The 253,960-nt window shown below is 41.2% G+C and overlaps 3 protein-coding genes across 4 annotated transcripts; 1 reads left to right on the plus strand and 2 right to left on the minus strand.

Annotated features, from left to right (window-relative positions):
• Positions 1–9,459: 9,459 nt before the first annotated feature.
• EVC2 (EvC ciliary complex subunit 2) lies at positions 9,460–85,968 on the minus strand. Its single transcript, XM_075709590.1, has 22 exons — positions 85,786–85,968; positions 82,884–82,938; positions 74,703–74,863; positions 74,111–74,176; positions 69,269–69,455; positions 67,087–67,196; positions 65,901–65,963; positions 60,179–60,313; positions 58,532–58,683; positions 48,624–48,957; positions 45,431–45,670; positions 43,132–43,307; positions 38,077–38,236; positions 36,329–36,793; positions 33,095–33,295; positions 31,680–31,802; positions 21,791–22,018; positions 20,206–20,420; positions 18,679–18,766; positions 11,208–11,401; positions 10,217–10,318; positions 9,460–9,733 (listed from the first exon to the last, which is right to left on the minus strand). The coding sequence occupies exons 1-22, from the start codon at positions 85,966–85,968 to the stop codon at positions 9,460–9,462; spliced, it is 3,912 nt and encodes a 1,303-aa protein (XP_075565705.1).
• A 219-nt stretch (positions 85,969–86,187) lies between these two features.
• Positions 86,188–143,476, plus strand: EVC (EvC ciliary complex subunit 1). The gene is made up of 21 exons (XM_075709589.1): positions 86,188–86,358; positions 89,816–89,926; positions 92,237–92,320; positions 92,828–93,060; positions 94,042–94,126; positions 96,319–96,414; positions 98,753–98,890; positions 100,885–101,043; positions 102,594–102,810; positions 106,598–106,746; positions 109,554–109,652; positions 120,389–120,601; positions 128,532–128,641; positions 129,961–130,171; positions 132,892–133,098; positions 133,903–134,047; positions 138,535–138,643; positions 140,595–140,721; positions 140,988–141,081; positions 142,268–142,379; positions 143,395–143,476. Exons 1-21 carry the CDS (start codon positions 86,188–86,190, stop codon positions 143,474–143,476), a joined length of 2,952 nt encoding a protein of 983 aa, XP_075565704.1.
• Positions 143,477–151,463: 7,987 nt separating this feature from the next.
• On the minus strand, positions 151,464–203,386 carry CRMP1 (collapsin response mediator protein 1). Of its 2 annotated transcripts, XM_075708693.1 has the most exons (15): positions 203,037–203,386; positions 199,153–199,177; positions 186,445–186,533; positions 180,961–181,145; positions 179,162–179,326; positions 173,646–173,707; positions 171,899–171,979; positions 168,578–168,646; positions 166,440–166,560; positions 165,175–165,331; positions 159,516–159,657; positions 157,573–157,743; positions 156,152–156,331; positions 153,293–153,458; positions 151,464–151,555 (listed from the first exon to the last, which is right to left on the minus strand). In XM_075708693.1, exons 1-15 carry the CDS (start codon positions 203,384–203,386, stop codon positions 151,464–151,466), a joined length of 2,055 nt encoding a protein of 684 aa, XP_075564808.1. The 2 variants fall into 2 exon arrangements, with proteins under 2 accessions (XP_075564808.1, XP_075564809.1); XM_075708694.1 differs by lacking the exon at positions 199,153–199,177 and having other exon boundaries at positions 203,015–203,386.
• Positions 203,387–253,960: the final 50,574 nt, after the last annotated feature.

Genomic DNA, 253,960 nt, shown 5'->3' on the forward strand with positions numbered 1-253,960 from the left:
TGAAGATATGGACCCAAAGCTGTAAGCAGCTTCTTGGTGCTGATGTAATTGGGACTATGTGCAGAAGTAAGAATGAGATTGTAAAGTAAGCCTGTATGTATATATTTGATATATTAATAAATAACATATATTAATATATTTAATAGTAAACCTCATTAAAAAAGAAAAAGTGAACCCCCAAGGATTATCTTCCTCAACCGGGAACACAAGGTGTTTCTAGGACACTGCAGCCATCACTAGCTGTTGCACAGAACCACTCTCTTCACACCTGAAGAACCCCACAATTTCAGCTCTGCTGCCACTACCTGGGTGGACTGGAACTCTTTGAGATCAGCACCGTACTGTTGGTGCTGACAGGTTTTAACTGCAGAAACAGCTCTTCATCACCATCACTGTCCGAGATGGTCCTCCATGGAACCCAGGACCTCATTTGTTCTGGCATCTCCGCAACCAAGAACATGTTCTACCAAAAGGACTATATCCCTTCAAAAAGACAATCATGCTAACAGCATTCTGGCTTGTTATACAAATAAGGTCAAAAGTTAGTAAACAGAATGGTGACTCTAATATTTATATCAGCTGAACTGGTTAGATGTGGTGTTTCCTCTTCTCTACTGTAAAAGAGTTGCATTATTCTAGAACTTGTTCAAGGGCTTGTATCTCTATAAAGCCACCTAACTTTTACCAATAGATTCTGTAGTAATCCTGGTTGGTTTGTTTCGGTTTTTTTAAACATGGCACACTAAGTATTTTATACGGTACCTGAAAGCAAAAACCATGTCTCCCCTCCCTCCCTGCAGAACACCATGACTTGGTTTATGCTGTAGTAGTCTTGCAACAAAATCAACTATCACATACTCTTTAGGATGAAGGTATGACAGCCTCTGTCTAGAACCTGCCTCTCTGCAGGTATGAGCTGAAGATGTGAGTTCAGGTCTTGGATTACTTCTGGTTTCTCTTCTACTTTATTATGGATACTAACAACTACGGATTCTTTTATTGAGATGTCGTGGTTTAGCCCCAGCCAGCAACTAAGCACCATGCAGCTGCTCACTCACTCCCCCTGCCCCAGTGGGATTGGGGAGAGAATCGGAGGAGTAAGAGTGAGAAACACTCCTGGGTTGAGATAAGAACAGTTTAATAATTGAAATACAGTAAAATAGTAATGATAATAGTAGCAATATAATAATAATAATAATATACAAAGCAAGTGATGCACAACGCAATTGCTCACCACCTGCCGACTGATACCCAGACAGTTCCCAAGCAGCGATCGCTCCCCCCGGCCAACTCCCCCCAGTTTCTATACTGAGCATGATGCCATATGGTATGGAATAGCCCTTTGGCCAGTTTGGGTCAGCTGTCCTGGCTGTGCCCCCTCCCAGTTTCTTGTGCACCTGTCAGAGCATGGGAAGCTGAAAAGTCCTTGACTAGCATAAGCAGTACTTAGCAACAACTAAAACATTGGTGTGTTATCAACATTCTTCTCATCCTAAATCCAAAACACAGCACTATGCCAGCTACTAGGAAGAAAATTAACTCTATCCCAGCCGAAAACAGGACAGAAACTTGGAAGATGTTCTATTTCTTTTTTACTAATGACCTGGAAGATGAAATAAAGAGTATTCTTATTAAATTTTGTAGCAATACCAAACTGGGAAAGGCAACAAGCACATAGAAGGACAAGACCAAAATTTAAAGGATTTTAGTCAGCCAAATGAACGGCCTGAAGAGAACAGATCATAATGACATTAAGGATACGTGGAGAGTATGGTCCTGAGAACGGCACAGATGATGAATCAGAGATGTGGTTAGCAATATTACCCTGCTGTAAAAAACTATGAGCAAGGGGGGAAATATTGTACATGATTTATATGAAGTTGATGAAATCCATCAGTATAGGAAAGACTCTTCCGAACACCTTAAATCTCCTGTAGTTCTCTATAGCTGGTGGGACTGTGCGTTAGCTGGGCAGGAGGGCAAGGGGGGCTTGGGTGGTACTTTTCTTGAAAGGTGTGTGCAGTATTCCAGCAAGACAGACTTGGCCACTGGCAGCTCACCGGCTAACCACAAGGCTACTCAGTGTTCATCAAACCATCGTCTAACCATACAACTAAAGGGAAAATAAAAAGAATAATAATAATAAAAAAGTAGGCATTCACATGGGTTTGAACCAGTCAGGGAGCATCACAATCTCTAATATACTCATTCTCCTGGAGAAAAAGGGAGGTTTGGGAAGGAAACCTGGGGCAAAACAAGGACTTGAGACCAATCTCGCAGCTTTCAGGATAGAAATATGGCTTTTTCTCTGTTCCCTGGTGAAAAGCAGACATCAGAGAGACAAATCTTTTCATAAGGAAACAAGTAAATTTTTCTGTGAGTAAAACATGTCTTACACTTTTGGAAAAAAATACTGTGAAAAGAACTATTTTTACTAAAACTGTCATTGAATTACTCTGTTCCTTCTCATTTGAGAAACTGAGAGCATGGGAACATTTAATCGTTATATAGAAGTTGTAAAAAAGAAGATATTGTATATTAAAGATTTTTAGAATTTTTGCTAATTAGCAGAATAGATAATTGCTTAAAAATATTACAAGAAAGAATATGGGGCATTCCTATTATTTTAGAGAGTATGAAGACCTAAACCAGTAAACTTCTGAAGACAGCTTCTAATTCCTGATATCTCCTCGATATTCTCCAAGGCATAAGGCACTTTGGGACATAGTTTAGTCTAGTCTACCCTTGATTGGTTTAGTGTGGACTTGGTAGTGTAGGTTAATGGTTGGACTAGATGATCTTAAAGGTCTTTTCCAACCTAAACAATTCTATGATTCTATGATGGGAAAGCAGAGATCCCTTTGAAAGATAACTGTCAATAATGCAACCCTGAATTACCCAGTTTCTACAGTATACAAAGAGCAATGACAAACATACTTCTGTGTATGCAATACACATAAAGGCCAATTTGCAGATACAGCCAAGATGGTAATTTTAGAGCAATGAATTACCAGCGATCAACAGCAGATGAATAAATATCTGCTGGCAGACATGACCAGATTTAATTACTAGTGATGGCAAAGCCATAAGCAGAACAAAAAAATACTGGAAAAATGTGACAAACAATTATACATTTATTCCAATCAATACAGACATTGCACATCTATCCACTCAAAGTATTTTCTAATGGCCTTTCAATTTATACTCCTGAAAGTAATTTTTTACTCCTTCTGAAACACTCTGCATAGGGATATTTTTGTTCAGTTGAGTAACTACAAAACTATTCACATATTGTAACCAGGTGTCATTCTCAACTACACAAAATCAAGGACTAAAGTCCAACACCAACGCTCAGACTTACCAAGTTCTGCCCTCAGATTCTGAGTGCTATTTTGGCTTGGAATGATGCCTGCTACTTCCAGGTTTTAATTTATTTTCTTATTCAGCTATCTTCCTTCAAACAAAAGTGGTTGAAAATACACAGCCTCTTTTCTACAGGTAGCTTCTCTGGCATAATTGAAGAAGATGCTCCAAAGAAGTTGACTTTTTAAAAATATAATTCACTTCCCTGCATATATAACCAAATGTCTGTCTCCTGCTCTCCAGAGGAATGTCTGAACCTTGGGGAAAACAAATTGCTTGCAGTCAACATGGTTCTCAAGCTTCTTGATACAGCTGAGGTAGGAAAAGTAACTAGGCAGTTTTATATACCAACAAACACAGACTGCTCAAATACAGAGATGAAATTACCAGTTCTCGTTAAATGGACCATTTATATCGCAGCTTGTCTGCAACACCAAGGCAAATGCTGAGCATGCTGTACAGTCTCTCACAAGTGTTGAGCCTGACTTTCCCTGCCTTGCTCCCTGTGAATGACAAGAAAACAAATGGAAAGAGAGCACTGAAGACCTGAGCTGGTGACCTTTGCCAAACGTTTTGCAGCAGAGGACTTGAGCAGAGAAGCAAAAGGTGGCAGAGGCTGGATCCTACCTGGAGCACTTGGCTGGGAGGATAATGTTCATCACTTGCATGATATTGCTTGGCTGGTACAAGTGTTTGTATGAACTCCCATACAGCTCTCAACAGCCTGTGACAACATAGCTTTTATAATTTGGTAAGGAAAATAAGTTTTATGCTGGTACACCTATGTATGCACCAGTTATATCGGCGCTGCAGCAAAACATTTTGGCATAGGGCAGAGGGGGAACTGGATCAACTGAGTGAGCGGACTTGGCATTTGGTGTTTGAAAATCCTTCTGTCAGTCTCTCGGGAAACAAGAGCTGATGATGAAAGACACTGTAATTATTGGCACTGGATTGTATTAAGATAACAGCATAAAAACTTAACATTCCCCAGAAGAAATAAAGGTGTTAAAATGGCAGCTGGGTAAATAGAAGATAATGAAAGCAAGCAGCATGATTTCCCCAGGTTCAAATAAATCAGACGAGTATTTTGCAGAATTGACCTTATTAAAGAGACATTGTCACTTTAAAAATTAACGCAAAACCAAAACTATTATAGCAGTAAGTGAAGATAAAGTTACCTGTTAAACATAACAATTAATTTCACAAAAATGTCATCCCTTTTACTTGCATTTTTACATTTTTCTGTAGTGAAGTGCCAGGTCCATATATGTATTTTCACTTTTCTTTACAATTGATTGACTTTTTGACACAATGTTGACAGTTCTCTACCAGAACATCCAGTCATTCATTCTTGGTATCAATTATTCTTCATTAGGCTTAGTACATATATTCTACTGTATAATAAATGAATACATAGTACTGAGAACAGGGAAATGAAATGGAAACTTATTGTAGGAAATCTCAACTCACTCATTTCATGGAAACACTTTCAGCTCAATCACTGCAGAACAACATTTTGTGTATGTCTTCCCTAAGATGTTTTTCACCATGTGGGATCTTTTTTATTGAAAAAAACTTTAAAATGAAATCTTTTAAATAAAATCTTGATCTTAGAGTTGAACTAAACAACTGAGTGAGCAACATGTCTTGCATACTACTCCAGTATCTGTTATCACTGATATGCCAAACCAGAAATATGGCAAGGAGAATAAACAATCTTTTCACATCTTATTTTTTCTGAAGGGAACTATGCAGTCTTCACACTACTATTTTTGTTTCAACCTCTATTAAGAGATATAGCAAAGAACTTCATCACTCAACTAGACTTCAGTAAATGCATTCATGAGGAAACCACAGCATACAACATGAACAGGATCATAATATGACACAGTAGAAAATCTGGTGAATAACTACTTACCCGACTGCAAATAGTTGCACAGGTCCAGAAGCATATAGATTCTGATTATGTTTAAAACTAAGGACACTGAGGACCTTGACAATTTTAAACATTCAGTAAGTGCCCATTTAATCTTAAAAGGACTGAAGTATCTTAAAAGCATTTTGAGTGATACATGGTGCTAGCATTTTGTCCCCTACCAATGCATACCTATGCTTTGACAAACACTACATGGTCCTTCATGAGGGATCACATCATGAGCAGAAAGTTGGGCTAATGATAACGCTGAGGAGTCTGTGCACAACTAATAAGCCTCCTGAAAATCCTGAACTGGGAGCCAGGTTGTGCCCAGGCAGTACCTTGGGCACGAGGGATGCACTGTGCAGGGAGTGCAGACTGCAAGCTAACATTACTTAAGTGCATGTTGAAGAAAAGATAACAAAAAGCTACAGTTTATTAGTCCAGCGTGGAGAATAATTTCTTAAATAAATTATACCATTACCAGTAAGGCAGTTTTTACTGTGTGGATCAGAGCATCACTGCCCAAGGACAGCTACTTTTTGCCTGGTTTTTGCACATTTTGTCTCCTTAGTCAATGGCTTCAGGTTGAAGGGAGGTAAGGGCTGCAATGGAGATGGGAGCACATCGTCAACAGTCAGGGACAAGATGAGAAGTAATGAACTTCCAGGGGAACACAATTAATTGTGGGATTAACTAGAGGGCCCTTCATTTCCAATACTTTCAATCTCAGTAAATGGCATTATATAGCCAGGTAGAAACCAACAGGAAGAGTTGCTGAACAAGTGAGGCATTTCTTTGAAGTCCCAATTCTACAATGACCATGATATTAGCACCCTTACCAGATACTTTTATCCTTTTAATTTGGCTACATCTGTTTAAAATAGGAGGTTCAGCCACACTGTAAGGTGTCCCTTTCTGATGTTAATTTAGTGACAATGAAGAACAATTTGGCTCATGTGGATAATGTTCAAAATCCTGAAGAATATGGCTTTATATTACTTATTTTATTGATGACTATGAAGCCAAATGGGCTTAATTTGAATGGCTTGTCCAGCACACATTCCCTGGAAGACTTCACTATGAAACTGGGACCAGTGCTGTTTAAAATCTTTGTTGGCAACATGGACAGTGGGATTGAGCGCACCCTCAGCAAGTTTGCCAATGAGACCAAGCTGTGTGGTGCGGTCAACATGCTGGAGGAAAGGGATGCCATCCAGAGGGACCTGGACAAGCTTGATATGCGGGCCTGTGCGCACCTCACAAAGTTCAACAAGGTCCAGTGCAAGGTCCTGCAGATGGGTTGGAGCAATCCCGAGCATAAATACAGGCTGGGTGGAGAATGGATTGAGAACTGCCCTAAGGAGAAGGACTTGGGGGTACTGGTTGATAAGAAGCTCAACATGAGCCGGCAATGTGCACTTGCAGCCCAGAAAGCCAACTGTATCCTGGGCTGCATCAAAAGAAGCATGGCCAGCAGGTCGAGGGAGGGGATTCTGCCCCTCTGCTCTGCTCTCCTGAGACCCCACCTGGAGTACTGCGTCCAGCTCTGGGGCACCCAACATAAGAAGGACATGGACCTGCTTGAGTGGGTCCAGAGGAGGGCCACGAAGATGATCTGAGGGCTGGAGCACCTCTCCTATAAAGACAGGCTGAGAGAGTTGGGATCGTTCAGGCTGGAGAAGAGAAGGCTGCGAGGAGACTCATAGTGGCCCTCTAGTACTTAAAGGTGGCCTACAGGAAAGATGGGGGGGACTCCTTCTCAGGGACTGCAGTGATAGGATGAGGGGTAGCGGTTTTAAACTGAAAGAGGGTAGATTTAGATTAGATATTAGGAAGAAATTCTTTACTGTGAGGGTGGTGAGACACTGGAACACGTTGCCCAGAGAAACTGTGGATGCCCCATCCCTGGAAGTGTTCAAAGCCAGGTTGGATGAGGCTTTGAGCAACCTGATCTAGTGGAAGATGTCCCTGCCCACGGCAGGGGGATTGGAACTAGATGATCTTTAAGGTCCCTTCCAACCCAAGCTATAGCACCTATATTTCATAGAATCATTCTAATACCTATGGTACACACAGAGAACTGCACACAGAACAGCTGGCCCTCCTATGTCCACTGAACGACTCAAAACTGTACGTAAGTCAACTCTATTGAAGTGGGCTATCACTTAGGTAGTACTTCTTTCAGAAGGCAGAGAGATGTTAAGATCTAGTCTTTTCTTTGAATATGTATTGCACAATATGAAACTGATTCATAGCAGGGCATGACTCTGCTAGAATAGTTACAATCACTGAGCTGCTTCAAATTTGTGATGAGGTGTATGAGAGTTACAAATCAGCTTTCTGTTATTAGACATACAGATTATCTGTTAAGGCTAATAAATTGATATTGCAATCAATATTCAGATGTTGCATCGTATTATTGTAACCAATTAAAGCTATTGGCTCCAATGTCTTATCTGTGATCAGTACTGTCATTTCCATTTAATATTATAACAGCCTAGAGTCTGGGCTTGTGAAGAAATCTTGGAAGAGACTCATATTCAAGAGAGGGTACTTCAGCTTTCAAAGTGCTCCTTGCAGCCCCGAGAACAGCTCAGATTCTCCCATCGGTTTTTCCTGCATAGGGCCAAATCCCTTTCTGAAACACCTGAACCTCCTCCTATACTGCTCTGACCCACCTCCAAGGCAGGAGGACAGACCCTACCTTTACCTACCAAAGCCTTGGGGAGGATATACCAGACGCATTAAAAAGTAGAGACTCTGAACTCCCACAACCCTGATAGACTCCTCTTTCTGTGAGAGCAAAGACTTTATGAAAAGACTGAAGAATGCAATCAAAAAATAATTAGGATTATCAGGCTAATTACTGCATACATTTTCTAATGCTAATAGCGATATGAAACACTAATTGTTGTTTACTGGGGGATGAATATTTAAACTTGTCAAGAGAAGTGGGGGGAAAAAAAACCCATTTTTTTTCTACTTGGAATAGATGTCAACTGCAGACACATGTACATTGTAACATTTTAATTTTAAAAATTAAATTGGCACCCTATTAATACAAAGACACAGAAACTCCATACATGAAAAACTGCAAAATATATGACCACAGTACCCTCAGAGGAAAGCATTCAAATACAATTCAAAAAACCTCAAAACAGGCTTGAATATCACAAAATACTAAGAAATGTGTTTCTTTTAATTAACCTGTTCCTGTTTTTAGGGTTCATATTTATAGGCTTCTTTGTGTCAACTAGAAAGGTTTAAAAATTAACTCTTTTTGAAACGTAAAATGATACTCTCGTCAATTTAGAGAAATCCAGGAATAAGAACTTCAAAAATACTCGCCTAAAATTGTGGCAGTTGGCAGCACTGCAATAAAAAAGGCTTTTAAAGGTATTACATGCCCATTTACATTTTTCCCTTTTCTGCTGAGTAAGTGTGATGATACTGGTTCACCAAGAAAAAGACGGCAACAGGCTGCAAATCCTGAACAGAGTTTTGAACTGTAGCCACATTCATAGTTCAGCTGAAGTAAGTTTAGAAACAATAGCAAAAAGCTGAAGTTACTCCAGGATGTGAGGCTAAGTACATATGTATATGCTGAAGATCTGGACTACCAGCTATCACTGTAGAACACAGACTGCAGAAGTAACTTTCAAAGGCTATTAAGAACACAACATTAAACAGTAAATTAGCTAGAATAACAGAAAATCAGAGAACAGAGGACTTGTGGGTCATCCACTTCATCTCTTCATGTCGTCTGCTATACCGCGGCTTATCACAAGAATATATAAATACAAGAATAGTAAATCAGTACTTACTTTATATAATAAATAACCTTTCTATATAAATTATGAAAACACAGCAACAGTAAAATCAGTGCAAAAATGATCAAAATGTACTGAAGGAACACTGAGTTCTGCCTGCCAGAATGTGCATCATAAAACACCCATATTTCATCTACCGCATCATACGCTGACAAGAATTAAAAAATGCACAATACACATTGCTAACTGCGCCATTCTGAAATTACAGCTATTTACAATGTCAGACAAATGAGATTAAAACAACGCACATGTTATTTAAACTGCACACTTCATTCTTCCTCATTATTTTACCGAATTTTAAATAACTTCCTCTTCCCTAACTGATACTTTGAATGGAAGTTGTCCTCATGAGTCCATATTTGCACAAGCAGCCTTTTTGGAATTAAGAAAGTTCTTTTTCTTTTTCCTTGGACAATTATGCAAAGAAAATATTGGATCACTTGGCTCACGGAACAAAAATACCTTCTCCCCTGTGTCTAATAGCTCTATGGCTTCGGCAGTTGCAGTGTTCAAAGGAACAGGTGGATCAGACTGTTCCACAGGAGGACATGTAGGCGAACATCTAAGATGAATGAATGATGTTTTTTCCAAGAGGGCAAGTTGCTTCTTCTTTATCAAGCTGCATTAATGAAAAAAATTGAATTGCAAAATGAAAACTCAGGCAAAAAAAGCCTAACGTCCTATATCATATCCTGACACAGAAGTGGTGACTTTGGAAGCTAAAGAAAATCATACATCAGACAGAATTGTAATTTCCATTCCAATCCACGGTAGTTTATGTATCATTTTATGGGACAGAAAATTGCATAACGAAAGGTAACCTTATAACAAATGACCTTAGGGAAGATAGGCAATATATATGAAAAATGTGTGAATTTTGTGGCTATCTTTCGTGCAAAAAATCTTTTTAGGCATTTACTATTATTGCTTATTATGTGTAAGTATGTTGTAGGAAACACAAGCACCAAACAGCAGAACAGTGTCAGAAAATGCGTATTTTATGAATTTATGTTCTGATTTCTAACAGATATACGAGGAACCTTGGGAGATTAAATGAAGTATAAAAAAAACCCATACATGTTTCTCCCTGTTTTCTCCTTACCTGTCTTTTCTCTTGTTTAGAGAAGGGATCTTTTCCAAACTTCTGTTTATCAGATCTTGCCTTATTTTGTTCTCCAGTGCTTGCCACAACTCTTGGTTCTTCCTGAAGGAGCAGGAAAGAAAAAAATTCCCAGCAGCAAATCCCCAAATACACCCACTTCCCTCCGCTTTCTGATTTTAGCTACCAAACCTATGACAGTAATACCATGAATACAGTCAGTAAGAGCATTCAAGGATTTTTGCTGCCCTGCCACAAATCATTTAAATCAGCTAAGATCACACCTCAGGGCATGGTCCCAAGGACCCTTATCTGTTCCTTGACAACTCACATCTCACAACTAGAGGGCCCAGTGCCACAACAACTGCTTTTCTCTCCTTCCCATGTCATAGCAGGGCAGTGGGAGAGAGGGTCCAGGAGCACCTCTCGGCGTTAGCTGCGCAGCTATTTAGCAGGTGTTAATGGGGACAAACTGGATGGATGAAGGCTCCACGAGACTACCTGCCCCTGTGAGTAAAGGGAAAAACAGTGGCTGCTTGGGACTTTAGTAATGAACTACAAAGGGACAGGCATCTGCAAGGTTGAAACTTCCGTTATTACAATGAGGACCTCCTTTATATCTTTAGGAGCTATAGACACTTGAAATCTGGTGTGCTATGAATATTATAAATACAAAAAGCTGGAAGGAAAATATTTTAATAAACTCCCATTAAAGTCAACAGAAAGAAAATGATCAGATTTATAAATCTATAAAGTAACTTTAATTCATAAAGTTATAAAATGTATTAACTCAATCAATTTATAACAGTTAAAATATTTCACAAAATAAGCTAGCAGTTTCAAAGTATTTTTACCCCACAAAAATATTTCAGAAGGAAACTTATGCACCTGTGATTTTTTTCTACTGCTGTCAATCTGCTTGTCCAGCAAATACGCATACATGTAAAGCAATAATCTTCTCTTGCAGTGTTCTACCAAAAAATATCACACTTACTTTTTCTTAAGGCTGCCAGACTCATCTGCATTACTGTCACTTTCAGCAACACCATGTGAATATTTACTGATGGAATTGAGGACAGAAAGAACCTCACTTTGTGAGCTGGAGGGCAGTAACAAGTTCAGGATCCTGTGCAACATTCCCATTGGTACCTTCGTCAGTTTAGCTAAATAACCTGCCAGTCGAAGCTCCTAGAGGATTAATGAGTAGAAGACAGATAAATTTAGCATTGAAAATAAAAAAGTGTTAGCAAATTTAATTACTATCATTATTCATTATGCAAACAAAAAATATTATTGAAAATCATGTTAGTGGTGACAGTTTTGGTGTCAAGTGGTCATATAGTCCCATGTTCGCTGTTTCTACCCACACTGGCCCATATATATTATGGTTGTCCATTTCATTCTGGATATAGGCAATGTAAATGTGAAACAAACAGTTGATCTTAGTGTATGTGCTTAAGGGCATGTACTTGATGCCATTCAGTCTGAAAAATCACAATGCAACCATATTCTAGCATGTAAGGTTTTGTTAATTTATGGATTGTACTATTATAAAGAAATCCTTTCAAGATAGCAATGAAGCAGTAAGGCATTCCATGGTCTGTAAAATTAGGGGAAAAAAAAATAGCCTCTGAAACCTAACGACAACATTTACATGTTGCCATGGTTGAGCACTTCATGGTTCAGCCTCTCTTAACACCAGATTCTGTCATAAGCTCAGGGAACAGCTTGTAACATTTGTTAAGAGGTGAAGGAAACATCTGTTTTTGTTTTGGTGGTTCCCCCCCCAAAGTCTTCTCTTTTTTGACCCAAAGGTCAGTGGTAAAGCATACTCACATAGTGTTCAAATAGACTAAGTTCAAATTTAGTTGTTCCCTAGACAATCAACGAGCCTCATTTCCTGTACCCCTCCAAACACCAAAATCCCATTCTTATTTTCTGTTCCGCTGTCAAAATTACTGTGTCCCCGGGGCTGTTTCTGCAGATTTCTCGTGTATCAGATACAAAAAGTCTACAACATATGGAGAAATACATGGAAAGAAAAGAGTAGAGCAAATTAAATGCCTCAAAGGATGCCAGAAAAATGCTGTTGTAGTCTATTCAAACCATACATGTATCTTCTCGGGTAGCTGAATTTAGGTAAAATGTGCCAAACATTCGAGATGACTCACGCCCTCTGAGTCACCTCCGCTCTGTAGACCCTCCTATAAGCATTGATGGGGGAGATGACTACAAAGCCCACGTCACATAAAAAACCCCACAAGATCCCACCATGCAGGAAGACGGCCAGTTTCTTTGTCCACAGTGGATTCAAAATGTCACAGCAAATGTTTCAACTCTGCCTCTTTTTTGAATGACAAATTTTCAGAGGATCGAATGCACCTAGGAGATCTCTGTATTAAGTGAGTCGTCGTCTTTGAAAGAAGCCATTTCACCAAAAGGATGCTCTGTAAAGGACAATTCTTTCTGCTAAATCCATGTAAAAACAAAGCAATCGCCCACAAAGCAGCCCTAGCCCAAATTTAGACGGCCACACAAAATAAAGAAAACAATCAACCTCCTTTTCCCATAACAGTTCTCCAAGCAGAGAACTCCTCTCCAAAAGGCAGGAATCTAGCCACTTCCCAAAGTTTCCTGGGCTCTTCAGCATTGTTATAGGTTTTCCATGGAAACCACTGAGATAGTACAATGAACAAGACAAAGCCCTAAGATTGATGAGAGATTAGTAAGTTGATGCAGTATCTAAAATGTCCAGTATTTTCACCCTAAACAGGCACCAAAGTTAGGTAAGAGAGATGTCTGTTCAGGCTACTTAGGGCAAGAAATGATTTGAGTCTTCTCTGGAGAGGAATGTAAACAAGAGCTTAAATCTTAATACAGACACCTAAGTTTAATTTCTACAGTTGTATACAGACTGTGTTGTACTTCTGGGCTTTAAAAACTGTTCTTCTAGAAACTTACAAAACCCAACATTAAGTGAGAATAAAAATGATACACCTCTGTGACCGATTCTGCCCTTTTTGGCTAAATAGTCTCAGGACCTTTAACTCAGTAATTTATACATGGATTATCGAAACATCATGACTTCAGTACTGCTTTCCTCTGCAATAGTTTCCTCTTTAAAATGTTCTTTTCTCCACTCTGACCCTTACCTTTCTGCATAAAGTATGATTTGGACTGAGAGGCAACCCTTAATGCTTTTCTAACACAGCAGAATTCACAATTAAGTAATCCTGCAAGGTGCCACAATGCTGTCAACAGTACCAAAAGTGGCACAGGCACCGACCGACCAGGCGTATCTAGCATATGTACGGCAAAGGGAGTGCTGATGTGTGAACATGCACCAGCAGTGAGCAGCACTTTCAGATGCTCACAGCTCCCCAGACCAGCTTGCAGAAGCAGGAAGGAGAAGTGAATGTGCATGCAAACACAGGAATGGTCACACTAGTCAGACCAAAAGCCCTCCAGCATGCGATGAGTTTGATTCTTCAGGTATACTATTTGGAAAGGTACCACAGAGATTAGGAATTCACTTTTTCCATAACATCTAACGGATACAAATGCTACTTGCGCCACCAATAACCTCATTTGTATTCTCTGAATTTGGTCAAAATAAAAACAGGAATGAATTGTGGTTTACAAATAGCATAATTATTTTTAGGTCTTTGGACTGAGCAAAGTGTATTTAAACAACTAATGCAAGAATCAATGAACTTGATCCATGCTGTGTTTCGAGCGTACTGTGCTGTTTCCACATGACAGTCTGCCTGTATCATCTGTTGTCTCTAAAATGCAACCAGTGTACCTGGGTGTCCTGTTTTCAGCTGGAAAATTTTCTTCCTAGTAGCAGGCATAGTGCTGTGTTTTGGATTTAGAATGAGAAGAATGCTGATAGCACACTGATGTTTTAGTTGTTGCTAAGTACTGCTTATGCTAGTCAAGGACTTGTCAGCTTCCCATGCTCTGCCAGGTGCACAAGAAACTGGGAGGGGGCACAGCCAGGACAGCTGACCCAAATTGGCCAAAGGGCTATTCCATACCATATGGCATCATGCTCAGTATAGAAACTGGTGGGGGGGTGGCCAGGGAGTAGTGATCGCTGCTCGGGAACTGTCTGGGTATCGGTTGGTGGGTGGTGAGCAATTGCATTGTGCATCACTTGCTTTGTATATTATTACTATCATTATTATATTGTTGTTATTCTCATTACCATTTTACTGTATTTCAATTATTAAACTGTTCTTATCTCAACCCAGGAGTGTTTCTCACTCTTACTCCTCCGATTCTCTCCCCCATCCCATCGGGGCAGGGGGAGTGAGTGAGCGGCTGCGTGGTACTTAGTTGCTGGCTGGGGCTAAACCACGACACTGGGGCTATAGCTATGGACTTATTTAAAAGTAACTTCTCAGCCAGAGGCTGAACTCACTATCATTCAAGCAAATCTCTTATTGACCTAGATCTGCCTCAGTAAGAATGTAAGCTGAAACACAAAATGTAGGAAGTAAAACTTAACTGTTTTTCCAGAGAGGGCTGCATCCACAGTTCTGAAAACTAGTCTAAAGGGGAAAATCCTCTTTAAAGAAAAGAATGAGTGTAAAATACAGAGGTATAATAGCTATAGTTTCCTCATACTTGGCAATGTAATGTGTTCTATAAATCGTAAGAAAACAGGGGGGAAAAATGATTTAAAAATCAATTCCCGTATCAGTTCACAGGATAAGCACATCCAAAAGTAGGAACATGTTATACTGTGAGCCTTAATAAATTAATAAGCTATTCTTCAACTAAGCACATACTACTTTACAGTTGAATTAAGAGTAGTCAGGTTTGGAATTATAGTTGGAGTTAGTATGCTATTACACTTGCTGAGAACAGAAATTTTGTTTTGTGTATCTGCAGGTTAAATATGTATAGGTTTTTGGGAATTTCAATAAAGTATGTCCCAGAATATCTCTGGGCTACATTTTATATGAATAAACACAACCCCCCAATGGTATATCTAATGCATATTTACACAAATTAATTATTTCTTCAGGGAATCTTATGAACAAAACATAAAGCACAGTCCTCTCAGCATATACTGAACAGTGCATCCAGTTTTTCAAGTGGAGTGAGGTGACAGTGATGCTCTTAAATCTCTGTCTTCAAGATGTCAAAATCTGTAATTATCAAGGGTCATTGTTCACCTGCTAGGGTGCTAAGAGGACTGGGTACTGTGAAAATTATGACATATTCTGTTTGCATGCATCTGTAACCTGCAAAACAATGATTTTAACCTCTCAGCTTGCACAATACATACCATGCTGTTCAGAAGTATGAATGTATCTGTGCCAAAGAAACTTAACAACCATCACAGGAAGACAATTAAATTGTCAGCAACTTAAGCAACATGGTTTACCTATGCTGAAGAAAAGCAATATCCAGCTTCCCACCCCAGCCAAATGGTATGATCTTGGGGAATACAGAAGAAGGAGTGTCAGTATTTAATTATAAAACTTTCTAGGACCAAAACGAGCCACAATAACATGCAAAACCAACATATTCCTGGTTAGTCCTGGGCAGTCCAATGATAAATATGATTAACACTTCCAAAAGAAAGAGAGCACTGTCTCTGAACTGAAATGCTAAGAAGGGAGCCACGTTTTCTTGGGATAGGGTTCCCCTCAAAACGAATGATTCACAGCCAGCAGCAGTAGCACTCAGCCACTGGGTTTGTCTCTCTTCCCTCCCACCAAGTCCTACACAGCTGCTTCAGCATCCATCTTAACATGCCACGCATCTTGAATTCCTGCCTTCATGAGGGAGGTAGATGCTGAGGCTCTATTACCAGAGACAACCAAACTCAAGAACAACAGAAAAACATTTCACAACATCCTTTGCAAGATAAGAACTCTTCTGCTGAGCAGCTGGCTTGTTACATGCATCTTCTTCCTACCGTTCTATGCCCAGGAGTATGGCAAGCTAAGAACCACAGTACGAAATTAATGCAGTCTTCATGCTCTATTTAAGAGTTCCCACTTAGCAGTGACTGTTTTTGCCAGCCTATGAAATTGCTAGATAAACACTGTAGAAGGTCTCTTCAATTAGTCCAAGATTGCAATGCAACAACAGATTTAAAAGTATTGAAATTAAACTATGATAACGATCTCAGTAGTGCTAATCTGGAGGAGTTGGTCTGTGCTGTTTAAAGCCTTTGTAACGGCCAGCATTTCTGGATGCAGCATATTTTGTCAGATAAATATATAATGAACTAAGAAAAAAAAACCTCAACAGTATAAAAAGAATTCACAAGACTATGGCCCACCAAGACCAGCGACTTAAACCACAGTAGTACAGGGAAAGATCAGCAAAGCCCAAAGGGCCTTTCAAAGCATTTTCAATTTTTCTATCTGTTCTGATGTTCATTTTCCACTAATGTTGAATGGAGTTTATTTTTTCTAAGACTTATCTTGTATTTATCATATTCACCATGTATCTGAAGCACTGTATGTTTCAGCAAAAGCCTGTTAACTCCTTACCTGTTTTATAAAAAAAAGGAATGTTGAACAGGACAAAAGATCATCTTTTCTCCTAGAAAAGTGTTCTGAAATTTTGAGCTATTAGACAAACTGCAACTACAAATGGGCAAATACAGCCTCAAATTTGATATCACTTTGGAAAAGCATTATAGCTGTCACTGCCCACATCACTGTTCCACGACTGAAGAAATAACTGAAAATAGTGGGTGACTGCCTCGTCAGCATTATGCAAGTTATTTTAAAGGAGCATAAATGAATACATATAAAGTTTAAAGTTATAAAAGAAATAATCAGATTTAAACTCACCATCATGTGAATATTTACATCATAAGCACCCTACAAAGGCCTGCAGCAGAAATTTTTATCAGGGTCACCAGGATGCTATTTCTGTGAAGTCCCAATAAAACATTAAGAGCTCTATGTGCAGGAGGCCAAGGGGGCAGAAAACAGTGAGAAGGAACTGAAGGCTGGAACAGAATTCAGCAGCTCCTGACAGCCACATACACTTACAATATCCCAAACTGTCAAGGCCAACAGGGTAGCAAGCCAGTTTGAAAAAAAACCAAAACAAACAAACCCCACAAACAAAAAAACCCCAGGGAATGCATAGCTTGGATTTAAAACTGGAAGGCTGGTAATGCTTGTCATGACCTCCTAAGCAAACACCTTCAAATATTACACTCTGCAAGACCCACCAGAATGGGTTTTTGGTGTTTATATTATTATGCCCAGAGGATAGGATGCTCTTGGAAAGCATTAAGATGAAGTCTGAATTCCCACTCTGCCTCATTTAATTCACTGGCACAAAGTGAGATCTTCCATTCCAGGACAGCACCTTAGCCATCAGGCTGTCAGATATTCAGAGGCAAGTCTCTTCCAGCGAGGCTCACTGTAGGACTCCGCTCTGAATGGAGCCCGAGTGTCCATGCAAGAGGCAGAGACTGAAATGATTATCATGCTCCTGTGAGCTTTAGGAGATCTTGATGCAAATTCCTTACCCAAATCAGAGTAAGGATCTGAAAACATGTGCTACGTTCCAGGTGAATCTCCTAATACGGATATAATATACAGGAGTCTCACTCCAATTCTTCATGAGAGCAGTCATGCTCAAATAGACATCTAACTCAAGAGAGGATAAAGAGTTCAGAAAACTGAGCAAAAACAAGACAAGAGACAGGAAAAGCTGACAGACCCTTAGTCTAAGTCTAAGTCTAAGTCTAAGCCTTAGTCTAAGTCTAATCTAAATTCCTTGGCTTGCTGGCCTCTGAAGATCCCAATTTATGATACAAGTGACTGCGACCACACTTGTCCCCGAGAGGCAAGTCTTGGATGTGAAAAGCTGCAACAGCGAGACTCTTTTCTGACGCTAGCTACGTATCTCAACCAAGGCCTGCAGATAAAACTTGGGGAAAACAGCAATTCACTTTTAATGCCTTTTGTGGCACTGACAGGCAGCCAATGGATAGCAAATGACCTGAAGAGGTGATGCTCTTTTTGAAAACAATATGAGTAGTGACACTAGAAAATTTAACTAGCAGTCCTTCTATCATTTAGTTTTGTAACATGACCAATGTGAATCCTTTCTAAAACTGATTAAAGCCTAAACAAAACCCTTGTCTCATTACATGAAAATCAGACTGTAAATCTGTCTGTAAACCAGAAACTCAAACAATTTAGTTCTCTCCACAGAATGAAATGCAACAGGACAACCCCTGGAAAGGATTTGTAAGTGAACAAAAAGAAGTATAACTCAGTAAAATTCAAAAGGCTGGAAGTAGGCCAGAATTCATTGAAGTGAATAATACGGGCTGCAAACACCAGAACTGGTAGTGACTATTAGCAGACCTGGGTCCAAATACATCTGTAATGGTTCCCAAAAAAGCAAAAACTGATTTCCGGATACAGCTGTAATTTAAACTTGGAAGCTTTGTTCAATTTCATGCTTACCTGACTATAAAGAGCCAAAAATGCATCCATTTCTATATTTTCCAGGAGATCTTCAAGCACCGCGCAATTCCATTGCTCATCTCTCAAGCTGAAGTGAAAGACAGAATAAATATTGAAAGTTTCCCAGGCGCAATGACTGTATTACAGGAAACAGTATCTGAAAATCATCCATTCAGGAAGCGTATCTTTCTGTCAGCCAAGTTGGATGAGCACCATAACTTCTAAAATAAGCCAACTTCTCGTCCTTTCTCCCCTGAACCATGAAGCAAACGTCACAGAAGAATCTAAGGCTATGCTGTTGCACACAATTCAAATCCGGAATCGCTCCAAAGCAACATGATTCAACCTGTCCCCATCCTCTTCTTTAAATTTCATCACCACATTTTATGGCAAATTGTGGAACTTTTTGTTGCTGGAATATAATCCTAAATGGTTAACTTCCTCCCTACAGGTGATGTTTTTGTTTCTGGACCAAATCATGAAGCCATCCTTATGTCATTTGGGAAAAGTACAGAACTTGTTTCTTCCATTGTTTTCAAGTAAATAGTAAAGACTAGTTGCAGTTTCTTTGAAGGCTTCACTGATATAGCTCTACAGTAGTATCCACAAGCCAGTAACCTATCTGCTCTTCTAGTGACTCTTTACTTCTGCAACAGGAGAGTCGTTAATCTACATCGAGTAGAGCTCCAGCCCTTTCAGAATTAGAACAGACTTACTAGTGCAATAACTCCACTCAAAGCCTATCAAAACCCTCTTTGTAATGGAAAGCGCCCTCTCAGGATCTGACATGAACCTTGAAATGTGGTAGGCTTTTAATACTGTGCAATACACATGGAAATGTAATTTCTAACTCCTGTAACCCTAATGAATGTAATACAATACTTTGCAATTTTACAAATTATCACCCGTTTTTGCTAGGCAACCTTCACGACAAGACAAATATTTCTATATACCTCCCAAGAGGTTTTGGGTTTTTTTTCTGTCACTGATACCTTTACTTAAAAACTAGCCAGGGAAAAGTGAAATTGAGCCTGTGTCTGAAGGAGAGTTTATATATCCCATCAAAAATGATTGCGTGACAGGGAATTCAGTCTGCAGTGTGACAACGGAGATTGAAATTCAAGTTAAATTGTCTCAGCTACTTCCTCTGACCCCAGCAGATCAGGTTTCATTGAAGTCCCTACCTATCTTCTTGGGAGACAAAGGAACAGGATTAAAATTCTCTTCCTTCTTGCTGCTAAGGAGTATTGCTATTTTTCCACTGTCCCTGTCAAGAAATGGTGATTGCATTGCAACACATCATAATCTGTATGTAACTAAGTTATTATTATTTCATGTTTCTTATTTCAATATTCCCAAGACGACTCAGTTATGCTCTGGGCCACATCACAAAAATGCACTGTTCAAACACAGATGTATCATCTCTCCCCAACACAGCAGAACATTCAAGCCTGCTGTTTCTCTGTGGTATCTTATGGTCTATAAGGACTGCAGTAACTTAGTAAAACCTGAGACCAAAGCACTTACCTTTGCTGGTGCAGATGTATAAATTGCCTACATTTATTCATGGCCTGTCTTAGCAGAACTGTCACCTGTCTGTCTGCATTCGTTTCCACAGCTTCACTTGAAAGTCCCAATCCATCCAGAGTCCACCTCTGCCTACTCATTAGATGTTGCTGCTGCTGAGCTGACTCCTTATGCAACATCTCATACTCCAGCTTCCTGTCAAGTTCTTCTATCTCCTAGAGGTTGAAAACACATAATGATAAAAAGTCATAATTTAACTTGGAAGAACAAATTTCATTTGGAGTGAAGAAAAAAGATGGTATCAGAATTTCTGATACCAGTTTATTAATTTCTCATTCTACCCAGCCACTTGCAGTCATTACACTTTCCAATTCATTCCATGGCTTCAGTAAACATGACTGGCACGCTATGAGTACCAGAACAATGCCGAAAGATACGAGTCAATTTTCATTGCATTAAAGGTCAATGCTCTCTGAAGCCTTCCACTGTAGAGGACATCTAGGAAGTACACTACCAGCATGGCTGAGATCCAAACAAAAGAATGGCACCATTAGAATTCATTTATAAGCTGCATAAAACCACTGAAATGGCCTGAGAAACTCACACTGACTAGTTTTAGCTAAAAGCAACCTCTTTGCAGAACACCCTTACACTTACTGCATAAAAGACCATAATTCCAGATTAAATTATTTTTAATATTCCATCTCCATGCAACTTTCACTATTTCCTACATATTTAATACAAATTTAAACAAAACTGGAAGCATATAAGCATTCTAACTGCCATTCTAAGAGAAACTCTGTAGAGATGATAGCATTAAAATTTAACCAGGAGTTTCCACAGCAATAGCTGTCTAATAATGCCCCCTAGGAAAGACGTTTTGCTCTTAAAAACCCATTTTGTTGTTCTACTCCAGTGCTCTCCCAAGCCTCACTTGGATGGCTGCAAATAGCAGATGTAAAAAAACAAAGAAAAAAAAAATCCTTATCAATAGAGAGCACTAAAGTATTAAAAAAAGATTAGAAAACTGGCACATACCAAGTATGTAATAAATACGATGAAGGGAAGAGGCCTTTCCAAAGTTTCTACTATTTAAACTGTATGAGCATGCTTGGAGGGAGATAGACAAGTAGGAGGCTGTATATATAATCCTTAAAAAGTCAATGATTAACACTTATCATGTGATTATGGATTTTACTGTATGGATAGCACTACAACATGAACAATTTGGTAACACAGTCATGACAATTTATACACTATCAACCCACAATCACTTCCCAATTGTCTTTCTTGTGATCAACAAAACTTTAATATTAACTAGCCACCAAAGTACTGCTCTTTCTGACTGTAGATCTCTGGATGCTACTATAATAAAAATAAGTAACAATAATACACAATCTTCCCTAGCTCTAATACTTTCCTTCTCTTTATTTCTCAGTGCATTGAAGTGCACATAATCACAGAAATTAAAGGCTGGGCCACCAGGAGCTGCAAACCAGCACAGCTAAATAAAAGTTAAATAAGCTACTGTGCTAGTTGCTGCCTCCTAACAGGAATTTTTCCTTTTCACAACTTCATTACTTACAGGATTACGTGCTTCTAAAATCTGAATACATTCCGATTTTGACAGGGTTTTTGACGTGCTCAGTTGTTCAAAGAGCAAAGCTTGTACATTTATGATAGCAGTATACAGCTCCAACATTTTGGATTTTTTAACAGTCTTCTGAAAGGCTAAAGAAGCAATATACTCTCCAAGTTTATTTTCCAGACTGCGCAGCTGACTCTCTTTCTCAAGCAGCAACTCATGCTTAACCTAAAAAATACCAAAACACAAAAGATAACAAGATTAACAGAAAACCTTACATGCATGCTTATGATTTTATTACTCTGTAATTAACAAGCAGGATTAAAGCAGCAAAGGAATCAATGCTGTTATCTTATAATGTAATACATTGTTTTAAAAAGTGCTTTTAACAATAAATTCCAAGTGTTTACCGTGTTTAAGTGATCGAAAAAATACTACAGTAAGGTCAGATATTTCAAAGAGATCAGGCTTTGTTTTAGGGCAGTCATAACTTTAATACTGAATACTAACCTAAAATAGAGGGTCTATATAATTTTTAATATAATAAAAGTAAAGATTAAAAATATAAAGAAACCTGTGCTTACCTATGTGATTGGTTAAATGGGAAGATAAAATGCATTCTTCTGTTCAGCAAAAATAGAAGATTTGTAGAAAGACTGTATTTAGTTTCAAATTGTCAAGTGTCAGTTAATATTGACCAGTGAAATTCAACCTACTATTCTTTAAGCAAATAGCCAAAAATCCTCTTATATAAAACAAAGTTGAACTGTAAATCAAGAGTCTACTAGTAATGGATTTCAAACAAGATTAATACTGGATTGAATGGACATCAAACAGGATTAAATCAAAATGATTTAATTCAACAATGTTGCTGCCACACATCTGATGGGACATCCACAGAAATTATTCAAGGGTGAAAGGCAAGCATGGCACATGCAAGCACACAATCAAATGCAACGCAATTGATGAGCTCTCCATGCTATACCACTGACATTCACAGCCAGGGATATTGCCACTGTGAGCATTTTTCTGCAGGACAATGTGGATAGTAGCCGGCTGCAATTACCCTCTTTAGATACTTCCATCTGAGCTTGTCACTCTAAGCTCCCTTTATAGTCAAAGAAAAGGAAAAGGTACTTCTCGGTATGTTTCATATCCTAAAAAATGTTTTTCCACCAGTGTATAAGTGTGGATGTCTAGGTTAGGTATTGATGGCTACACTGCATATCTAACATTTGGGTGGCTGAATCCTCAAAGACAGTAAATAATTATCAGGTTGGTTTTATTCTCTCTCCCTGTATTCCCCCCAATCCAATTTCTTGGCCCATGTAAGAGAGAGAAGACACAGAGAGAAAGCACATGCAGTCATGAGAGCTCCAACTCCACTACTTAGTATTGGTATCAACTGCTGCCCTGTTACACACTGGATTTAAAATAAAGCTAAGCGCAGAAACAGCCCATCTGTACACTGCTGGGTATCAGAGTACAAGGTTTTTCCTCACTCCATCTCTAAATTCTCTTTTGGTCCTGACAAATCTAATCTGATAGGTTTCACAGCATACAAAAAAAAAAAGTTTTCAGAAATCAGCACTTTCAGAAGTTTCCAGTAGTATGTATTTTAACAGAAATGCTCAAGTGACTACTGCCTGTGACACAATGGAAGAACCACAGCCATCAAAGGAGGCATCTCAAAAGGTTTTAAATAAGTTTTGGTTAAGTTTGCTATCACCATGGCACCTGAGAGCAGGTACTCACATTTGCATTCTATGGAAAAGTATTTATCCAATCAAGTTGGGCCTCTCTCTTAAAGAACAGGCAGACATGAATGTCCCTATTTAATTAAGGTACCTACATGGTTAGTATCTTAGCATGGTAGGCATCCTGTGGCATACCTTTACACATGCAGTCTTAACCTCTCTACAGTTTTACCAGTCTATAAAATCAGAATAATAAAAACCAATAGTATTTGCCCTGCAAGCGTGAACTACAACACTGTAAAGGTCAACTGCACTCTTTAGACACTGTATGACTTCCCATTGGCACAAGACCTGATTTTGCCCCTCAGGATATCTTTGCACAAATAGAGATGGTATGTACTCCAGACATTAAAACCTTATTAACTTTCTATTTATGCTAATCAGAATTACACATTATTGACTCCATTCATGATTAACTTTAAAGGAGCATTTAAGGAGACTTCCACCAAGTTTTTAGAGCCCCAAGATGATAACTATGTAACATGACGGCCATGAATTTTCTCTGGAAATTTTATTGGTAAGGGACCTGCTAAGAGTGATTGCGTATTGTACAGATTCTATTATCCAGTAGATAGAGCTAAATTTAAAATGTGATTTGGAACCACATATGCTTGCGATATTCTCATTCATGCTCATGTGATATTCTCCAAAGTCTCCATTACATCACCTGGACTGTCCTTGAATGCAAGAGATAGTAGGAAATATTTCCTGAAGGTAACCTAACGTGAATTAAGCTAATTACAACATGAGTAAGAAATCATCCTACAGACACTAAGCAGAGGCAAGATTCATTTCCTTGGTATCTTTAACAAATCTCCATCTTAAAAGACAGACATTGTCTCTCAACATTACTGTTAATCTAACTAATCAATCTTGACTAATGTAGGTGTGTGACACTAAATAGTAAGTAAGCACATGGGTTACAAATAAACATATGGGATATTTGAGCTAGGAGGAGATCATACTGGAAATATGGTAACCAAAATGCCAAAAACTAAGCTGTTATTTTTGAACATGGGAGGCAAAGATCTCCAGTGAAAAGCAAAAGAGATGGCCAAAATTGCGAGTTTATGGAAAAAGAGCTGAGCTGCCCTCCAGTACTTGTTCAAAAAAAGTAGATGACATTTACCTTAGGACAGATCCAGAAATATCCATTGTTTGTTTCTATGTTTCAGTTTTCAGTAAAAAAAAATTCAATAATAATAATAATAGTTTTTTATATCTATCTTCTATGTTCTTTGCAGGCAGGCAAGAAAGCTATTAAAGTGAATTTGAGGCCTTCTGTTTTCTGCAGAATGCTTTTTACTGAAAAACAAGTAACTTTAGCATCTCCCATTTAAGCTCACAGCGGTTCACAGGCATTCGAAGGTCTACACTGTACTCCAGCAGCACCGTTCAGAAATCAAAGATAAAAACTTCCACAGAACATCCTACAAGTCACAACTTTGATATAGACTGCACAAAACAGCCAATCCCACCCTAACTCAGTTTTTTGGGGGAGGTTGGTTTGTTTGTTTTGTTTTATTTATCTTGTCAAAGCAAATTTATCTTCAAAATCCAAAGTGTTATTTCAAGATATTCTTATGACCCCGTATTGGGTCTGGCTGAGATGGAGTTAGTCTTCCCCAAAGCAGCCCTCATAGTGCTGTGCTTTGTATTGGTGTGTTATCAACACCTTTCTAGCTACCAGTGTTTTGGCTACTGCTGAGCAGTGCTCGCACAGCATCAAAGCTGTCTCTCCAACATTTCCCCCCCTCAGCAGTAGTCTTGGGAAGGAACATAGCCAGGACAGCTGACCCAAACTGACCAAAGGGATATTCCATACCATATGATGTTGGCTCAGCAATAAAAGCTACGAGAAAAGGAGGAGGAAGGGGGGGCATTCGTTATTTACATTTGTCTTCCAGAGGTACCGAAGCCCTGCTTCCCAGGAGGTGGCTGGACATCACCTGCTGATAGGAAGTAGAGAATAAAATCTTTGTTTTCTTTTTTGCTTCTGTGTGCAGCCTTTACTTTTGCATTAAACTTCCTTTATCTTGACCCACGAGTTGGGTTTTTTTTTCCCATCTCATTTTCTCCCCACCTGTCCTGCTGAGGCAGGGAGTGATAGAGCAGCTTGGTGGCACCTGGCATCCAGCCAAGGTCAACCCACCACAGAGCCAGTGACATAAGACTAAGGCCTAGAAGCAAGACTATTCCACACCTCAGTGTCAAGGCAAACATTTAAAACAAAAATAAAGAAAAAAAGTCTTTCTTCAAAAGCCTGTGCACAAGACTAATTTCTCAAATAAGACTCAAGTTTTTGTTCTGAAAGGCACACTTATACTACTGATCACTGTGACACAAGACAATGTTCTCAAAAGCAATTAACAATTTTCAGAGCTGTATTGTCCGACTGTCCAATTTTTTAAGGTTTCAGTTGTGAAGTTTCCATTGACTTGCGCTCACTCCTCTTTTCAGAGGTAAAAGTTGTTGTATTCTTAGGTGATTCTTAAAGAGAGGATGGAATGGAAGCGAGTCCCTAACAGTAAACCCAACATGTTAACAAATACCAGAAGAAATAGCTTCTGAAGGAATGCAAGGAATTTATATCCAATTCGGCCAGCCACTTAATACTTCGCTAACAACAGCTACTATCTAGCAAGGTGTTCAGGAAGACGCATCACTACAGCAGGTATCACTTTAAGGGGCAATTCATATTAGAAATTAACCAGGTTGGACAACAAATGCCACAAGTCACCTTTCAAAACTTGGGCAAAGTTGAGTTTTGCATTTACTTAAATGCAGGAAAATGAAGATGGATGAGAACCACCAATGCTTTTGTCGCAAGACTAAATAATTTATATTATTATTTTCATTACAATATTCCTTACAATTCATTACAATACAGCTATTCAAGGAATGAAAAAAAAAAATTCAAGCAGACCTACCTGACTAGAAGTAAACAGATCCATTTTCAAAAGAACTAATGTTTTAGAGTCTATGTGATGCTCCCTATTCAATGTATTAGGGCAGCTTCTTAACTAACAGAATTATAACACTACTAGCTTGAATGAATTATGACAACATACACACACTGAGGAGATGGTCCATTGGACAGGCTGGATGGATGGGCTGAGGCCAACTGTATGAGATTCAACAAGACCAAGTGCCAGGTCCTGCACTTCGGTCACAACAACCCCATGCAACGCTACAGGCTTGGGGAACAGTGGCTGGGAAGCTGCATGGCCGAAAAGGACCTGGGGGTGCTGGTCGACAGCCAGCTGAACATGAGCCAGGTGGCCAAGGAGGCCAACAGCATCTTGGCTTGTATCAGGAATAGTGTGGCCAGCATCAGCAGGGAGGTGATTGTCCCACTGTACTCAGCACTGGTGAGGCTGCACCTGGAATACTGTGTTCAGTTTTGGGCTACAAGAAAGACCTTGAGGTGCTGGAGCGTGTCCAGAGAAGGGCAACGAAGCTGGTGAAGGGTCTGGGGCACAGGCCTTATGAGGAGCGGCTGAGGGAACTGGGGTTGTTTAGCCTGGAGAAGAGGAGGCTGAGGGGAGACCTTATCGCTCTCTACAACTACCCGAAAGGAGGTTGTAGTGAGGTGGGTATTGGGCTCTTCTCCCAAGTAGCTAGCGACAGGACAAGAGGAAATGGGCTCAAGCTGTGCCAGGGGAGGTTTAGATTGGATATTAGGAAAAATTTCTTCACAGAAAGGGTAGCCAAGCATTGGAACAGGCTGCCCAGAGAGGTGGTGGAGTCCCCATCCCTGGAAGTGTTCAAAAAACGGGCAGACGTGGCACTTTGGGACATGGTTTAGTGGGCATGGTGGTGTTGGGTTGATGATTGGACTCATGATCTTAGAGATCCTTTCCAACCTTAATGATTCCTAGTTGTTACTTTCATTATAAATGATCCAGCCACCAAGCCAGGAAACATGAAATTCATTATTACTCTACCCTTAATTGGTTTAGTTTGGACTTGGTAATGTTAGGTTAATGGTTAGACTGGAAGATCTTAAAGGTCTTTTCCAATCTAAATGATTCTATGATCTTTTCTTCCAGCTTCTATTCACACATCTAAGATACTGGCTGCCAGAATACACACATTCTTACAATATCTCAAAAAAGGGGAAAATACATGCTTGAGGTATGTGGGTTTTTTTTATAAGACACAAAATTAGTAATATCTGAAGGCTGCCTTTGTGGTTTAGGAACAGAATGTGCTATAAACTTTTAAAAATGCAGATAAAAAAATTACACAGAAATGTTTTGACAGGTGTGTGCACACAATTTAAAGTTTGCTTCTTCCTTCACAGGAGGCTCAGTTTCAGACACAACGATTTTAAATGAATTATACATATATGAAATCTGGGGATGAATGAATAATGAATATATGAATGAGTAAATGCCTGATCACCTTTAGTGTAAGCTTGAACCCATTAAAATGAATAATGAATAAGGATGGAAATGCAGTTTGACAACTCAAGTTCACTTATAAGGAGACACAAGAACGTATATTTTAATTGCAGCTGAATTCAAAGGCAAAAGAGATGACACTGATCATCAACACACTTATAACTTTGTCAACCACTTCAAAAAACAGGATGTTTATATTTTTTCAGTATATTCCATGAATCATAAGATTTATGGTCCAAACTGCAAACCCAGATACTATTTGCATATTACAAAGTGCGAAGCCATACATTAAGCATGCCCAAATACATGGGAATGATGTTCAGCTTTATCATTCAGCATCTATTCAACATTATACAGTAAATTAATGGCTCTTAACCAAACAAAATGTTGCATTGCCCAACTGGTACTACTATCCACCCCTAGCCACCTAAGTTTCTTTCTGTCTCTTGTCAGCTCTGAAATCACAGCACTGCAAACAGAAATACATCCGTGAAAACCAAAGCTTGAAAGTAGACCTGACTTCAGTGTGACATAGAAGGTGATTTCAGTAGAAGCTGGATCAAATATTGATTACAAACTAAATTATAAACTAGTTATAAACTAATATCCCCTGGCCATTCTTGAAGCCTTTTATCATACCAAACAGAAGACTGCTTGACATTGTACTATTTGACATAATATTATCAGAGTGTCAAACTGCTTTGGTTATGATGAATCAGCTCCCGTAGATCTGGAGATTTGCTGCTGATTGAACCTGAAACATCCAAACTACACAAAAAAATGCCAATGCCGTAAATGCACTATGCTTAGTCCATTGCTTGAAAGCGCTGACTTCTGAATTCCACATGTAAGTTCAGACTAATTACTAGTGTTGTCTCAGTCCTAAATACTACAAATAAAGGGAATAATCTGAAAACATACTTGATTACCTGCAACCCCAAAGACACTTCTCATGCAAGTCTTACTATTGGGTCATTTAAGCCCAGCTGGGAAAATAGCCTAAAGAATGCCAGTATTTTTACCAGTGTGTTTCTTCTGAGATAGGCAACTGCTATTTCAGAAAGGAACAGATACTTCCTCATGCACAAGACAGCTCAAAACAGCTACGAAACACAAAAGAAGTAGATACAGCCTGCTTTTGAAGATTTTCACGGCAAGGTCAATGATACTTTCAGGTGCTCCAAGACTAGGCTTCTAGCTTCTTGCTGTGGCCTCCCAGCTCACTACCTCTTGTCTGAGTTGTTCTTCTGTCATACCTGTTTCACAGTATTACAAAATGCATCCTGCTGCTGCTTTCATAAGCATTAGCTGGAAAACATTTTACAGCCATCCTGTAGCAAGACAGAACCCACGATACCGTGTGAAGTTTGCAGGAGAACAGCAGCAGTGAAGGCAGAAATACAGCAGAGGTGTATTGCTCTGTCATCCTTTTTCTCTGCCTTGAATTGGTTGTGCAACTTCAGATGGTTAATTTTGAGTTAGATGATAAAAGTGTTCACATTAATGCAAAATTTAGAAGCGTAAGATTCAACCAATTGCAACAGCCAAAAGAAAGAAATTCGACTTCTGCGATCAGCATAAGGCTTATTGCTATATTTATGTGTCCTAACGATAATGTGAGAACTAATGATTTTCCTTAACAATAGTTTAGCTTCCTTACTGAGAAACATCCAAAGCATTTGGCTTTTTCTAACTAACATGCAGCCACGCAATTAGAACAACAGGTATCCCAGATGGGATATATAAAACTGAAACAATGAGGCTTAGAGAAGCTAACTTTCCAATTTTAAAACAAGATTCTAGCAAAAAAGTAAGGCAATAGTCATACCAAACAAGTATTCAGTACTTTTTGTAACATAAGAGCTTAGCCCATACTTGGTTGTAAAAAAAAAAAAAAAAAAAATCTAAATTTTGGAGGTCACGGCATTAAGTATTGCAGCCAAAAAATCTAAATTTTTGAGGTCAGGGCATTCGGTATGGCAGCCAAAAACTTAAATGCCTCCATTAAAGGTTTGGGTCATTCTGGGACCAGAATTATTAAATTATTAAAGAGTGCCAGAACACACTTCCATACTTGTTGCATTCTTGCCCAAGCACCTGCTCTCACTTTCAAAGACTCTGTGCTGGACATGTGCTTTTATCATCTGCAACCAATACTAACAATATGTTGCTCTCACATAAAAGTGAAATTATTTCTGAATAAACATGCTGACACAGTATTTTTCTTTCCTCAGAATACAAGTATAAAAAACATAGGAAAGAGGTGTAAAACCAGAATTTTGTCCAAATTGGTACTAACATTGATATTGCAATAATTTGTGAAACTGTTTTTATCTATCAATTTTAACTACCAATGGCACCTGCTTGCTCTGCATAGTTCTTACAGCTGAGCACCACCTATGTCTAACACAGTTATCACTGCAAAGTTCCTCTGATACACAAAAGTAGTATTACCCATATTTTACAAGTGGGAAAGAGAAGGAGAGAAAGGTTAAGGAACACGAACAAGACCTCATGGAACATCTGCTGGCAGAGAAAGAAAAAGCCGCCAAAATCTCATATTGGCATTGACTCCACTCATTCCTTAAGGATTAACTTTAGACTGGGGCTGTGAGCCTTTAAGGGATACCAACCAGAATCAACGCTCCCTTTCAATAAGCTCTGTACAAATAAACTCAGCCCCTACCCAAGAAATGTTTGGATCTAAGAACACATTTCTGGGTTTTCAGTAGTGTTAGGAGAGTTCCAAGAACTTAATATTGCTCAACTGAAGTATGCAGTGAAACACCTTTCAGCAGCATGTGCTCGTAGCCCAGAAAGCCAACCGTATCCTGGGCTGCATCAAAAGCAGCGTGGCCAGCAGGTCGAGGGAGGGGATTCTGCCCCTCTGCTCTGCTCTGGTGAGACCCCACCTGCAGTACTGCGTCCAGCTCTGGGGCCCTCAGCACAAGAAGGACATGGGCCACCAAAATGATCCGAGGGCTGGAGCACCTCTCCTATGAGGCCAGGCTGAGAGAGTTGGGGTTGTTCAGCCTGGAGAAGAGAAGGCTGCGAGGAGACCTTATTGTGGCCTTTCAGTACTTAAAGGGGGCCTACAGGAAAGATGGGGACAATCTTTTTAGCAAGGTCTGTTGTGACAGGACAAGGAATAATGGATTTAAACTCAAGAAGAATAGATTTAGACTAGACATTAGAAAGAAGTTTTTTACAATGAGGGTGGTCAAGCACTGGAACAGGTTGCCCAGAGAGGTGGTGGAGGCCCCATCCCTGGCAACATTCAAGGTCAGGTTGGACGGGGCTCTGAGCAACCTGATCTGGTTAAAGCTGTCCCTGCTCACTGCAGGGGATTGGGCTAGATGACCTCTAAAGGTCCCTTCCAACCCAAAACATTCTATGATTCTATGTTTTGAAAGCTTCACTAAGAAAACCACAGGATCTAGGGGAGTCTTGCAATCATGTATACGCCAAGCCCCAGAACCACCGGAAGAAAAAAGGGTGAGACATGAAATCAGATCTGTAACTAAGGTGCAAAAATTAAAACAAAGCCAAAACTACTAAGCTTGAAATACAACATCTTGACAAATGCAGGCAAGAGTAGAGATGCATCATGCTACCACACCTCACGGCTTTTTTATCTGGTTCTTATTCACACTGATAGAAAACTGTCATTCTTTAATTACTAAAGATCTAGGTTTCGAGCTCAGTACAGAAAAAGTTTGCACTTACCTTATTCAAATTTTCATCTTTCACCAAGTCTTCATAAATGAAAATTTTGTCCTGTAAAGATTTCTTCAGAATATCTATCTTATTTCTATTCCTGGATCCTGTTTTTTTCATTTTAGAATGCTGCTGTAAGAAGATGAGCACCAAATGCTTTATTTGTAAGAGGTATACGAGGATGCTAACGTTAAAGATTATTACTTGCTATTATTGGCATATCCGCAAATTCATGAAACACTTGGCAAGGATGACTTTCACTGAGAAAAATATTTCTGAAATGAAGGTGATGGCTATTGATTCAGAAGATTCCTTTCAGACATTCAGACGAAGTTGGAAATTTTGGTTTTAATTTCTTTCAAGCAGAATTATATAGTCATCCTTTCCATGAAAACTGGTTTTAAACAAGCTTTAGCAGTGACAATAAGAGAAGATTTTAACTGATTTTTTGTATCCTCAGTATGGTTAAAAATGAACAAAGAATATTAATTTAAGAACGACATTGTTTTCAAGACACAGTATATGAATCACAAATGAACCATGATAGTATTAAGGGGCACCGTTCCATGTAATCAAATTATTCTTGACCTTTATATTTCTTTACAAGAATATCAACTAAGTACAATGTACTCTTGGGGAAATGATAACATCTGTTCAACTGCAAGGCTTTGCAAAGTCATTTCCCTTCTTTAGTACTTTGGAAATTATTAAGGTTTTGAACTAGGCTAATTCCTAGTACAATTAACCCAAGTTAGTTTACACATTTAGAAAACATAACTGAACAAAAACAAAGCAAGGGAACGTCCTCCTTTTCATGATGGTATTAGACACAATTCATAGAGGAAACACTTTTTTCCCTCCTATTTAAGAATTGAAAATAATTTATGATTCCACAGGTTTTACATTTTACTGAATGAATGAATACCCCTCACCCATTTCCTACACGGACAAGTCAGTGTAGGACATTCCCCTAAAAAACCTCCTTAAATCTATCCTTGATTTAGTGCCAAATTTAGTACTGTGTAGGGGCTGCCAGAGAAACCTCAGTTTGAGCTGTAAAGGACCCAACTTGTGCTTGACATTCAGATCCAGGCTCAGCACTCCTCCAACTTGCGGCATTTCAGGTGACTCTCCTCAGAGACGCAGCCCCTTTTGGCCACCCACCTGCTTATTTATACCTATGCCGCCATCTTGGGAAAGCTAGAGGACATGCAAGGAGCAGAAACACTTGGGTGTATGTGAATTAAATATTTATCCAGCTGTTATCCCAAACAATTATCTTTAAGGTCCACTGATCCACGGATCAGTGCAGCGCTGTCACACCTATGGAGAAGCTATGGACCCACACCTGCAGCAGAAGCCAACCTCCAGATACACCCATGAACCCCTTGCACATCCCCACACTGATCCCACGTCATTCCCACCTGTTTATTGGTCGCTGCTAAGTTCTGATCGGCTTTTAGCAGTTCTGTGTTCCTCCTCTCCATCTCGAAAGCCTGAATCAAGGTTCTTGCTCTTATCTTGGGCCAAGCCAAGCTGCTGTCCACCTGAGAGAAGCAGTAGTGCAGCTCTTGCCTCATTCTAAACAATTCCTCTTCTGATAGTGAGAGGGGTAAACTTAGAAGCTGTCTGTTAAAAAAACAAAAGCCACTTGCTGTTCAGCAATATAGGCAATTTTACATAAAATGTCATGTAAAGTATTTGTGTGCCTGTCTCTTACAATGATCATCCTTTTTCTGTCTTATTCATACACCAGTTAACGATTCCACACATAGGACTGAGCTGCTCAACATGTTCAAAATGTCCTTGAGGATACTTTAAATTCTGCATACAGAATTTCCTGGAATGTAAAACTTCATTTTCAAGGGGAAACAGTTTTTGAATATTTAAAAAGTAAATAAATAATTTTTAGCACATTTTCGATGCACAGAATCCTTCCACCTCTTCAGACAATACAAACTGAACTTAGGGCTGAAACTGAGATAAAAGCTTCCCGTAAAGCCTCCCTGTGCTGTTTCCCAGCACTTAGCAGTCACAGCCGCTGAAAGGGGAAAAAGACAAAAAAAAAAAAAGTATCTCTTTATAATAAACTCATATATGTCATCCCTCCCACCACCAAGTCACAAGGGTTCCACCTGTTCTTTGTAAAAAAGCTTTTAGCAGTCTGAACAACACAGAATATATTTTAGCAGCAATCTGAATCACTCAAAGTTCCCATTTTGTAGCAGAAAGGTTCTCACCACAGAAGTCTGATCCTCAGGTCAAGCTTAAACTGACTTAAAAGTAAAGCATGATAAAGTCTAAATTAACCCTCCAGTTGTGACTAATCTTAGACTACCTTCACCATCTTATCTTGAGACTGAAATATTTCCTTAAGAGTATTTCATAAAAAACAGCATAATTTTTTGTTTGGAAATTTTCTCTATTTCCCAAAAAATGTTTGTAGTTAAAGCATGAACAGTGTATTTTTAAAAAAGTAGTTTTCTTTTAAAAATATATTATACTGTATGTTCCATTAGGACTGATGCTTTTATTCAGTTTATCACAGGCCTAATCCACTTCATCATTTCACTAAAATATTTCTGAGTTTAGAAATCCTTATTGCTGTTTACTGATGCAGCAAAGTACAGCTAAATCCTAAATTAAAACATTTTTAATGCATAAAAGTTTTTCTCTTTGAAAAATTACTTACTTCAAGGCAATATATTACTCCAAGCAAGCATTTACAGTATACTTAACCATTTCTCATGTTGTCTTATACTTTCAGAAGAAAATCCATACTATATATCCATATATATATACAGACAGAGATATAAAAGAAAATACAGCAAATCATAGTTTTGTCATGTCCATGTTTAAAAAGGACTTTAAGCATTAACGATCTTCATAAATATTTTGGACTAACTCAGTCTCTTTGATAAGCAACAAAAATGAAAAGCTATCATTCAAAATAATTCTTTGTGAAAACTAGATAGCAAATGAGAACATAAACATGAGAGCTGGCATCTGTCACGGAAATATCAAAATTGACAGACAGTGGACTGAACATAAAGGCAGTGAAAGATTTTAAGGGGCTTTTAATAGAACAGTTGTGCAAATGCTGCATTTTTTGTATGTATTTTCCAGTATTTTATTGGAAAAAACAAACAGCTTACTGTTGCTGTAAATAAAGATAGCATTTAGCAAATATAACAGGCGACACCGCAGGCTGGAACACAATTATCATGGAATCGGAAGTTAGAAATACGAAAGACCTGCTGGGTCATACAATCTACTTCCCTGCTTGTGCAGGTCTGCTCACAGCAATATAAATAAGAGATAATAAGACAAGCTAGAAAATACATTGAAATGGCTTATAGAAAAGTATTTTAAATGCTTTATAAAATACAAAAGCCTTGAAATTAGAATGAAAACAAGATAAATAGTTCTGGGTTTTTTTTTTTTTAAACAAAGCAAACATGCAATGGGCAAGGTTTCTCTTAATCTTTCTTTTACATGGTTTGACACTGCAGCAGACAAACTTACAAAGATGCTGTCTGGACAAAACCGTCCATGCAGATCTGTTTTTCTTTAAAGAAGAGGTATGAAGGAGAAACCTTAACTAATGCCTTTTTTTTTTTTTTTTTTCCCTTCTGTTCAATTTCTCATGCCCAGTACGTTTGCTCCAGGGGCAGACAGCCTAATATAGGTTTGCCTGTTCCAATTGCTTCCCCTAAAGCTGCAGTTTTGACAGAAGACTATTTTTTCATGTTCCCATGTCTCTAACAATGTCTGTTATTAAATAGACATTGTATAGGAAATGTAGTAGTGTAAATATTCAGGCAGTACAACAACTAGTCATAAATGTACTTGGAAGCTAAGAAGAAATGCTAACAAATAGTGCAAATCTCTCAGGGACCTTGTTACCCAGTCTGAGAGGCACCACGCACATCGACTCTCGGCTGCAGCCGTGGTCTGTCCCTGAGCAAGGTCTCCCAGCGGTGGGTGGTAAGGCCACCACTCGCTTTCCACCTCCCCAGGGTCACATCATAGCAGGCAGCGATGGCCAAGATGCGTGCCTGGGGCCAGCAAACCTCTCTGCAAAATCGCCCATGCCACAACACCTCCTCCGGCTGAGGGCTCGATGCCAGGGGCACTTTGTCAGCAGGCTAGATCAGCCAAGCCTGATGCGTGGAGCCCATGAGCTAGAGAGGTACGCTACTGTGTTGTGTAGTTATGAAATATAGGGAAATACTGTGGCAGAGCTTAAAATGAGCACCCAATGAGTAAGCCTTGACTTGTGGCTGGAAGGAATGTATCAAAATTGAACGTAGGGCTAATTAGGCCTGACATACTAAATGACATATCCAAAGTGCTAGACCTCTGAGAACAGACTGAGAAGAATAATGAAAGATGCGCAAGTGAAACCTGACACGGAGTGAACAGAAGTATAAAAACACCCCACCTTTTTGGTTTCAAAATGGCCATTTCCCGGGATTTCCACTGCAGCACCAGGAGTGCCAGCTCACCCGCTGGCGCTGCAGGGACTAAGCACTTGTGAAAAATCCATTCCCGAGTGCACAACAGAGAACTGATCATTAGGAATTATACCCAGGCAGGTGTGAAAACTCTTAGTTCATCTCTATTTGGAAGAATAACTAAGAAAAGGGTAGAGATACTTGCATGAATACTGATTGTTCCCAGCTCCTTAATTTTTTTTGTTCCAAAAGACTCATTTCCAGTTCTTGGCTCAGCTTCTGCCTGGTGAGCTGAAGCAGTTCTTCAGCGGCTGTGCTCCTGTCATGCTCTTCCCTTTCAAGCTGTTCATGTTTAACAGCCATCTCTTTTTTATGCTCCTCCACAGCTTCCAGCAGGAACGTCTTTGGCACACTGAGCTTTACCAGTTCTTGCACAAATACTCCATACTGAACACGTTTAAGCTCTTCAACAGTTTTCTCTGTTAGACTAAATAGAAGTTCTTTCAGCTCTTCGCTGGCCTCATTGTCAAGCTTTTCAGTAAGTTCTTCAAATTCAATGGTGTGATCACTCAGAAGATTCCTCCAGTGGCTCAGGTAGTGAGTGACCTCCTTAGTAGTTTTGAAGGGGTCTCCAAGTGACAGCTGCTCCTTCCGATGCTCTTTCTGCTGATTCATTTGCCAAAAGAAGGAACAAGGTTAAGAGAAGGAACATGTCAAATTCTAGCTCTTTAAATATGTATTTCGTAGCAACGCCAGATTTCATACTTTCGTCTTTCAGTGTTCTCAAAACTGCTTTTCAGTGTCCAGAGACTTACCTAGCCCTCAACATGATGGCTTTGTGTGCATCTAGCAGGCCTGAGATAATTCAGATTACTGTTAGATAGAAGGGCTAACACAAGCCTGCAGTAATTTGGTTTGTTGCTAGATACAAGGGCTAAAACCTAAACAAATGCATGATCTTGTGGTTTGACATAATCCCAACTGGCCGAACTGTAAAGATCTGGCAGCATTCCAGAAGTGAATCTGGATCAAATACCAAGGAAGAAGAAAAAGAAGAAAAAAAAAAAAGAGAGAGGAAAAAAAAGGTTCGTTTGTTTTTTTAATTTTATTTTCCCCATCTTACAGCATGCAGCAATTTCATTGGAAAGCTAAACCAAAGCTACTTATACTGAGAATAAATACAACAAATGAAGTCTCCATCATTATACCTGGTGTCTCTTCTTGCACTGGTATTTGTTGAAGAGCAGAAAACACTGAAATACATATTCCCGCAAAAAGTAAAATTAATCTTGCCTAACTTTGGTCATCTAAAGACATATCACCTAATCTAAGAGAGTTTTTTCTACATCCTTTAGACAGAGAAAGACCTTTGGATAACAGCTCCCTTCTACTTATCTCATATAACCTGCAAGTCATCTTCCATTATGAAATGATTTGGAGCTCTTTGAGTTAGCCTTGATTTTTAGATGGCTGAGGTTAGGTGACATGAGTCCTACCACAAGCAGTCACAGGTACAGCATCTTCTAGATTTGAAGCTGAATTTTAACTATGCTGTAGAAGTCATTCAAGTTACACATAGCCAGGAAACCCATAGAAAACGACTGTCACAGATCTGTGCCATCTCCCTCGCCGACTCCAGAACCTCAGCTGGCTTTTGCCTTGCCTGCTCATTACAGAGGCTTGTCATAACACCCTTGGACAGGTTAAAGTAGAGGGGCTTCACAAGTTTCTCCAGTTATATTGCAGGCTTTTCTAAAAGAACAGCTATTAATTACTGCATAATTAATACAGCATATGGCAGTACACAGCTAAAAACAACAGACACTTGTTTTCATCCATGCTCCGGGCAGTGTTGACCCCTGTCCTAAGAACTACACTTTATTTTTCAATTCATTCAATTTTTAATTCATGATAAGCCCTGTGAAAATAAATATACTGAAAATAATTACCTTTTGTAGCATTTCCCGCCTTCGCTTGGTAATGAGTTTCTGGTGAAGCTTTTGCTTTTCTTGTTTTAAATCATGATCGAATTTCTGTTTAATGGAATTAATTTCAGCCTCAGCTCGGTCCAGCAGCACTCCCAAATGACTTTCAGGTAGATGACCTGCCCTGTAATAACAGTGTTTGAAGCCTGTTATCCCAAATTCTTAAGAGCAAAAGGCTATTTGAGGCAATTAAGACCATAATAACGCTCAACAAAGTAGACACACAGAATGATCTTTGTTTCTTAGCAGTGATACCTGGGGGGATCAAACAAGCAAGTGAATAACAGAAAGATAATCACAGAGATGAGTGTAGAATTGGGGCAGTTTGTGAAGGCAGAGTGAAGGTGTTTGAAGAAGGAACAGGAAGAAGGAATGGAAGGCAAATGCAAAACCAACCACATATCATTTAGTAATGTAAGTGAAATTCAAATGAGACATTTTAAACCTTATATATTATTCATAGTATTTACATTTTTCATTTAATGCCCCTGGAATGCAATTCTAGATGTCTATTATAACTCCTTCTCCTCAGTAGAAACAATTTTCTGTTTAAAGGATGTAATCTAATCAAGTAAAAAACATTAAAAATTATTTTAAAGATACAAAGCAATCATATCCATGAAAAGATTTCTATCCAGATTTCCTATTATCTTTACACCATCAGAAAAATCATAAAGATTTCAGACTAATAGTGAAACGCAATGATCTAACAGAGTAAATTCTCAGTCTTAAGTACACAGTGCTTTCAAATGGGACTTTAAGACTATGGTCTACCTCCAGATGCTACAGTAAATTCAAAGAGTAAGCAAGATCCCAACCATACCTGCAACTGTTAGAAAAACCTCCTTCTCCACAAACTCAAATTGAATTTCAAAAATTACCTGCTATTATATTTACACCAGAAATTCCCCAAATCTTTCTCAGACAACAGAAGAATAAAAGAAAATCTTAATTCACACCAGGCTGTTGGACATTTGTGAGCTGTAGTTTCTAATATGAAACATAGTGGACTTCCAAAATGCAGGGTTGAAAAGGTCAATGTGGAACTTTGCACAGAAAGCACCAATTCCTGACCTGAACCTGGATGTTGTCCAAACACTTTCTCGCTGCAATAAAGACAGATGTGCTGGAACCATCCAGCAAATGAAAGATACAGGAAAACCCATGCAACACAGATGATATATACCTACCTATTCTTAGGATGGAGGGAAGGAAAAAAAAAAAAGAAAGAAAGAAAAGAAAAAACAAAAAAAAGAGTTTACATTATTTCAGTTTCAGGTTGATGATTTATTTAGACATCCAATATATCCACAGCTCAAACTGAAGGTGATGCAGTATTGTAAAACCTATCTATTTATTTATTTGCAATCTACTTATTTAGAAATCCCAGATAACAAAAATAATGGGCAAAACACCTACCACCACAGAAGTATAGTGGAGTTTATGTGGTAACTTAGATTTATCAGTATTACAGTAATTCCTAGGAGGCTCAATCCTGGCAAGAGAACTTAATTTCTAGTTTTGTATAAATACAGTATAAAAACAATTACAGTATTAGAATTCCCAAAGGACTCTGAACTGAAACACAAAATAAAAGGAGAGGGGAAAGATAATGAGACAGCACAGACTGTATGATAAACTGCTTGATCTCAGCATACCAGACATCTAATCACTGAAGAAATGTGCAGGCACATGTTTAATGTCTTTGAACAAGGAGAATTTTAATGAAGGAGAATACTGCAGAAACAGTAACAAGGGTGTTTACAGGGAGATCCTCCTAAATGCAGCAAGTGCCACAGAAGGAACAGAGGTGAAGCATGTGGCCAACAGCAGCAGTATCATAGGTCAATCAGAGGCAGACCTTCACTTCTCTGTACCGAATGAAAGCCAACAAAATTAGGAGAAAGTGCAAAGTCAGGGCAGTATGAAATACTAACCACTATCTAAGTAATGCTGGACCTCAGCAAAGGAAGATGTGAAAGCTAGAGAAGGCACGAGAGCATCACTAAAACATAAGGGAGATAGAAATGAAGCAGAAAAGTTGTACCAGCCTGGATGTACACAGAGGCTGAACCACAACACTATACAGAGACTATACAGAGAGAACGTGCAAGATGGTGCCCGTGTTACTCTGCTTCAGCTACTTCAGGATTTCACCTGCTGAACTGGCTTCTTGCCGGTGCCCAGATCAAAATTTAGGTAAATAATTCAGAGCAATAAATGCTCTACATAGCAAAGTGCTACAAGCAGAAAAAGTTTTAAGAGATTATTAGAAAACTTTATACTAATGTATTACTGCTGGAGGCATTCACTTTCCAACAGCAACTCACTGAAAGGTCCAGCAGGACACTGTGCAGAAGATTACTTTGCTTATAACAAGGTCCATATAAATCGAGATTATTCAGAAGAGTAAGTAAGAGACCAATATGAAATGTTTTGCTTTGAGCTTTTATGTCAAAGATAATTAATTGCCTGCTTTAAAAACACAGTTCACAAGAAATGCTTGAGGTCTTATAAAAATCAAAATTTTGGGAGAAATTTATAAAGGAGCTTGAGTTGTTCATACCTATTGAGTCAGCAGAACTGGATTCAGTTTTTAAGAGACCAAAGAAGGAAGGAAACTTCTTGTGAATGAGCAGATACTGGCAAAAGAACGATGCAACATGTTACAGCTGCTGTAGTTCAAAAATGTCAAGAACCTCATGCCTCTGGGGACAGCTGGAACAACCCAGGATAAATGCTGCCTCAAGTATCACCATCCTGCCCACTTACTCTTTAAGGGAAAGCACAAAAAGCCTAGCTTGACATCCCTGAAATCTATCATTACGGATTATATTTTAAAACTTGCTTTCCTGCCTTCTGGCACTGCAGTCCATGGACTTGATTTCCAAAGGCACTGAGTACCCACAGCCAGTCCTGACAAACGGGAGATTTTATTTAAATACTATCTTTAGAAAGCCCAGCTTGAACACTGGCTGCTCTATTTCATTTAAAACATTCACAACCCTCCCTAGAATTGGTTCAGTTTTATTTTGCATTTTATAACCTTTATTTCTGGCCACCAGAATCTTTTTCATGTTAATTTGAAATTGTCTTGCTATCTGATAAATTTTAAACATGCTATTAAGCTCCACCTTTAAAAGACCTCTCCTTTCATCATTCATCTGCTGGTTTAGGTATTCCTGAATCTGTTTATCTGTGGTATATCTAACCTACATCTTTTCCCAGTTTCTCTTCTCCACACAAACAGTTCTGCATTTTAAAATTCCATCTGTAAGTTAAGGCATGCTATTAAAGCTGGACACAATACATTAAGACAGACCTGTCTCTATATTTAGACAAGCAGATTCAATGCTAAAGTGAAAAATAAGAGGGTATTATGGATACAAATTTAAAGTACCAGCCATTCAGAGCAGAATTCTCTTGCTGCTCAAATTTTAATGCTCCAATATGTAAATATTCCCCAAATCACTTTATAATTGGAAACTGAAATACAAGCCCACCTAGCATAGATTATAACTTCTTCAGGGTTTATACTAGGATATTTCAGTTGGCCTGTAGAAAAAAAGATGATTAGCAAATAATGTGAAATGACTACATTCTGGAGTTTTATCATCTCAACAGCTAGAGAATTAATAACAACCTAACAGTTTGGCCAACATTTGCCTGAAAGGAATTCCTGCTGCAGCAGGTGTGGGAAGTCAGAAGAAAATAACTAGTTCTAGTGCCAGAAAGTCAGGTGGGATTGCTTCTCTACAAGTGCTGTCTCCAACTATGGACACATTTACTTTGTCTGCAGAGTACTATGACCATTGCATACTCTGAGAAACTGAATAGGGGAGTGCTAGAAAAATTAATTTTTCATCTTGGTAATGATGCTTGTTGGTTTTAGAAGTTTTTGGGTAGGGTTTTTTTTTGGGGGGGGAACATTTTTTGGGATGAGATCCATGAGGTCTTAGATTACTGTTGTGGTTTAACCCCAGCCAGCAACTAAGCACCACACAGCTGCTTGCTCACTCCCCCTACCCGGTGGGATGGGGGAGAGAATCAGAAGAGTAAGAGTGAGGAAACACTCCTGGATTCAGATAAGAACAGTTTAATAATTTAAACAAAATTAAGTAAAATAGTAGTAGTAATAATAACAATATAATAATAACATACAAAGCAAGTGATGTACAACGCAATTGCTCACCACCCGCTGACCGATACCCAGACAGTTCCCGAGCAGCTATCGCTGCTCCCTGGCCAACTCCCCCCAGTTTCTATACTGAGTATGACACCATATGGTATAGAATAGCCCTTTGGGCAGTTTGGGTCAGCTGTCCTGGCTGTGCCCCCTCCCAGTTTCTTGTGCACCTGGCAGAGCGTCAAATGCTGAAAAGTCCTTGACTAGCATAAGCAGTACTTAGCAACAACTAAAACATCAGTGTGTTATCAACATTCTTCTCATCCTAAATCCAAAACACAGCACTATGCCCGCTACTAGGAAGAAAATTAACTCTATCCCAGCAAAACCAGGACAATTACTAATACTACATGTTTTCTCTCTGGTTTTTAGTTGATCTGTTTTGTGACTGTTAGGTGCAATAACACACATTAAACAATGAGTGGAATGTATTTTTTCAGTTTGAGAAGTTCCAGTTGTTCATTGCAATGATTTCAGCCACAGATGCAGTGGTCATAAAGGTGAGAGTTTCTCACAAAGGCTTTTCATATAACCATAACATCTGCGAAAACATCTCAGAACATTTCTCATTCCAAAGAGAAATATTTTTCATGATTCCAAAGAGAGGCATGAACTGATGGAAGGAACTCTCTGTGAAAGATATATCTGAATTGTATTTCCTATGCCAAGACATTTATTTTTGTCTTTGAGCCACACAGCTGCAGATGTTAGCGAAATAAGCAAAGCACCTTTCCTGCTAGGTAACACAGACAAGAAGACTTTTGAAGACTATTCTGTTGTCTTTGCGATAACATAGTCAAATGGCTGCCAAGAAAACGCATTGCGATATTTACCTTTCCATCTTATTAATGAGACTTGATATTTGGGTTGCTGCTACATTTATAACAGCAGAGGCTTGAGAATCCCTTAACTGTATCTTACTTATAAGATACTCTCTGTAAGCAAATCTTCTATTCAGATGATATTTCTTGCTAGCTTGCAAAAAATCCATTAGCTCTTCAATGTCCTCCTACAGGAAAGGATGTGAACAAATACATTTAATTAGAGGTAATGTTAATTTCAGCAAACACCTGTGGGTATCAGGCTAGATTTGGTCATTAACAGGGCAAAGTTAAAAAGCTCTTACAAGTGAAAAACAGTAAGCTTGTATCAACTTAACTCTAATGATCATGTCAAATTATTAGTTATTTCAACAACACAAAATACATAATGTGCTGAGCTTTTGGCCTGAATACCTCAATATTGTGTGTACTCTCCTGAATAGTTAGGGCACTTCCCGCGAGTCCTGAGTTAACAGGTCATTTGATCAGGTACCCACAATTAAATACACATGCAACACTACCAGTATTAATAGAACTGTTCCTGCTTAAAGCTATCCACAGGCTGAAAGGTCTTCCTGAACTGGGACCTGAAGACAGCATGTGTTCAGTAACAGCAGTAAGTGGCATCAGGTCCTCCCCCCCTCCCTTTCTTTTTTCTTTACAATGTATTGTATGGTTAAATAAAGGCTAACATTTTCAAAGGTGTCTAAAATGACTTCAACCCCAAGTCACCCACGTGTCCAGTACAGCATGGGGAAAGCCAAGCCTGCTGCACGCAGGCCGGCTTAGAAGTTCTTGCTTCCAACAGTGGGGAACAGGAAGGTTTTAGGAACCTATAAAAGGGTCTGGTAGAGACCAGAGGGAAGCGCACAATGGTCTATAGCAGACATTCTGCTAGCACCAGATAGCCAAGGCAGGGTCTGATACTTGGGTGACCCACATCTGAGCAGCCAAAACATTGCCAAAACTTCTTTCACTTGCTCTATCTTCTGCTGGCTGCTCAACTGTCTTTCGCACAAGCGCCTGCTGCATCTACATCTGACAGTGGCCCATGTGTGGCTTTTCTGTACTGACATCTGTTTTGACACCTACTTTCCAGATATTGCTTTTTAACCTCCAGGCCCTCAACTTCTAGGACCGCAACAATCATACTCTTCTTCAAGAAGCAGCCAGAAGAACAATTCCCAGAATTTCTGGAATCTAGAACACTAACTTTCAACACAAATGAAGTAAAAAGAAAAACAAAAAAACAAAAAAAAACCCAAAAAACAAACCTTTGAGGAAGCAACTCAAGCTATTCTATTGCAAGAGGCTCAAAATGTAACTGAAAACAAAACTAAAGTCCTGAACATACTTTTCTTCAGCATCCCTGACAGCGTAAGCTAGAGATACTCAACCCCTCAAAGTACAAAACCATAGTACTTCAGACATACCACAATTCCAATAAACTATATAGTTGGACTGGGGGCTCAGTACATCTTCTGAAGCATAGAAAAGCACTTGATGCCTAGGGGAGTTTCGAAATACCTATACAGACAGGCCTCCAAAAGTACTTATCAGTTGTTAGCATCTGATCTGTTGTAGAAAATGCTATTCATAAAATAGATTTAGGGAACCTAACTATTCTCTTGCCTAAGTCCCTTTATTTGCTCTGAAATTACTTTTGAAAATGGTACTCTGGCATTTCTGTACCATGGTGAGGGCCCCATTAACACCAGTGAGGGCAGACCTGGAACCAGAAATTTGCTGCACGAATAGAAATCTGCTCTCAGATCATCCTGTGGGGGAGGTCTTAGGGGCAGAGCTGCACCAACAGAGCTTTCAGGAGCTAAGCAGAGCCCCAAGATGTGCAAATATATCAAAATATTCACTGCAAAACTGAGGATTTATATTACACAATTTCCCACTGCATGGTGTAGACATGTTTTCGAACTTTCTTCTTCTGCATGATACAGGTGAGCCTCTAGTCTTATTTTCCCTTATTAAAGCAGTAAAGTCAAGCTTTAAGCATTTGGGTGCTTCAGAAATATTACCCATGAAAACAAAAGTCAGCACTAAACACATAATGTTGTGGCAAATACATCTAACTCACTGTTGGAGAAAAAGGCTGTGCATATGCATCAATGTACAGTTGTGTAGATGTCCAGATGTTCATAATGATGGCATTATACATTTTAAAATTCTTCCTAAGAAAATTAGTTATAAAAGTGATAACATTTATCCTGAAACATATTTCCTGAAACATTTCTCAAAAGTTACTGTGGGTTTGTATTCTGTAATTAGGTCAGGAATGCAGTTATCATTCTATTACCTGTATTTTAGAGTAATCTTCCACTAACGTTTTAGCTGCTTCCAACTTCATTTCTCCCTTGAAAGCAGCATTTGTTATCTGTGTAAAAAAGATATTATGGAGTTCCTTTCTCTGGGTTACAGCCAGCTGTCTATAAGCCTTTGCAAAATATTCCTCCTGCTTTACCAGAAGGAACCTCTTCAGGCAGTCCTGTTCCAGCCTGTGAAGTCTATCCAGAAGACTTCTGTATTCTACAGCACACTGCAGAGAAGAGAGAAATAAATAAATCTGAAGTTATTTTCAGTATTCAACATATTTTAAAGTATCAGTGCTACTAACTCATACATATTTTATGCATACTCTGATTACTGTCATTTCAGGTTTGAATGAAGGCTAATACTAAATCAGTGTACACCTTCCATGGTTTTCACCTGTTTGGAATGACAGGGGATGTACAGCTGTCAGTCTCTAATCCAGATAACACTTCCAAGGCATAATGAAGTCTTTTTTGAATTAGAAGCATGATTTAAGATAAATTATACAAAACAGCATGAAATTCAACACAAAGACTATGAATGAAATGGATTTCTTCGGTTTCATCAATCCTGAAATCCTATTAAAATTGAATAGGCTTATATAAGTCAGACCAATGAAATAACAATAAGCATACATTTTAAAAACAATATAAATTAGAAAAAAAAATTCTACCACAAATCTCTAAAAGATCTTATTATTGGTGACCTACTTTATCTATTGGTTTCTACAAATTAATCCAAGCACATCATTTCAGAGTTACAACAATGGAGTAGAATTAAATGGCAATTAATTTAAAAGCTTCTTTGCAAGAAATACTTTCTCATAGTTCTCCACTAAGACTTAGATATTCATGGTGTTAATCTCAGATGGCATAAACTCATTACAGAATCAAAACATACATGTCCCACAGAACAAAGAATGCTTCTTATGCCAGCAGAGCTAGCTAACAGTAGCTATGTTGGTCTTGTTCTAAATTTCACGCTATTTATCTGGGGAGAACTGTCCTCTGCATCTCACCCCTCATTCCCAAAAGACACACTGCAGACAGCAAATAATTAATCAAAAAGGCAGGGAATATACATTCTGTGTTTTGGCTGAGAAAGGGAGGAGGTTATTGCTCCAGTTGTTTTTCACTGATGTCTCTTGGACATCAGTACACCTGCTGGCAGGAGCACAAGTGTGGGCCATCTTTAGCACTCCTGGCACATCCTTTGGGACCAGGTTCCACAGAAAGTATAAAAACAGGTCCCTTCACAGACAGGAAAGTGAACAGCAAGACATTAGTATATGATAATGGATCAGGACAAGTATTGGACTGGCATTAATTCTTTGCTTGATTCCTACCATTCAGGATTTCCAATATAAACCAGGCTAAACCAATACCAATGTATTTTGTGCAAAGCCGCTTTGCTGAGAGCGTAGTTAGTGTGAGTTCACATACTGAGTTTCAGTCAGACCCTTCTCTCTGCAAAGGTAGGATTTATCTCAGAGAGGTCTATCTAAGTGTTAGACATCTAGTCTAGGCTCCTTCTATAACCAACAGAAGAAAAAAAAAGACTTCAGCAGAGTACAATTCACCTCATGCTTGAAAATATGTCCACAAGTATCCCTTCCTTGCCATCTCTTATGACTTTATAGCACCTCTAGTTCAGGATGTCATATCCTACAGATATTTGAAAGCTCCCTAGAGTCACAATTTAAAATTCACTTGGAAACATCAAAGAAATTCAACTGGCTTGCTAGCCTTGTGCCACCAACATTCTCCACACAACAACCTGATAAACCAAAGTTCTTCCTGAGATCCTCAACATACTGTAGCACCTTTGATGGTTCACACTCAGCAAAAAACTTTTGTCAAAACTGCAATCATGAACTGTCATAAAAGTCCTTAACAATTACAGGTATATGATATTTAAAAAAAAAAAAAACAAACAACAAACATTTTTATTTGCAAGAAAACAAGCAAACAAAACAGAAGGCAAAAAACTTAAGCACTGTCTACATACAGAGCATACACAAGTACGGAATATACTAGTCTAAGGGATTATACTCCTAAATTTATTTTGTCTCTGTAATTGCAATGAAACAGACAGCTGGAAACTCAGCAGCATCACATTCAATACCCACGTATCCACTTTGCTCCCAAGAAGGAAAGCCCCACTCGTAAGTAACGAACTACACTATTTATTCCCACCAAGTCATCCTTTTAATGTGAGTTGTAACATTAGACAAGCATGAAACATTAACTTGGGTATTTTAGCATTTTAAGCTTACAGAGGTGAAATACTCAAAACTTAACAAAATCCTCTCCAGACACATGATGTAAAAAAAAAAAAAAAAAGAAAAAAGAAAAAAACAGGGTGGGGAGAAAAAATCAGTTTTACTGTAAACATTCTATATACTTGAAAAAAGACATGGAAGACTGAAGCATAATTTTGTACATGGGATGTTGGACTGGTGACCCAGGCTTTTATTTCCACCTAGTGACTACCTATGAAATCCTGGGTAATGATACTTACCCATTCAGACAGAGATCTTTGAAAGAAAGTGACACACATAAGCACTAAGCTTTCACTTAAAGGGAGATGCTAAACTTGTAAAGAATCATACTTTGCCTTAAATTATTTATTTCACTACTATCCAGAGGCTATTTCCAAGAGAAGTCCACTCCCTGTTCTGCCTAAAATATAGATTGTTCTGCTTGCCTTCACTCAGTTTGGAGGAAATCGGGCTTTGGTTGCACTTATATTCTCATTTTCTTCAAAATAAGAATATAAATATTAGAGGATTTTACCTAGATTGTAAGGTTTGATGCAGATAGTTCTGCTCTGAATGTGCAAAATACTTTACACAGTGTCTGACTGGAGTTTTTAGGAACTGCTGCAGTAAAATACAGTAAATAAAAATACACCACTTTGCAAGGGTTTAAGTGACTATAAAAAAAATCAGGGTAATGACAACCTTTTGTTTTCAGGTGTCACAGATAGAGATAAATTCATTTTCTGGTGAAGTAAAACACAGTTTCTTAATAACAGCTACCCTAATTATGACATCTGAATTTTTGAACACATTTAAATTGTACGGCTTTTCTCTTCTAAGAGGACAACAGCCATGCTAGTCTAAAAGAGAAACCATCTATATAAAACCACATATCATACAAAATATCTTGATTTTATACCAGATTTACCTTTTCATTCATTTTCTTCATTAATTCCTCAGCCTCTTCATTTGCAGCTCTTGCTTTTTGGCATTGAGCCTCCATTTTCTTCCTAGTTTCCAGATTACATTCAGCTGTTAAAGCCACCATCATCCTTTCATACTCCTCTTGAACTTCTTTCTCCATTGCAAGAAGCTGCTTTTTGAAAATTGAGCTCATCCTCTTCTCCACATGAGGAAAGAGGTTGTGACTTAAGACCATGTTCTTCATCATCATAGCAATCACTTCTTTACATATCTGCATTCGATACGCCTCCAGATCAGCATCTGCCCGTGTCAGGCTGGCAACCTCCAAGCTGTAGAAAGGTAGTCAGGACTGTTTGAAATTGCAGATTATAGGAAATTTCTATCAGAAAACAAGGATATCTAGATTCATTCAATACTGGGTAACTGAATGGCAGTCAGAGAAGTGCAGGAATATCACAGCATATGAGTTTACTAATCATGATAGTAATCGTTCATTAAAAAACAGGGTGAGCCAACTTCTATAGCAACTTTAATGAAATATGTCCATTCTTGCATTTCCATTTTAGACAGAAAAAGGAAAAGCTTTTTTCAAAAAATTCCCCTCAGTTTAAAAGCAAACAAACACCCCTCACCAACTCCCCTCCCACCCCACCTCTGTTGGGAAGCAGATGAAGTGAGTATCTGAATAGACTATAAATTTCACTGACTTTGTAAAATAGTTCTAAACTCACTGACCCATCTACATTAATACGTCACTGCTTTGTGTTCTGTGCTGGTGTTTTCCCTTCTCTGCAGGGAAGAGGGGAGAGTGTTTTGATTATGTGCCGATACAAATAAATTGGTATCTCTCTCTCATGAACATCATTAACAGAATTTTAGAAGAGATTAAACCCAGACGGAAATACAAGGGTTTTTTTACAAATTGCAATAAATGTCACGTAGCATATGAATACATTCTCATTTATCTTTAGAGTTAATTAAATTGGAATGATAAGTATTCTCATTTCATATACTATGTAACTACTGTGAATTCTATAGCTCTGCCTATTCTGCGCTCAATCCAGAACTGAAGAATTAGGTGGCTTTTGCCCCTGCATGTCATGCAGCAGGCATGAACACATAGCACTGTATGCTTCTGTATGTGGATTAAGTATACAAGAATTTCTTTGTGACCTACAAAATACACTTTTAAGAGCTTAAATCCATTCTTTTTTTTCAGTTAGGCTAAATTATTGGTTTGATTTTTTCCATAGTCAAATTTTAGAATAAATTTAAAATACATAGCAAAGATCTTGACAAGATTTGCAAGACAGTAGAATGATACTACATTCAGAATGGTATATATCAAAGCATACAAATCTATAAACACTTCACCGTTTTGTCAAACAAGCTTTCCTTTCCTTATGTAAGCAAAAAAAAGTTTAACTAAAAGTAAATCAATGATATATTATTATCACTGCCCCTCTGTTAAACACAAGAGATGTATTTCCCCATTTAGAAATCAATGGGATGGAATTAAGTTGTTTTCTTACAATGACTCAAATACTTGATTTAGGAGATACTAGCTTAAGCTACGATAATCTATCTATCTGAGAGGCAGAGAGATTTTTCTGTTGCAGTCTCTCAAAACCCCAGAGAAGCACTGATGATGGCCATACCTGTCTTGGTGATCTGCTGCAGGGCTGGCTGGCTGCACCTGCAAAACCTTCTCCATTTCCCCCCTCTTCCTCCCATACAGGAGCAGGAATCACTGCTGTATGGGGCCAGATCCCTGTGCCTGAAACACTGTCTGCCTGAAACATTCTTCACAGTAATGTGAAGATCCCATAAGAGCTAATATTTTCTATAATGTCCCCAAGACAACACAACAATCCAGCTTCTCTGTGCTGCGTAAAGATGGACGTTGCAGGACAGCACCTGCACATACACAGCCTTCTTGGGTGGTGTTCACCTACATTCATGGTTGAGTCCCCTGGGACGCTGACCTGCTCCCTTCTGCTTGGGGAGAGTCCTTATGGCTCCAGGACAGTGGGACAGACACAGAGGACAGGTGATGGCAGGATCAAGGGAACAGGATGCTGAAGCAACACAGCAAGCACTTCAACTGGGCAGCGCAGACACTTATTTTCTATCTTAGTCTTTCTGTTTACAGAAGTCCTAGGAGTTTTGCTGACATAGCCAGCTAGTACTAAGCTGTTTCCTTACGACAACTAACTTCAAAAAAGTGTTTCAGTTTTGTGCAAAAACGCTTAAATAGAAAGAAGGATCCAAAAAATGGGAGCTTGATGCTGTAACACTTCCCTAATGACTGTCAGGCAGTGGTAGGAGGCTTCCCTTCATAGATCCACCAATTCATTATTAGCCTGTAAAATCCAAGCCACAGGATTTATTTTTCTGTTTTAATTCCTGCTTCAAGTCCAGTAGCTCTGACTTAACTGAAGCATATCTGTCTTTTTTGAGAAACATCTCATCTTGGTTTTTATGCATCCCCTAATAGAGAACTAAACAACACATTAATTAATTGTTCCACTTGATAATTCCTTTAAGACCTAAAAATGGTCACCTTATTCTGAGCTTGAATTTGATTAGTTTCAACTTCCAACTCTCTTTGTTTGCTGGAATAACAAGTTTCTTAGCCATTATTTTTCTGTTCTTCATGTGTGCACTGATAGATGGTGGTCACAGCACCTACTAACCCTTTCTTACTGAGGTGTGAAAGACTGAATTCCTCATCTCTCTCCCTGGCAACACTTCACAACTCCACCATGCTGATACAGAACTCGTAACAAAACACTTATTTCTTACAACAAATGCAGGACTTTTTTCAGCATGCTTTGAAAAAAAGATTCAGCCCCTCACCCACCTCCTTACTTGTTACTTTTCCAGTCTTCTTCAGCAGTGATCCCAAGCATGAAAGCCAAAACCAACTATCATCGCAATATTTCCTATCGTTATCTTTCCCTCAGTCTTCCCACAGCATTTCTGCCTATTTACTGCAAGTTGTTACAGACCAGACCTGATTTCATTTTGAGCAAGATTCCCATGCTCCTACTTGCCCACAAAGAGAACTGCAGTACCCAGTTAACTCCACTCCTCAAGCTCATGATGCCAAATGCAGGAGGACCAATAGGTGTAGTTCACCTGACGCTCATGTGTCAGCAAGTGAGTGATGAAGCTGTTAAGATCTCAGGTGTATTTAATCTGCAGCTTTCACCCTCCATTTTCCTAAGAGCACATCTGTGAAGAAGGCAATGAAGCAGCAGAAGTATGTGAACTGTTCCACCAATCCAAAGGTAACAGCACGGAGAAAAAGTAGTTACAAGCCACAGCTCTCCCAGGTCACATCCTGGAAGACAGCAGCGAGACCATTACCTTTTTTCAGTGGCAGCTGAGAAAGGTTGCATCTGTAAAAATTTGAAGCCTACTGTCCATGTGATGTACTCCGCTTCTGGTCTGCCTCCTCCACATAGCAGCCAGCAGGAGTGAGACAAGCTCATCACATGCACCAGAAATCTTGCTTCAAGCTTTTATTCCAAATGAGAGGTTGAGGGAAGCCTTAACAAGCTGCATCAATATAGTCTTGGAGTCTTAGACACCAACAGTCAGCACAAAACAGGAATGCTGTACGTATAATAAACCAAATGTTTTCAGACACAAGTCCATCAGAATAACAATACTTAAAATCATCATGCGCAATGTTTTGTAACATCTCAGAAAAAGAATCCCGACACTCTGTGCCTCCTCAAATCAAGGCAGATTTAGTAAGTTGCTTTAAATGTTCTGCACTCTGCTTGTTACAGCAATTCATGTTTAAAAGGTCTTGCATCTCTTCCTAAGCATATTCGACATAATAAAACCAAGAAAGCCAATGAAGTATAGTAGCAGATGGCAAGCTATGGAAGAAAAAGATCAAAGCTTCTGTTGGACAAAGCATGCAGAGAAAGGATGAGGGCAGTACAGAAGGTAGGTGGTGCCAAAGTGTGAGGGGAGGAAAAGTGAACAGACACATAGAAAATGAAGCTGAAAACAGCAAATGTAGAGATTTTTCACTCACTTGAAGAGGAAGAGGATTTAAAGATCTGTCAGAGAAGATCTGGGAGGGAAGAATCCCAGACACCAAACACAGAGAAGCAGAGAGAGTGCCTGAGCATCTGATGTCTTCCACAGACCTAATAAAAGAATACAGGAAAGCAGCTAGTGTCAGGAAAGAAACAACTATGTTTAATTTAAAAAAAACCACACCACACCACAAAAAAGGAAACCTCTCATTAACTACAAAACAATTGTGTTTTTAAGTCTTATTATTCAAATTAGAGGCCCGCAGAGGGAATTTCTGAACAGAAGAATGTAATAGCGGCTGAATGAACTAATAGCCTTCTGACACATTTCTGAAATTAATTCAGAGTTCACAAAGGTAAGAAACTACTGCGACACAACTTTCTGAAGTCCAAAGGGGAGCGAAACATCAAGCAAACTCCCCCTCAGTGACCTTTTCTCACCAAAACAGAAAAACACGTCATTTTCAGAAGAGTCATCTCTCATGCTACTAACTGGCTACCATTTGCAGATATGTATTACAACAGCATCCAGAGGAGACTGGAGCCCTGTGGTAGCGGTTTTTGCAAAAGCATTCCTTTGTGATACACAGTGTTGCCAAAAAGCATGTAATTTAGGGCCATTTGTGGATGGTTGATGTCTCCAGTGTCCCAGATGCCCCGCTGCAGCCGTGACCTGGAGCACGGCAGCACAGCAGCTGCACCAACTCCTGCTGGAGAGGGGGAACACAGCCGGGAATGGACGGATGGACACACAACTGCCCCCAGCCTGGTGGCACCCACTGCTACTGCCTGAGCCAGAACAGCAGGTCTCCTGCACCCATGGGCACAATGCCAACGGCTCAGCTGCACTGAGAAAGGTAAAAGGACAACAAAAAAGAAGTGTTATGGTCCATGTTGCCTTGTCACACTTCAGAGAAGTGAAGATGGAGAGAGGGTCAGACAGGGAGAATCATACAGCTGAGACATGAAACAATATGTGCCACTGCTGGCTTTAGTGACAGTAAGTGAAGAAAGCCAATTCAAGTATAATGGGCATCAAACATCTTCAATTGCAGATGTGGTTTGTTTCCTAAAGCATCCATTTGTTGAGGGACAGTAATACAACATCAGTAAGTTGGGCTGCGTTTTGTTTTCTTTCTTGTTTTGGTTTTGTTTGGTTTTTGTCTTTTTGTTTTTGATTTTAATTGCTGCGTCAATGTGGACCCTGTGTGCAGCGCTGTAGCTTCCTCCCTTCAGTCTCTCCCTCCTTTTTTCCCTCCTCTGCTTCCCACACTCTCCTCCTGGGTCCAGTCACAATAGAGACTGCAAACACTTCAGGGCAGGGATTTATGCAGGCTGCAGCATGACGAGGTGCAAATCTTTGCAGGAGACTAAAACTGTGCTGAAGTAGAAGCAGAGGTAATGGCGTGAGCTCTGAACAGCCACCAACAACTACTGACTACTCAAATTCTTCAGCCCTCCTATACCGGAGTGGGGTGCATTGCCTTTCCCTGTTCTCTGCCCGCTGCTGGTCTGGGCACAGACTGCCCGTGTTAGAGGAGGTCTGAAGATGCTCTGTGCTACACCAGTAGCTGTACTGGCCTGCAGACAGCTCAGAACTGGGGGAGTTCACCCATCAGTCCTGCAACACCATTATACAGCTGAGCGTAAACTCAGCACATCTGAAATGTAAGCTTACAGAGAATACAGGACATCTCATCAGTAAATAAAATTGCTGAGAAAGGTATGTGATAGTTATCTAAGGATGCTTTCACACGCATGAGTCACAGGTTAAGTTCAGCTTTCCAGAAAAAGCCAAGATGCTGCCAAAACCAGAAACAGGATTGTCATGATATATAGCCAAAAATTAAAAAAAAAAACCACAAAAGTGGCTCCTCAGAAAAAAAACAGATTAATGAAAACCTGCCAAAAGTCTAAGCACTAGATTTGGCAGCAGTTTCACTATCAAATTCCTTTAACTCTCCACAGCAGAGAGAGTAAAGGTATTTCAATTCTTTAATTAATCTGATTAAAAAACATTTGAAAAATCCTGCATTTAAGAGACTGAGAACCTCTGCTTTCATTGCAGAAAGTATGAAAACCGATAAATCGGAGATCTCCAGCAAGCCAATTTAATAAATACAGCTACCTACAATACAGCTGTTGCAACAGACCTCAGACAATGGTATTTCACTAAAAAACTACTATGCAAAAAGAGTGTAAAAAAGACTCCAGTGCTGCTTCCACTGAAGTCATCACTCATTTTACCACTGATTTTAAAAGCACCAATTTCAGCCTGGATACTAACAGAAACATAAAGAAATATTATGGCTATATACATTAATGCCTGAGGAGCTTCCAACTTTGCTGTCATCTGCTCAGATTCTTCTTATCTACTCAGATGGGATGAATATTCAGATGACAGAAACAGTAGAAGATACCAATCTTCTTTCAAAATCATATGGAATAAAGCATCACTAACAGCACTACTCTCAAAAGCAGACCGCTTGTGGATGAGATAAATTGTTCTGCGTGGACAGGAGAAATGACCCATATAATTCTGAACATGATTTCTTCATAGTTAGCCAACATCAAAGGAAAGTGCCATTTTTTAGATGAAAAAAAGATATGTATTAATTAATTTCAAATTACTTGTTTTCTTCAGTTCACCTGTTTTATGGACTCCTATCACCTATTAATTGTTTGAGTTTCTCTGATGGAAAAAAATGTATAGTTTACACACTTGTCCAGTTTATAATAGCATTCATAACACAGAACTACAAATGCAGGGTTTCGGGTTTATTCCATGTGTATTCCCTGTATCTCATTGTTATACCCATGTGATTATTATTTATTGTTGTATTCCTGCATTGTACACATTGCACAAACACAGACCAATGAATATTCCCTCCCTTCAAAAATCCTAAAATTTCAATTATACTTTTTAGAAGTTACGAAATACAGAAATATAGCACCTCAATTTTTTTTTGTACTAACAATGTAACTATTTCTCATCATTTTCTATGTAGGAATATTCAGGTCTAGCTGCTATGACAATGTGATCTTTTATTCTTACTTTCCATTTGAATTCAGGGTTAAAAAAAGCCCACATTTGCTCCCTAGCAAATTAAATTGAGATGTACAGCAAGAAATTTACATTTAGAAAGAAAAAGTGAACTTCTAATATGGTAGTAAATTGGTGTTGACTTTTCTGTCAAGGCTCTCTGGAGACAGTTTGATCCTGTTCTCTAGTACATTGGCCTCAATGCCCTCTACCACCAGAAAAAAAAATCGGCTGCAATGCGTACACATTACTTAGTGATTTCCCAAAATAATTGGCAGTATATATTGTGTATCAGCAAGCAGGTTCAAGTTCAGCTAGAGTTTTGCCAAACTCAAGGAAGCATAGCTGTACAAAATGAAGATGAAAAAGGAAAGTTGCAGTAGTGGAAAGCCATTTAAAGGAATTAAGTTGCCTTTAACGTATCTGTACCTTCTGAGACTATAAGCATGGTCAGACTTTACCACATTGGACACAAACCCAAACTGCTCAGCTATCTTCATATTCTGTTCTAGACATACAGAAAAAGAGACTCGCAACATTTTGGAACATGGTCTTCTAGCACACATAAAATATTCAAATCATATAGCTTCTTCTCATTAGCATTCATTGCCAATGGGCCAATATTCAGGAATATACACAGAAAGGAACCTACTGAGAATAAAAGCCAAGCTATTTTGCTGCATAATGTACATCAAGGATATGACTTATTAAGACAAAACTCACAAAATGAGTAACTAAGAAGCTTCCTTATGAAATATTAAAAGTATGTTTTGTTTTCTAGCCAATCCTCCTGACATTGCAAACTGTCTACACTCCAAAGATGTCCCCGTCCGTAAGTATTGAACACATGCTCCTAATGTATTTGCTAAACAATTTGGCACTGTCACTTCGTAAAAGACATTAACTATTAACACAGCTTTACATCGTAAAGAGGACAAAAAATGCTGTGGCTCTTACTTTTCTGAGCAATTTTCTCATTTGTGTCTGGACAAAAGAACAAAGCACCAGAATGATTCCAACCATGTTTACTATCAGAGTGCAATTTTAAAAGAATGTATCAATTATGTGGGCAAGCTTTTATGCATGCCATGTAGAGAAAATGACACATAGCTGCACCAATACACACGGAAGGAATTTTCAAACTAGCATACAAGCAAGATGCTGTTGGTTGGTTAAAAATATCTGAAGTATCAAAAGCTCTCTAACAAAAGCCCCTATACTTTTGCCTCCCCAAATAATAAAATCCAGGATTACAATGCTAAAATTCATATTGGTATAGATATAACATGAAAAAATTGCGCTCAAAATATAAGCCCAGTTCTTATCCTCAGTATACTACCACCCCTGTAAGACAATACAAACCTCATTCCTCAGTTCCTTACAGAAAACCCAACTATTCTATTGAGTGACACTAAATGTAACAAACCAAAATGCAATATTGTTGAAAAACTGATTGTGACCGCAATTAGTAAAATTACAACATTTCATTCAAGCACCGAATCCATTCAAATTGTCTGAAATTATCCATTAATAAATTACAAATGCACAATCTTTCTTTTTCCCATTGTGTTTTTCAAATTACTATCTGTAAAGCAGGTAATTCAGTAAAAAGAAGGATTACTCCATTCTGGTTTTAGCCTAGACTGCTGTCATAGAAGCTCCTAAGGCAATGGTAAGGTATTTCATGTTTGTCTTTGGAATCAGCTAAGCAGCTGGATAATGTATAACAGTTTATGAAGTACAAGACTAAAATGAAACCTTTAAGGAACATAAATCAGAAATTAAGGGACTGCTTTGTAGAATGAATAAGGAATCAACTTTAAGAGATGAGGAAGCATCCTAAGCTAAATATCATATAAAAGTATTAACAATGAGAGATAAAACAAGTGGTGTATTACAGCTACTGAAGAAAGCAGAAACAATATTGCATGTATCTAATACAGGCATTACAGTAATGCTGTAGCCTTTTTTACCAACCAGCCTGCAAGACTGGGATTCATCTCACTCGCCTCCAGACCCCTACAGCTGAGTTAATCAGCCCAGGCCCCAGGCTTTAGGGTCAGTGGGCGTAGCAGCCATATGACTCATTTTTGGAAGTCTACTTAAGGATGAGAATAATCATACCCTAGAAGTTCCCTTTTTCACCCCTGAGTAAAAAGGGGAACTCGGGGCGACTTGGTGTAGGAGTTCACATTGCAGAGATCCTCACTCGGTCAGATAAACTGCACCACCAGTAAGAGAGGAGAGGAACAGGTATGTAGTAATTGAATACACATATTCAATGAGAGCCAATAAAAAGGGAACAAACAGAAAAAAATATGGTAAGTGCATCTGTGTGTCATCTCCTAACAGTAAATGAATCGGAAGGTCCAGTTTAAAACTACAAGAAATGAGAAGAATTGGGATAATCTAAATAGGGATTAGGAAGCACCCACTGCTAACAGGTAGAGGCTGATTTGAGCCCTTCACAGTAACATCTATGACCCTTTCAATCACCTTTCACAGCAGGAACCACTGTAACTCTGGATGCCTTTGTGGTCCATCTACTATCCTCATCCTGGAAGATGGAAAAGATAACTCAGAAGGTGAAGAAGGTTAGTGAAAGTTTGCTAATGGGCATCTATTTTATTCACTGCAATGCTCTACCTCCTTAGACGTAGACAAAATAGCAACTGTGAGGAAAGAAGTGGAAGCGAGAGAGACATTGGTGCTAACTGCGTAAGAATATTAAAAAACTTTAGCCCCTGGATACATACTGATGATAAATGTAATAAATGTAATGTAATAGCAGGGAATTCTTACTCTTCTAAAGCCTGAAGCATGTTCCCAGACTCTTCAAAGGACAAAATATCGATGATTTGATCGTTCATAATTATATCTTCACTGAAGAGATCACCTGAATTAAACTGAGAATGCTCCAGTTTGTGATTTTGACTGAGCTCATGCTGTATCTCCTAAAAAAAAAAAAAGTAAGCTTCAGATTATAAAAATAATTTACACTGAGTGTCTGATCTCATTTTATTGCAGGTAACTCTGGGTGAAAAGGTTCCTACTTATCATCAAACTGTACAGCTGGAAAGGTTATAAAGAGATTGTGCAATTCAGATACGTATTTAAAATCAAATATACTACTTCTGGTTTAGGCTCAACTTTTTTTGTATACCTGATCCAGAATACAAATGAAAAAATTAATGGAGAAAACAGAAGACTCTACATGGACTTCAGCAGTCTTGTGAAAGCCTTCTAGGAGGTTACCGTCCACTATAGACTTTCTAGGCAAATTTTTAAAAAATTACCATAGTATACAAATTATATATGGCAAGATTACAGTACTACAAGGTGAACAAAATGAAAAACTAATCCTATGAATGATGGAGGTGACTCAGTTCACAGATCACTGAGACTCCCTTGAAACTGAGAGCTAATAAAATTACTATACAAAAAACCAGTATAAATATCTGATGCTAGGACCAAACTGGCCCTTTTTTACAGCTTCAATATCACAGCCTTTTCTGTAAAAAGAAACAAAGCATGTCCTTTTCATTTAAAGGGATTATTTTTTCAGGCCTAAAAGATATAAGAATTGTTGATGGAGTAATTTTCAACTGCAGAAAATAAGGCTGGAAGTGATTTGTGAGCAACTCTGGTTTGTCCAGAGGGATGGGAGATCCACCACCTCCCAGCAAAGGAGGGCTTCAAACCTCTGAGTACACCTCTCTTAAAGGACAGCTCCAACCACCATAATATTCCGATTGAGGTCTCTAGCTCCCTCCCATTGAAGTTGTTCCATTTTACATAAATACCTAAATAATAGAAGCAAGGGCTGGAACTTGGGCCAACCTGATGAGACTGCATTTTCTCTCTCTGGCCCAGTATGTACTGAAACACTTTCTCCAAACTGCACAGCTTGGATAAAGAACAATGAAAATGCTCCATCCCCAAACCCAACTGTTTTGCTTAAACACTGAAGAGATTAAGGGACATCCGAGGAACTAAGACCTAAATTAAAATCCCTATTCCTGATAATCAGAAATACAATTTGGACCCAAGTCTGCTGTGCTCAAGGTGAGTGGTCCACTCCTTGGGCAACTGCTTCTAACCCACAGACATCCTGCCTCTCTCTCATTGTGGGGGACAGAGAGGAGGCAGGGAGGAACATGAAAAGAAACAAATAGACAAAGGGTAGTCTCCCTCCAGTCTGAAGCTACCATCCATGTACTGACAGCAGTTCTTTTGATCAGATTATCGTTCTTACACTCCCCTCTAAATCTGACTGTGCTAAAGAGTAGAGGTTGTAGAGATTGCACTACCTGTGAATCCAATCCATCACTTGGTGGCTTTTTATTTATCTTCAAAAACTCCTTAGACAATCTGTATTAGTTAGCAAGTTGTATCACCAGATATGATCAATGGAAAAATTTAAATACTGTTACAGACAGTATAACTCACCTGTTTTTTACTACGGAAACTCCATTTTAATATTTGGGTTCGGTGAACAATGAAAAAAACAGCACATGTCATTACAAGGGAAACAAAAAAAGCAATAAAGAACCCTGAAGCATGGATGGCATGGCTGTACGAAATCTGAAATTAAAAGACCATATTATTAAAACTACATTTTAAATACATATAAAGATCAGACTCAAAGATTATTACTGTAAGCAACATAATACATTATTTTTAAATGGCTTCACACAACTTCAGGGTTTCTCAGCGTTGTTATAATTGCTATATTTTTATTAAAATTTTCAAACAAGTGTCTATTTTCCATAGGTTTTCAAGTCAGCATTGTTCATTATGTTTACCTAGTTCAAATTCCTGTGTAACTCCAAGCAACAGAACTCCGACAGATTGAATTTTAGGTGCTGTGACTTTTGGGTGGCCTGTACTTAACAGTCTGTTTTCCAGTGTTGCCAATCTCTCCTGAGTCTTGTTGAAATTAATGGCATTTGATGTTGCTCAGAGCCTCCAAAAAAATCGGTCTGACATTGCCTACCTTTAATTAATGGCCTTTTTTCTGTTCAATAAAACTCAGTAATCACCATAGGGAAAAAGCACCAATACGAGTTCAGAATAAGTATGTAACTGACAGTGACAAAACCACCCAATTTGTGTGCACCTGTACAGCTTCTGCATGAGCCAGAGTCAGAAAAGAATAGCAGGAGCACTGGAACCATGAGCCAGCTAACAACTTTGCAGGCCTTTCGCTTTAGCTCTTAATTTAATCTTTAAATTGAATTGCATTAAAAATTATTTTTTACTTCATGCTCCACGTAGCAAAAGTTAATTCAGTGTTTTAGTTCTTTGAGATCTCTGGATGAAAAACATAGCACAGCTGTTAGTATAATGTTTCACCACAAACTAATCACTCTGCTGGGGCTAGAAAGTGTAAATAATTAACATGCTGCTTGCAAGCTGGGCTTGGTCATCTCTTGGAGCAGAAATGTGACAGCATTCCATAGAGCCAACAGTAATTCTGCATAGGAAGTGATAATCAAACGTGGTCCACAATTTGAAAAGGATTTATTCCAATTTAACAGCAGAATTTTATCCTTTTACTGCCTAGTTTTTCTCTGGTTTTGGACACTGAAAATCTGTCATATCTCTAACTGAAAGGAACTGCTTCACGTCAGACTTTGCTGTTTCACAGGCTCAGCTCCTCAAAGCTGCTGGAAATGCTCAGCCATCACTGATTTCAATGTGATTTCAGTTGAATTAGGTGGTGGTGTCAGCATCAAGGAGATCATCAAGATGTTAATATAGGCTACTATTTGGCACTTGCACAGTTCCAAAAAGAAAATCCAAGGTTTACTTCATGGTATTGTACATACAGAATCAACAATCGCTCTGACTGACAGAGGTATGTTTGGTTTGTTTTTTTATTTCACAGAATAATAGAATCTTAGAATGGTTTGGGTTGGAAGGGACCTTAAAGATCATCTAGTTCCAAACCCCCTGCCGTGGGCAGGGACACCTTCCACTAGATCAGGTTGCTCAAAGCCTCATCCAACCTGGCTCTGAACACTTCCAGGGATGGGGCATCCACAGCTTCTCTGGGCAACGTGTTCCAGTGTCTCACCACCCTCACAGTAAAGAATTTCTTCCTAATATCTAATCTATATCTAACCTCTTTCAGTTTAAAACTGCTACCCCTCATCCTATCACTACAGTCACTGAGAAGGAGTCCCCCCCTATCTTTCCTGTAGGCCACCTTTAAGTACTAGAGGGCCACTATGAGTCTCCTCGCAGCCTTCTCTTCTCCAGCCTGAACAACCCCAACTCTCTCAGCCTGTCCTCATATAGCAGGTGCTCTGGCCCCCTGACCATCTTCATGGCCCTCCTCTGGACCCACTCAAGCAGGTCCATGTCTTTCTTATGTTGGGTGCCCCAGAGGTGGACGCAGTACTCCAGGTGGGGTCTTGCAAGAACGGAATAGAGGGGCAGAATCACCTCCCTCAACCTTGTTTTTTAATGTGCTTAGTCTAAAATAATGAAACCCTTGAAGCACTTTGAGGTTCACCAAAAGGTTTTGGGACTAAGTATTTATCCAAGCCAGCCATGTGCTGAATTCCTTCTAATACCTTTCAATATCTTTTGAGTTTTAAATGGAAACAAGGAAAAAAAGGAGCACCACATTAATTTCCCAGTTCCATGTGTAATTACCAACACATTGTCTGAATGTTTTTTCTTGGTGTAACTTCCTACTGCTTTGGGCAACTGCTTCCATTACACTCCCCTGTACCATGGCCGACCACTGAGGACACCCAGCATGTCTGCATCAGCGTCAGTACCAGCTCGCTCTTCTTCTGACTCTGCACTGCCCCCCACTTCCTTGCCATGAGCTCAGCTAAAGCTGCCTTACTCTGGATCAAAATATCTTCATCTTGATAGACAACTAAGTAAATATTAAATAACTCCTTTCCCTAACCCAGTGTTTACTCCCTTCACAGATCAAAGGGGTTTAGCCCATGCTCCTTGAACAGTCACAGAGCCAACAAACATCTGTGCGTGACTTGGAAAAAATGCAATTGCTCTTAAGTCAATCTGCTGTCCCCAGCTTCTCTGGTTGCACTAGGTGGCCAAGAGGGAATCACAGAAGGCTCCTCCTTGAGCTCTGCCACACCAAGGCTCTGCCTGAGGTCCCACCACTTTCAAGGAACAGGAGATGCTGTAGATAATACTTAGGAAAAAAAATACACTGCTTTGGAACCACTTCATCGTTTTGTCTGAATTCACTCGCATTTGTCTAATTTCCAAACACTGTGAATTTCAGGGATCTCTCTAGGCTTCTGGGGAAAGCAGGAATCTGGTAAGGCTATGGGTTCAGTGAAGCTGAAATGAAGCTGGTTAAGTTTTGATGGAGCAAAAGTGCCGGCAAAGTGCCGGCTAGGGAATGACCCTGTGCTTTCTAAGTAAAGTAAAAGGTGAGACCTATGGTGGGACAGTCAGTCTGCATCAGGGCGGGTAGTTCCTTCAGACGTTAAGCTCCGATGGAGAAAAATGGACAGGGAATTATCTGTGCTTTTATACTTAAAGAAAATGGGTTCTGGAGGGACATTCTATGTCATTAGGGGTCTGTAAACCCAAGCAGGAGGATGCAGCAGGCCCCTAATGGCATCTGAAAGCATCACAGCAGACGGTGCGGGGCAGGTGCCAGAGCCCCTGCACAAACCACCGCGTAGGACCAGTGCTGGCACTGCAGGCCGACCTTCAAACCACTGACACACCAGTGAGCCTCAAACCCCATATCCTAAGCTAACTTTTTAAGCCATCCCAATAGTGGGAAGAGGCACTACAGGCCCAGGTTTCTTTCAAGAACCGCTGCGCTCCCACTGATTTGAAGGATGCTGAGGGAAGCAAGCCCGGTAAAAATCAGATCAAAGAAATTATTATCATCCATCCTACGCAACGTGCTTAGATGGGAGAACTTCCTTTTGTCCTTTTCACTACAGCTTCCCATTCAGCATCAAAACCACCCAGCTGAGGGCAGAGGCACACAGTACTCACAGCCCCTGAAGCACTGTGGGAAGACAGCTGGCACGGACACTCAGATGAGCAACACTCATTTTTTCATAACCCACAAAATTACCTTGTCACAGGCAACCAAGCACTTTCTTCCAACGGCGCAGAAGAGAAAATCCACAGGGTTTGTAAAACTTTAAACAACAGCACAGTAGCCAAGTGTGCAAGCAAACCATGTGAAAGCTGACGGGACCAATTAGGCATGCTGCTGCCATGACTACGTAAATAATTCTTCTCTTTTCTGTCCCCAGACTCAATATTTAGTATCCGCTTAGTCACACATGTGACATTGGCTTTACCGCACCCATGAACAGGTTTAAATAATCATTTTTAATAAATAAAATCTGAGATTGAGAGCATTTATGACAGCTGAAGATATGGATGAAATACAATACATCGCTCCTTGTTCAGCTGATCATAATTTCCTTGCACAAACTGATTTTATTCTGAAACACCTTATGCTTAGCCACAGCCCAAAGGCAAATACTATGCATGTGAAACGTGATGTGTTCCATAATTCCCAAGTTTTATTTTTCAAAAATTAACGGTATTCTCCACACACCTTTACCACACATTTTAATTACAAAACCTTTTCATTCAGTAAGTTCAAATGCAGCTGAGCCAATTTTACCTAACTATGGAACAGTCCCCAAGAACTTGCTGAGGTCTAACTATCAAAAAAACACACTATAAAGGTTTTAAATATAGTAAGAGATTGCAGGAATTTTCACGGTGGGCTGAGACCAATGCAGCTTACAGTCTTAGCTTAGACATCACCAACTGCTGCAGATCAATTCACACTGAACTCTACAGAAAACCGTTCATGAAGCTATTTTCCTAACCCAGTCAGCTACTGCATGGCTTACACCTTTAAGAATAAAAGTTTCCAAAAAACACATTTATGGTAATTCCAAGCATAATTCTTAGCTACACAAATGTCCACTCATTTTAAATCTTACTAGATCCTTATCCAGGAACAATGAGTTCTCTAGCTCACGTATAGTTTTACTTTATAGCATGTTTAATTCTGGCTTTCATTTTAACAGAATGGGCAGTTGATCTTCAATTATGAGAAAGCCAAGACTGGACTTGTATCTGTTATACTAATAGAAGCTAAGCGGGCAAGAGATCCCCAGCAAAACAGAATACTGGAACAAGAAGCCCCTGTACCCAATCTCCAGACTGCTGATTTTAAAGGTGGAGTGGAACTGATGGGACAGGCCCATGGAAGCAATAAGCGGTCTAGTCCTCAGGACCTCTTCAGGCAAGCCCCATCCACATGAACTTTAGATTTCAAATGATACCACCATGGCAAAAATGTTCTAGGGTGAAACAAACAATTTTCTTCTGCTTGAACACAAATAATCACAGTGTTCTTACCAACCAAGCCACAGCTCCTTAAAAAAAGAGCCCTTGCAACACAGCAGCCTGTTAACGTAATGAGGGGTTGGGGGAGAAAAACAAGTTTGGTGAACAGATTACTCTAGCAATGAAACTGATGGACATGGTGGGGAGCTCTCTAATAAATTATTTAGAATAACAACACTGTTTGCTGCAATCAATGTCATTTTGAAGGTTTATCTGGCCTCTTAGAAACCATGTTAATTCAGAAGCTAAGAACAGAAAGTCATATTGGAAGGATGACCAGTTAAAAAACGAAAGGCAAACATAAACTATGCCTCTCACTGCAGTTTTATTTCTCAGACTCCCCACACAGCTGTCTTCCGATTTCTGTATCGGCATGATACAGAAACCTTTTCACAATAGGTGGAGGATAACTTCCACCATTTTGGAAAGGCAAAAAGCTTTTTCATAGTGGCTAGGCACAGGAGCAGGTGAGCATATTCCTCATCACAGTTCTCTGTGTCTGGACAATTCTTCAAATGAAAAAACATGGCTAGGAATATAATGGAAGTTTGTAGATTTTGCATACTAAATATTGCTGCTTTAAGACAACAAAGACCCCCTATTTTGAGTCCTGTTTTCTTCCTCTTAAAATCAGAGAGGCAGAACATGTGTATGATGAATAGCCAATAGCTGAGTGATGCGACACAAGTACATAAGTACATTCTTGGCTCCTAGGATTTAGTTTAGATTGTCCATAAGTTTAAGTAGGAGAGTGAACAAAATACCAAATCATAGAATTTACCTTCGTCTTTTCTTCTTCAGTTATCGTGAACGACGCTGTCAATGATACAAGATGTGTTTTGTTCTAAGAGATATAAAAATATTACATGTATTTAAAAAAATGAGCAGAATCCACTGGCAAACAGCCCAGAGTCTCTAGAAAAGCCTCTTAGAACATAAGCTATACTTCTCATTAAGCTTAAAGCTGAGATAAATCTGATAGGAAAATGCAGCATACTTAGCAGTAACACTAACAGACATGGAATCAGCTGCTCTGTGGGATGCACTCCCGTTCTAATCACAGAGGTGTATTCCGGTGCTCACAGAATTACATTTTGCTGTCCCTATAAAATCTGGGTTCACTGAAAATACACAGAACAGGAGCCACAGTCAGTGCATATGTATCTACTCTTACAATTCCGTTTTTTGAATTCTTCCTCTCTACCACTCCAGTACCACTCTCATGCATACTGAACATTTTTTCCTCTAAAACAAAGGAGATACCGCAGTTGAAATGAAAATACATCTGCAGGTTCTACTTACATGCAATTAAGAAAATCACAGAAAAAATATCAAGCCATATTTAAGAACTGGAAAAATTTGCTTTGGAAGACACCACTTGTCCTGCCTCCTACTCAAAGCCAGGCTAACTCCAGCATTACACCAGTTGTCTCAGAGCCTGGTGCAACTGGGTTCTCAAAAATCAGCAAGGATGGAGATTCCTCAATTTCTCTGAAAGATCTCTTTCAGAGCTTCACAACTCTCATACTTAAAAAGCATCTTCTTCCTTATGAGCAAGGAGGCTTTCCTTTGCTGCAACTTGTTTTTTAGTTAAAAGAAATTATTTTCTGATAAAAATATGGCAAAACTTTTGGTCTCTCACATCGACTACAGGAATACACACATAATTATGTGGAACACCATTATTTCCAGGACACATAGATGAACTGGAGAGAAATACAAAAAGTAGAAAGAAAAGCTACAGGACAACACACAAACATATTTCACCCATTCAAGGAGGTCTGGGACTTCCTAAGCTATGAAGAATAACTCATGTATTTATAAATTCATGGTACACAACCAGAGAGCCTAAGAACTTCATTTCATTACATGCAGGCCTCATTGCTTAGGTAGACAAGAAGCACCTTGAAGACTTTTTTTTTTTTACAAAAATTGTAAAGAGCGAAATAAAATTGTAAAGGAAATACCTGTGATGAAGTCCTGAAAGTTAGCTTTGCAGGCAGTGTCAAGACCCTGCCATCCCACATTTCTTTTGCATCAAGAAGTGCAGAGTAGTTGATTGCAAAGTGTTCTCCACCTGTTAAAACAGAGAAAAAAATCCCCAGTTGTGTAGATTAAGCAGGTGACGTACATCTGCCAGTGCAATAGTGGCCTCTAAGTAATTGTGCCTGCATTTTCTTAAACAGAACAGTAGCTACACTGACTTGAAAACAACCAAGTACAGTTGCACATCTTTTTTTACACAAGAAGACTGGGTGTGAATCTCTGAAGAGTTGAGCACCCAGCTGAGCTCAGCTGCTGTTACAGATGTTTGCAAAATTTGAAAAGCAAGTTCAATATGAATAAATATCTGAGGAGCTTTCTAGGTTCCCCTTTAGACTGTGCTTGCTCACCAGCAAAAGTGCTCTCCTAGGAACCAAGCTGCAGCTCACAACACTGACTTCAAAGGAATTCAGCAGAGGAGGCAGGCAGAGCCTACCAGCATAGTCCAGAGAGGAGGGATATGGATAGATCTGCTCTGTCCCAGGAAAATTTCTCAAAGATCCCTGGGGAAGGTTTGGGACAACACTGGAGCTTTTCCCTTCTGACACAGCAGATGCCCCACATCCAAAGTAGACAGTTCCTGGCCACAAGCCCAGCAACATCCTTTGTATCTGCTGCCTCTAAGAACTCAAGCAAATTTGGCCCAGGATCTGGAAACTGCATTAAATGATGACTCAAGCTACTGAAAAGCATCATGTTTTGACTGATACTAAAACTCAACATGAGATACTTAATTTTCTTTATAAAATGGACAGTCTACATTGTAACCATTAACTGGTTGGTCCTCCTCCCACTGAAACCAGAGAGAACTCTATCTGAGATTTTGATTCACAGTGCACTGAAACACTGAAAAATTCTTACGGCTAACATGCAGCATGACAGTCCACAGGCCAGTGTAGGCATAGTCTTCCTGTCCAGCCCTAGTGGCAGGATATGGGCTCAGTCCAGCACTGACATAGTAATGACCAAACCTTAAACTACGCAGAAAGCTGTTCTGCTGGATTTTCTTCCACTTCAGTATTCTTCATGCTGATTCACGCAACATATACGGGCTGGAAAAGCTAGCTTCAGTTCCAGATTCAGTAATTATAAATAAATGAAATTACTGCTCCAACTTGGTTTATTAGATCAGCTCTGCAAGCCATTTTTCTATTATTTCTCAGGGATCATTCTTTCTTAGGAATCTCTGTTGAGAGTCAGCAATTCCTTGACGTTTTCAAAAGAAAACAGCCCTGTCATCAGTACCACTACTCACACTGCTGTTATTAGAAATGGAGTCTGGCTATCCATTTGCAATCAGACAGTAGACCCAGGTCTACTTATTTCCCTTTCCTATTTGGAAATCTTTCACCAGTAAAACACTATCACAACCCTAGATACTTCAACCATAAACAGGTATCTCTGAACACTTCTGAAGCTCCAAGAGAAATATCATGACTCCCAAAAGCAAGCTGCTAATTTTCTATGTGCTTGTGCTTCGGAAAAAGGAGATGAAGAAATCAAGAAAGAAAATTTTACATTTTACGAATATGCAATGATCCAACTGCTACCAAGGAAACAGACTGACTCCAAGAGTGGAACAGGTTTATCTCTCTATTATTTGCTTTGATTTTATAATTTGCTCGGTTTGGGTAGAACGGATACTGAGAAGACCTGCCTGACTTCTTGTGAATCATCTTGCCGGCTTACATGGCCTTTTGCGATTCCAATGCACCTCAATACCTCAGCAAGCCAATCTGCCATGCTTGGCTAAAGAAGGAAGACTCGTCAGATACGATTAAAATGGCTTGTGCAGCAGCTTCTAAAAATATCCAAAATGAACAAACACTATCATGAAAGATTCTTTCATTTTGACGGCAGCGACTTTTACAGCGTACAGGGGCTCACTTCTGTGCCTGGGAGATCAGAAGCAGTTCAAAGGTGGGAGTCAAAATGTGAGTTAATAGAATTGTAAACTGCAGCACAAAACCTTTCCCAGAGTTTTTTACCTGTATTAACTGATAACTGGAGACTTTACACCACCAAAAATCAATAAATAGATACAGTGATTTGAACAGATCTCTTCCACATGTGTAATTGGGGGTACTTCCCAGCAGATTTTGTTACCTTGCAAGGATCTTTTCCTGTAAATCTGTATGCCATCTGTGGTCTTATTACCACTGTTTTTTTGAACATATAGACCAGTGATATTGTCCAGGAGGATAAGATCTGTAATGTTTGTTGAGAGCAGTGTGTTGGTGTTATTAATCAGAAGTGTAATGTATGCAGTTTGACGGTCACGTTCAACATCCACCTGAAAACAGAAATATTAGTATAAATAGTGCAAAATGGCTGTATGTGCATCTTAACAGCAAAATTCACAGTCCTGATTACAAATAAAAGTTCATTATATGAGTAAACTTATTTTCTGAAGGTATCCTGAGCGACCTGCAAATGGCACTACACTCAGTTTGATCTCAAACTCCCAAGATTTTTATCTTTGGTATGTCAAGCTGTTGGTTGGAGACAAAGGGACAGAAAACCAGAAGTTGGATACACAGCTCACGTAGAGCCAGAAGTGAAAACAAGAATCTGAATATCCCCATGATACCTCATACAACACAGAACTGGATCATAACTTTATAACCAGAGTCTGGAAAATTGTTAACTCTGAACTTCTGTACCACAAGGATGTTTCTTTTGCAAGCTGCCCTCACTACAAATTCATTCTCTCCATGCAATTTTCATCTCTATTTCCCTTTTTCCACAGCAACCACACTCTCCGAAGGGTGCCGGCTGCCTCGATTCGCCCTTCCCCTGGGAGGGCTGATGGAGCTACCACTGGACTTGGACTTCACGGCTCTGCTTCCAGTTAGCAGTGAAGTTTATAGGCTAATCACCAATCCTTAGCAATACACACTCATGTGATTTTATTTATTTATTTCATTAGGCCGTTAGCTCTTATTGAGTAATTGTACCCTCTAAATGAAATTACTTTGAGCACAGAGTTGCTTACTGACCTCTCACCTTCCAAATTGCCTTCCCCTATAACTCATATTAAACCAGAATTGCCTAAAACTTTATCAGGTCTATAATATGCTGGCCTATAATATAGCCATGATGGTATATCAGGCTTCTAGTAATGCCACCAAATCAACACTCATTTAACTGACTGAAGTATGATTCAGGCTGAGCCTTTCTCTTTTTTCTTCCTCCTTTTTAGGAAATGTCTACTCTGTATCTGGACACCAGCAAATATAAATAATAAAGCAGCCACCACAGAAATGAGTTCTAAATATATGAATTGTGATAGACTTCAGAAATCACACCAGAGTTCATGGCAGCCCCAGGGTTCAGTATAGGTAGTTATGATTTCATTGTGCACCATTGATCTCGGCATTTCATATTAATTCAGTATAGAAATAGATTACAGTTTTAGGATATCTTTTTATGAATCAAGGAGAAGAAACAGTTTATTGAAATTATTACTCCTTAGTTTGCATTTTTCTATTTAAGTGACAATAATTAAAGTACATTTGAATAAATCTGTTTATATATAAACTAACTTTCCTTGGTATACTGCGCTAAATTTTCCGAACTCATTACAGCACGTTCAACCTCAATTATATTAAACAAATCTCATGGAGGAAAAACCCTAACTATTTATTGTACTAGATTCTGCAAATAATTGCCAGCACGTATAAAAATAGGCTTAATCATATTTGTGAGAAAAGCATTACCAATTCATATGTTTGTATATCATAAATTATAACCCAACATTTATGAGACTTAAAATCACCAAATATTAAAAATGTGATATATTTTAGGCAGATTTTCTCTCTCCTGGTTTCTGAACCAGCGTGATACAGTCAACATGCCTTTCAGCCTTTCCAGTGCAGTCACAAAGGCTAGAAACTTGCTTTAAAAAGCACACACAAAATGAAAGAGGGAAAAAAGCCTCAAAGCCACATAAAGGAAATCCAAAGCCAAAAAGCAGAGACCCTGACCCAACCACCAAAACAAGAAAACACACCTTGAAAGATTCAAGGTTCAAACTGCGTGAATTGTTAATACTGTATTATGCTCCACAGTAAGTGTGGATGGGCTTGTGCAGACAAACATGTATGCACCAGCAAAAGAGGGAGCTGGGGAAATAGGGGGAAATAGAAAAACTTTTTCCTCCCTTCATTTTCCCATACCTTTCCCTTGCTCTTCTGTGAGGTGAAGGCAAAAATCGAGGATTTCAGGGTCTCTTCCTGTGCTTCTAATCAGACACAAATATATTCCTTTACATTTGGGCAGAGGGGATGTAAACAGTAATTTAGATAAATTCCTACAATAAAACAGGCAGATAAAGTAGCATGTGTATATTTACAGGTGGGTGGGGGAATATGGAAGCATTAGTCCTCTCCTTCCCCTAGGCAGGTGGTTTAATGCACACTCCCACACACTGTTCATTCTCTTTCTCCAACCAATTTTGCACTTTCTCTTCATTTTGTTTCATTTGATAAAATTCTTAATTCAGTGACTAAACAAAGCAACCCTTCAGACATATCCCAACCGTACAACCTTCCTCAGGTGGCCAAAAGACCACATTTGTTGCATTTCTGGTTAATACAAAATACATGTTTTGCATTCTTTATTTTTGACTGGTAGTCAGTTTTAAGCAAAATTGCAAAGGAGTTGAAAGAATTTGGATTTTTTTTTTTTCCTGACAGCACTGGAGAAAGCAGCAGATGAGAATCAAGCAGTAGGGAAGCTCTTGAGTTTGACCACTCCTAGAAAGAACCTCCTCCATACGTCACTGCCATTGGGATCAGCGGCCACTGGATATCTCCTCTAATTTGCCTGAAGATGTTTTTTCTTGCTTTTGGAACAGATGATTATGCTGCCAACCATCTACAGGAAACGAACCCAATGGCAGCTACTGATGATGCGTAAGTGCATACTGCATTTTCCCTCTGCTGCTGAAACACACCATGTGTATCATAACCCCTTGCAAGCAATGTCACTTCAGATACCTGGAGCAGTGGAGTGAAAGAACTACAGCAAGAGCAAGGACATGCTAGGAGAAAAGAGAAGTGGAAGGAACTGCCATGGAAGTGAAAGGAACGGAGGATCTTTGGGAATAAGTTAGAACAACTAGAAACAGTAAAGGAGGAAAAAAGTGAAGAATCACAGAATCATAGATGATCTGCAATGCAAGAATGCTTAGGAGATTGAGAAACAAGACAGGTAAATGTATTAGAAATCAAACAGTCAAAGTTAAGGATTTACTTCAGCTCTGCTAAAGATTATTGTCATTATGAAGTACTATTACAGAAAAGTCCATATCATACTATGGAATGAAGCTCTTAAATGAGCACACTTCTGGAAAGAAGAAAGGGACTGGGTGCTGGAAGTGTAGGTAAAATTTAAACACCCCAGTTTCAATAAGGGTATTTCTGTGATAAGGTGTTGGAAAAATCCTGACTCCAAGAAGTAAACGTACGTCATCTTCATGCTCTGAGGAGCCACTCACGGTAGGAGGAGAAAAATGTGCAAAATTCACTTTTTTCCATTTAAAATGGCTAAAGACCACCATATGGCCAGTCTGTCTCTTAGCAGGAAAGCATCTGTTCAGATGATTTAGGATTGAAGTAGATGACAAGGTAAGCAAAGGAAAATAAAATATGAACTGCATTTGAAGGTGGAAGGCAATCACATGCAATGGCATAGTTTTCAGTAATTTACAACTAATAGCACTGCAAAATTATTTTCTGATAATCCTAGCATTACAACAGATTAACTTCGATCTTGTACAGCAGGATTTCATAATTTTTAATGAGCCTGTGTGAAGCTGTGCTATGAATAGCAGAAAAAACAACACGTAACTGTCTCAACCTCTCTTTCTGAGAGGCTGTGATATAAAAACTGAGAATCTACAGCCAGAAAAGGAGAAGATTCTGTGTTACTGCTTCTTATGTCTGAAATGCTCACTATTCAGCCTCATTAATTATGATATGCTGCCATTTCAATAACATAATAGGTAATTAGTGCCATGAGATGTGATGCATATTCATTCTTCTCTATGCAAATGATCTGGTGCAGGTTATAATGTCACTTCTTTTGTACTGGTTACTGAATCCTCTACCCTCATATGCAGCATTTCAGTGGCTGAATTCAGATTTTTCTTAAAGTTGGATGCACTTTCTCTCTTCAAGGGACAGGTAAGACGAACTGTCTCTAATTATAAAAATTCAGACTTGCTTCATCCAGTGTAAAAAAAACAAAACAGGGAAAAAAAGAAAGGAAAAATAACAGTCTACATAAACCTATCAACCTATGCCACATAAAGTAAAAACAAAATGGAAGGTTTAAAATTTCCGTATAGTAGGGAGGTCTTTGCTCCTCATAAGCATTTTACACAAATCAAATGAAATCTTTTTTTCATTTCTACTGTGCTGTAGCTGAGTCCCACTGAATATGCACACTGACACATTGGCTCTTCTATGGCTGTGTGATAGGATGCCCAAAGATACAACGGGCATCATGGGGCTCAGTGCCCCATCCTTTGAAAGGAGCCCATACTTGACACAGGTAGGGCACCCATGGTTGAGCCAGGAGAGTATCTCAGAAGGCTTATCTCATCCTCTAAAGAAGTTCATCTCTATCTCTACCCAGCCTTGTGGCTGATTTCTAGAGTTCACTGGGCTTTGCCCATTTATAGTTTTACAAACTCACACTGAGGTATCTACTTTGACCACAATCCAAAATCCCCTGAAGTCTGAGAGAAGATTCCACTGACTTTCTTCAGTTTTGAATCAACATTGCAAAACTGTGCCTCTTACAGAGGGTGCGACCATCTTAACATCAAAATGGACATTCTCCCAAATACTCAGCATGGGCATAATTCTGTTCCCATTTTTTAAAGGACATTTGGGTACAAACTTCCTATCAAATTAACAAGACAAATATAAGAAAACTTACCACACCACATTTCTGAAGGGTTATTCCAAATCCAGAAGACACTGACATATTGGACACATCTTCAGGCTGTGGAGGAAGGGGAAAAGTCTACACAGTGTATGAAAATATCATAATTCACAAACTGCAGCAGAAGTTAAATTATGTAAATAATGAAATGAGAAAAAAATTTAGAGGTATTAATCACCTTCAAATTTAAGAGCTTTGTTATCCCAATAGTTAATCTTTTTTTCTAGTCCAAATTTGTATGAACTACTTATTCCCACAAGTAATTAGTAGCATCTTAATTGATATATTCATCTTTTGGCTACCACAATTCCCTGACAAAATACCCTATGCACGAAGTTCATCAGACTATACAGATCCATTTCATTACTAAATGTCTATCAGAATTTATGCAGCAATTGCATAGTTGTATCTGTCACAATAATTCTTTGGAAGTCTCACAACTAGTTGGTGTTGCTGAGGCCATCTCAAGTGAACATAATCACCCCAGACATACTAATTGGGTAGTAAATTCCCAGCAACTTTCACTTTCGATGTAATTGCTACAATCCTTACAAATATTAAAAGTGGCAAACCATCTTTTACTGACCTGCTGGTGGTTAACAGAAGACTCTCGTTTGAACAAAATCTTCTTTGTCCATGAGGGTATCAAAGCAAACAGCGAATGGCTCCACTGATCGTCCGAGGCTGCAGAAGTCAAGAGCCGGTGAGGGGCTTCACTTGCTTGAAGGACCAGAGGTAAGGGCATTGCTGAAAACCAAGGCAACACTCTGCATTAGAGCTAAGGCTGGCTCCTGTGTGGCAGCCGCTTGGTGCAGATTCCAGCCAGGGATAGGGCTTGTGTATCTGGTGCTCGGTGTGCACACAACGACTAGCACGCTCTCCTTCAAAGTACTTGAAATCAATATAGGTAACAGAGACATGAGGCCAGACAGGAAACAGAGATGGGATTTGCCCCACAAAACCCAGCAGGAGTTAGAACAAAACTGTTTCCTACCCAGGGAACTCACATATACCCCACAGAAGACTTCTTGCCATTTAAACATAAAGTGCCTAATGCATGAATTAAAAGGTTTCAGGCTTAAATCAACTGTTAATATTTTCAACACAAAGAAATTTTCAGCAAAGCATAAATAATTGAAGCACTCTACAGCACGAGTGGCCTCGGTGCTAATGGTATTCTGCTTCAAAGATAGTCTGCCAATTAACTATTAACCATGTCAATACATATCCAGAACAAAAATATTTCTCAGTTGAGTAAGGGTCTCAGTTACATTTCAGCTGAATGGGAGTGCCATCAAATCAAACGCTCTTCCATTTATTAATTAGCAATATAAATGCTAGCTTATACTCTTGTATTTTTATGAAAGATTAGTCCATGATACCACACTGTCCTGGTTTCAGCTGGGATAGTTAATTTTCTTCCTAGTAGCAGGCATAGTGCTGTGTTTTGGATTTAGGATGAGAAGAATGTTGATAACACACTGATGTTTTAGTTGTTGCTAAGTACTGCTTATGCTAGTCAAGGACTTGTCAGCTTCCCATGCTCTGCCAGGTGCACAAGAAACTGGGAGGGGGCACAGCCAGGACAGCTGACCCAAACTGACCAAAGGGCAATTCCATACCATATGGCATCATGCTCAGTATATAAACTGGGGGGGGTTGGCCGGGGAGCAGGGATTGCTGCTCGGGAACTGGCTGGGTATCGGTCAGCAGGTGGTGAGCAACTGCATTGTGCATCACTTGCTTTGTATATTAGTATTACTAGTATTATTATATTGTTATTATTATCATTACTATTTTACTTTATTTCAATTATTAAACTGTTCTTATCTGAATCCAGGAGTGTTTCTCACTCTTACTCCTCCGATTCTCCTCCCCATCCCACCGGGGCAGGGGGAGTGAGCGAGTGGCTGCGTGGTGCTTAGCTGCTGGCTGGAGCTAAACCACGACACACAAAAAATTACAAGAACGGTTTTGAAATCATATCACTTTCATCTACTAAAGTAAAAGCACCTGTGACACTAATATTATTAAATATTAGCTTGTATTAAAAATCAATTTAATATACTAGATTGTCAAAAGGTAAAGCTGCTGAACGAAGAGAAAAAATGTCATGGAAATTTCAAAATGATAGTTGGCTGTCTATGTTTAAAGAAGATACTTTTTTTAATTCTTTGCATAATAGTTATTACTTATTCTTAAATCCCATATTTTAATCATTAGCATATATATTCATACGAACAAAAACTCCCTTTGAAAAGCAAAGATTTTTGGAAAATGACATTTTTCTATGAAGTTTTCATTTTTAAAAAAACCTATTATATGTTAATGAAATATGAAAAGCTGAAGATACTAAAATCTCATTAACATGAGAAGCAGCATTTTTTTGAAAAGACACTGTTTTGTTGGAAGAACAATATAGAGAAATACTGTTAGGCATAAATAGAAAAGGCATGCACAGAGCATTCAGAATTGGATCCTTAAAAGGAGGTACTATAAAGGGCCTTGAAGCATTGATGCACACAAATCACTGAAAAGATTTCTGTTAAGATAATGAATGAGATGCAGTCCTGCTGCTTACAGAACCCAGTTGGACACGTGTACCTTTGGGGAGCTTCACTGTCTTCCCATGCTGGAATAGCATGGTTTTTTATTCTGGAGGGAGTGGTTTATATTGGACAAAACTGTAGATAACATGGGCCAGGAGAAGCTAGTTGTTTATATTTTACAATCAGTTTTAATTCACTTCTTTAAGTTTTATTTAAATACTTAAACCAGTGTTAAACAATGCAACAGACTCGGACTAATTTAGGGACTGTAAAAGTAACAAGGTAAACTTGGTGAGAACAGTAACATGTGTAATTACAATACCAAATGTCTGCATATCTTTGGGATTGGAATTTTTTCAGGGTAGTCATGCATGGCATATTTCTGTTTCAAGACTAAGCAACAGCCCAAATCACTCAGGACCACACCAGTGCTGAACTGTAAGTGCTGTACAGACCTGCTAGCTAACCAGTCTGAGCCCACTTGGCCATGGCACTCCCCAGCAGATCCAAGTATCGTACTATATCCCACCTCCAATGGCTCCAAACCTATGTTCTGACTACTGAAGCAAGCCTTTTCACAGTTTTGTAGAGATATACACAAACACTGAAAAAGATTCATTTTGTATTTGCTGTCTCTCAAATATTAATGCAATTGCCACCCCATTCCTATGGAGGTGGAGCACCAATTCTCCTTTTTGTTTTCTTGCCAGATTAGAGATGCATGTTCCTTTACAGTAAACAGAAACCCTGATTAAAGACACGGAGCTTCTTTGTAGGGCTTCGTAAGAGTCAGGAGTCAAAACGGCAAAATGTATGGGCTGGGCTGAGCAAGTACTGCCTTGAAAGTGCTTCTTATTTAGCAGATCATTTACTTCTGTATTTTGGATGAGGGAGGTCAGCCCACAGGAAGGGGGTAATTGCTTCATAAAATACCTTTTGTTCTTGTGCCCTGTGCAGCATGACATCTCCATCAGCACACCCAACTGCACTTTTCATGTGACAGCAAATCCTGATACTCCCCTCTGGAGAGTATCAAGTCCACAGTAACCAATTTAATTAACTGATCATGTTCTTTGACTCTGAATAAATCTCTGGATTACTAATTACACAGATGAGTCTGTTTTCAACTTGTGCTTTGTCATCACTTACAATCCCAAGATAATGTGCCAGCTCCCAGCAGAAGTCTCCAGGCATGTTATTTGGCTGCTCCATCATCAGTAATTGGAGGTTGGGGATTTTGCAGTTTCTTGACATTATGTTAAGCAGCCTCAATGTTGATGATGATTACAAGGATACTTCTGCAAATTCACTTGTATCTTCCCAGCACTCAGTGGAAGGTTTTGCCGAAATAGATTCAATTAGTGTGACACATGTCCATACAGCAACATGTGCCACTGCCTTCCTCCAGATTTGTTCTCATCCTTCCTATTAATTTTTAACAATATAGGCTGTTTTATAATACCCTGGTTTCCCTTGCCCGTAAAGCAGCACTTTTCTACCTCATTATTTTTTGTAGTATTGACTGTCAGTTAAACAACTTTTTCCTGATCCACATATATTTAACTGTCACTAGAACATTATGCAGCTCAGTCCGGCTGACCTACAAGAATGTAACTGCTTTTCCACATAACTTGCTGCATATTCTTAACATCAAGACAACAGAATTGTATTTATCAATTCACCTGCTGTCTCTTTTCAGATAAGGTCCTAGATGGATTGTAGATGGCTGATGATTGCTTGAAAAGCTGGACGCTGAATATCTGAGAAAGGATGGTACAGGCATAACACATTCTGTGGTTTTCATGTCTATTCTAGATTTCTGTTCTGAAATTGGTTTTTTTAACAAATAGATTCATCTGAAGTCAGAAAATACTAATACTTGACTCCTGAGGCCTTTCACTAACAAGCATCAAGCTTTCTTTTGGATACCCTGCTGCTCAGAAGTGTGAGCGCATCATTGTCAGTGCCCCTTCAGAGGTGCATCCCAATTCTCACACCAGCTCTGCAGGCTCCTTATTCCTTCCACCCTTGTTTCTTCTTACAGCTTCAATCTTTACCATTTTTCCTTCTGTTTTCAGAAAAGCCATTATCAGAGCTGCATAGTCTTCACTTCCATTAGTTTCTAAATGGAAACTATTCCCACTCCTTTTCGAAAGGGTAACTTTGCAAAGCAGGGGAACAGTTTCAGCTTTACACACAGCCCAAACAGCTCCCTCTCAGCTGGGCTTGCCAGGCTGCCACCAGGCACTCCCGGAGCACAACGCCTCAGGCCAAAACATTGCCCAGCGACTAAACCAGCAGAGCGTAAGGCTTAATCTGAGGCTTTCCTGCAAACCTCTCCAAAGATGCCAAGTGAAACGGTTCATCAAAGGCAGTAATTTCATTTTCTTTTGAGATGTGAGACAATATCACCATCTTTAAGATGAAATTTTCTTTGGTTTTGGTTTTCCTTAATTAAGCATTCCACACTTTTACAATGTATTATTAAGTTGTTAAATATTTTATCTTACTTTTAGTTAGCACACTACTAAAATGTTTTCCCATATTTCCCATTTCCCAATCCTCCATAAACCCAATATAAACAGATATGCCAGAACCCTGTCTTAAACTGCATATTCCTAGCTAATCACCAGTGCGGGTAAGTCGACTCTGTACTGAATTACAAAATGAAAACATGAAAATAAATATTAATATAGCTGAACCAGCTGGAAGATTGGTGTAACATTTTACCACTCCCGTTAACTATAGCATTCACTCAGTCCCACATATTCGCAGCGCCACAACAATATGAAATGACAAATGCACAGTTGCTCAGAACAGTCTCCTTTATTTAATGCTGTTCAATTTTCTTTGCTATTTTCCCCAGGTAGTCATTTCCCACTCCCCAGCTTTGTGCACTATTGCTTTGGGTGGTGATCTTTTGCTCTTTAGGACCTCCAGCAGCCACACTCAAGGGACATGCAATACACTTAGGCAGGAGAGCTCCCCACTCCCAGCTCTCACTGCATTTGCTTGCTGCTCAGGGCGCGCAAATACAGAGCATCCGACCTGGTACAAAATGCACCTACCACATGGAGACTGTGGAGACTGTGGGTCTGTGTTGATATGGGCTGGGGGTGGATGGATGGGTATCTAAGAAAAGAAACTGTCCTTTGCTTGTGGTCAGCATACTGACCTTTGCGAAGAAATTAGTTTTGTGTAACGACAGGGACCTTCAATGATAAAGCGCAAGCCTTTGCCACTGGAGTAAACGGGCTGAGTCCTGAACATGTCAGTGGCACAGATGGACTGCCATTAGAAGGGTAGGTATAACACTATAGTGCCTTACTTGTTCTTGATGGAAGTTAAGATGAAGGTTACTCTTGGTCATGGTAATTAAATAGGATGATACAAAATTAAAATAGTTTTACAATAGGTTTGCAGCTAAGACTCCAGTATGTCCTTAAGGCTTCCATACCTTTACAACACATCCTAATCTGCCAAATTACAGCAGGAAAGCAAAGACTCTCAAAAGTTTGTGAAATGTCAACTTCAGAATTAAAAATTACCTGACTCTGGGGGGAAAAAGGCAATTAACTAAGACAATCATTCTAATTCTTAGCTCTTGAGGGCTGAAATATGTTTCAAGTCCTACATCTACAGTCTTATTTGCTTTCCCCCAGAATTTTATCAGCAAAGCTTTGAATAATCTTGCTGTATTTCAGTGGGGAAGAAAAGAGTTAAATACAATTGCTTACTATATTTTTCTTCTTCTTGTTCTGAATTATTCCCTGTCCTGAAAACCATCCAGGATACAAGATCCAATTTGAAGTCCTTTCAATTACACACAACAATGAACAGGCAAAGGTAGTAATTTACTGTATTTCAGTTTTGAATGTTGCCATTAGCTTTTCCTGTTACAAAGTCAAAGAAACTATGGGCATCAACAAGACAAAACAAATCTACTTTCCAGGCCTGCTTTGAGTAAGTCAGAGCAGACTCAAACGTAACTCTCAAAAATCCATTGCGTTCCCCAATCAGAGAGTTATTCTGGGATTGCTTTTTCTCATCTTATCCAGGAACAACTTGAAAAAGCTTCCAACAGAAACCCTGAGATCAGTGTGCTGCCACAAACCGTTTCACTTCAGCACACTGCCATTTTCAATGACAAAGATTTTATGCAGAAGTTCCCATCTCACTGCTATCATTGAGAACTTCTTCAGTAAGAAATAAAGAGTCTGGTACCTTGATTAAACAAACCCCTCAAAACTTAGCTTTAAATATGTTAAAAATTCATGTTTATTAGAATGGGACAACTCAGTTATAAAATCAAGCATACAATTCAGTGCTTGTAGCAGCCCCTCACTTAACATGTATAGTTATCTACTAACAAAATGGCAGAGTTTCATAGAATCATAGAATCACAGAATAATTTAGGTTGGAAAAGACCCTTAAGATCATCGAGTCCAAGCGTAAACCTAACACTGCCAAGTCCACCACTAAACCATTTCCCTAAATGCTGCATCTACATGTCTTTTAAATACCTCCAGGGATGGTGACTCAACCACTTCCCTGGGCAGCCTGTTCCAATGCTTGACAACCCTTTTGGTGAAGAAATTTTTCCTAATATCCAATCTAAACCTCCTCTGGCACAGCTTGAGGCCATTTCCTCTTGTCCTATCACTTCTTACTTGGGAGAAGAGACCGATGCCCACCTCCTCACAGGTAGTTATAGAGAGCGATAAGGTCTCCCCTCAGCCTCCTCTTCTCCAGAATAAACAACCCCAGTTCCCTCAGCCGCTCCTCATAAGGCCTGTGCTCCAGACCCTTCACCAGCTTGGTTGCTCCTCTTTGGACGCGCTCCAGCACCTCAATGTCTCTCTCGTGTTGAGGGGCCCAAAACTGAACACAGTATTCGAGGTGTGGTCTCATCGGTGCCAAGTTCAAAGGAACAATCACTTCCCTAGAACTGCTGGCCACACTATTTTCAACCACTAACAAAGAGATACTGTGCATCAAAATCCTCAGATCACCCCACTTTTTCTTGAGTGCCAGAAGGTTCTTCTGAACTACAAAACCACATGCATTTCCTCTCTCAGTGGATGGTACATTAATAATTTGCAACCCATCAGAAAGCAAGATGCAAGCAGCAAAGATGACACTGAATAAATACAGGAAAAAAACAAGGAAGCTCAGCAAATCTGAATTATTTGCTTTCATATTTAAATTAATAAACTCATTTGTGAATTAGCCATGGCACAGGGCAAAGAAATTAGATGACTGCTTCAGAGCGTGTAATTTCTTGGCAAATGCATGTCATGAAATCATCTCTTGGGAAACCGTAGTCATGGGGGGAGTCTATTTCAGACACTGCATTACCCCTGTTAATGTGCTGTATGGGGATGTCATAAACTTTCAGGGTACTTATCTCCGCTACACTTGGGTGAGGCAGCACGCTATTTATTATACACATATAAAGAAAACGAAGACCAGAGACTCAGAGAAACTAAGTGATTTGTTCAAATGCACAAAAAGAGCCTGTGGCAGTCAGCCCTCAGATGCAGCTCCTCCAAGCTGTAAGGGACTTATTTGTATTGGAGTACCCTATTTCAATCAGATTAGGCAACTACCACTGGAGATGCTCAGTGTATCTGAGATCAGTGACAAGTACACTTGATAGCCGCTGTAAAGAGTATCAGCATGCCAGCAACACTTCCAGACCCCCTACCTCTACGAGTCTTTAACAAGTTGGTCCAGGACAAAGTATATTAGTTACTGTAATTGCAGAGGTCTTTGAAAATAGCTTCAAGAATAGGTATTGCAACAGTGTTAGTAAATGCATAGAGGTTAAGTTAGCTTCTGAAAAGGAACAAGGTCTTGATCAGCTTTAAGTAATATGGGTTTTCCACAACACTGGGAACACCGAGCATCAGAGGGTGCTCCCCCATGTCATTACGTTTAATGAAGAAAAAGGGCTCCTCCTGAAAATGATTCAGAGCAGGGCACGAACTAAGGTCTTCTCAGAGGGGTTCCATTCTAGATGAGCTGTTTAGGGAGCCCTGAGCACCCTCATCCCTAATTTCTGAGCAAACAGTCCCCTGTGGCCCAGGATCAAGAGTCCCACTGATGACAGCTGGCCACCACGGCACAGCTCCAGTCCCCTGCCCACCTTCACGCCTATGCCCCGGGAGTCCTGAGACTCCCACAGCACTGAAAAGAGAGAGAAAAGAGTTACATACCTGTCATTCCCAGACATCCCACCTCTTTTTGAAGCCACAGATTATCTTTAATAACCTAAAGTTAACACAGAAGACAGCAATTATAAAAAAGAACTGTTTTCATAAATGTCTAATATTGAACCCATACGGTGAATTTACGCTTCACAATTAGACAGAACCCTGTTCCACAAAGCCTCAAGTTTTCCAAAATTAACTACCAGAAGAGACACACATGGTTCTAGAGGTCTCCCACAGCTTGTTGAGCAGTATGAGGCTCTGCTGTCTCCCAGTATGGCTATGCACATTTGGGGCTCAAACTGTACTTATACTTCATATTATCAGGCTGAGCCTCTGTGCAATAGTGGAGCAGAAGGGTTTGCTATTAGTTTGTTCTTAGAAAATAATCTTTCTTTGCCATTTTCAAAGGCAGATTTGAGGACACATGAAAATTCAGTCACTCGGAGTCAGCAGGCATGTGTCCATATTGGATGACCAAGTCTACTGACATTACATTTATTTTTGTTTCTGAGCACTACTCGGAGCCTTTCAAATGGACCACAGGCTAAAAACTGCAGCTTATGAGGCAACCTGTGACAGCCCCCCACCTGTGCCCAGACTGCAGAGATTGCTACAGAAATCACAGCTCTAAAACATCAGTAAAAGAAACCAGTGTTTTTAAGGATTGTTAATGCCCAGCGTTTTGATCAGGATGTAGCACTCATAGAAGCAAGTTTTAATAAAAATGTTTCCTTGCAGGACATAATACAGAGTTAGGAATGTCGGCTGATGAACAGCGATCTTCTAAGTCCGCTGAGTGACGTGACCCCCACTTGCTGTTTCTGTTTGCTCCCAAGCACTACATGTGAGTAATGTTAAGTACTTGACTTACGTCAACACCACTCTTACAGCAAGTTAGGGGCAATTTTCTTCTTTGCCTGCTCGGGGAAGCCATCACTTTGATTACTGCTAGAGCTGTAACTTTAGCTAACCTTGTGTGAAAACAGTTCTCACTTCAGATAGGTCACTTTCCCTCAAAACAACAGAAAATGCAGGACATCTCACAAATTTGGATGCACCAGGAGCCCTGGGTTTTAAGCTGACACTGCTCTGGAAAACAAGTACATATGGGATGGGAGGCAGCCTTTGTGGAGGAGAAATAAAGGGCAGAGAAACGAACACAAGTAGGAACATGCAGCACACTGAGCAGCCCTGGGATGCAGTTCTGGGAGATCCCAGGCACTGAGCACTTCATTAGGGGCTATTTGCAAATACATCGTTGTACAGCTCTCCCTGCACTCCAGAATTCTTGTACACAACCTGAGTTATGCCAAAGTTCTCTAACGCCATTATTAATTTCTTCTCATTGGTTAAACAATCTATGTGACCCTGAATTTTGAGTAGCCAAGCATCTCAAGAACACAGAAAGACAAGAACAGGAAAATCCAGTGGTAAACTTAAACAAAAATTGTCTGGTGGATAGAGATATAGATATGTATGTATTTCCATATATACATATGGATATACAGCAATAGAAATCACGTTAAAGGGGAATTAACCTTTGGCAGATATTTCTAGAGCAGCCTAGAGCCCTATCTGCATTAAAGAAATGTGTACCAGTACACTAAATGGACGTAATGACACCAGTGTAAAACACTGATGAAAATATAAAACACCAATACTATGGTCTATTATGTTAATTGTTGAAATAAGTCTTGTTTATAAGTGGTACGAATCCCAAATATTACTCTTATGCATTGTATCAGCATATATACGAATGTGAATCTTAAATGTCAACAGTTCCTTTGTAAATGAGCCTGTAATAAAAGCAGACAGTGGTCTAAGTGTGCATAAAGGCATGCAGAAAATGTGGCTTGCTAGCTAACAACCTTTATTTCCTACTTCCTAGGAAATCAGTGTACAAATAGCTCCCGATTTCCACAGACTCCAGGCATTCATTCATCTGTGGTTTTACAACAGCTCATGCACAAAACTCTACAGTGTTCGTATGTCCATGAGCATCAACTACAAATGACATGACAGCACTCCTTGTTTTTCTTCTGCCTTATCTGACATTCAGTTCTCAGTAGTCTGCACTGGCAAATATAGTCTGGATATTCAGCGTAATTCTTCCACTCTGCTGCAGAGTGCATCCATAATACCAGAGGGCATCATGGGGGGCTCCGTACCAGCAAATAATGCCAGTTCTATGGGCCAGCACTCACATCATGCTTCAGAAGTAATTAATTTAATGCAGTAATATTGCCAGCAGACATTTTCCCAAGTTTTACATTAATCTATCTTTCTGGTGGAAAAATATAGTGGTTTGTGGGGTTTTTTTCTTTCATTTTCCCACAATACTATTTCCTGCTGTAATTGCAATCTTCGTGTAATTGCACCACAAACTATCGTTCGTGACTCCCTCCATGCCGCACCGCACAGTCTCAAATAGTCTCCACATGGGCAGAAGAAAACTACATTGCCACATTTTGAGGCAGCTTGATACATACCTAGGCAAGGCGAAAGAATGAAAAATAAAAGCCGTATCCTAAAGCGCTAGTGGCACTCCTAACAGCAGGCCGACACCAGCGGGCAAGGGTGCTGCGACTGCATGAAAGACCACCACCAAACGCCCCTGCTCTGGGAGAGCAGCGAAGCGGAGCCGCCGCCGGCCTGTGGCACGTCGCGGCGGCCCCACCACGCCGACCCCGGGCAGCTTTCCGGGCGCTGCCCCCCGCCCAGGCGCCTGGGAAGCGGCCGCGGCTCTGGCGGGCCGCCGCTCCTCCAGCGCGCCCCGCCGTCGCGGCTCGCTGCGCCCTCAGGCAGGGCCTCCCCGCCGCCCGCCATCAGCCGGCCCGGGCCGCGGACCCGCCCGGTGAGGGGCCGACCGCCAGCCGCGCAGCGCCCCGCGGGCGCACCGCCTTACCCCAGCCGCCGTCTGAGCGCAGGGCCCCCGGGGCGGGCCCGGCGCCCCGGCCCCCTCCGCGGGGCTCGGCGGGGGGCGGCCCCCGGCCCGGGCGCGCCCGGTGGCCGCTCCGAGGGGCTGGGCGGGCGCGGGGGGCCCGCCGGGGAGCAGCGCCAGCAGCAGGCCGGCCAGCAGCCGCCGCATGGCGGCGGGCGGCCCCTCCGCGGGCGCGTAGGGCGCCGCGGAGACTTCCCAGGCGCTGCCCCCGAGCCAGGCCGGGCCTCAGCCGCCGCATCCACCCGCCATCGGTCTCCTCCCACCGCGGCGAGGGCGAGGGCGGGGGGCGGAGGGGCCCCGAGCAGCGGGACCTCCCCTCGCACGTCCGCTCCGCTCCGCTCCGCTCCGCGGGCCGGGCCGGGCCCGATGGCGGCGGCCGGGGGCTGCCTGCGGGCGGTGGGGCTGCAGTTCTGGGCTCGCTCGCTGCAGGCGCTGCCCGCCCTGCTGGCCCCCGCCGTGCTGCTGGGGCTGCTGCTGGGCGCCGCCGCCGCCGCCCTGCTCTGCCGCTGCGCGCTCGGGCCGCGCCGGCGGAGAGAGGTACGGGGGGCCGGCGGGCGGGGGGCAGCAGCCGGCCTTCCCCACCGCCTTCCGCCGCGGGGCTTGGGGCGGGCGGCTTGGGGGGGTCCGGCGGGGTTTGTGAGGGCCCGGGAGGTGCCGCCGGCTGGGGCAGGGCCGGCTGGGGCCGAGCCGGGCGGTGGGGGGGAGCCCCGTTGTTCCTGGCGCACCTCTGCTGGAGAGGCTTTTACTGCTTTCTTCACGTAAAAATCTACTGCAGCAAACGGGCTGACCGAGAACGGAGGCCGGCTTACGTGTTCATGTGTTCTGAATATTGCCCTGCTGGCCTGTGTCTTCGACATAGGTGACCTGGAGTCGCCTCTCGCAGCCATCGCTTCTTGTACGAGGCTGTCTTGCTTTTGGGGGATAAAAATGGAAGATGTTCCCAGCTTGCAGAAACTCCATGAGATAACTGGAAAGTAAACACTGATTTCCACCCTAAACCAGTAAGAACAATCTGGTTTCCAAAACATTAACTTTTCCAACGTTCATTTTACAGACAGCCCAAGCAGTGTATTACTGCTAACCCACAGCAGTAACTTTGCGCTGAGGGTACACACATACGTACCTGAGAAAGAAAGGATGCAGAATACATCTGACAGCTTGCTTGATGCAAAACTACCAGGGTTTTCTAAAGCATGTGATTTCGTTAATAACATGCCTGCCTTGCTGATTTAAGGACTGTGGTGGATGGTTCGTATCTCTTTATTACACAAAGTGTTCGGACTCGAGGATCGCAGAGGTAGCACGTACCCGCAGAAGCGCTACAGGGCAGATATATTTTCTGAGAATTGTTATTGACTTCTGCTTCTTTCTCCCATCACATTTAGTCCCAAGTCGTGCTGGATTGACTGGATGTAGCAGTGGTTGGCGCGGGTGCAGCTGGGAAATTTGGAGCCCTGCAGAGCGTTCTGCCAGCCTGCAGTGGGGGGTCTGGTTTGGCTTGGTTTTTAACCACACCTTTTTTCAGCTATAACAGCTCTGTTGCGTGTGTGTATCTGCTAGTGATGATCGTCATTAAACGTGACATAAGAGAAAAATCCTCTTGCTCCCAACTGCTTTTAAGTAGGAGGTTTGAAACTCTGTTTGAAGCCATGCTTTAGCCTAGTAATGGAGGCACTTCAAATGCTGGATCAATGCATCCTGGGCGAGTGCAAGCCTCTCTGATTCAATTGCTCGGTTTCCCTGCCTTAATAGGTGGTATCTTTACTGTACTGCCACCACCAACACAAATGTAGCCATGTACAATTTTATCCTTCATGTCATTTGTGTCAATAGGGAATAGAAGCTGTCAGTTCTCTCTGGCCCAGATCTTCAGATGCATTTAGGTGCTTAAATGCCATTAAAATCAGTGCTGCTGCTGTAAAACAGTTGTTTATTGTGAAAGAAAAATAAACTGCCCACTGGCACATACAGAGCACATTGCAGGGTGGGCAGGTTGTATCCTATGGGTCTGATTGCCCAAACTGAGCAGGGCTACCTTAGGCTGTCTGTGCCTGTTCCTTCTTCGTACTGGCTGCCCACCGATGCTGTGGAGCAAGCCTGTTGCACGTACAGCAGGTACTGAACTGCACACTTTACAGCCTTCTGTACCCAAAGTAAAAGCAGGGATAGTTTACCTAAGTACACCGCGTTGCTTCGCAAGCAACTGAGTTATCCTTGCAGTGGGAGCAGGGCAAGAACCTGGAGTCCAAAGCAGCCATAGGCACCACAATAAGCTACCAGCGTTTGTCATTCAGCCCTGGTTAATTGCTATTCTATTGATCTTGGCCTGAATCTGTGGGACTTGGATGCATGCAGTTATGATCTGTGCATAGGACACACTGGGAAAGCTTTACCATGGTAACTTCAGACCGTGTAGTTTACTGTAATAGATTTCTGTTGATAATATTCTGTTAGAGTATGGCATTGCCTGGAGGCTCTTGTGACCCTTTGGGTTGGAGCTTGTCTCATTATGGTATTCTGGTAGATTAGCTTGATGAAGTGTTACAGTAATTACAGTTAGGTTTTTTTCAATGTCTTCGTGCTCTAAAAGGGGAGCTCAGTAGCATTTCAGTTGCAAAAATAACAAAGGACAAGAACAAATCGAGAGGAAGGCGATGTTAGCCAGAAAGAAATGAATCCTGGAAAAATTAAAACACTTTTAAAATTATAGTGATGGAGATTTAAAGGAATGAAAATTAATACTGGGTGAATATGAACAGTCAGAGAAATAAGATGAGAAAAGCAGATTCTTATTTTGGAGTGGCTATGGTGTGAGGTACAGTGGTAAATCCAATGTGGCTACTTCCACAAGTCCCAATCACTCAACCTAAATTTTGTGAACTTCTGGTTTGGGAGAAATAAGTGACAAGATTGCTGGGGGAGTCGTGTAGCTGCTCTTTTGTCACTAGCAGATTTTTAGGAACCAGCATCTGCAATTCACCACATCTTGGAGACTAACCTGAGAATACAATCTGTATTATTGAGCATTTAAGTACCAGAGAGGTGATAGAGGCAAGTCATGAGGAGTGAAATGTATTCAAAGGCTGAGCAGTTCTCTATATTCTGAGAAAATGGACTACTTTGTATACCAAGTGGCCAAATAATTCAAGGAGAATCTTTTCATAAGACAGTTACATACATAGTGGCTGCAGCCATACAATTAGGCTACATCAGAAAGCAGTTAGTGGAATGAAAACCTGAAAAATAATTTGAAAAGTAGTCGAGGTAGGGAGGCTGCCATCTTTTCCTTCATTAAAAAAATCCCTTGCAGTGCTGTGTTTGGATGCATTGACCAACATTAGTAGTATTTTTTGGTCTATCTAGTGCACAGGGAAGAGCATCTGCAGCCGGAGGTTTCGTTCCCGCACAGTCTGTGTCCGCACCAGTGGCTCTGTGTGTTTGTTAGGGAAGTAAAAGCAATGATACGGGGCTGCTTTGGGGGAAGGAAGGTGGTGAACGTTTTCTGATGGTTATTTCTTCCTGACAGGAACTTTCCCACACAGAAAACTTAATTTAGGAAGTTTTTCTCATAGCAGGGGAGCAAAAATACTGGGTATTCTTTTCATTGCAGGCAGTTATGGACAATTTTAGTTAACTTGCTTTAATTGAGAAGTCTGAACTCAGACTGTGAGCTCGACTCCATAGTCTGTAGTAAGATGTTTTGAGAGCAGATGGATTGATTTGACACGTTTACAACCTCTTACAACTTTTCAGATTAAAATTCTATTTCTGGACTGACAAGTTCATCATAAAGTTCATTAATTTTAATTATTCGTTCCTGAATATGTAAAATTCTCATTCATTTTCAGATTGTATTTTTCCAAATTTTTCAACTAATACTGAAATAATTTTCACAATGGAGACATGAATGTATCCAGGCTGCTGTCAAAGATACTTCCAGTGAATCTGCATGATCTCAGTGTTATATTCTATCTGTTTTCTCTCGGAATTTCAGAAGGATGATTCCCAGAGACTTCTGGAAGGCTTCAAATCTGATGACAAAGAGCACACACTCATGAAGAGTAAAGCAGAACCCTATACATCAAAAGAGGAAATGGTGCTGGAGGTAAAGCTCTGCTCTTGGTGGATGTCCATTTTGCTGGGTGTAGCAGTGAGCACATTCAGGGCCTTCTCCAAACTGTCTTAATTTTATGGAGTTTGGAATTGAGCCCTTAAAAAGTGTTCAGAAAACGTGTAAGAAGGAGAGTGGGAGTTGACGGCTGTTTATGAATGCAACCATTTCAGGCACTCATTCCCCTTATGAATTCCATTTCTCTTGGTGGACTCTTTTTGGATATTTTAATCAAGACCCTGAGTTCTTTTTGGACAGGGACTTCTTTTGTTTTGTCTCTACATTGTTCTTAATTTCAAAAGGCTGATGGGAAAAGTTAACACAATTGACATAAGAAAAAGTTCTTAAGTACTGAAATCAGCGCTGATAGCTGATAATGGATTCTTTTCTGGAGAAGGAGATTTATTAGAGAAATTTTGACAGTAACAAAGTTCCCTCATCAGGTGCAGTCTGGAACAAATACTTTTTTTCTAGAGGTTGTGAGTTTTTTTAACTGTAAGGTTTTTTAAATGTGCAGTTCAGCTAACTCATTCAGTCTGTTATACATAAATTAAATACATGCAAAAAGTGTCGGTTAAAGCCAGCCAGTCTGGTGCTTAGCTTGTAACAAGAACTGGTTTCAAGACAAAGAGAAGATGGACATTATTGTAAACACTTTAGGTTGGTTTAAATCCTGACAGGTAATTAATCTTCATTTCAGTATTGTGATCAGGAATGGTGACAAACCATGGTTGGTCATTTTGCTTGAGTTAAAAGTACAGCATAACAAGTGAACATGGATTAGATTCTCTTTCAGAGTGTAAATCCTGTGGGAGAACTTAGGTAATAATATAACTTTATACATATTACCAGCCCTTTTTGAAATGGGATCACCGTCTTTTAAAGGTCATCATTCACACCTATATCAATTTCCCAAACACATTAGCTCATTTATTACACATTAAGAAGTAACCTTGTTATTTGAAGGGACTTTCTTCCATCTGTTTGTCTGACTACTGAAGTTATATATTTTTTTTCTGCTCATTTGTTCCAATTCCCAGAGGCTTTTGCTGTCACTGGCATCAAATGGACAGTTTACGGAGAAGCGTAGATGGAAAATGCTTTTAGTTAGGTTAGAGCACTTCAGAAAAACAGCTATTTTCATTCTGAGACCATCCACATTGCAATAATACCATAATTACCATATTAATAATAACTGTGTATTACTCACGCCTGCTGAGAAGCAGGATGTGTTAGTTCTAGCACACTGCGATATGGCTTTGCGGCTTTGGACTGGAGCTACTCTGCCTCTCTTGGCTTCTGTCCCTGAATATGTACTACAGCAGTGGGACTGCTCAGTATGAGCAAGTGTTTTACATGCTGACCGCGTGCTTTTAACTTTATCAGTAAATCCAAAAATGACTTCTGGAAATAAATGAAATGGAGATGAAAAGGTGCAATGATAAAAGAGTCTAATGAATGACAGTTTGCTCTTCTCTTCCCGTCTCTATTTTTAGACTGTATTAGTGCTTTGATATTTCCTAGAAAAATCTATATAAAGACAATGGTGTTTTGACAAATCTGATTCTTTCATTTCATATGACAAAACCAAAAAAAGTTAGAATAGGAAATCTCCTAAAGCTTGGTTTTAAACATCCTATGTCTTGCTTATAGCCAGCCTTTTATTAAGCCATACATACCCTCAGAAAACAAAGCTGATTATCCCATTGTTCCAGTGCATAAAGCAGTGGCTAAGAAAGAGGAGGTGCAGAAAGTCAGATTACGTGATATAGCAGATTGTATGAAAAGAATGCATTATATATAAAAAGTTATTTGGAAGAACATTGGTATTTTCTCTAGATTATAGGTAACGGCTGTACTATAAAAGTTTTTCCTGGAAAAAATGATGACTAGTTTTGTTTAATGTATTGTTTCTTTATTTAAATTGAAAGTCAGAATTTGTAGCCATGATGATATCATTAAGATAATTTCAGTCTTTCATGTGAAATCTTTAGTTGCTACTAGAAGGGGGGAAGAAGCCCAAAATGAAAATAACTTGTGAATACCAGCTATTACCTATTTTCCCTTGCAGCAGTAAAAACATTTTGGAGCAGCGCTAATGACAGTTCTTTTTTCTGGGTTTCATACTCTGAATCAGAGTCTTATGAGAAGACTTCTTGTGCCAGAGCAGAAACAGTCAATAAATAGTTAGTTATCGATAGGAATTTCTAAGTTGTGTAACCGAAAGGGGCATGTGATGCTTACTGTGAACAACCGTCAGGTCTACTGCTGTTCCCAAATGGTTTTCTGTTCTTTTCCATACAGGAAAGTGAGTCTCCTCTGAACAGTAACGTCACAGCATTTGCATTAAAGGCAAAAGTGATCTATCCCATCAATCAGAAATTCAGGGTAAGGTCAATCATTCTGTGTCAGAGTAAATTGCAGAGTCAAGTAATGGAAGAAAACTTACTGCCAATCTGCTTAACAGGGATCTTTCTTTGCTTATAGTCCATTGACTCAGGGCTTATTCTGTAAGGCATCAGCTACTTTCAGCTCCCCCTGAAATCTGCAGTGCTTTACATGGTGTCCACTCAATTTTCACTGTAGTCAAGAGAACTTCTATTCCTGTTAATGTTAATGGAAGTTGGGTCTGTCCAAGGAAACATCAGAAAAACCCCACAAGGATCTGCCCTTCAAGTAAGAAAACATGCACGAAGCAGATAACCACAACAGAAGAATGCTTTTCTGGGTAACGCAGAAACCTGTCAGTATGATGAATCTTAATTTATGTGGAAACACTTTTGCTGTGTATACTGTTTAATTTTTTCACTTGAACGCAAACACTGCAAATTGATGAGATGTTTATCTCCTTATTGTGTTGTATTAATTGACCTTGTAAATTTTCTTTGACTGTAGCCTTTGGCAGATGGCTCATCCAATCCATCTTTGCATGAGAATCCAAAGCAGTCAGTTCTGCCTAATCAGGTCATGGAGACATCTACGTCAGGCAGCCTGGGGTCCCTGAGCCAGGGAGACAAAGAGGACTGCAGTTCCTCTACAACAATACATTCCACAACAAGCGATGACAGATTTCAGGCTCGAGCCTTCCTCAAGGTGATCAGCTTCCCTGAAGTGCTAACGTGTGAGAGGTAAGCAGTAGACCTGCCCTCGTGTTTGGTCATTTCCTAGTGTGCCCCAGTGGTTATCAGGACAATCACTAAAGGTCTGGTGTAAACCAAAGGCTGGGCTTGAATGCATACATTCACCACATCAAGACAGGGTTATCTGCTCACAACCCTAAAAAACTGGTTGGGGACATTAAAGTAATACATCGTGCTGTATATTGAAAGTCAGTTTGTTCTTTATGCAATTCTGGGAAGCAGAACTTTGGCAAAAGCAGTCTTATAAAAGGATAAGGAGATCCTTTTGTTTTAGCTTATACACTCGGTTCACACGTGCAGTGGCATGCTTGGCTGGCGATGGAGTCCTCTGCACTGTACAATGTCAAGTGACACAACAGGTGCCTTGAGAACAGCAAGTGGCAGTGGTCTGTTCTCTCTGTTTTAATGGGAACTACTCATATCCTATTGTGGGAGAACTGTTCCTTTCTCAGACACTCCAGTGATGAGCAGGTAGAGCTAAGCAAAGTGGCTTATCAGCTCTGGTTTTCTTTCAGCTGCGCAACAGTGAGATACCCCTAGATGAATACATATGTGTCTGTATTCTCATTAGCAAGAATAAAGAAAATTATATTTGTGTCACCATGGGGACTGGGGAAGGTACTAGCAATAAAGAATATTTTGAAAATGCCTACTCTTACTATAGCTGTTTTAATTTAAAGCTTTGTTTTCCTTTTGTTCTAGACACTTGTGCCTGTATTTACCTTGCCTTTTTCTAAAGGGAACTGCAACTCCAACTTTGTTAAAGCACTTACTTTGTTTTGCTTGCTTTTATGTAGAGATATTTTATCTGAAAGAGAAGGCAATTTAGAAATGAAGTGAGTTGACTGCTGTTCTAGGGCCAATGCTTTTAGGAGAATTTAGTGATTAAATGAAACTATTATATGGTGTTGCTCTTTTATGTGACCTTCATTTAGATTAATATTAACACTTTTAAAATCTTTGTTTTAGTTTTGATGTTAAGCTCTGCCTTTGCAGTCTCATTTTGAAAGATCTCATGCTTCTTGATACTGAACTCAGAAAAGAAAAACATGTGGTAGGTACTCTTGTCTCATTTATAGCTATTTCTTTTGAACATCTTAGTTGAATATCAGTTTAGGAAATAACATAAACTACTGACTAGCTGGGAAGTAGTGTAGCAGAGTTGCATCTCTACAGCATTCTCTTTATTTTTTCTCTCTGTTCTGCATATATTTGAGCATCACAAAGGAGTAAAATATAAAGAAATGTATTGGGCTTTGAAATACAGGAGGTCAGACTGGATAATATAAAAAAATTGGTTTTAAACTTTCCTTCAGAGAATAACATACAGCACTCGAGGGTCATAAAAATAGAAAAAATATATTTAATAGATGAGTTTATGTTTTAGGGACAATGCTTGTGCATTGCAACTCCAAGAACTCCAAGCTCTTTGAATAAAATTGAAAATTCAGTTCAGCTGAATCAGTACCATTGTCATATGGACAATAGTCCTGATTTTGCATGACAGAGGAACTAAGGTACCCATTTAAACCATAGGTAGCTAACTACATCAAGTCACAGCATCCAAAGCTGACAGGAATAAAAACCAAAACAAAAATGGATGTATACAGTTGTTTATGGTGACTAGTTACGATGAAGTACAGAATGATTACCGAGTTTTAGCTTAGCTAATATAAATCTGGGCATACAGTATATAGCTTTCTCCTCCCCTTCTTTCCCAACCTCTGTTTAAACAGATTGGTCATTTCTGATATAAATTGTTCAATGCAGTGAGAATATTTCTGTTCTGGGATTTTCTGAACAAATTTCTACACAATCCAGAAGAGGAAGCATGAAAGTAGACCTGGAAAGCAGCTTCTCTTCTGATGGGATTTATTCCCATCTAGAATAGGGATGTAGGAAAAGTAGATGAGGAAGGGAACTTGAGATCAGAAGGAAATTTAGCTTGACTAGAGAAGGTTGAACTTTATCTCATTTGTAAATGAAGATAAGTTAACAACATGGTGATGGACTCACAGAAACACTGAGGAAATGAGCATTTAAAGTACTTTGTGGCCCACAAGAAATGGCCATAAAAGGCAGATGACTTTGACCTTTAGCTGACACTTTGAATAGCTGTGTATTTTCACTAGCAGGGGAAAAGGGCAAAAAATTTCAGTTTAGAGAATAGTTTCTTCCTTTTCCACTCTGCTTTCTCTCATTTCAGTCAGTCTTTCTTAGCGTCAGTTCTAGGAAGAGGAACCGTATCCTCTTCCTTCGGTGTTTTCCTGGATTCTTTGCCCCCTGCCCCCTTTTTTACAGTATGTGGTACCTTGGTGTTGTGTGTTCAAAACTTGCCAAACTCCTATCCAAAACATTGGCAAGTGAGACCCAAAACATGGCTGCTTTACCATTTTCTCTTCTACTCAACTGTAATGATACCTACTTTCCAGATTTTGCTCAGCTGAAATGTTGGCTTCAATAACTGTTTGTATATGTAAATACGGGCTTGTTTATGTTTTTACATATTTAAAGTGGGCAACTTCTGCATCGTCTGTTTTCAAGTACGTGAGTAACAGGCAGGTGGCTCTTAAATTTCACGTATTTTTACCTTCACATTGGAAGATGCTACAGCAGTTAGTAATGACATGAATTGTCTTTACACTGACACTCTGATCGAGACGAGGAGAAGAGGTTAAGCAAAAATTATCTCAGTGTTGAAAAACATCTTTCTGAAGACACTAATACTACAATCTTTAAAAAAAAAAGAACCAACAACTGGAAAATATGTGTATTTTTTGTAAGAGAAGCTAGCTAGAGCTTGAGATGGTTACTTTAGTGTTGTACATAAAAATTATTGATACTTATTTGGTCAACTATGGTTGAAATCATAGTAATGAATATATTAGTATCTTTCAGCTTAGGGGTTCATTAAACTTCACAAAATGGGCTTTATGTTTTTAAGTTATCTGTGTATTGTCCAGTAAGGGACAGTTTCAGATGTGTCAGTCTGGTTACAAGGCTGTATGAGATTATGTCCTTGTCCTTGTTAGAACATAACACCATCTTCAGTATCTTACTGAAGCCAAAGCTAAAGAGTTTTTCATAATGGAAGTAGTACAGAGTTCTGATGATGTTTCTGTTATTTTGCTTATGATTCACTATAGTCTCACTGATTGATTTAAATCAACAGAAGTTATCGCAAAGATGTCCTTATGATATTGAACAGGCACTTACCCTGGGTTTTGCTTCCTTCCTTTTGAATAGATGTTTATTCAGGTTCTCAAAATATACCTCACAGACTTTTGTCGTAAAAAGATCACTGATGATTTGTTCAAGAAGATCCTTTTAATTCAAGAAAACGTAAGTAGTTTTGTTGGTTAATATTTCAGACCACAGAAAATAAGAGTTAATCTAACCAGCAAGCTGCCACAGCAGGCTATCTCACCTACTCTTTTAAACAGCAATGTCATCTGTAATCTATTTCAGAAGCAATGCAAAGAAACTCCCTTGTTAGTTGGTTCTCTCCATTACCTTGTTCACATTTTCCCTTCTTGTTGTATGAAGTGATCAGGACAGTGTTGTGTCTAATCTGTTAAGAATAAAAGTATTTTGTAGTTGAATCCATTCAAGCAAACAGAACGTTGTGTACCTTATTCACTCAGATTTAAAAATTTCTAATTATCAGGTCTTTGTCTGTTTCCATGTATCATTACTGATAATAAAATACCAGGAAATAAAGTACCAGAAGGAAACTCGAGGCTTTTTTAATCAAGTGAAAGTATACTTATTTTCCTCTTTATCCTTTTTCTTCCATATACTTGTATCAAAATCCATTTTCCACTTCTGAAGAAGATGACATATATTGACAGTCAACATGCATTTCAGGTGGAGTCACAATACTATTTTTAAGGTTATTAGAAGGAAAAAAAGCTTTACAAAACTGAACACAGTAGGAGAGCTACTGGTTCCACTTTCCATTTTCCAGATTAGAGTCATAGAAAAGTCTGGGTTGAGAGCCACCTCTGGAGATCATCTGGTCCAACCTTCTGTAGGAAGCAGGAAATAACATCAGGCTATCCAGTGCCCTGCCAAGCCAAGTGTTGCATATCTGCACTGAAGGAGACTCCCCCATTTCTCTGGGCAGCCTAATCCAATATTTAATTCTTCCTACAGTAATGATTTTTTTTTTCTTACATACAGATGGAATTTCACATTTAGGCATTAAAGTCTATTAGCTTGCCAGCTCTAGCTGTTGGGATTTATTTTCTTCATTCAATCTCACAATCTGTGAATGAATATCAGGAATCTCTGTAGTTGTACCTAGTAATTTATTTCAGAATGGGTTTTGCCTTAAAACCATTGATCTGCCTTAAATCCTCAGGTTTAGTATTAAGTGATTGTATTTACTAAATGAAAAGTGAGATTTGGTTTACAAATCCCTTTTTCTGACCGACTTCTGGTAATGACTTCAAATTATAAACACAGAGGTAACATAGATTAGGCATGTTTCCCAATATAGCCTAACCCTCAATGAGGCTTGATGGCATCGGTGTCTTCATGCACCTAACTGAGCTGCTTCAAGACAAAGACTAAATCTTGTTTATTAGATGCAGTAATTGCTGGAGTAGGCCAGTTGTTTAAGTGTCAATATGGGATTCCTATGTCCTGTATTCTGGAGAGAAAGGTCTTGGAAACATGACAGCCTTAGGGCTGGGATATCATATAAGGGATGAGGCTGATTATGGATACCACATAAAAGAGACACTGGTAATAAGCAAAAGCATTAGCACTGGAAACTACTGTATGTAATACTGCATTGGCAAGACTGAGGATTATATGATTTATCACAGACAGCATTTTCGTCTTTTAATTCTGCACCGTAAGAAAAATTCATGGGATTTTGATAAAATTGTTTGTGAAGCTTGTCAAAATCTGGTTACATTTCTTTAAGGCATAGGGTATCAAGTTAATGCATTGACACACAAAATTGTGTGATATTAAAAGTAAATGCTTGTTACATAAGACATGTTTCAGCAACTGAAGCATCATCCATTTCAATACCAAGCTACTAAGGGCAGAAGCCTAGTATTTGTCAGTATCATTAGCTTTCAAGAAAAAATTATCCTGGTTTCAAGGATAGAAAAACTTTAAAAACCCATATAATCGTATAGCCTGTAATTTGTCCCTTATGAGCATTACACGTGTGTTCATCCGTACATGCTAGCACTCTCCAGGGGAACACTATCTGATTATCATATCTGGATACTTCTCTGTGCTTTCAAACACAGCATAGATATATGCATATATACAGCATATATATATATAGCTGCTATTTAAGATGGGGCACATGCATTAGAATAAAAATATTTGTGGATAGATTCAAAGGATTATTAGTATGAAAGCCCATTGAGCAGTGTTTACTAAAAACTGAATTCAGTGGAGATGGACAGGTCTTGATCGTACTCACCTAGTAGTGGAACTGTATGTATTTATTTTGAGTGTAGTTAAGAGCTGCCATATATATACCTTGAGTTTTCTTTGCTTGCTGCAGGAGGTGCATTACCCAGAGGCAGAACTTTCTGAATACTCTTGTTCAGCTTCCTGTGCCATGAGCCACAACTGACATACAAATTCACTCCAAAATTCAGAAATTATGTCTGGTTTTCTGTTTAACAAATCACTTGCTTTTTTCTTCCAGGATTTTGAAGAATTACAGAAACAACTTGACTCTAGACTCCAGAATACTGAGATGTCAGGAGCACATAATTCAGAGTACCAGACCCTAGAAGACTTAGAAAGGAAAGAAAGAGAATATTCTGAGCACATAATAGATAATGTAACTTCCTAATTTTTCTCTCTTAAAATTTTATTTTAATGTTATTCTTTTGATGGGAATGCTTTTTTTATTTTTTTTTAAACTGTTGTGTTGACTAGTCCACAGTTAGTACTGTAGCTGTGTGTGAGTCCTGAAAACATTTTTACATTGCTCCAGCAAAGTATTTCCAGCTCCCTTTGGGAGCCAATGTGTTTTTTATACAAACACTGTTTTGTCATGCTGGGTTTAGAGCTGAGAAATGTCTATTGCTTGTCAGATAGTGAGATTTATTTCAAGCCTAGGTATAGTCTGACTTTTAGGAATATTATCGTAGCACCTTGTTTTCTTCAATCCTCCATAACTGAGTAAGAGAGTAATAAGAGACTATAAAACATTTTTAAGCTGAAATAATTATGAAGAAAATAATTACCTTTTAGCATACTTTGCACATTTACCTTAGCAAAACGTTTTGCCTTAGCAGATCTGCACATTATAATACATGTACACGTTTTTTTATGTAAAAAATACAGTTTGATAGCAGGCATTTGATTCTCAAAGTCACGTTTGGGGGGTTTTTTCTCTACAGTAGTGTCACTGCATCCAAATAGCTTGCAGGCTAGAAAACTGGAGGTTAAGAATATTCTGCATATTATTTTCCAGTAAACTGAGTAATCTGGAAGATATTCTTCTTCCCAGTCCTGTTTTTGAGGTTTGAGCAAATTGACTGCTGATGAAAATGAGAGACTGACTAGTCAGACTGATGGCTCTGTGAGCTGCCTGCGCTGATTGACCGTGGCATTTCAGCCCTGAACTAAACAGCCCATCATCTCAGCCTTGGGCCTTTTTCATAGAGGAGTTAACATTTTTTCATGTCTGATGGTGAAGTGCTTCACTAGGAATTTTCTCAGCTTGCTTGTGATTCTCTGTGCCTTTCACTTTATACTGGAAGTCCTGGTAATGATGGTACATCTGTGTCAAGTTTCTTTTGCAATTTAACTTGCTCTTTGAAAAATTGATTGTTTGGAGTTCTCCAGAGTAAGTCACATAAGAACTCCCTGGCAGCCTTGCTGAGCAACATGAGGCAGTTATTCACCAGCGGCAGCCATCCTTCAGTGGGTCTGTCACTCTTATGCCAGCAGATGCTTTTCATCCATATTGAAATTATTTCCCTGTATGCAGATTTGTGTAGATCAAGACCTTGAACTAATCCACTCTTCCCTCAGTAATATAAAGGGGTTGTTTTGCCATACTTACAGATGCCATAGTCACAGCTTTTTGCAAAACTCACAGATACTTAATACAAATCTTGGCGATGGATACATTTTCTTATCTTTATGTGTACTAGTAATCCCATTGAAGACCACATAATATTCACAGTTGTGCAGAGTCGTAAGTGTTTGTGGGACTGACACCTAAAAGTAGAGATTACCCATACAGTAATGTGTCAGAATGGGCACGTATGCTGTGCTGATACTGCATAAAGTACTTAATTCCAGCACAGTTAATGAAGTGTTTATGTAGCACGTGGCTATGAAAGGCTTTGATGGTGAAAACCAGTGACAATTTTCAGTTTTCCTTTTTTAGGAAAAATCTTGTTTGACTGGAATGCCTACTCATACAGCTAAATAAACTTCCCAGAAAAAATGGCTGCAGTTTGTTATCTTTTTTAGCTTTCCCATTAATACTAACAACATAATAGGCTTTTATAGATGTAATATGTGAAGAACTAACAACAAACTCTTAGCAAGTGATACAGAATGATTACATTTAAAAAGGTCAGGATTGACCTACTGGTTATGTGCCACCAACACGTGTATTGTATAGCAAATAGGCTCTTTAGCTTTGTATAGTAAATAGGCTCTTTAGCTTTTCAAAATGTTCACTATAACTAATATTGAAAGCTGTCTGTAGTCTCAGTGACTTGTATCTCAGTAGACTCATATGCCTCTTGCTGTAATGAAATACTAGATGATTAATGAGGGAACATGGATTGTTTTTTGATTCATATTCTGCAGATGGAAGCTTTCTGGAAGCAGACTGACAAAGCCCAGCAGGCGTTTTTGGACCAATCAAAATGCTCAAGTGCCAAAGCAACAAAGATAATGATGGATCTGACTGAGAAGATGATTGCAGTAGAAAGCTTATTAAGTGAATCTCAGGATTTGCAGGCAATGGTAAAGTACAAAAAGAAAGAAAAGTTGAGAGAGATTTAGTCAATCTGTACACAAAGAATGATGCAAGTGTACAGAGTCTGTCTGTCCTGCCTCAGGAATGACGTAGACTGCTTACTCCAGTTGTCTCTTTGAGGTTTGTTGTAAAGAACTCAATTTCCATTGCAGTTTATGAAGACTTACAGGAGGGTGAACTCTCTGCACTTGAGTTCTAATTCTCAAAATACTGTTTAGGCAGTCATTTTAGGAAAAAGTGATATTAATGCAGCTAGTTGAGCTAGGAGCAAGAGCACTAGATCTAATGATGAAGGAGAATTACTACCCTGGGCATTAGGACATTTCTTTTTCTTTCAAAGTATTTATTCCACTTTGACTGATAAATCCTAATTTAAATTTGAGGGTGATTCTGTGTGTCCAGTGACTAACTGGAAGAGAAAACCCTTAACATCTTTTAGTGATACGGTGTTAAGAGGGAAAAACGTGTTTATAAATGCATCAGCACTGTGCTTTATGTTGTGTTAAATCTAACAGATCCTTTATTTGCTTTGCGCAGTACATACTGAAAGAAGTACTTGGAATTTATAGACTAACAGTATCAGAATCATTTATTAGTAATTTGGAGAATAAATGGATAACTAGCTTTATTTGGCTTACTAATAAACAGACACAGTAATTATTAGTTTGTTAGTTTTGCACTGGAGCAGCTAAGTAAACTGAGCTGGCCAGATATGAAAATTGTCTTTGCAGCTGATCACACTTGACTCATACCAGGCTACTGCACAGTAAGTTCCTTCAGATGGACAGACTTCAAATGAGGTGTTTGGATACAGATACAGGAAATATTCCTACCTGAAATCACTACTGTGATACTTGCATCTCATTGCAAAGGTCATTGTCTGTGTGTCTCCGTTAACTACAGTAGTTGTCACATTCTTTCCAACGTTGCAGCATCGTCTAAAGCAGTTGCAGTTTCACACAGGAAATCTTGCGCTCTATTGTACTCCTGGGCTTCTTCTGTAATAGTGCAATGAAAGCTGCTAGGCCATAGACAATTATACTAATTTTTAGTATATTTACTGAACTCCAGGTGACCGCATACTTGAAGGAATCCCAGCAGTATCAAAATCAGATATGTGTCCTCATTTCAAAATGAAGGCCCATACTGGTGTGCTGTATAGTACCTTGAAAAGTGGCCCAGGACTTCCACGTTGCCCTTCTATCCATCTTTCCCCCTTGAGTATTTAGGTTTGTTCAGCAAGCTTATTGTTGTCTTTTTCTGCCTTAATGTCTTCTTGACAGCTACAAGTAATGAAAAACACCAATAGTTTTAGATTAGCTCTTGCAACTGAACATGTGATAAACCCACTGCTATCCTACACCAGTCAAGGTTTTCAGAAGTATTTAAGTACATGAAGATTGCTATTCACATGGTCTTGAGAAGCCTCCTTGGTTTTCTGTGTAGTTTGGGAATGAGTGGGAATTCAATGAAGGGACAAGCACAACCAAAGACCCATTCTTGGTTTCTAAACAGGACTTTTTAATGTTTGTTTTAGGACATTCAGGAAAGGTTATTCAACTGGGAGCTTATGGTGAAAATGATCGATTCGCTGAAGTCCTATATACCAGAAGAGTGCAAGTGTAGATTAAATATTGTATCAAATATTCTGGACCATTTAACTGTAAAGAATAACCTCTCAGTCCGACAAAAGGAAGAACTTCTAACAGATCTGCACAAGGCCTTCTGGGAACAGCTGGCACATTTCAGTAGTGGTGAGTACTTAGACCAGCGCTCATGACTTAACAAATACGAATGTGAGTTCTCATTATTGTATTAAGCAGTAAAAAAATTATGGCTTCAGCCTTATACCCCTCTGTTTTAAAAACGTATTGATGAATTGGCCAAGAACGCTATTACTGTGAAGGGTGGATGCTTAGAATAGAAACTTTGGCTTCAAGCCTTCTAGGTCTTGTTTCAGGCATTACTATGAACTTACTCTACAGTTCACATAATCTATACCTTACTTCATTAATTTGAAGATTGAAGAAGAGTCACTTTTGTTACAAGTACTTGTGAGATTTCTCCGTTTACTCTTCACGTACTTGACATTGTCAGTGATACTGGCTAATGTTAGGCACAGTAATAGCTGTGTATGTGCAGAGTACTGTCTTACAATCTCCTGCTAACATGTGGAGCCAGAAGATACACAAAACATAGTTATGCTATCACTCTTGTGAGAAGATAATTTTAAGGCTTATGATCTTCAGATAAACCTCTCTTTTATTGTGTCAGACTAAAATACTTTAAAAACAAAGTCTTTTCCTCTTACAGCCCTTCACATTGCCTATCTGTAAAGTACACCATTATAACAAGGTCTAAGCTGACTGACCCACTGATTTAAGGTTCTCCCTGTGTCACTTTGCATGTTACCTAATGCCCAACATGTTAAGAAACACACCCCCAACTTCTCTGATAAGTGTTGTTATCAAGGGCTTTGTGCTTCCCATCAGCACTCATGGAAAATTATAGTACATGTTCAGCCAAAACGAAAAGAGTGAGAAGTATTTTATTCTCACACATTTCCCAGAAACATTTCTGCTACTTGTGGGCATATTTAAAGAAAATTGTTCTAGCAAAACAGCATCAGGGTTAGAGTTCAGTGAACTGAATAGTCAGAGTGAATGTAGTCTTGTTGCAGCATATTCTTGCTGCAGTGCTGCTCATTCACATTCAGGCTTCATGTTGATAAATTGTGCCATATCTCACGGTCCGCAATTCAGAGAATCGCAGAATGGTGGAGGTTGGAAGGGAGCTCTGGAGGTCATATGGTCCAACCCCCCTGCTCCAACAGGGTCAGCTACAGCTGGTTGCCCAGGACCATATCCAGGTGGCTTTTGAATATCTCCAAGGATGGAGACTCCACAACTTACCTGGGCAACCTGTGCCAGTGCTTGGTCACTCTCACACTAAAAAAGTGTTTCCTGATGTACAGAGGGAACCTCCCATGTTTCAGTTTGTTGCCTCTGGTCCTGTCACTGGGCACCATAGAAAAGAGCCTGGCTCTGCCTTCTTTGCACCCTCCCTCCCGGTATTTATATACAGTGAAAAGATCCCCATGAGCCTTCTCTTATCTAGGCTAAACAGCCCCAGTTCTCTCAGCCTGTCCTCATAGGAGAGATGCTCCAGTCCATAATTCCAGTTCCATTTTCATGGCCTTTCATTGGACTCTCCCCAGTCTGTCCATGTCTCTCTTGTACTAGGGAGTCCAGAACCAGACATAGCACTCCAGGAGTGGCCTCACCAGTGCTGAGTAGAGGGGAAGGATCACCACCCTCTACCTGTGTGCAATGCTTTGTCTAATGCAGCCCAGGACACCATTACCCTTCTTTGCTGCAAGGGCACGTTGCTGCCTCACGTTCAACCTGGTGTCCACCAGAATCCCCAGATCCTTTCCTGCAAAGCTGCTTTCCAGCTGGGTGGCCCTCAGCATGTCCTAGTGCCTGGGGTTATTCCTCCCCAGGTGCAGGACTTTGCACTTCCCCTTGTTGAACTTCGTGAGATTCATGAACTTCATGAGATTCATGAACTTCATGTCAGCCCATTTCTCCAGCTTGTCAAGCGCCCTACGGGTGGCAGCATGGCCCTCTGGTGTATTGGCCACTCCTCCCATTTTTTGTGACCTCTGCAAACTTGCTGAGGGTGCACTTTGCCCCCATCATCCAGGTCATTAATGAAGATACCGAGCAGGACTGGACCCAGTATTGACCCCTGGAGTACACCACTCATTACTGGCTTCCAGGTGGACTTTGTGCAGGTTTTCAATCCATCTCGCTGTCTGCTCATCCAGCATCTACTTCATCTTCTCTATGAGGATCTGATGGGAGACTGTGTCCAAAACCTTGCTGAAGTCAAGGTAGACAATATCCACTGCTCTACCCTCATCTACCAAGCCAGTCATTTCATCATAGAAGGTGATCGGAATTCCCATGCTGCCGACTTGCTCCACTTGAAAAACATCAATCAACCACATGAACAGTTTGCTGATACTCATGAGTTTATGTATATCATGATGCAGATTATTTCATGGATGTTTGCTCCTAAAACTGCCATGCCTAGTTCATAGTCTTTGTATAGGTTCAGCCACTAACATTCCTTAAGCATAAACGTACATCTGTGGGTGTTTTATTCTGTTTTTTGTCAAGTTTCTCTTGTTCCAAAGCAAAAATACCTCTGTCAAGGCCTTGATTTTATGCAAAATAAGTGTTTATAGTTATATATATATATTATAGTTAGTACAGCCTGTGCAGAAGGGCATTATCAACTTCCTGGTTTTAGATAAAAATGAAATATGCTTAAAAAAAAAAAACAATCTGGAGTGCAGTATCTTCACATGAGAGTCTATGTGGACCTTGCTTACGAGCTCCTAAATACATGTTAACTGTACCTATAATTCACAAGCAGAACACAAAGCCAGCAAGACTGTGCTCCTAGGAAACAAACAGGGAAGTAGTAAAGAATCAGGTAGTGTTTAAAAATAACAGTTGCTACATTTGTTCAGATGACATTTTTATTACAGGCTTTCCTGTATTTTCAGTGCACTTTCAAGTGTTTTGTCAGTGCATAATCACCCTGTGGATAAGCTCAATAAATTAGCATGGAGGATAAGTAGCATGCTCAGTGCTACAGTACTGTGCTCTTTTATTTCTCCACAAATAATTTCTCATAGTTAAAGCAGCTTGGTGGCAGAACAGCAGCCACAGATGACTATTATTTTGCATTCCCCTTTAGCTGCCCATGTTAGGACTGAAGTACTGGTCTGGGGCAGGGCGAGTGGGGGAAATGAATAAAGTTGTTCCTAGGTGGACAGGCAATGAGACATGAAATAGGAGCAGAACAACAAAAGCACCAATTCCACTCTGCAGCACAGGGGCCAGATAGACTCATGAATTTATAAATCACTTGGAGCTGTAGGGGGGATAAAGGGGCGAAGAACTCCGTCCCAAATATTTCACAGTACTAGCGCAAAATCAGAGGGACCTTGGGAACTTTTGCTGCAGGTTCCTGGATGAGTCACTTTGGAAGCCTGGTAGGGCTGCATTCCAGTTCAAGCTAATCTGAACTTACACTGCTCTAGACCTTTTCTCCCCACCATATGTTACTGCCCCTGTCCTTGCAGCAGCATTTGCATATCTGCAATTAGGCAATGAGCCACTTCTGGACCTTCCCGAAGCAGGATGGGGAAGTTTGGGATGCTGCAGGTGGGAATCTGTTTCTTGAACTAACTCAGTGCCTTCGCATAAGCAGCAGCAGCAGCAAAAGGGAGGGTGCAGGATGGTAGTAATCCAAAAACCTGATAAATTTAAGTGCCATGTAACGACCCAAAAGTTTGTATCTAAAAATACCATCAGGGTAAGAATCAAATTTGAAATTCTGCATGGTAATTACTTGCCTATTTCATTCACTAACAGATTTCTGTGAGCTTATGTTGTGTGACGGCAGCAGATGCTGCTTTCTCCCTGTGGAGTTGTGGTACCTAATCATCGGTGGTTTATGTTCCAGAATGTATCCAGCAAAGTAAAGACCTGATCTTGAAACGACTGGAGTGCCGTGCAAAGAAGAGAGAAGAGTTCAAACACAGACAGAAAGCTGAACAAGGGAGTCTCCTCAGTAAAACTTTTCATATTAAAGATGTTCATAATTTTCTTAAGGTGAGCACGTAAATGCTTGTTTTCACTGTTCCATTAGTTTTTAAGGCCAAATATATTGCAGATTTCTCCCAATTCCATAAAATGGGGATTTTTGGGTCGTCGTGAGAATCATGTACAGTAGCACAGGTAGGATAGAGTCAGACTCCCTATTGCCTAGGCTTGCCTAGAGACTTTTCCTCCAGTGTTGTTCTTGTCACATTGGAACAAAATGCCAAAGGATGTTAATGCTAGATTGCATGTTTTGTAGAAACCATCTTTTACTTAGATACTATGTGTTTGGTTCAATATAGGAAATCTCGGGAGGAAAGTATCTGGCCAGCACTACAGAAGAAAACAGACTGCACTCATCTAATTGCTTTTCTATGAGTGAGGTTACTGTGGCTCAAAAGGCTATCAAATTTCACATAAGCAGAGGGTAAAGTCATTATGATCACTGGCAGGATACCTTAGAGAAGGTCTGCAATAGATAGTTTAATATGGTATACAATGGCCAGTGTATTGTTGGCCGTATTTTCTATAGAGCTTTATTATTGTTCAGAATGTATATACGAAATCGGAGTTCTTAGCTGTAAATGCTGCAAAACTCCTATAACTGCTGAGAACTACAGACCCAAGTTATTAAGAAATTAAAAAAAAATCAATCCTCAATTTTCATGAAAAGAAATAATTTAAGGTTAAAGTGGTTACATCCAGCAGCATTAAACTTTTGATGAAATCTAATAACTTCGATAAATTACTGTATGAGAAGACCCAGATTCCAGCTGCAGCAGACTGACAAAATGTATTGATCTCAACACTGCAATTTTGTACTGCAGGGCCAAGTTCTTTAATTATATTGTATGAATTGGATGATTAGGTTACTGTTCTTGTATGCAACACCTATCTGGCAACACCTCATTTCCAAACAAAAGGTTTCAGGCATTTTAAAACAATAGAGCACATTTTACTTCTCTGGCTTTTCATAACTTGAGACAAATAATTCTAGCACACATTTTTGTAGGCATTGAGCACTTGTGAATGTATTTTCCTTATACACATCATTCAAAACTCTTGGACACATCCCAAATTCATTAAACCAAGCTTAGAAATTTTGTATTAAGACCTGTCCCTTACAAAGTTAGAGCCACACAGCTTTGTGCAAGAGATGCTCTATTCTGTACACCTTAGAAAGCTAGCAAATACATTTAGTTAACCTGTAGACCAATGATCTGCTTATGACAGGCTGAGCAGGAATGGGCAACTTGCACTTCATGCTGCAGTACAGGACACAACTAAGTCTTAATGTTATTAAATGCCTGTGTGCAAATAATAAAGCAAGCCAGAAATGTAAGCCTTTATGCTGCCACAGTGGAGAGAGCCTTTTGTCTCAGAACAGATAGGGTCTTGAGTCCAGAGACTCTTTGAAGAATAAGAAAAAAATATATATATATATCTCTGCAGCTCCCATGATTTGACTTACATAGTCCAGTAATTTTTTTGTGTGAACAATCCCCTCAGCACTGAGGAGCTATTTTAAACCTGTTTCATGGTTTCACAGCTAGCCCAGCAGTGAAGGGCTTGGTCCTGGATATTCACCATGAGCCCAGAGTTGTACCCATCAAATGCACTTTTCTTCTCTGCCTTCCCCGCTCCACCTCATCAAAGGGCTTGCACCACCATGGTAGCAGCCTCATTAGTAACTGACCTTTCTGCTGAATTTTAAGTGGTTGCCAATTAAGAAGGTGGATTTTGCAGTGAACCTTCTTCACATCAGTTTCTTTGGAACACAAGTTGGATGGTAATGATTTCGTTGCTGCAGCTCTGATTTTTTTATATGACAGAATGACCTAGATATTAAAGGGTAGAGTCCCTGTATCGTTCTGTTTCCTTCATCTCTGTTTACACTGGAAAAGCAGCATTTTCATTTCATGTTTTTACTGGCAGAGAATACAGGAATGATCAAGTGAAACACACAAGCCAAAAAGTGCCAGTTACAGTAACCCAGTCTTGCTCAGCCCTACCCCCAGTACGATTTCATAAGTGTGAATTTTAAAGTCCACCTCTACAAGAATGACCTGTACATGAAGAGTTTATGAGCACTTTTGTGCTCTTTAGAAGAGCCCTATTGACATACCTAACGAAGAAAGCTATATTTACCACCAGAATGTAAGAAGGCACATGGCAGTTCAAATCAAAATATGGAACACTTATGTATAAGACCACTCATTAGTCTATAGAATGAGGTGTTCTTTGTCTGTGAAATTCAGTCTTCCATTGCAGCACATGAGCCTGCCAACACATAGCAGTCCTGGCTTGAAGAAAAAAAAATTGCATCCCTCTTAAATCTGTGACCAAGGACCAAATCAGGACCAAGTCATAGATCAGCCTTTTAGGCTGAGTGCCATCTCACAGTACCATGGGACATGGTGACCAGCCCCAGTGCAGAAGCCCTGTACAGTGTGATACAGCTGTAACTAAGGTGTCTGATGGCTGTTCTGCACCTCATAGTACTGGCTGTGATGAAGTGATATTCATACACAGGAAGGCAGGTTGCAAATCTGATCATTTCATATGTTTTCCAGTATTAGGTACATATTGTTTAACCCCAAATTGCTGAGGCTATGGAGTTTCATACTCAAGACTGGTTATTAAGGTGGGTAGGCAAGTTTCATTTCCCCTGAGTCATGGTTCCAGATAAACATTTACTATTGTGATGGTACATGGGAAGGGGATCAGGGAAGGGAAGGGAAGGGAAGGGAAGGAGAGGATCACAAGAAGGTATCAAAACCTTTTCAGCTATTTAAATATACTTACTGTGTTTCTTTTAGGCTTACCATGAGCTGTTAGAGAAGCATCGGCAAGCACAGTGGGAACTGGAGGAGGAGGATGACTGCGAGAGCACAGAGGCTGTTGCAGATCTCTACAAGGTGCCACCTCTAGTGATATCTGTCATTTACTAAAATAATACTGAAGATCCTCTAACCCCACTACACAGACTCAGGCCTTGGGGGGGGGGACTGCAGAATTGCAGGAGAGATCATGGCAGCTCCAGGAAGCTAGGCTGGCAAACCAGAAGATGGAGGCAAGACAGGCTTCCACATTAACTTGCTTTTTCCATTATCTTCCAAACACGCTATGCTTCCTAACCTCATATTAGTCAGAAAATGCCTACATGGTCTGCCAAAACGTGCTGCTTGGGTGGCTGACAAGGCTGCAATAACGTTGAGAGCGCACAATGTCTGGCATTACTACCAGGAGAGAGACTTCATTTATGTAGCGTAATTATCTCTTCTGCACCATGGTAGGATGATACTATTCTTAGTTAACTTCACTACATCTCCAAAAATAGTTCTCATCTCTTTTCCTCTCAGAGAAATTGTTTTGACACTAGTTAGTTCCCTGAAATAATTTCAGAACTTTGGTATAAGTAATATTTTTACACTTCTTTATGTTACTGATTTGCAGAAAATGTAGATGCTTCATGCTTCTGCATCATCTTTAATTATTTTCTGTCTGTGCCAAAAAAATAAGATAACATGATGTATCTGATGAAGCCCAAAACTGTAGCCAGCAGTGACCTTTAATTAGGCTGGAACTAATCACTTTCAGCTTAACAGGATCCTTGTCATGATTAATTATGAACAAATCAGGGTGTTATAGAAACTTGTAGTCCCTATCACACCAGGGTAAGATACCCACACAATCTTAATTAGCACTAGTCCACATGCACTTTTTCAAATCCAGTTGATGAAAAAAATAAAGCCACTGTACTTAGAACAAATAGTTTTGCCATGGTTTTATGTAATAGTGCAAGCAACAAGATATTTGAGAAGAACTACTGCTTTGGTGAAAAGAAAAGTTTGCTTGAAGGGCTATGCCAGTGAATCAGAGTAGATTAATTGTAGAAAGCTATTTAATTTAAGAAAAGTCAACATGTCTGCTGATATTACCGTGCACAGACCATTCTCCAGAGTTACTAATTTCTTCACCCCTTTCCTCAATTCATATGAAGTCTCTGGAGACCAAACAATTTTTTTTTACCCTGCACAGTTCCATCTCATTTGTGAAATTATGTTTCTTTCCTTTATAGTGTGCTCTGCTTTAGTGACACTAAGATCAGACTGAAAATCCTATTTCTTTCAACACCGTTAGCTAAGTTTTCCATTAAATAAAAATTGGTTTGGGTGAATTAAGTGTTTCTAGAATTGCCAAGTTGCCAGGAGAGCTGCACAAACTTGAACTCTGCCAATTCACCCAGCTCTAAGCCATTATATTCCATATTACAGCTGCTCTCTTATTCCTAGACACAAACAAACACTGCCAGACATGAAAAACTGTAAGTACTGTGATCCAACTGGCATCCATTGAATGAGGGTCCACAAATCTTAATTTCCGCTTCTTTTTTTTTTAATAATAAAACATTTTTATTGTGACATTTAACGTAATGAACAACTGCACTTTCTCCCCTTAACCCTAAATACAGATACTACAGACTGTTGAGGAGAGCAGACTGCTTCTGAGTATACTTTGTAAGCAGCATAAGCTAGAAAGAAGAGAAAATACAAATGAGCATAGCCTTGCTGTAGAGAAATGGAGTTGTTCTGACTTGTACAGCAGAGGGAAGTGCAGTAGTTGCACATGTTGTCCGTTACTTGGGGCATAAAAGCAAAAGTAGATTTGCCCTTAAGGGAAGGAATTGCATCTCACAACCACAATGCCTTTGCTTCTCTCTCTGTTTCACCACACTTTCAGAGCAGAAGTGCACCTTGGGCAAGCAGAAGCCTTTCCCTGGGCAGCAGGGCTTTGCCCCTTTGCTTAGTTTCTCCAGGTTTCTGCTAGGGAGAAGCTACTGTTACCAAAGGGGAAGGCAAGATACCCATGGGAAGGCAACAGGGATTTGAGATCCTCCACAGTGCAGTGGTGTGACTGCAGCTCAGGCAGACCTGAGCAAGCAAACATTAGGTTAACCAGCTGGGTACCAGCAACCCTCACATGACAATAGTCAGCACTGTGCTACAAGACCTATGTCCCAGTCGGGTTTGAACCAGCTAGTCTGTAGAACCAGCTAGTTTGGGCACATCTGCAAACACTGCAAAGCTCCGTGTTGTCATTCCAGAAGGTCTGTACTCCCTGAAGCTTAACTGATAGTCATTTGCCTTGCACTCATTTAGAAAGTTTGGACTCTGACTCTGCTGTTTCTGTCCTACCATGAGCAAGGAAAAGGTTAAATTAAATATTTGGTTAAACATTCTGTTGTTCACTTAGTCTCTATATTTCCATAACTGCAAGCATGTGTTACTAAGTAGTAGGCAAGTAGAAGGCAAGAAAAGAAGTTCACCAGCAGAGAGTTGTGTTCTGTTGCTTTTTTGTCATTCCAGTAGAAACAGAAGCCTAGCAATATTACTGAAAAAACTGAGTGAAACTCTCTGAAGTCACCCTGGCATGCTCCACAGGTATTTAGATGAATATTCCTCAGCCTGTGGTCCACAAGACATCCAAAGATAGCCCGCAAGACAATTTTAAAAAGATGCATTCATGCATTTGTAAACACAGTCAGAGTGGAAAGAGCTAGAAGTAATTAAATATTTAAGAGTTCAGCCCAGTTCTTATTTTGTTGCAAATGAAAATTAGCCTTGCAAAACTGCACAAAGTAGTTATGCTTCCCACACACAGAAGTTAAATAGCTGTTGGATTTAAGGGAAATAAACCAGAGATGTCTTACTAGGAGCTAATTACCTAAATCCAGGAGGGGGCAAAGTGTTACCTAAATCACAATTTCTCCATAACCAAGACTTAGCATTAGCATCCTATATGCCCTCTCTACCAAGTAGCTCATACTCTCTGCTAGCCCAGGATTAAAGAAATATCATGTATTTTTTCTGGGCTGAACAATCTAATATTTTCCAATACTCACAGGATTTAGGGTTACAGACAAGTTCCTGCTTGTGTACCCATTGCCATCTTGACTTTGGTTGGAAACCCCCAGAACTGGAATGAATCACACCACACTTTTCAAATTAAGGGTAGCTCAACCCAAACCATGGTGAGGTTTTTCTTCCACATCCAAGCCCTCCATTTTCTTAAGTTGCTTTCATAGTCCTTGGGGCATCATCAGTATTGCAATTTATCAGATAAACACCAATATCCTAGAAAAGAACAGCCATGTTGGTTCAGACAAATGACCAATTGGAGTAGTATCCGGTAAGTTCATGTAATGTAACAGCACCAGTGCTAGAGAGATGCATAATACCCAGTTAGATAGAGTTAGGTCTGTTCTCAGGCATACCTTCAGCTAAAAGCAGTTACTAGCAGCTTTCAGAGCAACTATCTTAGAGCATACAGGTGCCTCCATCATGTGTCAACTTTCTAAACCATCCACCCCCATTTAAATACTGTATCAAAACTTGCACTGTAGGTGACAAAGCAGAATAAATCCTAAAGAAAGGCAGCCAGCATAAAGTTCCCAAGGGTTGCACTCTGACAAATTCACTCAACCAAGCACAGAAGCCCAAGTGCCCAGCCATCGCCCTGAGCTTATGGTCTTTAGCTGCTTTATTTGAAGGCCATTGCACCTTTTTTTCAAGGGAAAAGGACCTGGCAAGGTCTTGTATGTGATGAAGGCTTATATGTGATAAAAAGTTTAGGCCCTCCATTCCTCCTTCAGTTGTGCACTAGAATAACTTGACTTATTTCAACAATTGCCTTGGTTTGCCCTAGTATAAGCAAGCAGGGAAGCAAGCCTAACAGACTTAGTTTCATGAATAAGTAGAAAGATAACCTCAGTGCAAGAGGTGATATTAAAATACAGAGAAAAGGTCACCATGTGACCGAATTGGGAAAAATGGTGTCACTCACCTTAAGTGCCACTCACTTGTGGGAGAAGATCCTTACCTTGTTCTCACAATGTTCTTCTAAGCCCTTCTCAAATTTCTATGCCTTTTTTATTTTTTCATTTTTTTCCCCTTTTAAACAGTTCGTGAGTTCACCAAGATAGATTTATATAACCCTCAAGGTAGATTTATATAACCCTCTAGCACTACTGTAGGCTGTAGCTCTACAGTACATCAAGGAATTATCCAAATTGGTGAATAAATATGTAGAAATGCAATGATCTGGAAGCTGGCTGTGTTTGCATAGAATAATTGAGTAGGTTTGTTTTGTGTACACATGAATAAATCAATTAAAATGATTTAACCAAGGTCAATGGAATCTGTTGATGCCTGAAGTGAATGAATGAGCTATATTTGGAGGATAGCATAGGACTTTTCAGCCATACTAGTGCATTAAAATAGTGCGCTGTAGGTGAATAGTCTGTGTCTAGGCACAGGCTCCATAACTAATTTTTGAAATGCAAGTTGAGGAATGGGGGCAAGTGATTTTGATTATCACAGTATATCATAACTGAAGGAGGAATTGTGTCAGAGGTAATTGAATGGCTCAGCCTAATATTTCCGTAAACACAGTCTGCAAAGTTATCCCATACACAAGGGATATTGTGCTGCAGTAACAGTTTTGTTTTGGCTTGGATAGCTTTTCAGCTGCAAGGTTTTAACCGTAATTTTCTTTTACATGGCAGCAAAAGCACCACCACCACCACCCCCCAATATATCCTGCTCTGTTTCTCGTGATCTTTTGAAAAGATTAATGGCTAGCTCCTTGCAAGTCTGTCTCAAGTTCAGCATATCAGATGTTCACCAACCTTTAATCTTTTCTTTCTCCTTTTTTTTTTGGTGAACTACCTACTTATTTCAGTAGGGAAAGGAGAAGTGAGAAGAGGTTGGTGGTTAACAGTTCATTATTAGAGAAAACAAACATGCAGATTGCACAAAGGAAATCAATTAACACTAGGAATTATATAGTCTGTGGTAAGACAGTTATTTTTCCTCAGCCTCAACATCAAAACGATAAAAAACCACAATTTACTGTCATTTATAATTCCCTTTTGCTGATAGCAGTTCACCAGAATGTTATTTGACTTGACAGAACATAGAAATGCACAGGAATTTAGACAAAAAGCTATTAAGTAATGAGTATTATCAACAGGCAAGGCAATAAACATTTTATGAATGGGTAAACATGAATGTGGGGTTGAAGCAAAGTATTTGATTTTTTCCTTTGTTAATAAAAAGGGAAAAAATATTTTTGTCAAAATAAAAAGTACAGATTCTCAGACACTCTTTCATTACTTTCTTTATGTAATTTCATTAGCATGAGGTGGTTAGGATTGCTTTTCACAGAGTGGACTGTATTTTTGGGTACTAAGAGCTAGCTTCTTTTCAAGCTGAATCACCCACAGCTTATCTCAGATGGAAGTCCAGTGGATTATCAAGAGACGTTTCAGGACGCCGGACTTGTCCGGGCTTGTTGGTGCCAAATGTAGAGGTCATGCTAACATGACAGAGTTCCACTTCAAATGCTCACTTTCGAAAATTTTGCCCTGTGACTTACCCCAAAAAGGCTGAAAGACAGCATGATCTAATAGATTAAATTTGTGAACTCTTACCATGTGAGCTCAGTCTAGTTCTGGGTTTGGGCACTGATTAACTTTGATCTGGTCATTTCAGTCAAAGCTGATACAAGATGCCTGATATGGATAGCCTTCATTCTGATGTTTGCTTCATGCCTTATTGCATAAGAAAATGTATTTTACCTCTATATGGTTTCACAATTTTTTAATAGTTAGATCTAGTAAAGGACATAACCTCATCTACAAGGCACATTTCTAAAAAGGGAGTACAGAAAGAGAAGATTGAAACTGCCTCCTGAATAAATCAAGGACCAGTGAAGGGGCAAGACTGGAATTTCAGTGAACCTCATTTTAAATGCATGGAAATCAAACTTTTTTTTTTTATTAGCTTGTGCTAAGGATGGCTTCAATGTCATTGCATTTTATTGGTGTCAGGATGCTTAAAAGCAGGGTACTGCTTTAATTTTCCAGTTAGCATTCCAGAATTCTTCATGTAGAAGAAGTGCACACAATCAGCTTTTCCCCATTTAGCATGAGTTTATAATGTGAAGTATCTTCTAGTGGCCAGTGGTGTCCAAGAACGTTTGGATTATTTATGGGATGTATGATCTGAGTATTGAATCGCTGTCCTTAATAAGAAACAATATGGGTTAGGAGATGAATCTCTTACCTCCTAAACAAATGTCCTAGCCATTGAGCTTCTGGAGATACATGCAAGAATGTTTACAGCTTTAGCCAGAAATTTTAATTATTTTAATGAAATGCTGTTGTATCACAAGTTAAAAAATAGCTATCACAAGTTAACAAATAGCTGTGCAGTTGCCTCTTGGAGATAATATATACTAGTCAGTGGCTGGCCTGTGAAATACAGTACAACCAGCCTTTCTCAATACATTTTCCTGCTTCACAATTTCATTATTCACTTCATTCTCATCTACATGTAGGAACCTGTTAATCATTTGGGTTTGAGGGAGAGCATTAATATTATTCTTTGGTTTTATAGTGAAATCTGATAAGCTCTGTATTTCCCCTGGTTTTTGACAAAATTACATATTTATTGCTGTGTTTGAAATTCAGATACACTCAGCATTTTAATCTGAGCCCATTTTATTTTGCATATACCCTGTGGTATTTCTTTATGCTTGATGAATTTCTCTGGAGATTTTTTGAAAAGCTTTGAGATTGACTGCCAGGTACTACAAACAGGTTCATTCAACACTGCAATCAGCTATTCTATTAAAGGAATCAATTTGAATAAATTTCATTAAGTAAAAGTTCTAAAAACAAGAGATGGCATATCAGGAAGCTTGTAAGAACTATTTTGTAGGGGTTCTAGTCCAAAAATAAGATCCTGGAAGCAGCAGGATTTCTTAACGGTTTTCTTTTTTTCCTGTGAAAAATAAGCTTTATAATAGGTAGTGCGCTGTCCCTGTTCACAGACAGACTTTATTGCTGTTTCAGATCAAGTACATTCCTTAGAGTACAAATAGTTTTGAACTATTCTGTTAGCTTGAGTTGCTTTGGTAGAATTCAATCACATCTACAATCTTTCCTAAATGTAGACTTACCATTTCCCCTACCAAATTTTAAAAGGCCATTCCACTGCGTTTTTTTCAAGTGCTGCATTAAACAGCATGGTCATCATACTGTACCTGTGGTATGTCTTTTGGGTAGAGCATGCTGTCGTGCTAGGGTCTGGGTTGCAACAACTGCCTGGGGTCTAACATCCGTATGATTGTGTGTTCAGATTAAAGAAGCCAGCGGCCACAGGTTCCCTGAATGCTGAAAAGGAGTTAGTATTTCAATAGTCATCACTGATGGTGGTTTATTTTGTGATCCTGGACCACAGATGAGACCAGTAAGTGCAGGATTTGTGCCCTGCACAGAGGAGAATTTCTAACAGAACTTAAATGGAAAGTTTTCAGTCCTGTTGAAAATCACTGTCCCAGGGACTTAGAGCACCTGACCAGGCTTCCTGTTGCTTTGCGTGCCAGTTTGCAACATCTGTGAGATATAAAGAACATACTGCTTAGTCCTGTTTCCCCTCCATGTATTCACCCAGCATTTTCACTTTTAAAAGGACTGTTGATGTGAAAACCTGCTCCTGGAATTCTAATCCCACTTTCTTGTCCTTTCATACACCAGTTTCAGCAGAGGGCCATGAATTATTTTGCAAACAAATAGTTAAGTATCTTTGATCTAAAGGTAACTTGGCCCATCACACCAATGAGGTGATGCAGGTAAGTAATTTTGTGGGAACAGGACCTAGCCACATTTTTCCTGAGTAACTAGGTACCCACTCTGGTAGTACCAAAGGTGAGTATACAATATAATTTGAAGCCGCAGGGAGTACAAGCAGAACTCTATTCACTTGGTCTTTAAACAAGATGGCATGAAGGCAAGTAACAAAATACATTCTTTATGTTCTGTGCAAAAGATTTCCTAGTAAATAATAATACAGAGCTGTCAGCATGCCAGGGAAATGCTATCAGTTCTGCAGCAAAATGTGTTGCAAAGTAATTTAGCTGCCATAGGTGGAACTCTGTTTGTTAAAGAACAAAGTTCCTTAACACCCTGCCTGAGATCTTCTGAGATTGTAATAAATGCCACAGACTCCTCTAGACTGCTTCTGAATTATTTCAGACCCAAGAGAAATTCTTATATCCCTGAACACCCAGTAAAGGCAGGAGAATTAACTCATCCTGAAAGGCTAGTAAAGCTCAGAGAAGAGATGGTTTACAGAGATAGAGTGATCGTTCTTAAATGTTGTATGGGATACAGAGATTAGAAACATAGGATGTTTCAGTTTATGTTAAATCCCAGAATTTGGAGACTTGAATTTTAAAATAAGTAGCAGTTCTCTCTTCTGAGAACTCAGACAAAGCATTTTGCATTAGTGTTGGCAAGCTAAGCCAGGCCCACAACTACACTGATGACTGAGATGGTATAAATCCTGCCTCTTGGAACAGGAAGCGGTAACTCCAATAATTAAGGAATAGGGGAGATCCATCCTTCAGCATAGGATGCACCTGTGTAGCAAATGTTACCCTAATGATACTGTCATCTTCAGATTGTGAGCAATTGCTAAAAATAGGAGAAGTGTTACTAGAAATGACGTATCCGATTGTTGGGTCTTGGACTACTAATTCTCATACTTACACCTGGTACCCAGTTTCAGAAACGTGTAGCCCAATTTACAAGAATTCAGGACACTTTGAGATTAAACAAAGCCAGTGGGCACTGGATTCTGAAAAACCTGCATACTTGAAACAGGTAAGAGTGGAAAAAATCAAGACAGCTCATCTCGAAGGTGTAGTGAACACTTTTGATAGTGTTGTGTTTCAATTTTATCCATAAGAAGAGGTTACTGCTGGGAGCTCTTAAGGTAAGCTATTTATTGTTTGTGAAACAGCTCATTAATAACGGTGATTAGCATCCTAGAGGGATCCCAGGAGGAAAATAATAATTTAGTATTCAGAGAAATACAAAATAAAGATTTTTGAGAAATCTATCCATTCAGTGGGTGTTGATAAACCTAAACATGGAACAGATAAAGGTCCTGTGGAAACAGTACATGAACCCAAAAATTATCACTATGGGGGCACAGAACTAGATTTCACATGCAAACTAAGTTCTGATCATTCTTTATTTCTGAGTTCGTGACCTTGCAATTTAACATCCTCTTTTGTTTTTTTGGTTTTTTTTCTCTCCTACTTTCTTTTTTATGATACCACATCTAGCAGTTGGAATGGGTTCTTAGACAATAGTACATTATACCAGTGTGTCTCCCAGGAAAAGAAAAGTCCACTAGAACTTTTCACGTCTATGAGCTGCAGACAAATGGTTTTGACATTTAGATAAAAATCTCTGTGTTTCTATTGAGAGGTTCTAGATTTTGATCACTTAAGAGATTGTAATTAAACCTATATTTAAAAGAAGGCAACAGCTAGAAGATGACTTATTTTTGCAACAGGAATGCTGAAAAGAGTTTTAAAATTACTGGCTGTATTTTAAGGAAAAGACAGAAATATAAGTGTTTTCGAGAGGGCTAACACTGATTTACAATGAAAGCAAAACCAAGTAGGCAATAAAGCTTTTTGGACTGGTAAGGTCACATGAAACTCACACCAAACCAGCTCTTCATACTGCTGGAGTACTGCAGCGCCCATGGGACCTTTCCAGTATGTCTGTTTTCTCTCTTCTGCTGGGGAAAGCTACCTGCCCTCATGCCTTCTCCTCGGGGATTATCTCAAACTGTAGCAAGTTTGCAAACACAGCTCGTATCATCACTGTGTATTTGACAGTGAAATTACGTGTTTTGAACAGACTTTTTAGCTTGGATGCCATCTGACTAAATCACCCAAACTCTTCTTGCGAGTGAAACAGCCTTAGCAGTTGAAAACCACTCATATGGGACTAGTTTTAATAAAACCACCAGAAGGTGTTTGTTTTCCTAGGCTTGAACCTGTCCTGCATCAGAAGGAATTAGAACACGGTGCTAATAACGCCAAGTTCACAGGTTCAATCCCTGCTTACTGCAGGGGAGGTTGGGCTCGATGATCTCTCAAGGTCCCTTCCAACCCAAAGCATTCTATGATTCTATGATGATTCTATGAATTTGAATAATTCTGTCTTTCCAGAAGGCACTGAAGAGTGCCGTATTTTGGAGCATCAACTATTAACATGACTAGTGTCAATTTTGTCTTAACTAAATGCCATACTGTCTCTTTTAACTCTCCCTTCTTTCTTGCCATCATTCATTTCATATTAGCACCTTTGAAAATGTGCCTATGAGGTGTTGTGCTACACCAGATTGTTGCCACAGCAACTTTCAAAATAAATGTTTCTATAACACATCACCATAGCCAGTAAAACAAGATATTCTTTGTACTGTAGTTGCATGTAGGCAACAGTTAGGTTTCAAGGTCTCATGTGCTCGTGCCGCTATTGCATTTTAAATACGCTTGTGTGCCTTGAACCAAAACATTTAAGTTGTTCCCTCTACAAAACCTGGCCTTTTTAACTCAAGTGTTAGTGGCATTGGGTTTTAGCTCTAGGGTCGGTCACTGGCCCAGTGTCTTCACTGGGACATGGTTCCCTCACTGGCATCATGGAGACATGCAATGAAAGAGCTCCAGAGGGCCGGGGTGTCCACTTTCTCACCCTTCTCTCTGTCCCTCTTTGTCCCACTCTTAGGAGCTGTACTCTAAAGCTTCCCATGCTTTAGCGGAGTTGGTGACGGAGCTATTTCTTCAGACCCTGCCTGTTGTGACCAGCCTCTCTGTAAGAGAATGTGAGCTTCTGAAAGAGGAGTGGCAGGAGAATTTGGTTCCTCAGCTGGAGAAATGGGAGACCCACCACCAGAGACGCTGGAAGCTTTTCCAGGAACAGCTATTGCAAGAAAAAAAAGTAAGAAAGACCCATATTATGTTCTGGGACCCCAGGGTCTGAAAATAGGGATATGGAAAAAAAAAAAACCTCAAGATACTTATCTGTGCGGAGTATTTTGTTTATAAATATACAGCCCAGGTCCAGACACAGGATGAGACTCAGGACAGGGAGTTTGACCTGCAGTATGGAGTGAATGTATATGCTGTGCATGCAGGCTTGCATTGAGTCAGAGAGTAATTGCTGAACATCTGTCCACAGTGTTTGACGGCTTTGTCAGCACATAAATTTTTGGGGGGAAGGCTGCTGTCCGATGTTCTCAACTCTTAAGCATCTACAAAAACAGTTCAAAAAAAGGTCCATCTGGTCTGTGTGGAGAGGGTACATATAAGTACAGTTTACAGGAAAGGACGCCTTACAATGAAAAATATTTCTTAATCATTTTTATGTATTAATACTATAATAATTGGAAACATATGATACACACTTTATATAAACTTATTCTTTACTCTGAGAAGGTGAAGAAACACACATCCAGCTTTTCTGCTCTGTTTGTGCCCAGGATAGGGGGCATTGACACCAGAGGAGTAAAGCAACAACAGTAAATGCTGAGGCAGATATCTTTGGCGTTAGGCTGGAACTCAGATATACCTTCAATTTATTCATGCAACGCTATCTCTCTGTTAACACTTCTTTTTTAGACTAACACAGCTTAGTCAAAGACAGACCTTCTGTATACAAAGGTGTGCCCCTTCCCAAATGTCAAGTGTGTGCTGTAACATACAGAGTAATTGGAGCTTCTTAAATAAAAGGTTGGCAGAGTTCTTTAACACTGACAAAATCATACTTCTCCCTAGCCTCATTCTCCAAAGTGCCTGGACAATCCAATACATGGTTAATAAGGTACTGATTTGAGACCCTAATTATTACAGACTGCTATAAGGTGTTTAACTTTTCCACGCACTCAGATTTAGAGTTGTTCCATAAAACCCTGTGATTCAGGAAACTGTGGGCTTCCTACTAAATCTTGTAGAGTGGTTTGCTGACCAGTGGTTTTAGAACATCCTTGGGAATACAAAAGTAAAATTATTCATTGGAAATTCTTAGCCATTTCCTTTTTTTCTTCTCTATTTTCCTTAATCTGGAGTTACACAAGATGCACCTCCCTGATCATTTTATATTTACTTTATTGTAACTCACCTGTTATCTCAACTATTTTGAAAAACAGTTCTACTTGCCTCTTCTGTTTCTGTGTCACAGGGATATCTAGCAAACTAAACTAAAATATGCTTGGGACTGACCACTGATGCCAGTGAGCTTGCTCACACGCCTTAAGTTAAGGGCGAGCATTTCTGTCTTCTAGGAGTGCTGGCTGGCATTTAGTGTTTGAATTTGGCATTACCTATACCTTCAGTGTTTAATGAAACCGTGTCTGAGCTCAACTTTTTTTATTTTGCCCCTTTTTATCAAGGATTAGATTCAATACCTGACTTGGCAAGCTTAAACCTCTAGGTTGCTGTTCATTTTCACATACACCAAGGGTTCACAAATTGCCTGTTCTCGTATGTGAATGACCTGAGCAGCCTGGACTAGTAGGTGCACTACAAGCATGTCTTATAGTGCGTGGAGACCAGAGCACCGTGGTGGTATCTATTGTCATTAAAAACCACAGTCAGAGAAGGAGGAATTTCTGGTGTGCAACTTACAATTAGTCTCAGAAGTCAGAGTGCATGTTAGGGCACCTCTGCTCTGGTCGTTCCACTGTCCCATTGAACCTCAGCCATTGTTCAGGGCCAGAGAGGATGTTGTTCAAGGGCTGGGAGACTCTCCACAGAGGGGGAGATCTTAAGTCTAAAGTTTTGTTCCAAAAATGCTGTTTATGCATTCCTTTCTTACTATCGTTGGGCACAGTATTGAGTAGAGAAATCACATCCTGGGATTTTTTCTCAAGGAATTCAAAGGATTATTTCATCTCCAGTACCCAGTGCTTTGGGCAGCACTGTACGATGGATTCATTTTATATGAATGCAGATGTTCCAGTCATGCCCAAATGTAGGTCATTTAAACTAGAAAGTTGACTTTCCATCACTTTCAGTGTACTGTAGCATTCATAATACAAAGCAGATGGCTTCCTAGCTGGGGAAAAAAAAAAAAAAAGAATAAAGAGTTTGCTTACATCATTAACAGTAATTACTGAGCTATGGAAGAATTCATTTAGCAATGACAGAGCTGTCACATTGGTCTCTGGGTCACCAGCAATGCAGTTGGGCCTTATTCAATATAAAAATTTCCTGAGCAGCAGGCAGAGCTGTCCTAAGGATGAGTGATTCTGTGGGATAAATTACTAGAAGAGACAAGGGTTTCTCCTAGTGGGAAAATCATAGAATCGTTTAGGTTGGAAAAGACCTTTAAGATCATCCAGTCCAACCATTAACCTAACATTACCAAGTCCACCACTAAACCAGTTAAGGGTGGAGTAGCAATTACATATTTCCTGGCTTGGTAGCTGGATTATTTATAATGAAAGTAAAAATTAGGAATCATTAAGATTGGAAAGGACCTCTAAGATCATGAGTCCAATCATCAACCCAACACCACCATGCCCACTAAATCATGTCCCAAAGTCCCATGTCTACCCATTTTTTGAACACTTCCAGGGATGGTGACTCCACCACCTCTCTGGGCAGCCTGTTCCAATGCTTGACTACCCTTTCTGTGAAGAAGTTTTTCCTAATATCCAATCTAAATGTGTGATTCCTCAAGACTATATCCTTTGCAGGAACTTAAGTAGCTTTTTAAACTTAATGTGTGTGGCTTTTTGGAAGTGGTTTGAACTAAACTGAAAAAAAGTCTGCTATATCTCCAAAGAGAGCATGGAGGGAGATAGCTATTACACTGAAGCTAGGCTGGCAGATTTTCCTGTATAAACAAGTCTGAAAAACATCACACAACTCATTCAAATGCATTTCTTGACCCTTTCCTAGTATAAACACAGCAGCATGCACATTTAAGCAATGAGCTGACACTTGCGTCCTACAAAAAGGAGCACTTGGTTTCCACCTTAAGAAGAGAGATCAGACACTTGTGACAGGTGATCATGTCATTTAGGAGATCCCACAGATGTCACAGTGCTGAATATGACAGAAGATCCATAAACCAACATTCATATTGACAGGCCTTTTAATTTATCAGGAATTTTCCAGCAGGAGATACGTCTTTTGTTTGCCTCTTAATAAATGTACTATACTAAGGGTTACATAGTCACCTGCTTTACAGACTTGGGAAGTCTAACACCCGAAGTCTTTTCATGTGTGCTTTTCAAGGTGGTGCAAAAAGACATTTTTCCCATTTACTTGAACTGAATTTTTTTTTTAGATTATCTTTCCTAGGATTTATACGTATCTGGAATGTGATGTCCTTTGGGGGAACAGAATCTCTTGTACAATTGAAAAGAAAAAAAACAGTTTCATTTTTAACTTTTGCCTTATATACTTGAGGATGTGAGTGAGACAAATGAGAATAAATGACTAATGAAGATAAATTTTGAGCATTTTCCCTGCATAGCCCCTACCTCATGATTTCTGTAGACAAGCTCTCCTGCCTAGGCAGCAGTTCCAGGGAGCAGACTGCTGCACCAGGCTGAGGTACTTGCTTGGCATTCAGTGTGCATCACACCCCATCTACAGGCTGTTAGGGAGAAATTGCTTTCCTTCGATTTCCTGAGAATCTGTACTAAAAATGTCAAACTGAGAGCTGCAGGAAAAAAGAGCGAGCTTATTTGGGTCTAATTTGCTGTTGTATCTGAGATCTACCTCAAAATATTTTATGGGTTTCATTACCTACCAAAGACATATTCCTCACCTTTATTGCCAGAGTAATACTTAAAGTTAGCAGTGTTCCATAACATCTTGTAATGGACTTGTTGCCAGGAAGCAAAACACCAAGAAGCTTATGGAGAAAAAACAGGGTGAGGAGATTTCTGTCTGTTTTCACATCATTGCTTGACACCCAGAAATCTGAACTAGCATCTGCTTACCAGTTTTGACATGGTGTGCATTTTATTGCTTTCTCTTGATTTTATACACATTTTTTCATAGTGATTGGAATCACTCTTCTTTTCAAGAAGCCAGACATTCCTTGGAGCTTTACTCCACCATGTACCATGCTTTTGTCACTGGTTTTACTGGTTAAATGCAGGAATCGGACAGCCCGAGCTCTGTTCCAGCCACTGAGTCTGTGCAGCAGCATTGTTTTCTCCACTCTGTACTGACTAGTCTCTGAGCAAAGTAAGGCCATTCCTAAGAACAGGAGAGCTTGGAGAGGTACCTGGAGATCTGGCCCAGCGTTGGAAGGTCAGTGCAGCACAGAGCCTGACCTTTCCACCTAGCTTGATGAAATAGTTGTCTCTGTTTTGCTGGTTTTCAGCAATATGCCAGCAGCCTTAAATTAAGATTCCCAGAGGATCGTTGCTGTTGCATTTGTGCCTTCATCTGTGAGTTCTTCTAGTGTTTTGGAGATGGAAAATACCCAGCCCTTCCAGCCCATCCCAGCGTGCCATTGAAGTGTTGCTTCCAATAAAACCTACAATATTCCGTTCTTATTCCCAGCTGATCCTTCCCTTCTTGATCATCTTCCTAATAGCCTTTTTGAGAAAAAACACTGGTTTAGTATTTGGTCCAAATCTCAATCTTCCTTATTTATCATCCCATCTTAAATGTGTAATAATCCCCCTTCTTTCCTCTTTGTTCTCTTAACTACTTACATGGCTGATCTACTTCTACTGTTCAGTTTAATAACTATGCGCAGGGATATTTTCTGCTGTGTGCTCAGCTTTCCATTGGTCTCAGGGGGGTGAAGAGACCTTTTATAAATTTTGCACGCAGTTTACCTTAAAAGCAGTCACAATGGAAAAGGTGACTCATTCTTCCCTTTAAAAGAAAGTCTGTGTTCACCACCACAGAACTAGGCTATTTCTTCATAAACAGAAGTAAACGACGACTACAATCCTTGTCATTGTTATCATTCTGAGTGCCTTTTGGATAAGATATACTGATAGAATCATAGAATCATAGAATCGTTTAGGTTGGAAAAGACCTTTAAGATCATCCAGTCCAACCATTAACCTACACTACCAAGTCCACACTAAACCAATCAAGGGTAGACTAGACTAAACCATGTCCCAGAGTGCCACATCTACCCGTTTTTTGAACACTTCCAGGGATGGTGACTCCACCACCTCTCTGGGCAGCCTGTTCCAATGCTTGACCACTCTTTCTGTGAAGAAATTTTTCCTAATTTCCAACCTAAACCTCCCCTGGCACAGCTTGAGCCCATTTCCTCTCGTCCTATCGCTAGCTACTTGGGAGAAGAGCCCAATCCCCACCTCACTACAACCTCCTTTCAGGTAGTTGTAGAGAGCGATAAGGTCTCCCCTCAGCCTCCTCTTCTCCAGGCTAAACAACCCCAGTTCCCTCAGCCGCTCCTCATAAGGCCTGTGCTCCAGACCCTTCACCAGCCTTGTTGCCCTTCTCTGGACACGCTCCAGCACCTCAATGTCTTTCTTGTATCGAGGGGTCCAAAACTGGACACAGTATTCCAGGTGCGGCCTCACCAGTGCCGAGTACAGGGGGACAATCACCTCCCTGCTCCTGCTGGCCACACTATTCCTGATACAAGCCAGGATGCTGTTGGCCACCTTAGCCACCTGGGCACACTGCTGGCTCATGTTCAGCTGGCTGTCGACCAACACCCCCAGGTCCTTTTCTGCCGAGCAGCTTTCCAGCCACTCTTCCCCAAGCCTGTAGCGTTGCATGGGGTTGTTGTGACCCAAGTGCAGGACCTGGCACTTGGCCTTGTTGAACCTCATACAAGTGGCCTCGGCCCATCGGTCCAGCCTGTCCAGGTCCCTCTGCAGGGCCATCCTACCCTCCAGCAGATCGACACTCCCACCCAATTTGGTGTCATCTGCAAACTTACTGAGGGTGCACTCAATCCCCTCATCCAGATCATCGATAAAGATATTAAACAAGGCTGGCCCCAAAACATAGCAGCAGAGGTGTGTTACATTTTAGTTTCTTGGCTGCAATATTATATCATTTATCAATTCAGAAAGCATCTCATGTCTTCTGTATCTTGGTGATCTGCATCAGATTTAATCCCCAAGCTGTTTGAGAGTAAGTGTGCAGACAGGCCCTTCAGAGCAACTTCTCAGTGAATAACCAGGTCTCCAAAAATGATGGGAAGCCGTGTTTGAGCCACAGCCAGTCTCTCATTGAACATGAAAATACTTCTAGAAAGTAAAAGGTCATTTTCAGCCCTTTATCTAACTGCTGAAAGAGACATTAAAATACACAATGTGATGGATCTACTAGGCATATGCAGAGAGGCGTGAAACACTAGGAAGTCATATCCACAGAGCTGCTAAAGGGGAATACTGATACAGTTATTACTTGAAGCAGGTATTTGCCATCTGTCGTGATGATACCTGGAGACCTGATAGACCTTAATTTGACACTCACAGCATGCAATCAGAGAAGGCACTGTGCTCAGCTGTGCTCTGTGATTTTAAGAATCGCCTAGACTCAGATCAGCTGTGGTCTGGCTGCACAGGTACCTCATGTGGCTCCTTCTGAGAGCAGCCTGGTGGGTTCCCTGGCGCTGCACAGACTTTCAGGCTGTGCTTTTCAAGCTCAGCTGAACTCTTTCCATCTGTCACCTGTTGTTGACTGCCTGCCCATCCTTCCCAGGCATCCTGCTCAGGAGTACATGGGTTGGTAAGGTTTTCTGCATGGGGAGGGGTCAGTTGTATGTGTTGCTATGTATAACTACAGAGAAGGTGCTATCCAAGAAAGGAAGTATGTTTTTATTTTAGAGCCAAAGATGAGGTGGTTTCTGATGTTGCGCAATTCCCAGGGAAGTTCATTCTGTGCTCACAGATAAAGCCTCTCTCCTGCACAGATCATTGTTCCCAAGGAAAAGACTATCCAATCCAGTAGGAAGGCCCAGTACCACTCCTAGTTCCTAACATTAACAATCGTGCAATTACACATCTAATTCTTTGCTAGACATGCTGATCTAGTGAAACCTTGCTGTCTGCAATAATAGAAAATTTAGTCCCTCATGTTCTGAATGAGGCTAGAACATGAAGTGAAGCTGTCGGAGAGCCTGAGTATTATATTTAATTTAGGGCTTTGCATACATCTGCAGGCAACCTGCATTTATCCAGCTGCCAGTGTAGCCTAAAATACACACTTCATCTCACAGTAACAGAGTTCGGGCCTTAAAACCATTTAATCTTATGGCTTATTATTCATTAAATTCTGGCAATACGCTAAACAAAATCTGAAGTCCATATCTCCACAAGTTTACAGGCTAATGACAAATCCATCAAAACATTTAAAGATTAAATTCGTTGATCTAAATATCACCCTGAAGGAGCTGTAAACTTGCAGTCCATAAACCTAATCATGCAATCTCCATTTCTAACTATTAGCGCTGTGTGCTATACACAAAAGTGTGATGGAAGATGATATCTTTATTTTGTTCAGTGAAAATAAAACCTATGTTCTCTACCAGTGAAAAAAAACCCAAACAAAAAGCCCACTGCAACCTGCTGATAAGACTCAATGCAGTATTTTGCGTCATATTGTTCTTTTTCTTTTGTTCCTCTGTTGCTGAAATTGGAAAATCTGTAGGAGACACAGCTCAGGGCTGATCTAAAACAGTGCAAAGCCTCCCTTTCTTTTCAGTGAGCTTTGTTTAAGACTGAACATCAAGAAAGAAATATTCCTAAGTAGAATAATTTTAACTCAGCATGAGTTTGTTTCTTGAAAGAGGGGGATGATTGTTTTTAGCAAAATAACATCAGATAAATCCCTGTTTTGTAATGTGGTGACTAGAATGACTGAAATCAGAGTATCTTATGATTGTAATTTTTTTCCCCTGCATTTAGCTATGGATGAAGGAATATGCTCTGTCTGCTGTGATGCAAAAGCACCTGTCTGAGAAACAAGATAAGATAATTCAAGGTGTCATAAGCAGACTAGGATGCCTCAGTGATGAGTAAGTTTGGTTTTATCAGTAAGTAGTGGGGTAAAACTGCACTGCTGCATGCACAGATAAAAACTTGTGTACATTATAGTCCCTCAACACTGCTTTCCACAACATCAGTGTCTTCAGACAGAGAAGTAGTTACTCTAGTTTTTTGTCTGAGTATCAAAAACAAGTTAAAAAAAAACAGAGATATGACTCCTGGTAAGTAGAAAAACTAGTCTTCTGTGATTTGTCAAGTGGTATGCTTTCTGCGTATCTACTCCTATGTTGATTTCTATGAGTGATTTCTAATCTTGAACCAGCCTCTCTTTGCACTTTGTATGTCACATTGAAGTTGGATATTCTTCAAGGTAAAATGTTCAGGCCAGCACCATTCAGCCCTACCTTTGCTTTCTGCTATTACAATGCCACTGACCATCGCTTTGCATGATAATGACTCCTCTCTTGCATTCTCTGTCTGTATTCACCAAGGAAACTTTTAGTTTTATCACATCGTTGTATAGCTAAACATCTCTTTGATAGAGATACTTCTCAAAAAAACACAGTTCTGTGTTATTTGCCTCATTTTGGTTAAGATACCAAATTATTTCATTCACCATGGTTTTCACATTACCGAAGATCAAAGCATTTGAAGACTTGTCTATTTCGAATATTGGTATTATTGCCATTGCACTCCTTTACTTTGGCTCTACTTTTCAGTTCAACCTTATATTTTCACATTCTCTGACTTCAATGTTTCCCAAGAGTCAGTATCTAGAGTGTCTTACACATATGCACAAGTTAGATACAGGCACAATGTCATCCCAAATGTACACACAGATTTCACTCACCTGGTCCAGAATCAACTTCAAAATTTGCTCTCCTGTTTAAAATTCACCACAAACTTGCTTTGGCCATGTCTGCCCTGCCAGCTAGCAGTAGCCTCTTCATTGTCTCTTCAGAGTGTGCGTCCTTGTTAATCCAAGATATGCTCTCCTGTATTTTCTTGAAATAACTTTCCTGTAGTTCTGATTACATTCTCTTTTCATCTTATTTCAAGACTCCTATTAAAAAAACACTTTTATTATGTAATTACAGATGATTATATATCTATTTTCTTCCTATTTTTATTGTAATTTAACTTCAGTGTGACAGAACTAGAAGTCTGTCACAGCAATTCCCATTCTTTATACCTGAGCAGCTTTCCAAGGCATGCTTTGTACCAGAATATGTTACACAGAGTGAATAGTAACTCTTGTCATCTTTGAGCAATGACTTTGCAAAACACAGGTGTGCCAAATCAGCAAGCAGCTCAGCTGATTGATTTTTTTAATGGTCCTTTTTTACAGGTCTGTTAACTATATATTGCAAAAACACCGGCTTCTGCTGTATTCAGTACTCACAAGGTTAACCCTCCGACGAGTTGGAATGGCAGCCCTGGCCCGCATGAGAATGTCCAGAAAGAAGAGCTTGCTTCAGGAACTGAGAGAGCAACATACCCTGCAGAAGGGATCCTCCCCCTGCCAAGATGAGGACCAGTGGCAGTTACAGAAGGCAGTGGTAGGTGCAGTGTCCAGGCAATTTTTCTCCAGAGATCTTATATACTGTGATGTCTGGTATTAAAAGTAACCGTAGAAGATCTCAAAAAATAAAAATGTTCAAGTTCCAAAAAGAAAGGAAAATATTCTCTGTCAAAAATGCAGGTTCCAGGGTATGCCTGTTTTAGTTTGGGCAGGCATGTAAAATTCCCTAACACTTTATCTAGACAGGCTAGCTGTCTGTGATATGTGTTATCATAGCAAGCTTATTTAGCTATTTATTTTATATGAAAATAGTAATGAAAGAAGGTGTGCCAACATGTATAATGTGTATAAAGGACTTCTACACAAGTTACTGCTTCAGTGTGAGATAAACTCCTATTAATTCTGCTAGGGATCATAATATGCACTTGAAAAGTTCTTACCTGAGCATCAGAAGAAATTCTTCCCTCCACCAGACCTAGCAAGTTCTTCTATACTGTCATCATTTTTCATTCCTTTTTTATTTCTCCTCTGTCCTTGAGACGCTCAGCATCCATTCCCCTGACATCCTTCCAAATAATCTGGCTCCTGTAGGTCAAGGAGATGGCAGAAAGTTTAAGAGATTTTTAGACTTGATGTTCCTACAGGTCACTTTCAAATCTGTTTGTGACTGGTTTTTAGGGTTAATCAATTAAGTGTTGTTAGTTAATTACTTACCTGCATGGGATACTTACCTAGAACAACACTGAATTTCAGATTTCAGCCACAGAGGACCCTCCTAGCAGGTGTCAGTGATAGCTCCTGCCCAACGTACTGCTGCTGCACATATGGGTTGAACCCATCCAACGCTTTGCAGCTCTGTGCTCCATGCTGTTGCTGTGTAATTAGCTGAGAGATAATATTTTGCGTCCCTCTAATTCTGATTTGCATAATAGAAACCCTAATTCTCCACTTGGAAGAGGAATGAGGAAATTCCGTCTGCTGCCATTTTCACATTTGATACTTCTATTGAAGTAGTTCCTGTTAAGTGTGAAAATCTCAAAATCTCATTAACCTTCAGAAGAAATAAAATAAAACATATTAAAATACAAATGCATATGACTGCATTCCTCTTGTTATGTGCTTTCCACTGCTGCCTCTCACTTAGCTCCCACAGGGACATTAATTGATTCAATCACTGTGTTCCCTAACAAAAATGAAATGTCCCCAGGTATTACTGTTCCTTTGGCCTCTCTCCATTACAGCCTCTTTCCAAGGCCAGCTAAAACCCATCTCACAAGGAAGTGCCTAAAAATACACATATAAGATCCTTGCTGCCAAAGAAGTAGGGCCTAGGTGTGGAATTGTGAAAAGTCAGAGAGAAAAAAATGTTATGAACAACCTCCAAAACTAGAACCAATGTATAAGGAAAAGATAATTTACAGACACTTAACCAGAGTTTTAGACATACTGTGTTGTTTGAATTAAACTTAATTTGAACTTGTGCCAATTTTAGACTAGTAGACAGTGTCATGTCTATCTGTTGATTTCATATGAAATGTAAAATAATGCTAAAGAATCCTGGCTTGGACATGATAACATGACATTGGGTCTCTTAGAAAAAAGAGAAATGGTTTAATGACATTCCAACTGTCTAAAAAAAAACCATCAAAAATACATGTCTGACCTATAAATAAAGACATGTCAGAATAACCCAGCATTAATAAGGACATCATTATTTTCCACAGATGAATGTGGGCAGAGCAGGTTCTTTTCCTACTTGCATTTCTTATTTCCAAGAGGGAATCAAATAGGTACTGTTGAATCCCTCAGAATAATTTAATGTTATTTAGCTTTAAATGAGGATATTAATATAAGAGGGACATCAGCAACTCAATAGAAGGCAATCTGTGGAAGACTTAATACGTGTAAGGAAGACAGAACAGGCCGTGCTGGTGAGTGTATACTGTTGTGTGCTAAAGAGAGTTTAGAGGGAAAGTGGATTTAAAAGAAGCATAGAAAATGGTGGCAAGGATGATCCAAAGACTTCAAGAGACTAGAACTCTTCAGCCTAAAAAAGAGGTGTCTTCTGGAATATTACAGGTTTTAAAACTGGCATAAAGGATGTGAATAGGGAACAATTTTTCATTTGTTCCTAATAAAAGAAGAGAGCACCAAGCAAAGCTATTAGATGGTAGGTTCAAGATTAAGAAATGCGTGGATAAGCTGTAGAACTCACCGTGACAGGATGCTGTAGATGCCAAGAGTGCAAGTGGTTTCTAAGTGCTATTAAATATGTTCACAACCTCTCCCAAGGGGTGTTAAGTACCAATATACCAACTTTTTCTCAGGTAGACCCCACAAACTGTATGAGCATTCCAGGTGCATAACTGTATACTTGCCTTCTTCCTGTGCACTTTATCAAGGCATACACAATTATCCCTTACTGGACTCAGGTTATTTGACCTAGATTGTTCATATTTTTAATAGAAATAAGACCAAATTCAACACTACAGAATACGAAGATGGGAATACGTCACTTGGAAATGACTAATGGGACGGGATGCAGCTGTTATTGTACGTATCATGACAGAGGCAATAGTTTTGTTGCAGAGACAGATGTGTTAAATAACTGTACATAAACTTTCACTGGAAATTAGATTGTTCTAAGTATTAAAACGGTGTCATTCTGAATGGGTGTAGGACTTACTTTTAAAGTGAAGCTGACTAAGTTTGTCAACGTATTTAAATGGCAGTGCTATCTTTTTGGCTGATTACCAGGAGTCCCACATTCTGGAAGAGGAGGAAAAGCTCGAGGAAGAAACGCAGCAAACCCATTTAGAATTTCACCAGCAGCTAGTCACAGAAATTCAAGAAGCTCTTCAGTTTCTTCAGCAGCACATGGAGCAGGTGATTGGGCAGACACTGCTGCAGCATGCCCAACGGGAAGCTGGAAAAAAGAGTTCAGATGATGGAGAGGACTTCAAGGTATAGAAATGTTCAGTAGCAGTTTTCCAAACAAAATGAGTGCTACTTTGCTAAAATGGAACACAATTTCATTTATGCATTACCCTATGCCTAGAAGTATCAGCAGGAAACCATTAGAACCTGCGTCAAAACTGAAGATACCTTGCAAAGTATTTACAAGCTAACACTTATGTAGAAGTACAGTATTTTCTAGTGGCTTGCTATAGCAGCCGAAACAGGTTTTATTAAGGCAAACCCTGGAACATAAAAAAACTAGAGAGAGTTCTTGATGACAGAGAATAACAAAAATGAGGAAGAAATGGAGATGGTTATCTATTGATGAAGGTTTTATGGTTAATTAATAGTATTTGTATATTAACAGCTTAATATGAATTCATAGATAAATAATTAAACAAAAATAAAACTTGCTTCATAGGTTAATAAAATTGTTCCAAAGTAAATATTTGGATTTTCTGTGTAATGGAAAGTTGTAGTAGAGCTACACATATATTGATTTACTTTTCTGGCAGTCAGGTTGACAGGTAAAATGGGCTCTAGAGATTGAACAGATAGGGGAATGGCCCCTTCCCAGATGGAGGTGAGGCACATTAGAAAGATTTTACTGTAATTTTTCATGTTGAAATGTTCCATGGATGAATAGAAACACCTGTTTTTCAGCATCTCAGTCTACCACATTTTTAAAGCACAAAATTCACCATTTTGTGTGCACATACAAAATTAGATTGGGTCTTCAGTTTTAGACAGATCAAACCAGTTCAGTTTTTGACTTAGAAAATTAACTGTGACTTGTACTGTGTAATACAGGAGAGACTAGTGGAAGCTGCTGTAGAAAGTGTGTATGGGACCAGCAATAATATCAATAGACTGGTGCAAAACTACTATCAGCAATTAGGAAAAATCACAGAAGGCTATGAAGAGAAAAAGCTTCAACAATTGAAATCCTTACAAGGTATGTATGATATTGACAACTACAAGATAATTCTTGTTTTTTAACAGATAAATTGATTTTCTTATCACTGTAAAGATTGCTTTTAAAGGTAAGAGAAATCTGTTATTTAAAGTAAGCAACAAAGCAAAATGAATGTGTTAGTTCATTTCCATCTTTGAAGGAGAAGTGATATTATTAATAATTACTTGAATTACAGTCATAGATGCGGGACCCGGTTACTCTAAGTTTGGTACAGACACACACAGAATGATGACCCAGTGTTGGAGATTATAGTTTAACCACAAACTCTGGTTCACCAAGCTAAGATCAGAGATACCACCATAGTCAGAACCACCAGCAGCTGATTTTCTGGTGCTCTAAACCTCAACACAAGGCAGAAGAATTTAGAAAGCAAAGAGTTGTACAAGTATTAGGTTGTACAGCCAACGTATATCATAAACACTGTTCAACTTTGCCTATTAATATATGCAAATAAAATGAATCAATGAATCAAATATTCATAGGGAGAGGGAGGGTCTATGTGACAGGTGCCTACAAGCAGAATATTTTCCCTAGAAGGGAGGAGATCTGGGTTTGCGCTCCCTGCTCCCATGTTAGAAAACATAAACATCATTAGCAGACAGTCTGCTTTCTCTGAGGTGACTGCCCTCAGCTTTGGGGAGTAGATTCTTGTATTCATTCCTTTTTTTGGCTCAGTGAAATGTTGTTGTCTCTGAAGTTGAGGAAACACATTAGAGGAGACACCAAAAAGCCAAGCATGCCCATCCTGGAACACTCTGTGAGTTACTGCATTGTTTCTTAGCTGTCGACCATGACCCTCTCACAGGTTGTGAAACTGCTGAAGAGGTTTATGAACTGCTGGATCTCACATAAATACAGCCAGTGTCTCCTGGAATTATTTTTAATTGCTCAGTTCCTTCAGGACAGGAGAACAAAAGCAAGCTGTGATTATTGATTTCTTTTGTAAATGCTCTCCCCTCCACAGATGAAGGCTGTTGGTGTTAAATGAAGTTAGCAAGTTAGCAAAAGGGCAATAGCATCAGAGGCTGAGTATTTAAGACACATGGGATGGATTTTTTTTCTAAAAATAGAGTTAGCAATTTTAAATAGAAAAGATTCTTTAACCACAGAAGAGAATTTTTGAAGACGAACAGGCATATCCACTCAAGGCTGAGATCCAGAGATGAGTTGGTAGGAAGGATTTGTGATCCCCAGTAGTAGCTAGATATGCTCACATTAAGACAGAACCAGTCTGTTCTGCACTGCCCTCTTGTGAACCTTGAAAACTTTAATATTGAAAGCTGAAGTGCTAGGGTTAGGCAAAATCTCTACAGGGATTTTTGGTGATCTGTATTTTAGGCATTGTCAGCTAGCAAAGCAGTTGGCTACTTAAGTTCTCACAAAGACCTCTTTGGGCCTGATTCAGCCAACTACAGAGTCTAAAATCCCTTTGATTTGAGTTCCTTTGAGCAGGAATTAAAAATGAAGCCTGTTCCAGAACGCTTCTCTGATCTGAGCTGAGATGGATGTTATTAGAATTGTAGAATCATTCAGGTTGGAAAAGACCTTTAATATCATCGAGTCCAGCTGTTAACTTAACACTGCAAAGTCCACCACTAAACCATGCCCCTAAGTGCCTCATCTGCACATCTTTTAAATACCTCCAGGGATGGTGACTCAACCACTTCCCTGGGCAGCCTGTTCTAGTGCTTGACAACCCTTTCGGTGAAGAAATTTTTCCTAATATCCAATCTAAACCTCCCCTGGCACAACGTGAGGCCATTTCCTCTTGTCCTGTCTCTAGTTACTTGGGAGAAGAGACCAAACACCCACCTCACTACAGCCTCCTTTCGGGTAGTTGCAGAGAGCGATAAGGTCTCCCCTCAGCCTTCTTTATTCCAGACTAAACAACCCCAGTTCCCTCAGCCGCTCCTCATAAGACCTGTGCTCCAGACCCTTCACCAGCTTTGTTGCCCTTCTCTGGACACGCTCCAGCACCTCAATGTCTTTCTTGTATTGAGGGGCCCAAAACTGGACACAGTATTCCAGGTGCAGTCTCGCCGGTGCCAAGTATGGGGGATGATCACTTCCCTAGTCCTGCTGGCCACACTATTCCTGACACAAGCCAGGATGCTGTTGGCCACCTTAGCCACCTGGGCACACTGCTGGCTCATGTTCAGCCGGCTGTCAGCCAACACCCCCAAGTCCTTTTCTGCCAGGCAGCTTTCCAGCCACTCTTCCCCAAGCCTGTAGCATTGCATGGTGGTGTTGTGACCAAAGTGCAGGACCCGGCACTTGGCCTTGTTGAACCTCATACAGTTGGCCTCAGCCCATCGGTCCAGCCTGTCCAGATCCCTCTGTAGAGCCTTTCTACCCTCAAGTAGATCAACACTCCCACCCATCTTGGTGTCATCTGCAAACTTACTGAGGATGCACTCAATCCCCTCATCCAGATCATTGATAAAGATATTAAACAGAACTAATACTGAGCCCTGGGAACACCACTTGCTGCCAGCTGCCAACTAGCTTTAAATCCATTCACCGCAACTCTCTGGGCCTGGCCAGTCCAGCCAATCATTACATACTTGAATGGTCTGCTTCATCAGTGTTTTGATATTGCTCTCACCTGGTCTCCGAATTAGGTTGTGAGACCTAGAATACCAGTCACTAGAACTAGTCAGCCTTCTGGTAATAGCTCATTTAGATTATTTTTTCTCCTAGAGTTTGTGTGGCTGTATTATTGTTTCAGTGTATTGGTGTTCCATGAACTACAAGGAAGAAAATTACATGTGTAAGCAGAGCACGTTTTCTTTTCAACTGAAGAAAAAGAAAATCCTTCTGCTGCAATGTAAGCCTACAGGCATGAGGGAGGATGAGAGTATTTAGGTTGGTAATAAAAGCAGGAGTGTTTTAGATTTGGGTGAGAGAGAAACCCAGCTGAAATTCACAGATCAAATGAACTGCTACAGTGAAAAAATATTGCAAACCTACATGCACATGCTGTAGCCCAGCTGAGATTTTCAGTATCAACAGATAACTACTTCAGCTTTGTTGGTGCTTTTTACATTAGGAGTGAGCACTACCATCTAATAAGGGACTTTGATGCTTTAGTACCCTTTAGTACACTGAAGTCCTTCTTTAACCTAAATCCAAACTTGTGATGCAGAACCCCATTCCTTTCTCATTTCAGCTGCTGTATTGGCCCCAGAAGCACTGAAATTTCTCTCTGTGATTCTTAACAGCGTGAAGCTCTCCTCTGGGGGCACAGCCAGGACACCCTAAGCCCTGCCAGCCAACCAAGTACTTTCCATCCAAGCTCAGCCAGGAGGCAGATGCCTCTTCCCTTTCAGAAGGGGCTGATCTGTTAGGTGATCTCTAAGCATGATTACCATACTGAGAGTGTGATCCTCCTCACCAAATACTCTCATAACTTCTCTCTCTAAAACACAAGATGGAAAAAACAGTGTTGGCAATAGAGCCACCTACTATGTGATAGCCCTGGGGTTAGAATGGCCACATAGGAAATTTCTTATGTACTTCATTCAGTGATAGCTAAGTGGAAGTAAGGGCCATAATGCTGAGCTTCTCTCTCCCAGGGGCTGTGCTTAATGTCAGGCTAGAGAATTTTGCTTCTTTGGGCATCCCTTGGCCCAGTGAATCTGAATCTATGGTCTGCTGGCATGGACACAGGAAAAAAGGTGGAGAGTACCTCCCCTCGCCCAGCCAACGCAGCCCAGCGTAGAATACAGCTGGTAACTGCTCCCCAGTGGTGCCATTGGTAGGAGAGGTGCCTGTCGGCCTCTCAGAGTGTTCAGAAAAGGTTGGATGCTCCCTAAATGAATTATGTACCCTAATCTGTTACGTACCCATCCATGTCCCTCCTCCTGTGTTTTATTTAAAAGCAGTGGTGCAAGGAAACTGGTCCTATCTGTCAGACATGCCCCAAGCCTTGCTGCCAGGCAGGACTTCAGGGGCAAGAGTCAGGAGCCTGGTCAGCAGATAAACACCAAGTTACTCGCAGAGTGTGAACGTACGCAAAAGTACCCAGAATATTTAACTGTCAAATGAGGGGATGCCTAGTGAAGTTAGGCATTGCCAGGACTAAGTGTCCTCTGAGCGGATGGTTTCTTTATATTGCATTTTTTGTTAAGGTGTTACAGTTCTTGCTTAAGGCATCAAGGTCTTTTCATGAAATTTCTGCTTTGAATTCCATGTTAATCAGCCTAGTGGGAGCGGTAGATAAGAATAGGAATTCAGTGACATTACCATCTCAGCTGAATGGTACACAAACTATTGTCTGTGCAAGAGATCACAGTGGCAGAGCAAGAGTGTGTAAGAAGTGCTTGATATCCCTAAGGAGAAGTAACTTTAGAAAGACTACCTAGAACAGGGATTAATTTGTGCTGATGCAAAGCATAAACTGTAAGGTTGCCACAACTCAGAGTTTGTAATTTTGAGCAGAAGATTTTACGAAAACATTATTTCAGCAGAAAGAGGTGAAAGGAACAGACTTAGGAAGAAACAAGAGAATGAACTGGCATTGGAAGAAAAACAGACCAAAGGTCTCCTGAACATGTCATCCACAGTCCATCAAAGGTAAGAGCAGGCAGCAGCATTGCTGACTATTTAAATGTTGTGGGTGTTTGCAGAGCTACTTAAATGTCTAGTGAATAAGTGATTTGGTGTTGCATTTTGTATTTGTCTTTGATGGAAAAGAAATACCTGTTGCCAAATTATGTCTACCCTTTGATCTCAGAGAATTACTTTCTTATTAAATAAATGTTTTGATGCTCATTAATTACAGACTGAAGAACTATACATAGACAGTTTGAAAAGAGAGAATGAAAAACAATGCCAAAACATATGCCAAATTTTAAAAGAAATTTAACATAAATGTAGGATGGGAACCAATGCTGTCTAATTCATTACGTTCCATCTTTTCTGCTTTGAACATCAAAAGTGTTTGTTTGCTCTTGAGTAAACATAACGAAGAGAAAATGTTTGAAGCATAAATAATACTCAAAATGGAAAGAAGATTTCAGTGAATGCCTTGGACAGTCAAGATTACTTGCACTAAATTTAGAGTGGTATCCCTCAAATGTTAATTAAATGTCATATTTAATTCATTACTGATTTTATGAAACTTAGAGTCCAGACAAAAAGCACTGCAATGCCAAAGGAATAAGTTGTCATAAAAAGCTGTATGATTTGGCATGCACATGGTACATTTTTGTAATCATTTTGTTTCTTTACTTTTGGTTTATTATCCAGAACACACAGCATCTGCAATTTTGACATTTTAAAGACGTTAATTCTTTTTTTAGACATTCTGTTATTTCTAAATTGGAAGAAATCATTGCCCACTTTCTGGTTTTCATCCTTGTTGGAATTAGTATAGAAGTGGATTCATGTAACAAAGAGCTTCATAAAAGATCTGTTAGTTATTCACTATCAAGTTTATCGTTTATTCTGACATACAAATTCACTTCTAGCTGTTGTATCAGTTTTTTCTCCTATAATGTCTTCTACTGTCTTAAAACAAAATACAATCAAATTGGCCTTCATGCAAGCAGAAGTATGGTATTGAAGAATGTAACTATTGAGTACCTAAGCTGGTCTCATAATGACTAGTAATCAGACTTGTTTTCCTATTGTCATTATGATTTCTTTTACGGTCAAATCCAGTCCGGTGGAAATGAATGTCAAAATTTCCATTAATTTGTCCAACTCCTGTTAAACTCAACGTAGATTGTTTTATTGCCTTTTGCCCTTGGTGCAAGGTTGTGAGTGTGAGCTCAAAAAGCAAATTTTGAAAGCTAACCTTCTGTAAGCATTGACCATTACAATAGCAACTTCATTATGTGTAGATGTCAGAAACAATTTGTGTTATCTCCTTCCCTGAGAAATGCGATGGCTGATTGACAGCATTGGTTCAAGGTAGATCAGGCAAGAGAACAGAAGAAACACAAGTTCAGCAAAGTTGCAGCCATTCAGGTTCTACTGTATTAATATGAATATGAACCAGCAAAATAAAAAAAAATAAAACAAGTGAAGAATATAGTTGTCAGTCCTCCCAATTGCCAAGTTTTGAATTACCATGTTTCTGGCTCAGTCTCAACCTGGTACTGAAGAGCCCTGAATGAAATGCCTAATTCTTAATCCCTTATCCTCACACCTGATCTTCTAACAGCTTGTCTCTTTGGCAAGCAGGCAGTACAGCTGACTTTAGAAACATACAATGGTTCTGAAAGCAGACTTCAGCTGAGCTGAACTCCAGCTCCCAAGGTCCAGGCATCATGGACAACCCAAACTCCTGCTGCAATTCCTGCCTCTGAAAGGAGCTTGTATCCCATGAAGAGCCAAGGCAGGTTATTAAAATAAGTAAATCTAAAAATCTACTGCAAATTTTTTGTGCCGGCAGAAGCTGGATGGGCCAGCACTGTTCATGAGCCTTTCTCTCTACAAAATCTTTTAAATACACTTTGCCAGGATTGTATTTCTCCCTTGAATTGAACAACATCGGTACTTTTAAATTTCTCTTGACCAGGATGGTGCTGCAGCAAAAGAAGGTTTTGGCTCAGTTTGAACTGCAGCAGCAATTTCGTCTGGAGTCTCTGAAACAAAAGCTGCTGGGATTGCATCACCTAGAAACTGAGTTGGAAAAACAGCTAAAGGTAAATCAGGGTAAAATGACTCATGGATCTGAAGCAGTCCATGGCAAAACATCATACAGGTTGTAAGGGTCTCTTTGCTGTCCTAGCTGAAATCAGTGCTAAGATTCACCACTGTCTTGTAGGAAACACTTCCCTGATGCTAGCCATATTGTTTCCTGTGTTTCTGCAATGACATACGCCTTTCATGTCATGCCGCATGTAGAATAACATAACCCAGAATCAAGCTGTGTTGTGTTAACTGACTTCTGGTTTATCCTTGTGTGCAGGAAGCAGAGCAGGACTTTGTGAGCGAGTTGGTTGCACTGGCCCGTGTTCCAGTGGTTGTGAAGAAGAAGCCTTCCAAAAGGAGCAAGCCAGCAGGTTGGTACAATCCTGAATTGTTTAAAAAAACCCCATGACATTCCACATATCAGCACATGTTTTGCAGTGTAACACAATGAAGTTTCAGGAGAGGTTCTTCATCAGTGCCATTTCCCTAACTGGGACGTAGAAAAGTAAGGCAACCTTCCGAGGTCACCCAGCTCGCCAGTAGCACAGCCACAAATAAGTGTCACCATTCCTCACTCCAGAGCAGTCCTTTAGCCAATAGATCGCATCATGTCCACTGAGGTAAGGCTTTGCCTTGCTCAAACCAGAATTATTTTTCATGTCCTTATCATGTTCTTTAGAAATGATTCTGTTCACTTCAATCACTAAGTCTTTGGGAGGACAGCAGAGCTGAATCACCCAGCTTTCATTCTGCTGGTAGAATGGAAGAATCACCTTCCCACACAGATGCTCAAAAGTAAAATCTTACTGAATCAAGAAACTTGAAATATTTATATGATTTACTGCTGTTTTAACAAATTAGACTAATTCAAGTGATACTTAGGGACAAATTGTCAGAATAGCAGTTGTGTTTCCTGATCCACAATCGGAGTGGAGCATGCAGATTCTCATCCTTTGAGCCATGTGATCCTTCTGTCATTATCAGAATGAAACGCTGGGCATTATATTTGAAAGATGCTGAAAGGTGCCAAAAAGGGAAAAGCAGCTCACTCACCTAGACAGTTTTGAAGTCTCTCTCCCAGAAAGTTGTTTCTCAAGCGTTTGCCCTGGTAGGCACTGTGACCCCAGGGACACTTATGGAGGCTTAGCTCAGGGCCCTAAAAACAGTGACTTTTTAACATCAGATTGTTCTGATTCAAATCACATAATTTTATGAATTGGCTTTTCTTCTGTTTGCTGGTAGTAGAAAGCCATTTTCAGTTACTTGCTAAGAAAATACATGATGGGGCTTTCAACTGTTGTACCTCACATAAACTTACTTCAGTGTTGAGCAGTTATGAAAGTTCAACATCTGCTGTGGGAGAACTAACTGATAGTAAAAAAATCAATATTCTAGACTAATGTGAAGTGGAATGATTTCCTTGGAATAATAACACATATGTATGAAGTGTTAGAGTGTATTTTTTTGCTTTAGGTTAATCAAAACCCAGCAAGCTCTACTAGCTGTGATGATTGGTTTTTGTTTTTTTTTTTAATCCACATGTATTTGGCAATTCAGGGGAAAAAACAAACTCAAAAAGGAAGACCTTTCAGTCACCAGAATCAGAAGACAAAGATAATTCTTGTGAAAATATTCAAGAGCCCCCTGGACTGACTTCTGGCTTATGCAGGTACAGTAGAGGCTAAAAAAAAGTGAGCACCTGAAAAACTATTTATAAAAAGCAGTACAAAATCTACTTCATAAGCAGGTATGTCAATCACACCCAAAATATAACACCTAGACTAGCTGAGCTTCTTCCTTAATACTTACTTCTCACGTGTATTTGACCTTTTTTTCCCCATATTCTTTTTTTAAATTTAGGAAAATCATCTGAGTTTGCTTGTCTGTGCTGTTATCTATTTTATAAATAACTTTGATTTTTTGGTAGAGAAATAAGCAATACTGTTTCCAAATTTCCTTTAATTAGGTTTTTTATAACCTGAGTCACAGACAGCATAAATCAGCAGAGACAAGTGAATCCAATGGAACTAGGCTGACATGTAGCAACCAAAATATGGCCTGTGGTATTTAGGCTTTCAACTTCCACCTTTATTTCAGGAACAAAGGCAAGCGCCAGTCTTTGGCTGATGAGGGTAGCAGCTCTAACAATGATTTTCTTGATAGATGTTTCAGTTGGCTTATGCTGGGGTGCTAACTAGAGGAGAAGAAATGGCTACAAACCTGAAAGATGCCAGCTGATTACTACGGGCAGATCAAACCAGCCAGCTGGTTTCTGGGGCTTGATATATTGAGCAGAGAAAATCCTGTTGACAGGCAAAGCAAACAGTTGGTTCTCAGGAGCCGCAGGCCTTTGGGGAAAAGTATTTATCCCCTGAGTGACCTCAGCCTGGGACTGACTTCAGGAGATGGCTCCTTTCCCTGATGGCATCAACCCTTTTCACACACTCCTTTCCCACAGCCAACAAGGGGTACGTGTGTAGGGAACAGGGACCCAACAAAGGAACATTTATCTTAGGAAACTTTGTTTTGGCAGCGTCAACAGGGGCAGCTGAAACCAGGGAGTGCAGAAGTTACATAGCAAGTGCCTTTCTTCTCTTATCAAAATTAATTTAGTTTAAGAGAGAGCTGTGTTTGAAAAATTCTGTCTACAATTTTGTTTTATTTTTCTTGTTTATTTCTTTCAGAGAGAGGTTACAGAGTCCACATGAAGGGGAGACTGAACCGAGGGAAAACTCAAAGACACTAAAAAAAAGAGGCAACAGGTAGTAAAAGTGTTTATAGGAGCTGTCTGAACACAGAGTACCAAACCATTCTTCTGGGGAATCTCAGCAGCTATAAATACTTACTAAGCTGCTTTACCGAGGAACAACGAAGGACATCAATAATAACTGAGAAATCTTCTCTAGCTACAAGACCAAGGATCAATCCCATGTTCCTTTAGCTGTTAATAAAACATTCCCACTTGGTTTTGGTAGGGGGGAACAAGGAAGTCTTTAATATAAGCTCTTCCAGATCACTTGGGGAATGTGGAGGGGAGATAGTTTTAGGTTAGGAAAATCCCTGAGGAAAGTGTATTGATAACAGAACAGATCCACACTAGGCTGGTTGCCCAGGTCGGTGCATCTCAGTAAGGTTACATTATAATAGTGACATGCCATTTGCTTCTGAGCCCTAAACGTGGTAGTTCGTGTCTTAATATTTTGTGATAACTGCTTTGAACTAAGAAAAATAGAAATGTAAAGAATACGTAAACAGACTTCAGACAGTATTGGTACATCAAAAGATGAAATTTGGTCTCTCTTTTGTTATATTTTATTGCTTCCAAGGCTATGTATGCTTTTTTAAATTTGTACAAAGATTTTTATAAATGTATTTCTCTGCGTTTGTCTCAGATTTCAAATTACTGTTTTTAGGAAGAGTGAGACAAAACTGGTTTACTGTTTCATTTTTTATACTTCACTTTCTAGTCTTTTTTCTTAAATACACTCTTTTGTTTCCGACATACTTTGTTATGCTCATTATGTTTCCTATGAGAATTCTTCTTGTTATGCAAAGCAGTTAGTTCTTACTGGCTGTACAGAGCACCTGTATTGTGTAATAAATTGCCGCACTTAAGCAATCTTACAGCTTTCATGAAATGAAAATTTTCTGCCTTTTTAAAATGAACATACGTTTTGCTTAACAAAAAGGCTGTCCTTTGGTGCACGATGGAAAATACTACGTCAGTTACACAGTTTACCTCAGACAAAAGTGCCGCCACACAAATGACTTTACCAGGCTTGTTACACACAATTGTTAAATGGTTAATTACACAATTGTTAAATGGTTAATTTTCACCTCAATCATTGTAAAAAGTGGTTTTTTTCTAAATTGTACCCCTTCAAGCATTTGATTCTGGTATTTCAGCACTTGGGCTCTATGGTCTCTCTGCCTTCCTGATCTGGACATTTTAGTTGCCGCTTGTTGTGCTTTTTTTAAACGGATGCAGCCTATTTACCTCTGTTTGAACATCTTAATTCTGCAGTGCGTGCTATATTGATGGCAAGAAGGAAGCTTTTACTATTATTTGATGGTGTTTTAAACCATGCAGCACAGCAGCAGCTCCCATCACAGTTAGAGTGCAGCATAATCACCCAAGCGGGGTCTCTGATCACTCGAGGGGGGTCTTCCCAGTTGCTGTCTGACTCCTTTGGCCAGGCAGGGCTGAAATGGCTTTTTCGGTCCCTTAGAAAACGTGGAAAGGTTCAGATTATCCCAAAAGCAGGGCAGCAGTGCCCTCTCCCGGGCAGCAAGCAGGGTTTTCTTCCCCTTGCTGGTGGAGGTGATGGGCAGAGAGCGGGGGGGGCGAGGGGGTGCCCTGGCCGGCAGCCTGCGCCGGAGTGCTGGCAAACAGGCGTTTCTTCTCTTTTCCCACCAAGTTGCCTTAGACTCCTGGCTAAAACACCCGTTACTCCTGTCCCTGTTACTAACGTCTCAGTCTCCTTGAGTTACTCCATGGATTCACTGTCCTATTTAAAGTCATGTGCAGATTTCCTGTATAGCATGGCACTTGCCTGCACTCCCTGTCAGTGATGCAGAATTGAACAAGAAAGCATTTCATTAGACCAAGAAACAAGTGTAGTGAATGCCAATCTAAGCTCATAACAGTTGCTCTTCAGTTAAGCACTGTTCAACTAAGTTATGTTGTGTTATTCAACTTTAACCATAGTAACAGTCAGTATCTGTGTCCTGATGCTGAAGATCTCCTTCCCGGTCATTACAGAGGCAGGTTTTTTTTACCTCTGGCTCCTCAGTTCAGTTTAAATACATGTGACTGCTAATTTCTGAGCCAACACAGAACAGTACAGAGACAAGAGATTTTTTTCTTGATGCTGTGAAATACTTCATCACCAGCCAAATGGGCACAGCTTATTGCAATAGTCACAAGCTTCAGCATAGACATTGCAGTTCCTCATCAGGAAGAAAAAATTCTTTGCCATGAAGTGGGTGAATTGCTGGAACAGGTTATTCAGAGAGAACATCCATCCTTGGAGACTTTCAACTCTCGGCTGGACAATGTCCTGATCAAGCTAACTTTGAAGTTAGCCCTGCTTTGAGTAGGAGGCTGGGCTCCAGATGATACCTCTTCCAACCTAAATCTTCCCATGATTCTAATATTTCTTCCTACTGATGTGTTACTGAAATGTTTGGTGCTTCCCTCCCACCCCCTCCTTTGTATCATCCCTGTGTTGTAAGGGATGGTAGAAATTGCTTGCAAGTCAGGGATTGTGCCTGGAGAGTCCCTGGGAGATAAACTGAGAGCAGTCTCCAGCATAGTGGCTGACAGATGGAGGAAAATGGGATACCTAGGTGCCAGTCACAGCTCAAAACATTTGCTTTATGATGTAAATCTATAAAGCAGTCTCTCTTTAGTTTATTCCAGAGAGGCTCACAAGGTGCTTTGATCATGCTTTACAGGTACATATAAAAAACACTTGCTGCAGAAATTTAGGGACAAAATGTCATGCCTTTTTTCTCCTTTTTTTTAACATCAAGGGTAACAACTATTACAATAGTTTATGATTGTGCTGAATCTCATTCACAGATTTATGACAAGGGTGTATCATCTCAAACAAATTCTAGGCCTGGTGTTAGAGTCGTTCAGTGCATTGTATATCACGCAGGACTCAAAATAGCCCACAATGGTCCCTCTGCTGTAGAAAAATGTGGAAAGCCTTGTTGTGCAGAAGTCCTGCTGAAAGGTGGCCTGGACCACACTGAAGAGGTATGCAACTTAAAAGACTTGTACTTGGGACATTCAAGCTGGTGCCAGCTCCTGTGTGATTTGGGCAGTTTCGTTCCTGACATAAACAAGCACTCCTAAGTCACACATCAAGGTCCTTTGATCTGCCTGTGCACACAGTAACCCAACAGCAGGGCAAGCACCAGGTAACACCTTCACTCTCTCCATCATGGCATCTACAACAGCCTTTGGGAGCCATTCGAACATCCACAGATCATTGCATACAACAGTTTTTTGGTTGTGTTCCTTCCATCCAAAGAAACGCTTCTTCCATGCGTTCAGCAGAGCCTATGAAGGGCTGAGTGTGCAGCTGCCCAGCGTGGCCCGCACTGTCTGGGAGCTGCCTCTGCGCTGGGAGGGATCCTGGTCTCGGCACCCTCGCAGCTGTGGCCGCTGCTGCACTGCAGCGCATCGCGGGGGACAAGGGTCTGGACCCTGCCATCTGAAGGCTTTCAGAACAGCATTGCGGTCACTGATGTATTCACAGGTTGGCTTACTTCTAGTTGTAAGGAAGAAGCTGTTAAGCTTAAAGCTTTTTAAAGCAGTATATCTGACTATATATTTAAAAGTAGCCTTGCATGTACAGCTCACTGTGCTAGAAATTATAGAATATGCAGTCGGGGAGGGGGGCTGAGACCTAACTACTTTATCCATATCACTGCAAATACTTCGTGAGTTACATGATACTCAAAGAACAGTATCCCAAACTCTGCATTTTTACTACATTGTAAGACATTATTCCCTCTTCCATACAGAATTTATTTTTAATTGAATACCCCTCACTGTCATCACTGAAATATAGCTGGAAAGCTTGTGCAAAGTTCACCAAAATCATGATGAAAAACTATCCTTGAATCAGTTTGTTTAGATCACCGAGATTAAACACTGGCCAGGTCTAAATGGCAAGAATTAGCTGGTGCCACGTAGACTAGCTTGACACTTTGTCATCATGCATTAAGCTGTGCAACTCCTTGCTCCAGGAAGCCATAAATGCCAAGATTTTACCTGGGTTAAAAGTGCCTTGGCAAATTCATGGCATAAAAATCCACTGACAGCAACAGGGTACAAAGATGCTGCTACTTCTCAAGAAATTACAAGGCACTAGAAATTAGGGAAATAGAGGAATATTAGCATTTTATGTTTGCTCTTTTCTTCAAGCCTCCCTTAAGCTTATGGTGTTGGCTTAGTAGATGGTCATCTGACCTGGTGCAGTCTGTATTTTTTAAGTCTGAATCATGAAGATTGGTGTATTGCTAATGAGAAACATTTAATGGCTGGGACAGCTGTCAGTTTTGGGACAGTCTTAGCATCATAATTAACTAGCTTTGCTACAAATACTAGAATTTAAACATGTAACTGCATTGCTCTGGTAGCAGACAAACTGTAACTCAAGACAAATTGGTCCAAACTGTCGCTCAGGAAACAGTCCATGGATCTGCCCTTCTCCTCTGCCTCACCCGATTGATGAAGATAGTCCTAAGACTCGTCATAGGGATCAATCTTAAGGAGTCTGCAAATGGCAGTAGGGAAGAGCCAGTTTCACATCATTAGGGCTATATCAGGTGTTAAAGGGTCATAGCCCTGCTGCAAATTTTTAGAAACTTGATGATTCAAAAAGCATGAGAGCTTTGCACTGCTTTCTTCTTGTAGGTTGAGATCACAACAGCTCCCCACCCATAAGCTCTCAAATTGTACATCTCTCAGCTTGGTGCTTCTTACAAGGGAGCAAATTCAAGTATAGTTTCCTGCTCTGCAGATGTATTCAGGATCACCAGCTAAGCCACATTTTATTCACTGTTACTGTTTTATTTTTTTAAGGACAGGTTAGTGATGTAGGGGCAGGGGCATTGCTGTGAAATAGGCCTCCAGGTGGTAAGAGAAGCACCATTGACCTTGCTTGGTTTAAACCCCCTGTGAGCATGCCATGAGCCAGCTCTCCGACGGTATATCACAGCAACATCCAAGTGAGGCACCTTCGCCTCACCTGGTGACCACACAGAAAGGTACCTGTGCTGCAAAAAAACCCCCTGCTTATTCACATCCAGGTAGTATTGCATGCCCAGAGTGGAGACACCCAGGCTCCACAGGCGTCCTGCGGGCTGTCCCTCAGCAGCGGCATGGCAGCAGTGCTTAGGCTGTGGAGCCTTATAAACGTCATGGGCACGCTAGCGTACTTCTCCTTGGAGAAATCACAGCAGAGTTACATTGACCTGACAAGCACAGCCTTGTTCGCACAGAAGCACTGAACCATGAAGTGCCTCAAACACACACACGTATTTATTCACAGACAGTTCACCATGAAAAAATAAATGCGTGTTAACAACAGTGGATCTTGACTAGCTTGTAGGCAAAGGGTTCTTTGGTTTAGGATGTTGTTTAGCATGGAGGAAAACTGGAATCTGTCAACACTAGTTACACAACGATCACTTCTGTCACCTCAAGCGTGACAAGCCTCACAGATCCAGTAGTTGTTTTATTTGGAGGTGAGCAACCATTGCTACTTGCACAAACACACGCAAGAAAGTCACTAAGAAAATTGTAACCAGCAGTTCCAAAATTTTCACGCTATGTCAAACTTGCTACATAGTTTCACAAGCCAGCTTTATTTCTATTTTCAGGGTTAGATTACCAGAACTGTTGCTGGCTCTTGTCAACACGCATAGCAAATGAGTTGCAACAGGACAGTGGAGATGGAGACATGGTGTCTCGAGATTGCCTTACCTGCTAGGCTGTTATCCCAGGGCAGGTTGTCCTCAGGCTTCTCTGCTAGTGTTATTTTACTTCATATAAAAAACCTGAACCACCAAGTGAGCAAGTTATTTTCCTTCCATATCATATAAAATACCTGAACCATCAAGTGAGCAAGCAAGCCTAGGGATGAGAGCACTCTCCAGGCAACAGGAAACATTAATTTAAATCCTTACCAGAAGGGGTTGTTCATGAAAAGCTTTATTTTTCTCTTATTTTGGGAGCAATCAATTCAGTTCACTGCAGGCTGAATTGCAGTGTTTCTTCACTGGTTTAGATACAAGCCAAAGCAAAAAGAAAAGCTGGCTATTCAGACCAGCTCTGCTGCCAGGTTTCCAGCCCAATCTGACCAAAATGGAGTTTTCCAGTGTAGCGGTTCCTTTCCCAGGCAAGCTGGAGGCAATAGCATACCGGCTTCAGAATGACAGTAGGCCACTTCCCAAAACTTTTACCTCCCGCATGCACCTGCCGTGTACCACATGCCCTTGTGCCAACACAATTTATTGCTGCGTGGAAAGGACAGACCAGTGCTAAGTGGTCAAGCATCCCAGCTAGATAAAACATTCCACTGGCACTGCGCAGCTACAAGGCTTCCTGGTGCAGCTTTGTAGTGTAGACAAGGGCTAAGTGGCTCAAGGCCAAGGGCAGGTGTTTTACTGACCTGCTCAAGTTTGGAGCACCCCACCCACTACCGTAGCCCACACCTCCCACAACATCTGCAACACAATCAGACAAGTACAAAGCCATAGAAAAGGTTTCTTTACATAGCGAGAGAGTCAGAAGGACAAGGAGAAAGCATTTCCTTCACTCTCATCGAGAACTCAAGTCCACTTTCCTCACCTTACCTGCAGCATGTCTTGTTCATGCCATGCCTAAACACTGTCCCAGTTCAGTCAGCAGAGAAAACCAGTACTAAGTCAAATACAGCTTAGGTCAAACTGGAGCACTGCACACTGTTCTGTACTACAGATGAAGATGATGGCAATCAATTACCACTTCAAGCAAATCAGATGCAGACCTGAAGGTCTTGGGAGAAAGCTAATTTAGGTCTCATTTGGCCAAAACTGAGGCAGCTGTAATGTCAGTAGTAAGCACATTTCCACTGAGAGCTCTATTTAAGACAGAGTATGGCATGCTATAGTATGCATATGCAGACATCTGCACATTTAACACCCCTTGTGATCTAAGGAGGCTCCTTCTTTCACATGATGTCAACCTGAAAGACAATTTCTCTTGAGTTTCTCCATTCTAAATTTTCAATCATTGAGCAACAGCACTGGAAAGCAGAGGAAGACGCTTACCCATCAATTCATTTCCTTTATTTCACAAGCTTTGAATTCAGAAATTGAACCACGACTAGTAGATCTTGATACGGTAGAGTAAGTAAAAATGCATGTGATTACAAAGGAAAAACTTTGTACAAAAAACTTTAAAAATCCGACGGCAACTTGGATTATCTGTAAGTACCAAAAATCTCATGCAGAAGTAGAGCACTACTGCCCAGGTGGAGAAATCCCTGCAGGGGTGGCAATGGCATTGGTATGTATAAAGTATGGCTCTGTCTAAAATGGAAACAAGAAGGACACAGACTTGGAACGTACTGGGTGGGAAGAGAGAGGTGCTACAGAGACCATTTGTCATTACGTGTCCCAGTGATTTTCTGTGTCTGAGAGAAGTGCTTTTTGGGTTTATAATAAATTAAAGATGAAACAGAAGCTGCCTATACTACTCTACTGCATACTTTCAAGATGGCCATTTTCTTCCTTCATAAGTGTTTTTGGTGGTGTTTCTCAAATACGGACATTAATCTTGGCATTGTGTCTAGTCAATTGTTGGCAACGTGTTCTAAAGGGACTCACTCACAGAATGCAACTTGCATAAATAACTCCGTAACATGCATTAACTACTCTAATACAGCGAAAGGGTGCAAAGGAACCATCATTCAGTTACGAGACAAAGCTAAAACCTGTAGTCACTAAAGGGGCAATGGAAGCACCATGCTTTAAGGTGACTATGGCATGAAAGCACAATTGTGAGGCAAGTAGTTCCAAGCAAACACACCACACTATTATCACCTCTTCCTATACAAAAAAAAAAGACAGACATTTCGGTTTTTATTTCCATTAGTACCAAATAAAACTGTGGGTTTGATAACACAGATATTGAAGGGAACGGACATTATTCCCATGATCCTTCATCCTTGTCTTTCTGTCCATCATTTTTTCAGCCAAGACTGGTAATATTCGAGCGACCACCAGGAGGTGCCACGATGCGGTGGCCAGTACGGCGTGGGTTATTGTCATCTATCTGAGCTCCTGCAACAACAGAAAATCAGGAAACAAAGCTATGAAAAGGAAAAAAACATCAGCGGTGAGGCATTACCTGGCTCATTCCAGCTACGTGCCCCTCACATCACCATCAGCTGGTTTCTTTTGAGCCAGATCCCTGAATGAAGTGCTGAACAGACCTTCAAGGCACATTTCTGTGCCCAGCTCCAGTTGTCTTCAATGAGAAGTGCAGGATTAAATGTTTGGGATCAGATTGATGCTCACCCTACATGGGGAATTGTTTTCCACTGACTTGAAGAAGAGCCCATGCAGGGATGACAGCCTACAGACTGGGTTCCCTTCGCGAGATCAGACTCTGACAGAAAATACTACTGTTTTAACTACCAAAAACTCCAAAAACAGATGTGCAGACTGGATTTTTCAAACCTGCCTCATTGATTTAGAATACCTGTCCCTACTGAGTCCATGGGTCAACAGTACAGTAAATCTGACGTTAGCGATCATAGGAAAGGAGCATTGAGCTGGTGGAAACTCACACCCACTTCAAACTGCGTTTTAAAATGTTGAAAGGTTAAGCTTAAGGTGACAGCAAGCTTTCTGCCAGGCTAATATTGTCTGATCACACTCAGCTTCCTAAAGGCAATGTAGGACTACCATAAAAGTGTAGGATCATTTTAAATGCTATCATAGTTTCTCGTTCTGCTTAATTTCATTAGAACACAGTAATGTTGTGTTTGCCTGATTTGGATCAAATTCATACCGCTAGATGCCTTAGTAGTACCCAGATCGAGCAGTGGACTGTGAAACCACAGCTTCAGATGCTTATGAAAATCCCACTTATTGGTTATTATTATTAGAGTTCAAATTTCTAAGCACTTTTTTTGCTTTCTAGAGCTTTACATATCTGTATGTGCTCACCATGGCCTCAGGTGTACAGGCAAAAATGTACTTCAACCCACTAGAAGGGTTTTTGAAATATTTGCTCTCCTTGGGCTTTCTTCCAGAAGTTTCATTTAGTTTCTAAAGACAGGATCTGTCCGGGAGGAAAACTCCACCATCAGCTCCCACAAGGGACAAAATCCAGTGACTTTCATAACATCGTAAGGGGCCACTTACTTACCAACTGGGCTGTAGACTTTTGAAGGATAAAGATTTGACACACTTGTAATTTTCTTCAGATGACAAGAATTATTTCCAACAACCCCAAAGGATGATTTTCCAGTCTGTTTCTGATGTACCATGGAAAATGGTTTGGGCACCAAGAGCAAAGAGGACAAGAAATACTCTAATCTGCATATGAATAGCTTCTGCATATGGTTTGCTGACCATGGACAAGGACAGTTGAGGTTTCCATGTCTAGCAGTTTCTGGTGATGCAGCAAGAAAGAAATCTGAAATGTCTGAGCCATGTGGGTTGCACCAGACCCAAGTCACATCGGCTGTACATACCACCAAGGGGCCTCAGTCACATCGACCAGAGACCTCAGGTCACTAATGGGCCAGGTAAATAATATTAAAAGACTGCATGCAGAGAAAAATTTTAGATTGCAAACATTTTGAATATTTGGCAATTTATAAAATATTCCTAGGGAAAGAATGTATAAAAACATATATATACATACATATATACATCTACATATATGCATGTATGTGAGTATACATAATCCTTTCATATTTGATTAAAGAAGTAATTTTAATTGAAATTTATCACCAATAATCCATGCTCATGGCTTTAAAACATTTCTGATGAGTCAGGCTGACTTACCTGATAAGCTAAAATTGGACTGATGGAGGTTTCTGATTGGTGGGGGCTGGTTTTTGGCAGGGGAGGATTTAGTTGAGGGTGCAGGAGTTGCATATTTTGGCGTAGCTGGGATTTCATACACAGGCCCATCATACATTCCTCTGGAGACTCCTTGCAGTCCTCCCACCTAGAGCAAGAAGAGAATACAAACCCAGACCCTGAATGCTCTGATAATGGTCCCTAATGATACTCCTCCCTACATGCAGAAACCATTGCGCACAGAGCTATATGCTGCATTAGCTTAAGTAAAAACACATCTGTACTCTCACCAAAGCTACAGTCTGCTTTATATATAAAGGAATTATAAAGCCTCCTCCCTCCATTGTTATATATATATAAATTGTAAGAGAGAGATCCTTATTAGGTATCTTTCAGAGTCAATGGGGAACAATGGGATTCAAAAGAACAGATCTGACCTAAGATCTTTATTTTAAGTAATATCAGTCACCATCACCTCTTCTCTCTCCATTCAGAGGCTGTTCAGCAGGGTTGGTTCAGCTGCCGAATCCCACTCTGGTTGTTGCAAGACTGATAGCCACTATACTGATTGTAGCAATTTCACTCCTACCTGTACTGTCTCTGCTCCTCCCCTTCAAATATATCACTATCTTCACTAGAACTCATTGAAAAGCAGTGGCAATTTTTTGAATTAAAATTTCAAAATTTTCTACTTCTTGTCATGAACTAGAAAAGCAGTTCTACACTAGACTGTGGCATGGGACCCATCTTTCGTTATTTGTCAATAGAGTGTCTGTCATTTGAGCTCTGATTTCAGTTTGAGGTCTGTAGATTTTATCCCTGTACAGTTCCTAAAAGGAATATGAGAAAAGGCAGTCATAACAGCCTCACTGACATTAAAATCACAGGAATCTAGGAAATAATATTTTTTAAAAACAGTTCCAATTTTCAAGAGGAGCCTGAAGCCATTGAATTGCAGAATCCAAAGCTCATCAAAAAGATCAGAAAGTTGTGGCTTACAAGATTATTGTTTCAGAGCCATTTCCCCAACAGGTTAACGGTGAAATTAAAATATTGTATAGGAAGGACACTATTCACAGGGGTTTGATCCACCTCTTACAGAAATCAGCACCTTTTCCTTGCTTTCAGTGACAGGGACATCAGGCTCAGAAGAGTCACCATCTCGCAGGCTGAGCCAAAACTAATGCCCAGAGAAAGCAGCAGCTGCCGATCGCAGCAATGAAACCATCTCACAGGGATCCACAAAGGCAGGAATTCATACTGCTATCCCTGCACCAGGGATAAAATTAAACAGCTACCCTGTGCCAGTTACAGCTCTGCGCAGCCCCTTGTTTGACATGTATTTTCTATATTCCTTTGTCGTGCACTGACATATTCAAATGGGAGCTGATATGACCATCACTGGGTTTTCTAAATACTTCCAGTCGATAAAATTAGATAATGGGAAAAGAAACGCAGACATGAATCTGCTTTCCCTTCCTCTTGGCAGGCAGCAGAGGGAGCTGCAAGAGCAAAAATGTCAGTCCTTTTCTTGGTTGTTTTGCAGACCTAAGTATCTGAAGGTAAGTATTTCCTAAGTATCTAAAATCAAAGGTCTTTTAAAAAATCCAGGCCCACCTGCAAGATGCAGGTTACTTGGCCCAATTACTTTTGTGCAAACTCCTGACATAAGACACCACTCTCTGATATTTGTTTTTAAAGTGTTGTTTTCACTATTTGAATTATATTTATATAATTCATATATGATTTATATATAATCAATAGATAATTTATATAATTTACTATTGTATTAATAGATTTGTATAATTATTAGATTATAATAATCTACTTTATATACCACTCCCATGCACTAAACTCTCCGGAGTCAAGTGTGAAGAGAAGGCCCATGATGACAAGTGGACAATGTAAAAAAAGTGTAAGAACAATTAGTATTTTGCAAAACTTTTGCAGATGCATTTGATTTTTGCAGTGTCTTTTCTCGTTAGAAGAGCAGACCTTTTGTATTCCACAGCTTGACAGACAGAATTTGTATAACAAATGATGAAAGATAAAATCTATCAACCCACTCCAAGACTGAATTTCAGCTGCCATCCCCACAGGCTATGATATATGCTTGGTTGAAGAAAATACAGGGTTTAGTCAATTTGTCTTGTTACCTGTCCTCACACAGTGAATTTCTTGCTCAGTAGCAAAAAGCAATTTCCAAATAACCCCAAACTAGTGCCAAGCCAATTGGTTTTCAACAGCGGAGCACTGATAAAGTTCAAAACCTGAAGTGACCCCGTCTTAATCTTGGTCATTTCCCAAGCTTTTTATTAAACACAAGAGAAAAGTTTTTCCGAGCTGTGAATGCTGCTAATACTCAGCTCAGCAAATGCACCAACAACAGCTCAGAGATGCCAAATATAATGAGTATCTCTGGTTTGCATGCTTTTCTTCTCTGCAGTGTGGCTGTTCAGTATGCAAAGTTCAGTAACAATTTAAAATTCTGTTTTTCTTCCGGCTAACTCTCCTCCCAAAGACACTTTATCTTTTTCCTGAATTCTAGCTAAAAGCAAATTCTATCACTGTTCCACCTCCCTTCAAAAGACTGCACAGCTGGACATAAGGCAGTTATGCCCAACTGGCAATTATAATGCTCGACCCACTGAAGCTCACGATGTTAATTAATTTACTTCTGTTCACACTTACAGAGGAACCATTTTTTTGGTCACATTTTGAACAGACATATATAGTCCCTCTGATATGGACTCAGCACAATAATAATAACATAAAAACATGCGCTACTGTGGTTCCAAGAGTGTATGACTATAAAGAAGATTAAATAATACCTGACATTACCTTATTCCTGATTTTGATGCGCTGGTAAAGATATTCAGGGAAAGGCTTGCGAGGGATGAAGCGGCCCATTCCCTTATTTACGTGCAGATTTCCATCTTCAAACACAATCTTCCCTTGGCTTATAACCACAAGCGGGGCACCATGGCACTCCATCCCTTCAAAGATGTTGTACTCAACAGCCTGGGGATCAACCAACATATTCACTGCAAGTTCGGTACAAGATCTCTTTCAGTTTGCAACTTCTGATCTGTATTTGTAGTCATATTTTTAGACAACTGCCATTAAGAGGTGTATAAAATTGTTTTGTCTGAAGGAAAAGCAATGCATTACAATATGAAATGATTTAAAAGAATCTCTCTGATCAGACTTTCCTGGATCAGTCTTTTCCTTTCTGTTGCTCACTTTCCATCGTGGCTTGTTTTTGAGGACTTTCCATATTTATCCAGAGCCTCTGAAAGTGCAGTAGCCTTACTAAGAGGGAAAATTGCAACTCAGCTGCCAGATACCCAGAGGACGTGGTCCCACCATGCATCTGCTGTGCCTGTATAAGGGAATTTCAAAGGGGCCGGCACACAGATTTCTGTCTGAAAAAGCCCAGAAAGGAACAGGAAAGCCTGAGTCTAAATGGAAATGACTGTCAAAGGGCAGGTGATTACTACTTTCTTGAAAATACAGAGAGATCCCAAGACAGAGAAATAAAAACTGAATCACCTGAACTTACTTTTTAAAGGTTTCTAAAGGTTTATGCCTCTTTAATATAAGCCATGGCCATGTTACTGGATTTCCAGTAAAACGTCTGGAAGAATTCGCCAATATAAAAGACCAAAGCACCAAACAGTAAGACAACAACTTTCAAATACACAACACATAAGATAAAACCTGTCACAAAATCAAATAAACTGTGAGTCACTGGTACTCTGTACTAAGGGCAGAGAAGTATGCAGCAAAGCTCTAGAATTAAATAAAAAATCCCAGCTGTGAAGATGCTCAGAGCTGTATTATCAAAATATTCAATCATCTGTCATAATTTAGAATACTGTTGATTTAATTGTGCAATTTATTATATCAGGTGCTTTTCAGGTATGCAAAAAAGTGAGCTGGTTTTAAATTTATCATCACAGCTTTACTAACCTCAGCTGCAGACCTGCTGGTTCACACCTATTTACAGATCTGCCACAAGCATGCAAAAAATAGTGCAATGGTATAAGCAGAGAGAAAAGAAATCCTTCCTGATCCCAGTGCTTCCAATGCAAGATTTCAATACTTTCATCTTCTGAAACATTTACCCATTTCAGAATAGGAGTAGGCAGTTACCCCACTCCTCTATATCCCATGCATTTGGTGTTCACATGAATTAGATCAACATTTGAAAAGCAACAGTGACATTTCTTTTTTCTTGCTGGTTTTCCTTTTCTCCTTACCGATTTATGGCTTTTAGCTGTTATAGTCTTCACCTTATCAGGGTCCCAAATAACTACATCAGCATCCGATCCTACAGCAATCCGGCCTTTTCTTGGATACAGATTAAAGATTTTGGCAGCATTGGTACTGGTGACAGCTACAAACTGGCTCTCGTCCATCTTACCTGTGGCCTAAAAACAATGTGACTTCAGCAAAACGTGCTAATAAAATGGGGATTTACTATTCAGAATGCCAAACGATCAGGGAGATACAGGAAGGCATGTGGTTCATATATATGATGATGTTGCATGAAACAGAGGTTTTATCAAGCAGGACTTTATACAAGGCACATTACTTGGGAGTTTCAAGTAAGTTGAATGTGTTACTCCTGGCATCCCAAAGAGCAGCAGCAGACACCTTAATGCAGATGATACCATCAGGTTGCTCAGTTATCTAAGGTCCCTTTCTCTACACACTGATGCCTAAGTGTGTTTTGTTGCTAGCCCTAGTAATTTCCATTTAAATGTTTTAATGATTTTAAACCAGAGAAACTTCTATGAGTATTAAGAGATTAAATAAAAGATCAAGATTCAGACTCTTAGAAACATTTCTTGCAAATTAAGTCCATTCTACTATTAGTATTATCAAACCTGAAATTAATTATTACTCTACCCTTAATTGTTTTAGTGCTGGACTTGGTAGTGTTAGGTTAATGGTTGGACTGGATGATCTTAAAGGTCTTTTCCAACCTAAATGATTCTATGTTTCTATACATCTGAGTAATACAACCCCAATTATAAAGGTCTTGCCTGGAGAAATGTCACCACCAATTGAACTTTTTATACAGTCAGTGATGGCTTAATAGCAGCTGTACACAACAGCATTTTGATTTCTCAGTATTCTGGGGTCTTCCCTGACAATAAGCAAGAACAATGTTCCAAGGAAGAACAACGCCAAACTTTTTAATATTAAGTGAACACTTTTTTCCTTCCTGGTAAAACATGAGATTTGCAAAATATAAGCTACTTAGAAATGCAAGACTGAATGTTACCACCTGTAAATCCCACGTTGCAGCCCTTGCTGCAGCTCCTTCCCTTTGTGGGAGTAACAAAAGGGAAATACTGCTGGCTGGCTGCACTTTGCTTGCTTCCCTGCTTTGCTCCTACATGGCAGATATCTGAAGCTGCTTCTGTGCTTGGAATCTCAATAGCAGTCCCTGAAGAAAGTGGTTATTAAACACAGTCTGGGAGAAGTGCTTATATGAGCATTGTAAATACTACCACTTCCCAGTATGCAGTATGCATTCAAGTGCAACGCAATGTAAGGTAATGAGTGTGTGTGTGTGTGTATGAGTGAGTGTGTGTATGAGTGAGTGTGTGTGCATGGGTGTGTGTCCAAGACAGACAATGCAGGGAGAATATCCTTATATATTAGGATCCATGGAACCATCAAAAAATTGCTAACTTATACCGGCACCCCGCTGCAAAATATGCCAGTATGAATTACATGCAATGCTCTCCTTTAAAGCATTTTATCGTCTAGCCTCAGGCTCAGCTGCCATCCATTTGTTATTTCTCAAAAAACGATGAGACGCTTCCCAAATTCAAACAATCCATTCATCACATTTATATGGGGTCCACTTCAGAATCATTAAACTGCTCCAGATCCTACATCTCTGAGAAACATTCACTCTGACACAACTGGAAAATTGAGCAGTGGAGTCTGTGAAGCCTCAGGTCTAATAAAACACGATGGTGTTGCAGTGTCAAAAGTGAAACACAGCCCTGAGTTTATAAAACTGGAGAAGGTTTTTGAAATAAACAATTCACCTCGTAGTAGCACTCTCTCAGGGAATTCTCAGAAATATATTAGAAAGTCACTTCAGTACTGGCCAAGAGTCTCCTGGCTTTCATTATTCAGCCAACACTCGATTTCTTTTTAGCCCATAAAAGTAATTACTTACTACAGCCTTGTCCCAGACAACAGTCATTCTTTCCTCAATTCCATTGACCCCTTCAGGAATCATCGTGAAGTTGTCCTTTCCAATGGCTTTCTGGGCAGTGCTATACGGGCAATGTCCACTTCCCGTCACCTGCAGGTCCCCACTGTGGAGTTAACACACAGAAGGTTTAGACCACGCATCACCAAGGTCACCTTGGTCTCAGGCTAGCTGCGAATGGACCTTTCAAGCCTACACACCAGAGACATAGGCTGTAAATCATGTCAGCAGTCTTTACATATTGGCTACAGATCACTGAAGAGTGGCAATGGCATCGGACATCTCCACTTTCCCCCAGGAGCACCCTGAACTCCCAGGTTACAGCCCCCTTGGGTTTCAGGCTGCTTATCGACAGAGATCAGGCACGAGCCCACTAACCAGGACAAAGGATTACTCTAGGATTAAGGAAATGATCGGAAGCTTGTATGAAATGTCTGCCACTCTCAAGATAAATTAATTCACAACCGTGTTGAAAAATAATGGCAAATTTTACAATGCAAAGTCATGAGCATCAAGCTTGTGTCCCTGCATTTCTCCCCTGCACATACATTTTTCTTGCAATTCCTACACGAATATTTCTTGTCTGACCTTCCAAAAGAACCATGAAAATAAAAAAAGAAGGAAATTTTTTTATCAGGTAGTCCTCTAATTAAACAAAGAAAGACACAGTGCAAGTCAAACATGTGCTCTGGATTTATCTAACTTAAAGGTCTTACACAGAAAAAGGCATGGAGTAAAACACAAAAAGAGCTACCAAATAATAATGTTTTTATTTAAGAAGTCGTTTTTTCAGCCTAGAGAAAATTGTTTTGCAGAGAGCAGAACTGGATCACAGCTGCTCTCGGGAATAAGGAGGAAGAACATAACCAATATGCAGAATCTTGCAAAAATAGAAAGACAAAAAAGAAGATAGGTTCTTCAATATCCACAGGAAACAGGTGATATTTTTAGGTCTTGATTAAGCGTACAGGAGTCAAGCACATTAAGACACACTACGGGTTCTCTTCTATCGCTCCAGAAGGACGATGTCCTCAAGAGCCTGTCATCCTTTTCTTTAACTGATTATGTAAGTTCCAGCTCTGAAACATCTGAATGATTCTGGTCCACAAATTTAGATTCCAGCAAGCTAACAAACTGTTAACAAAATGTACAGAGGAAAAAAGCGTCACACATCAGTAATTCTAATGCAATTTTCTGGGCTGCCAGCCCTAATCATTGCTGACAGTCAGAGAAGAACCTTTGGCCTCTTTTCTGGTTCTTCACCATGCTCACATCCATCCACCCATATTTTAGCAGAAGCCAAACCCATGTATTTAATAGTGAAAAGGCAGCTATGTTGTAGCTACTCCTGATTATTAATGACTGCCTGGTGTTACTCCATAGGATTAAACCAAATCCATCAGTAAAACATTCATTTATTCTAAGACAACAACAAAGAAGACTGCAATGCCATTTCTTCCTTTCTGTTGCTCTTCTTGTGGCTTACCCTCTCTCTCTTTTCTGCAGTCTGATAAATACAGCCCTGAAAACATTAATGTCACAGCCAGGCCCTGTATCACTGCCCATTTCCCTGAGGTTATGTTGCGCTTCTTACACCACACTATTAATTCCTACACCTAAAAGATAAGAAGGAGTTGCTTCCTGTGAACTCCGAGTTCCCTCTCCTCTGACATTTAATGACCTTTAATGGCATGCACTGCACTCCCCAGTCTGGTCAACAGAAGACTTCTGCAGCTGAAGCAATTAGCTCAAGAGCCACCCAACACCACCTGGTTAACCACACAGGCACTCCTACTGTCTAGATGTACTCCACAGTCAAATGGGGGATGAGCATCCTATCAGCTAAAAAACTGACAGACAAGAAGGGATCACCATGGAAAACATCTCCAAAAGAGGGAGTGGTGGGAACTAACAGTGGACATATGTGTAGCTTTAAATGCCACATCAATACCTCGTCATCTTATTCTTCACCATAAACAAGGTCTTCACAGCAGATTACATTTTCCATGAAGCACCAAGATCTCACATCTCTAGTTCGGAAGAGATGGCATATCACAGCAGCAATAACGCAGCAGTACACCATGGCAATGAAAGCTACCTCAGGTCCATGGCCCATAGATGAAATAAGGGCCAAATCTCATGAGGCAAATCTAATCTGTAAACCTCATAAGACATGCTGCATTTTTATACATTCAGCTTTTCAAAGTGAAAAATCAATGCTTTCTGTGGAAAACAGCACAAGCAGTATGCTGCGTACTTGCTGAGGAAGAATGTTGTAAGGATTTTTTAATGAATGTAAAATATTGGTCTCCTGATGAACAGTGCAGTAGAAAAGTGAAATACTGTCTTTACGATGGTATCCTTGCATAAAATTCCCCACAAATGCATGGCAGACTGATAAAATATACAGTTCTTTTTTTAGTTTCACAGTATAGATTTAAAGTATTAAAACTGAAAGCAGGCTAAGCTGCTGTCATTTAAGATCTAGGACTTTAAGCCACTAGAAAAAAAAAGTCATTTTTGCATGCCTGGAGGATACTGAAAACTTCTATGACTCCTCAGTTTGTCTTTCTGATGTTAGTGTTAAAAAAAAGTCATTATTTCGATTCCAGTTCTAAAAATTCTCTTGCTATTTCACCTAATCTGTTTTGACCCACATACTATTATTTTGGGACTCTCCTCTAGAAAACTTATAGCCATGTCTGACAGAGTAAAGAGCTAAACATTCTGATACACATTCACGCGTGCTAGCTCTAAGAACCTTACCCTCACACAATGAGCTTCACTCTTTATACAGCTGATAGTGCTGGATCACACCAGAAAAGTCATTTTTCTTCCTTGTTTTAAGGAACAGAAAGCTCAATTATGGAATATCATTTCTGCCACCAGACCTTCACAACAGAACAAATTCCTGCGTATTCTTTCCAGACACGCATGGAACTCGGAGCACAGATAGTGCTGTGAATGCAGCATCGTTAGGGCAGCTGAGTTAAAACCTGGGTTTGGTGGACTGCACAGCCTGACCCGCCATGTGCGGAGAGAGATGTACACACTGCAGCAGCGGCACTGATTGATGGCAGCTTCCCTTCACATATATGTGCCCATCCACCTAAAGGGCATCTCTGCCCAAGCCTGAATTGAGTGAGGGAGTGCCGATCTGCTGGAGGGTAGGATGGCCCTGCAGAGGGACCTGGACAGGCTGGACCGATGGGCCAAGGCCACTTGTATGAGGTTCAACAAGGCCAAGTGCTGGGTCCTGCACTTCAGTCACAACAACCCCATGCAACGCTACAGGCTTGGGGAAGAGTGGCTGGAAAGCTGCTCGGCAGAAAAGGACCTGGGGGTGTTGGTCAACAGCCGGCTGAACATGAGCCAGCAGTGTGCCCAGGTGGCTAAGGTGGCCAACAGCATCCTGGCTTGTATCAGGAATAGTGTGGCCAGCAGGAGCAGGGAGGTGATTGTCCCACTGTACTCGGCGCTGGTGAGGCCGCACCTGGAATACTGTGTCCAGTTTTGGGCCCCTCAATACAAGAAAGACATTGAGGTGCTGGAGCGTGTCCAGAGAAGGGCAATGAAGCTGGTGAAGGGTCTGGAGCACAGGCCTTATGAGGAGCGGCTGAGGGAACTGGGGTTGTTTATTCTGGAGAAGAGGAGGCTGAGGGGAGACCTTATCGTTCTCTACAACTACCTGAAAGGAGGCTGTAGTGAGGTGGGGGTTGGGCTCTTCTCCCAAGTAGCTAGTGATAGGATGAGAGGAAATGGGCTCAAGCTGCACCAGGGGAGGTTTAGATTGGATATTAGGAAAAATTTCTTCACAGAAAGAGTGGTCAAGCATTGGAACAGGCTGCCCAGAGAGGTGGTGGAGTCACCATCCCTGGAAGTGTTCAAAAAACGGGTAGACGTGGCACTCTGGGACATGGTTTAGTGGGCATGGTGGTGTTGGGTTGACGGTTGGACTGATGATCTTAGAGGTCCTTTCCAACCTTAATGATTCCTAGTTTTTACTTTCATTAAAAAATACTCCAGCCACCAAGCCAGGAAACATGGAATTACTACTCTACCCTTAATTGGTTTAGTGGTGGACTTGGTAATGTTAGGTTAATGGTTGGACTGGATGATCTTAAAGGTCTTTTCCAACCTAAACGATTCTATGATTCTATGAATTACACATGCAGGGGTCTTACATTACCAGCCACACTGCCACTGCCTGCCATACAGCCTGCCAGTTGGTCATGTGGAAAACTAACCTCAGGGGGCAATGTTTTCTGAATAGCAATGGGTCACTTTTAGGATTCAAATTCTACTGCTATGTGTAGAGCATTGGAAACCCGAGAAAGGGTAAGCAGCAGTTGAGATGAGTGCCACCACACGGCATTAAATAAGGTTTTCAATGGTAAATTGAGTTCTTTGCTCCAGCACTAGCAATCTGTCCTGGTGGGACTTCAGCTGTGAATTTCCATATAATTTCAAAGTAGATAGTCTTTTGCTTAAGCTAAAGAAGACCCACAGTTGGCTACAGGCAGGAAGTACTTTCAGGGATGGGTTTACGGTCTGGGTTGCTGGCAAGGCATTGCTGATGTCTTCTTTTCTATATGAGAACAACACTTCTCCCTCTGCTGTCCACATTCCTTTCATCTCTCTAGTAGAACCCTCTCCCTGACAACCTGAAGACCATCTGCTCATACCCCTATCCTATCAAGTGACGGCCTCCAGTCACCAGACTGCCTCCACCTGAGTCCCTGACAGTCTCCTTTGTAATCCACTCTGGCCTCTTTCTCCTGCCTGACATACCTTCTCTATATGTACCACTTATCTTTGCTGACTTCCAGCTTGAGAACGCTGGAACCTATAAAGCTACATGGCAAGCTAAAAGTAAAAACAAGGCTGCAAGAACTAAACACAAGTAAACTTACATGAGTTTGGTCCATCCCAGATGAAGGCAAACTACCAAGTCAGAAGTTTGCAATACACAGGAGTTAAAACCACTGAACTCTGCTACAAACCCTTACAATTTAGTTTAGGACAGCCTAATTCTCAAAAGTGCTCACAGCTTACAGCCCTGCACCAGCTTTGGCAAAAATTGCACCAGCAAAGTTTTCTTGGTTCCAGGTATCTCTGCGTTCAGGGACAACCCTGATTTCAGGAGCTGTGCTTGCCAGATATGACCAGGGGCTTAAAACTGAGTCTATTCTCACAGGTGGGGGTCCATCCACCAGCCTGTTGCTTATGCTGGATGGTGAGGATGCCACCCAGTCACACATTAACATTTTGCCTGGAGAAAACAGAGGACTAGGGAGAAAACCAGTTTGAAGTCCTGGGCTAAAGACTACCTATCTATAGAACTAGGAATCACTTGAAAAGCAGAAAGAAAAAGAATTAATTCCTGAATAACCAGTAGTTACATCTCGAACATGCTAACCAGGAGCTGGAGAGTCCATGCCTGCTCATCTGACTGGCAGCCTGAACACAGGGATATAACCAGCTCGGTCTTGTGCGGACCCTTCTCTGCTGTTTCGTGTATGAGACTGGTCTAAAGGAAACTGAGCTGATCCCTAGATGCTTCATCCCCTGTGGTTTTTGCACTTGCCTGACCATCAGCCTATAAAAACAATGAAGGTCTTACCATGCTAAGAGTGAATTTAAGTGATCTGGAGTGGTAGGATCAGGGCTCAGAGGTGGCGAGGTCACAAAAGCTGCAGCCTTGGCCCAGTTTTTGCTCCAGTAATGCGTCCCATCTGTCCCCAAGCTGGCAGTGATCGGCTCTCCAAAAACAAGGGGACCTTGGGGAAAGCAAAGATATACAGGAACTGATTACACTCTTTCTTCAGCACATTATACTGCTTGCTGCATGCAGCCATGTATAATTTACACATTGCTACATGGCCAGTGTAGATCCCAGAAAATAAAGGAGCCCTGGCTTTGTCTGTATGATAAAAAATTAATCAGGAGGCTCTCTGAGATACACATGCTTTTGATCAGCATATTTACAAAGCTCCCTTTCTAATCCAGGAGACAGTTCATATCTGGTTTTAATTTGTACTGTTTTAATCACAGCCATGTTCTCTACGTTGCTCCGCTTCAGAGTGCACTTAGGTGGAGCATGGGCTCCAGCAGACAGATGCCTTTTTACTACTCCCAGGTTGGGCACAGCACCAGCAGATAGCAGCACATGGTCCCCAGCACCATACTCCACGTCTCCGAGAATACAAATAATATCAAGATGATATTTTGCTCTTCGGCTTTTCCATATTGCTCACACGCTTTGTAGCACCAACCAGCAGACTCCTGACTCGCAGATGCAGCTTTGAAAGCAGCTGCCCCCAAGGCTCACAAGTCCCTTCTGGGTGCTTTGTAACCTGGATTCCTCCACGGCCCCAGCAAGCACTGTCGACCCGCAGATGTCCCCAGCGCACATCTGACAGGGTCAGCCTCCAGCAGCAAGGCCAGGAGTGAGCACCAGGCATCTCTAACAGCAGGTTCACTGCCCAAGCCACCCCTCAGAGGGTAGTACCTTGAAATACCCCCAAAAGGCACAGAGGATGTGCTAGACCCTGTTAGGAAGACAATATCTCCCTCCCATGAACAGAGATACAGCAGTCTAAGGGAAAGGTAAAAGGGAAGACAGGATAAAGAAGAGTTACAACACAATCTTCAAGTTTGTGGGGACAGTTTCTCAACTGAAAAATGCAGAAGGATTTCCCTTCATCTTTCCCAGCCGTAATTGTTTAGGGTCTGTGATGGTGTTACCATTCTTTGGTAACCTCTCCCTATATCTATCTATCTATCTACCTATCTATATATATATATGGCTCAAGATGTACAGGTTTTTCCACTGAGCTTCTATTCAACAAAAAAAAACAAGTTGGGGGAGAAAAAGAAGTCTCTTACCTTTCTTTCTGGCCAGTGCAATGATATCAGCTGCACTCTTGCTCATCACTTTGGTGATGTACACTGGGCAGTTTATTCGACTGGCAATGGTGATGGCACGGAAAACTGCTTCTGCTTCAAGCTGAGGAAAACGAGGAAAATGTTAACTGCGAAAGCAAACTGAAAAAAAATGAACTGGAAGACTGAGACATATTTCTCACTGTTTAGCAACAGCTCTTCAGGGGCTGATTCTGCTTTTTCCACAGAGACACGCAATGCTGGGAAACGGAGCTAACCCAACCTCAGATACTTTGCGTTAGGAGTAACCACAGCCAGGCTGTACTTGCTAATGGGGTACAGCTGCCCCAGCACAAATACAGCTCCCTGGCTCCCTGCAGCCCAGGGAAGGTCATGTTCAAGCAACTGATGGGGGTCCTCCTTACCTCCCTCCCACCTTTCTGCTTCAGACTTCTACCCGGCAGCTGGAAGGAGAACGAAGCAAGGAAACATTCCCCAGCTCGGAGACAATCTCCGAGCTCTCCCTGGCAGCTTACCCTACGCAATCTTTACATAAGGATGACAGTGAATGTAAAATATTCTCAAACAGCAACTTCAGCACTATGGACTGAATTTAGCCCATAATCCATAAAAGCCTTTGAAGCATCGCCCAGTAAGTCCCCTCTGTCAGCAAGCGTAAAAGCAATCTCCTTCCAGGGAGCCATCTGGGACGCAGGCACACAAAGCAGTTGTCTTCAGACAGAGGAGCAGTGGTTCTCAGGGGGTCTGGAGACTCCTTCCCCCACTCATCAGTTTTATACCTCCTTCCCAGATGGACTCACAGTATTGGCAGTTTAATACCTAAAACTCCAGTGTGACTGAAAATAATGACTCGATGGTACAGAAGTTTCTCTCCAAGAGTTGTGCTAGAAAATTTGAGCAATTTAGGTCTTCCAAAACCACATGGCTTAATTCTTCACAGTTTTGTAAAATATTTTCTTAGACCAGATTGTCACTTCAGGTTTGCTTAAGACCTTTATCACAACATTTGCTCTGGAAGCCCCAAACACACCCGCAGAAGACCAGGGAAGGAGGCAGGACCTCTGTACCTCAGCGCTGGGGCTGAGGCGGTCAGATGCACAGTCAGAAGGATGCGATATTCCTTTCTGGAAACTGCAAATGCAGATTTTCCTTAGGCCCTTGTTCTCATTAAAAGGAAACGACTCCATTCTTTTAGAATAATTTAGGTGGAAGTTGAACAGCAAAATGAAAAAGTACATAAACAGTTCAATAGAGGAATGTGACCAATTAAGCTGATTCCTTTTGCCTTGGGGAGAGGTTATATAAAGATCTGCAAACCACAACAATCTCTTCAAGTTTAGGCTCAGATCCCCAGGGCCTTGTCTCTTTAGTCTTCAAGGAAAGCAGTCACTTCTCTCTACCGCCCTCCCATCATCCCATTAACAGTTTGAAACATGTACATTAAGGGACATCCACATGTCCCCACCTTTTCCTTCTCATAAAGAAACCCTTTCCAGATGCCTGAAAGGATGCTTGCCAGAGCCTGGTTTTTATTGTAAGAGAGCTGCATAAACTGAGCTGCCTTGCAGCATCTTTCCATTCTCACATATTTGCATTTCTACAGCCTGCATTTCTACTTCAAATGTATCTGCCGGCATAAATGTAGATTTATATGTGGGTGTATGCATGTGCATGGTATGTACATACACATGCATCTTATGGGAGGTTTTCAGCCAAAGCATTTTAATGAATGCAATTACTCCAAAGCCTAACCCACAAGCTGCACTGCTGATTTTTACCCTGATAAGCCCATTTTTTTGTTGTCACGAATCAAATCACAAGGGTCACACTCAAAAATGCATGCACACCCGTGCCTGGGGCAGCAGGAGCTGCGACTCCTGAGTGTACAAGGACCGAGGGAACGCACCTGCTGCAGCAGTAAAAGGGTATTTCAGGCAAACAAACAGGCTGAAGGGGACCTGGACTTTTTAAGGCTTTGAATAATACTGGAAGAGGCTATGGGAGAGGCAGAGCATTGCCTTTCCCCACGCACCTATCTATCATCTGCACATACAGAAGCCAAGCTCCTACATGCTCGACAAAATATTTCCATGAACGACAAAATGAGTGAAGCCTCTTACCTCCTCAGGCCTGCTCAGGGCATGTCCCTCGGGTCCGGTGATTCCCATCTCCAGGATACGCTTTTGTTCCTGCAACATAAGATAAATGCTGACAGCCGCTCCAGGATGAGACCCTTGCACCAGGCATCCTCTGGCGCATTAACAGCCATTTTGTCTGACTGCCCCTTTTTTGTCTGTGTAAATGCAGCTGCATAAGCCCGCTCCTGGGGGAGGAGGACTGAAAACACTGGCTATAAACGGGTCCCATTCTACCCCAGCATCTGCTCCGTGCAGCCAGCACAGATTTTAGGGGAAGATTTGTCGCTCCAGTGCGACAGAGCATACTTGTGCCTCAAGCCATTGGGCTGCACCATCAGAAATCTCCTCTGCTCTCCAGACACCAATCCAGGGAACAGGTTTCAATCAATATACTAAATAGTACTTATGGATATTTCCAGCCCACAAGTCTTTCTTCACTCGCACAAGTTCTTCTCTGGCTGCAATCCATGAAGCACTGTTATCTTCATTAAACTTTCAGCATTGCTGACACTTCATCAAATAAAATCTTGCCTTTGGCATCCAGTTTTCTGTAATACTTCTTTCCTACAGATTGAATCAGTAAAATTGTGTTTTCATGAAAGCAAAACAGTGCCCTCCAGTTGTGAGGGGACTGTGTCCACACCAAAAAGCCCATCTTAGGACCAATGGGGGTTTGTCAGAAAAAATCTGTGCCTACCAAAAACTTCACAGCAGTGAGATGACTTTTTAAAAATAGACAAAAAGCTTCACCTATCTTTTAATTTAAGGTTAAGCAGTGGTGTTGGAATAAATTTCCCTCTTCGTAGAAAATGGTGGTCAACCACTTCTGATCTGCGGTTGGTCTGGGTCTGCCAGCAGAGCAGAAGTGGGACCAGAGCTGTTGATGTACCTCCGCCCCTGGCCTGCCCTGCTCGCAGGTCTTTACTGAGCTGAGGTCAACAAATGTAATGACTCTGTGATACAGACAAATGTCCCCTAGAGACCAGGATAAAGTTACTGAACATACTTTACTGTGTCATCTAATAAATATTTGATCCCAGGTCCCCCAGGATCTCACACATTACCAACAAACTCCAGCAAAACCTGAGCAGATTAATATTCATATATACTTTTCCCTTTGCTGCAATCAATCAAGGCTGAAGAGGCATTAGTAGGAATGTATTAATCTGACTCTGCAATTAAGATTATTTTGGTTAGAAAATCATAATATTTCATAGGTATTCTTAAAAAAAGCTGTTCTGAATTATTAATACCACAGCGCCGAACAGTGCCAGTTAAAGACTTCAGATAATTAAAATACAACAAAAAATAAAGTTGCAACCATATAATACAAAAAATAGCAAGATGGCGAAGAACAGAACACAGAAAAGGATACGTTTGCATCTTGAAGGAAGTCACAAAATCAGATTATATGGGAAAATTGCCCACTGTAAGAGGACTTGATAGTGCTAATAAGATCAAATATTTGTTTGATAAGATCAAATTTGGATTTTCATACAGGATAGTCCTGCAAAACCTCCCTGCAGGCAGCTTTCTTTTCACTGTCCAAATAATCCTTCTAAATAAAAGCATAAGGAAAAACAAATTTTATGACACATGGTAATGGTGAAGAAATATGTTGATGTATAACATAATTTACATTTCTTTACTACTTCCTCTTTTGCTAATAATTTTTCTGTCCTGTATGTTCATATTCCATGGCTGTATATTTAAGCTGATGAAAGAAAAATGTAACTGAAACAGATTTCTATCAGAAATGCAATTCCACGAGTGCACCTTGATTTTAATGGGGAACATATCAAAACATCATGGGTGCCATTTGATTTGTTTCATTTTGCATTTCCTACAGTCATACTGTCTTATTGTGTTTCTTCTTATTAATTTTTGTTCCACTCTATATTTTATATTGTATTAAAAATATAAATTATATATTTTAGTAGTTTCAAATCATGCTAATCTTCATGGGGAATCAACTTTTTCTCCTCTTGAGTCCAAATGAGGGGTTTCACCTGGTTTCAGTGGGGGAAGGACACAACTGCAGTGTATGTGCCTGTTGACTCCTCACTAGCAACTTCTGAGCCCAGTGGTTATTTTGGCCAAACTTGAAGGGAAAAGGGAAAGAAGGCTCTCAAAGGTGGTAAATTCCTACCAGACAGATAAAGGACAGAATCCCACTGAAGGAAAAACAACAAAATAAACCCATGTGGGCAAGAGCCCTTACACAATGCCCAACTACTCAAACATTCAGTTGAGGTTCTCCCTTAACAATGAGACAAGGTGGCTTCCCTAGTCCAGATCTCAAAGACAACTTGTTTTTAGCTATTGTAATTTCTCTGTCAGCTCTGCAGCCTAGTCCTTAGCGGATAAACCAGCAGCTAAAGAGCTCAACAGATAAATCAGTCAGCTCAGAGCCTCATGGACTTCAGAGGGGCTCTACACACACACATGGGATCAGAGCAGGGAGACATCTCTGCAACAGCCTTAAAAGATTAATCTACCACAGATGTATACACTCATAAGACTACCCACCCAAAGCTGCCCATTCTGCTCTATAGAAAGACCAGCAGGAGGTTTACTATTGACTGCTGTCCTTGGGATACCTCTGTTGCACAGATCAGAGCTACGGCACACTCCAGTGTGAGGACAGTACCGACACAGGGCACCTGACCTGCAAAGAGTGCACTGGGGATCCAGGACATTTTAATGGAACATACTGAATTTGAGCACAGTTTCCTGGTTCTGACAGGCATCTTCAAAGAGCATAACTTACACTTTAACACACATTTTTAAAATGTTTAGAAGATCACAGCAGCTTCTTATTCTCAAACTTCAGAGATTTGTAAGAATATTCTCAAAAATAAATAGGTCTGAGAGCTTTCCCACCCACTCTGAACTCACTATGCTGCTTAGGCTGATAGCTGCAGCAAGAGCCATTAGCATAAAGATTCCCAGCTCCACTTTGTGTCTGAGCAAGGCTTTACATTGTTCTGCTTCACTTGTCGCTGACGGATTCAGAAGAGATTTTCTTGCTTCCTTCTGCCCCCCTCACCCAGTCTTCATCTGCTGCCAAGGCAAGGAGCTGTCTGGATCGCCGCTCTGCCTCACAGATGCTCTGCCAAAGCATGCAGAAGGGCCTCCATCCTCGCATCCCAGGGGTTACACGAGCGGTGCGTAGGGCATCAGGCCCAATTATGGCACTTACCAGGTAGTTCCTTTTTTCCTACCCACACTCTTGACTGGAGGGTTTTACTTCTCTCATGTCTATCTTCTCACAAAGTGAAGCAAAAATGACAGTTCACTCACCTGAGCTATCAAGTCTCCATTTTCAGCATGGACCAGGATAACAGCCCCAAGACTTTTTAGAAAGGTAAAGGCTTCGTAAAGCTGCAGGTAGTACAAAGAAGGAAACACTGCTGAATAAGGAAAACACATCACTTAACACTCAGACCTCTCTGTTCATCTCGGTTTTACTCCTTCTGTGCTGGTAATTATCTAGGCAAAGAGCAAATTATCTCCCTTTTCCAGTCTCCGCTTTCTACCCGGAGTCAGAGCTTCGCTGCTTGGTGTCGACTGAGCCACCCCTTAGAGGCCAGCCAGCCCCAGGATGAGCCTCTGCCCTTCTGCACCGAGACGGTCAACAGCCCTGAGTGCGGCGGCATCTCCCTCGGGCAGTGCCTCCCCCAGCCCCATGGACTGCAGGGTTCTCTCTTCACACCCTCCCATGCAGGCCTAAGGTAGGCGAGTGGCCTCTTTTCCTTAGTTTTAGCAAATGTAAAATGCAATTATTCCCATGGACCACAGACAGTTTTAGTACAGCTAAAACACCTCTTTCCTGTAGTGCAGGCATTTTGCACCAACTGCTTGGAGCAGGTAGTGTCAAGCTTTCACCAACGTCTTTAATTCTGCAATTAAAAGTTGTAATATTTTCTCTAGCGCATCCTTTTTTTTTTATTGCTTTCTAAGATTCAAAACCCATCCATACAGAAGAGAAACAGCTGATCCTATTGCTTTTACTGAGAATTTCCAAGCATAGGATCTACTGAAATTCAGTTCCCTTTCCAAAAGGTATTCAGCTAACGTGTTCCCTGTTCAAACCAGACTTCAGCAACATGGGAGCCCAGTTTCTAAACACAGATCAAATACTGAAGATGCGGTTTCTTCAGTGCCCACTTTTGCACTAGGGCACTTAAGCTAGCATTGAATGGATCGGAATACACAGCCTGCAACATGAGCATTTAAACAAGGTAACAGGCATTAGTCTAGCCGCACATTAAACATCTTGATGTATTTCTCTTGGCAATTCCAACAGGGAGCTGAACTTAACAGGCACTGCCTATCAGAGAATATTTATGTATTATGATGTTTAAAATTCCAATTAAAACCACATGGATTGGAGGTATAACAACAGCTATTTAAGAGACCAAGAGTTACAACTCTGGGAATAAGTAAGAAAGAAACATTTTCTCAACTGAATAAGCAAACATTATTATTACTAACAGATGCCATTGTCCATTTACAATGACCTGATACTTATGAATGGGAAAGCTGAAGAGTCTGGAATCTGTAATAAGCTCTGGACAAACAAGCGCATTGTTATCTCCAGCCTTAATGAGAAAAGGCCACCTCCCCCAAACAGCAACTCCATTTAGCTGTTTGCAGCAACCGAGAAACTCTTGAAATCTTAAAACTGCCACTGCCTCGAGTGCTTCATCTTTTCTTCCCTCTCTGACCTAGAGTTCTTGAAAGGTAACAGCAAAACAAAGTGCATGGCAAAATCCTGAGCAGTGCTGAGTGGTTGCAATGTTGGGAGACACCAGACAACCCTTGCAGAGGGTGAATGTCATACACTTGAAGGAGCACATGCAGATCTTCAACACTACTAGGCACTGACCCTCCAGAGAGAACCCCTCCACTGCATATTTCCCCCAGTGTCACTCAGGTCGGTGGGAATGTTTCTCTAGGATTCAACCTTAGCAACTGCTCAAGTGTCGGGAGGGAGATCACAGAAGAGAGGACAGATCACAGCAATGAAAAGCATTCAGAGCAATACCTGGCTGTCGGACATTTGGTAGAGATCTTTGTAGGCCATGTAGACTTGAAAAGAGTTCACACCTGTTCCAAGACAAAATTCAAAGGTGTTGCCATGTAAGTGGATTCTTAAATTGTATTTGAACAAAAGCTTCAGGAAAAATAGGTCATAGAATATTCATCTGGACTAGGCTTTTCACCAGTGATTGCCAGAAATAAAGCATGCCTCCACAGGTGCATTACAGCTGCTAGGACTGGAAGGCTGAATCCCCTCTTCTCTGCGGGAATTCGTTGGACTCTGGATGGCCTGTGTTCAGCCCTGGAGCAACCCAGCCACCACCGCAAATGAGATTGCTTGTAGCCAAATCACAGACAAGCGACAGTGGCTAAAACAAGGCAGGTAAAGCTTGTAAAGTTTAAAAAAACTTGTGAAACGTTCTGTGAATCACTGTTTGTCTTTTTAGCTTTCTTTAGCTAATCAGGAAAACATTTCAGCTTGACCTGAAACTGTGCTTTTTAATAGATAAACTTCTAGTTAAGTTTCCCCAAAGTGCTGAGAAGCTGTAGAACTGTGTATCTGAATTTGCATACAGACTTGCTTTTTCTTGACCCTACTGCCCAAAGCACCCACCTTAGCTGATGGCAGACACTGGGAAGGAGTAGAAGCAAAGCCTGAAACCAGTTACAAGGGCAGCTTACCATACCTCTCCTTCCACCTCCCAAAGATGGAAGGATTTATGTTGGCAGTCTGTCCTGGTTTCGGCTGGGATAGAGTTAATTTTCTTCCTAGTAGCAGGCATAGTGCTCTGTTTTGGATTTAGGATGAGAAGAATGTTGATAACACACTGATGTTTTAGTTGTTGCTAAGTACTGCTTATGCCAGTCAAGGACTTTTCAGCTTCCCATGCTCTGCCAGGTAAACAAGAAGCTGGGAGGGGGCACAGCCAGAATAGTTGATCCAAACTGACCAAAGGGCTATTCCATACCATATGGCATCATGCTCAGTATAGAAACTGGGGTGAGTTGGCCAGGGGGCAGCAATCGCTGCTCGGGAACTGTCTGGCAGGTGGTGAGCAACTGCATTGTGCATCACTTGCGTTGTATATTATTATTACTATTATTATTATATTGTTATTATTACTACTACTATTTTACTTTATTTTATTTCAATTATTAAACTGTTCTTATCTCAACCCATGAGTGTTTCTCACTCTTACTTACTCTTCCGATTCTGTCCCCCATCCCACCAGGGCATGGGGAGTGAGCGAGCGGCTGCATGGTGCTTAGCTGCTGGCTGGGGTTAAACCACAACACAGTCATACAAAACTATGAAAGATGACAGCTTCAATTTTAGAAATCAGTAAGATATGCTAGTGTTGAGTGTTGGTTGCCAAGAACCAACTGTATTTAAACCCCTACAAGTTTTGCCACTTATTCCAAAGATTCAATTATTTACACAGCTTCATATTCTAACTGAACAGGAATTCCAAACATCTTCTGTTCATATTTTCTGCACATATGAATTCATATTAGTTTATAAATTTGCCTTACTCTTTAGTCTATTGACAACATCCCCAGTTTGGTACAGGGACTGATCTCAGAGTTTTCTAGCTTAAAAGAAAAGTAAATTCTAAGCTGTCTAAGCCATGTACGCTGCATTTCAAAACAGCTGTCATGAAAACTGTGCTTCCTGGGGCAAGAGGAGAAGAAAGAGATCTGTTCGTGTCATTCATGTTGGCTACACCAAATGAATAAGGCTCTCTGATGAAGATACAACTCCTTCATGAGTCTAGAAGGCGCAGCCATATCCTCAGGCAGAGGGTATGGCTGTTCACACTCACACAGAGAATTTGTTTATTCACAATTACAAGATTAAAATACCCTAGGATACATGCAGGATAAAACCTTGAAATGATCCCTGGTATTGTGTCTTCCCGCTAAAGCCAGGCAGCTCAGGGAGAAATACAAAGCATGAGCTGGCCCCTCCTTGCTGACTTCCACGCTGAGCAAATCCAGCCTGGACCATGGAGCCCCGTCAGCCTGTAAGCCTGTCCTTTCTTCCTATTTTTGTATTTCTCAAGTTCCCAGAAAACACGCGTGGCCTTTACTAACTGTAATCCCTCAGCTTATTCCTCATTACACAGTTTCAATGTACTTAGTATGTCCCCGCTATAAAACCTTTAAGCTTGACTATGCCTTCCCTGGGGTCAGTGCTTACAGCCTCACACCTCAGCACCATCTCCCCTCTGACTGCTCACATCTGCCTGACCTGCCTCGGAGGAAATCTGTTTCTCTTCACAAACCCACACAGTGTCTCAGATGTCAGCTGCACCTAGGAGACACCTTTCTGCACGGGTGACCATGCACACATGAAGCAACGAGAGACGTGTCAAGGCTGGTCCAAGCCATGCCGACTAGCCTCAGTGATGGCACAGGACTGAATCCTCTCGTACACATTTCTCTGTAAGCAAAGAGCTGGGTTACATATTGCTCTCCTTTATCCACTGGGATCTAGCCAAAGGTAATTCATTTAATCACAGGAGATAAGGCAGCTTTCTCTGAGTACTGTGGTTGGAAGACCCACATTGACCCAAGTAATATATATTCTCTTCCTTTTCCTTTTATTGCCTTTGTATCTTCCCAGGCCCTTTTCTGACCTTGGTAAAATGACTATGAGTTTTGCTCCCACTCACATTAATGTTCTCCCTGAAGTCAATGAGTAGAAGGGATTCCGCCATGGGATCTTGAGCCTGTCCCTTACCGACAGCTCCCACAGTGCAGAAGCAGAGTTCTCCCATCTAAATGCACATCCACATCCTCGGCTACCACATCAGATACACACAAAGCGGAAGGGCATCTCACGGGCTGCCTTTACCACTAACAGGAGGGATGGTTTGAACCATCCTGCCTTGCAAAGACAGTACCTTTACAAGATACCAAGATAAAATAACACCAATTCACATATACAGGTATCCAAGATTCGACTCTTTCCCTAATGCCTTGGTCTGGTGTCTTGATCTACTCATTGGAAATACATGGCTTTTCAAAAGACCTGGTCCATGGCCTATTGGCCTTCATGCTTAACGTTTGTTACATACTACGTTCTTGCTAATGTCCTGCTTGCTCTCACACCAGAAGTACTCAACAGAATCCTCTCCAAATTTCAGATAGTGCTACAGTTTTTTTTGAACAGTGACAAAGTGCAGTACTTAAAGGAACGAGTGAGGCGTCTGTCAACACATTTCAGGCTGTTATTCCTTTGCATATACTGGAGAAGCCCAGCCCCAAATTAGCTGCCGAAATGTTACAAGCCTGAGTCTTTATCATCAACATTTGGTTCTACACAATCTCCAAGCCCTTCCAAAGCCTGTGTCTCCTTAAATTAGCTTTGTATTGATTTAAAACTGATTAATTATTCAATTATACCTCACGACAGGGCACCTCAACAGCAGCTCTGTGAGCCCCCCTGTTATTCATGCCGAGACTGTACTAGGCACATGCAGCACTGAAACGTGATTAACTGAGCCCTGTTACTTGGCTAACTCGCCCACCAGACAATCAGCCGAGAACAAATTCAATCCAGATTCCCAGCTGATGAAAACCAGTGTCACTCCATTGACATCAAGTCTATTTGCACCAGCTGGCTCCAATGTTTCCAATTATCAGCAAATATTATCCATTAATTTGAAAGCCCCTGCCACACTGAAATATTTCCTATTGTGCTTGTGCTTTCATACTTGCCCTTACCTTGCATCTCCTAACACGAGAGTAATTCACATTGACTGCCTGCGACATACTGCAGCATCCGTGAGAACAAAGGTGACCTCCTAATGCTATTGCCACCAAAGAGGCCACCAAGGGCCCCATCACACATCCCGGTTCAGGAGCCAATGAACAGATTCCTGCTTCCCCTGAAGAGTGAAAGGCAGGTCAGATTTATATTGAAAACCGACATTTCAATAGTTGGAGAAAACTATTAACCTAACTGTCTGCACCAGGCTTTTAATGTAAGCCCTGAGGCACATTTGGGAGTGCTGAGCCATCTGTGATCCAGGAGCTCTGGAAAATAGTATCTAACCTTTGAAACAAGGCACAGTATACTTGTCTGAGAGTACAGTCAGCTAATGCACAGCAGCGTATCCATGTTAACGCTGATAGCAGGGAAACAGCACAGATTTGGCACCATCAGTGTTGACAGATGTCATCACCTTGTAAAAATCACCTATATTATAAAGAACTATGTAAGACCAGCTGCAGTTTCTCTAAATTATGTGTAATCTAGCTGATTGAACGGTTTTGTTGCCTAAAATCTGGTTATACAGCACATGTACTGCTAGCATGCTGCCATACAGGATAAATTCCCCTACATGACTGCACCTCCACAGTATCTCAGCAAACAACTGCTCACTCAAAAATAGGATTTTGCTTTGTTTTTCTACTTTGATAGTACATCCCTATATAAAGGGAATTTTTCAAATCTAAGTAATCACTAGCACTACACCTTACAAAGGATGCTGCACACACATATTACTTAGACTTCCCAACACAAGGATAGTTCTGATTTACCCATGGTAACTAAATACCATTTCAGAAAATATATGGAAAAGGACTTATGAGAGGTTTTATCTGTGCTGCTCTGGAGTGGTAGCTGGAGTCCTGATAGGGTAACCTACAGCATCTCACATGATAGTAGACCTGTTAATTGAACTGAATCAAGCCCATACATGTCTTAAATAGATTCCTAAATAAGTGACCTGGTTTTTCTAAGTCCTGAAACAAAGCATCTTCTACTAGTAACTTGAGGGAAAGCCACTGGAGGCCAAGCACTTGAGAAAATCAGGACATTTTTTCAATATTAGGTACCTAACTTTAGCTTCTCTTTTTTTCTAATAACTTGAACCTATTTTAAAAATATAGGCATGTTTTATAAAAAAATCTAGTCTCAGCTAGTAAATTATCCTAAGCCATTGCAGAGAAATGAGATCTAGCTTGCGATGACAGTTTCTCAGACACATGTGCCCTTCATATCTGGGCTTAATCTGAGGCAGCTAAAAGGGCAGATTCCATTCTAGTTAAAATCTGAACCACTACCTTTAAATGTCTCATTCTCTCCATTCATGAAATAGAGGACTCAGGTGACTGGGCTGATTACCCTAAATGCTGATCTCTGAGTTTTATCTTAAAATAAAACCTAAGTATGCAATGTATGAGCCTATATCCACATGTACAAGCAAGCATAAAGTGATACATTTGTATCTGACAACATACACATCTTAATATTCCGTGCCTATACTGGGGTAAACCTACTCCCTCCATCGGCCTTGCTGCTGACTAGCACTAATACACAAAGTTTTAGGTCCATTTTACACAGCAGCAAGTGAATACAAAAGTTCCAAGGTAGTGCAGAACCTTCGGCAGCATAACAAGCGCCTGTGCACTTCTGTTCTGGATGATGCATTCATTAAAATACTTCAGAATTTCACCTCCATACGATATTTCAACAGAAACAAAAAATACTACTGATCTTCACTCACTAACCTTTATCTTGCACCAGTATTTCCAGCTCTTCTCGAATCCCATCATACCAGCTGGTGATGTCCACATGGAGAGAGTAATCACAACAGGATTTGGTGTCAGCTGCCTCATGCCACTTCTCAAAGGAGGTCAGTAAACTTGATCCAGGTTCTGGAAGCACGTGGTCAACTGAAAAAGAGATTCAGTGTCTGTTACCCAGACTGCACACTGTTCAGATTTCCTCAGTGCCTGTAAGTAGCCTTCCAGCATCTTGGCCAAAACAGCAGCCTTGGAGGCAGTGTGTGCGCAGACCGTGACTTTGGGATGCTAGCCAGGTCCTGCTCTCTCAGGTATAGCAGACTTCATGGACAGTCTATGCTAAAGCTGAGTCTGGCAACCTGCTTGGTGCAGCATCCATAGACACACAGTGGGAGAGCCAAACATCTCACAGTTTAGGAAACATTTGTTTTTTCCTTTTGCTGTTTTGTAAGAGACCACAAGTTCTGGACTTATCGGTATTTATTGTCTGATTTGTCCATTTCTATGTATTTCACAGTAAACATTATTATTAACCAGTGCCTCCTAGTGACTGAATTGGCCCACACTGCCTTACCAATATATCAATGGAGATGTCAAATGCTTTCTCAGCAGCCAGAATTGGGAATATAGCCAAAGGTCTGAACAGAGATGATGTACAGTACAAACACTCAGCCACACTATACGGCAGATTGAGTGCGCTGCAACTATGCATCTTCACTGCCTCAAGGCTTTCTGCATCTGATGATGCCACAAGTTTACTGACGTAAAATCAAGACATGACTCCTTACGCATATATACTTATCTTTGCAGGGCTAGGACAAAAATAAGTATGGAAACAAAGCAAGATGGGCTTATTGGTGGCATTTGCAAACGTAATGCTCCACTGGAAGCCTCAACTGAAGAACATACACTAAAAAAATTATTAACAAAAGTAACGAACATCAGTGTGTTTTGTGCTTATTGCCAGAGATCCTTTCAGCTAATACTTGCTGCTGAACATAGGTAAAAACATAGGTAAACACTCGGCATACATAGGTATACATAGCATACATAGGTAACATAGCGTACATAGGTAATACTGCATACATAGGTAACACTCAGCAAAAAAAGCCACATTCCAATTCAGTGGGAGTAAAACCCCACTGGGCAGCTCCTCTGCACAAGGAAGATAAGACCATTTTTGTCACCTGAACAACTGCCTCACGGAGTCTAACCAAGGGCCAAGCCATTGCTAGTAGGAAAGAGATAAATCTTGTCCTGCCATCTGGTAGACAGAAGAAGGGTCTTAAACAACTAGAAACACTTCTCCTGTGCACCAAGAAAGATGTTTCTCCAGGACATCTCTGGTAAGGACTTCCTCAATTCCTGGTGCCAAATCCAAGTTCATAAATAAGCATCTTGTTATTTCCAAAGCCCCTGAAATGTCACTAGGTGGGAACAGAGGATCTTTGTCAGATTTTCTATGCCATATACTTACAGCACTAATTACATTGTTTTTCAAAAATCCCAAGAGTAGGTCTATTATCCCTCAGTGCTGGTTCTGTATTTCAGAGGGAAATCCAAGCGACAATTCCCCGTGCCACTGTTTCTTTCTGAAGGTAGGTTCATATTCAGGTCAACCCTGGGTGACAATGATGAATGGATCTCCAACACAGTGCCCAGAAATTTGAAGATTCATTGCAGAAGGTCTCAGAAAATCAGTATGGAGCCTCCTGTAGCTATCCCCACATATGCTACACAAGCTTCAGCTCGGGCTGGGAAGAGTTAGTATTGCTAGTACTCACTGATCATCGTGGTGCCCCCTGCTAGCGCTGCTTTTGTGCCTTGATAGAAGTCATCAACAGCAGTCATTCCTTGGTAAGGCTTTTGTAGGTAGGTGTTGACATCTATTCCCCCAGGAATAACCATGCGCCCATTAGCCTCTATGGTCTTGACTCCTCCAGGAACAATCAGATTTTCTCCTATTTGCCTAGGCAGTAAGGAAAGCCAATATTATTTTACTTAAACAAAGAAGCACAGGGGACAGAAGCTACTTGAGGCATGTCGGGGAGAGGAACCTAGGGGCCATACAGAAAGAACCGTGACCCCAAAGGAAAGGTGAAGCTCAAGCACCCGCTCTGGCCGCTCTGCACAGCACTGGCAGAACAAAGCATCCGCGAGCCTGCCTGGCTGGGCTGCGTGCTCAGGTTGCTTCACATTGCTCTAGTGGCCGACAAAGAATCCGTAACACACCAGCATTAAAAAATGATTTTTTTGTATGATTCCTATCTTTAAACAATTATAAATACGCACACTTAATGCTTTCTTGGGGGCTCCGCTTTTGTATATTAAGTTCTTAAATGAAAACATAAAAACATAGATCAAATACGACAGCAAGCTGGAACTGTAAATATATGGCAGAAGCACAAGGCACATCAGAACAGTTATAATTACTTTGTATCCAAGCAGTGCAAATTTATCCTTAAAAAGAAACCTAAATATCCTAAGATACAGAAATACATATTTAAAGAGACCCAAACACCTTTAATCTACCATGTCACATATCCTTCATCCTCCTCTTAAAGTTAAAACTTAGTGAAACATTCTGCATAGCCATGTGGAAAAATGTTGATTAACTGTTGCAATCTTTTTCCCTTTGGTTCTTCAAAACAGGATATTTTTTTTCACTGTTAAAAATATTCATCTGTCCCCCATACTGATATCAAGCAAACTCCATGTATTTACAATCAAAATACTTTTAGTGTTCATGGACACAACTATGAGTAAATTAACCTTTAACTTATAACTTTTAAAGCCACATTACATTTTTATTGTCTACTTTGCATGGTGCCAAACAGGAAAAGGTACGGGTCTGTGTGGAAGCCATGTCTCTGTGTTGTTACACTGTAATATATTTGGGCTTAGAGATAACTATAAGGTAGTTTAAGTTCACTTAGTTTATCTCGTATTACAGACACACAGTCCTTGCCTTAATTTCCTTTTGTCTGGCATAAAATAACATTTATCCACAGCTAAACAAATACCCCAGACATCTGAGCTGCTGAATCTGTTTCTCCCACATTAAAATGCAACTCCCACCTACGGAGCAAAACACAGCAACTGATTAGCAGCCAATCGCAACAAGCTAGCACCGAAAATGAATATAACTGTTAATTAAAACCAGTGAAAAAACCAGGGATAATTATTCACATTGGAATTTGGCCAAAGCACCAGAGTTAATAAATAGCCCCAAGAGGTCAAGAATTTGTTTCGTATGCTATGCAGAAATGTCACCTCCAGCAACTTGGCTCCCCCGGTGCTCTGGGTTTTGGCTGGAGGGAAGCACAGCCATTTGGTTAGCAAACTCCCCGCCAGCATCCTGAGCTGGGTCTCAGCTGCTCCGCGCTGAACAAATCCAAAAGGGCTTACTTGTGAGAGCTGATAATATCACGGCTTGAAGCTGTACAACTCCATGTCTGGCGTCTAATATTCATCAACACGTATAGTACTGGGAGCATGTCGTAACCTGTTACAGCTGTGAGGAGCACTAATGATACCAGGACAGACGGGGAATTGATATGTATGCAAAAGCCAGCAGCAGCCCAGCACATCCAATTGCACAAACAAGTTGCAAGAAGCTTCTCTGCTGTTAAAATCTGACTCACAAAGGCATACCATAAGACACTCCAACTCATGAGCACGTTGAAAGCTTGTATAAAGTTAGGTAGCCCCACAGATAATAACGGCTTTGTATTAATTTTCATTAGTTGAATCCACTCCCCAGATTTTGATCAGAACAATCCTCAACCTTTGTACAGTGCTTGTGTGGCTAAAAAACTGAACTGGGAAAAAAAAATTACTATGACCATTTTCATTTAAACATGCCTAAGGTGGAATTACACTCCAAGGACTACTACACCTTCTGAAAATAACATTAAAGAAAACCTACACAAAAATACAAAAGCAATTCATTTGTTTTTCTTCCACAGTCAGTACCTACCAGTTCCCTGCACAAGAAAACACGTATCTTAATGAAGTGAGTGTTAAGTATGTAGGGAACCTTTTTGATGACTCACTGCTCATGATTTTCAGTGTACAGCTGAGTTAACAGCTTATTTGGCAATGGCCGAAGTCATGCATACTGAAGTGACATGGGATCAAATGGCCTTTGTGGACGATGCTGTGCTATTACCTGTCAGGAGCCTGTCTCATCTCTTGCCCTAGCATCAAGATTAAGGCTGGGAGAAGGCTGATCTTCACTGGCATTCAAGGTTATTTTTATTCTGACTGACTAGAACACAGTAAGAGATAACGTGACAGGATCCCTGAATTGCTCACTTGCTAATGCTAAGTGTGTGTTAATAAGAATGGGGTTCAGCTACTTGTGGGTGGAAAAAATACAATAGTGCAGATAACTGTATTCTAGACACTGTACAAATGATTGAGCTGGTTTTCTGATGCACCAGCAACTAGAAAATTCAGGTTCACAGAAAGCTGATGCTGTCTACCGTCTTCAGCTGAACAAGCTGGTAAATTCTCTCATACATGATCTGATTGAAGCCCAAAGGAAACAGCAGGTTTCAACTCTTCATAAGCTTAACCTGAGAAAGCCGAAAACCTCCCCCAGAACTCAGCAGAGTTATTTCTGTCATTATCAAGCCCAGATCTCTTTTAGGCATCCGAGGCTCCCCCTAACTTGGCTCATCGTCTGCCCAGCTCTGCAGACCCCGTCCCCAGCCACCCATCCTGCACACGTTAGTCCCCACATGTTAGTTAGTTAGTTAGTTAGTTAGTTAGGGACCCAACCCTTCCCCTTGGCAGGGCCGGAGCACAGGACAGCAGGTACCAGACCGTGACCTGCCGCTTGGCATGGAGACTGGGGCGCATTTCCTCATGTGGAAATGAGAGACAGGATAGATGTAAGCAAAATATATTATTTACATACCAATGGCAATTTAAATTACTAAATATCTAAATTACTATTTAGATACTGGAGAACTGCCTCTCAGCTGCCACCTGAGTGTGCAGGGCTAAAGTTTCAGCTAGGAAAAATCCACATGCACCACTGCTCCCTTGTACCTAGGGAGCCAGTTTGAGCACTGACAGGTAGGAAAAAGCATCTACCATCCTCCAAACTATAGCTAATCTTCAAACACATTCAAGGTTATACCTACATTCCCCTGTGCAGGACAACCTGCAGAGACATAAGCCCTTAAAAAAGGGACTTCATTTCATTAGTCAGCAAGAGAAACCCAACCCTCTATTTTCCAATCAGTTTCTACTGCAGAATGAGAAAATTAACCCAGATCTTTTATATCCCAGCAAAACCAGAACACTATTGCCTATTCTGGGCTGAGTAGCTTGGTGGCTGCTCCATTCCATTCTGGAAAAAATTCTGTATTATCAGCAGGATCTGCAGCTGGAGAGTTAAGGCATCAACTGAAATGTGGATGCCTGAGGTTCAAGGACCTGCTCCAAAGGATCTTGAGCAATATTTAACAACTATGTTAAATATTTAGACACAATGGGCAGTTCCAGCTGGAGAAATTAAAAAAGACCAATCCCAGAAAATATAGCACTTCTGTAGACTGCAGAATTTATCATCTGAACACAGTTAGGACCCAAGCCCATTTCACACCAGGCTGCCCTCACAAATTAGCTGCTTTTTCAGAGCAGGACTTCTTGCACAGTTTATAAAGAAAAACCAGGCACGACTCAGGGTGCGGAATAGTAAACTTGCCTCCTTCGGCAAAGATAAAGGCATTTTAAAAACTAAGATCTTGTCTATTCATTATTAATCCTACCTATCTCAGGCAGCTGCGATACTTTCTGGAGGTATGGATCCATGTGTGGATTTCAGAGGGAGTCTATGCATTTAGCAAGGGCTGCTAAATGGCAGGGCAGCTGAAAGCTTGGCATTGCTCACCTGCCTACCGAGTACCATTGCATTTCAGGAATCAAGGCCAAAAATCCACAGCAGTTTCAGACTTACAGCATCTCATGCACTTAGTTGCTATGTCAGTCCCGATGCTTACGAGTCTTACTAGGAAAACTGTATCTCAGCAAACAAAAGCAGAGAAAAACTCAACTAAAATGCCTATCAGACAGAGCACAACTTGGTTGATTGTTCCTATTAAAAAAATACACATGTTCATAATTTTGTGCCTTCTCCACTTAAAACTATATGCTCATTTGCCACTTCTGCAACACAAGTAACACTACAACTGGAAAAGCAGAGTGCAGTATTAAAAAGAAAACCACATAGTCCATGGATACAAGCATTCACAATTTTTTTATGTTATAATAATCTGAATCATAAATAATGTAAGTAGCCACAGATATGTAGAGAATCGGACTTCTAATCTGATGATATATTCTTAAGAAAAGGAACTCTGAAAACATGTAGGTAATGAATTATTTACCAGATAACCATAATTATGTTTCTGTGCATTAAATTGTAGCCTCTCTAGACCAAACTTGTCTAGCGAAAATGTTTAGCAGTCAAGAAAAAGGCTTTGATCCTTGTGTACATCAGAGTGCTTGTACACACTACATAACTTTGCAAAACTAGAGACCCCCATCTCCACTAAGCCAAGGTAGGACCAGTAGAGCTACATGAACAGACATCTCTGTTACTGTTTCCCAGCCTATCAGTAACATGTATTTTATGTTTTTTTCACCTAAGGAATACTTTCCCAGTTCCTGTATTTTATATCCTGAAACATCAGTAGGATTTTCTGTCTAATTGTGTGAAGATTTAAGATTATATACCTTTGCTAAACAAGAAAAGGGACATAAGAGCAATGCATAACAGTGTACAAACAGAACATGCTATGCTTCAGCATTAACCAACGAGGGGAACTGAGAAGGAGTAGGTCCCCATTAGCACTCTCTAACACGGGGGGTATTTCTGTGCCGTACAATCCTTTAGAGCATGGCTGCATTCACCCTGATTAGGTCTGGGGAAGAAAGCTGTAAAAAGCCTTCTGTCATATATGGACTCAAATATACCCATTGCCCTTAGCATTGCTTCTTGAGAGAGCCTACTCGCCTTGACTGTTTTGGAAGAAACTAGGATTGAACTGTTTGAAAAGCGAATACCTTGAACTTAGAGTAAAGAAATTTTCTACTTCTCTAATCTTAGTAAAGACAAAATGACAGAATTTCATAATTAAACACTCTTCTACTACGGCCCCACACCTAGAGGTAACCAAGATGCTGGCTGCAGGTCAGCACCATCACAGTGGTCTATATTAACAGGCATGCAAAAGGAGTTTAAAAAAACCAACTTTATAAGTCCATCTTCAAGGTATAGGTCTGCATAGAAGGAGTGGTCATCATTGATAATTCTTCCACCTTTAATGAGCAGTCGGTCACTCTAGGGGGAAAAAAAAGGAAGAAATGTGGGTTTGTTGAAATAAATAAACATAATAACGTATTGATGATACCATGTAGGCTTGTATTATATAGAAAGACATTAGCATCAAAGCACTTACCCTATATAAAGGTCTATGCCATAGGTTCAAGTGGGTACACAGACAGTGGAGAGGAAAACCACAGTCTCACTGAGTGTTTATTTCTGACTTTTGGAACATGAGGCCTCATGGTCATCACAGTCTTTCTTCCTCAAAGCAGAACTCATTGCATGTGTGGAAACGCTTGAAATCCCACTACATCCCCTTTTTACCAGCACCTTGTACAAAGGCCAAAAAGGGAAGAGAAGGCCCCAGAATAAACTGCCCAACACTGGAATGGCCAAGCTGAGCTCACCTGGGACTCTCAGCACCCCTGGAAGAGTAACAGATCTTGAAATGGGAAGGGACAAGGTCAGAAGAGGCTGCTGAGCTCTGTAATGCAGAAATTCCTGCTCAGGGAAGCTGCTTTAAGCAACATCAGTTCAGCAGGGTCAACTCGACTGCTCCACCGAGGCATCCAAGGGACATGGCCCACAGCTTGGGCCTCCTATACTGTGTTACAGACTGACAGCAGAAAGTCTAGTTTTTAGCGGGCATAGAGAATGAATTGTTGTGATTCCTGCAGGTCAAAGGCTGCTGATTAGTTGTGGGCACTCTGTACTGAGACTCCCCACACCATATCTCACTCACTCCATGAATGAGGACACAAGTGCAGCCTCCAAAGTTTGATTTACCTGAAATATCATATGAACAGCAGAGCTAGCTACTGCCTCCTGGTATTTTCTGAAGTGCCAGAAAGAAAACATTTCTTCCCATAAAGAACTGTTCAAATATCAAGTCTGCTGGGGCACAGTTCACAACAATCATCTGTTTCCATTTTTCTCTATTTAAATGGTTACACTCTGTTCTCAAAAAATACATCGTGCAGAAAGCAAATTTTACCACTGCATATTCCTGAGAACCAATATTTGAACTCCCTCATTGAAGAAGTTGTACTGGAATCACCAGCATTCTACCACCTACCCAAAGACAGGGAAAGTCTGTAACTTGAGTACATAACGCTTTTGGAAAGACTTTTGCCAAGTGACTGTGAATGCTGGGAAACTCTAAAGCAGTCAGAACCATCTTTTCCCATTTGTGTATAAAAAAAAGCCATTTATTGTAAATTATTTCTTTGGCTCACTAAACAATAACTCAGAATCTCCATTTTGCCCATGTTTTATACTACTCACTCCAGACTCAATTCTTGGTTTAATTACAGGATGACTCACGCATATAAACCATGCATGTCCCAAGTTCCCCGTTTAGAAAACAATTAAACAAGTTGATATGTTTCCTCATGTATAAAACCAAGACAACAATACAGACCTCCTAAAAACTTAGTGATTAAAAAGCACCAAGTCAGAGTTAGGGGTGTTACAACAAGGTTTTTTCAATGTAACCTCCCAGTTTTATGTAGCATATTTACTTTCCAGCTTGTATTTGAACATTTTACAGGTTCAAAGCCTCTATAGCCCTCTATATCATTCTAGAAAAGCAAAAAGGGAGAAACAGACATTTTAAGAGGAGAAAGGGGAAAAAAGACATTTTAAATATAGCGCATGACAAAAAAGTATGTACACAGAAGGTTTGAAGCTTTTCTCCATGTGCTGCAGCGGCAAAATGACCCTGGGGGGGAACCAAGGCCCAGAACTACAATGAAATATATCCCGGGCCTTGCCTCAGATGCTGGTACCCTGTCGTTAAAGCATGGAGACGAATGCAAGTCCTCAGTCTGGAATTTGCCAGAGCAGGCTCCCTGTTCTCTCCCCAGCCTTTCTACTGTCACTTGTAATTGGAGGACTTGTGAATCAGCAACCTGAACGCTAGTAAGGTATTTTGCCACGTGCTGGCAGTTGCATCTCCTCACCATGATGATTTACTATACTGCCTGCTGACCTGCAGAGACCACCATCTTGTGAGCTCTTTTTAAGCTCATTCAACTGCCTTCCTAAGCATTAGTACTGCCCACTTACAAGAGGCGAGAGCTTATTGATACGGGCAGGGAACGTTGTTGGAGCACTGCATCTGTCACTGCTAATGAGTCAAAAACCTACACACTCATCAAGATGTTCTACATTTTATTTCTTTTAAAACAGGAGAAGATGCATAATAAATAGAAACACATGTAACAGGCCGGGAAAATAAGACAGACTAAAATAAAGCAGAGGTGCAACCGCAGAAAAGTATTTGTAGACATAAGGATTTTATACATTTTTATATATAAATATACATATATAAGTGGTAAAACTAGGTATTAGAATAATCTGAAACTAAAAAGGATACAAACGCAGCTTAAAGAAAGCACTCATTATGTGAGTCACCCATTAAATGAAGCCTCACTTACAGTTTATAAAGGATTACTGAATGTTTAGCTACAAAGTCTCGCCCTCTTCAGAATTTCAGAGTGCATAAGAAATCCTGGTGAAGAAAGAAAACCACACTTCATGGAGACTTCCAACATTTTAATTCTTGACACCTTCCCGCTCAGAAGAAAATACAAACCACTCAAAACTGTTGCAAAAGGGAGCAGGTCCTGCAGCTGAGCTGGCCTGTGGCTAAGGTTGCCCCCAGCCAGGAATAGGAAGCCATGGGAAACGAAGCTGCCAAAACCCCACGAATCTTGATGCTCCCCAGGTCGTCTGCCAAGCCACCAGGGAAGGCACCGCGGAGCCTTGCCCAGCTTTCATCAGGACCTGACAGATGCGGAAACATCTCTGACACACATTTCCACCCCAGCAAATCAACAAATTCAGAAGAAAAAGGGTTCTGTTGGAACTTTTCCCAACCAGCTCGAGCTGTCAGCGTGCCTGTAGGACACGTTACAGATCGCTGCAAGCCAGAAGCTCCAGCAAAGCAGGGTACCTTTACGCAGATGGTGCTGATGGGCACAAGCAACCCAGGTGGGGTTTCAGAGCCACGTGGACACCCCAGCAGCACGCTGCGCCCAAGCAAACAGCTGCTGCCTCCTGCACCCTGCTCCGGACCAGGGCTGGCTTGTCCTTAACCAAAGCAGCGGTACCAAATGCCTGTGTGCACCTACCCACACAGATGCATTTCCATGAACACACTGGAAAAATTACACAAACATAACTGACTAGCAGGGAGGCAGGGGTTAATGTTGACAAGCAATTTGTTATATTCTTCATGAAATAAACTTTCATACAAACCCTTGGTCAGCATGTGAGTGTTCATTCCCCAACTTAGCTAGCCTAAGCATGGGCTTTGGGGACTGGCACAGCCCTGGTTTGAAGGCAAAGGGATGCTGCCACCCTGCCGCGCTGCCAAGGCCACTGACGCCTGGGTGCTCCCGCGCTGGTTTAGGTCACTGGTACTTGCGGCAGTGAAATCCTGGCCAGAAATCTGGGCACGCACAGGGTCTGTGAAGTAGGTTAGCCTGCTTGGGCATGCAGCCTGCCTGCACACGGTCAGGGGCCATTTATTATTTACCGGGGGCTTGATGTGAGGCAGGCTGCTCACAGTTTTCTTACCAAGTGCCAAATGTCCAGAAAAAACAGGGACCAAAGTTGTCTTCTACCTGGACAAAGTTCCAGGCTGGAGGACAGCCACACTCTGTAGCACCCTGGGAAAAGCTAGGGGTTGGGGGGGGAGGGAGGAGTGGCCTGAAGCTCATGAATTAATCACGCAGCACTGGCCCATATTTCCCCTTCCCAGCCCTAAACCCCTCCAGACAGGACACTTTCTTTGTCTGGCTCTCAGGTGTACCCTCAGTGACTTTCGGGTGCTGTCACAATGCAAACAACGTGCTCATTGCTCAGCTCAGGAGGTGACAACAGTGTAAGCCTTTATAGAGTGTCTGCCACCTTTCTATTCAGCTAACAGACATCTCAGTCCCTGGTGCCCTGCCTGCTGAGCCCTAAGGGCTCCATACCCACTTTTCAGTGCGTTGCCTGGCACAAGAAGCTGCCAGCCCAGCTCTTCCCCGTGCAAGCTGAGGGAAGCTGCCTGGACCCTCTCCTCCCTCCAGCCTGCCAAGGACAGACAGCGGGAACATGGCAAAACAGAGAGGGGGTATTATATTGAACATACAAACTGAGCAATTCATTAGGTGCCAAGATTCAAGGGGGGAAAAAGAAAAAACCCTGCTCTCGCTGACATGGGAGGTGCGGAAAGCACCACGGTAAATCCATGCCACGGCTCAGCGTTCACTGCGGGGCGTGCGAGCCAAGGCGTTTCTCCTCCACCCATCGCTGCTGCAACGATGCGGCCGCATGGATGCGCCGCCGTTTGCTTCCGGGTTTTGTGCCTGGCTGTGACACAGCATCAGCACGGCAGCGATGCTTAGCGCCTCTCTTCCCGCAGCTCCATTTTACAAGCGCTCGGGCACCTCCCGGCTCAGCGCGCTGCTGAGTGTAATTCCCGTTATTCACAGCTCTTCGTCTTCAAACCCCGCGCACTGCTTCCCCGGTGAATTTTTGCTAAGCGCAGACTAGCTTCTACCTGTTTCATTTGGCAGCAAAGCCACGGCGCTGAGTCTGTGACATGACAGCAATTTTCATGGCAGCAGAAGGAGATGCCACAAACTCAGCATCGTTTGCTGCAGGAGGAGGGGCTGACTGCTCAGACACAAGGCGGTGGCTTTCGCTCTCCTACAACTATTGTTTGCATTACAGTAAGAGCAACACAAAACATCTGTAAGCTGGTGACCGGCACAATCTGTACAAACTGCCTGTTTTGCTGGGTTTTTTTTAAATCAGCTTGGTTCAGCTCTTGTGAAGCGTGTCCATATTTTCACACGCTCCCAATGGTACAAGGCCAGCAGAGACAAGCAGCGTCCGCATCAACCTGCCAGACGATGCGCCTGAGCCCCGCTGCAGTCCCAAAATCTGCAGTGGGCTCTGCGCAATTACAAGTGAAGGTCGCATTCCTTCGGCCAGTAAATCACTCAACTCTGGGTTATTTGTAAATACGATCCAAATGTTAGATTCAAATGGTAGAGCAGGAACAATTGCAAAGAAATTTAAAATTAGCCTTTTTTCATTCACTTACTCCCCTCAGAGCTAGAAGTATTTAAAAATATTCCACACAAGAAAATTCAAATACATTTTTTACACATGCAGTTCTCAGTCTGCTTCTGGAACTATGAAAAAACACAGTAACGGAATAAATAAAACTGCCATCTTCTGACGTAAGGTTTACTAAATAAATATTATTTCAAATTGGTGCAGCATGTCAAAATAAAATGCTGCACAAGTTATAGCAAACCACACACTTCTCTCAGTATCGATACCCACAGCACTGCATCTGCAGGCACCTTTCAGAGAAAACCACACCTCTATCATACAAGATGGAGCTTGGGGGGGGGGGGGAGGAGAGAAAAAAAGAATCTGCCATTATCTATTCTAGCCATATGAAAAGATTCAAAGAGACTTCAAGAGCAGTGTTTTCATCAAATAGCGGCATCTGTCCAGACTGTAATTCTGATATATGCTATTACATTTTTCCTTTTCTTCCATGAAAGGAATGTCTATCTATTACATCTCCAGCTCGAAATCAAGTAAATTATGTCTTTTCAAGTATTTACAGTTTGCTTTACAACTTAGCTACAATGAACTTCATATAACATACCCAGCATATGGGTCTAAGCACTGCTTCATTCCTGGATTTGGACTTTTACAATTGCTGCATTGCAGCCATTGCCAACTGAAAAAGTCTTTGCAACACTCTCAGCCCCAGATTTTCCAGGTCTAAAGGAGGAGGAAACACTCAGCAGTGATTTCATCCTTTGCGTAATTCTAAGGACTTACTAGAATATACCATTGTCCTTACATCTTCAGAGTAACAATGGCTGTATTCTCTAAAATCCAGATCAGTCAATGGCCCTGAAGATGACCAAGGATTTTGTGCTAAACAGCCATTTGAAAACAGTTTAAATTCAAAATCCACCTGTATTTCCAGTTCTCTGCCTATAAATGCACGTGGTTTACAAGACATCAGATTAAAGGCAATAGACATAAGAAAGCATTAGGCTACATTATCACACTTGCAGTCAAGGCATTCATTTTACTTCTTCAGCATTTGAGAATCCTCTGTTGCTAAGGCTTTAAAAAGGCCACTGAGAGTTAGAAAAGACACAGAATCCCCAATTTAGAGGGAAGGTTCAAAAGCCACAGGCTGGAGTTTGTGTTCTTGATTATCCAAATCTCCACAAGAAGACCATTTGCGAGGGAAGATTCTCAAGGGCAAAACTCTCACTGGCAGCCAATGGAGGGAGACACTCAGAGCTCCTCTGTGCTTCCGTGCATTCCTCCTTGCAGAGTTATTTCCAATAATATACATGAGATTTAAAAGGTATTTCCTCTGTAGATCTATTTGATTGTCTATTCTCAGAGTTGGTTAGATTCAGACCCAGTTGTGGTACAACACAGTTAAATTACCTTGCTTTTAGCAAAGTACTTACAAATAAGGAACATTTTTAAACTTAATGGCAAAAGAAGAAAGACATCCTTCCCAAGAGGAATGCTTGCTTAAAATCCTTTCATAAGGTTCAAAGAGCTGTAAATGGGATTTCATGAAGTACTGTCTGCTTATAGAAGATCTGCTTTTAATCAGCACTATCCTTCCTTTTGAATTTCACGTCTAGGTTACCCTCCATAGGAAGTAATTTTTAGCTAGGGTGATCCCTGTATCAACTCAGCGAATTGCTTGTAAAACATTGTATCCTTGAGGCATCACTTCTGATAGGCCCCTAATGGAGAATCCTGCTTTTAAGGTCCTTTTCTTAACAAACGCGCTCCAGTATATGGCAATTCATTTAGGAAGGATTACGTTGATTGTAGTAATGCTGTATCTTGGTCTGTAGCCAATATATTCATTCATCTTTATTCATTTAAAAGATCTGATGTTCTTTTGTTTCCCCTTTGGAGACCTGACTTTCTATTCAGCTAGCAATTTCACTCCTTAATCACACAGTCTAAAAGGGCTACTCCTACAGCTACTAACTCTGTGGGGATTTCTTCACTGTAAATGTCATCTTTGCTTCGCTTTTAGAAGGGAAGCACAACTAAACATCTTATTGATGACAATATTCATTGGCATCAGCAGGGGTTTCACCTGAGTATGGGCTGGAGGGTTGAACCCTCCATTGTGTGTTGTTATAGGCATCTCTTGGGTTACACACAGGTTACGTCAATTAGAGCTGATCTCAAAATCTCAGCAAGCCATTCATAGGAAAGGCTAAACTTAGGAAAAATATCAGCAATTTACAGCAGGGCTGGCTGCAGCGTGCCACTGAACTGAAGACGAGTTTTATCTAAGTTCCAGTCAGAAACCTGCATGAGGTTACTGGGACACATCAGCCTTGGCACCAGTCATGGTCGAAATCTAGCTAAGACCATAAGGAACCCCTTCTCTGGGAGAGGACGTGGATGCAAGGGAAACAGAATAGTATAAAATGTCCTTGAATATGATGTTAGCAATGGTAATCCATGATTGACTAAATACGGTGGATACAGGTGCATATTGCTTGCACTTCGACACTTTTTGCTGTCTTGTTGCCTCACATATCTACTTCTCCTGCAAGTCACAGAAAGTTGCAACACTTGCTGCTCCACCTCCCATGGTATCAGCACTGGTCCATGAACAACCCTTCCACAGCCTCTTAGCTTGGAGCACTGTGTACTCCTTTAGCTGGCCACGTGCAAGGTGGGCAAGGGTGATCAGCTTTACTTAGAGAGATTTTACACAGAGACTTTAGTGAAATCAGTGGGGACATTTATTATTCGGTAGGAACATAAGCAAGCGCTGAGGCCTTAAACCTCATCAGGACATGCACTACAGATTGAAACTTCATCTTGTGACGAGTGCATCAAGTAACAAGCAAAAGTAATCCCAAAGTATCTCTGTCCCAGTGGACAAGGCCACCATCTTCACGTGTTGCAAGATTAGAAACCTGCAAATGATTTTGCTGCTCATCTCTGTTCCATCTCTGTCATACCTACAAAAGCAGCAAGAAATTTATCCCAACTAACTCTCAGTGTCTGACTGCTTCACAAGCCAGTGGGCTCTCCTGGCTCCCGCTCCCGTAAAGGAAAATGAAGCTTCTCCCTTTTACCACATGTATAAACTTGCTTGTGAAAGAAATGGCAGCAAAGCAGAAAACAGACGCTGACCTCCTGTCAGGAAAGTGGTTCATTGCCAGCGGTCGCTCTCGGCACTTGTAAGAAGGAGATTCAGACTTGCTGTACAACCACCTCACCGCATCAGTTGTCTTCCCAAACAGCCACTGTCCCCTTTCCAAACCTGCCCAGCTTCCAGCAAAACGCAGCTCAGTTCCCCGCAGCGGCACCAGCTATGATGCTGAAAACCCTGACGCCCTGCTGAGGGCACCGACTGACAAACTTGCTGTGGCAGTTGAAGGAATCACTGCCCCAAACCCTTCTTTCTGTCCCTCTGCCAAAGGTTTCAGTCTCCACAGAAATGTGCCCAGAAGGACCTACTCTGAATGTAATCTAAGACACCAGATGGAAGTGGCTTAAACACTGTGGCCACTTTTCCTCCTGTAGAAAAAGTAAAGGAAAAGACATCACAGAATCATAGAAATGGTGGCTGGAAGTCCAACAACTTCTACTGACGCAGCTAAAGCATCTCCAGAGGTGCCAAGTCCAGTGCAATGTGAATTCACGAATGTTCATTGACAGACAAGTAAACTGAGAGGGGCCCAGTCCATTAAACTGCTACAGATGGAAAAATGTCACTTTGAGTATTAAGCAAATATTCAAGAGTAAGAAGGGATCCAAAGTCCCAGGCCTTGGTGTTTTAAAGCAGGACAAAAAGTGCTGTCTAAATCGGTCCAAATCTTGCGCCAGTAGCAGAATAATAACGTGAGATGTTGTTCCCATGCCCAGCACTCAGTAGGCTTTTCAAACACTTTTGGCAAGTCACACACCAACCTGTGTGTAGCTTCATATTGTTAAGCAAAGGTGGGTGGGAAAAAAGCACGGCCAGGGGAGATATGGAATAGATCCAAACCTAGATGAGGACTTTGGTTCCCCATTCCAGGTACTCACCATGTCTTGCATCTGGAGGACATGTCCCCCGTGGTGTCCAAAGTGAATGAACTGGCAGCTGGCAGCTGTCGCACTGCTGTTGTCTCACACCAGAACACCTCACATTACGCCAGCACTTTGCTCAGGCCAAACAGAAAGTTTCCTATCTTGACCCTTGGTAGTTAGCTCGAGACCAAAGTCTCACACAGCAAAAGTCCAGACAAATTAATTTTTCCTCTCTCAAAGTATTCTGCCATGTTCAGCTGAAGCCTACTCACTTCTCAGCTCTCTTCACGTCAATCAATTCAAAAGGCTACAACTAAAATTATTCTCTGTGCCCACTCCTCTGAGTTTCTCCAGCCTCTCTTCGTTTTTCTGCATCTGCTTCTTTTTCTTATTTTGTGCCAGCTCTTCTCTTTACTTGCTAAGCTCAAGATCCTTCCTCTGTAACACCTCATTTCTGAGCTCTCTGTCTCCCCATGCCTTACAGTCTGCCAGCTCAGGACCAGCAATTCCTTCCCCCATTCATATGCCAACCCTTGGACCATTCTCAGGAATATTACTCCCTTCTCTAAGAGATTCGGGCACCATTTGCCTCTCCCATGTCCCTCCTTGCATTTGCTTTGGTGACTAGCTATTCTCCCTTTGCTCAGTAGAGTTGTCTTCACACCTCCTCTTCACTGAGCTCACGCTGATTATGTTTTAATGGTTGCAATCGCTACTGGAACAAACAAGTCCTGTAACAGACATTTTACATGCCACATGCTTTTTTTAAACTGTGCTCTGTAAATACTGTAATTTTGAGTTCATCTGGGCTCAGGCCTTACTTGAAAAGCGCCAAGCACTACCAAAACACACAAGCCAAAATAATTTGCAACAGACCTTTCCCCATCGATTCCCTGTAATACGCTGCACAAGAGGAGTGTAACAGCAACGTTAAAAGCAATGGGGGGCGGGGGGTGTATCTTGGAAAATCTGGTCTGCATGAGAGCACGCCTGCACAACCAAAGCACAAAAGATTGCCACCTCATGCAGAAAAACACCTCAGCAATGGATGTGGTGGCTGACTGTACTACACAGCCTGTGAAATATACTGCTGCAGACGCATTCTTGGTCACCCGCACATTATGCACACCCTGCTCCATCCCCAGCTAACACTCCTGAACAGGGGAGTGAGACCCCCCAAGGACCTCAACACAGTGCAGAGGACGTGACCGAAGTGCTTACACTTACTGGTTCGGTGCATCTCTATTTTACATCACCCAGAGACTAGTCTGGTGCTTCAAATACAGCAGTCCTTCCCACAGCAGTTACAGTGAAAGGGCTTCAGTTTCTCCAGTCTGACTCCCAACTGAACAGCACCTTATACTGGAGCAATGCTGGTGCTCAGCTAACAAGAGCAAGCCTGGCTGCTGCATGGGATCCATGAAGGGCAGCAGGAGAGTCACAAACAGGATAAATTGCAAGAAGCATGACTTTTCAGGGGCTGAAATGAAAAAAAAAAGGCAGGTGAAATGAAATGAAAAAAAGCTGGTGCAGATTTGGTAAATGAGAGCAGGGAGACGCTCGGTGCCAAAGGGCACTCGTCTGCAACACAATGTCTCTACTGTCCTAGGTGCTTCCAGGAGAAAGGGGAGAAGTGAAGGTAGGAATAAAACTGCTTTGGGGGAAAGGGGTGAAGGGGGTATCAGTCAGGCACTGCTGATAGTCTGGAGGGGTCCGGAGGCGAGGCACAGTCGGACAAAGTGAGAGGAGGCAGTTATGCCCACGTGCACCAAGGGGAGTAACCCAGAAAGGACACCACAGGGTTCTCTTCCCAGGAGTGATACCTGCTCCCACGCTGATCAGAGCTGAAACCAGCCCCTGCCTCTTCCTTCACGAAGTTCCTGATGCCACAGACCTGACCCCAGGGGGAAGTTATGGCCAGATACTGACTGCAGGGAGTGCCTGTGGCTGGATGCTGTGGCAGGATGCTGGGTGCTGTTCTTGTGTGCTCAGGATGGCTCCTGGCCCCATGCAAGGAACACAGGCTTGGTACAGGAAAATCCACAGCAAAGTATCAGTGCGCAGGACACTGTCAAAAATCAGTTTCTCACTATTCCAATGAATCCATGAGCTGGTGTAGCTCCAAAGAACGGGGGGGGGGGGGGGGGGGATGCTAAGCACAGTAACAAATGACATTTTTATATGATTCCATCATTGCTGTTGTTGTTGCATAACTTTACAGGGCTCTCACATTTCCTCAGAGCCCTGAAGGCTTGAAGCTCCAATGTATTTCCTTAGTGGCAGGATGAAACATCTAATTTACCATACTAGAACGGGGCTTTCAGAAGATACACACAGACAAATCCGGTGGGCTCTTGTGGGACGGGCAGCATGTACAAGGTATGACACAGAGTGTCTGACTTGCTTTTGCTGGAGAAGGGGGGCCAGAAGTGTAAAACATTGAAGTAAAAAAAGGCAGTCCAAGTCTGGTGCCTGCCAACTTCACTAATGTTAATTTATGCCTTTGATTTGGTCACAAAACTCAACACTAGCATTAATGAATATTCATTTATAGCAGCTTCAACACACCCCATTTCAAAGAGAGCAGGCTGAGGTTTGGGCTTTCTTTTTCCCAGCAATCCTCTCACCAGCACAGAGAAGGAAATTTGTGGGAAGAAATTAAAACGAACTGTTGATTCCAAGGCAAACACTTGTAATTCTTCCAGTTTCTTCTTTTACAGAAATTGGAGAGCAAATCCCTCGCTATGGGTGGGAACCTGTTACACTCCAGCTGCAGATGAAGGTTGAGGCACACACAAAGCACCTGACACTCACCCAGAGAGCAGCCAGGGCCCCCCCCAGCCCAGAGGCACCCTGAGCAACTGCAAGGCACGCTTGCACCCTGTGCAAGGCACTGAGGACCGAGGCGAGAGGAGCCATCACCCAAAAAGCCACTGCAACACCCAGGCTCAGCTTTGGCCACCAGGCACTGCTGCCTGTTGACAGCGGAGAACTGTATAGATGCACCATTTTGGTATCATAAAACTCTGCTGCAGAAGGAGGCTGTTCCCCTCCTGACCAAATATTTGGGCTAAAGGATTTTTTTTTAAATAATGAGAAAGCCTCGAGGTGCTTACAAGCCTTGTAACACTGGCTCAAATAAAGCCTTTCACCATCAGGTTTGCTCAGAAAGCCGCCACACCCACCCGTCAGCCCACTCCCCTGCCACTGAAACTGGCCCTGCATCCCAGCGCGCTGACGGTGCCAGCTTTCCCGGGAAAGCTCCTCGAACCCCAGCCTCTTTGAGCTCCCCCTGCTCCCCCGCTCATCTCTGCCCCGGCTGCCACAGCAGCAGTGACCCAGCACCCACTGATCCGGCCCCCCGAGAGGAAGGCTGGCACCAGCCTGCAGACCCACACTGGCCCTGGGGAACATCTCTGTGTGACCAAACTCCGGGGGAGATTTCCCCTGAAAGCCCCCACCCCGCCAGCGCTGCCTGTTCTTTATCCCCAGCCCTGCCGATCCGGTGTCTCTAAGGGAAACAATATACCGAATCAAAGGATCCCAGATCCTTTCTTTGTGCCATGCAAAGCACGCTCTATTGTAGTCCTGCTCGGGGATGAAAGCGTCTAGAGGGAGACAGGCACAGATAGGAAGAGGATGGTTCTGATTAACTCTTTGACTCCTGATCCCCACCATGCCTGATGTATTAATAGCGCGCAGAGGTGTTGCTGCTGGCATCATGGCGCTCTTTCATTTTCCACGCTCCCCCCCCAGCTCCCGTCTCCCCCCTCCCACCTCTCCGCACCCCCAGCCCACCCTGGCCCACCGCCCCCTGCCCCCGCCGGGGGCTGCGCTGCCCCTGCCCGCTGCCGGGGCGCGGCGGCGGCGGGGGCACGTTGTGCTGCGGCTCGTCCCCTCCCTCTTTTGTTCTGCCTCGCCCGCCGGCCCAGCCGCCCCGGGCCCCGCTCCTCGGGAGGGCGGCACCGCCACCGCCGCCCCCGGGCCCCGGGCCCCGGCCCCCGGCCCCGCCAGCGCCGGGGCGAGCCTCCCCCGGCCCTCCCCACCCCGCCCCGACCCACCGCCGCCCGGCCCCGGGCTGGCGAGAGCGCACACGGCGCCGAGCCCCGGCTGTGCGGAGGGCGACGAAAGGGAAATAAAAAATAAAATAAAAAGAAATAAAATGAAATGAAATAAAAAAATGAAATAAAACAAAATAAAATTAAATAATAAAATAAAATAATAAAATAAAATATGAAATCACTCCCAGCCCGGAGCTGCAGCAGGAGGAGGAGAGGGCACCGGCGCCCGCACCCCCCCCGCCCCGGGGAACCGCGGCCGCGGCCCCGCCGCCCCCCGCGGGGCCCTGCGCGGCCGCGGCCGCTGCGCTCCCGCCTGACGCCCGTCCCCGCCCCGCTAACAAAGGAGCCGGGGCAGCGGCTCGCTGCGGGCCGGCTCCGCTTACCGTTATGTGCGGGATGCTCTTCTTGCCCTGGTACGACATGTCGGCTCTCGCTAGCGCCGGGCGCACGCAACACACCCCGAGGAGCGAGCCGAGCCCGACGGAAAAATATCGGCGGTAACAAGAGGAATAATAATTCAGAGCCCCGCCGGGTGATGGGGTGGGGTGGGGCGGGGGCGGCCCGGCAGAGCTGTGTAATGGAGGCAAAGTTTCCTCGCCCGGAGGAAGGGGAGCCAGGCGAACCCGGCACCTTTTTTCCCGGCTGCAATAAAACAGGGACGCGGCTCCCGGGGGGGTCGGCGAGCGCTGCCTCTCCCGGCGGCAGCAGCGCCCTCCCGGCTGCAGGTCGGCGCAGGATTCGCTCAGCTCAACCCAGGAAGCGTTTCCTTCCCTCCTGTCCCCCACCCCTACCCCTCGGCCCCCCTTCCCAGCCCATCAATCCAGCCGGAGCCTCCCTCCCTCCCTCCCGCACCGGCGCTGGCAAACGCCGCCCCCCCAGCTCCGCCGCCGCCCCGCTCGCACGCAGAGGTCAGCGGCGGGGTCCCACGCGTGGGCTCCCGCAGGGTGGGGACCGGGGGGGGTGACCCCCGGCTGCGGGTCCTGCGGCGCAGCACATGGCAGTGGCACTGCCTGCTCCGACCCCGCGGCACTGACCCCCATGGCACTGCCTGCTCCGTCCCCATGGTGCTGCCCCTGCTCTGTCCCCATGGCACTGCCCCTGCTCTGTCTCCCATGGCACTGCCTGCTCCGACCCCGCGGCACTGACCCCCATGGCACTGCCTGCTCCGTCCCCATGGCACTGCCCCTGCTCTGTCTCCCATGGCACTGCCTACTCCGACCCCGCGGCACTGACCCCCATGGCACTGCCTGCTCCGTCCCCATGGCACTGCCTCTGCTCTGTCTCCCATGGCACTGACCCCCATGGCACTGCCTGCTCCGTCCCCATGGTGCTGCCCCTGCTCTGTCCCCCTGGCACTGCCTGCTCCGTCCCCATGGCACTGCCCTGCTCTGTCCCCCATGGCACTGCCTGCTCTGTCCCCATGGCACAGCCCACTCTGTCCCCGCTGGCACTGCCAGCTCTGTCCCACCAATGGCTCTGACCCCCGCAGCACTGCCCTGCTCCTTGCCACCGTCCCAGTGACGCTCCCTGCCCTGCCCTGTCCCCAGGGAGGGCGTGGGGGCTGGCACAGCCCAGCACAGCCAGGCCAGGCCAGGTGGATGCTATGCCAGCAGCCGCTGGAGAGGAAAAGTGGCTAATTGGAACCTTTCCGTGTTTTCTGACTCACAGAGTGCCTCCCTCCACCCACGGTCCTTGATTAAGGTTCCATGAACAACTGCAGGGAGGGCAAAAGGCACTGCAAGGCTGCACCCAAGTTGATCCCAGGGGCTCGTAGCGCACACACCCCTGGGGCACACATGCAGATACAAGGCATTCCCCACCCAGGCCACAGCCCTGACACATCTCCCCTGAAATCACCATTCGGAGCTTGCAAAAAGCTCCGGCTGCCACTGCGCAGGGGTCAGGCACACGGCTGCTGCTTACGGTGCGCCCTACCAAGCCAGTGACCAAACATTGCCTACTTTACCCCCAACCTCCTCCTCCCCCCCAAGCCCAGTCCAGAGCCAGGCAACTTTGGCAGCACAGTGAGATCCAGAGCGGTAGTGCGCAATGTGCTCGCTACCGTGAGCCCCAGGCCGAACTAGGAAGCAGGGAAGACTGGGAGGATGCATCAGGGATGTCCCAGAAGATGAGGGACATTCAGGGTGTGCCATGCCCTCCCGCTGCCCCACGGTCCTGATGGAAAAGACAGAGGGGTTCAGGTGAGCTGGAAAGGAAAAGACTGCACTGCAGCTGGCAGCCTCTGAAGGCAACCCTGCAGTCATTGCAGTGAAGCGGCACCATCGCAGGCGCAGCGTCCCACCAAGCCCTGCCTGCTCGCTCCAGTGTCCCACCGCAGCAGGCACCCACCAGGTGCCACGGGAGGCCGTCTGGCACCCGCACCCAGCCCCCAGACCAGAGAGGACCAGCGCCCCATTCATGCTCAAATTGAGGAGGGGGAGAAGAGAGTGGAAACTCTCAGTTTAGCCTGTGGATAGAGCAGAGCATGGACAAGCCATACAGCCTCCAGGCTGGGTGCTAAGGGAAAGGGTGCATCTATGCAAGGACATGGCTGCAAGGCCGCATTTCTTCCTAAGGGGAGATCAATGACGGCCCGGTTCCCAGCGGAGCCAGCCCCCCGGGTCTGCCTCCAGCCTGCGTGCCACAGACAGGGTTCAGATGGAGGAGCACAGCTGCCAGGGGCTAGCCAGCCCCACCGGCCTCACTTTTTCCTTAAGTCCACAGTATGAGCCCAGGTTGCAGCCCCAGGCGAAGGTTTGGGCAGACCCTCCCGCCTTCCGCGCTCCCTGCCGGGGAGACAATGAAGGCGCATGGGGAGCCGGGGGGCAGCCGGGGGCAGGGCCGGGGCTGTGCCCGGGACGGGCTCCGCGGAGTTCTGCCGGCGAGCCCAGAAGTGCGGCGGGGGCTGCTTTGTTCCGGGGGGCGGCGGGGAGGCGCCGAGGGGGCCCGGGCTGCCCTCCAGCCCACCCGGCACGGGCAGCGTTTTACCGGCAGGAAGGGAAACGGAGAAAACTCATCGCCATGACTTACAAAGGAAAACGATTTCTGGGGTCGTGTCCCCCCCCCCCCACACACACACACACTAAGCTCAGGCAAGTGAGATAGTTTGGGGGCAGCCAGGCTCTTCCGACAGCATCACCGTGCCGGGGAGGAGGGGTCCGTGCCTCCCCGACCTTCCGTGCCGAAACTGCCCCGGCGAGCGGGGCTCTGCGGCACGGCATGGCTCGGCACGGCTCGGCTCGGCTCTGCACGGCTCGGCTCGGCTCGCCCGGCGAGCGGGGGCGGCGGCGGCTCGCCCCCCGGCCCGGTGCCCGCTCCGGCCCCGCTCACCTGCCCATTGTCCTGGCCCTGCAGCAGCTCCTTCCCCACGGGGTATCTGATCTCCACGCCCGGGGTCTTGTCCTCCCGGTCTCCCGGGGAGCTGATGACGGAGCCGGAGACCTCGCTGATGTCGCTGGCGGTCTCGCTGTAGTTGTCCCCTCCGTCCAGCATGTCGTGCCGGCTGCCGCTCCGCGGGGTCCGGGACCCCTTCTTCCCCACGCTGTAGGCGTCGAAGTCGATGGTTTTGTTCTCGTAGGCCCCCTCCACGGAGGCGAACATCCCCCCGTATTTCTGCCGCGGTGTCTGCGCTGTCGTACCCGGCCTAGCTAGATACACAGGCAGGTCATCTTCTTTATTCCAGTTCCTCTTTCTCTCGGCCATTCTCGCTGTCCGGATCTCTCCCTCCCTCTCTCTCTCGCTCTCGCTCTCTGCCTCCCACTTCTCTGCACCTCCTGCTACCGGGATAGGCTGCTAGTGACCATAAAAATGAATGGATGGATGCAGCAGTGGCGGAGCTGGGTTGGCTGGTGGGATCTTTCCCTTAGGGAGATGCAGACGTTAACCTCCCCCCCCACCCCACCCCCCGGGGAAAAACAAAAGGGGGGGAGAAAAAAAAAAAAGGAAGAAAAATAAGAGAGAAAGAGGGAGAAAGAAATAAATCCAAGCGGGATTTTAAAATAGCCGTGTTAGTAAAGAGCACGTGAAAATAAAGTACAAAGAGCGGAGAGGAGAGGGTGGCAGAGGCGGGTGATTGGAAAGCCCTTGACGAATAGGAAGAGCAGCAGCGATTCCCAGAGCAAGGCCCGCAGTGCACACGCTCCCCCGGTGTAAGGAACGGCCGGGGGGGCGGCAGGGGCGGAGGGAGCGCGGCCCAAGCCGGTGCCCGCAGGGTCCCCCCCGGCGGGCGGGCGGCAGTCACCTGCTGCTACGGGGCTGGGGGGGCGGTAAGAAAAAACGAGGGGGGGGGGGAAAAGCGAAGCCCAGAATCTCCCCAGCCCCCCCGAGCGAGCCGGCGGGAGTTTCGCCCACTTTGCCCGCTCGCACTCCCCCGCCTCCCTCCGCAGGAGGAGGCTGCGGCGGCGCCCGGGCGGGGGCGGGCGGGGGCGGGCGGGGGCGCGGCAGCCGCCGTGCGGGGAGGGGGCGGGCAGCCCCGCGCCGCCCCCGCCGCTCGGGCTCGGTCGGCGGCCGCAGGGGGGGCGGCGGGGAGAGGAGGAGGGGTGGCCGGGGTGGGGGGAGGAAGCACGACCAGCCCCAGGCCCCCGGGGCAGGGGGGCTGGCGCTGCCCTCTCCCTGCCGCAGCAGCTGGTGCCGGGGGGCGGGGGGGGGCGGCCCCGCTCCGCTCCGCTCCGCTCCGCTCCGCTCCGCCGCGGCGGCGCGGCGAGGGCGGCCGATCCCGCAGGCAGCGGGCACGGCGGCCGCCGGCCCTGACACGGAAGTGATGGCGCCGGCGCTGCCGGCTCCGCCGCGGGGACGGGGCGCCGGCGGGCGGCGGCTCCGGGGCCCGCGCTGCCCAGCCCGCCCAGCCCGCGGCGCCCCGCCCGCCGCCCCGCCGAGCCCCGCGGAGGGCGGGGAGCCGGCGCGGCCCGGAGCTGTCCCTTCAGCACCGGGCGGCAGCCCCCGCCCGGCAGCCCCGGCCGGCTCCGGCCAACGAGAGGCCGCCGCGGGACCCTGAGGCGGGGGGCTTCGCTTCGCTGCGAGGGGCGCCAGTTCCCAACATCGAGGAGGGTTTCCTAAAGCGGGAGGGGTGGGGGGTGTGCTACCCTCGACTCTGCGCAGCCCACTTCGGAAAGTCTATCTTTACACCTGTACCTGTCGTACAATGCCTGCGGCAACCATCCGCTGAAACCACGAAACCTTGGACGCTCCTCTCCCGCACATGCAGCCCGCCTCAGACAGTTCTGACAGGCCTCGGACGCACCCGCGTTACATAAGGAACATTCTGTATCCCTCTGAAATGATATATTGGAACAAACTGCCCTGAGATTGATTAGACGTCTAAGCAAATTTGAAGCAGTGGATTATTCGCAAGACCTGTTTACTGCTCATGTACAACACGGTTACGCCACTTGAATACAAGCCCAGCCACGCAGCGCTATTGCCTGTGGCCTGGTGGTCCCAGCACGAGAAAAATCCCAAGTGATAAATTGATCAGGAAAAGGGGGAGGTTAAAGACAGAGGTCCCTGGGATTTCGTCAGAAGCAAGGCCAGGTAACCACCTTTCTCCTTAACAACCACCCCTGGACCAAAACCGTGTCAACAGCAGTGATGTAACATACTTGAGCATTGCCAGAACACATCAAAGGAAAACATTTTTCTTTTCTGCATTTGTTATAATGCACTGGTACCTCCTGTCTTGAACACTGTGTTGTTTGCATGGGGGGAGTTAGGGAATTAGTCAAAAGCTCACTGATCGCTGGTTATTAACACACTGGTTTTAGTAGTTGCAGCATCATGACTGACATTTCTGAGCATATATTGCCCAGGATTCCACAACTCACTTAATAAACTTGCTACCACATTAGCACTAATACCATATGGAGGTTTCACTGGTGTGTGGAAAACTAAACATAGCTTATAGGACATTGCTTTGTTGCTTCCTTAAATTCTTTTCTTGTACATAGACAGATATTGATTTTTTTTGTTCCTAATGGTAACATTAAGATTTATTGATCGTGTTGGGGAAAAAAAAAAGTCAATTTGTTCCTCCACAAGACACCAAACCCTGATAATTAGTGAAACGTGCAGGTGGTACACGGAGTGTGATGTGTGAGCTGCATGTCTTCATAAGTATTGGAAAAATTATTCATTTAATGAGAAACTTCTTTCCAATCAAGAGATTAATTTGAACCTCCAAAAAAAATTTCTGATGGCCCCACAGTAGGTCCAATGTGTTGTATATAGTGTATGTGTCTGCTAAATGAAGAGCATCTTTTACCTAATGTCCATAAAGCTAAGAAAGATGGAGTCTGTTTACACTTGGGATCTAGTTAGATAACATTGTTCAGGTTTCTAGAACTTCTCGGTTTTTTGAAATAACAAAGAATAATGCTTTTTTTTTCAGTATTAAACTAGGATGTTCATCTTAATGCTAATACATAAGGAGACCACAAGACTCAGGGAATATGTCAAATCAATGCTTTAGAAAACAGCGTTAAACTTTCAAGTTAGAAATAAGCATAAAACCGTATCAGAGTCTTTCTTTGCTTTTAAATAGATTATTTTCATATTGTAGCCCTTAGTTTATAAAAAACTGTGTTCTAAGTCAACAGATGCATGCCGTTCTTCTGTTCTCTAAGAGATAAAATTGCAGTTTAGGTGCTACAGAAGCAGATCCAGTTACAGTCCGATACCCTGTCACCCTGCTAGTTTACCTACAAACACGTATGCAATTTTGGAGAAATATATTTCTTTGGTATGTTCCCTTGCAGACACTGCATCTCATCCTGTCTTGACATAGCTTGATGAAAAGAAGACAGAACTTGATTGAAAGTGCACCCTCTTCCTATAGGACCTTTAATCTTTATACTGGTATAGCATCAATGACAAATTAATTATATTCCAAATAGACTAGATGAGAGAGAGCAGAAAACCTAGAGACACGCTTGCTTCACACAACAAAAGCCTTCAACAAAAGTCCAACAAGAAAGATATCATTTACCAGCTTGGCTCCAGTTGTAGCTGGAACTCTTCTTGCAACAGCGTGAACAGCAAGAGCTGGAAGATGATTTCCCTGGTGCAGGGGCTCAGAGAACATGCAGTGTACATTTTGCACCTATTTTTGCTAGTGTGCGTTTTACAACAGAATCATCAGACAAAAAAGGCATAAACAGCCCAAAGGGAGTGAGTGTGAGAGAGACCCAAGTTTTCTTTCTCCCAGAGGAGTGACTTGAGTCGCTAAGTCACCGAGTCAGCCTCCCCTTCTCTGCTCTACACAACTGTTGTATCTCTGGCTGCAGCGTCCTCCTCCGCCCTCAGAACCCCATCCCATGGACTGGTGATTTGGACTGTCTCCTGACATGTAGGAACTGTGGATCCAAAAGCCCACAAGCTGGGGAAGGCTCAGGTTTCCCACTTCCTGAGCGGTGATCCAGCCCATAGAATTCTGCTAATTCATATTAATTCTATGAAACCAGCAGAAGTTGAATGGCAGCTCCTCCACCAAGAGGAGCAAGAGCTCAGGAGCAACAGTTTCCTTACCCTGTTAGCAGACCAGGTGGCTCCTTGCTCAGAACGGAGGCTTTCTGGGTTGCTATCCAGGGATACAGTTGTATTTACAACTATATTTCAGAAGCTCCACCACCATTTTAGAGTTAAAAATAATTAAAATTATAAAGTTTTTAATTTAAAATATGCATACATTTAATATACAAAATTATACAAATTATACATTTAACTAACATAGAAAAATACATCTTGTTAACAAGATAAAATGTCAACATATCTTACATAATTTAAGTGAGAGTTACAAATCTGTGGTAATCATCAAGTAGACTTTGTGACTTCATTACAATTCTGTATCCTCCCTAGTTACACTGAAAATTAATACATATGTACAGTTGATATCCGTAACAAATGTCTTAGAGTGGAAATCTTTGCTGAAAAGTTTTAATGGAACAGAAGGTTTTAATGGAACAGATCACAACAGGAATGGCCTCTCTCATACTGCTGAAGCTTCTCACTCAGCTGAGACCAATCTGACACCCAGTTACAGGGTGGTCACGGGTCAGAGTTTAAACATTTTGCATATATTTACAAACCCCCCTCCACCCCCAGTCTAGCTGGTACATCTGGTTAATAAGTATCACACCATAAAGCCCAGCACTTTTGTGCATTCTTTGGCACCTCTTAAATGGATCCCAATTTTGGCCCTAACAACTGCTCTGCATGACTTCTGGTTACCATCCCACTGTTGGCTGTGCAAAAGAGTTAAATAGCTGCAAAGCACTAGAGCTCAAAAGGCAAGATCTCCGCACATTATCCATCCCAGACTTCTCATTAATACCTCAGGAGGTGGGGAAATATCTTTGTTTCAGTCAAACAAATGTGTGCAGTGAGTCTTTACTCCTTATTTAATTTACACGGTTTCTTTTTCCAAGTTCCAAACAAAAGACAGAAGTGTAATTTATAAACAAGCTATCAAAATCTGTTCCATGCTGGGTCTTGTCTTACATACTGCGAGCCATGTAATGATTTTCTTTTAACTATTTACATATTCTTTAAAACTTGCTTGTCGTCACAGAGAGCAAAATAGAAGACCACCACCACTCTGATTTTCAGGTCCTCATTTTTTTGCCCCCTTTTTTTTTTTTTTTTGGTAGCTCTGTACCAACAAATTGCTCTTAATTCCTAAAGGGTAAAATTCATTCATGAGCTAAAAGCTTATTCAACTTTTCCTAAGATCTGCTTAGGACCACCAGTGAATATGTGAATTGCCTCACACAGGTTTTTTTTTTTTTTGCACCGGCGTATTTTTCACCTGTTAACTACATTTTCCCCTCTTTTAAAAAAGACAAAACCACAATTCAGAGAGTAGAGAAATGTAGTTGTCTGGCACCAGTTAGTGCACACTGCACAGTAACCTCTCACATTGGAATTTACATTTGCATATTCATATTCCCATAGCAAGAGTCTATGTTACACAGAGAAACAATAGTGAACAGAGATTTATACCACGTATCTCAACAACTCCAAATCAAGGCAGGTCTCCACAAGTACTAATCTCTCTTTCCCTCTCCTATGTGCATAGAAAACACTAAAGCATGATGCTTAAGTACCTGTCATATGTGAGCATTTCTTAAGCCAAGTAGAGGCAAGCATGAAATCTCGGTCCCAAGGAAGACAGTGGAAATTTGCCAGTCATTTCAGTGGTACAAGCATTTCACCCAGCACATTTAAGTTTTCTCCCTTTTTTTCTTTTTCTTTTTTTTTTTTTTTCTCTGCAACTTGCAACTTTACTAGTTGTCGAATAATGGTTTATGCATGGATTCCAATGGCAGAACTTAAGTTAGTTATACTTTTAATTCACATCCTACGTAAGAAAGAGTATACTCTCTTTCCTAACATTTGTGCAGGGACAAAAATTCCTGTCCATAATCCCATGGCTACTGATTTCTAATGCAAATATGTTTGGAGCCAAAGGCACAATATATTTTAAAGGAATTCTGCTAAAGCAGGAAAGAGGTTTGAACAAGTTTCTGTAATCCTAAGGTCTGTTCCCCCTCTGCCTCCTTAAGGCACTAAAGGATTTCCAAAGGATTAGTGGCAAAACCCAGCATGCACATGTCCCTCCCTCCCTCCACCCCACAACCACGGTAAATTCAAATACTAAAATCCTTCATCTGCAAGTGAGAAATACAGGTAGATTTATGAAATACAGATCAGGGTTTCCACTTTTTAAAAGGCCACAAGGACAAACATCAGCCATGCCTTAGCAGAAGGTTTACCCTGGGAACTCTGCTGTGTATGTGAAATCTTTCCTGGCAATTGTATTATTCTGAATGTAACATGATTATCATGCCAGAGTCAATCATTGTACTTCCAGCATCTCCATCCATAGTGGTGGGAAGAACAGAATTCTGGATTTAAAGGTTGCTTAAGGAGCTGTGGAAATAATGTAAGCTGTATTTTCAATATCCTGCGATGCTCTATACACTAGAGTATATGTAAATAAATGGACTGTCAAAGAAATCATATTTTCCATGTAACACTGCCCATTTTGTCTATTTAGGGTGAGAGAAGAAGATTGTATTTACTTATGCAGAACTTAGCAGCATCTTAAGTTTGACTGTACGGAATTTGGTCAAAGCAATATTGTGCATATAAAGCCAACAGAACAAAGTGCCCAATTTTGCATTCTGAGAAAGTTTAACACAAAACAACAATACACGTAAAGCATCCCCTGGCACATTTACCATAGATAGCACATCTAAACAAGTTATCTTCTGCTTAGTGAAAGCAAGCCAAACAGACTTTAACAACTAGACAACACTTTTCTCTTCACCATAAGGCAACTAAAAAATAATAGCTAGGCTCTCTGTCTCAGCTAGTAATCTCACATTAAAAATTTTACTGCTTTCTTACAATGATTTGAGGTAAAGTTGGGATTTTAATTCCTGACCCTCAGCCACATGAATTGCACTCACTGGTCTATCAATTTAATTAATAAACAAGCTTTTCCAATATCAGTGAGACAATTTTCATATTAGGAGGTGGTAGAATTTAAAGGAGATCAATGTGGTACAAACAACAAAGAACGAAGCATGTTCTACATTCCTTATGCTAAGCGTTTTAAAATGAAACCAAATGGCAGAAAGCCTAAGATGTTACAAAATGGATAGGTTCATTATTAACATTTATAATTTATGGTGGGAGATTATGCATAAATACTAGGAAAGAGGCATGATGTTTTAGTTCAACACTTAATTCAAAAGTAAAAAGTAGGGTTTAATTGCCTGAGTGTTGTGGAAATGATGTAAGTTTTCAGGTGCATAGTATGCAAATGGATAGAAACCTACACATATGTCACTGCTTTATTTTGAGAACTTGTAGTTAAGCTTCAAGTGTTACCATGCCAACGTGTCATCTTGTTACTAATCATAATCTAGAAATGCACATTACATTAATCTGATCTGGGATTCCACAGTTTATTATCCTTCTGCCTCCTTTCAAAGGATATCTGGAATTACTGGGCAACTAAGCATTGTAAAGACAGCGCATTCTGGCAGTTAGCTCAACATTTAAAAAAAACAAGAAGGGGGGGGCGGAAATACAAGTTATAAAACCATTAGCAGTACCCACACCTGCTCCCATTCAGGTCAACATGAGTATTGCCACTGACTTCGACAGTGCTGTGTGCCTTTATTTAAAGAAGGAATGGATGTACCCATATGATCCCTTAAGCACAAGTCTTGTGCCTGCACTCACATTTCCCTTCACAAATGGGTACTCAGATATAAATAGCAGCGGGTATGGGTACATGAATCTGTGCTGTACACTGTGGTTGCAAAATGTGTTTGCATCACGTGTACTATTACCAACCTATGTACAAAAACACCTATTTCAGGAAAAGCGTGTATGCATGTGAAAACCTTATCTGAAAGTTAAATTCAGTGTGGCCTATTCGTGTGGTTGAAATAATCAGAGTACTAGGACAGAGCACTTTGATGTTCCAAGTGTCTCTCAGTGTACGTGAAGTACATTCCCAGCTCCTACTTACCCTTGCAAAAATGCAGTTCTGTCTCATTTCCTAGATAGCCTGTATCCTCAAGTGTGACGTCCTCAGAAATGCTAAACATCCTAACTCAGATCAAAGCCTCTTTCAGGAATGGTCAAAGCCATATAAGGCTGAAGGTATTACATACCCACATAAGTAGACCCATGAAGACTGAGATCTGTGCTTAACTTGATAATTCCTTTAAAATGCAAATGCTGAGATCCCAAGAAAACAAAAAAGAATGAAAACCCAAACCACACATTGGGTTGGCCTGCATGGCCAGCTTCCACTACAGGATGTGGCTAAAACATAGCAGATGGTAAATCAGGGCAACTTCTCCGTTTTTCCCATAATGAAGAAGCTGCGGTCACCGCCAGGTCAAAGCACCTTCCATCATTCCTTCAGAGCAGTATTGCTTCTTCTGTGTGGCTGATACATTCTTTCCTGGATCAGAGGAAGGAGAAAAAAACAGGCGGGGGGAAGAGACAAAACCATCAGATAAGTATCTGGATTTTCACAATTTAAGGAATCGTTTGTTATTCATTCAAGGCCAAAATAAAGCATTTGGGAAGAAGCGTGCCTAGGTGCTTCCATACAAACATAACATAATGGCAGTATTAAGAGTACACATTGCAGAAACTGAACTGTTCGAAACACATTGAGACATTCTCCCATGATTTACTGATTTTAAGATGAAAAGCACATCCTATACTTTTCCCTTTTGCTATTCCTTCTTGTAAACAAGTTCCTGTTGTCCGTTTATCGATATGGGAATGAACACTCCCTGCCATGTTCCCAACAACATTTCATAATCCCCTTGGCAGGGATCTACAAAAGTGGTCTTGTGGAGAAAGTTCATCCCAAGGCTGACAGCCGTCACAGATCTGACCTTCCAAGTAAGTCCTATTTCTATGCCTCTTCCCAGAGCCATATTCCTCATTTGAATTCTCCCTCACATATTAAGTTTCAAAGCCTGCAAGGCTGTCATTATTACTGTTAAATATCACCAGTGATGCACTGCCTGCATACTTAACTCTGGCTAAAACTTGATGTCTACTGGAGAAACATACATCTTAGCACATCAGGAGTACAGGAAATGATAATCCTATACAGAATTTTAAGAAATGGTATATTGTAATTATTATTATAATAACCAACTGGTGATAATAATTAACTGTCATTACTAAAACATGTCGCATTCACTGACATGACCCCCAAAAGAGAAAAATTAAAAACTGGGAAAGAAGAGAGCCTTTATGGCTTGTACTTTAGGATGAAAAAGTTTTTCCAAGCGTGAAGAACAGAAAAAATCCTGCAGAGTGAGGCAGAGTAATAAAGGGGAGGCCATTATTTTTGGAGAAGCAGCTAGATGAGATATTGTAGGACACAAAAACAGTGAGGTATGCAAAAGTCAGCAACCGAATCAGGAGAGTGCCAGTTGGGCAGGAGCACATCTAGGAGTCCTAGTGAAGAGAGGCATTTAAAGCCCTTCCATACTCTGTAGTTCAGACCTCCATCTTGGATCAGAAGGTGGCAAATATTCGGACTTGTTTCTGATTCAAAACAACACCAGAAGCTTTCTGCAGCCTCCTGTAGGTGGACCCAAACAAAACTGGTTTTGGAATTTCCTCTCTTTCCATGGTCTAATAGAGCTCCAGGCTGTAATGCAAACGAGCAAAGTCCATTGCAGTTCATTCTTGTCTCCAGGCAAAGAAAGGGAAGGCTACTAGAGTCTCCATGGATCATCTTCTTTTTTTGATTAATGTCTTTGTAGTCTAAGAGCAATCAAAACAAGAGCCAACAGAACACACTTACAGCCTTTGCTATCCACAGCTTCCAAGGACTTCTCAGGACATCAGGCACTTTCCCTCTTGTAATTCACATTAAAAAGAGAAATATGACATGGTAACAGCAGAGCTGGTCTTGTATTCTGGGATGGTCTGAAACACATTCCTGTCTCTCCCCTTCTACTCATACATGAAGTCTTTTCTCTGTGATCCCATCACTTTGCATAGGAGCTGGGCAGGATCAGAAGGATGAATCCCTAGGTCCTCCTAAAACTTAGCCTTATTTTAGAAGACAGAGAGGCTGCAATTTTAGTCCTTCAATTGCTTGCACAGGAGCCACCCATTATTGCCAGTTATCAGTGTACCGACTTGTTGAAAGGGAAAAATGTCCCTAAAGTATCAGGTGTGAAAACTGGTGTGGCCAGAACAATGGAAATCTGATTCAAACTTCATTCATTCAATGATCATATATTTTGCACTTTAGTGATCACATCTTTTGTTATCCACCAATTTAAATTTAAACCAAGTTCTCCGATTTTCCAAAGTCAGGGATAAAGAGTATTTGTCAAACATGCACTGCTAGACTAGGCAGCATTTACACATGTGAAAGTCATTATTTGCATATTTCCTTCAATTTTTATTATTTTTTCTTGAAATGTTACCTGCCAATTATATTTCTTTTCTTGTTTTCGTCAGACTCTTCACTTTCTCTTTCACATTCCGTTCATCCTCTTTGTCTGCCCTTGCTCCTTCCTATGTGATATTATTTATCCCTCTTTTTATTCTCCACTCCAAGTCTTTTTGAAACCTTGTGCTCCTTGCGGTTGTATTTCCCTGACATATTTATGCTTCACCCTTCTCTTACTCTTTTTCTTCATACCACTTATCTAACTAAGCAGTATGGCAACATAAACACTACTGTTTTGTAATTACTCTGGTCAGGGAGGAAGTCTGCTTTGTGAAATGCTTGAGGAAAATAAAAAAGGTCTTCATCATGTCACTGTACCAAAGAAAAATATTGACCAAGCATTTCCAGTACTTAAGAACAAAGGTGCAGTTTCCAACCATGCATCACACTGATTAAAAACCAACCGAGTCTTTATCAATAGTGGACCTAAGAGTTTCAGCATGGGTGTTTCTGGTGCTCAGAAATTTGCTGGCCTCCTGTTCTTTGTTAGGACTAAAGCATATGCTTGAGCAATGATGCGGACGCTGGGCTCATGTTCCTTCAACATCATAAGCAAAATCAATTTCAGTCACCAACACAAAGAGCTGCAAATGCAGAAGGTCATTAAACAAAACTGATTACTTCATGACTTTCAAGTCTTAAAGGGAGCCTTGCAAAATAAAAGTGGTAAGACTGTGCACTGCTCTCTAAGCCCGGACTGCATCATTTCCAACATAACAAAGATCAGTGATCTGTTTCCATGCACTTACTTGGTGTTCGCCAATCTTTTACCACCTCTGTGAGCTGCCAGCATTTAATTGTTCTATCTGCTCCCAGTCTTCCTCATCTATCCTTGCTCATCATGTACTAAGTCTCGGGAATCTATAAGATCATAGGAAGGAACATCAGAAGGTCATTTAGATCAACCTACTCAAAGCAGAGTCAGTTCTGAAGTCAGACCACTTTGCTCAGGGTTTACTTAGTCCAACCTTGAAAACCTCCCAGGATGGAGAATGCACAACCTTCCTGGGCAGCCTGTCCCACTGCTGAACTGTCCTCATGAGGGGAATGCTTTTCCTCTATCCAGTCTGAACCTCCTTTGTCTCAACTTATGCCCACTGTGTCTCACCCTCCTGCCATGCACCACTGTGAAGAGCCCAGCTCCATCTTCTCAATTACTTCCTCACAGGCTCAGGAAGGGTGTTGTGAGGTCTCTCCAAAGCTGCCTCTTCTCCAGGGTAAACCAGCCTAGATCCCTTGGCCTCTCCTCACAGAGCGAGTAATCTCCCCCCCCGCCCAAGTATCAAAACTAACATTTTTAAGGAAGCTCAGAGACCACCAGTGCTGCCAGCCAAGGCCATTGCTATCCCCTGGCCAGCTCAGCTTGTTCAGAGACAGATGATATAAAGTATATAATTATAGAAAAGGTACTGACTGGTCTACACAAGCTCATCTACCTCAGCTCATGCTGGTGGAACAGAACTAGTGCTGACCAACCACACCTCCTCCTAAAGAAGGCTGTCCTGTTTAATTCCTCCACTCCAATCAGTTCCCCAGAGAGCAGAGCTCTATGTCCACTGCCAAGGTCTGTGGTCTCTGTCCCTTGCAAAGCACAGGGTGGAAGCCACCCTGCTCCACTTAAGAAGGTACAACAGTCAAAGCTTTGCAAAAACGTGTCAGAGTGTGCATGAAAGTCAGAAAGAAATGAGCCAATACAGAGACTGTAAAGGAAAACAGCAGCAGGGCTGGAAGGAAAAATCCCAGCTGCTGGAGTGTACACACATTCCTAAAATCTCTACAGCATCCTCAGAGAGTCCCTGTTCTCTTTTTTAATTAATGAATGCACCCACAAGATTTTAAGTTAAATAGTTCCTTCCATTGAGAAGATAAAGATGGAAAAAGGAGGACGCTATTTTATTCTGATTCTCTGAAAGAGGCCATGAAATATGGTGATACTGCTATAAAAACGTATGAAAATAATGTCTGCTAACTTGCCAAGTATCTGAGGTGAGCTTAGGTGGTGGACCATAATGCAGTTCCAACTCCTTCACTCTTGCTTCTGACTAATCTCAGTCAATGCATACTGGGAACATTTCCTCAACATATAACACACAGCGTCAAAGATCTCAAGTCATCAGTACACAGTGAGTGCTCTATACCTCAGCCCTCATATGCAGGGTGAGTACACCATATTTCCATTGCTTTGTATCATTAGAGGTATTCCTCTAAGGAATAAAGTGCAAAATTCAAGGAATTAATAAAATTTCTTTATATCCAGCAAGGACATAGATATTTTTGCTATTGTGAACAAATATTTGAGGAATATACAGTGCAAAACCTGAAAAGAGTTTCTGCTGCAAAATGTAAACGAATTACTCTGCTGTGTGTCTGCCCTTATCAAGCGTCACATATTATCCTTTCTTTAGTATCACTGAAGCACCACTGGCTTCTACCACTGTTCTGGAGCTACAATAGCACAAATGAGAGAAAATGCTAGGCATCAAGATTTGTGCTGTACTTCAATATTTGATAATGAAGTTACAGATATTTTACTTGGTCTAACTAATATAATTGTGAGCATCCAGTCATTTTATTATTTCTATTAATTACAGAAAATCAAATGTGTCTGTGGCACACACACCTTAACAGAAAATTATCTACCATAAATTATTTCATGTGTGGTTTATAGTATCTTATTTTAAAATATAAACATCTTCATTTAGAAAAGTTTCGATTACGTGCTAATAGAAAAAATGGTTAAAAAGGAAAATGATTGCAAGAAAGGAAATGTTGCAGAGCTGCATTTTGCCATAATACACATGGGATCCCTCAGCCGTTTAGTAAAGAAGCACTATATAACAAAGAGCATATTGATCTTTGCAAAAACGTTTGATTTCTGTGTTTGGAAAAAAGAAAATCAAATAGTATTCAGTGTGGTCTTCTCATTCACAACTTGCTGCTTATAAAATTCATTTCTAATTGATGGATTCACATTGGAGCTCAAGAGGTGTGAACCTCATTAAACACCGAATGAAGACATATTGATCCCAGTTACAACCAAAGGCCAACAGAGCTTGCCTATATCTCAGTGGAGGGGAAAAGCTACACCAATTGCACCCCAGGAAAAAAAAAAGAAACAAATGACTAAACATGTTGATGTTGAAAATGATGAATAAATTATATTCTCTTCTGTTAGAAAATGAAATCATGTCATTCTACATTTTTGCACTTAATAAAGGTATTACGTCCTAAATAGTATTACATTTATAGATCTGATTCAACATCATTGCTCTGGCTTTATGCCAGTTTCTTTCTTATGAAACTAATATTTTAACTCTGGTAAAATGAATTAATGCAGTGATGAATGAGGTTTGCCTTAATCATACTCTATGCAAAATACATTCATTTCGTTAACAGTTGAATCCACAATACAATCAATATACAACACACAAGCAGCACTGCTATTTAGTGTTACAGAACTCTTCAGAAAAATGTCACACACACACACTCATTTTCACACTGTTTGGAGAAGAACAATTTAAGAGTCTTAATTAGGGCTGGGTTACCAGAGTGAACAGGAGTTGCAAATATGAAACATATAAATGTACATGGACAGCTGAATTTACTGCTGTGCTGAGTGCCATTCTGGAATTTTATTTCTTCTGTTAATGGCCTATCAATATAGACAGAAATAATATATTTGCTTTCAAAAACTGTCTTCTAAAATAATATCCTTGCAATCCTTCGCAGCTTTGAGATGCAAATGCTTACAGAAGAATCCCAATGTCTAACCTCCTGCTCACCAAATTTTCCACAACTTTGCAGGCAGGCAGCAGTAACATACACAGTTATGGAGATCAGTCGCTAACCCGAAATCTTGAAAACGCAGCCAAAGCAAGCCAGCTTGCCAAGAAGCTTAGGGTGAAACATGCTGATATGAAGCAGTCCAACAATTTAAAATGACAAACTAGGAAACCTCGAAGTCTGATCACAGATTGTTGAGAACACACAAAAAAAGGAAAAACCAGCTGGAATATTTTTTTTTTTTATGACAGAGTTCACCCAGTGCTAGTCCTAATTAAAGAGTGGCCCTATTCCAATTTAAAATAAGAAACAATTAAAACACCCTTGTATTCAAAGCATCTTCCACAGGACCCCATTTACTTTACTGATTCCATTTTCCTGTACAGGCACCACCCCATTTATATACCCCAGAGCTTTTGCTAGCCTTGAAAATTGAACGGTACTTATTAAAAATAGGCTCTTTTTTGTGCTAAGGTAAATTGAGGACATGAACTCAGTGTTATTTACATAAGACCCACATCAGACCCACAGGAGTATGAGGCTCTATTGGACACCAATGCACAGTGTACCCCAATGCCATCAAGCTACAAAGGGGCAGAACCCATCTGTATTTCTGGAGTGATAGGGGGATCCCAACAGCTAACTGTATTCGAGGCCGAAGTGAGCCTAACTGGGAATGAGTGGCAAAAGCACCCTATTGTGACTCGCCCAGACTCCGTGCATCCTTGGCATAGACTACCTCAGGCCATCAAGAAAGAGATGCAACATATAGATGGGCTCGTGATGGACGGGTGGACTTGACCATGGACACTATTGCACAAGTTATCTATGAATGTGAAACATGCTCTGCGATCAAGCAAGCCAAGCCATTAAAGCCTCTCTGGTATGGAGGATGATGGCTGAAATATAAATATGGGGAGGCCTGGCAGATTGATTATACCACACTCCCACAAACCTGCCAAGGCAAGCTCCATGTGCTTACAATGGTGGAAGCAACCATCATCCGGCTGGAAACATATCCCGTGCCCCACGCCACCACCCAGAACACCATCCTGGGCCTTGAAAAGCAAGTCTTATGCTGACATGGCACCCTAGAAAGAACTGAGTCAGACAACAGGACTCATTTCTGAAACAACCTCATAGACGCCTGGGCCAAAAAGCATGGCATTGAGTGGGTATATCACATCCTCTATCATACACCAGCCTCCGGGAAAATGGAATGAAAGAATGGACTGTGAAAGACTACCCTGAGAGCAATGGGTGGTGGAACATTTTAACATTGGGACACACATTTAGCAAAAGCCACCTGGTTAGTCAACACTAGGGGATCCGCCAATCAAGCTGGCCCTGCCCAGTCAACAATTTTACATACCATAGAAGGAGATAAAGTCCCTGTAGTGCACATGAAAAATATCCTGGGGAAGACAGTCTGGGTTATTCCTGCCTTGGGTAAAGGCAAACCTATCTGTGAGACTTCTTTTTCTGAAGGACCTAGGTGCACTTGGTGGGTGATGTGGAAGGATGGGGAAGTCCATTGTGTACCTGAAGGGAATTTGATTTTGGGTGAAAATAGCCAATGAACTGAATTGTATGATGTTAATTACTATATAATACTGTGTATCATCAATTCTATGGTGGCTACATGCCATATCAACGGTATTACAGTAAGAATCACCTAGATTAATGAAGCATGAGCTTTGATGAAACCAAGCAAAGTGCAGCAATAATGGAACCAGAAATGGCTTCAGCATGCAACAATCCAACACTGCACACCATCTCTCCTGCCCTGAAGGACTGTTACGACAGATGGAGCCCAAAGTCATGGACTGAATGGACTCAACGGACATTTTAGACGGATGGCCCATAGAGGAAGGGAATGATATCTGTGTGTATATATCAAAAGGCAGGAAAAGTGGTGGTGATTAATTGGAATGTATTGGAAAGGGTAGAACCTGGGCATGACGTAGATGGTATAGAATAAGGGATGTCCAAATATGACAGCAGAGTGGTACCTTCTATATAGCAGGCATATTGTTGCTGAGAAACATCTCAAAACAATAATGCAACTCAATACAATGAAAAAGCAAATTCCAGAAGGATTATCTTGTCAAATCAAAAATGGAGACAATCCCTATCATGTGCATATTTTGCAGAGGTTAGTTAAAGAAGTGAGCATTATCAAAAAATTACCAACAATAACAGACAGTAGCAACAATCACAACAAATACTTCACATCTAATGTACTTCACTGTGTGCTTTAGCACCATAATACATCCAGTTGCAACTGGGACATACCGTGTTTCTTCCAGTACTGAATATGCAACAGTCAGATTGACCCACAACAGTCCCACAGCTCCAAAAAAAAAAAAAAAAAAAAAAAGCAGTAGAAGCGTGTTCAACTTGGTTATTTCCCAATATTTTGGGCTAGTGGGCCACTCCTTTCCCTTACAGTTTCTCAGAGAGGTATCCTTAATATCAAAATCTTAATGATGAAGTTCTGTTGGTAATGTGTAATACCAGTTTCACAGACCAGTGGTAGAACACCACTGGAACAGATATACTTGCAATAGGTAACAGCCATGAATCTTGTAAAAACATGATTCATGTGCTGAGTTTGAATCAACCTCCTTGCAGCAAGGCATTGCAAACTGAATCAACAGACTATAAGGGGAAAGCCTGTGCCTCAGAGCAGCACCCTGGTCTGTGGGGGATACTGGGGAAGCCAAGGAGGTAAGTACAGCCATGAAAATCTGAAAGACCTGCCAGATCAAAGAGCACAAATTGTGAGTGGGACAACATAAGACCCTTAGAAGCAGAGATCATTTGAGCCCTTCAGTCTCTGGAGCATGCTATCTGTTTACCAGATGATCTGCCCAGCCAGTCCTTTCACACTTGCATAGGTAAAGGCTGCCCAGAAGACCAAGGCTTGCATTCATCTAAGCCACAGCAACCTTTGAGCCAGAGGGGCTTTGTCTGCAGTGATGCCTGCAGATGTGGACCTGCCTATTGTCCTTCAAGAATTTTAATGATCTGAAAAACACTACAAATGTCCTACAGAAAACCATTAATTTAAATTATTTGATTTACCGGGAGTCATGGGCATTTTTTTTAAAAGTCAAGGTCATTAAGAATGACTCGCCCAATACGAGACAGGATTTTATGACTCACAGGAGACTGGGAAAATCAGCAGCAACACTGCATATTTAGTGTATAATGTTTAGTCACCAAAGACACTTTCAGAGTTATTGCCTCCTCCTTAGACACATTTTTTTTAATTGCTGCAACAGAGCTGCAGCAGTAACAAAGAAATATCTTCCCCTAAAATGCACAGTCATAGAAGTAACTGATCAGCAGGTTTGCCTTGCTGTCGTCAGCCTAAGAAAAATGGGCAACTGAACTCACATTTCAGCAAAGCATTTTTGTATCCCACTACTCCTGCAACCGTGCGGGGAAAAATGATGTATGCACATCCAAAACAGATTAAGTAGCATTTGAGGAAGAGGATTTCTAGATGCCCTGCACCCCATAGCAAAAGCTTAGGAAGACAGGAGCACACAAATATTTCAGCTTTTCTGTTTTGCTTTGTTTTCCTTGCCTGATCTTTACAAAGGCCTGTTACAAGCCAGAATAACTGCTAGAGAAAGTTGTGTTTTTTTTTTTTTTTTTAAAGTAGTAACCAAAGCAGTATCATTACAAGTCTGTGAGCAAATCGTAGGCTTTCTGTGGCTATTTCCTCACCCTGTTCCCAGATCAACCTATAGCAGATTTGTGTGTCCACCTGCACAGCCCTGTCTGCCAGAGACAGCAGATGCGCAGCCATGGTCGCAGGAGCACTAGTGGGGTGGTACCCTTGAACAACCCACGGCACAGCCAGAGTCCAATTATCACTCAGAAAGCCTCCAGACCAACAGTGAATTTTGCTCAGAGGCAGCAACCTAAAGATTGTGGAGTTTAATAGCTGCAACACATTGCTACTGCAACATATTTTAATGCACCACCAGCAGTAAAAGTCTAAACAGTTTTATCACAAATCTAACTACTTGCAAATTATTAATAAAAGAAAAACATTTGCTATTCCCATCAATATTTAAAGAGGCAAAGCAAGTTTCTCTGGTCCAGCTTTACCCCTTGGTGGAGGATTCAGCATACAGCATATGACCTACATAGCTGGAAGTCAAACTTTGTTACAACCCTGTCTCCCTGAGCACTGAAAAATTTGGAAATCAGACAAGATGAATGCAGTGGCCCAGATTCTCTCTGTCATCTGGGCAGTTTTGCATTGCATCATTAGTCCTAATTCACCCTGCAGGGGCCATAGCCATGACAGTGAGCCACAAGGCCTGTTGTATTATCATCCTCCTGCTCTATGGCTAGAAAAAGCGAGAGCAAGCTCACCTTCCAGGGACCCCAGCTGCTGAAATGTCACTCTGTAGCTGTAGATCGTAAGTATAAATTACAGTAACCTTTAGGCTGCTATAACTTACGTTGGAAATATCTGTATTGAATTTTAAGTACACATGCTTAGGACACACGTGTTCCCAGACAATTCTCCTGTCCACACTGTTTGGATTGGTATCTCTACTCAGACACAGACCTCAAGGTCAATCATGAAGCAAGCATGGGAAAAAGCGCAGGGTGGCAACATGTATTTCGTCTGCCTTTCCAGTACTGTCATATTAGCCACTATGCCAGTCAAGAGCCTTCCTAGAATAACCATGTCCTCCCATACCGTTAGGACAACTGGGATTTGTAGGCCATCTGACTACAGGCAGCCTAGTGCTATGTGAAGAGCTGCAGGTGACCTGCATCCCAATTACAGAGATACTAGGATGGTATAAATATCTCTTCGTGCTCTCTTCTGCCTCACCGAGCTTTGCACCCATTATTTCTAAAGCAAGGGGACGCAGGACCTCCAGGATCAGGTGCTGACATGTTAGGGTTTCTGCATGGGATTACTAAAAGTGGTCAGAACCATTTTGCATGGAACATTTGATTTTGATGAGGCTGCAGGAATCACGCCTGATTTCCTGCCAGGTCCCCTTCCCTGTTCTTCAACAGTACTCCTGGCAGGTTGACAGAGAGTGGGAGTTTGAAAGAAGTTATCACTCCAGGATTGTCTCAGAGATTGCAGAGCTCCTAAGCTGCTGGCTCCTCTACAGATCTCATTAGGCAGGATGCCAAGAAACTCAGAGCGGAGTACCCCTGCTCATAAACTCCAAGGCTGCCAGCTCTCTGTTAGCCCACCAGGCAGAAAGACAAGAAGCAAGAGTCTGGAAGTTCTGGAAATGTGCAACTTCTTGGTATCCCAGGCAGCCAGAGGATGCAGACAGACTGCCTTGAGCTGGGGACCCTAGAGCTTCTGATGCCTCTGGTTCCAGGTGTCATTAACTTTGGACTAGATGATCGTTGTAGGTCCCTTCCAACTGAAAATATTCTATTCTATTCTATTCTATTCTATTCTATTCTATTCTATTCTATTCTATTCTATTCTATTCTATTCTATTCACTAAGAATTGAAAAAAATACTCCTTTTCATTTCAAATCAGAATGAAATCAAATTAAACAAATCTATCAAAATCCTCTGCAAAGTGGGATGATCTTTTTCCATGCTGCACCCCTTAAATAATGGGCTGTTATGGATGGTGTACAACACATTTTATGGTCCCATTCTGTAAACATACAGATTATACCATTACTCAGCAGACTGAGCTTTCATCACATTCACCTCCTCCTCCGCCTTCCTCTTTATCCCGGGTATTCATGCCCTCCCTACTTTATTTTCAAAAGCAAGCCCTTTAGGGAATAACATGTTTTGTGGGGTTTTCCCCTTTAATCATACCTGTATAGCCATACAACTCCAGAGAAAGCAAGCAGAAATCAACAAAACTTAAAAAGACACTAATTTCATATCTTCATGTTGGCTAAGTTGCACTGGATTTATTTTTCTCAAGCTGCTATTACCACAAAGCTCTATATGCAGGTCAGCAGGCTTATGTAACAGTGATGCATCTGGCTCTCTGTCCCAAATAAGTAAGACAGAATACGCTGTGACTGCTACATAACCTTGTGCGCTGTTCATCAAAGGCTCATACCCATCTTTTTTTCCTATTAAAGGAGACCCACTGAAATCTCAGCCTTCAATTTTCCAAAGACCTGTAATTGTTACATGTTCTCAGCCTGGTGCTTACAATCAGACACACTGGATCATTTTCATGAGGCTTTTTTTTTTTTTCATTAGTGCCCATCCATTCAAGTGCAGTTTTGTTTCTGGAAAGAAAAGATTTTGAGTTAATTCATGTTAGTTATATTTTAATATACTGTTTTAAGTTCAGTTGTTAACTTGTGAGTTCACTCCATCACATTTTCTTACTGCTGCTTCTTGCTCTGCCTTTTCCTTTGACCTTTTCCATTTTGTCACACATCCACCAGTCACCCCTGTGAAATGGTCATGGCAGTGGTCAGGGACTTCATACACGTCTACAGGACACAGCACAGAGGAGACTCTATTCAGATTTGGAAGTTGTAAAAATCTTCTCTCGATTAAAACTAGGTCAAGGTATAGTGAAGTGAAGGGGACACAAGTCAACAGCAGGCGCCCAGCTCTCACACTGAAATGAAGTACGCATAGATCCATGAAGTGCACTCACACTTGGAAACAACAGATTTGACCTACTACAGTAGGGACCATAATGTGTTTTAGTCAGGTATCAAATACATGTAGACATCTATGCAAATCCCAATTCTAGACCAAGAAGGTAACTCTAACTTGTTAACTCAAACTTCCAGCTAGTGTGGAAATGAAATCACTGATTTTCTATAAACGTTCTAATATGGTTAAATGCAAGGTGGTGCACTAGGAACAACGCGTGCATCCCATGCCTGCAGAATGGTAGACCATGTCCAGAACAGCACCACAGAAAGATCAGAGGCTGTTCTAGCTGGTAAGTCAGCATGAACAACAAGCACAAACCAGAAAGACCAAACTCGGCACCTAAACTAGCAGGCTGATTGACAGACAAGCCTTTGACATCTCTCAGAGGTACCTACACTGAGTAGCGTATGTGAAGTAGGATTTCCCTAGCATTACTCCCGAGTTTGACACATTTCGCAATAGATGGTCCATTCTGTTGGTATGGCTTCACATCTTTTTTTTTTTTTTTTTTTTTTTCTTTCCCATTTGATTCCATTTTTACCACAAATTAAAATATTGACAGCAGGCCAGGACAATAATTTGATACCTAGTTCACCAAAACCAATGGTTTTATCTGTAGATGTATAGCTCTAAAACTTCCTGAATTTGCATCTGTAATAGCATCCAGAGCATGGCCTGTAAAGTTCATCCACAGAGCAGGCTCATCTGCTGAGCAATTTTATGCTCAGAATATATGTGGTGCTATACTAAGCCCAATTAATCAACATTATCTATTCTGAAAGCAAGAAAAAAGATTCTGTATGTCTATCACACTCCATCAGCTTTCCCCACCCACTTCAAGCAATTAGTTTCAAAGACTTCCGGACTAATTTACATAAAATACGTCCTTCCCTCCTACACCTTGTGAATGCATTAGACTACAATTTTATAAGGAGTTCTTGGAGATCACCAGCGGCAGACAGGTATCAGAGATGACACTATGCCTCAAGCACACAGTCCCGGGAATTTATGAGGGCAGCAATCTCCTGGATCAGCTCATCACCTTCAATGGTGACATGCCTGTGGAGCAAAAATGTTATTTACTGTCAGAGATCCTCTGGGTCTGTCTGCAGAGAGAAGGTTATGGATCCAGATAACGTCTGCATTCTTTAGGCTCTGCTTTGAGTAAGTGCATGAGAAAAGAACAGCTATCAACAGACATAAAGCTGCAGTTGAAAAATCAGCAAGACTCACTGGAAAACCTCTGGAAGAGGAAACAGTCATTTGCAAGGAAGAAGCAGGTGGAATGATCTTTCTGGAAAAGATTTGAGTGTTGGGCTTCTTATGGTCAAAATGTTTGGTTACTAGGGGTTTTTAGCCAGGACTTCAGCTGGCATAACTTCATGAGCTAGTTTAGTTCTAGACTGATGGCTTAAGCAGGTGGTGATGCATTTGTGGCTTTCAGTTAATGACTTAGTCTTGCAAACCCTCCTCACACAGATCTGTTCAAGAGTATTGGAATGGGAACAGCGTATTCAGGAGACTTACAAGATTAAGCCCAAAGTACTAGGACACAACAGTTCTGTTGGCAATAAGCTACTGCAAACAGTTGCATAAGCTGAAGAAAAGCAAGAGCAATAGTTATAAGTGTCTGCTTTTAGCATTATATTTACAGCTTTTCCCTGACTGTGCATATATTAAGCAGATTGCAAACTTGTATGAGTGGAGGGAACAATCTGGCTATTTATAAAGCAGTTAACCTTTAGGAATGACCTTTGTTTTAACATTAAACTGGTCTGCTTCATGTTCGGAGGACCAGCATTTTCATTGTTTGGGAAATGAGAAAATATTCCTTAACTATCTGTGATGATACCCAGAAAGAAGATTTCAGCGTTGCACTCTAAAAGATCTTGGCTGATGCAGACTGTGTAAAGATGGAGTCAATGCAATCCTGAGACTGCGACAAAGCACAGTGGCAGAGTGAAGTGACCCCAGAGTACATGCCAGGATGGGGGAGAAAAACACATTCTTTTAATGTTTTTCCAACACAATGACTCTTTGCTGCAGAGTATTCCTGTTGTCTTTCTTCTAATCAAAACAAACACACCACGCCTATCTTTGTTCAGAAGTTACCTGCCAGTATCAGCTCACAGCTGGACTCCTCAGCCATATCATTTATTTAGTATTAAGCTGGGACCAAAAAACTAGAAACAATGGTTGGCATGACACCATTTTTCTGACCTTCCTTCAGTGTTTTCTTGTTTCCAGGGCAAGTCACAAAACTCATGTAAGAATCCCTGTCATAATTGAAAAAGTGGCTTTTTATTTTTAGACTTGGTTAACCCATCCATTAGTAAAAGGAAAAAATCAAATGAAATTGAGAGCTGCAGTAATGCTGCTGTAGGATAAACACAATGTTGTCATTGACTACATTTGTGGAAACAGTTCACTGAAAGTACAAGACATTTGTTTACAGAGGTCCTGGGCTGATTTACTCAGGTTACTTTTATCTTAGCAACTTATTTCATAAAAATATTTCAACATATTGTGACTACTATACCCTCATTATGCCTTCTTTAATTTGTTTGGCTGATTCAAAATTAACTGTCTGATAAAAGACTATAGGAGCCAAACCCTGCCTTCCATTCACCTCCAAAGACACAAAAATCAGGGAAGCAACCTTCGGTTTTCTCCAGAGATAATATATGATGGTCCCAAATTGCATACTAATACCATGAATTATTCAAAATCACAGCAGGTAACAAACCCCATTCTGTTAGGCATAACGAAAGCTTACACATGAGAAACCATAGAAGTAAAATTAACAACTAGAAAAACAGAGTTCAATTCAATTGCAATGCCACTGTTGCTTATGCACTTCATTGGTGGATGGTTCATGGTACCAACCCCAGTCATCACCAGCGCAGAACTGTTCTAGCCCCACAAGACACAAGGCTTCAGATATTCCCTTTTGCTCCATGGCAAGCCAAACCCAGAGGTCTGTAAGGAGACCAACTACAAGCAGCCCCACTTCAGCAAACAGGAGACAAGTCTCCATCTGCTTCCAGTTTGCTTGTTCTCCTTTGGAATATTTGGAGAGGAATTTGAGTCAGGCCATACTCCTGTACCTCCAGCACACTTTTCCAGCACAATCTTGCCCCAGCTAACTAGGATGCACTATTACCATCAGTAATTCCAGCCCTATTTTCTAAATGTGAAAAATGAGGTCTGGAGTTTAAGAAACATGCCCTCTGTCATTCAGCAAAGCACGAGGGATACTTCATGGGACTAATTAGTACTTCTTCTACACTGCTGTCTGACCCAGCATAATGTAAGGTATGTTGTAATAATGTATCTGGAAGACAAAATTCAATTCCAACATAGATTTTTGGAAGTGAGGCTTCATGTTTTCATGGTCTGAATTGTTCACACAGCAATTGTACAAAGAGAGATTATTCAGAAAAGAAAGTAAAGGGAAAAATTATGGATTTCCAGAAAACTAGTGAAGATCAGTCATTCAGCAAAGTACAGATCCCTTGCTTCCTCCCTCTCATAAACTGTATCACAAAATAATATAATTTAGGAAGTCTAAGAAGAAGTCATGGCATATGTCTCCTCAGAAAAGTGTTGCACTGTTTACGAGGAGAAAATTCAATTCAAAAAAGAAGAAAAATTAAAATATAAATACCTGCTGCAGTGCTCTTTAACTATAACAGATGACCTTCTCTTTTGACTGAAGGCCTCAGGTTGGAGATAATACATCTAATGTATTACCAGCTATACCTCATTCATTTCCAATTTCCATTTTGCATGTCCCCAGGTAATCATTATTTAGCGATACAGAAAAGACAATTCAAATCTTCCTTACACCCAGAAGTAATTTTATTCTAAGTGATATGAATTAAGGGATGTTGGGAAGCTCACAGGGAAAAACAGACCTTCACCAAAAGCATGAACTAATTTTTAAATAAAATGGTTCATTCACCCTTATTTTCTTTCCACCCTTCCTCACTCCATTATAAATAGATTTTCATGTGATGTCTTCAGAAGATTCATCAACAGCACTGGGATGAGCCAGTTCAACTGGCGTGCTCCTGCAATGGAGAGCAGCTCCACAGAGCGCAGCCTCTTCCACAGATCACATCTGCGCACAGGCAGCTATGAGGAAGAGAATGACCGTGCCTTCTCCCCATTCAAACCCCAAGCCAGCATTTAACTTGCAGTACCAGACACCAGAGACAAAGGTCAGTTCTCTAAGTCATTTTTAGGCAAAAAAGCTGGAAGGAGATTGTCACGGCTAATTACCCATTCTGTATCCCATACCTTTGCTTGAACATACAAAGCTGCTGAGGATTATGTGGCTGATTATCCTGCAAATTCCACAGCCTTGAGCCTGAGAAAGGGTACCGAGCTCATAAAGAATGACACCAGACAACTTCTAGGTACATTCACTTCATTAACTTTTCTTACAGAGCCATTACATTTTCTTTCTTTGCTTCAAAATATGTAAACCACTGTCTTTTGTGGAAGCAAAAGGAAATACACACATTCCTCTGAACTTCCTCTGTCATTGCCCAAGTGATTTAAGCACAGAGTTGAGCATTCAGTTACCCATCTGATTTTGGTGCTCGACTGCCCTGGGTATATGGGCCATGCCTATCTTCTTATCACTGTAGTCTAAAACTTGAAATGCGCTCAGCAGTGCTTTGGCTGTGGCTGTCTTTTCATAAGATTAATATACACAAGAGACTCCCCTATATTCAATATATCTACCTCATCTCTGACAGGAAGAAGAATAATGTGGACACTGCAAATCCTTGGTTACACAACAAACAAGCAATATGAATAAGAGCTTTTCAGGGGCAGAACCTTTTTTATCAGCAGAGATTACACACCAGTGGGAACTACTGGGAGAATTTTTATTTCAAAGAGTCTAATGTTATTCAGTCTGCCCAAGTAACAACCATCTCAAGATGCCTAGGTGGATGTTAGCTGCAAGGGTTAACTGCTCTACCTCTCTCCCACCTTTCCAATAGCACCAAAGATTCTGAATTGAAACAAATACCAATGTGAGCAAACCACAAATACCCAACCGTTCCCTGTGTCCCACCAATGAAGGGGAAGTACCTTTTCTTTTAAATTCTCTCCTATCTAATTACATCACACAATTAGAATAGAATATTCTAATTTTCTAAATTATTTCTGTCGAGGATTCAAAACCGGCAACTGCTGTCTTACTAGCTGCTCCGCAGCTGTGTGAAACAACACAACAACCAGCTCATGCAAAAGCAATCTCTAGCCCGTGACCTGGAGGAGGGAGCGGGTAGAAGCCCGGCAGCCGCACACATCTTCTACCCTTTCTCTCTTCTCCAGAGGAGAGCTCATTTCACAGCCAAACTTTTTAGTTGGTTCTTGAACACAAACAAAACCACCTTTGTGCTGGGAAGGAGGGAAGGAAAGCAATACAAATGGAATTGCTGATGCAGAATCTTTCTTTCCCTTCTCCCCCCTGCAGAAAGCTGCCAGGACAGCAGCAGCCTCTCGCAGGGAGAGGGCTGACAGTCGCAACAAAGCAAGTCACAAAACTGATCTGGCTTTTCAGGGCCAGACAAAAAGGAAAAGAGCTGGGACCCTTCTAAAGCAATGAGAGATTTCCTTTGTAGGACTGAAGGCTGAACGAAGGCTCATGAGAGACTACAGCTTCAACTCTTTCTTTTATTTCACTGGTTTAGGCTCAAGTGTTATTTCACAGGCTTAGCCAGCAACTTCAATTGGTAGCATACTTGAGCTGTGGCTACAGGAGTATTTTTAGGCTTGGTTTCCAATGGAAACAGAACATTCACCACTACTGTGCCTCTCTGTACCTGCATCCCTGCATTACTTTTGAACCCGGTGGCCATATTTAACTGAAATCAACTTAGGGAAAAGGCCTCAAACTTCCTACAAGTTTCCAAGAACTCAGAGGCCTGGTAAAAGAAAGCAACTCCCACAGTAAGCTTCCTCACTACAGAAAAAACTACACAAGTTAGGATTTTTCCCCCTGTAGAGTTCACATGGGTCCTCTGCGTACCCAAATACTTCAAAGCTTCATCTGGGGCTCAAGCCCCTGGAGTAACTGTCAGAAATACGGGCAAATCCGATTCATAAATCAGCTGCTTCTTCCCACTTACAACTTCTCATTCCTTTATCATCAGGACAGGTCCCCATGACAGGCCAGCACTAGCATTTAATGACTCCTGTTACTTAACCACTGTGTAACCTTGTCTTCCCTCCTGTAAGATGAAGTGCCTAGTCCCCACTAGCACCGGGCTGCATGCTTCAACAACTATCCTCAATAACATGGACTTACCTCAGCTTCACAGAAACCACCTTTTCTTGGTTTTCAAAATATCCAAACTATATATGCATCCCCAAGAGCAAGTTCACGCATGGGATCCATACTGCACTGTCTTTTGACAGTGTGGTTGCAGACTGCAGCAAATGAAGATCACATACCATAATGCACGGGCTTTCCCGTGACTAGCATCTCTGTAATTACTAACCTGTTCCACATGAAATTGGCTCTGAGTGCCAGCCTTTCTCATACTCCACAAGTGAAGGGCCCAATCCACGCGTGACTAAGTGCTCATTCAATGGACCTAGGCATTACATTAATCAGGGTGCTGGTTGCAAGCACCCCTCAATTATTTTACTTATCTAGATAGCCAGATCCTTCACTGCCTTTACATTGGTAATGCAAGGTTACTATAGCAACCTCTGTGCGACCTGCATAATCAAGATAGCAGAGAAGAGCTGATAGCTGAATTAATGTATTTATAGCCTTGAATAGGAAACTTTAAAGATTAGAGATTAATGGTCTATGAAATTCATATATACTCTACTCATGATGTTACATTTATCTCATTTAATCTCCTTTTCAAAATACATTTATCTTTAAATGCTAAACTAGACTACGTGACACAATATATTAAGACAACAGTACTTAAACTTGCTGTTTATTTTCTATTTTCAGTTTATCACACAATTAAACTCCTTCATAATGTCCAAAGACTAATGCACATTCTACAGTATGGTTGACCAATTTATTAGCATCCTGTAGAAGCTAGTGTTCTTAACCAGAGTGGCAGATTATATACATTTCCACAATATTTAAAATAAACAAATTCAGAACTAGTAAGCCAGCTTATGGAATATTAAGCACAGAGTTCACATTCTCCTTCAGTTTGCTTTTTATTTTCCTGTACTCAACTGGTTCTTTTTAAGAAGTCACTAACTCTCATTCAGCTAGAAACTTGCTTGCTAGCAGTCTACTACAAGTTCATAACACATCAAAAGTAATATATAGAAGCTTGTTGACTGTTCTTCAGCAGACAAAAAAAAGACATTGCTCCTGAATGCACAGCTGGTTGGAAGTTGCTCACACAACCAGGATTGTGACATGAAGGAGCTGTACGTGGAGGGAGATACTGGGGAACTGAAATATTTTTTTTTTCTTTTCTTTTGCTGGAGTGTCATTAAAATACAGGTTCAGCTACTGTAACAATGTCAGGCAGCAAGCATAGTTTTAGTCTGTGTCTCCTTCATTACTACTACACAAACTGCCTGAGTGTGCACACATGATCTTACATCAGAAAGGCATGGGTAGCTCTATCTGGCTTTTAACTGCTTCAGGTCTAGGACAGGCAAGAAATTGTCATTCTGAGTAATCATCCAAGCAAAAGAGACACAACAGCGGGCATTCAAGTGAGAATTAAGTAGCATATAAGTCATATGGTGACCTTCCATGCAGTCACGAAATTCTGTCTCCATGAGACAATAAATAAATGTTCATTGTTCTCTCTCAGGCAAGTTCCTTTTTTATTTTTATTTCTTTTATATATGTCACGCTAACATAATTCTTCTCTAAGCCAACTCCTGCTCCCAAAGGCAGCAGGATTACTTTTCTATTTTCAGGAAGGAGGGAAATTGAGCTTCAAAATGCAGTGCCTCAAAGCCATACACTATAAAAAACCCCACCAATATCGGTGGAGGAACTGACGGGGATGAACTAAATCCACTGTAAGAATCTTCTGTCACTGCAGTCTTGACACAAAATGCAGAAGCTTTTTTGCCCTTGGAGTCTCGTAAAGTAGACAGTGGCTTAAGGGATTCTTGGACTGAACAGCTCTGTCATCAGATGGACAGCTGGATTTTTGGGGTTTTTTGTTGGTTGGTTGGTTTTTTAGCTTTGATTTCTTCCTGTGGGTGATTTAGCTAAAGAAGAGCTTTTGTATCTTGTGCATTTGGCCTTTTTGTATCTCATTGCTTCTGTTGCAATCCATAGACAGTATAGGAAGGACAGGTCCTTACAAGTCCAGTGAAAAATTTGCTTTTGTTAGTCCACAGCCATTTTCCAGCAAAAACACTAATTTCAAAGATATTCAGTTAAGGCTGTGGAGGGGAGAAACTGGTTAAATTTGGTCCATCCACCTGCTTTCCTAGCATTGCTAGAGTTCTACTTAATTACAATCAACCTGCATAATTGACACCAACCCAATTGACACCTTATGCCTAATTTCACACTTGTAACATTTAGACTTATTTCCCTTTGATATTTTAAGGCTTTTGGCTAAGATTTTTAAAACATGTCTTCCTTAGCCTCCCAGCTATATTTAAATGGCCTGGTTTTTAAAAAGTGCTGAGTATGTCATACCGTCACACAGGTCTGAATGGCACATAGCTTTTCTTGGTTGCAGTCTCACATGTCACGAGTTAATCTTCAGAAAGTCTTAGACCGCACTTTTTGCAACCAACCACCAAGGAAAAATCTTCCTATGCTCCTAGCATAACAGAAAGATGAGAAGAGGTTTTTATTCAGCCCGTCACCATTGCATTCCCTTGTGCCTTTGAAAATGAACATTACATCTCTCTGGCTAATATGACCGTACATCAGTTCTCATCACCTCTTTGCACCCTCCTGTGTTCTAAGCCTTTTATTTTCATTGACTTAAAAAAAGGTTCCATTAGAGAGGACAGCACACTGACTAACAATTAAAATATATCAACATCATTTCTGCAACCCTGCTTTGAATCCTAGCCCATCTCTCTCATCTTTTGCAGAAAAGGGTCAAATACTCTCTAAAATCAACACAAAGACAAGGAAAAATATCTACAGATGTATCAAAGTGTTGCATAAAAGCTTTATAAATTATTTTTGTGTTAAAAGTTTCAGTCACTTTTGTTGATAAAACTAGCTTAAAATATCTTATCTAAAATATCTGTCTAAAAACATGTCTAGTAGAAGCGCCTAGTGGTGCAAAGACTGGATTTTTTCCACCCCACCAGGATTTGCATCAACAAATAGCAATGCTGACATCATCTGCATTTTAAAGGGTGACTTTGTAGGTCACTCTTGAGTCTAACCTACTGTCTAAAGCACAAGAAAATTGAGTTCAGCTTCTTTGTCCTCCCCAGACTTCTTGTGAAATGTTGGGGAAGTCACTCACCCTCTCTGTGTTTCAATTGTCTCCTTGTAAAAACACGGATGTAAGAACTACTCCAACGTTTAAACATGTGCTTAAGCCCTCAGCTTATCTATAGCTTTAGTTAAGTGTCTTTTGCTATTGAAGTTCATGAAATTTCATTATATGCTTATACATACACTTCAGCAGTTTTGCTGATATGGCACTGCAGTGTACAGAGTATTCCTGTCTCTATGGTGATATTAAAAATATTTTAAGCTAAATAAGAATATTTTAAGCTCACGAACCAAGCCAATATTTTCTTTCTTAAATCCCAGGCAATCATGTCTGTGCCGCCTTTGTTAAAGAATCAATGTGGTACTTGGCTGCATGTGTCCAAATTGAAGCCATTAATCTCTCCTGTTTGTCACCTCCAGATTAAAGTGGTTTTGCAACCAGAGATGCTGGTTGACATGCTCCTGATGTTGAAACAAAGCTTCCTCTCGGGAGGCTCTACTTATGTGTAAAGGATAAAAACTGAATGTTTATGAAGAACACCACAAGCAAGAAGAAAATTTTTTTGTATTCATTCAAGCTTTGATCCTGCCTAACTGAAGTGAGCTGTATTTTACTATTGACAACAGCTATTTTATTGCAACTAAAAGCATGCAAGTAAGTATTTAATACACTGTTAACAGCAAATAAACTTTTGGTCCCAAGTTACCACAGCTTTTTCAAGATTGTACGAGTATAAGAACAAAGACCATATGCTTGCAACTGTCTGAAAAGTACCGGGTTACAAAATTTGCTTTGTTTTTTTTTAGCAAATACCTGCTTTCAAAGGATTTCCTATTTTGTGAAACATTTTTAGACATTTTATTTAGACAATTTTTTAGTATTTTGGTACAGAGCACTGAAAACAATTTGTTGTCACAGAGCCTGACCTACTGTGGTGTTTGAAGGTATCTTTAGTGATTTACAAAAACATCTAAAACACAGCTAAAATGTTAAAATCCCATTAATTTTTTTGGCTTTGTCTAACTTTTTTTGTCTTTTCCAACCTAAACGATTCTATGATTCTATGATTCTAATTTAGCAAGTAATGAAGTGCAATAGGAGCAGATAGAGCCAAAATCTGGTGTGAAGAACCCCATATCCATACCATATAAGTTTTGGAGGCTTGATTTTGGAACAGCTTTAGTCTGGTCCAATGGACTGAAAGCCATCAGCAGGTGGAGAGTATTTTCCAGTTTAGATTCACTTAGAAGAAATCCATTTTGCCTACTCCACTATATTATCTATAGTGCAGCAAAGAGGGGATGAACAGGAGATTAATTTCAAAAGTGCAAGCTCAGGCCAGCACATCCAATCTGAATGCAAGTTAGGGATTTACATCAACTAGACATCTATCTCTGTATCTTTGTAAATTTGGCACTGCAGACATTATTCCTCATGTTACTCCTTCTGAAAATCAGTGAGGTCCAATCTGTGAAGAAGGGAATCACTATTATATGGTGCACTCCATAAATGGTACTACATAAATTAATATACAGCTTAGAGACACCTTCAAAGAGAGTTACATTCCCATCTGAAAAATATTCTATCTACCATAGTAAAAAGCAAAACCTACATTGTTACAATTAATCTAAGTATATATTTCTTAGCTAAAGTTTCAATAACAATTTCCATCTCTTGCTGAGCATGAAGCTCAAGACAGCTGACAGACAGTCCCATGCAGCTCAAGAGGGATCTGGACAGGCAGGATCGGTGGGTCAAGGTCAATTGTACGAGATTCAACAAGGCCAAGTGCCAGGTCCTGTGCTTTGGTCACAACAACCTCATGCTAAAAGCTTGCAGAAGAGTGGCTGGAGAGCTGCCCAGCAGAATAGGGCTTGGGGGTGTTGGTCAACAGCCAGCTGAATATGAGCCGGCAGTGTGCCCAGGTGGCCAAGAAGGCCAACAGCATCCTGGCTTGTATCAGGAATGGTGTGGCCAGCGGGAGCAGGGAAGTGATTGTCCCCCGTACTCGGCACTGGTGAGGCCACACCTCAAATACTGTGTTCAGTTTTGGGCCCCTCAGTACAAGAAAGACATTGAGGTGCTGGAGCGTGTCCGGAGAAGGGCAACGAAGCTGGTGAAGGGTCTGGAGCACAGGCCTTAGGAGCAGCTGAGGGAACTGGGGTTGTTTAGCCTGGAGAAGAGGAGGCTGAGGGGAGACCTTATCGTTCTCTACAACTACCTGAAAGGAGGTTGTAGTGAGGTGGGGGTTGGGCTCTTCTCCCAAGTAACTAGCAATAGGATGAGAGGAAATGGCCTCAAGTTGTGTCAGGGTGGGTTTAGATTGAATATTAGGAAAAACTTCTTCATGGAAAGAGTGGTCAAGCATTGGAACAGGCTGCCCAGAGAGGTGGTGGAGTCACCATCCCTGGAAGTGTTCAAAAAACAGGTAGACGTGGCACTTTGGGACATGGTTTAGTGGGCATGGTGGTGTTGGGTTGATGGTTGGACTGATGATCTTAGAGGTCCTTTCCAATCTTAATGATTCCTAGTTTTTACTTTCATTAAAAAATACTCCAGCCACCAAGCCAGGAAACATGTAATTACTACTCTACCCTTAATTGGTTTAGTGGTGGACTTGGTAATGTTAGGTTAATGGTTGGACTGGATGATCTTAAAGGTCTTTTCCAACCTAAATGATTCTATGATTCTATTATTCTAAGAGAGGCTTTATTTCACTTCTTGCATTTTTCTCTCATTGCTTACTCTGCATCTTCCCCCAGATGAACTCTGTAAACAACAGCAAAAGGGATTGGGGCAAAGATGATTAAAAGCGTGCCTTTGAGTGTCCAGCTGGGGACACAGTGTGCAGAACATTCTTCACCTCTGGAGACCCCCTCTACAACCCTACTTAATATGAATGTGCTGGATCAATTTGTCCCTGTTGCGATGTGAGTCAATCATTTTTTATAAAAACTATTAAATAAAAAAGTATTGTTCATCAGCACTCACAGAATTTTTGCTTTTACCCAAGACAATTAGTTTTCTTCATCATTAGCTTTCTATTCATTTCCTCACTACAGTCTGGTGTCGTATTTGCCAAGACAGTTGTCAGTTTTATCTGCCTAGGTCAAATGACATCTATGTTAAAAAAAGAGGGTCGTAAACTATATTAAAGAATTTTTTAAAAATATTAAATCTGCATCTGTTGAATATGCTATTCAATATAATCAGAGACTTTAAAGATCTTGTGTGAAGATTAAAGCTTTACAAGTATTAATTAAAAATAAACCACCAAACATGCAGTAGCTACTGTATGGCAATAAACACCCAAGAATCACTGCTTTCTCATTTAGGTGGGTAAAATTATTTTGCCTTGACTAGCATACAGCATAAACAAGGAAGACATCCTTCTCTTATTTGTCTGCATCAAGACTATCGCCTTTTATTTTTTCAGATTTGTCACCAAGACTAATGCTGCCTGCAATTGTGTGAAATTAACAGTTTTCCCATTTTGATTTCAAAGGTAAAACCAAAAAATCCGAAAGCATACAAGATTCTGTTTCAAATGAGTAAATTTGTGTTGTGTTTGTAATCTAACAGGCTGACTAATTTCATTTTTGTGGTGATGTACAGCACAGCCTGTGCCTTCCCCCTGGACGCATACAGTGCAGGGACACTTATCATGGGAGGCATGTTCAGGAGTAATAAATCAGAGGGTCTCCTCTCTGGAGACAGAACAACCGCAAGAAGGGAACATTACAAAGTACGTTCATGCCTGAACATTAGTCACTCTGATCTGGGTAAAAAAAAAATCACCTTTAGACCTAAATACCTATTCATACAAAAAAGTTACAATATCATATATATTCTTTTAAGATAAAGGGACCTGCCACAGCTCCCTGCTGAAGGGCTGGCTTGGGGGCTTTTCAAAAGCACTACACAGCATTTCAAAAACTGTTCCAATAAAAACATTTAAATAAACAACTATCATCACTTACTGATGTCAGCCTGTGCATGCAGGGTCATGTAACAGCAGGCATTTATTATTTCCATTTGCGTTCTAGGATGTGTATAATGCAGAATTGCTCGGGTCAGGGGGATTTCTGTGGGTAGCCAGCAATGTGTAGTACTTTCACAGAAAAACCCAAGTCAAACTCAGATGTCACATCTTACAGACCAGGCATTCTTGGTGAGGAAATCTGATCTTCTCACTCTTTTCCTTCTTGCACTGCAGGAACCTGACTTTTAAGGACATTTGGATTACCACGGAAGGAACTGACTAAAATCTCTTTACCAGAGACATCCTCTACTTAGCTAATATTTTTCTCCACTCTTCACTAAGACATAATGTCTGCCTCTTACTTTCTTCAGTAAGAGAAATCATAACTTTCTTAACAAAGCTCCAGAAGGTCCTCCAAACTTTGAAATCCCTGTATTTTTAACCCACAAGTCTTTACATATTAATTTTCTTAAATTCTCAAAGCAAACTTTGCCATAGCTGAGTACTTTTTTCTTGTGCCCTTATTAACAGTTTTTCCATGTTACAGTGAATAAAACCAGGTCCCAGTCAGGTGATGTGAAGTTGCTCTTTATCTCCCCAGTCTGGTAATCTCCTTAGCAATCTGTATCAAATCCAAATATCTCAGTGTTAACCAGGGCAGGAAGTTTGATTCTTAAAACTGAAAACAAACACGATCAGCTCTCACTTTCCTTACAATTAATCCTAGCTCCAACTCCGTCTGCTGCCACTTGGAACTTACCTTTAATGAGACACTGAAACTCTGTTCACCCAGATACATGATATCTACTCAGGAATCACAAACAGATGCTTCAGTTAAAAAAAAAAAAGTTGCATTCAAACACTTTGCATTTCTTCTGAATTACCTGACCCTTTACAGGTTCTTTGGTGTAAAAGTGTCCCCTTACTAGAATATGCACATATTTGAATTAAAGATGCTTTTGCAACAAAGACGATAGCATGGTTTTGCACAGAGATGCTGTGAGGATAAACGTCGGCACTCACTTTCACATGAAGAGTACAACTGCTATCTTATAAGAGCTGGCAACAGGCCGTTGCTTTTCAGAGCAAGGCTGAGCTTCAAATCACGGGACATCTCACCTACAACTGCACTGGACACTTGTCTTCTCAGAAACCAAGCCAGAAACACCAGCAGTTTGAACACTGATTTGAAATGTACGCAGAGAGCATGAGTTTTCTAAGACAGTTCTGAAAGAGAAGAAATATTAATTGCACAATAAGTTAGTTTCCCACAGCCTTTTTAGCAATACTACTCACTAGGCAACGTTTTCTGATACAATACTAGACCAAGCTAGTAAATGAGTCTAGTCCTTTGACTTGATAGGAGTTTTACCTCATTGCAGCAGCAGAGATTGCAGTACTTTGTGTGCTACATAATATGTATATGGGGTACACGAAATGAGATACAGAGGAGAAATAGCATCAAGTTTTATTTTATTCTAGAACATTTAGGTTACACAGGAGTGTCAGACCACTTGTGAGTAATGCAGATCTTCTTAAATCCTTACCATTTAAAGTCTTTATTCTGTACTTGACATTCTTTAGAAATTTGTAAAATATATTTTTGGCAAAGTACTTCATGGCTTCACTGCTCTAGGCTTTGGCATCTGGACTCCTGCTGTAAAAAGCTCACAAAAGTTCATAGAATTGTTTAAAAATTAAATTAGTTCTTTCATGCTAAAAATTATTATGGCTTCAAGTCTATGATCTCAATCTTTTAGGGAACTGAAAGTGTTAAATCACACTGAGAAAAAGTTCTCCCTTTCCTGTGGGGGGGAATACAGTAACACCCTTGACTTTGACAATTATCCTTGACATATTCTTGACCTCCTTCACAGGACCTGCAAAGGAGCAATATGTATCTGTGAGAATTTCACAAGAAATAGGAAAAAAAAAGACGTTGCCTGTTGTATTCTTTAATGTCAGCTCCTAGCTCAGTGGCATGGAGTGCTGGAAGAGCCCCCTGGAACAGAGATCAGGTGGAGGGGCCAAAGCCACAAGATAAACTAATTTGTCATATGGCTGTATGGTTTATGGCATTTCCATATTTTATTATATTCCTATCACCTGCACATACAGTCAATGCATAGGTAGGAAGACAGAGAAAGGAGCCAGTATCTGCAATGGGAGGAGGTATGCTAATGAATTTCTAAGGACAGATGCAGGGCATTGACATGAGAAACAAAGAGTCAAATGAGCTAATACACTTTTAGATCACAGACTGAATCAAATAATGACAGACAAGACATCTGGGAAAACAGACATATAGGCAAATCAGCATGCATGATGATTTCACAGAGTTTGTTTTGAATAATATTCAGAGTGAACTTTAAGTAGCTCAGAGAAATAAACCTAATTTCGGTCCACTTACAGTAATAACTGCAAAAGATGCCATTAAATAGCTGCCATAACAGACTCAGAAGCTGCCTCAGCATTCAGAGCCAACAACGAGCACGGAGAAGGCTAACCAGGAGTAATGCTACCAAGAGCAAACTGACCTAGTCTCACCCCACTGCTTATGAAGACTAACTTGAGGCTCACTGGAGGAAGAACCACAAATCCCCGGAGAAGCTGATGTGTGTCTGAGAAAGCACATCGCATGGCATGTCCTGAGAACCAACCTCCCTGTGCTAGTAAACCCCTGAGCAACCAACTGACTAAGAGAAACTGCTGAGCCCCCAAGAGAGTTTCAGAAAAACTGCCAGGAAAAACTTTGCCTCTGGTGGTGCTGAAGTCTTAGGTGGCTATTAAAAGGTGATTTATGTTTCATAGCACCACTTTATCATGATTTGATTAGATGGACTCAAATGGCAAGTAGATTTTCTGTCAGACTTGGAGACAAGGAACATAAAAGCCTCTGTGAATTGTGCAATTAATATTTCTTCTCTTGTTTCACCCTTTTTTCCAGAACACAGCATTTGGTATTTATTCTCTTACATTGCTTCTAAAAAGTGAAGAAAGCATGAGAGCATTAGAGGTATTCAGGGAGCAGCACACCCATCTCTATCAAATTATGCAATTCAATGGTTTCTCCACATTAAACATTGATAGAATAAATAATATCTTTCAACAAAGACTTGGGTTACCTTGGTACTTGCTGAACTCCTGGCAGACTTACACAATTCCTCATCTGCAAAAAACCACGGCACAGAATAAAAATAGGTAAAAAAGTGATGTAAAAATGACAATTTGTTTAAATGACTTAATATAGCATAGATATTTGCCTTTGGTGCTGCTGAAGTCTTAGGTGGATATTAAAGGCTGATTTATGTTTCATAGCATCTACTTTATCATGGTTTGATTAGATGGACTCAAATGGCAAGTAGATTTTCTGCCAGACTTGGAGACAAGCAACATAAAAGCTTCTCTGACCCTAGCACAGCTGTGGTATTCATGTGACTGACTAGAAATTGTCCTATTAAAGACCTCTAATGTCTGATTCCAACCCCATCCTCAGATTCACACCCACCAATGACTGCAGAAAGGCAACTAGAGACAGTAATATATATGTAAAAATTTAAAGCCCCGGCTAACTACATTAGGCCAAATCTTATAGTCACTACTCTTCTCCTCCTACCCACATGCATCTTTAGGTAACTTACTCGCTTAAGCACCTTTAAATAATTAAGCATTTTTAGCATTCAGGCAAATCTCATGCTATTTTCAACCAAAAGGTACATTTCCAGGCTTTCATAGGAAGCTGCCAGCTAGGTCTGCCTGTGCCTGTGTTACAGAAAGCCGTAGGAATGCCTCTGACTTGACCCAGCATTTCCTGCACAAATGAAGTGGCACACGTTCCTGCCAGCTCCCCTCTGTTTGGGGCTGTGCAGATATATCCAAATTCCCTTTTAAGTCAGTGCCTACATCTTCAGTCCATTCAGTTCAGTTTGGGCCATTTGGATTCAATTTCAGCTTTACCCAGCAAGGTGCAACTTAATCCTCAGGAAGCAATGGATTTCGAGGGGATTGCTCGAAGAATCATCTCTTAAGTGTAAGACTGAGCAAGGGCTTCAGCCATGAAACTACAATTTCTGCTTGCAAAAAATTCTCCTAAGTACCAGAGTATAAACACTGACCAGAAAACCCAGATAAAAACATACGGTAACCATGAGCAATAATAATTCTTCAGCTACTGTCTTAGTATGATGAAACACAAACAATTTAAACAGCCTAGAGCTGCTCCTGAATGTGCATGTATATACAGAGATCTTTCTTAAACCACAAGTTACGGAAGTAATTGTATTATGGAAATTGTTCTTACTAAAGAAAATGGGCCTACTATTGTCTTTAATAAGGCAGGATCAAGCCCTTGATAAGAAGATGGAAACAACATCCCTTTGAATATTCATAAGTCATTTCAGATAATGCATGCATAAATCCAATGACAGGATGACTAGGAGTAGTGAAATTACACTCATTGGGACTGTGTTTAGAGAACTGGAAAGGGCAGCAAAGAAGTGTATTTAAAATTAATTATGCATAGGAAGATGTGGAAGAATTACAAAGAGTACATAATTTCAACCTACAGATAATAGTGGCAGAATGGTCTGTGTACCGTTAATATTGCATCCATACCAAAGTAGTATAAAGAAGACAATATACTAAATTTATATGTTGATAATAGAACACATTTTCAATAGTTGGTTGGAAAGGGATTTAATTTTCTTGAGAAAAAAAGGGGCAAGTGATCCTGAATCAGTCAGCACATATGTGCTGGTTAAAATGAGCGTACTTCTAGACCCAAGTGAGCTGCAGCAAGTACTGTCTCATGCCCAGCCAGTTGTTAGGAGCTATGGGAAATGGTTAGTATTGCACAGTCTCTGGAGAGAGCAAAATGGGGAAGGGGCATAATGGGACAGACAGAGGAAACATTGAAGTTACTGTGAAAGTGAGGAAACTCTCTGATTTGTGATAGGGGAAGATGGAGCAGCAGGTAGGAAAGTATGCAGACTCTCATAGTGAATCCAATAGCATGTGTCCTCCATTAATAGTAATGCAAGCATTCAGGCAAACAAAGGATGAACGTATGGACTATGAATGCTCATTTTTGTAGAAAAGTATCTCTTTCAAGCCTACACAAGTTTTCAATATCTATATCAATGTGAATTATTGTATCTATTGATGAATATAGGATTCCTGCATCTCCCAGGTAATCAGTCTGGCACCTTTCACAAGACTTAAATCTATTTAACACAAATAAATCAACTTCCCATTAAAATTATGGCAGCTTTTAATACTTTTATTTGTATTGGGTAAAACTTCATTTCTCAACTCTCCCTTCCTGACATAAGGAAGATCCAGTGCTTAGTGCACTGCCCTTGGATTTAGACCAGACTTTGATACCCTGGTTTGCATGACCTTGGACATAACTGCTCTGTACCTCAGTAAAAGATAAAGCTGCTATATTTTAAAGGCACGGTGAAAGGGGAACTAGGTTTAAGAGTGGGGATCTTGAACATGACCAGAGCAAGCATTACATAGTTCATGAGAGGCAAGTAAATAATTGATACAAGTTGGATGACTCAGCGACAGTGTACAAGAGAAGTCCTGTCTAAGTTCAAGTATTGGACCAGAACCAATGAAGAGCAAGAAATCTAGCCTTCTAGTGTGAATAGGAAATATCATTAAACTTGGTATTTCAGCTAAAAATATAATAATTATATTAAGACCGATTTTAAATAGTTGATTTTAAAACCATCCTGATGACATATATTTCTACTTAGTTTGCTGGCTTTCTTTTTTTTTTTTTTTTTGGTAAGGCAACAGAATAGATTATATGTCAGTGACCATTGTGCAAAAAATGTCAGATCTGTGTTTGTCATCAGAATTGGTTATATTGATATTATTGTTTCAAGATCAATGTGCTGTATTTGAAAATGAACACTCCTAAAAATTAGCATACAGGGTTTTCTCTATCTAAATGAAACTATAAAAAAAAGCAGCATCAAAATCAAATACGACTTATTTAATGTCTTTTGAGATAAAACATTAAATGTTCATTTGTATTGAACCTACCTTGTATTCTGCAATGAAAGTCTATTGCAACATCCTAATTCATCATCACCTCTCTGAACCAACCATCAGGCTGCCTCTCCCCACTGTTTAATAATGTAGACCAAACCAACCAGCAAAGTCATCCCTGGAGAGAACACAAAAAGACATACAGCATGAATACTATTTTCATTAGCTTTTCGAATCACTGACATAGCGTAAATGCAGGTGCTAGAGCTTTTCTCATTTTTAGTGAGTAAAATCAATTTAGCAGTGTCCCCAGTTCAGTACAACATTTCATCTCAGTTCTTACGGTTAAGTCAATTGTTAACCCCCTGGCCAAGTTACAATGCAATTTCAGTGCATGCTTTAAATGTTTTGGTTCAACAGGGACATAGCTTTCTAGTATCAACACTTCCTTATCAATACTGTGATTTTCCCTATTAATTCTATATTTTGGAGATTAGAAAAACATTAACAGTTACTCATCTCAGTCCCTATCTTCTGTATTAGCTAGGCATTCTAATAAAATTTCCATTAAAATGTTGGGTCACATGTGGTAGTAAAATTACAGTAATGAAAGGGGACTTTTGTTTAACAGACAAAAGAGTGAATGAAAAGAAGCAGGTGTAACAGCATAGCATGGAAAAAAAAGACAGTATCTCAGAAATAGCTGCTACATTCTCAAGGCAGGAATCTGAGAAAACCAACACTTCAACCAAAAAAGGCTGACTGTCTTTCTTAATATTCAGCAGCAGAATGGGCATTTGGGCATTTTGGGGTAGAAATGTGCCTTAAAGACATAAAGACTTTGGCTTTAAAAGTTGTTTCAGAATGGGTAGCAACTACAAAAGGAAGAGGAATCATGAAGATGTTAACTGTGTATACACAGCTTTAAAGAGTTAACAAGAAGAGACACTCATTGTTTTTCCTATTCACTTTGTCCCAGTCTGTATTAACCTGAGACAATAATTTGTGAAGCTCAGGGTTTCCAGAGTGCAAAATACTCTGGAGTTGTACAGTGGAGACAGAGACATGATAAATGTAAAATATTTCAAATGGAAGCACTTATCTGGAATAGAAAAGAAATGGTACCCCCTTATTTCCTAACTTAGTCCACCTTCTCACTACCGATCATTGCCTGATTTATCTTACAAGCTCTGATAAGGAACACAGCTTGTAATATTAGTCATACCTGCAAAATTTTTGGCTGTGCTTTGGAATTGGCCCAGTGAGTATTTTCTCTTACTTAAAAAGAAAGAAAAAAAATAGTAAGTGGCCATTTACACTAAAGCCTGCAATTTTGGAGAAACATCTTCAAAAATGTTTACTCTATATATGGCCTGAAATGGCTTTGGAAATTTAAGTCCAAAAGCTAACAGTAAACAAAGCTGCTGCTTGCTAGATAGATTCTTGTGCAAACCTTACACTCTACAGTGAAGATTGAATCTTGGGTAAAAGCACATCTAAGTGGAGAGGGAAGCCAGAAATGACAAGAACCAGGGTGCACTAGTTGGTAACAGGTTCATAACAAAGTGGTTCTTAACATGTAAGTAAGTGGTGGACTTCCTTTCATTGGTTCATTCATACTGCAAACACAAAAAAATTAAGCAGGTTTGAAGAGAGACTTGATAACCTAGTAGAAGAAAACTCCATCAAGGTTCACTGAATGAACAGGAATCAACACTGCTTCAGGAAGTCCTTGAGCTGCAATTGATTAAAGCCCTGGAGAGTATCAGTCTGCCCTGTTCTCTTCCCCAAGGTTTCTGCTTTAGCTGCTGGCTCATTTTTTATGGATCTTCCTTTTCTATCCACAAGCAAGTTTCCATTCTCTAAGAATGAGAAACAACAATTTGGCTATTTGCCTTCACTAGTTGTATTCTAGTATATGCCTGTAGAATACAAGAGGATGTAACCCTGCAAGTAAGAATAAAGCCAATTTTTAGGAAATTATGCCTGACACAACTGCATCAATAATTTGAATGCTGTAACTTAATTGCTCAAAGGATGTTTCCACACCAGTGTCATCACATGTGGGGTAGCACACAGGCACAACTTGCACAGCCTGTGCTGCCACAACTCTGCAGCAGCAGAGTCCCTTTTGCCAGCAGTAGCTGCTGTTGTCCGGTAACAAAAAGGTCTGAAAAAGGCTTCAAGGCATAAAATAAATTCTTAATGATGCTGCCCACTTTAATAACTCATTAAGGGCATAGATACTATCCAGATCCAACTGTCACACACAACCAGGACTGAAAAAGCCATTATCTGTCTGGATAAAATCTTAAAGAGCACAAAGAGAGCTCTGAGGGCTCTGGCAAATGAAGGAAAACTCAGCTGGCTGTTTAATTTGTGTTAGCTAACCAGATATTACCTCTGTCTCATTTAAAGCTACTTTCAGAGGAAGAGAAAATTCACAACTGCAACTGAAATGACACAGCAGCAACAAACATCAGCTCTCTCCATGGGAAACAAGGTATTGTATTTGTCACAGCTAATCTTATGAGAAGGCTGTCAGCTGAAAACATGTTGTCATGGGGTTTCCTCAACAGCCAGCTGAGTAAACAAAACGAATGGGAATTCCTGCCTAGGCAACACCTGTTTCTTCATTTTGACCCATTCCCTTTCCCCTCCCCAAGAAGTCCTTTGGCAGCTGGGCTCCACACAGCCGGGCACATGTGCTTCCCCGGTTCTCGGTACACAACACGTTTTGCTGTCTCATTTTATTTACCACACCTCAGTCAACCCACCTGATGATTTCTAATCCTGGCTGTGCAAAGGCCTCCAGCATGGTGAGACTGAATTTCACATGAAAAACGTATGCATTAACTGGCTTAGCCATGAATTCCTGAAACTCTGAGGAACAGAAGGAAACTCCACATATTCTCCTTTTTTCCCTTTTTAAAAGAATAGCCTAATGCATCATATGACATCTGCTTCTTAAAATGCACCCACAAGAAATTTAATTAAAAATTATTTTTCTCCTTTCATAATCACTACATAAGCAACATACACATAAGGCAATCCAGAATATTTCTGGTGTTATGGTGCTTTGCTCCTTCAACAAACTGAAAATGCTTCATGGAAACACCAACGTAGAGAAAGACAAGCAATTACAGTACTTACATTACTTGTTTCTGATGTGGGTCATTCAGCAGCATAAAAAGCCCTCCATCATGGAGGAAGCTGTTCGTATCCTCACCACAAACCATAATGTTTCTGGCTTTAACTATGCTTTACTGAAGAATTGAATACGTGCTAAAGAATTAATAATATATACAGATTTATAAGACACAATCATCAGAATTGAGAAATGGGGATTCAAGTACAAATCTTTGTCCTCCCTGGCACATATTTGCCTATTTTCCTTCTAGCGTTTTACCGCAACACCACTTCATGTCTTTTTCCAGCAGCCTCTGCTTCTGCTCCTGGACGGATTCTTGTTTCTACCGTTTCTTCCCTTATTTCTTTTTCCTCTCCCTCCTTACCTCCTTTAAAGTGAGTATGAAAGAAACACTTTTAGCCAACTCAGCCGGCTAGGCCTAAATCCTTAGTAATTTCACTGTGGCTTGTGGACTTCATGAATAATGAGATGCCATGTCACCAGAAACCTGACCAGACTGTTTTCCATCACCTCCTGTCACCTCAAGAGTTTAGGAGCACTCCTAAAGGAGATTGACAGCCAAACCAGTCTGAAATTAAGGCTAAATCCTTTATTTCCAGCCACAAGAAAGCTCACAACTTCTCAGCAGAGAGAAGATCTGGTTTCACCGTACTGGGAAAACCTCACGTTTGGGGAGCTGGCAGGTGAGATCTGGTGGGACCCTACCTTCCCACATAGGAGGTGCATCAGATCCAGTCTGTGAAAGAGTGGCGCACCTTCCTACCAGCTGCCTGCAACATGGCTCTGTTCACTGGTGCAGATTGTTAAAGGTCAGAACAAAAAAAAAATTATTTTCTGGAAGTTAGGAATTGTGCTTGTCTTTTGGACTGCACATCCCAAACATGAGTGTTATGGCTTGGACTCACTTTAAACCCACCATGTGCTTACAGTCAGACCTTGCGCCCTCTCAGGTTACTTGTCCAATCTGAACATAACCAGCAAGTAGCAAAGACAATGGATAAAAATTAGGCATTTGCCCTGGTTTCAGCTGGGATAGAGTTAATTTTCTTCCTAGTAGCAGGCATAGTGCTGTGTTTTGGATTTAGTAGGAGAAGAATGTTGATAACACACTGAGGTTTTTAGTTGTTGCTGAGTACTGCTCATGCTAGTCAAGGACTTGTCAGCTTCCCATGCTCTGCCAGGTGCACAAGAAACTGGGAGGGGGCACAGCCAGGACAGCTGACCCAAACTGACCAAAGGGCTATTCCATACCATATGGCATCATGCTCAGTATAGAAACTGGAGTGAGTTGGCCAGGGGGAGCGATCGCTGCTCAGGAACTGTCTGGGTATCGGTCGGCGGGTGGTGAGCAATTGCATTGTGCATCACTTGCTTTGTATATTATTATTATTATTATTATTGTTGTTGTCGTTGTTGTTGTTGTTATTATTATGTTATTATTATCATTACTATTTTACTTTTTTTCAATTATTAAACTGTTCTTATCTCAGCCCAGGAGTTTTCTTACTCTTACTCCTCCGATTCTCTCCCCCATCCCACCAGGGCAGGGCGAGTGAGTGAGCGGCTGCGTGGTGCTTAGCTGCTGGCTGGCACCACCACGACAGCATTGAAATCCAAACTTCATAACTCACTGATGAAATATGTGATTGCCAAGGCACTGAAATCATTTGAGAATCAGGCCCTAACTGAACTTTACCTGAATCAGTGTAAACCTCCACTGAAATTGGAATGTAATCATCCTTCACAGACTTCCTTAGATCATGCAAGTATTTGCAAGCTAAAGGTCTCAATTTACTGCTGTTTGGTAAATATTAAAATTAATAACAATTTCAGGTGCAAAATGCTAAGGAGCAATTGCTGCTGAAGTCAGAGCTCTGATGCTGAATTAGCACATTTGGAAGCCACCCATGCTCTCATGGATATGATGTAGGGGTGGCAACTTTTGCTGATAGAGCAAACGATCATCAGTGGCAGCAACAAAAGGCTGTTTTAACTCTGAACCGTTGTGTGGATGAACTTTCAGTTCAGCTGCCTGGGCACACTACAACAAGCAGCATCCACTGGGGATGCTGGGCATAATAAAGCAAAACTCAAACCTACTACTGAAAAAGCCCAGCAAGTCACACCAAACCGAAAAAGAGAGAATAAGCAGTATCTAGGGACTACTAGTAAGAAGTGGATGAAGGAGTTGGGGCCCTAAACCACCAGGCACTGAGTCATATCCTTTTCTTAATTTTTGCCCCTTTCCTTGGCTCCATGCAGTCACACAATACTCCATCTCTGCAGGACTACATCACATGGGTTTGTCAAAGGAAAAAAGGTCCAAGCTTGTTTTTCATAAAGAAAATAGGGTTGTCCTCTTAAACTTCAACCAGCAAAGCAGCAATTCCTACCTCTTCCTGCTTTTATGCACAGGGATATTAGGAAGAGACAAAAAAAACACAAATAGGAAAGAACTGCTAAGAATGCACAAGATCCAGTAGTCCCAGGGCAGTGACAAAAACACAGTGTTAACCAGTGTCACCTCATTGTACTAAGAAAATAGTCTCTTTGGTTAGCCAAGACGTTATGATTATTTTATATATTATATTTACTATTTATATTTATAAAATATAAAATAATATAATATAATATAAAATATAATAAAATATAATATAAAATATTAATATATATATTTATTTATATTTTACTGTTCTAGAGGGGAAATCCTGAGATAGAGTCTGCTTAATTTACGACAGAGATTGCATGACTCTGCTTCACGATAGAAAGGAGCTACACTTGCAGACCTGTATTCCTTCAGCATCACTGGGCCCATCACCATCTTGCTGTCCACTCCCTCAAGCAAAGTTTCTTTTGCTTTAGTAAATTAACCAGCACCTGTCTATACAGAATAATGGGGAACTTGCCCCTCTCTTATTGATTTCTGGAGAGGGGAGACAGAAAAAAAAAAGGATATTCAATCCCCATCCCAACCCACCCAGGAATTAAGACTACTTACAGGGTCTGAATAAAATGAAAGATGAACAACGTATTTGTTAGATGTAATAATGTATGCCCATATGGAAGGAATAGCTAAACTGTCCTTTCCCGTGAAAGCAACTGAACAGATTGCCTAGAAATAGGCAGCTCCCATTCCCTTTATTGAATGAAGCAAATGCCATCCAGATGGAAATTATCGAACGGATCAAACAGCTACATTTTATTCCCAAATTATCTTTGTTCTACTTATCACTCATTATAGCAGGAAAACTCTTTTTTTCCTATATCCCAAGTGCAGTTAAGAGAATATTATTTATCATATGCTCATTCAAAATATTCTGTATCAAAGGTTTCCCTGATGAGATATTGATCTTGTCTCACAAAATGGGGGAGAAGAAAAGTGTCGTTCCTAATAGGAACATTCATTTAAGATCTCTGGAATCGGTTAATTCCCATTAAGTCCAACACGTGACTGAGAATTACACTGTCCTTGAGCCGCGGCAGTCAACTCTGCAGTCACTTCCTGATGCTCAGGGTGACAAAAAGCCTTTTCAACCGTCCTATCGCTTGCCAGGTTTTACAAAGGTGAATGAAGTCCCAGTGAAACCACCTTCAGGTTCTTCAGCTACTTTCATTTACACTGTCCCATGGGTAAATATTTCAACTGGAAATTGCACTTAATAAAAACAAAATTTAAAAATCACAAAGAATCCTCATCTTTGGCCCTGTATGATTTTACATGGCATGTATAATCAAATTCAATAATTTAGGGGACATTTCCAAGAGGAGTTAGTTACCAACTAAAATGGAAAGGCAATGAAATCTGGATACCTAATGCCTTTTTAAGACTTTGAAAAAATCTCCATAACATTTTATGTGGTAAAATAATATTTGTTTAAGCATATCCTCCTATAAATTCCTGATTACATTTATGGATATTTATCTCTTATCCTATTGCGTTATATAAGCTCTGGCTCTACATTTTGCTATAATATGATTTTCTTTTAGCCTGAAAACCTACAGCAGCACAGGTACAGTCTTTTATGAGGACATAAAACTGTTTACAGCTGTGGCTGAGTGACAGGATTAGACCAAGAGCATCTAATCCAACTAGGCCACGTAACACTACCTCTTATTTCACTTTAATCATTGAACATGAGTTCAACTTGTGTCATAAGTCTATCAGGTGGGCCTATAAATTAGGCAATAAATTAGTAGTTGATTTTTCAATGGTGTGGTCATTAACAGATAACACTGAGTTCAGCCGCAGTAATCCAAAACCACCAAGGATCCTGTGGCTCCATGTGCAGAAGGCAACAGTGCAGCTCCCAGGGCCTGAAGTCCATGTGACTGGTGTTTTATTCTCTTTGAGTGTCAATGCATGGGGGTCAGCTTTGCAATGGCTGGGGATGTAATGACTTTGCTGCCAAGGGAAAACACACTGGGTACACTGACTGTGGGAGCAGTATAAACTCTCTGCCAAGGGACAGAAGGGAGGGGAGACCCCTATGCAAAGGGGTCCCAATGTAAAGCACACATAGAAATGCAGTTCCTTCCACTGATAATCAAGGAGGAGATTGGCAAGCAGATTCAGACATTTTGTACAACACTGTGACTTGGTAATCAGTCCCAAAACAATTGTTCTGAAGCAGGAAGGAGCCCCTGACGTTAAGCTTCCAGAGTATCCAGTTGAGATGCACAAAACAATGTATTGCTACGACCTCTGTGCAACTGAGAGCTCAAAAGTGGTAATTCATACTAGGACATATATCATGACATTTCCAATAAGTCTTACAGACAAGACAACCTCTTCTGAGGGAAAGCTAGGCTAGGAAATTAAATATGAATGGATTTACATTCAAAAAGGGTCAGATTTATCCACAACAGAAGTTATTACTCCTAATAATACTGCCAAGGCAATTGTTTTATTCATATCCCATTTGTCTATAAAAAGCTTAATTTACAATGTAGCCCAGTGCTACAGAAGAAAGTAGGTTTATTTCAAAATAGAAAAGGGGTGTTTATTTTCATGCTAGACTTTAGAATTTTTTTTTCCAAGGACTATTATTAAACTGAGGCAGAGCTGCCTTCTCAAAATGGTTTATTAAACTGAAAGATGTGTCTTGACAATCACATTATTCTCTCCCCTGCATCCAGTTTGCCAGTGCAAAGAGCAGTGCTCATTCTTAGCAGACATGTCATCTTCCAGAGACTTGCAGGAATTTGAGCGATTGCTTTTAATTTAGGAGCAGCAGAAACTACTCCCCTCCTTTACACTCTGTAAAGCTCCCAAGGAAGCATACCAACAAGGATTTGTTTTAATATCACCTTTCTTAGGACACAGAAATTAAGAACACCACCACAAAAGAGGTCAGAAGCCCTCTAAAGGAAACATATGTGCTTATGTGATTTCCCAGGAGAATGGCAGTGCTGCAGGTACTAATCCACTGAAGAAAACTCTCCACAGCTCAGGCTGAATCCATGTGTTTGAATACACTATAAGTTGTTGCCCTCTCTTCTGCATTGTCCTATTTTACACTATTCAAGGGGAAGCATGCACAACTAAAGAGGAGTGCACAGTTCACAGATAAAGAACAGTGAATCCAGCTTATTTTTATGCAAAAGCTCCCGAGTATTAGCATTAGACCCAGCATATGCTCAATGCCTCACTTGATGAATGCTGTCTCTGATCTCCCAGGGCCTCAGGAGAATTTGTCAGGTCAAAAAGGCTTCAGATCTACATACACATTTTATTTCCTATTTAATGTATTTATAAGCTGGTACCTAAACATCTTACAGTGAATCCAACAGAGTTGGTGACTATAAATTAAGACAAAACTATATAGTTAATCCAAGGGATAAGTACAAAGGAAAACTCCTCAGGCAGAATGTTCAAAAAAGAGCTAGAAGAACACAAAAGAGAGGTTCCCAATTGTGAATGTCTGTTATCTCTAATGAGAAGGCTAGTCCAGTGTTCAGAGCAGTCACCTAGGAGACAGGAGAAAGATTTCAAGTCTTTGTCCTTCTAGGTGCTACCAGATCACCACAACCAAGTCCCATATGACCTTGGTCACATTTACTACTAAAGTACTTTGGGTGGGAATCACCTTCCCCTTCTTCTGCAGTGTAGACTTCGCATCTGAGGGAGGCCCCCTCCACTCATCTTTATAGTCAGTGAGTTGAAAAGGCACCTCTAGAGCGCAGGTCATCTTGCCTATTTTAGACCTACATTATGATGACATGAATCCTGTCCTGTAGATCAAGTGCTGATTTCTCTTCATGACTGTCAGGGACCTCAGGAGACTAACTCAGACTTATACGTGTTCCAAGGAATCCCACTCCCAAGAGCATGAATTAAGCTTAGTTCCTAAACTCATGATAACAAACTCTCTGCCTGGGAGACAGACATCTGACAGTCCCTGCTGTGAAGGTCTGCAGTGCTGGCTGAGCTGTAAGCAATAAAGAGCTTAATTCTGTAGCCTAGTAAAGATGTTGTGTCACCCGAGAAGAACCAGGAAATGTTGACTCAATTGTCTGTCCACGTGCAAAAGTCAGTGCAAATCCCAGTCTCACAGAGACATCCAAAAGGGGGACTACAGGAATGTGCTGTTCTGGGAAAGATGCAGATGTCAGATATAACAAGCAGTGATTTTGCTGGCTCTCCTAAGCATCATCAATAAGGTACTTTCTGCTCTGAACCCAGTTCAGACCATCTAACACCCTGGGATACTTGTCCACACCAGTTGCAGCTTCGTTTCTTAGGTTTCAAAAACTGGAAGAGGTTATTGCCTCCAATACCCTCTCCAACACTCACTCAGGTCCAACCACTTGCCACACACCACTATTTCCCCAGAACTTCTTCCAGAGCTCCTTCTGTGGTCATCTGCTCTTTAGCAGGTTCATTTTGACAGAAACAGTTTCAGGGATTTATCACTTGAGCAGCCACACTCACAGGTTTGAGGAGAAGGCAATTTCTGTTCATGGATAGGAACCAATGGGGCCATGATGAGCTACTAGAGGTAAATTAGGGGATGAAAACCTCCACAGCCATCTTAAAAAAATACATGACCAAGACCTCTCCCTCCCAGCTCAGACTTAGGAATTGTCCTCCATGAGACCATGTCTTAATTTACTGTTGATAACGCTCAGTGTGCTCTTAATTAAAGCTCTTTAGTTGGGCCTTGGCTTCTCTATGCTTCTGCTCACCAGCTATTAGGATACAGACAGTATACTTCCACCTTGCAAAATGATGAGGTATCCAGATTATATAGGAGCCATATAAAG

This window comes from Pelecanus crispus, chromosome 4 (genome assembly GCF_030463565.1).
Source record: "Pelecanus crispus isolate bPelCri1 chromosome 4, bPelCri1.pri, whole genome shotgun sequence".
In the NCBI taxonomy this organism is placed as follows: domain Eukaryota; kingdom Metazoa; phylum Chordata; class Aves; order Pelecaniformes; family Pelecanidae; genus Pelecanus; species Pelecanus crispus.

Bases quoted from the DNA above. Each gene is read 5' to 3' on its own strand.
- CRMP1 (XM_075708693.1), bottom strand. From the start codon at position 203,386: ATGGCCGAGAGAAAGAGGAACTGGAATAAAGAAGATGACCTGCCTGTG. The intron at 157,744-159,515 runs GTAAGTAATTAC...CATTGTTTTTAG, and splicing joins TTGTCTGGGACAAGGCTGTA to GCCACAGGTAAGATGGACGA. The intron at 156,332-157,572 runs GTAAGGAGAAAA...GTTGATCCCCAG, and splicing joins CAGCTAAAAGCCATAAATCG to GCTGTTGAGTACAACATCTT.
- EVC2 (XM_075709590.1), bottom strand. From the start codon at position 85,968: ATGCGGCGGCTGCTGGCCGGCCTGCTGCTGGCGCTGCTCCCCGGCGGG. The intron at 67,197-69,268 runs GTAACAAAATCT...CTGTTTTAACAG, and splicing joins CAGGAAAAGATCCTTGCAAG to GTGGAGAACACTTTGCAATC. The intron at 22,019-31,679 runs GTAAGTGCAAAC...GGTATTTTTTAG, and splicing joins AAGATGAAAATTTGAATAAG to GTTAAGCATGAGTTGCTGCT.
- EVC (XM_075709589.1), top strand. From the start codon at position 86,188: ATGGCGGCGGCCGGGGGCTGCCTGCGGGCGGTGGGGCTGCAGTTCTGG. The intron at 106,747-109,553 runs GTGAGCACGTAA...TGTTTCTTTTAG, and splicing joins ATGTTCATAATTTTCTTAAG to GCTTACCATGAGCTGTTAGA. The intron at 120,602-128,531 runs GTAAGAAAGACC...CCCTGCATTTAG, and splicing joins AGCTATTGCAAGAAAAAAAA to CTATGGATGAAGGAATATGC.